We start from the raw sequence: 278,355 nt of genomic DNA, 5'->3' as shown, positions 1-278,355 counted from the left end.
TGGGGCACAGAGCATTCAGCTACTGTGCCCCCCAGCTCTGGAATTCGCTCCCCACTAACCTCCGTACCATAGACTCCCTCCCACTCTTCAAATCACAACTCAAAACTCACCTCTTCAGACATTCCTTCTGCATCTAGTCACACATTCACCACACCAACACTGTACCCTGTTTTATTCTATTGTACTTGTTTTTATCTGTTTTATTCTGCTGTTTTTATTGTTTATTTTAATGACTGCCCTGTACAGTGTCCTTGGGTGTTCTGAAAGGCGCTTTTAAATAAAATGTATTATTATTATTATTATTATTTTGTTTGAACAGGATTTTTGGTTTTTCATCCAGCACAAACGTTGGCTCACAACCCACTGTTAGATAACCAAACCATTACCGAATCCTTATAATATTATTTCATGCAACAGTGCACTTTATATTCCTTAATATGTGCACTAGCAGTTGGTAACAGTAGTGCAGTGCAAAATAAAACACACACAAACATGTCGGTTTGCTTTGATATTATATGTGCTGTATGTTGGTTTGAACTCTACCATATTTTCATTATATACACTGTTTTCTAAAAATCAATTGCAAAAAAAAATGTTTCACCATCAAGGTCCAAAAAAATAAAACAAAGGAATACAATCACTTTTACAGTTCAAAGTTCTCTATTGTGCTTTGAAAGATAAAAATCTGTCCAGTTCACCTTGGACTGATTTTACAACACATTTACTGACCCAGTCGTACCTTGCTTAATGTTTTTTGTGACATTTGTGTTTGACAACTTTAAATTGCAGTTGTAATATTTCTTAAAAAAAACTGGTGTCAATGGTGATAATGAAATCTCATTGTAAGAATTACTGACTAAAGAAACCCACACACACTGATAGACAATAAACTAGACTAAAAAAAATAAAAACATGACTAAGACCTGACTGAAACACAGTTGTCTTTTTATTTTATAGTAACTGCCATGAGGTGACAGTTTATACAACCATTTAGAGTGTAGAAAAAATAGTTGATATGCAATAATGCTTTATATCTTTAAGTCTTCTCTATTAGTGTAAAGTAAGTGTTGATATTTTTAACTCTGGGATGTTTAATAAAAAAGCATCAGGATGACTACAAACCAGCCCTTAGTGTTTTCTTCCCTCTGTGACATCCATTCATAAAGCACTGGGGCCTCCTATACAGGGATTCTGTTATTATGTCAGACCTTTGTTACGGCAGAATTTACGGTTGACCTCATTTGAGACATGATTCATTGCTCTGGTTGAATGATGGAATCCAGGAGAAGCATTGATGATTTTATATAAAAAATGTTTATTCTAAACTAAGAAAAAAGGTACAAAATGGAACAAAGTGAAACAAAATTAGCGTCCGTCCAGGCGGACGTCCGAAGGAAGTGCCGCGCCCCGCTTCAACAGTTTCAAAGCTTAAGCTTTTTATACAGATAAGAAAAGGTCCCAACAGTGAGAGACAAAAGGGAGGGAGTCAGATGCCCATAGTGGCAATGTTGGAGGATGATGAAGATGTTATGAGAAGGTTTGGCTCCAGTCTTTATCTGTCTTGATAAGTGTGTACGTCAGTGTATGTCCTTGGCAGAGACTGTGCTGCACTGAGAATAATACGATCTGTACTGTTTAATCATGATTCAGCTGTTCAAAAGTGTAAAGATTAATGGAGTCGTCATGTATTAAAACATGACAAATTGTACACATGAACATACATTTGAGGATATGATGATGAATATAAAATTTGCCATAACATTCCCCACTTTTGGTCGCCTCAACGACCAAATCAAGAAACAAAATTATTATATTCCACCTTTGCTGTCTGTCAGGGTTAACCATTAGCATCGTTATTGTCATACATTGGATATATTCTTCTTTTGTGAGGCACAGATATATCAAGAAAAATGTGGAAATAAACTTCTTCATCATTATTATTAATGGCATGAATCATCAAAAATCATCCTTTATTGCATCTAGATAAGCAAAAATCATCATTTGCATCAAGGACGTCACTCGTCTTCATCGGCTGAGTTCAGTGGTAACTGGGGTAACCAATAGCTCCCTCAACCTAGCTATGAGCATTTGGTGTGGCTTATAAACAAAGCTAGGCCCTTGTTCTAGAGAGTTTTCTTGTGTGTGTGTCTCAGTGGCCTTGTCGGTTCCCCCTTCATTGTTCGGTCAGCCTCCGTCTCAGCATCAGCTGGTGTCGGCAATCATCTTGGATCCATGTTGCCTGCTCCGCGACCTTCACTGCCGTGTGGGTCGTTCCGGTCGGCATTGTAGATGATTGGTTGTTGTCTGAGGAAGGGTAGTCTCCACACACCTGGCAACCTCTCTTGGGATCGGAAGGTACCTGAACAGAAGAGGGGGAAAAACACCGAAACAGAACTCTTGGGATTGGCTGGTACCTGAACACAGGCGCGATCCCACTACTGAGGCTTTAGCTGGTACCTGGTACCTGGTAGGCTTTAGCTGGTACCTGGACAGAAGAAAAAGGGGGTGGGGGAGACAAACACTCACCCAAAATAACATAAAATAAAATAAAATAAAATAAAATAAAAAATAAAATAAAATAAAATAAAATAAAATAAAATAAAATAAAAAGTAAAATAAAATAAAATAAAATAAAATAAAAAATAAAATAGAATAGAATAGAATAGAATAGAATAGAATAAAAGTTTAGGGGTGTTAGGTTTAGTTAACTAACTAAATGAATAGTTAGTATGGCAGAGACAGGTCAGAGGTCAGGATCTGAGAGCTTTTCAGATCCTAAAAGGTGCTGCTGCACAATCACACAATGGTTAGGTGTGGGTTAGTGAGCTTTTAGCCATGCTAGCTCTGTAGCCCATTCGCACGCGAGTGGGAAAATATGAGGCTGAAAGAAAAGCAGGAAGTATTAATTCAATTTTCTTTTCCTGGAGTAAGAAGAAGCATAGCTGGAGTTGCAGTGATTATCTGTGGTACATCTACTTACCTGGTGAGAAGCAATTTGAGAACCACTGTTTACAAGGACATGCAAGTCGGACGGAGAAGGACATGCAAGTCAGACGGAGAAGTGTGGAGTGTGATTACATGTCTTCTCAAGATGAATACATACAATTGGGAGACATGGAGATGTGAGAAAGCTAAATGAGTTTAACCAAATAAATAAATAATGTTATTTATTTATTTTAATTGTTTGTTTATTTTCTTTGCTATCTCTTATTTGTGAAGGAGAAATCTTATTCTATCCTTTATTTATTCTGAATAATGTTAACACTCCACACCTAATTACATAGCCTAATTCTTTTATAGAGCTGAATTTGTCAGTTCATTTATTTCATTATTTTCCCTCATAATTATTATTTGAGATGTAATTTACTTAATTTTGAAGGTCAATTGGTGGCAAAAGCGTCTCCTATTCTGTGTCTGAACCAGAGTTTAGCAAGATTATTGGCCCTTTAAGGTTAGACAGAATTAAAGTTAAGTTGAGTCGAACAATCATATTGTCTTTTGCTCTCTGTGTTTATCCCATTCGTAGGGGTGACGAGCCCCAGCACGGTTTGGAGAGCTTCCTTAAATGCTTGGAAGTTACTCAACTTTAAACTATCTCTTATTTCAATCAATTATCAAGAATTTCAGGAGGACCCTTTTTTAAATCTCAGGCGACCCAGATTGGGCCACCAACCCAATGTTGAGAACACTTAATTTTTCCCTTAAAAGTGTCTAAACCCAGTGAAGGTGTTTTATGGTCTTGCACGCTAAGTGCTGGTGGAACAAGAAGAAAATAGTTGGAGGGTTTGATGTATATTTTCCTATGATAAAATATAAATAAAAAATCAGAGGGACGTTGGCCCCTCCCTTCCCTTTTTTTACATAAGAATACATTTGGATTCTTAAAACCATATGATAAATATCATTGGAAAATCACTTATCTGATCATTTTGGATGTGTCTCCGTTTTCCTCTCTCTTGTGTCCGCCTGCCTTTGTGCCCTCCAACCTCCTCGACCTCCTTCTCCTCAGCCATAAAGGTCAAAGCCAGGGTCAACTGTACGCTCCTTTTGGAAATTTGAAGATCTGTCCCCACTTTTGCAGTTGGATTGGAAGTCGCTGTAGTCTCTGGAATAGATATTATGTTAGAACATCCACAATATGTCATATTGTCACGTGTCTATTTCAATCTATTTCCCCTTTGCTTCCCAGTTACAGTTATGGACAATACTTCCCTTTAATTCTCATCCTTCATCATAACAAGCAGTGACCAGGCATGGCGGCTGGAGGAAGGATCGGAGTCGAGAAGGCGGTGGCATTCTGTTAGGAAACACTCAGAAACAGAAAGAGAGGAAACCATTAAGACTTAACTGGATAATTTAAAATATCTCTTTTCTTTAGTTGGATCTGATTCGTCTCCTTACAGCGACCTGTATTTTGGAAAAAGCTACATAATAACAACAACTAAGACGAAGACGTAGACAAGTGCACACCACAACGAGTATACACATATAACAACAAAAAACATGGACACTGAACATGTAAGGTCAGTCAAGGTCAAAGCCAGTCATTCCACTGAAGTGGTATCATATATAAAAAAAACGTCGTTTGGTGTTTTTAAACACCCAGAAAAAAACCCTTTAAAACCTGGTAAACTTTTTAGAAGGCCCAAGGCCTAAAACCATAGTTCTTTTAACAAGCAGCAGTGTTTTCTGAACACCCCACTACATAATTGGCAAAAACAGGGAGAAGATCTAGTGCATCAAAACCCAGGAGGAAAGGAAGGTGAAACAGAGGAACATGTGTAGTCAAACAGCCATTCATCGGTCAATCACTCAATGACACGTCCACGGCACATTCGCACTCACAACACGGTTCTCTCAGGCATACGTAACGTGTCATCATTCAGTCACTCATGCACCGCACACGTTCATGCCTCAATTTTCACGTCCATGCATTCACAAGGTTTTGCTGCAGTGTCTAAGTGGAATATAGGTCTCATCTAACCCACCAATGGCGATAGCCAGTCCACCTCGTCTCTCGGGGTCAATGAGCTCTTATTGCCCCCCCATGCTTGGCAACCTTTTAGTGTTAATTAATTGCTTTTTACTGGTATCGTCTGATTACTAAGAGGTACGCTCCTTTTTACTTCCGCCTTGGCGGAGTCTACACTTAGAGTATTGTCCCTTGCAGTACTGACAGTCTACTAGCTGCTGATCAGGCAGCAATCGCACGGCCATGCACAATAACCAAACTCAACCCCGGTCCGCGGGGGAAACTCAACCGCTGTCCATCTCCAGAAATGTAAAAAAGAATCTCTGAATCAGCAGGAAACTCAACCACCGCTCTTGAAAAATAAGAGTTTGGGAATAACTCAACCACCATAAACTCCAGAAGTCTAAGAAAAAAAACCTCTGAATCGGCAGTCTACTCAACCGCCACTCTTGAAGAATAAGAGTTTGGGAATAACTCAACCACCATAAACTCCAGAAGTCTAAGAAAAAACCTCTGAATTGGCAGTCTACTCAACCTCGGTCTGCAACCTGAGGGAAACTCAACTGTCAGAACTTTCTGGGCACCTCTAATATCACTCAACATTGAACGGAGCACGCAACCTCTAATAACCCTCACTCTAAGGGAACGTAGAAATTTGTTCAGAACGGTACTCGGTTACCAAGCATGTATCAAATCAGGTGGACCGCTATCCCCCGAAGAGTGCTTTCCCTAGCAAGGTTTATCCTTTTTCTGCACATTAAACCAGGACTTCTTGTTTGAAAAGTAATTGCCTATGTACTCATAGCAACTAATGGGACATTTTTTCTCAGGAAAAATTTGGTACCCCCCCCATGCTGTCGAGTGGCTTTGGGCCGGCCAGACAGTCCGACGCGGTAAGGGGGAGGAGCGCAAAATGAAAATAATGAATGTTGAACTAGGCTGTCTGTCGCAAGCAGCTTCAAAAAGGGTAAGGTACAGATTGTTTACGAGGGTATCGGTCAAAAAAATGTCAAAATTTAAACTTGTTGAGGCTGCAGTCCTCAATCTCTGTCTCAATTTTCCTGAAATTGAGTAAAAACAAAAGAGAAAAAGAAGAATCGTTCAGAAATAACAAAGGAGAAAAACGTATGAGCTCAAAAAAATCATGGCCAATAAAATAATAAAAAATTAAAACTTCAGCTCCAAAAGCTGAGGCAACAGAGGGCTCTGTCTTCAGCGGATGTAACCATATCTTGCATTGTGGGGGGCCTCCCCTCAATCAAGAAAATAAATGAAAGAAAAGCAAACAAAAACAACCTTATCAGTAACACTATTTTCTTCCCCTTTGTTTGTTGTTTTCTCATAAAGGCCAAAGCAGTGTAAATAAATGAGCAACATAATGAATAAAAGCAAAGATAAATGATGGGCACACTTGATCTCATGTGGCAAACAGAAGGGTTCTGTGTGAAGTTCTGGTGGTCCTGTGTTTCTCATAGTTGTGAATGTGGGTGTGTGACTGTATGTCTGGTCTGTCTGCGTGTGAGAGAATAAATGAAAACAAAATAATCTAGTGCACAGTCAGAAGATAGAGGGGTTAGTATTGTGCGAAGGAGAAGCTTGTTGGCTATTTGCTAGTTGTCCCCCTCCATGCCAAAGTTCAAGGCTGTGGTGGACTTCTTGTTGCTTGGTATCCTTGTGGCTTTTGAAACAGTGTCTTTTTGGTGAAGATTTCCAGCAGACGTGTGACCAGTCTGCAGTTGCTGCCCATCATTCAGGCAGTAGTCGTGGCGTTTAACTCGCAACTCATTGGTGGGGGGAGTGTCCACTCCGACGCCCACAGGTTCTCAGTCTTTGATGATGGGGCATTGGCATGCGGCCCATTCATAGACGATGAAGAGTTGACTTGGGACTGAGCGAGTTATTTCAGCATTGCTTTGCTGAATGGGAGTTGAGTCCTTGAGTCCTGAAAGGTCACACACCTTTGATTGTCCATTTCCTTCTGATGCTTGGTCCTTTGAATGATGTTGACATTCCATTAGCGTAAGAGTTGAAGGTGATTTCATTCTTTCTTTGAAGATGTCGTTTCTTCAGGGGACAACCACAAAGCCAACAGAAACTAACAATTTAAATAATAAAAAATGATAATGATGGTAACAGTAATATTAAAATAAAATAAAATGAAATACTATATTCATCATAGTGTGTGTTTGAGTGTGTGTTGCCCATCAAACATGAAATCAAAATAAAATTTAAAATAAAAATAGTGTCTGTGTGTAATGGCACTATTCTATCGGCAGGGGAGAAGTGAGAAATCACAATGTTGTGTCACAAGTGTGTAGTGCACTAAACTGGCCAGTGAGGGGCGCCACCTCTCTCTCTTGGGATGGGTGTGGCTGTGCGTGTGCGTGCGCCCGTGCGCATGCCTGTGCGTGTGCTCTCTCTCTCTCCCTTTCTCTCTCTCTGTACGTGTGTGTGTGTGTGTGTGTGTGTGTGTGTGTGTGTGTGTGTGGTCACACGTCCAAAAAAAAAGAAAAACACAGCAGCGACGTGTGTGTGTGTTTGGCTCTCTGTATTTCTCTCCCTTTCTCAAAAGCTGACACTCGTCAAATGAAAGCATTAAAGCCAAGCCAAAGGGAGAAATCTGATTCCACGTTTAAACAAAATAAAAACAAAGATAAAAAAAAGTAAAACTCGCCTGAAAGCATGATCTGAGTTCACATCATACCAAGATTGTATATGCGTATGCATATATTATTTGTTTATTGGGTTGTTCATCTGTTTGATTCACAGAAACACAATTTAGGTTAGATTCGGGGTTTTAATCTATTTTGCTTTCGGTACAGAGGTGAACTCAGATCATGGCACCGCTGGGATGTTTTGGAAACTTTGGTTGCCCGTCTATCTATGGTCAGGACCTCACAGGCTGTGGGTGTCCGAACAAAACAAAGTAAATAATGACCAGCCGTATTTTATGCCTAAACAAAATATCCGAGCCCGAAGAAAACCAGAGAGAACCTACAGCATTAAAAAGCACAGAACCTCAACCATTTGAGCCTTTCTCATGGCAGTTCACTGCGTCAAAACACAGAACAGCTGAGGATCAAAATCAAAGCTCAAAGCTGAAAATCAATACAATGCTTGACTGGTTCCAAAAAAAAAATCAACACAGAGCGAATATATATACATATATGTAAATGAAAATTTACATATATATATATATATATATTTATAAAGGCAGCTTTACCTTAGTCCGAATTGGTGTTTGAGGTTCAACCGATGGTTCGTGATCCAGTCTCTGTCCGAGGGGTGGACAGAAGATGGTCCTGTTCGTGATCGCCAATTGTTACGGCAGAATTTACGGTTGACCTCATTTGAGACATGATTCATTGCTCTGGTTGAATGATGGAATCCAGGAGAAGCATTGATGATTTTATATAAAAAATGTTTATTCTAAACTAAGAAAAAAGGTACAAAATGGAACAAAGTGAAACAAAATTAGCGTCCGTCCAGGCGGACGTCCGAAGGAAGTGCCGCGCCCCGCTTCAACAGTTTCAAAGCTTAAGCTTTTTATACAGATAAGAAAAGGTCCCAACAGTGAGAGACAAAAGGGAGGGAGTCAGATGCCCATAGTGGCAATGTTGGAGGATGATGAAGATGTTATGAGAAGGTTTGGCTCCAGTCTTTATCTGTCTTGATAAGTGTGTACGTCAGTGTATGTCCTTGGCAGAGACTGTGCTGCACTGAGAATAATACGATCTGTACTGTTTAATCATGATTCAGCTGTTCAAAAGTGTAAAGATTAATGGAGTCGTCATGTATTAAAACATGACAAATTGTACACATGAACATACATTTGAGGATATGATGATGAATATAAAATTTGCCATAACACCTTTCTCTCCCACCAGCCTCAAAACAAGAAACATTTGTTATGTCACCAGTGACTAAGCACTTTTTAATCATAGCATGACAGTGTCTCTTTTTGTATTGGAGAATTGGATGAAATTCATCCAAGTTTAACTAAACGTAGCTTAGCTTTCTGTTACTGTCTGTTATCTTAACGGGTGGGTTTAAACCTGAGTCCTAAATCTATCATAAAATAGCATAAAAACAATAATCTATCCTCCAATTTGTTTCTTACCTTTTGGTTATCTTGTTTGACTTCCTTATTCATGAGAATATTGTTTTTTTTAATATTTTACTTTTAACTTCTCAGGCATTTCCTTTGGTGGCATGTCCCTCATCTTTGATTAAAAATAATAATAATAATAATTGGAAAATAAACAAACATCAATAGAATTTTATAGAGACTTAGAAAAGGTTTTTACGTTACCTGACTATTACAGGATCTAAGAACACATTTTGAAAATGCTGTTTTACCTGTTTGACCATATATTTACTACGAAAATAGGCAAAAAACTAGACCTTATTTTAATTTTTTTTAATTGAAGTTTGATACAATACAAAATGAAATGTTCTGCTCATTGTTGCATGCAGTTGAAATGAGACGTGTACTCTGCAAGTCACCAGTTTTTAACGTCTTTGTTTAGTCAGACAGGCAAAGAGAGAAGCTCAATGAAGCTCCAGTTGTTGGTGGAACAGCTGCCTGTGAATAGCATGCATGTCATAGTTTTGCCCAAAGCAAATGTCAGAATGTCAAAATGCAATTTAAAAAAACAAACTTGTAGTCCTTTAGAACCTAATCATGTGTTCAGTTTGTTTCTGTCTTTTTTTTTTTTTTTTTTTTTTTTTGGGATGTTTTTTGACATTAGTGTGTAATTTATGGTCTGTATAAGTAAAGGTAATTTATGACTCTTTAGAAAGAAGGAGGTGCTGAAGGCGGAGCTATTGATATCAGCATAAAACAGGTCAGGCTGGTAATAAGACAACCACAATGGAGCACAAGAAGAGAAGGGTAAGACTATTGAACAAGATCTTTGATTATCAGGCTTTATAAAGTCATGAAAACTAATGCTGCAATCTCTTGTTTTGTTGTAATCTGTATATCTCCTTAACTTTCTCCTGTGATTGTCACTTTTTTTTTTCTCTTGGTAGAGCATTTATAAATTGTTCAAGTTTCTTGCCTCAAAATTGGTTTTGATGATAAAACCTAAAATCTTTAAATGCATATCCTGCAGTGATGCACCAGATCTAAATAGGGTTCTCTGGGGGGGAAAAAGACACGCAAATTTGTGCTTGATTTTTATAACTGAAAAATGCTCTTCACAGCACTGTTAAAAGATTGCAGCACAAACACTTCGATCAAAGCGTGTCCAGCATAAAACAAACACCGCTATCAATTCTTCAGTGTATCAGTCTGGTTAAACATGAACAAAACGCCCTCACATGAACTGTTTCATAAAGTTGCATTACATAATTAGTCAAGCATTAACGTACAAAACTGAACTTCTCATTTTAAACAAAGCTATCTTAAGATTTATTGTTTTAGATGTTGATCTACTACTGAGTTAATGCTTAACACAATACTGAGACTTTACAAAGATGTGACTTAACCTGTTGCACTAACTATCTCTATCCTGTTCACTCCTAATGTGTGTGTGTGTGTGTGTCAGGGTATCTTGGAGCGTTTGAATGCTGGGGAGGTGGTTGTAGGAGATGGGGGTTATGTGATGCAGCTGGAGCGCCGTGGTTATGTGAAGGCTGGACACTGGACTCCTGAGGCTGCAGTGGAACATCCTGAAGCAGGTAGATAGATCACAGACACTCAGACAGTCACCAATATAAGAGCAGGGCCTGTTGGAAAAATGTGTCTGTTTGCTTTCGTCAGTGCGACAGCTGCACAAGGAGTTCCTGAGAGCAGGAGCTGATGTGATTCAGACGTTCACCTTCTACTGCAGTGATGATAAACTGGAGCTCAGTGGCAATGTCACCACCATCACTGTTAGTTTGTGTGTGTGTGTGTGTGTGTGTGGGGGGGGGGTTATGAAAAACCTTTGGTGCTTTTAAAGAGGAAATTCTTTCTGTGTTTGTAATAACTTGAGTTGTTTCTGTTGTGCTTCAGGGAGCCCAGATCAATGATGCAGCCTGTAACCTGGCTGGAGAGGTGGCCAATGAGGGAGGGGCACTGGTGGCTGGGGGTGTGTCTCAGACCCCATGTTATTTGAAGACTAACTCTGAGACCGAAGTCAAAGCCATCTTCAAAAAACAGATGGATTACTTCCTCCAAAAGGACATTGATTTCTTCATAGTGGAGGTCAGAGCAGAACTGTGGAAAATAACTGTACTCACTACATATAATCAGGCTGTTTAGTTCAGTTCACTGTGCAGGCCTTTTGTTAGTTAATATTGCATTGTGTACATTTGCTTTCTCCAGTTCTTTGAACATGTTGAAGAAGCAGTGTGGGCAGTGGAAGTGCTGAAAAGCAGCCGTAAACCTGTTGCTGCAACGCTGTGCATCGCCCCGCAAGGAGACATGAACGGAGTCCCTCCTGGAGAGTGCGCTGTCAGGCTGGTTAAAGCTGGTATGCACAACATATGTATTAGAGCTGGGCAATGTATAGAGATTCAAGATGTATCAAGTTTTCTATTTAGCGAATATAGAAAATTCCAATATCGCCTATATCAACTCACTCACACGTGCTGTCCGTTAGAGGAGAAGACTAAAGTGTCACATATTGTGCAGCTGTTTGCTAGTAAATGTGCGTGTATGGCATTTGAATTCAACCCTTAATTGTTTTTCTGGTAAGACTTTATTTGAAATAAAATTATCGGGATTTATTTCGTATATTGCTATTTTCCCAAAAAAATATCAATATGAGTTTTGGTCCATATCGTCCAGCCCTTACGTACGTGTGTGTGTGTGTCCGTCTCCGTGTGCAGGAGCAGACATTGTGGGAATAAACTGTCACCTGGATCCTCTGACTGGTGTCCGCACAGTGAAGATGATGAAAGAGGGATTAGAGAAAGCTGGACTCAGAGCTCATCTAATGGTCCAACCACTAGGATTTCACACACCTGAGTGCAACATAGGGGGCTACGTCAGTCTACCTGAGTTTCCCTTTGGTATGTGTATTTTATTTATTCAAATGTTTTACCATCCATCCATTTTCCGACCCGCTTCTGCCTGTTTCTAAGATCGCGGAGGTTTGCTGGTGCCCGTTTCTAGCCTTCGATGGGCGTTAGGTGGGGGTACACCCTGGACAGGGCGCCAGTCCATCGCAGGGCGACACACAACACTCACATTCACTCCTATGGGCAATTTAGTCTCTAATCAACCCAACAGCTGGAGTTCCCAGAGAAAACCCACACAGCATGGGGAGAACATGCAAACGTTCACACAGAAAGGACACAAGCGTCCACCCCAGGGCTTGAACCCATGACCTTCTTGCTAACTACTAAGCTACCGTGTAACAAAATTAGAAATTAAAATTTTCAGCCTTGGAGTAATTTTTTAATGTTTTATTAATTAAGTTTGATTGTATTCCATGCAACTATCCAGTCTGATAGTTAATTACCGAGTAATTGCAATTATTTTTGAAATATTTCTGTGATACGCACAGTGGCTTAGTTGTTAGCACGTCCACCTCACTCGGGTCCTTTCTTTGTGGAGTTTGCATGTTCTCCTTGTGCTTGCATGGGTTTTCTCTGGGTACTCTAGCTTCCTCCTACAATCTAAAAACATGACTGTGTTCGGTTGATTGGAGTCTCTAAATTGCCCGTAAGAGTGACTGTGAGTGGCTGTCTGTGTGTCGCCTTGGAATGGACTGGCGCCCTGTCCAGAATGTACCCCCACCTAATACCCAATGAGAGCTGGGAATATGCACCAGCAGAGCCCTGCAACCCTGGGGCAGTGATGGCCTAGTGGTTAAAGGGATCCTCCACTGTTTTTACAAATGTAGCATCAAACATTTGAAATGCTCTTATTAGAAGATCTATGCTTAACAAAACACATTATTTTGCACCATATTTGTTTAACTTTTGAAAATGGGACTGCCGCCTCGGGCCTATGCGCTCCTCATGCAGGTGTGACGGTCTGGCTGGGCCCTGTGGGGGAGGGGGCTGACCGTGGCAATAACTAAGGCTCATTGAGAAAAGGCGATCTGGCGCGCTCTTGGGGGCTCGGTCGGTGCGCCTGGGGGCCGGCGGGGCGACTTGCGGCGTCCCCTTGGTGCCGTAGGCGGCTATGAATGTGGTCGTCCTCCCTGGGTGGGCTGCTCCCGGTGCTGCTTCAGTTCCGGGTCCATCTGGCCTGGGGTCCGGTCCCTGCTGGCTCTGGGCCCGCCAGCGGGCGCCTGCCGGCTACCCTTTCTATTTCCTGCCTTGAGTCTCTCCTCCCTGCTCCCTTCCACCTCCCCCACCACCCCTTCACTTAGGTGTAACACTGCTCTCCCTTTTTATATCCTCCCTATAATAAAATGTTTCTTACTCTTTCTTAGGGAAGGCTGGTGATGGTCACAATTATGCAATAAAACAAATTAATTTATTTCATTGCAATAACAAAACATGCATTGCTGTCTCATAATGATTGCACTTCTTGTAGTGTTAACCGCTGACAGCATGTGCAGACAAGTTCAAAAAGAAAAAAAGAATATTGATGGAAGGGTATGTGATAATGTCATATTTCATCATCATCAATCTTTATTTATGAAAGTGCTTTTCATACAACAAATGCAGCTCAAAGTGCATTACAAGTTTAAAAACAAAGAAATTTGTGAAGTGAGGCACATTTGTGTGACTGTGATTTTCTAATTGTAAACTCTAATTATCTGAAGAATGATGAGAGTTTGTCTTCATGTCCAGACTATAATTTAATCTATTCTCAGCCTTGGAGACTAGAGCCATGACCCGTTGGGATGTCCATAAATATGCCAGAGAGGCCTACAAAGCAGGAATCCGTTACATAGGAGGCTGCTGCGGATTTGAACCGTATCATATTCGAGCCATAGCAGAAGAACTATCAGCAGAGAGAGGCTTCCTCCCACCAGGATCAGAGAAACATGGACTCTGGGGAGCTGCTCTGGAGTTTCACACTAAGCCATGGGTCAGAGCCAGGTAGGACAGCACAAAAACCCAACCACTGTATAATATATAACTAATGTCTGGTGGATGATTATACTTTTGCTTAAACTTGTTCCTAAGCAATATTTCCATCAACTTATGTTTTAGGGCTCGTCGAGAATACTGGGAAAACCTCTTACCAGCCTCTGGACGTCCAAAATGCCCCTCCATGGCCACACCGGCTGATGGTTATCAAAATGATTAATTTTTTTTCACATTATCATTAACATGAATTATTTACATTTGATTAATAGTTTGGTTGGGGCAGGAGTCTATAAAACGTTTTAAAATGGTTTCTTTGGTTTCAATGCACTAATAAACACCATGCTGAATTAAATTAAAGCTTTTCTTTTTATTATTCAATAATTTTCCATCACCATCATCTTTAAATATCTTCTTACCCTGATTACACACCAGTCAATCACAGCACGGGACCAAAAGATAAACACAGGCTATAAATAGAACAATTCACACTTTATGAGGTAAATGTTTGTGACTTTTAATCCTAATTAAATGTGTTTGGCCAGCATTAGGGTAACAGCTGAACCCATTGAACATTTCTCTTTATAGCATCGTGCGTGAGGTGAAAGATGTTGGTGCAATTCCTCTAAATACATTTTCTTTCATTCCATGACCTTTTAAATTGAAAACCCTCATTAAATACTGTATTTATCAAAACTCTCATTAATTACAACAAACATAATAGGATTTTTTTTTTTTTAATGCATCACCGCATTTGTTTACAAAGCATCCTACTTTGCACCACTGACGTCACTACGTCCTTACGTGCCCTATTCACAGCTGCTCTTTGATGCTGCCTTCAAGGACAATCAGGCAATCTTGCGAAAACCATGATTGTTTAAATTTGGCACCGTTACAGGACCAGGAGTGTATAATTTATTCATTGTATTTATTTTGTTTATTCTATTTATCTTTATTATTGTTGTTGCTCTTCCTGTTTAAGCAGCAAATGCGTATCTGCTCCTGATTTTTTTTGTTGATATTTTGAAACGAGAGATACATTTATTGAAGAAGAAACCTCACATTCTGAATGAACTGTTCTTGTGTATCTTTGATAGGGGTGAGTATTGGCAAGGATATTGCAGTAAGATACGTATCGCGATACTTGGGCCACAATACAATATCATTGCGATATTCTACCCAGTTAATATCAAAATTAAACAGAGATGAAAAATCAAGTTGCTGTATATGTTCATCAGAAGATATTGATCATTCAGAGGACAAATTGAGTAAAAAACTATTTGCTTCAAAACATCCTATTTATTATTTATAATTAGTGTTTTTGCACATTTTCACTGAAAAACAGAAAATGAAGTGCTACACACTACCATCATAAAATAGTGTATCAAATAACCATTGCAACACATTGAAAGCATTGTAACCACCACTGAGATATTTCACAAATACACAAAAATATTGATTGAATATTAAAAAAAATGAACTTTTTAAAATAAAAAATCAATTTAAAATCAGCACCCAAAAAATCGCGATCTCGTGAAATCGATTTTATTTTTTCACACCCCTAATCTTTGAGGTTATTCAAAGGCTGTTCTCAGGGTATGTTGGAATGTTTTTTTTTATCCATCCATCCATTTTCTGATCCACTTGTTCCTGTTTTCAGGGTCAGGTGAGTCTGCTGGTGCCTATCTCCAGCCCTCAATGTGCGATAGGCGGAGGATATATATATATTTTTTTATTTATTTATTTTTAAACACCTATTTATACTTGAAAATATATACATTCATACAAAAAAGCAACATTTGAAACAGCTATGCAAAAGTAATGAAACTACTCTCTTTTTATGGAAAGGTAGAAGTGATGTGGCAAAACAAAAAAGGTTAGTAACCACTTAAAAATAAGATTTGTCATAAGAGTCCTTATAATATTGTCTTAACTGAAGTTTGACAACACATTTTCACAAGGCTTTTTATTTTGTCATATTGTGCCTAAAACATTGAATTAACATAACTGCATTTGTTTTTTTTTTTGTTTTGTTTTTTTACACAATACACTTTTTTTTTTTATTTTATCGGAATTGTTTATTAAAACAACAGATATGGTTTTTCTGTGTATTTACGATTTTTGCCTCTGCAGTTTTTGTTTTTTGTCATTTATTGTATTCTGATAGTATATTCGTTTACCCAGTGTGTTTTAAATTCTAAATAAGTGAATGAAGTCGTGTAATCGAGTTGAGATTGAGCGATAGTCAGTAGTAGTAGCCGATGAGTGTTTTGTTAGGAGTACCGACATTTCCCATTGTACCTGAAGGCATCCTGTTTTTGCTCATGGTCCTGCTGAAAACGACGCAGGGAAAAGATGGAAATGCTGAGAGTTTGAAGACAGGTAAACAGACACCATGTGTGCTGCAGGACTTGTACTGACTGCTGTTGGGGGATGAGTATTTCTGTTTTTCTCCTGGTTCGTCCATGACCGCAGAGGAGGAAGTCAGGAGCATCGAGGATAATAACGGTCGGTCCACAGCTGAGGGCTGCTCGGCCTTTGCTCTGATAAACACACACCGACCGTGTCCTGTTCTCTCTAAAAAAAAAAAAAAAAAAAACTACTGACGAAGCCCCGGGTCTGTAGGAAACACCGCAGAGGACAGAAGATGACACCGCGGTGCTCCGCAGCATCGAGCCTAAGAGGAGGGCAGCACTGCTGGTCGTCAGTCCCCGCAGAGACCACAACATAGGAGGGTGACACGGATCCGGTCTGTGTGCAGCAGCATCACAGACAGACACAGACATGTCCTTCACCATGGAGGACAGCGTAGAGTCCGGCTGGGTGGCCGTCCGCCCCAATGCCTTTGAGGACAAGGAGAAACACAAGTTTGTGTTCATCGTGGCCTGGAACGAGGTGGAGGGAAAGTTCGCCATAACGTGTCACGACAGGACGGTGCAGAGGCGAAGCTTCGGCCAGGACCCGGTCCATGAGGCAGCTTGGCTGGATGGAGAAAAAACAAAATGGCCTGAAAGTCCCACCAGGGAGAAGTCACCCAGGAGAGGAGTGAGCCCTAAAACCAGGTCTGTAGTAAAGAATCGAACTGCGACCTGTCCTGACTCTGAGGCCCGGGTGTCCTCCTCTCTGGAGCCGGAGGAGTCGGACAGCGGGAGTCGGGAGGAGTGCAGCTGGGCCGGCCTCTTCTCCTTCCAGGACCTCCGTGCCGTCCACCAGCAGCTGTGCTCGGTGAGCGCGGTGATGGAGCCCTGTCTCCCGGTGTTCCCCGAGGAGCCTGCCGGGGTGTGGACTGTGCTGTTCGGCCCCACAGAGGTACCCGAGGCAGAGATGGACGAGCTGTGCAGCAGCCTACAGAGGTACCTCGGCCACGCCCTCGACACCTGCGGCTGGAAGATCCTGTCCCAGGTCCTGTTCACAGAAAGTGACGACCCGGAGGAGTACTACGAGAGCCTGAGCGAGCTGAGACAGTCCGGCTACGAGGAGGCTCAGAACCGAGCGACCAGACATCTGCAGGAGGTGAATGTGTGTCTGTCTGCACAGCTGGATCCACACAGTACACTGCAACCTGTGACATGACCTCTGTATTTACACGCACACACGCACATCTGTCTACACGTGCACTACACACTTTAACTTAGGGCTGCACGATTATGGCCAAAATGATCATCACTATAAATTTTTTAATCATGATTATAATCACAATTATTGATCATATTTGGTAAAAAAAACAAAACAGAAGAAGCTTTTATTACACTACTTTTAAACAATACGTGTCCAGTTTACAGTGCAAAATTGAACTTTAAATAGGAATTATTATTTAAAAAATAATAAAAAATTAACCCAATAATTTAAAATGTACCAAAAAGGCTAACTTAATGAATACACTACTACAGAGTGCAGAACCCATATTATGAATGTAAATATTGCCAATGATCAGGTTTATTTAATCATGGCAACCAAAATTGTTATCACGATTAAAATGAGATTAATTGTGCAATTATTTCCTACCTTTTTATGTCCTTCCTAATAATCTTACCCTCTAATTAAGATGAATTTATGAAGTTATTTTCTTATCTATATTCTGATCTTTATTAATAAAGCATAAAGGAAAAGAAAAAAAAAACCTTTTCTATTTGCTGAAGGTTCAGCAAGGCCATCAAATCTGCATTACTATGTGATTTTTTTTTGTCAGAACAGATTTATTAGATGGTAGGTATTGATTACGTTTAGATTTAATTCCAGTGGAGATCCAATACTGATCAGAAGGATCCCATTACAACCAGCTGACTGGAAATCTGCTGTTAGATCACAACAATTTTAGCCCATAGAATAAAGCAGGCCGATATCATATGAATAATCTGAATTATTTTAAAGAAAACAGCATCAATATGGATTAGGATACCCTTATGTCTTTACATTTCTGCTGTCATTGGTTTAATCGGGTTCACTTGAGGCCACATTTTTATTTGTACAAATACAAATACAGATAGTGACCTGCCAGATCCACTCCTATAAATGAGCTCTACTTGGATTTTTACAAACAAGTTACTTTGAAATCCTAGATAGTAAATACACTGCAGGCATACACCAGGCATCAGCTTGTCTTTTGATTAAAGGATCTTTATACTGACAAACTCCATACTTATTGGCTCTTACAATGTCTGACTAATCAATAGCAATGGATTAATGCATGACTCATGGAGCCAGGCAGTGCAAGAAGTCCTGTGAGAGATTAATGGAGGAGAGTTCGATAGTCAGCATCACTCCGTTGCAGTGGATTGGAGATATGTCGCTTACTTATGCAATATATCCATATATATATATATATTGAATACAAAGACTAATGAACATGTAATTTTCATCTAATATCCCCTCTTATGTGTGTTTTTACTACATTTGCCAGTTAAAAACTATCTTTATTTGTATTTCTAGGAAAATCCTGACAAATTGTAATTTAGGCCAGTGATTGTGTTTTGTTGCCCTCTGCTGGGCTATAAAGGTCGTTGATTTTCCAATTTTTATTAAATGTGAAGGCAAGGCAAGGCAAGGCAAATTTATTTGTATAGCGCATTTCATACTCAAGGCAACTCAATGTGCTTTACATGGTAAAACATTCAATTGTTTAAAATCAATAAGAACATTTAAAATCATCAGTAAAATCAATTAAAATTATCAGTAAAATCATCATTACATCAACATGACAAAAAAAATCTCTCTCTCAATCATATGCAGTAGAGAAAAAAAGTGCCTTTAACTTTGATTTAAAAATGTTCACATTTGATGCTGACTTCAGCTCTGCTGGCAGTTTGTTCCACTTCTTTGCAGCATAACAACTAAAAGCAGCATCACCATGTTTACTGTGAGCTCTGGGCTCCACTATCTGATCTGTGTCCATAGATCTGAGAGACCTGCTGGGTTCATACCTGACTATCATGTCACTGATGTATTCTGGACCAAACCCATTCACAGATTTATACACCAGCAGCAGAACTTTTAAAGTCTATTCTGAGGCTATGTAAAGAGATACATAGCTTGAGTTAAAGAAAAGTTGTTAAAACTGGAGTTTTTTTTTGACATAGTCCCATTACATCTCATAAATGAATATCTCAGGACTGTACTATAGACATTTGACTTGGATAGAATGGAGAGTAGATGTTAAACATTTGAAATAGTATAAAATTCTTGTTTATTAGACGATATAATGGCTCTCTTTTTTTTTTTTTTTTAGCTTAGAATGGCTTGTGTAGATTTTTTTTCTTCAGCATCTAGAACAAGAGAGAGTTTATAATAGATTGTATGTTAAAATAGTAATTGAAGAGGCTCCATGCTAATATAGTTGTAAGTAATGAGTCCAAGGTGTGTCTTCTTTGCTGTGCTATTAAATAATGAAGCTATTTAGTGACCAACTCATCTAAAACCAGCAGGACAGTGACTATTCAGGAACAAGAATGATGAATGACTCCTGATTAAGACAGCACCTCGGAATAAAAAAGACAATGAGTAGCTTTTCTTCTTCAGTGCATTTCTGCTTGACCAAAGACACACTAGCTATGACGTGAATTTAGTTTTTTAGTCATCTTTATCACCTCTGCCTTTGTAATTCATTTGGAAACAATCACTGAGCTGCTCTACACACACACACTGACCTATTGATCCTCCCACTCCATTTGAGGGCTGAGTTAATGGCTATTTTAGTGTTTGCTGGTAGCAAGCAGGGTTGTTAAGTCCGGCTCAAATGTGAGTGTATCGATCCTCTACCCAGCAGAAACAACTCTGCTCACTAACACATCGTGGCCTTTGCTCTGGAGAACTACTGCCACACATTGTCCTATTATTTACAGTTATTCAAAATGTCCTCAATGGTTTACAACTTGTTTTTCATTTAAAGGGGCAGCAATATGAAAAACTCACTTTATATTGGTTTTGCTACAGTGATATACATCCCTTTAGCCACATTCAGAGGGACAAAGTTGAAAAGGTGCCGTCTCCTCCCTCCCTTGTTGGGCAAGTTGGATTTTTCTCGCTACTTGACATCACGTAGCAGAAACTCTTCCTCCTGACAATCCTGGCTCCTCCTACCCTATAAGAATGTGAATTCCTCCCTCTCAAACTACCTCACAGCTAAAACAAACTCTGCAGTTTAATATAGAATATACATTATACTGTAGGCAGTGGCTATTCGTACGGTTGCCGTATCAATATACCGACATTCTACTGTATCCGTACGTAGCGCCCCTATTTGGTCAGTTTAGGTCACGTGATAGGTCAGTCATTGGCCAGTTTAGGTCACGTAACTAAGACTAAACCTAACCCCGCCTAACCCTAAAAATTGTTGCGATATTGGGTTATAACCTTACCCTAATCCTAAGACGCTACGTACTTGTACTTCGGAACCATACCATTAGCACCGGGGGTTGTCCGGAGGGCAACTGTACAAATAGACACTTTCTATACTTTATTGTCATACACTGTATGTAAAGCTACATACACGGAATGTGTTCTCTGCATTTAACCCCTCCCTGAGGAGCAGTGGGCAGCAACTTTGTAGCACCCGGAGCAGTTCCATTTTTAGTATCCGTTATACTGCCTCGTTTCGCCTTTGAGATGATCTGACGTGTTTGCGACCCAATGCGATGCAGAGGTTGGACAAAACTGTAGACTCTCACCTTGAATGGACTATTCCTGTAATAAGTAGTGGAGAGGATGACAAGAAAGTGACGTAGCAGCTCCGGTGAGTGTTTGAAGCAGCTGACTCCGCTGATTAACTTTGCTGCTGCTGCCGCGCACACACCCTGAAACAGTGTTTGTCTGACTCACAATTACATAGCTATGTGTTTTACTGTAATGTGCAGTTTTTTGGCTGAAAACAATAACGAGTGTGTGGATAGCAAAAGAAAATCGCTAGTGATCAACTGTTGTGTAGAGTCTGCGTCTACAGGTACTATGTTGTTGGGGTTCTTAGAACAAATGGAGATGGGTGAGAAATAGTATTGTACTGGACCTTTCACAACAGTAAGGAACCTGTTGTTCCTATTACATTATTTTTGTGGGCTCTTAATGCATGTTTTCCTCACCAATATTTGCTAATTATTTTTTATTTTATTTTAAACTTTGTTTTTTTTTGCAATTTATAACATAAAAAATACTTATAAATGTTATAAAGTAAAAAAAAAAAAAACATTTAAAAACAAATTTGAAAAAAACAAACAAAAACCAAACAAAAAATAAATAGAAAACAAGAACAATAATTTAACAAAGGGTAACCATTTGATAATTATTAATTATATTATATCACTGACAATAGTTAATGTGCCGTAACTCCCTTACCTGACTAGTTTATAAGAGCTTGTGAAAGAGCGAATTAATGTGATGAGGTTGAATTGCGTGAATTAGAGGAAAGACAATATCATTTTGAGTATGTGTTAACTGCAGACTTACGTATATGTTCTAATCTAAGCTTTCTTTGGTATGTTTGCTTCTTTAGGAGCTGAATCTCAACTGGCAATCCAAAACCCAAATAAATCATTCTGTGTCCTTTTTTCTCTCCAGAGATTAGTGAAGAAAAGGAACAAAATACATACATAATACTGTAAATTTGCCATACGAATGTATAATCTCATAAATTGCACAATATTAATTTAAGTCTGTCCCTTCTTATGAATGAATAATCAACCTACAGCTGCTACACGTTTTATCAGGCTCGACTGTCTCTAAGCCTTATAATTAGCCTGTCATTTACCTGATTGAATTCCTAATAGTCATTGACGGGACTAACATTAATTTTCCTGATGTGTGTGTGATGCAGTTGCTGGAGAAGCACAAGTATATGGACAGTATGGTGGAGCTGCTGGAGCTTTATGAGAAAGAGGATGAGGCCTATGGAGGCCTGCTGGAAGCCTCTACACAGCTGTACCAGTACCTGCTGCAGCCATTCAGAGACATGAGGGAACTAGCAATGCTGCGCAGACAGCAGATCAAGGTAACAGCTTTCACCCAAACACTAACACACTTCCTTTCTAAATAGAGGAAGGACTTTAACATTTACCCACAAACAAGCTGCTTTATTGTAGCAGTGTAAAAGGATTTATAGTGCTTTTTGTGACATCAAACCACCAGAAGACGGTAAGATGTCCCTGGGCAGACTGCATGCAGTTTGGATAACATACCATGGATTTGTAAGAGGAAGAGGAAGATGGCTAAGTTATGGAGGATGGATAGATAGAATAAACTCCAGGGACTGGGATGGCATCTAAAAGAGTCGTGTGGCTCTCCGGTTTCCTGTTGTGTCACTGACACATTAATAAATCATGCAGTCTTTAGCCTATAGTTTTACTGCTGGTTGCAGTTGATATTAAGGATGTTCCGATACAACTTTTTCATTTCCTATATGATACCGATATTGCAGCCTTGCGTATCGGCCGATACCGACATTGAATCGATGCGATATCAGCATGAATCATACATACTTTTATTTATTTATTTTTTTCATAAAAAAATAATAATGACTTATTTTGCAGTGTGGAATGTTAGAAAAGACTTGATCAAGTGATGTTACTTCAACAGAGAATGATAATCAGCAACAGTAGGTATGAGAAAAACTGACCCATTTATTATTAACCAATTGGTTACATACATTTTAACCTTCAACATAATATATACAGTGTTGCAAAAATAAAAAAATTGGAAATTTGAATCCGATATTTGTTTTCAGGCTGATATCGGACCGATACTGTATCTGATATCGATATTGGATCGAGACACCTCTAGTTGATACATAAGAAGACACGTAGCTTTTAGATTGAGTTTAGAACAAAATATATATGTTTTATTCAGAATTTTTCAGTGCTGCTGACCTCCAGTGTCAGTAAATTCAGTAGCTGTTTACGTATCATTAAAATATTTGTGTATTGCCGTTACATATTCATGGTTGCATTAATACATTTAGCTTGATATAAAACATACACATTTTATAATTCAATCAACTATCAATAATGCTACTCATTAGCAAAGGTGACATTAATGGTAACCAGGATTGGGATCAAGTATATTTCTAATTGCGTTATTGATAAATAATTACAACTATGACATAATTATAATTGTTATCGTAATTGAAAAAACATGTTGCTGTTGTAATTGTAATTTCATTGTAATTGAGTTCAGATAATTGACTTTGCAATTGGCATGGGAATTCTACAAAAACTGGCATTTAAAATGTAATTAAACAGAAAACGTGGGAACCATGTTACAGTTCTACGGATTACATGTAGGCCTACTTTGGTAACAAATTAATTATTAAAATGTCTCACATCAAGTTTACCTGTCAGTTCTCTTGAGGATCATTTTACCATTTTAGAAAAAATAAATAATGGAGGGTATAGTGACACAAAAAAGGCTCAGACACCCACGCAAAAACATGAATACCAATATTTTTGTGGATAAAGAAGCATAACAAGATAAATAAGAGAAGAAATTACATGATAGATCATATTTTTTGTGTATGTTTTACAGCTAATTTAAGACATGGGTCAAAACCAACCCGTAATAATAACAGATGCTAACAGAAAGCTAACACAAGAGGAAGGTAACATTTAATGGGATTTATTAAAGGCTCAGTAATTGTGACTAATTGTAATTGAACTTTAGTAATTGAGAACATAATTGTTATTGACTTTCAGGGGAAAAATAATAATTGTAACTTTAATTATAATTGGAAAAATGCTGGTATTTGTAATTGAGTTGTAATTAAACATGGATTATTGAAGATATAATTGTAGCTTAAAAATGTAATTGACCCCAACCCTGATGGTTATTTTAGTTACAAACGAACATAAACGATTAAAAAGTAAAGATTCTGGTTTATTTTTCCATTACTTTTAATTTTGAGCGACCATAAACGATAAAAAAGAAAATGTTCTGGTTTATTTTTCCATTACTTTTTGTTACAAACGCACATAAACGATAAAAGTATGTATGATTTTGCACTGTATAGGCAAATGTGAAGTTTAAAATGTTATTTTGTGAAGGAGGGGTAGGCACCTATAATTAACTTGAACTTCTGCCTACTGCTTTTGAGCACTTTCTGCTGTTGTTTATTGTACATAAAATGTGTTTTTTTTATGCTGCGCAAATAAATAAACAAACAAACAAGAAAAGGTAGATTCAGTTTACATCGACTTAACTTCCTCTTGCAAACTTACTAGACAATACATAACATGACTTTAAACATAAAACATTGGCCACCATGATCATTATTCCACCATAGAATAGGAGGAAGAAAAAAACAGTTTATGAAAGTAATACAAGTTATGAATGTTACACTTCAAGTAAAGACGATTAAACAAGAGAGAAAAGAAAGGTAAAGCCTTATATTAACACATTCATGATTCAAGGTTTTTATTTGTCACATACTCATACAGATGTGCAGTGAAATGTAAAGACTGTTCCCCAAGGCCATGCATTAACAATATACACTCAATTTAGTAAGACACATCTATACAGTAAAATAGAAAATAATGTAAACATTAAAAAGGATTATTGAATGTGCAAAATATAAAAATATAGAAAAATGTAAACAGTGTCCAGGGGTGTCAAAGTCAAAGGTGCGCTCTGCACCATGGGTACATAGTCTGTGACATAAGTCTGTGATTGCTAAGTTTGACAAATTAAACCCATGTTGTTAATTTTACAGTATTTCTGTAAATAATGTAACACATTAGAATATGAAAAACTTCTCCAAAGTTTATTTTGTCATTTTGATAGTTTACAAACCAACATTTCCTGTGTTTGCTTATGTTAGTGTCACACTGAGAACCGATCCTCTACCCACAGATTTCCATGGAGAATGACTACTTGGGCCCAAGGCGGATCGAGACTCTGAAAAAGGAAGACTCCGACTGGCAGAAAAAAGCTCAGGATGCGGTTCTAAACATCCAGGAGTTTACTGTGAAGTACTTTGAAATTACCGCCAGAACTCAGAAAGGTACCGGATATCATCTCTGTCACTGCCAACACCCAGTCAACACAGATCAGACTGATTACACACTCATAGCAGTGGCATCAATGTGCTATTGAGCTGTTTGTTGGTTTGAATCCCTGGGCTAATGCGATTTGGTATTATTAATGAGGTTCTGCAGATGGCCATGCTTTGACAGGAGCAGGAGGAGGAAAGGACAACGTATGGATAGAACAGCTTTAGCAGCAGATTCTGCCTGTATACGACATTCCTGTTACGTCTCCTGTTGTTTCTCTCTATGATACAGATGTGGGTTGAATATTTACTTCATGAGAGAATCCGTCTTATTATTAATGACCGTAGGCTAGATTAGAATGAAGAACGTCATTGACGTTATCTCAGTCACGCTTTTGCTATAAGGACTCTATTATGACATGCTACATAATACTTTGGCTCGGTGTTTCTTAAATGGGGGTAAGTGTACCCCAAGGGCAGACATAGGCAACTGGCGGCCCAGGAACCACATGTGGCCCTCGGTCTAATTATGTGCGGCCCCCAAGAAAATTCCAGCAAAAATTGGAATTCAAGAAATTGAAAGTAATATGAAGCCCAACATAATACACAAAATAACTTCAAAAACACACAAAACAACAGAAAAATACACAGAATGTCAACAAAAATACACAAAGTAAGAACAACATAACCACAAAAAAAATTCCAAAAAACACTCATAATACACACAAAAGGACAACATATACAAAATAGACACCAAAGAAACACACAACACTAACAATTACACAAAAATCCCCAAAAACAACATAAATACTGAAAAAATCCCCAAAAGGCACAGATTGACAACAAACAAAAACACACACAATTCCTAAAATAACAGATGATACACAAAATGAATCCAAAAACACACAAAATGACAAAACCTTTGTTGTTTCCTGTGTTAATGCTCAGATTGGTTGTTATTTTTAATACTGGCATTAATGTTGATAATGTGGCCCTTGGATCAGACAATCATATTTTTATGGCCCTGCTGTGATAACAGTTACCCATCCCTGCTCTAGGGGTATGCAATGGCACTACAGGGGTTACCTGATAGAGATATAGTAGAAAATTAACAAATGAAAATATTAAAAATAGGGGGGTTTGAATTGTTTTATTTGAGTCTTGGAAAATGATAAAAAAAAAGCATAGAAATAAATCTATTCAGGAGGCACTATAATCACTGTTTCATTCAACTTCTTTACAAAGTTAGATTTTTTAAAATGTGTGTTATTATTGATTCATTCCATCATTATGCTCTATAGTTGTTTTTTTCATAATATTCTGAGCAAATATAGTCAGCCAAAAGGGGTACTTGGATTCATAAATAAGAGAGTCGGGGGTATTTCAGCCAAAAAAGTTTGAGAATCACTGCGTTTAGCTAGTTATTGCAAAATTTCTACAAAGTCATGATTTAGTAGATAATTTCAAACATCTCAAGATGAAAAATAAATTACAATTTAAACTTAATGTATGTATTTGATACAAATTGCACGTGTTTGTTTTACATACAATACTTTCTATTTTCCGATATCCACTTGATTTTAAGTCTCCATGGCTCTTTGGTGCATTGTGTTACTATAGTAACAGGCAAAGACCATTCTTATGGCTACTTCTGTTATCAAAGAGGTGTTTGTAAATAGTTTCATACAAAAATAGTGAGAACTAAAAGAAAGAAAAGACAACAAAAAACTATGTGATACCATTATGTGATCAATAGATGTCTCACTCTGCTGACAATAAGAAGCCTTGCCTTTGAGAGGTTATATACAGTTATCACATTACTGTCCAATATATTAAATAGTGGGTGAATGGCCCATTCATCTGAACCAGTGATGCTAACTCATGGACTCTGTGACTCCGCCTCATACATGCTATAAATGTGCTACACCACCTTTACCCTCCAATGTGTTTGTTTGTGTGCTATAGGCGTGTACGAGCGCATGAAGTTGGACCAGCGTAAATTTGGTAAATCGTCGTGGACGGCAGCGGTGGAGCGCATGGAGAGGCTGCGTTACTCTGTTGCCAAGGAAACCCTGCAGCTGCAAAGGGCCAGGGAGATCTGTCTGGAGCAGAGGAAACATACACTTCGAGAGGAGGTGTGACGGTGGACCCGACATTTACATTTAATTTCCTTTAACGTTTTTTGTTCAACGTCTGTGCAGATGCTGACTTTGTGTAGCAGTGAGGATGCGATGGCCCTGTTAGACCACATGGAAACACAGTACTACGAGCTCCAGCTCCAGCTTTATGACATCCAGGCTGAGATACTGCAGTGTGAAGAATTGCTGCTCACCGCTCAGCTGGACAGCGTTCGCAGGCAAATGGCAGGTATTATCACTGGATTTTATCACTACGTACATGACTTCCATTTCAGCCCTGACACCCACTGCCTTCCATGAACTACTTCGTATTCCTGGTGGTGGCGCATGACTCAGCATTGCGACATCTGCATGTCCCATACATATCCACACCAGGCTGTGTATTTATGCATGTGTGTTTCCAGAGCGTCAGGATGAGGTGGTGTACTATGATACATTTGAAAGTGCAGATGACATTACAGAGGAAGATACTGCAGAGAGAGTGGAGCTGCACGGACTCCAGGTCAGCGTTCGACAGCTGGAGGCGAGGAGAGGGCGAATCACTGCAAAGCGCTCCTACCTGAGAAACAAGAAGGTGTGTGTTCATACATGACCATGACTTAATCAAATTTTAATCGTGATTAAGTTTTTGGCCGCCGCGATTAAATTAACCTGATCGTCATTGATTTTCTTCATTTAAAATACGAGCTCTGCTGCACTTTTTTTTTTTTTTTTGAAAATATTTATCATTTTACTTTGCAACCTACAATGAGGAAGACAACAGTGTAAGACCCGGAAACGACATTTTGAAATATTTACAAATTCTTTGCTTTACTTTTTTAAAGTTTTTCTTTTGCACTCTAAACTGTTCACATATTGTTTGTTAAAAAGTAGTTGAATAAAAATACAGTTGTTTTGTCTAACAGGACGAGTAATTAATAATAAAATACTGATCAAAATAATTGTAATTATCATTTTGGCCATAATCGTGCAGCTCTATCCCAAGCTAAAATTGATACTGTCATATAATAGAATCTGGATTTAAATATAGTAAATGAAGTTAAAAAAAAAAAAAAAAGTATTATGAAGTAAAAACAAAGATTTTGTTTCAGATCTTTGTGACTGGGATGTAAAGGTAGTACATGCTATCTATACATAATAAACTATCAATAACGGTATTGTGACAATTGCAATTTCTGTTTTTAAAAAAATGTGAAGATTCTTCTGGTAGGATCCACTCCATGGCCCCTGAACCGGTATTATTTTAACATCCCTACTTCACTATGTGCTTAGATTATTTTATTTAACCTACTGGTTTATTAAAACTGAAGTAATACTATACTGAAACCAAATCAGCTGAAATAATGTAATTAAATATCTGTTCAACAGGTACTGTATTTGCTGGTATGGTTTTCTGTATTTTTGACATGGAAGTTTCTTGACCAGTGTGTTATAGAGTAAATCTCCATGTTTTTTGTAGGAAATCTGTGTGTCCAACCACACCCAGAAGCAGCAGAGACGCCAAACCCTTCATCAGGATTCCATATCCCACCATGTCTTACAGGTAACAGTCCATCCATAATAGCAGCATCTGCTCGGGGAATTCAGGAATGTTTACACCACATATTGAATAGACTAGTAAACAGCCCACTCTTTGTGTTATAACTGGCTTTAAAAGTGTTAGTATAAGAAAATCTACGGAAGAAGATCTTGATATAACATCAGTGTGAGAACTCAGGGAAATGCAAAATACTCCAAAATCAGAAGAACAAATGATGACACCTGGGGGGACAAGGCTATCAGCATAACAGGAAGTGAAGAGTTTTCTATCCACAGGAAGCAGTGGCCGACTGTCCTGCGATTGTATTAGAGACTTAAGGACAAGTTCAACCCACAATAAACAACTGTATGGCAGCCTTTCTAATCACTCATTCATTAAAATAAATTAAACTGTACTTTTGTTACCTGTATGCAAATTTCATGCACACAAAATGATCCCAAAGGGCATCATACCCACTAGACCAGGGGACCCCAACCATTCTGAAACTGTGAGCTACTTCATAGGTACTGTATAGTTTGAAGGGCTACTAGTTAGAAAAGCACTTCTTTAATACTAAGGGGCAGATTCACTAAGATCTGAAATAAAGGGTGGTAAACCAATTGCGTCCCTAAATCCTTTGGTGATGCAGTTTCCTCACCTGCTGATTGCAGCAATGATTAGTGCATGTGCAGAAGTGGTGGAGACCGCCCTATTTAAATATGCGTTTTGCTCGTTCAATGTGGAGAGGTGAGGCGCACAGAAGCACACAATGACATTTGAGGAAGTTAAATATGAGACAGATGGACTTCTCGGTCCTGTTACTTTGCTATGATCAGTCCATGATAAATAGGCAGATTTGGACAGAAACTATCCTATTGATCTGTTGACACCATTGATCTGAGTTAATACAGCAACACAGTATGTCAGTCAGTCTGCACCATTTGAAGATGATCTACTGACCATCATCTAGCAGGTTTGATTTCCTGAGTAGCGCTGTGTCACTACACTCTCATATGTGAACATTGTGCATCACTGCATAAATTAGGCATCTGATTAGCTGATTCTGGTCTGATGCTCCTTCCATCAACGCAACACCAGAGTTTGACGATCAAAACATCGCTGAAGCGATGCGTCCGTAGTGCGCACAGCATCTTCTCTTCACCACAGCTACACCAGAGTCCACACACGCGACCATCGCGGGTGTGAAGCTTTTTTCTCGCTCACACGCACTTTACTCACCATTTATTTTCTCATTCAGTGTTGTTATTATTGATTATTGTTTTATTTGAATTATTTTCTCATACTACAAAAGGTTAACTGGAGCGTTTTTTTTCATCTCCGCTGTGTTTTGTGTAAGCATTTACTGCAGTGGATCTCTGCGTGTGTGTTTGCACCTGCTTGTCAGTCAAACTATTTTCCTGTGCTGAAACAATCATCGCAAACGGTTCCAGATTTGATGAATTGCATTGCGCCCACTGCATTCATTTATCTGCATGTTCTCCTCCCATTTTTTGCTCCTGAGGGTCCCTCACATGGTCCATGTGGACCACTGTGTTGGTGACTTCTGCACTAGATGATATGACATAATTGTATTTTTGTATTTTCCAGATGAAATACAAAGATGTGGATGAAGAAGAAAGGAAAATCCTCAGAGTGAATCAGGAGCGGCAGAGAACTCTGGACAGGCTGCGTACTTTCAAACAGGTGAAGGTCCTGTCACATGTGTAACCATACCATACCTCTTTTTTTACTTACTATTTAGCATCCTTTCTGTCTCCAGCGGTACCCAGGTCAGGTGATCCTGAAGTCCACACGCCTGCGTGCGGCTCACGCCAGAAAAAAAGAGCGAGGGCGCAGCGTGGAAGCGAGCGGCGTGCGGGACAAGGACGAGCGTATGGACTATGTGTGTGTGCAGAGGCAAGGCCAGCCGCTGTTCCAGAGCACCAGCGTGCAGACGGACCCCAGCCCCGGCTCCACCCTCACCACTCAGCCCGTCACCACCGTCAGCGTGTCCCTGCCGCCTCTCCCTGCACACAGCCCTGCCGATTCGTCCTGCTCACCCTGCTCACTGTCATCACTGCTGTCCTCCCCTATTTCACCCCCTCCCCCGCCTCCTCCTCCACCTCCTCCGCTAGCAAAAGAGGAAGTGTCGCCTTCGGAGATCCCGGGTCGACACGGTAACTGGGTGGAGGGGAGGATGGCTGCAGAGGAGCAGACTCTGGACTCCCTCGGCCCGTTCATCCCTCGCTTTTTTGACAGCAACCAACTGCTGAGTGCACGTAAAAAGCTGAGGAAGACGCCACAGTTTGACGCCCACAGCAGGAGAGGTAAAGGAAATATTAGGTACCATCAGTCAGGGTTGGGGTCAATTACAATTTCATCTTCAAATACTCATATTCAATTACAACTCAATTTTGATTACGTTGACCAGCATTTATTCCAGTTACAATTAAAATCACGATTATTATTTTCCCCCTGAAAGTCAAATACAATTACATTCTCAAATTTAATTAATCACAATTACTGAGCCTGAAATAAATAATTCCATCAAACTAAACCTTCCTCTTGTGTTAGCTTTCTGTTAGCATCTCTTACGATAACAGTCGGTTTTGACCCATGTATTTAATCAGCTGTAAAATAAACTAAAAAATATGATCTACAGTATCATCCAATTTCTTTTTCATTTCTTGGTTATCTTGCCGGGCTTCCTCGTCCATGAAAATATAGATATTATTGTCATTGATGTGGGCGTCTGAGCCTTTTTTGTGTCAGTATACCCTTCGATTTAATTATTATGATTTAAATGATAAAATGATCCATAAAAGAACAGACAGGTAGTAGTGGGAAAAGTTGATATGAAAATATAAAATATTTTATTGATTGATCACTACGTATGTGTAAGTCATAGAACTGTAACATGGTTCCCCGGGTTTGTGTTTAATTAAATTGTAAATGACGGTTGTTTTGTTTTTTTTATTTCCATGCTAATTGCAACTACAAGGTAAATTATCTGAAGACAATTACAATCAATTATAAGTATAATAATAATTATTTTATTTAAAAGTGTGTTTTAGGCCACCCAAGGACACTTTACAAAAAAAAAAACAGAATATTAAAAACAGTGTGATACATTATTTTTATTTATAATTACATCATACTTGTAATTAATTATCAATTACACAATTAGAATTGACCAGAACCCCAACCCTGCCATCAGTCTTACGTTGTTGTTTTCCTTATCGCAGTGTCCATTAATACTGTGTCATCCTGTTTTACAGTCAGCTCCCCCATGGATGAGGTGCTCGCTTCCCTAAAGAGGGGCAGCTTTCACCTGAGGAAAGTCGACCTGCGATCCGCGCCTGCCTCCAAAGATGACGACGAACCCAACAGCATCCTGGCTCAGATTCGCCAAGGGGTCAAACTCCGCCGTGTTCCCTGTAAAGAGAGGAGGGTGCCGGGGGAACTCCCTGCCTCCGCCGACCCGCTGACCAGGAGCATCCATGAGGCGCTGCGCCGCATCAAGGAGGCGTCGCCAGACTCTGACTCAGACGACGACGCACTGAACTGCCCCGACTGGGACAGCTAGAAGTTTGAGGCTGATCCTTTCACACATACACACACACTGCTGTTCTGTGAGTGTAATACTGTGGACACACAACAAAAACGGTACACACACTGTCTTAGTGACTAGACTACAAATCAGAGCCGTTATCCACTTCTCAACAGACACTCAGAAAGGCCTGTGTTCTCTTCAGTTGTTGTCCACTCATTTTACCTTCATCACTTGTGCTGTGCATCACTGTGGTTCTACTCCTTTCATCAGAACAAGCTAATGCTACTTTTTATTTGTTTATTTTTGATTATGTGTATACGACAACATATTAGGGCCACATTAAAATAAAAAGAAATCCGAGCACTACGAGATTAAAGTCGTAATATTTTGAGAATAAAGTTGTAATTTTATGAGGATAAAGTCGTATTTTTATGAGAAAAAGGTGCAATTTTATGAGAATGAAGCTGTATCTTAATAAATTAATGGTACAGCGCTCAGAATTCCCTGATGAAGTCAACACAACTAACACCAATAGCCCTGAACTCGACCACTTCCATCCAGTTCCTCCTCTACAAAAGAGACTATTTGGTCCAAATAAGTCTGGTTTAACAAACGCAAACATCTGCAGAGTTGCTTTAAATTTCTTAAACTGATACCAGTGTGGTGTTGATGGGCCAAAAGGCTCTGTATTTCACCATGTGTGAAACCTAAAGAGAAGTATAATCTCACTAAATGTTCCACATTCCTCCACACGATGACCGCAACACAGACAAAATTGTGTTTGTATTTCAATTTTGTTCTCATAAAATTACGACTTTATCCTCGAAACATTAGGTCTTTAATCTTGAAATATCATTGCTTTATTCTCATAAAATTACGACTTTATTCTTGAAATATTGCGGCTTTAATCTTGAAATATTATGGCTTTAATTTGATCAAATTACGGCTTTATTCTTGAAAAATTACATATTTAATTTTGAATTATTATGACTTTAATTTCATAAAATTATGACTTTATTCTCGAAATATTACATATTTAATCTTGAAAAATTATTGCTTTAATCTCATAAAATTATGACTTTATTCTTGAAATTTTACGACTTTAATTTCGAAATACTATGACATTAATCTCTTAAAATTACGATTTTATTTAAATACCACTTAATTCTCATAAAATGACGACAATTTTCTTGAAATAATACGACTTTTATCTCCCAGTGCCCAGATTTTATTTTGTTTTAACGTGGCCCTAATACGCCGTGGTACGTGTAAATGTCATCTGCACATGACATTTATTATCTTACTTGATTTGAAACTTTTGGCTGTGAAACTTGAAGCTGGAAGGGCTTTAGTGCCGATGGGTGTGTAAGTGTTACAATCAGAAAGTGTCGGTTTGATTTACAGCAACAGGGATGATATCTGCAGGATCCTGTGAGAGAATGAAGGGAGCGTTGCACACAGATTGTAAACAAACACACACAAACTCTCTGGTATCATGATTTGCACTGGTGTCCTTTGAGTGAACTGCACTTTTTCCTCCCGTCTCATGTACTGTATGTGTGTCAGACTGAAACTAAAACTCGTCTTTCGAGACACATAATAGATCATGTGGAGTTTGCATGTTCTCCCCTTGTCTGTGTGGGTTTCTCCTGGTATTCAAGTTTCCTCCCACCAACCAAAAACATGTTTATTAGGTTATTTTGGAGTCCCCATTGCCCGTGTGAGTAGTTGTTGGTTGGTTTGTCTGTGTTCACCCTGCAATGGACTGGCCTCCTGTCTAGGGTGTGCAGTGCAGCTTTTGAGAGCTGGAGATGGGGACCAGCACTGCAGACCACCCAGACCCTGAACCAAGGGAGAAGACAGAAGATGAATGAAGAAATATTCAAATGGACTTGAGTTTCACAATTCCTTCCTCCACCTCGTCCCCCTACACACCTCAGCTTTTCTTTCATTTATTATACTTATATCTACGCTTTTATTATCTATATTTCTATGTCACATATTCTCTATAAAGCATTTTTAAAATAAATATATATATATATAATATATATTCAAAATAAACACTGAAAATGACAACTGAACTTAAAACTATTTTCCTTTTTATTTTCAAGAAAATTGACTTCTACCAAGTATTCAATTTCTTATGTTTTTATTTTGTTTTTTTTATTACACAGGATTAATTTTTTCTATCCTTGTTTTTTTCATTATAGAAATAGTATTAACAGGTTTTTTGGGTTTTTTTCAATCGTAAAATAAATAATTTAAAACAAAACTTTTTTTCCATATTTTCTAAATACATTTCAATTATTCAGAAATAATAACATGAATGTATCTTCAAAGTTCAATTTAGAAAAAAATACACCATGGCTCAATGTTTTATGTTTTCAATCTTTTTTTCTGCTCCCCATTTAATTTTACCCACATCCGATCAAACAATCATGTATTAATCTGTGTTTTAATACCAGCTTTGATAGATTCTGAATCCCCACAGGAGCTGCAAGGCTACAGATTATCTGACCCTCACTTCGTGGTCGCTCGTTCAAATCCAAATTTGTAAGGAGCTGTGGTTAATGTTTGGACTTTGTTCTTATGTTATATATTTTGCCTGTTTTCTAAAAAAAAAATGAAAGTGTGCATTGAACACTGTATAATTACCTGTGTATTTCAAGGCTCAATAAAACATACTGGGCTTATGAAAAGAAATGGCGCAAAACAGTGAAAAAAAGAAAAGAAAAAAAAGGCCAAATACACCCTGAACTGGGTAATTATCAGGTATTACACCTTAACAGGAATCATAATTAGGGATAGACCGATATCGATTTTTTTTTTAGGGCCGAGGCCAATTTTTTTTCCCCATCAGCCTTAGTCGATGACCGATACGGACTGCTGATATTTGGAGCTGATACTACTTTTGCTCCCTCAATTTACATCATAAAAATTACACAAAGATGATAACAAATGATACGAGTCTCAATTTTTGAAAAATAACTTGTAGAAGTGAACAAAGGTGAGGTAGAATGACAACAAGTAGAAAATAAATCACAAATATTAAAAACAGGTGATGTAGAACAAGAACAAGTAAATATATTTCTGCTCTGTAAATAACGCGGATCGGCAAACGCAGCAGCCTGCATCGGCCGATGCCGATACATGTTAAAATCGCAAAAATCGGCCGATAATATCAGCCAGCCAATGTAGCGGTCTTATGATGAATTCTAATGTTATTCTTATATTAAGGATGCTGCTGTTTGTCCTCATGTGAACCATACCTCAAAGGTTACAGGGAGTTTTTTTGTTTTGTTTTTTTTAATCAGATAATCACATGATCGTTCTTGTTTTAATTTCAAAGATGCAGTTTGAAATCAATCAATCGTCACAGAAAGGGGTGTTGAGAGAAAAAGTATTTTTCCGATATGTATTCAAGAGGAGGAAACATAACTAAAAATAAAACTTTCTGCTACACTGGGAAAGTTTTTAAAGTTGGGGGGGTTTGTGAAACAAATTGTTAAATTCTTAAAAATGTATTCAATTATTTATTTTGAAAGGTTGATGAATAAAAGATACATTTAGACTGAGAAAACATATTTGTTCCATTATGTTACTGTACATATGTTACACAAATGTACATTAAACCAGGGATTCTCAACTGGTGGGTCAGGACCCAAAAGTGGGTCACGGACCTGTACTGAGTGGGTCGCGAACAGCTGGTAAAAAAAATAAAATAAAATAATTAAAGTCTCTCATGTTGGACTTGTCTTATATTTTGATAAAAAAAAAAAAAAAAAAAAAACATTTATTTTGACAGGCATGCTGTGAAATGCATGTTGCATTGGAAAATGAATAGAGATCTAAATATATGTTTTAAAAAAGAGAATGTGTGTTTTCAACCGCTATTTTTGAAAAACGTGGGTCATGATTTATTGGCCGTGGAAAAATGTGGGTCCCAGGGTGAGACCAGTTGAGAACCCCTGCATTAAACAACTATAGGGCAATAGTAATTTGAGCCTAACTATGGAGGTAGATTTGTGGTAGATGTGTGTCTTTATTATTCAATTGGGAAAAAATAAATAAATTTAAATTTAAAAAACACTTCAATTAATATAAAAAAATATCTTCAAAGAAAACACTTTACTTCAATCAAAAATAAACATTTACAATCAAAGAAAAAAAGTGTTCAAATGCAGAAAAATATTGAGACCCAAATAATGGCATTTGAATACTTTTTTTTTCTTTGATTGAAAATATTTATTTTTGATTAAAGTAACGCTTTTTTTTTATGAAAAAAGTTTTCTTTTTTTGATTGAAGTGATTATTTTAATTAAAAAGTTGTTTTTTTTGTTTTGTTTTTGTTTTGCTTTTTTTAAATTGAATAATACAGATCTACCTAAAGTATCTTATCCACACTCCTTATATTCATCTAAATTTAATAAATCAACATTTTTGCTACTTTTTGTAAATAATGAGCAAAAAAAAAAAAAAAAAAAAGGAATTAAAAGTTATAAACTTTTTTTTTAAAACTTCTGTCGGTCACCAGTGAGGTGTGTTGGTGACCAGTCAGGTGACGTCACGGTAAGGGGCGGGGACACAGCGCGGTAAACCAGCGCCCTGCTTTTCGCCTCGCGCACAAACACAGGTGAGAGCGCTCCGGTGCGGAGCTGCATTATGGGGAAGGTTCAGCTGTTTGAGATCGCCTTGGACAAAAACAAAGATGTTTACAGCCCTGGGGAGTCCATCAGCGGGACTGTGACGATTAAAGTGGGACAGGCGCTGCCATGCAAAGGTAAGAGAGAGAGAGAAAGAGACGCTAACCTGGCGTTACCTACCTGTGTCAACACGGAAGTCAGGCCCGAACTTTACGTTTACATGGTGCAGTCCGAACTAAGGCTTTGAAACCCCTAACATCATATTTAATAAATACAAAAAATCTTTTTTTTGTTTTGTTTAAAAGAGACTAAAAAAAGTTTAATATAAGTCCAGAGTTTCACTGGGAGTGATTAATTGGCCCCACTGGGACTGAGGTTTGTTTGTGTAACTTTCCTGACGTCATAACCCACAATAAATAACACGGTTATCATTTAAATCCTAACTGACCCACATCATATAAGATAAAATGGACATGTATTCCTCTTGAGAGATTTGTTTTTAACAGCATCAGATTATGTAGGTCTGCTTAAAAAAAACTGGTCAGACTGGTCAAGCCTTTGTCTCCATCAAACCTCTGAAGGTATGCTGTGGTATCTGTTTTATGATAATTACACACATAATACCTTTTAGTGCAGCCCACAGAATATTAAGACTGGAGTGGTAAATGCAATCTTTTAAGCTTTTGTTTTGTCAAAGAGAGCAACATAAAATCACACACACACACAAAAAAAGGCAAATAAATCACACAGATATTAAACAACAAAAATGTAAAAATAAAACAAAATACAGCAAAATTACATAAATGTAGTTAAAAAACACTCAAAGTGAAAATGCCAAAACCACTCCACAGATTACAAGACTACAATTACAATTTAATTTAGCAGACGTTTTTTAATCCAAAGTCACATACAACTCCAGTAGGTAGGATTAAAGGAGTTGCTCAACGTCCCACAGCAATTACCCAGGTTGGATTCAAACCAACACCCTCCCATTGCAAGCCCGCTTTTTTAACCATTACGCCACCACAGCCCACACAAAGAGGAATAAAGTGACTGTAAAATGACAAAAATCCTTTCACTAAAACATCAAACAACACACAAAATGACAACTAGCAACTATTAAATCCACGTAAGAAAAAAAAAACTACAATTTATTTATTTTCAAAATGCAAAGGTTTCTTTGTCCCACATGTGGAAGAGTCACTATCAAAAAGACGCCATTTGGAAAAAATGGACTGATTTGGGTGAAAAAAATCTGTTGTTCTCGGCTCGACTCGGAGACAAAAGCTGTTATGAAGTATGACTTCTCCTTTTGTTCTGTGAGCAGTGGGATTTATTAGTCAGACTGTGACTACAATGTCAAATGTTTGTGTTGTTGTGACAGGAAATAGCGGTAGTGTTTTTGACAGAGACATTTGGGTTGAAACAAAGACGATATCATATGATGATTAAATGCAGGCATGTCCGACTTAAAGATCCAGAGTAGTACATTATTTAAAGCAGTGTTTCTCAAATGGGGATACGCAATGGCACTACAGGGGGTACTTAAGAAAAAGGAAAATTGACAAATGAAAGCATTAAAAAATATGGGGTTTTATGTTTATTTTAAGTTAAAAATGATCATCACACTGAATATTACCAGCAACTCACAAAATGGCAGCAAAAACACACAAAATAGGATAAAAAAATATACTGAATAATGAAAAGAACAGAGATACAACAATAAAATACCTCAAAATGACACCAAAAACACACACACTAAGAGATAAAAATACTTACTATTACCAGCAGCATAGAAAACGACAACAAAGACACAGCAAATGAGAGAAAAATACACAAGATCACAACAAAATGCACAAAAATACCAGAGAAACATACAAAAACACACACTGAGTGAGAATGATTTAAATAATACCAACAACAGCAACACAAAAACACAAAACAATGATAGAAATTATCTTGATTATGCTCTATAATTTGTTTTTTCATTGTTTTCTGAGCAAAATGTAGCCAAAAAAGTTTGAGAACCACTGATTTATAGTATTTGCTGCTTTTTTTCTCCTTTTTCCCTGAGAGGGGACGGGGCCCTGGGAACAGCAGAACTCCGTTTGCGATGCTCTACTAATTTCTACAACAATGGCAGGTGTCGATTGGTAAAGCAGTTGACTCCACGTGACGCTCTTTACGTGCTGATGTGTTGCACACGAAACACAACAGACTTTTCAGTGAAACACGGAGACATAACATTGTTGTAAAAACAGGAAGTGCACCCCTGGCACATGTGAAATCTTATTAAACTTAAAATCCAAATATTACAGTACGTGGTTGGTTAACTAAAGTGTTGAACACTGCTATCCTTCCTGTTCCCTGTTGTCATTCTGCTTGTGAACAGGAAACGTGATCCTGTAGGTTGGAGTATCTGACTCTGTGTATTGTGGCAAACAGCTTGTGTATGTGCACATATGGCTGATGGGCTTTGTCTTTGTTTGCCTCGTTATTGTCTTTTTTCTGAGTGTGAAACATGAATCTGCTGTAACTTGGCCCCAAACGATTCATCGATTAAACAGACTGAACAGATGAAGAACTAGTGTTTTTCCTTAATAAGACATAAATAAGCATAAAGACTGCAAAATGTCCAAATATTCTATTAATCGGTTAAAAATGTATTGATTAAATGATAACGAAAAAATGTCATATACTATAATCCAGCACTAGCTTCATCGTAAGCCTACTGTTACTGTTGAGTACTCATGTTGTCTCATATAGTGTAACTGTAAATTATGATTATTTGACCTTTTTTTCATTGTTAATCAAATCCGCTGTGGAGGATTTTGTAACTTTAATCTGTTTTGCGAAGCTCTAATTTTAGTTTTCTTGAACTTTTCAGCAGATATTTTCTTAAAACCTTTATTTACCACTAAGGTGTGGCAGGCTGTCGATCTGATTGACAATCTCAATAAGATTGAAATAATTCCTCACATGGGGAAAACCCCACTAAAGGCTCATTCATACTCAGGCAGACATCCATGAAGCGCAAATCTCAAATTTGACGACCACACAGAGTCCGCTGTGTCACACAAGAGTAAGACACACTGCTCTGCATGTTTTTTTTAAAGATGAGGACAGAGAAGCGCTAAGGATTAGGGGTGAGGGGAAAAATCGATTCACGTAAGAATCGCAATTCTAATCGTCTGCGATTCTGAATCGATTCATAGACTTCAAAAATATTTGTTTTGTTAAAAAAAAATGTAGTTATTTTTTCATTACAAGCAGAAACACAAAACCAAAACAACAAAAACAGACAAAGTACAGGACTTAAGCAGTTATACAATTATTGTAGTCACTGAGAGTTGAGACTTACTTCTGGAAGAAAGGGGCAGCTGACCTAAGCTTTTATTTAGACAATTTTATTTAAGCAAGTCATTTCTTGTACAATAAGATATATTTTATTTGTTTAGCAAGAATAAATGTTACCTTTTGCCTTAAGTTTGCCTTTGTGTGTTTACATAATTGGAATCAGTTTATTTAAAATGATTTTATACAAACTGTATGGATTTGATGCCATAATTTGCCTTAACACACTATGCATTGTATCAATTTTTGAATCGAGAATCGTTTGAATCGAATCGATTGACCCTAAGAATCAGAATCGAATTGTGAGACACCCAAAGATTCACATCTCTACTAAGGATTGTGGGAAATGTGTGATTTTTATGGCCGAAACACCGAAGAAATGATTAAATGCCAATTATTAATCCTATTGCATTTATGGCAATGACTGTGTACGAAACTTACTAAAATGAATCCGTTGCAGATGTATAGATAAATATTAATGCTTAAATAAACAAATGATTCCAACAATGCACTATATAATGTGTAACTCGACCCCTGGTCTACTTATGTGTCGGTTCTCTTCTGTGTTAACGAGATTGAAACTGTTATAGCAGAGATGGGCATCTTATATCACAGCAGGGGCCACAAAAATGGTATTGTGGCTGACATGAGAAACATATTGTGAGCATTTACAAAAATGACTAATCTGAGCATTAATAAAGGTTTTTAAAGTCCTTTTATGTGTTATTGTTTTGTATTGGCTTATATATTGGTCATTTTGTGTATTCTTTAGTTATTTCATGTATTGCTGTTATCTTATGTATTTGTTTAGGGGCCGTATGTCGATCATATCACATCATGAGTCATCACTTTCTCTGTGCTCTTTGGGATGCTGTATCAGGGAGTGTCTGTTTGAAGGCTCTGGTTTGTTGACATTCTTCTTCAGGTGGAGCTAGTCAGACTGTCAAATTGTCCCGTCACAGAAAAAAAGAGTGATGGCTCGGCAAATATTTACACTGAAATGATATCCAGAACCTAGTCAATAAGAGTAGGACTTGAAAATCCATTAATCTCTGCATGGATGCATGTAAATATTTGTTTAATTTCATACCAGGAAATAAAGAGTTTTTACTGTAATGGTTTAAAGTTTGTCGTCAGAAGTGACTCTTTGAGTTTTGTGATTCTGAGGGTGATTTCACAACGGGATAGTCAAATGGGTGGAGAACAGGTGATGGTTTTATCACCTTGATTTGGCTTGGTGTGTGTTCTCAGTGCACTTATTGATCCGCTCCAAGCAGCCTTGGATGCAGTTGAATTAGCCATTTACTGTAACTATAGTCGAGACCTCTTGACGGAACAAAATCCTAGAGTGATTTTTAACAATTCTAGGAATCGTTAGGATTCATGAGTCCTGAATTGTTACAAAGATTCAACTTTTCAATGTGAATCATTTACCCTTCCATTTCTCATTAAGAGCGGATTATGGATTTGGAGCAACTTAAGAGGACATGAGCTGTGTAGGACCCAGATATTGTATCTCTAACAAAGGAATTGCAACACTGTGTTATTGAGGGGTGATACATGCACAAGATGTTTGCTCAGTGAATCATTGCTCAAACAGCAGAACACTTCACTATTGCTGTGTGGTACCTGCTTCACAAGGATAACAACATCTTTCACATAGGAAAACTGAGAAGAGAACATACGTGGTGCCGCGGAAGAGCAAATACATTCACATGAAATCTGATACACCTGGAAACCTATTTATTCCAACCAGTTTCTCTGCACCGGCAGGCAAAAACATGACGGACACACACACACACACACACTGGCTTTTTCCTTTGTTTTCTGACATAAAACATACAGCTGTTCAATAAGTTCCTAACTAGTAAATATACAGACTGCAACTACAACCAAATCAACTATTAATTAAAGCTAATTTTCTGACAGTTTGTGCAGCTGAACTTGAAGATTAATCTTTGTGCTCTACATAAGCATCCTTTAGACTTTTAGACTGGTTGCAAGTTTCCAAACTGATAGTTATGAAGGATCGACCAATAATCATCACGCTTATAATATCGCTAATTATATATCTGTCTCTATCTGCCTGAAGTCACTATTCGTGGCTATGTTACAATGTCCCTCCTTCTGTCTCCACTGATTGGCTGTCACCTGCTGTGTAGCCAGTCAACAGCTTATTTCATTTTTATATGCTACAGTTCCCTTTTTTACTTTGATTTTATAAAATGTAGTGAACCATTTTCTTTATTTGTCTCAGTGACTTTAAAGCTGATATCTGGAGTTTCCGAGAAATTTATGTTTTTATGATTGTTTTGAAATGTGAAAAAATACCTAACTAGTCTTTTACTATGGTCTACTACCAGTGGTCATTTATATACATTAATGTATATTAGTCCCTCCTTCGTCCCATTGACTCCTATACAAATGGAAGCGATTGCCGAGTGCGCTCGGCCAATAGGCTTCGACTTCCTGTTTTTTAGTCTGTCAATCAAAGTCAATGCGGAACTGTGCACGGAAACAAGGCCGCGCGTCACAACAGCAAACGAGTAAATATGATTTTGGCTCTTACCTGACCTATAGACCTATATCAATGCGACCAGGTTCGACCTTGTTATGTTCCGTGATGCGCGTGCAGAAAAGTAGAGGCGTGGCTTCTGGTAGATTGCAGTGGCAGTGGGAGGAAGTGAGGCTGTTTAGGGCGAGACATCGAGACGTTTCTCAAAAACTCCGGATATCAGCTTGAAGAGGTCTCTGCATTTTTTGTTTTTATATAATTAACCATCCAACATTTGTGTTTTTTATGGTGTTTTTTAATCACAGATCATCAGTGTATAAAAACAAATGGTATACTGTATTCAGTTTAATCCCAGTTGTATTATTCCAAATTTTGACATTAAGATTAATCATTATACAGCAAATCAGTTCGAATCAGTTTCCTTGATTACTAATAATCTGTATCGGCTGGAAAAAAACCCTTATCAATTGTGGTGAAAACCTTTCTAATGACAGACCAATAAAACTATTATTCAAATCTCACATAAGGCAGTAAACCTTGAGGAAACCCTGCTCCTGTAATTAAATCTCAGTAAAGCCGAGTAGACAATGGTTTTTATTCATGTCAAAGACTGAAGGCTCATGTTAGACCTTCTGTTTGCCCTCTCACCTGCAGGCATCAAAGTGAACTGCCACGGCTTCTGTGGCATCACCACCAAGGTGAACGACACCTCGTGGACCTCTGAGGAACAGTACTTCAACAGCTCCATCTCCGTCGTAGACAAAGGTACAAAACACACCGTGTGGCTGGGATTTTTCAGATCTGATAGGAAAACTGAGATTGGATTAAGTGCAGACAGGAGAAACCAATGATCCCTGTTTCTCCTGGATGCTGGGAAACAGCAGGCTGATTGTTTGTGTCCTCTGCGTCCCACACAGGAACTCTGAAACAGGGAGTGCACACTTTTCCATTCAAGTTTCTCATACCAGGTAAGGAGTGCAGAGTGACAGGATGAACACTGTAATCTTTCCACTGTGTGTGTGTGTGTGTGTGTGTCTCTGTGTGTTTCTGTGGACATGTCTTGGCATGTTCACCATCCTATTGTTCAGCAGTGTGGGAATTTTTTCCCATTGTTCCCAGGGGTTTATTGCACTAATTACCACCTTTTATCAGGCCGAGCTAGTAATCTAGAAAGGTTGGATTTAGAGGTTCCTGTCTAAGAGTCACACATTTGAAACAAACTTGCTTTGAAAGTATTTGCAGTCCACTCCTCAGCAGGTCATCAGTGAGTGCATTCTCACACTGCTTCATGATGAGTAGGAGGAGGAAAACGAAAGCTGCTGACAGACAGGGAAGTCTTATCCATGACACAATAGAGCTTTCTACATACTTAACGAGAACAGAGTTCTTTGTTCTCTCTCGTACGTCAGTGGTTGATTTGATTTCATTCCATCAGCCCCGGTTTTAGACCTTCATGGCTGTGATAACTCCTTTCTACCTTTCTATAGGTCGTTAACATTCTCACACAATCTTCATATTTCATCGTACAGTTCATGTCGTTGTTATGGAGCTCTCTCACCCAGCGGAGAACACAGACACTCTGTGCTCTCTCAGACTTTGTTCTGTCTCCAATCAGCTGGAGGTCGCTTTTCTCCATCACACTCGTCATGCACTGAAACCCAAAACCAGCCTAACTGGTATTTTTACTGCTGGGAACTGCAAGTGTCTCCTGAAACGTGTGTGTGTGTTCATGCTTTCACGCTGTGAGAGCCAGCAGGCGTGTCAGGAAATTTACCCTGATAACGTATGATAATAAAGCTAATACAAATGTTTTAAGAGTGTTCAAAATTGTCACTTCGCCAAACCTCACATGTTTGAAGTCATTAAACTTTGCGTTGTGTTGCTCACAGCCACAGCGCCAACATCCTTCGAAGGAAACTACGGTCGGATCATTTACAGAGTGCGAGCGTTCCTCGACACGCCTCGTTTCTCCAAGGACTACAGTGCAGAGAAGCCTTTCTACCTGCTGCGTCTGCTCAACCTCAACGAAATACCCGATATATGGGTGAGGTTAATGATCAATATGCTGCTGCACCCTTACTCATGTAATTCGTCTGAAAGGTCAGTTAGTAGGTAAAACTGTACGTAATGGTGATGTATTTTAAAGCTTTTAGATACAGATATGCATCAAATTGAAGGTAACACACATGATGCAAAGTATAAGTCAGACATGCAAATGCACTAAGTGACAACAAAAACTCGCAAAATGACTCTAAATATGAACAACAGTACACAATACACAAAACAACAACAAATGCACAAAAATGCACAAACAACAAAAATACACAAAATGTAAAAAAAAAACAAAAAATTTCAACAAAAACACTCAAAATGATTTAAAAAAGAATGACTCCAAAAATAAACAAATCGACAACAAAAGCACATGAAAAGACCTCAAAACATCCTCAAAATACATTATTAAAAAATGAAAATACACTTAACAAAAACACTTTTCCCCCTGTATTAACATTCAGATTATTATTCTAAATGCTGGCATGACGTTAATGTGACCATCAGAACAGATAATCGCACTTATGTGGCCTCCACTGTAACAATAATAATAATGCATTGGATTTTATATAGTGCTTTATCATAGACTCAAAGTGCTTTACATTGATGTGCATTATTCTTTCACTCCACATACAGGAGTGGTAAACTACTATGGTAGCCACAGCTGCCTTTGAAACGATATGTCACACAACTATGTTCCTATAAATTTGGAATTACCGGAAATGGGGGGTGGGCCCCTCGGCCCCATTTAAAAAAATAAATAAATAAATAAAAAAAAGGGCTCTGAGCGTCTCATCATATTCATTCATACAGTATTCATATCAAACTGCATTCCGATCTAATGAGAACTAACAGAGGAGTAGTCATTTGAAAAATGGGACCCCCGGACATGTACGGGGTAGTGGTCCCCATTTATATATTGGTATGTGCCAATGATTTGGTAGCACCAACTGTTGTAAGATTTGACTCGCAAATAAATTGAGAAATCAACTTTTTTTCTTGTTTTTTTTTTTCCCCCTGGGCCCCAAATCAAAAATGAGGCTCCCAGCTTCGATGCGTACACATCCATAGATTATATCTACCACATTTCAGCCCGATCCGTTCACGAATAACAGAGGAGTGGCTATTTTAACTAGCGTACACAACAACAACAAAGTGAGTGGCGTTTTGAGTTCGGTAGCCTGGCCTAAAAATGACCAATTGTATTATATAAATTGTAATAATGCCACACTAAATTGGAGTTTTATCTGTTTTTAAAATAAATCAATTTAAATAATGCTTAAAATGGGCTAAGAAGCCAAATGTCATTGATATTTGCACCACATTTGCATTATTTACTCTTATTAGATATATACTATCTTTTATTTGATTTAAGTTTAAACTCATTTATGAGTTATATGTATGTGGCTAATCTTGAACTTTAAACACAAGTGGGATATGTACTGCTCCAATAAAGTATTAGATATTAGAAATTTCAGGCATAAAAACAAATAAAAAAATGAATTTCATTATTTTAAATAAAAAATGGTATAATAAATGGGAGTAAATATGATGAATGAATACTTTTTGTAAATTCCATATTGACTGATTTTATTTTATTTAAAATTATTCAATGTTATGTGATCAGGAGGAAAAGCTGTTTGGTTGGTTTTAATTATTCATAATTAACTTTTAGTGCTTGTAAATACAGATTTTAGCAGTTATGATGTGTAGGTACACAGTAACAAGCAGGTAAATTAACTTTTTCAATTATAAGTCCGTCTTCAATTATCCATGTTCAATTACAACTAGATTATGATTGCGATGACTGGCATTTTTTCCAATTTCTGAAAGTCAATTACAATTATTTTTCAATTACTAAAGTACAATTACAGTTAATCACAATTACTGAGCCTGAATTAAATAATCACATAAAACTCAACTTCCTCTTGTGTTAGCTTTCTGTTAGCATCTCTTACGATAACGGGTCAGACCCATGTCTTAAATTAACTGTAAAATATACCCAAAAAAAGTATCTGTCATTCAATTTTTTTTAATCTCTTGGTTACGTTGTTAGGCTTCCTTATCCATGAAAATATAGATGTTGATATTTTGGTGTGGGTGTCGGTATACCCCTCGATTTCATTATTTTTATTTTTCTAATGATAAAAGGATACTAAAGAGAACTGACTGGTACATGAAACATATTTTAATGATTGTTAACTACGTATGTATAAGCCATAGAACTGTAAATTTAAATAACTTGTTATTAATTATCAATTGCGCAATTACAAATATAATTTACCCCAACCCTGGTAACAAATACTCCTCATTTCCATGTCGCTAAGGTCAATCACTGAAAGACAAACCCTCTGTGTGTTGTTTCAGGGCGTCTGTGAGTCTGAGGTCAGCCAGGAGTTCACCTACATGCTGGTGAAATCGGGTACGGTGGTCCTGAAGGCCCAAACGGACATGAAGGGTTACACATCTGGCCAGGTCATCAAAGTGACAGCACATGTCCACAACGATTCCGGGAAGACCACTGGGAACATTTCAGCCAGCCTGATGCAGGTACAACCGAACATTAAGTCTTTTCCTAGGGATGCACCATAATTATCTGTCTGATAAATGTATTTACTCGTTTCTATAACTGAAGAAAAAAAATCAGCCAATAAGTTGACCGGATTACATAGCCCCACCCCTTTAACCAGTGACCCTGCTCAGCCAGCTCCGCTATGTGCTTAGCTAACCAAAACATGTGGTCGCTGGTGTAGAGATCCTTCAGTCTCTGTGGAAGACAGCACATTTACCTTCTTTAACTCACTCACTGCCATTGACGTACATATACGTTATTTCAAATCCGAACGTTCACTGACATTGACGTATATATACGTCAATTGTGTTTTTCAACTGGGGTTGCTAGGATACAGTGTGACGGAGTTCTCCCATGAATATCAGGCTTGTCCTATGATGTAGTGACAAACTGGTTCCAGAGCATGTGTGGAACTAACTGGACTATTGAGTGTCTTGTACAATTCTGACCCAGATAGCAAAATAATAATATTTTTGCCATCAAAAGCCCGGTCTCAGTGTTGTTTTTGTAGTTTTATAGAGCAAAACCAATGTTGAGGTGTCCCTAAAGCAGGGGTGTCCAATTCCGGTCCTCGAGGGCCACTATCCAGCATGTTTTAGATGTTTCTCTCTTCCAACACACCTGATTCAAATGATTAGGATCGTTATCAGGCTTCTGCAGAGCTGGATGAGGAGTTGATCATTTGAATCAGGTGTGTTGGAAGAGGGAAACATCTAAAACATGCTGGATAGTGGCCCTCGAGGACCGGAATTGGACACCCCTGCCCTAAAGCAAAAACAAATAATCAGTTTCAAAGTCACTGAGTTTTTTTTTCAGAAAAAGGCTTTTTTTCTCAGCTTTTTGTCACAAACTGGCTATTTGTGTGAAACTTACCTATATTCAACTGCTGATTATGGAAAAAGTAAACAAGCTAAAAACAAAATTATTTTTTCTGATGAAAGTGTCTATTTTTTCAGATTTTAGATTGTCATAGTGCAAAATATTCTGTGGGTCTTTAAAAATCAGTCAAAATGCACTGAAATGGCTGGCAGTGAGGGGGCTATTTGTTCTGAAAATGGCTGGCAGCCAATGAGGTAATATGATTAAAGAAAGGAGAATGTTCATCAACATTATGCACACGGTACACAACACGGTAAACAACACGACACCCACAAAACAACAAAATAAATAAAAAATGCTTTTTAAAAAATGAAAATGGTAAAAACAAACACCAACAAAGTAAAGAAAAAGATACAATAACAACAAAAATGCAATAAATGGCACCAAAAATGTTTCCCAGAGGGTTCAAGTCCCATTAGGGATAATAAAGAGACTAATTGCTTTATAGCATTTCTCACATATAAAACAAACAAGGACACACAATATACAAACCATAATATGGGAAGTTACAAAAAAGAACCCGACAAAATGTGCAAATAAATACAATTAAAACCATGCAAATATGTATCATAAGTGCAAATTAATACTCAAAGTGCTAAGTGCCATTAAGGTGCTTCACAGCTGTTGAAGGAAAATCATAATAATGACGCCATTTGGAGGGAATATGAATCCACCACTGTACAGGATGTCAGAGAAAGGCTGAAAGATATCGTAAAGATGATGACAGGGTCTCTGAGGTGTCTCAATTTGAGTTAGGGAAAATGTATTATTAATCGCATATTTTCATAACCTTTCTGTGTGCTGGATTTGAGAAACTTTAAATAAGTAACCTTCTCCTCTCCGTATTGGTAGAGAGTGACCTACGAGACCAAGAAGCCCACCCACGACATAAAGGTGATTGCGGAGGTGGAGGGCGGCGTGGTGAAGCGCGGCAAGGAGTTGGACTGGAAGGAGCAGATCATCGTCCCTGCTCTGCCTCAGTCCTGCCTCACCGGTTGCGAGCTCATCAAGATCGAGTATTACATCAAGGTCAGAAGATACCCATAATTTGTTTCCTCTGCAAATTAGTCCTTCATTTAAAATTCCAGGCTTTTGTAATTTATGATGATTCTTGTACAACTGTAGAACTGCCAGGCTGTTAAACAGCACACAGCAATGCTGAGTATTATAGTTATATTATATATTGGTTGTACAGCAGGAAAAATAGTATTGTTTTACATTTCTGTCCTTCCTCAACATGTTGTTCTGGTTTCAGGTCAGCTTGAAGTCTCCTGATGTGATGCTAACACTTCCCATCCAGATCGGCAACGTCTCATTGGATAAAAAACACCAACCCTCAAAGAAAGCCACTTCTCCCCCCACTGCTGAGGAACCAGCAGCCTCCGCCGTGGCCCCAGACGCTTCCATGGCCGACGGCTCCACTCCTCAGCTCCCTCCTCGCCCTGCCCCAAAACCGGCCCCTCGCTCCAGGGTATCCTCCTACATTCCCCCCAGCGCTCCCCCAGCAGAGTACGCACCGGAGCCGCACAACGACAAACGCCAGTCTCAGCTGGTGTCGCCCAACGCCTTCAGCTACGCCCCCGGCCTCCTCTTTCCTCATACCCAACAGCCGGGCCCCTCTGCACCCGCCGGGCCTGCGTTCGTAGGCCCGAACCCAGCCGCCACCGTGCTTTACCCATCCATCAGTGGAGTGGTCCCTGTGCCATCGCCACAGGGGCCGCCGCCGAATTACAGCGCCTCTGATTATCCACAAGGTTAGTGCACCGAGCTCTGGTTCCTGGAAGGCTTTTACTACAGGTGCTTTTTAAAAAATTTGAGCAGCAGTGAAAACTGGCGATGCTAAAAATCACCTGGTGATAATGTTAATGATGACTGAGTCTAAGTGTTTCCTTGTTGTGAATCAGTCATGTGCTTTAAGTGACAATACATTTAGCATTATATAATAAAACAACAATTTGAGATAATTCTATGACTTTAATGTGGGACTTCTAATCAATTATTACTCATTTTTTCCTACCCTTTTTAACAATGATGTCGGCAATTTTGTGTGTTAGTGTAGAGTAGACAAACCCCTTCTTTGAATCATTAAATTCTTTTTCTACTGCATAAAAGTAATTTTTAAACAGAATGCCTAAACGTTTGCCTTTGTGCTAATATTTACAATATTTAATTACCATATATACTTATTAATGACCCCATAATTGTATTCAAAGTACAGTTTTTGTAGTACTAAAACAAAAAAAATCATGTTTCTTTATCCGTTAGCAGGATTAACATCAAAGGTACTCAATGGATTTTGACAAACTTTAAAATCTAGATTTGACATAGGCAACTGCTGGTTTTCGGGGGAAATGTGGCCCTTGATCTGATTTGGTGCAGCGCTCTAAACAAATGACTCTAAAAACATACATGACACAAAAATACTAAACATTTACACAAATTCACAAAAAATATACCAAGAGACATTGAAAATTAACAAAAGTACTCATACAAAGCACAAAACAAAAATAAAAGACCACACGCAATGAATCCAGAAACACACAAAACAACAGAAAAAATACACAAACCCTTTGTTCATTCCTGGTATTAATGCTTGTATTAAATGCTGACATGATTGTGGATGATGTCTTCAGATCAGATAATCACATTTTTGTGACCCAGCTGAAGTTAAAGTTACGTATGTCTAATCTAGACCATTGAAATGTGTCCATACTGAAGGTGATCACTGACGCCAATGTGAATTTGTCTTTTTCAGAGGCTCCTCCTCCGTACCACGATAGCTACGACACATGAGGCGACTGAACCCAAGATGAGCATCAGTTCACGGATATACAAACAGTAGCTGCTGTGGAGTCCCGTCATTTTTTTTTTTTTAAACGCCAAAACTCTTCAGAGGAGCGACAACGCCAGGGCAGCATGTGCATCGGTGCCCTGTGAACAAATCCTTTCACTGATCTAACAGAGGCGTTTGATCGATAATTTTCTTCGCCTTCAGTCTTTGTTCTCTGTACTTTTAGCAGTTTGAAGGAAAGGACACATGCTGTTTTATTGGCTGTTCTTAGTCTGGCCATCAGGGGCCAGGATTTTAATAGTTGTTTTAGAACATGACGACATCTGTGATGTCACGTTTAACTGAACACTAACGCTAAAACAAATAACCAATCAGACGTCTCCACCTTGTTTTTAGTTGAACCATGACGTCATTTTTCTAATTAATCTTTGACTTGTTTCTGTTAATCATGAACATGCTATTGCTTCTTGTTCTGTGTAACATTAACCCAGTTTTAGGTTTCTGCTGAAGCACTGCAGGTTTGTTCTTGTGATTTCTCACTGCTGCACGTGTTCAGTCTGTCACTCCTGGTGGTTATTAAGGGTGGCATGTTGGCCACCTGACTGTGAAGTCTAATTTTTTTTTTTGATTGAGTTGCATTTATTTATTGTCTTCCAACTGCAAAAATAAATCTGTTAAAATGAAACCTGTGGTTCTGTTTCTCATCATCTGACTAACTTTTTAAAATGTTTGGGTTTTTTTAGGCTGAAAGACAATTTTGGAGTCTATAATCTGGAGGTTACCAGTATAGTGAAAACACAGCATGGTGACAAAGCTGGGACCTATGGTCATTGTAGTCAGATATTTTAAAATTAGGCCAGCAGTCATAACCATGTAAATTAGATACTGTACACTTTATGATTTAAGTAAGAATGCATAATAACTAACAAAAATACAGAAATGATCAACAAAAATACCGAAAATGGCAACTGCAATTATGTCGAGGAAAAAAACGACAATGAAAACCTACAAGCAACTAAAAAGACAACAAAATTATATTAAATGTATATATATCAAAAACATAAAAATACAACTTCATGACTAAAAAACAAAACTACTGGGGTGTCCCGATTCGATATTGATATTGGTCCAGAAAACGAATATCGGATTTTTATCTCTGATATATATTATATTATATTTATTCAATTGTAGAACACTGTAGATATGTGAAAGGTTAAAATGTATGTAACCAATTGATTAATAATAAATGGGTCAGTTTTTCTCATACCTACTGTTGCTGACTATTGTTCTATGTTTGAGTAACATCACTTGATCAAGCCTAACATTCCACACTACAAAATAAGTAATACAAGTATGCATGATTCGTGTTGATATCGTAAAAACTACCACAATTTTTTCAAGAATAATTTAGGTGGATCTAATAACGTAGCCTTGCCCCTTTACTGTTAGATTCTACTCATCCAGTGCCACTACACTACATGATGAGCTAAAAAAAAAAACCAACCTGGAAAGATACACAGCACGACAGAGTATGTGGAATGTGAAACGGCGACTGTACAGACTGTCAGAAAAAAAGCCATTAATGATATGGAAACTTTTTTTTTAATTTGGAAAGAATATGAAAAACACAATCAAACAAATATCAACCAATAAGACTCAAAATAAGCGCAAAAAATGCAAAAATAATTAAACTCACTCCAAAAACACAAAAATGACATCAGCTCAAATTGCCAAAAAAAGTAAAAATCCACCAACACTTCAAAAAAGTCAAAATGACAATGAAAATATAGAAATAAGTAAACCCCCAAATTACATTGTCTTGGGTAAGAGACAAACTAAAAACTCAATAAATAAATAAAACATGCTTCAAATCACTTCATCAAACATATCTCCATTTTTGACCAGGCTGTTTGAAATTGCACACAGACTGTTAAAAGAGTTTCAAGTACTTTAAAACTCACATTTTAATAATTTATATATTTTTTGACCTATCCAAGTACAATGATAAGTTATAAATGTACGAAAAATGGTGGGAAGTAATCATTTTTTATTTTTTTTTATTTTTTTAAATAAACATTTTCTCGTACTGAACCTGTTTGGAAAAACTTCAAATCCAATCCTTCAAACATAAATTAAAAGAAAAAACAAAGAACGCAACGCGGAAGTAGACGGAAGTCACTGAATAACACGACATCCTTTAAATCTATAACACTCAACCCAACTTCGGAGCCCCAGGCTAGTAGGGTGAAACTCTTAAACTTTCCACACACCGTTCATCTTCTCATTCTTAACTGCTTTCTGTTTTCTCTGAACACGTTCTGGTTCTGTTTGACTTCTTGTGTCGCGTTGGAGTTTTTCTAAGGGGGCCTGGCTCGCTTTTAACCCGCTTTTCGTCACTCTTTCCTGGCTCGTGTGAGGCTCAATGGGATTAGCTAAACGGAGCTAAGTTATGACTTTGTAATTGAGCTTTAAAGGCAGATGGGGCCGTTTTAAAAACAAATACTGCGCGTGTTTGCACATTTACGGCTTCGGTAAGCTGTTCTACGTTGATTAAAATATACATTTTAATAGTTTTAATAGCGTATTCAGCTCTTTTTGAGAGTTAAGTTGCGTCTAAATCAAAACAAAGATGGAAGCGTGCATCGCTGTGCAGGTGTAAAACAAAAACATGCAGAGTGGGAAATAAACTTTAAAAACACTTATGCATGTCTTTAAATGTTGTTCACATTTCTGTGTACTTATAGATTTATAATAGCATCCGAAACTGCTTCTATATTTAAGGAAATACACTCTTGAGCCACTTTATTAGTGGCACAAACAAAACAGTTCCTAAACAGCATGCACACACACCGTACAGATAAGATGCTGCAGTTGTAAAATAATGCGTGTAACAACATTGTTTTGTTCACATGTTGTTCCTCTGAACTCTCTTTTTTGACTCAAACAATGGAATATCATCCTATTTATTGTCGACAGGTGCAATGTCTGAAAAAGGATCATACAATTACTCATTATGTTGGAAATTAAATTGTATGTTTTTAAGTAACCTTAGTTGGAAACCACTGTCTATTTATTAACCCACAATCATATCTGGCCCAAAAAGAGAAACCGATTACAGATGAGAATGAGCACTTTCAGAAATAACAAAAAAAAAAAAAAAAAAAACTGCCAAGAATTTAATGTAGAAACTTAAAATCCAATAAATAACCTTTTTTTTTTTAACTTGTAGATAGGAACATGAAGTTGCCATTTAACACCTACAAGCTTAAAATATAGCTTAAGCGTTGCCAGGCAACTGTTGGTGCCTGGAGGCGGCCATTTCTAGCAAAACTGAAGACAGGAAGTGACGTACACACTGCACTATGCATTGAAAAAAAAAGAGTTCAAACTTACATGGTGCAAGTAACCGAGTTCATAAGCAAATCATTATTCTGTGATCTGGAAGAGAATTTGGAAAAGCCAAAAGAATTATGGAGAACTCCAGATACCCATTTATGGCTCACCTGTTTGAATTATTCACACATACGATGTTTTAGTCTTTTCAGGTCTGAGTGTAGGGGTGGGAACCTCTGGGTACCTCACGATACGATACGCCATACAAAGCTCGCGATAACGATTATCTCACGATATGACGATACTGCGATTATTGATATATTGGTCAGGAATCAATCTACGTTAATCTTTGACATAACAAAAAAAAAAAAAAAGATTAAGTGAAAAGATACAATTTTTATTTTATATCTATGAAAAACAATAAATTGAAAAAGCGTCTTATGAACAGTGACACTATTTTAGTGCAACATTTCTATAAATAAGTGTCAACATATCAATGTAAACGAACAAGTATCTCCAATAGTGCTTTCTGTAAACAACAAATAAGGTCATTCTTACCAGTGACACCATTATAGTGCAATATTCCAATAAACAATATTTTGGTTCCTTCAGCAAACAGTGACAAAATTTCTGTGAAGACGTACCTGCACATTTTAGTGAAAAAGCAGGTTTTGAAAAAAAAAAAAAAAATTTGAAAAAATTGCGATATATTGTCATATATAACTGCTGTAAAATGGTTCTCATGTACAACTGTAAACTATTTGCTGCCTGCAGACTAGTGGACACATAGCACGTCATTATTTAATGTTCTACAAGTAAAAAGAAAGTTATTTTGGGGATTTGTTTGATGTAGGGCTGCACGATTATGGCCAGAATGATAATCACAATTATTTGGATCAATATTTTAATCAGGATTAGTCATCCTGTTTGGTAAAACATCCGTATTTTTGTTTAACTCACTTTTTAACAAACAATATGTGAGTGCAAAAGAAAGGGTTTAAACAAAAATAATGATAAATACTATAACATTTACCCTAAAACTAAAATTGTACTGTGGGCCAACTATTTAAATACACTTAGAGTGCAACTCCCTGAAAACTATTGGAAGTGTCTATTCGTACGGCAACTTTTACTATAACAATAGTCCATTGCCTTAGGAATATCTATTTTTACGGGAAGTCATGTGACTTTAGGGTTTTTAGTCCATAACATAGTTTACAGTTAAGGTTAAGGTTAGTTATTCTATAACGTAGTTTAGTGTTAGGTTTTTGGTTAGGGTTAGTTTGTTAATAGCAAAAAGTCAGAAAAGTAAGTAGCTTCTCATTGGCCAGTTTAGGTCACGTGATAGGTAGCATATGGCCAAAACTGGCCAATGAGGAGCGCTTTGTACGGATAGAAGGCCGGTCTATTTATGCGTTTACTGTACAAATGGCCACGGCCAAAATTATTACAGCGTATAAAGAAAAGTTAAGAATTAGGCTCGTGGTTGGCTGAATATTGGGGTTGAGAAATGCTTGTGTTTATATGCAGCAGAGCCTGCATTTTAAATGTAAAAGTCACTATCAATCAGGTTAATTTAATTGTGGCGGCAAAAATCATAATCAGGATAAAAATTTGATTAATTAGTTTGATATTAGCTTTCACTAAAAAGTGATGTGATCCATCCAGTAAGTGTGTTTATTGTCTTAATGGTTAACTGCTTTGCTGTATTTTATGTTATTGTTTTAAAGACCAATCTGCCTGTGTGTGTTTCACTCTGCAGCAATGAACCTCAATAAAGGCCGTGACGGACCCTCGGGGGCCAAACGACCAGCTGCACACACTAGTGGCCAGAAGGTCAAAGTGATGCCCTTCCACTCACCCCCTATCGTCAGAAGAGAGGCAGCGCCGCACGCTAAGAAGCCCACAGGGGCGTCTCAGAGGAAGCTGGTAATGGCCGACGGCGGCTTATTCCTCACCATGCCGGGACGTCAGAGCGTGTCACCGGTCAGGGAGAGACTCTCTACCTCCAGCCCCTCTGCCACTGTCACCAGGAGCTCTGAGAAGCAACTTCCAGTTTCAGTCCCTGCAGAGCCCTCATCAACAGGAGCAGCTCCTCCTGATGAGCAGGTGAAGTGCCCAAAGAAGTGATGCATCAACACAGATTTTACCTAATCAATCTGATTTGAACGTCTGTGGCCCATAAACATTATAGAAAAATTATTGTTTTCCCTAAATTCCAACTTGGAATCTCAAGACTATATGTCACACCAACGTTAAGATCAATTCAACTTTTTCAGGAAAAAACTGAACTATTAAGTGTCATATCTGAATGTTAACATGGTGGTATAGATGCCTCATGCCTGTTATTATTGTCAAGTGATATAATCTGACTGCTGTTGACTTTTTCCAAGTCATTTTCTGTATTTTTGTTTGTTTGCGTGTTTTTTGAGACATTTTGTGTATTTTTGGTGTCATTTTGTGAGTATTTTGTGTACTTTTCTGTTAATTTGTCTGCTTTTGGTGTCTTGTGTGTTTTTTATGGCCCAGGGGCAACACAAAAATGAACAGTTCCCCATGTCTGTCCCAAAAAAAAAAAAAGCAGTGAACCAAACTGAGCAACGTTCTCTAATTTAATCATTTACATTAAAATAGTGTCCAGATGGATTTATCATGTGTCATGGTATCCCTGTTCCCACAGAAGGAGCTGTGGAATATGTTTTTGCAGAGAATTTGATTCTTTTAACAGGCTGATTAGGGTGAAGGGGGCGGGGCTATGTTTTGGTGTCGACTAACTGGTTCAAAAGATTTTCTCTTTTCTTTGTCTCCAAAGGCTACTATCGCTACAACAACAAAAGCAGCTTCGAAGGAGAAGTCTGAAGTGATTCAAGGAAAGACTTCCGTCTCCTGCAGCGACAAACATCAGACCTGTAAGTACCTTCCACTATTTTTCTATACTTTATCCGCTTTAATCCAAATGTGGTCCATGTATTGTTAAATCAAGAACATTTAGGATGACAGGTGTGTTCATAATACCAGAAAAAGGTGCATTAGACTGATTATTTTATCTTTTGATAATGTACCATATGTTCTATCTTTTAAGTTGCACTGGTATATCGCTCACTTTACAAAAGTTTACGATGTTCATGGAAAAATCCACAGTGAAGTTTTTTTTTTAATGGTAAATGCACACCTGGCTCCACCTTACTGTATTTCCCAGATATTTTTGTCATTTCTGTTTTCTTGTATGTGCCATTAATAACTGCCATGTCCATAGGGAAGGTGCATCGTAGATTTACAGCTATTTGTTTGTTGGTATTTATTTATACTAGTTGTACATTGGATTTTAATTTGCTTTTATGTTGAAATTCTTAAAATCCAGTTTAACTTTGTGTGCTTGGAAAAAATGCATATTTTTTAAAAGCACTTAACTAAAAGTTATTGTACTTTTATGTATATTGCATTACGTTTTTGAATCAAATTTTCCAAAATTCACTGCATTTGAATTTATTTTTGCTATTGCAGCTGACAATGCAGTTAATCCTAAGTAAATTATTGAAGATCCTGTAATTAATGTAATTACTGCCAAGCACTAAAGATGATAAATTACTAATCATTAATGGTGTGTATTGTTTTTTTTCCCCAGCTGTAAAGAAGAAGAAGAGGAAAATGGGAATGTACAATCTGGTTCCAAAGAAAAAAGTCAAAACTCCTAAACAGCAGGAAAAGGTGGGTCATTACGTTATTATTGTGGCAAAATCCAATTCTGTGCAAGCCAGTCGAACCTGTCAAAATAAATGTAATTCCAGCGACAGAGTGAAAATCCAATAAAGTGCAAAGAATTAGCTTTGATTTGCACAGGATTTTTTTTTCTGTGTGCAGAATTTGTGCATTTTTTGAGCAATAACATCATCATACAGGTCAACCAGTTCATCCTAGCATTCCCATTATGGGCTGACCACTCTTTGACTGGGTTTAGTGAAATATGCCTAATAAACGTAAAGAGTTATTCTCTGCTGTTGTTTGGTTTCAGAAAGACGAGGCTGAAGCCGGTAAAGACAGTGAGGATGCAGCAGTGGAGGAAGCAGGGACCTCTCCTGTGTCGTGGAAGAGTGCGGAGCAGTCGGAGGAGGTGGGGACGGGGGAAACCAGCCGTGCTGAATACACAGAGCTGGCTTTGGACTGCCTGGACCTGAAGGCTCAGGCCGAACTGCTGTCGCCCTCAGTGTCAGGTCAGTATGATAGAAAGCTGCACTGATGAATGACTTTTCTCCCAAATATAGACTTTTACCACCTACAAATGTTTCGACAAAACGTTCTTTGATAAGAAATGAGAAAATCAATCAGTTTTAATCTGGAAAATGTCTTCTCCACAACTTTTAGGGCCTTTTTTTTTTTTACAGTCTTTGCAACGACTATTACATTTTGCTGCCAAATGCCATTATGTGTGTTTTTGTTGTCATGTTGTGTATTGTGCGTGTCACGTTTATTTTTCCTGTTGTGAAAGGGAACTTGAAGATGACTCTTTGTTTTCCACATATTGCAGACTGTAAGGCTATGTTAACACTGCAGGTCTTAATACTCAATTTGGATATTTTTGAAAAATCTGATTTTTTTTTTGTGTGTGTGCTCATTTTCATATTTATACATTAAATGCATCTTCTATCAGTTTGGAATATGAAGGGAATGCGGCCCTGAAGTGACCTGTATGTGTAAAAGAGGTCCTGAGGTACTCAGTTTACAGAAGTAAATATGGAGGCATCTCTATTCGGCCCGTGTGTCTAACTGATAATATACATAATATAATAAACTCACTCTTCCACCGTCTACTTACATCCTCCTTTGGGGTTTCCGCCCTCCCAGCTGCTCGATCTGGGACGCAGAATTATGATGCTATCGCATTTTGATGATGGATGGATAGAATGCGACATGGCCGTTCAGACAGCAGTCGCATTGCAAAATTTCAAAATACAGTTCACATTGACATGAAAAAATCAGATATGGCCAAAGAAAAGTGTAAACATAGCCTAAATGTGCTGTCATCCTCTGATACTTTAAAGGAACTCTATACCAGTCGCCAGCCCCACAGGTTTGGGTTAGCTTAGCATGTAGCGGCGATGGCTGAGCAGGATTAAAGGATGAAGGGGCGGGGCTATGTTATCAGGTTGACTTCACTCAAACTGTCTAATCAATGCAATAATTGTTGTATATCCTGAATTAATATGTATATATTGTGTGTGTGTGTGTGCGTGTGCGTGTGCGTGTGCGTGTGCGTGTGCGTGTGCGTGTGCGTGTGCGTGTGTGTGTGTGTGTGTGTGTAGACTCAGATCTCATGGAGGAGTTACCATTGTGCTGCTGTCGTATGGAAACACCAAACAGCAGTGTGGGAACGTCTGGTAGAGATCAGAGCTGCATGGCTACAGAGAGCACAGATGGAGTGGTAACTGACCCTTTCTCTCTTTCTCTCTCTCGCTCTACTTCTGTCCCCCCCTCCTGTTTCTCACTCACTCATGGGTCATTTAATGTCATTTCAACAAATGGCCCATGCACTTTGTCTCAAAAAATTCAGAATATTTAAATCAACCCTGACAACTATTTTTTGTCCAATATTGAGGAGCTAGCCCGTCCACCAGATGGAATGTATAGCAGATGTGTTTGTAAATTCTGAGAGAGTTGGTGGAGCTGTATTACTTTACCAAATTTCAGTTTCCTATGTGATGTAGTTCTTGAGATATTAGAGGCTGAAAATGGAAGCAAAGTAAGGACACGCAAAGATCGACACGTACCCCCCCCTCACTAAATTGGCCATATCTCAAAAAGTATTCATCCGATCAAACTACAAAATTACATTTTCCCTTTTGAATAATTTAATTATGGAATAGTTAGTAAAAATTTCAGAATTTTTTTGAGAGTGAGATGTGTGGGATATTCTAAAAATGTGATGAATGACTCATCATATTTATGAGACCCAGTTATATACAGACGGCATTGTAGCCTGTGCAGAACTTGTTTGGATGAAAATGTAGAAGTGATTAAAGGCATTATTGGTTAGTTTGGATGCTTTGTGACGTTGCTGCGTCTTGTCGTCTCTGCAGCTGAGTCGTTGTCAGCGTAGAGCGATGAAGCAGGAAATGATGCGACCATCCAACGCGGTGCAGCTGCTGGTGCTGTGTGAGGAGCACCGAGCGGGAATGGTCAAACACCAATGCTGCCCAGGCTGCGGGCTGTTCCTCCGCACGGTGAGGGTCTCAAACACGCATGCATGCTCAGGTCAGACTCATGCTTTTGTCATTATTCCCTAACTCTGCTTAAACACCGTCCTCAGGGAACCTTCATGGAGTGCCAGCCTTATGGCAGCATCTCACACCGCTTCCACAGAGACTGTGCTTCTGTGCTGAAGGAACGTCGCTTCTGTCCGCACTGTGGAGAGGACGCTAGCGGGGCCAAGGAGGTTACCCTGCCCAAAACCGATCCCTCGCCGTCCGTTCCCAGGTCTAACCCTGGCCCACCGCTGCTCACCGTGGCCACGCTGCCGTCTGTGCCGACCATGCCCGCCGTCCCACAGGTGCTCAGGGCTAAGAAGACGAGCGAGCCGCTCAGAGACAGAGATGAGAGTCCCATCAGGTACCAGCAGCTCTGAATGGAAACGTCAACGAATTATGAGATTATTCAGAGACGTGATTCTTTGATAAAGTCACAGATAGAGAGCTACCACTGGGTCACTGACAGTTTTCTGTTCAATGCTGAGAAAAGTAAGGGCTGACCTTACCTTACCTTTCTTGTTTTTATATTAGATTTGATCTGTTGCATTGGTAGATTGTTGTGCGTGTATTATGTTAAACAATGTTCTAAAACAGCTCAGTTGGAAATCGTGCACTTTGACAGGTTAGAAAGCCTAATTTGTAAATTAATTTGATCGAACTTAAAACTGTGACACAGCACCTTTATCTCTGTATTTTGTGTGGTAATGACTGCAGGTCTAAGGAGGACGAAGTGCAGACGGCTGACGGACAGTCTAAAGAATCTCTGGAAAACATCCTGTTGGCTTTGGATGATCAGACGTAAGAGTTAGACTTACTTTAAATTTACATTATTATTCAATGTTTTCTTTTTTTAATTTATTTTTTTTTCCATTGTTAATTATTCATTATTTTTATGTGGTAACCCCAAATCTGTATTCTGTCATGAATACGTTTTTTTATTTATTTTTTTTTGTTTTTTAAAATACATTTTTATTTTAATATTTATTGTCTATTATATATATATATATATTTTTTTTTATTAATTTAGTTGTTATATTAAATAGCTTGAACCTAGCACCTCTGTGCAGGTGCTTTTCAACACTAACCATTGTCTTTAAGTTATATTTAACATTCTTTATTACTTTATTCCTTATTTTATGTACTTATTCATTTATTTTGTGTTTGTTTTGTTTATTTCAGCTGTCTTTATGCATTTGGTAAATATTATATTTGAATTATTTTATCAAAGTGTTTAGTTTCCTATAAATTCACCTAAAACTTCATTGTCATCCTGGAGTTTATTGCTGCGTTTGCTTCAGGTAAATCATTTTTACTGTGACACAAAGTGATGAATGCTCTGTGTTTCAGCCTGAAATCAAAGAAGGTAAAGTATCCCACCAGGCAGCTCTACATCTCCGCCAAGCAGGGCGACCTGCAGAAGGTCGTTCACCTCCTCGGTAAGTCACCAAGACGGTCAAAACTCAACTGAGTCTTTTTATAATTCTCCCAAACCTCTGTTCATCACTTCCACAGTCGACGGGAAAGACCCAAACTGCCTGATGGAGGGTCAGAACAGACGCACGGCGCTGCACGCAGCTGCTGCAGAAGGTCACAGTGAGATCTGCCACATGCTGGTCCAGGTGAGGAGACTCCTCAGTGAGTTACAGAAACACAGTGAAGAACAAACCAACAATGCAAAATGCAGGACTACAAAGTAGGACAATCACCTGTTAGTTTAAACCTCTGAGGGGATGTTAGACGAGTGCACGGAGATCATTCATCAGTTAATGTTTGAATAAGATAAATAATCATTTAATTTAATTTGTATGTTTTGCATTTAATGTTTATGTGACTGGATGAGATGTGAGTGAAGTATTTATTAATTACAGCTCATGTTAAGTCTAGTTTTATTTTATTTACTATTTATTATTATATCTGTAATACATAATGAATATATACAGTATATATATATATATAAGGTATATGCAAGATGTTTATTTCTTATTACTCATTTTATAAAATATTTTTCTTATAATTATCTATTTATTGTTATTCATACCTAAAATACTTTTTGCTTATTATATATACATTTTTGTTTGTCATTATTTATATCATTTTAACTTACTTTTTATTGTTTTTATTTGCAAGTTGTTGTATTTATTATTTATTTATGTGTGCACAACCATTTTTGCTCAGCTGCCTACAAAATAAATGAAACCCCATTCTATATTTTTGTGCAATGACTTTATTCACTGACTTTGAATTTGACATCAGTTGTCGAGTTATTTGCCTGTAACTAGGTTAACTGTTAGCCGTGGTGTTTGCACCCAGGCCGGAGCAAACCTGGACACGCCAGACGACGAGCAGCGGACGCCACTAATGGCGGCGTGTGAAAAGAACCACTTGGACACGGTGAAGTACCTGATCAGAGCCGGTGCTGCTGTTGGACACAAGGTGAGGCTTCCTCTGAACTGATTTAATCAGCATTAAGATGAAGGGCTACGGTCGCTCATTTCTGAACTGCTCTTCAAACGCCCCTTTAAATGCCCTCCAACATCTGGATCTTCGAGTCTTGTAAAAGGTCCTTAACCGTGTGAGTTGTTGTGTTCCATCAGGACATCATGGGCTTCACTGCTCTGCATCTGTCAGCTAAGCTGGGACACTATGACGTCGTTCATCACCTGCTCTCCAAAGCCTCCAAAGACATCAACCTTCAGGTGAACACATCTGGCAGCTTAGCTCACTGAAGCCTGTGTGTGTGTGTTCGATTCTTTAGTACAGCGGTTCTCAACCTTGGGGTCAGGACCCCATTTGGGGTCACGAGACACTGGAAGGGGGTCGCCAGATGCCTTCAATCACTATTTTTGCAACAATTTAAGCTAATTTTTATCTTTTTTCTACAACTACACCTAACTTGCCATATGTTTACTCTTTTTAATGCATTTTGCTACATTACTCCCGTTTCTGCCACTTCTCCATCAAATTTCAATGCTTTTTCTGCACATTTTTTCCACTTTCAAGACATTTTCGGCACCTATAAACCCTTTACACTACTTTTCCCACCTAATGTTCCATATAATTGCCCATTATTGTCATTTTTAACCTTTTTTCACCATATTTCGTGCTAATTTTGGTCAACTTAACCATATTCACAATTTGTCATGTTCATTATTTTCCAATTTAAACTAATTGTTCCTACTTTTAACACTCTCAACCCTTTTTGCAACCTTTTCTCTTTGTTTTTGGCCACTCTCTAATTTGCAACTTTTAGCCAATTTCTGTGGTTTTTAAAATCCCATTTCACCACATTATCCACTATTTTTGGTCACTTTTAAACCATTTTCTTTCTGATTAAAACAAGGATTTTCATCTTTAAGATGACAATAAACTATGGCCCAAATAATAGTATATTTCCTCGATAACAATGGATATTATTCAGATCAATAAATAAATGTGGTTATCACAGATTCATAGAACATAGAACATCATCAGTTTTTTTGGGGGGGGGGGTCACGAGCTTAAAAGGTTGAGAACCACTGCTTTAGTGTGTGTTATATAATCAGAGTTTGTGTTTGTAGGATGATGGAGGCTGGACTCCCATCACCTGGGCCATTGAGTACAAACACAAAGAGCTCGTTCAGCTACTGCTGGCTAAAGGCGCCGACGTTAACATTCGAGACAAGGTGGGCTGAGTATTCACGTGCACGGTCTCTCCATCAGAGCAACCTCTGACCCGTTCTTCTCACTTCCTCAGGAGGAGAACGTCTCCCTGCACTGGGCTGCTCTTTCGGGCTGCGACGACATCGCCCAGGCGCTGCTAGACGCTCGGTGTGACCTGAACGCCGTCAACGTTCACGGGGACACGCCGCTGCACGTCGCCGCCAGAGAGAACCACCTGGAGTGTGTGATGTGAGTTTTAGGGCTTCGAAAGAAGAAGAAGAAGACACATTTGCTCATGTCATAGTGGTCTTTCTGAGTGGAGACAGAATTGATAAACCTAGTCATGGCAACCCATTCACATTCAGAGGCTCCTAAAGCAGAAAAAAATCTTATGCAATTGCTACAACATTCTTCCACTTAATCAAGGTTTGAGCAAACAAGTCCATACTGGCCATGAGATGCCATTTAGTATGATCTGTTGTTTGGGTTTGGTTTGTAGCACAGCTGGTAGGTTTGTGCTGAGCACCAGGCTGCTAGTTGACTAACACCCCCCCACCCATGCAGGCTGTTTCTGTCTCGTGGCTCTGACGTGTTGCAGAGGAACAGGGACGGCGACACGCCCTTGGACTGCTGTGTGTGCGGCTCCAAAGTGTGGACGGCACTCAACATCAACAAAAAGCTGACAGACGCTCGCAGAGGGCGGGACTTACACGTGGAAAAGATGCTCAGCAGGTATGTGTGTAGCAAAAAGTGCATCATGAAATCTTAAAGCATCCACATTTTTTTACTTTTTTCACTTTTAAATCTATTTAAAAAATTACCAAATACTTAATAATTTCAAAGATTTTAATTAAATTAACTACTTTTTTTTATGTTTTAATTGGACTAAAAGAAACATCTCTGTAAAAGCTTTTAAACTTGTTTTCTTCTTCAGGGACATTTCTCGAGGTTACGAGGCCGTTCCCATCGCCTGCGTCAACAGTGTTGACGCCGAGCCGTGTCCCGATAACTTCAAATACATTCCAGACAGCTGCGTCACCTCGCTGCTGAACATAGACAAGGACATCACACATCTGCAGGTAGGACGTCGCACACACTTGTGTATACACGCTTGTGTATAAAAATCCACACACAAATGATGGAAAAAACTGAACCTGTGGACGTAAAAATTAAACCCAAAGAAAATGTTCACACGTGAAAGTGAACTCGTTAGAAAAACATTTCTACAGGTACAAATCTGTTTTGCTACAGACATCTCGCAAAATGTGTTGCAAAACTCAAGCAACGCAGATTCCCGGGAGAAAAGTTATTTGTGCAGCTGTAGCAGCAGATTTGAGAAGTTGTTACCGCAGAGTTGTGTTTGTAAAGTATAATAGGCTCGAGTAATTAAAAAAGCTTTTTAAGTTTACAAGTTTGCAGCTATCATTTTAGTTGTGTAAATATCATATCAATATTTGTTTCATATTTCTCATCTAAGAAACGGAGCGCTGCTCTAACTGGCTGCTCCCCAGTACTCCCATACCTGTCCCCCATGTGATATGTTATTGTCCTTCATGTTTTTTGGTTGGGATGTAACTGAAACTGAATTTCCCCTCGGGGATTAATTAAGTATAATCAATCAATCAATCAATGAATCAATCAATCAATCAATCAATCAATCAGTCTACACATTTGTGAATATTTCTTGATAATAATAATGATACATTTTGTTTCTACAGAGCTTTTACAGTGCTCAAAGATGCTTTTACAGTGCTCATAGACGCTATCAGATCACCCATGTGTGAATTTTTTTGGGGATTTAAATTTTAACTCTTTAGGTTCACATTTTTTCCAATCATTGGTGACATGAAATTTATTTCACATGTGTGGGTTTTTTATACACAAGCTCACATCACATTCTACAAACACCCATTTTGCAACATATCTACCTTCATAAAAGCTGCTTAACACTGCCCTCTGCCTTTGTCTTCCAGCACTGCAGCTGCACAGACGAATGCTCCTCCAGCACTTGTGTGTGTGGTCAGCTCAGCCTCAGGTGCTGGTATGACAGTGTGAGTACACACACACACACACACGCACACACACGCGCACTTGCACCAAATCTGTTTAATCACATAAGTCTGTGTGACTGATTTGTACCTTTAAAAGTGCATACAGTCAAGTGTTATTTAAAATGTGCTGCATTAATAATAAGTGGTGTGCTATTATGAGCAGTGTGCGTAAATGACTGTGTGGTGCTGCCCTGTCTTCAAAATAAAAGATCAAGATCTCTTTCCTACTTGTTTGCATCATCTATTCCTCTCGAGCCACGACCAGGTTTGCTGCCCACATCTTGGTTTCTTTCAGACTGATTGTGTGTGTGTGTGTCTGTGTCTGTGTGTGTGTGTTTGCAGGATGGTCGCCTGCCGCTGGACTTCAGTCAGCGAGAACCTCCAGTGCTGTTTGAGTGTAACCACGCCTGCTCCTGTTGGAGGACCTGCAGGAATCGAGTGGTGCAGAACGGACTCAGGTGATTGAACGCTGCTTTTTATCTAAATCATTAAAAACTCTCTCACTAAGTATAATTAAACTACTTGAATTTAAATCCAAACAACAATGTTCTTACTTTTTAAGGATTTTTGTCTGTTATTTGTCTATAACTATCATCAAATGGCAAAAATACAAATATGATAGCTTAAAAACTAAAGAGAGAGGTTGTATTGTAATGACAGCCAATACAAATAATGTTATAGAATATGTATATAAACAATGATATACATAGAACAGCTGTGCAGTATTAGTTAAACATTTTTAAAAGTTTAATAAAGTTAAAGGAAAAGCAGATAATTTCCAAAATGTTGTAGGAAAGTTTCAATAAAGTTAAGTAGAAGGCAGAGCGAAACAACTGTGATAAGCCACTAATGTCTTTTCTTACATCTGATGATAATTTAACAACGTGCTTTGTTTGTTCCAGGATCCGACTGCAGCTTTTCAGGACCCACACGATGGGCTGGGGTGTGAAGACTATGCAGGACATTCCTCAGGGGACCTTCGTCTGCGAGTGAGAACATGCTCTACTCAGGGAATCCCAGAAGTTTGTTTACTGACGGGATGAACCACAGAGCTAACATTAGCTTCACTCTGAGCCTGTGTCTGCTGCTGCACTCACAGGTACGTGGGAGAGATCATCAGCGACGCAGCGGCCGACAAAAGAGAGAACGACTCCTTTCTGTTCACCCTGGACAATAAGGTGAGGGAATGATGTTCACACATCAACACATTACTTCAGGAGTTCATGACGTAAAATTTAGTCCTAAACACGTTATAAATCAGTAATGATTTTTATTTTTTTATTTTTTTGACGAGATTAATATATGTAGCAGTGCAAGATACATTCAGTGAGAAAAAAAAGTGGGAGCCAGTAAAATACTGCTTTGTTTGTTTATTCAGCCACCATACCAAAAAGTGTTACAGTTCATTTAGTGATCATGTTATATTGTGACTGGTCTCGCTGATTATAGCAGCAGATGTTGAAAAAAACTAAGGATAAATGAAGATGGAGTGTGCTGTTATTGTTTATTAGTTTATTAATGTAAACTCTGAGTGACAGCATAAGAGTGTCACCATTTATAATTATCACCAATTAAACCAACACACTAACATATAACCTGCTTCTTGTATGAGTGCTTTTTCTCTCTCCATGTCTTCACTCCCTGGGAGAGAAAAAAAATGTGTTTGCTCCTTGTGTAAAGTCTGATTTCCTCTCATTGTGCGTGTTTCCTTCATCTCCCCCAGGTGGGCGACGTTCACTGCATCGATGCTCGTCTCTACGGAAACATCGGCCGCTTCATCAACCACCTGTGTGAGCCCAACCTGCTGGCTGTGCGTGTGTTCACCATGCATCAGGACCTGCGCTTCCCCCGCATCGCCTTCTTCTCCAGCAGAGCCATCAGAGCCGGGGAGCAGATCGGGTAAGATGTTTGTGTGTGTGTGTGTGTGTCTATATTCATTATTTACTCAATTAATTTCATCTGATTATGAGACATAACCTACACATACATCTACCTGTAATCCTCAGCATTGCTGGGTGCTGTTTATCAGTCCTGTGGTTGTAAAAGCTTAATTGTTCACACTGGGTCACTTGCAGTTTTTTTTAATTTTTTTTATTGTTTATTGAAAAAAGATGATCCGCATTAGTCTTCACCCTGGTGAAGACTGTTCTTCCTGGTGTCCCAACAAAAATCACAAGAAGATTAAAACAATGTCCGCTATAAAATTAAAAAACAAGTGAAATCTTTCACCTATTAAACATCAACTAAAACAGAAGAACATCATTCAACATCTTAACAGCATGTTGTTCTGCCATCAGAACTGGATTCACTGTGTTAACCAATGACTAACTTGTGCGCAAAATCAGAAAACATTAATGCTGCACTCCGACTCTGGAATTGGGCCAGGATCCAAACAACCAGAGTCAATTGGAATGACGTCTTAGCAAAATGGAGTCGCCAGCCGTGAGATGTAAACAGTCATTTTCTCCTCAACTTTTACTTTTATGTGTTGTCTAATTTGGCATTTGTGTTATTAAAAGTGTAGAATAACTTTGTTGTGGTATTTCTGTTGCCACTCTGTTCATTTTAACACCGCTCTGCATCAATATTGATGCCTGTATAGTTCAATGCATTCTTTCTACAGTGTATGGTTTGATGACTAAAGCAGGATTTCCCTCACTGGTGCGTTACAGTCATACCTGCAGTATATGGCATTTATCTCTTTCTCTTACCCTCAAGCAACTAATATATTTCCCGTGCAGACATTTTTGTACCTTGAAAAATATCAAAGCAAACATCAGCTTATTTTGGTCAGGCATGTTTTCTGAGCTTAATGAATGAAACACATTCACCTCGGAAGTTGTATTTGCCGACCCGGATCTTTCCGCAGCATAAGACTCAGTCACTAGTTAAAATGAAGCCCCAGTTGATTCTTAACATCACTTGAGTAACTCGTAATGAGGTTTATGCTGCTCTCTCTCGCTGAGGGGGCGGGGCTTCACTGTGGTTCTAACCCTAACAAAGATCTTGTATTCATGTAAGATGTACAGTGCTGCTCACTCCTATCTTTGACATGCAGCAGAAAGGATGGTCTCTTCTTTTAATGCCTTAATGGATCAATAGTGTTGAATGACGACGAATCAGCCTGATGACGTACTTGATGGTAAGAAGGACTCGGGATTGGTTCTGAGCTGCAGGGGAGGAGCTTACGGCCGGCTGGGTGCCGACTCCTGGCCTTTTCTAAATCTACATTTCATGGTTTGAATCGCTGCTATATTAAGTGTTTGTTAACATGATGCAGGATAGATGCTTCACTGCCACGTCTTTATGCTGATCTGATGACAAATGTGACTCAGCAGTTCTCCTCCCTCACCAGCTTTGACTACGGCGATCACTACTGGAGGGTAAAGAGGAAGTACTTCAGCTGCCAGTGTGGCTCCCTGAAGTGTCGTCACTCCGACAGCAGCAGATAGAAGAAAAAAAAACCCTATGGACGTCGTCTGGAATTTCAAATGCTACAAACCACTGCCTAAAATGAAGATGAACCATTTTTTAACACACTAACTTTCACTGGAGTGATTCTTTTTTAACTCTCCCATGTGTGTGTATTCATGATGTGATGGTGATTGTTGTGCCTCCATGTCTTTTGAACTTTTTTATCACATGTCCCACGATGAATTAAAAGATTTTAATACTAAGTTCCTGTGTTTTACTGATGAGGGAGAATCTTTAGATGTTATTTTACGTACAAATGCGATACCGTCAATTAAATGCAGTTAGCACAGAAAGAAAGGAAAAAGATTGCACAAAAAGAGAGAGAGTTGATTTTTCTTCCACCTGAAACTGCTACCGTATATGTTGCCTCTTACCAGAAAAGTACGGAAGAAGGTTAGTGCCACGAAAAATAAAATATCTGAGCTATGTACTTGGGGGGGGGGGGGGGGGGGGGGGGGGGGGGGAATGCAAATCAGAGATTTCTGACTTTGAACTTTTTTTTGTTTGTTTTTTGCGCTGTTTAATCTTCTTTTCTTGTTTTCCTCAATCTTTTAATCTTTTTATTCATTATGCTGTTTTTGGGACACCTGCAAGCTCCTCCCATACTGGCTACAAGTGGAGGCAAAGAAAGAGAAAACAGATGAAAATCAAAGTGGAAAAAGGACAAAAAAATCAGTGTTGAAATGATTTCAGATAATCGCTGAAATGTTTTAAAAAAAAAAAAAAAATGCATGAAAACCAATTTCATCTTTTTGAGGTCCTGTAGTACGCAGCAACTTTTTTTTTGCCTACCTGTATGTATATTTAACAAATATTTGCAGTAGCTTTACAAAAAAAACCAAAATATTGTATACATATAGAAATAGATAAATGAGTGTCCTTCACAGTGGACATAGATAAACAGGTTGGCTTATAAATGCCTGAAATCAGTAAAAACAATTAAAATTAAGGCCTAAAATCAATCATGTATCAGTTTTGTTGCACTTACAAACCGCTTGTTTAACCTTCTGCCTGTGAGGTCTGGTAAAGCAGATAAATGTGATGATGACTGATTTCTGCTGACACTGTTTTCATATTTGGTGTGTGCATTACTTTCCTGGCTCCTGATGCTGTTAATCTATCATTAGCGTCATGTCTCGGACCAGAAGCTGCTCTGATTAATGACTGCTTCCCATTAGAGGTGTTAGACACACTTAACACCAGTAAAAGTATCCAATATATGGATTCCTCTCACTGGGAAGTGTGTTGTTAGGGGGAACTTTAAACCTGCTGACCTCCTTTAATGACACTGTGCTGTTATAAGTGAAGATGCTGCTGATGAATGGCTGCTTCCATCATTTGGTCTTTGTTTTAATGGCTTTGGGTTTGTTGTCATTTTTCCAAAGTCACCATTTCAGTGTTGGAATCAATGTATCACAGTTCAACCTCTTCAGTGACTGAGATTTATTCTTATATTTGGTCTCATTTGAGTGATTTGACTTCTTTTTACTTAAGAAATTTTTTAACAAAAAGAATGAATACAGATAAAGAAATAGTTTGTTGTAGTAAACAAGCTTGCGTTGCTTTGCTGCCTTTACACATAAACTTCCTCATGAAGTCTTTCACAATAAGAGCCTGGAATATAATGACTGCTATAAACTTGTAACCAACAGATCAATTCTTAACTTGGAGTGTCTAGATACACATTTTTTCCTTTAGATACGACACGGATATTGCAGCCTTCAGAATTTTCCCGATCCGATATTAGCACGATTCATACATGTTTTGATTACTCTTTGTAGAGTGGAATTTTAGAAAAGGCTTGATTGAGTGATATTACTCAGAGAACAAATGTCAGCAACAGTAGTTGTGAGGGAAAACTGAAACATGTAATAATAACCAGTAAGTTACATACATTTTGTCTATAAGAGTATTTTACATCTGAATAAAATATAAATAAGAATACCCTCAATATACTAATTCAATGGATCCAATAAAAGCAATATATTGTATCTTAGATTTTAGATGAAGGCCGATATGATGTGATACTTGTTTTTTTTTTTTTTGCTGATAGACAGACAGATACCAATATCGAATCTGGACACCCTTAGTTCTAATATTTTAAATAATGTAGATGTTAATAAAACTAGCATATCCAACAATGTTTTTTGCCTTCAATCTATCTATCTAAATAATCTATCTATTCATGAATATACATTGTGGGTGTTATTAGGGGTTGATGGTTGGTTTCAAAGAACGATTAGTTGTCAATAGTCACATATTTAATCAAATATTATTTTTTTTAAATCATAATTTTATTTTGAAAGTCACAGCGGAAGCATGTATCCGCCCTACGTGTATCTTGACCGCGGTCCGGCCGTCTCTCCTCCCTGTTGCTATGGGAACAGGGTTGGTCAGGTGGAGTCGGCGTTTTCTCATCAGTCACGTGCGCGGCGGCGGCGGACGCAAAGGGAAGAGCCACGCGCGTGCACGTGGGACAGACGAGTCAGTTGCAGCGGAGCCGCACACCACAGGTTTGAACTCATTGCGGACTGACGACGTGCTGCTGCTCGGGGAAAAGGCGCCCTGACTGCGGCTTTACAACCGGGTGGTTTCCCCGTTAAACTTGTTGTTTGTTTGTTGACATGGACTCACGGTGTTAACAGAACGACGAGGCGTCGTGCGGCTCAAACTTTGAACCTCCGTCCGTGACACGCAGAGGACCGGCGGGGGACGACGGTGTGGTGATGCTTCTGCTTCATTTCTTCTCTGCTCTCGGTTTCGGTTCGTCCCGCAGCTCGACCCGCGCTCTCCCACGATGGCCCGCTTCGAAGACGAGCTGCCCGGCAGAGGAGCCGCCCGGCCGGGCGCTCAGCGGGTGTACAAGCAGACCATGGCCCAGAGAGCCCGGACCATGGCGATCTACAACCCGATCCCTGTCAAGCAGAACTTCCTCACCGTCAACAGATCCCTGTTCATCTTCAGCGAGGACAACATTATACGGAAATATGCCAAAAAGATCACAGAGTGGCCATATCCTTTAACCCCGGGGACCCACAGCCTCTCCCGGCGTGTGGAGTCTCCAGAGTCCCGATGGAAATAATGTCAATTAAACAAAGACGATCAATTAGATGGAAAATAGAAATAAAACTACAGGAAAATTGGAACTTAAACCAGGAAACAAAGATTTTTTTAAATTAACAATTCAAACATAAAACTATGAACTAATTATGTAAAATAAACCGCGGGAAAAATAGAGAAACTAAACTATTGAAAATGATTTCAATTAAACATTGAATAATAAGAAGCTACATCTGGGAAAATGAACTAATAATTGAAACCATGCAAATACTTTTTTAGTTATACCATTGGGAAAATAAATCAAACCAGATAATAAAAAAAACAAAAAAATATTTATATTTCAACTACCAGGCTAAAAGTATAAATTCTACAAGGGAAATAATTCCAGTGTAACAACGCATTTTGTAATGGTAACATTGTGTAAAAAAAAACTGAATTACTAAATAAAAAGTAATAACATCCACATTTTGTAGATAATTGTAGAAGGAGGGTCCGGAAAAGGTCCGGGTATCGCAGTTTGAGAACATGGTCTTTTTCTTTTTGTAATATAAAATTTTAATTCAGAGAAATGCAATAGATTAAACACTAAAGTAAATTTTCTTGAAAATAAAACAATATAATTGTACTTTATTTGAAAATGTATTTTTGTTGCTTATACATCTCATTTGATAAACTAAATACACTGATTTTAAGCTTTTAGTATTTATAATTGTTTTTGCATTGTTTTTAAAGGTTATTGTGTTAAATTTTGGTGGAAAAGTAAAGATTTGTACTTGTTTATGTATGTTTAAGCTGACCAGGGTTAAAAAGTCATGTTAGGAAACTGCAGTTTTTTGTCCAAAATTTTGAAAAAATAGCTTTAAAAACATGTTGATGTTGATGTGCCAATACCGTCAATTTCAGATACAAATCAATATGGATAGAAACAGGCTTTTTTCACCTTAATCAAATGTTGGGTTATTTCATTGATTTATAATACATTGCTGAGGATGTTATGTTGTGTGATATCTTCAAAGCTAAACTTCTCAGAACAAAGGACTCAACTTTAGACGTGGCAAAGTATTTGTTGGATAATTTGTTGCATTTGAAAATGTCCTTTTAAAGGGGCAAACCCTTTATTGCAGAGGGCACCTGTAGAGCCTCAGGTTTTCCCTTTTGAAATTTCCTAAATATCTTTAAAGAGTTTGGTCATTTCTGCGTCAGTTATTATTTCCATTTTGCGTCAACGTCGTTTCTTAATCAGATATATAGCATTGCAGGCTATTAAATGTCACATAGTTTTAAGTGTCGTTATCTATTGTTAATAACTGAATGTTTCTATGCTGCAGCAGTGGACCCTAAAGCACAAGCTTAAATCGCACAAGATTTTGCGAGAGATTTGATGTCTTGCTACTCGCTAGACATTAGGCCACCCATTTAACGGTGTAAGAATATTGCGAAAATGCTCAATATTGTTCCAAAATATGTAGCTAAGGATTTCCCACGATCATACAAAATCAGAGGCACGACCCCTGGCCCATAAACACCCAGTAATGGCCCACATGGGAGAGGACGAGCTCACAGCCTCTATTTATACCTTTGCTGAGGATAAACCATGACAAAGCTGGAATCGTGTAGTTTGAACATAACTTACCGAACTGAAAAAAATGCCTTGTTGGCTGAGCGTGATAATAAAATTGTGGAAAGCAATTTATTGACATGGTGACTGTGCATGAATATCGATCAGACCAACTAAACCATGTTTAATTACAACATGCAGACAGCAAAAACTTTAAATTCCATATTTATAGTAAAAAAAGACACTTTGACAGTGTTTCCATCAATATTACCTAAATCAGCGATTCTCAACTGGTGGGTCGGGACCCAAAAGTGAGTCGCGGACCTGTACTGGGTGGGTCGCGGACAGCTGGTCAAAAATAAATGAATAATTAATGTCTCTCTTGAACTTGTCTTTTATTTTAAAAAACTTTTCTTTTAGACAGAAAAATATATAGATTTAAGTTTTTGTAATTTAATGACCATGGCAACATTTGGGTCCCTGGGTGAGACCAGTTAAGAACCCCTGACCTAAAGTAAACTAGATTTATCTATCTATGGAAATAAGTAACACGCAATCATTTTGTCTAAGTTTAAGTAACCCATGAAGTCTGAAACTGCCATGCTAAATATGTCACAATTACAAATAAAAGCCTGGCTGATATGAGATTTTTAGGGGCGAGACCAATACCGATGTGTTTACGAAAGCCAATATTCGATGTATCTGCTGATGAGCGATATATCGGTTTCTAGCCGATATATCTGTCAGTATGTTAAATAAAAACATTGATATGATATATACAGTACGTACACGACCACAAATTCCTATAATACCCAAAATATGATTCGACAAAAAGAAGCAAAACACTAATACATTAAAATAAGGAACTTTAATTAGTAACACTGTTAACGCAATGTAAAGCCACTGATAAATAAGAAAAGGCAAACTGTATTTCTGCAATACAATCTAAAAGAAATATTCCAAAATAAAGTTGCTCAAACCTCAAACAGTAAACTTGGATGTATGTAATCTATGCCTAAATAACCCCAATATGTCATGTTGACCTGGCATATCCACATGTAGTTCACTCAACAAAATGTAGTTTATTATCAACAAATCATTTGCTTTGAATGGAAATGATTTCTGTGGTTTTGTTACGTTCAGCCACTCAGTCATTTTTCTCAGTGTTTCCTCCCTGGAGCAGTAAGAGTTAACACATGGTGAGCTCTGATTAAACTTTGCACGTCTCCAACCAGAGGCTTATTATTGCCTTTTTTTAAGTTTGATTCCCAAGCAGGAAGCCTTCCTGGGACATTTCTGTGTGTGGTTTGCATGTTCTCTCTGTGGTTTCGTTGGCATCCTCTGGGTACTCCCATAATAGTTTGTTAGGGTGGAGTTTCTAAATTGTCTGTAGGAGTGAATGAGTGTGAGACAAGGCTCTGGGATATGGACTAAAACTCATATCTAGATATTTTGTTCTGTAAAAAAAATGGCATTTGGGCAATATAAATCTTTTGGTCAGATGACGTCTGACCTGAAAGATAATTCAGGGTTAAATTTGCTGATGCAAAATGCTGCACAGGCGCATTTTTTAACAAACAGCTGCACAATATGAACCACTTTGGGAACATATCATATGTGTGTGTGTGAGTTCTGTCGTGTGGCTAGTTGATTAGTGGTAGATCTGGGTTAGGATGCACTCAGTAATCCATCTAACTGTGCTTTTAATGCTGTTCTGAGAAGTATTGTGATACAAAATAATATCAATATCTATATATTGATAATGGCGATATTACTAGGGTTGTCCCGATCCGATATTGATATCGGATATTGGTCCGATATCAGCCAGAAAACGAATATTGGATTTTATCATACTGCATCTAAAATCTCCGATATATATTATATTATATTATATTTATTCAATTGTAGAATACTGTAGATATTATGTTGAAGGTTAAAATGTATGTAACCAATTGGTTAATAATAAATGGGTCAGTTTTTCATATCGGTCAATATGCAAGGCTGCAATATCGGTATCGTGTCTGAAGTGAAAAAGTTGTATCGGGACATCCCTAGATATTATAATTTTCTATATTGCCAAAATTGGAAACGTGATACATTTTGAATCCTGATATATCGTCCAGCGCTAGTGTGAATGCTTGTCTGTTTCATAGACTGTAAAGACTGTTTCAATTCAGCGCTGTGACAGACATCTACGTCTCATGAGTCGGCCTTATGAAAAGTAGAACGTTGAAAGGTGTGGACCTCCCTTTGGGTATTTAGCATCCTCTCCATTTAATGTAAAGCATTTTATAGTTGCAAATGACTCAGCAGAGTAGATTGTAGCTGATTTTTCAGCCTATTATAAGTCTGTGTGGACGTCTGTGTCCGCGAACCATTAGAGCAGTGGTTCCCAAATAGGGGTACGTGTTCCCAGTTCCTTTTTAGGCTATGTTTTGGGGAAAAAAAACACCACAAACTAACAATAAATCACTATATTTTCTTATTATTTTATGCTGTAAAGACAAAAATTAGCTACATTTTACAAACAACACTGCATTTACTTACTATTGAAGTAATCACATAAAAGTTGCATTGGTTTTTTTAAAGAATAAATAAATTCCACTTTTAATTACAGTCATTGTTTTGTATTTGTAGACCAAGCCTTAGGGAACCAATAATTGAGAGACAGTTCCACAAATGAAAAAGTATGAAGTTATGGAGAGGGTACTTACGATATGAAGAGAGGATTTCACAAAAATGTAAAGGGGTTCACATGCCACAGGACAAAAATGATTGGGAACCACTGCATTGGAGCATCGTTTATGAATGCACAACAGCTGTTTGGTCCCTGCGTGACTGATGGTTGCTTTGTGTTTGTGTGGTTTTCACGTGCAGTGAGGAACACGTGTGTATTCTGTGGTCAGATCTGAGCTGTTTGGTGTGTAACTGTGGACTGGTCCTGCTGGTTTTTGTTTATGGTGCTGTCCATGGTGCTGAGCTCCCACTCTCTCCCTCTCAGCAGTGAGGCGGTGCCACTGCATGGGTGTGACGCCAAACAGCCGCTGCCTGTAGCAACCGACTGCAGGTCTTCCGTCCCCTCCTTTGGGTTATTTATGTACGACTTCATCACTTGTTGAGCGTGAACTCTGTGTGTAAATGTCAGCGTGTGTTCATGCAGTCGTCATGTGTCCTTTAGTGCTGCGCAGACATCTGATCACTGTTTGATGTCGCAGTGCATCGGGAAGCTGTTGTTGCTGATTCAGATCATGATGTGTGCTGGATTATCCTGTTCACTGCTTTAGTGACATAACAGCAGTGCAGTGCAGGAGTGTTGGGAATGCCTGATAAAGGTTGTGTGTGTGTGTGTCATTGTGTGTGTTGTAAACTAAACCCTGAAAGCTACATGTAAAAAAAAAAAAAGTCTTTAGTTATGACAAAGTTCAAGTTGATTTTTTTTTAGATAACAGTTTATTTATTAACACTTTTTGTGTAATAAATGATTCCATTATTTATTAACCAGCAAGAAAAAAATGTCATAATAAACAAATCTCTCTGTTTTTTTGCAATTTATTGTAATATATACATATGAACAGGTGAATTAGTATCGAAGTTATTATTCAATTTACATATTTTTGTTGTTGTTTTTACAAAATGCAGGAGTTGCTCTCTCTCTCTCTCTTTAAAATATATATTTTTAATAATAATTTTTTTTGTTTGTAATATATTTATTCAAGCTAGAATCCAAAGAAAGTCATTATTAAATATATGGATTTGTAAACTTTAATATTACATTTACAAATAGAATACAAGTAACCCTAAAATGCTGGTATAACGACAGAGATTTCTACCAAATTATGATCAAATCTTGGAGTTATGACAAAATCATGTGACAATGTATTGAAGTCATTGCGTAATGTCAAGAGAGTATTAGAGAGTATTCAGGCCCTTTCATTAGTCAAATGTGTATTTTTCAAATTATTTTATGTATTCTTGTTGTGCTTTGATGTGTTTTTTTTAAATAATAAATGTGTGTATTTCATTGTCATTTTGTGTGTTAGAGTCAATTGTGTATTTCTGTGCCAGTTTGTTTGTTTTGTTGTTATTTTGTGTATTTGTAAAATGATGTGTAGTTTGTTTTTGGTGTCCATGAGAACATGTTTGTTTCAGTTTTGTGTTTTAATAGTACATTTTTGTATTCTTGTTGACATATTATGTGTTTTAATGGTAATTTTTAAGTTGTCTTTTCCATTTTGGGTGTCTTTGGAGTTTAATATGTATTTATCGGCCATTTTGTGTGTTTTTTGTGGTCATGCTGTTCATTTCTCGAGTCAATTGTGTATTTCTCAGCCATTATTTATGTTTTTGTTGTTGTTTGATAGGCATTCTGTGCCATATTGTGTATTTCTGTTTTTGTTTTGTATGTTTTTGGAGTCATTTTGTGTATTTGTGTTGTTTCATATACATATACACTTAAACCACATTTAATAAAATTCAGGTTATTAAGTCTACACATTCCAAAACAACCTCTGAAACTATTATTGCTGATATTCTTCCTGAATCTCTGTTTTCAAACAGACGAGTGTAACTGCATGATACTGTATGTGTACGATGATCTGTCACATAAAATTGGCCCCAGCTGCCCATGTCCGACCCTAAGTAATGCAAAATAAAACATAATCCTAGAAGTCACCTAAAGTCCATTTTCCTTTGAAATCTCAGCTTGTGGTCATCCGTCACATACTCCTACGTGGTCTTCTAATTGGACTCTGTCGTTCATTGAGCGTCTCCAGATGTGAATAATTCAAAGGTCTTTTTGTGTGTGAGAGATGTTTATCTTCGTCTCATAAGTCTTCCTTAACAGCCACACTCCATTTGAGTACATGATTCTGGCCACCATCATTGCAAACTGCATCGTGCTGGCCTTGGAGCAACACCTGCCGGCTTCAGACAAAACCCCGATGTCCGAGCGACTGGTGAGTGTCATTATTGCTTGAATGCGATGGGACATTAAAGACCCTTGATTTAGGAGTGGATAGGATGCATTTATTGGTAGAATCAGACCAAAACCAACCTGGTGCTTATTTGACTTCTTTAAGGGTTTTCTGTCTTTGCACAGGATAAATGGGACCATTAACTGATCATCTTGGTTATCTAAAGTAATTTGAATTAATGTGTTGACCTGATCACACCTGATGGCACCTTTCCCCAGTTCAGCCAGCGTTGCTACAGGCTAAGCTAACCTAAATGACACCCAACATTGTCCTACTGGTGTGTACATGTGAGTGTGAATGAGATGATATTGTAAAACACTTTGAGACTACCTCGGTGGGGATAAAGCACTATATAAATCAATTCCAAGTCGTCCATTCATGTAAAACACACAAAATTACTCTAAAACACTCAAAAAGACAACATAAATAAACCAAGTGACACCAAAAATACCAAAACTATTAATGAAACTACTACAAACCTACATAAATATGCAAACAGCCTCCCAAAACAGACAAAACATCAATAAAAATACATAAAATAACAAAAACACACAAAACAACAACATAACTATACAAATTGATTTAAAAACAAACACCAGTATACAAGTTGACTCTTAAAACACGCAAACAATGCCAAAAACACACCAAAAAAAAAAACACACTCACAAAACGCCAAAAAAAAAACCCTGAAAAAACACCATAGAAATGAATGCGTTTGGAAGGAAAATGAATGTGAACAGATCTATGCTTTATACCTCTGTAACACAGGATAGGAACAGATCTACCCCTAAGGAGTCATGTAAGTTTGATGTGAAGTACTTTATCTTAAATAATCAGTGTGTGTGTGTGTGTGTGACAGTTACGATGTAATGCTATGCAGTGATTGGCTGACACCTTGTCCCCCCCCCCGCGCTCGGCGCTGCAGGAGGAGCAGAAACCTAGAGAGCAACGTGTGATCAGCCCTGTCTGCTCACCTCAGGTTACCCCTGCTGCGCTCTCCCTCCATCGCTGCTCACGTTAAGTCTCCACATTAAAGACGGCGGCGCTGCGAGCCGTGCCGTCCAATCACAGAGCTGTCGCTGGCAGAATAAAATGTCACTCCTGCTGTCATCGATCCTGTCCCTGAGGTGGAGATGAAACTTCTCCTCCTCACAGGAGGCACAGACACCAGGAGGAGCAAATCATTGCTTTTATTATTGATTAATCTGTTAAAGATTTCCTAATTACACCTCTGATTCTTTGATTATGGGGTGTCATATAGCTCTATTTGCAATAATAGCAGTTATTTAATTTACTATTTAATCATGATTTAGTTACAAAACTATATTTTCAATCAACAAAGGGGGAAAGCGTTTAACTAACATTTATTTGAGCAAGATTTTGTATTTAATTGCAACAGAAGTTTATTGGATACTACAACATTGATGTCTGAGAATATCTTTTTTTAGGTTATTAAGGAAAATATTTATCACAAAATAAAAATATTGAGTGGAAGTATCATAAGTAATGAACAGTATGGCTGTACTGAAATTTCAAATATCTACAAAGTAGTTCCGGTACCTGTTCTGTAATAGTGTACATGGTTTTACTCATTTTACATGGTTTCCTCATTTTACACTTCCATTTTAATTGAAATCATATACAAAAAAAAAACCCACAATACTATGTATATATATTAATAATAATATTTAATTTTTTGCTTGTTCTCATCCGACATCCATAAACCATAATCTCCATGACCTGGCCAATGAGAAAGTAGACTGCTATTAGAAAAAGTGTGGGTACCGCTGGTCGAGATCAGACTGGCATAACTGATGGCCCGATAGCCACGCACAGTATGGCCCCCAAAACAAATACAAAATATGACACAGCAAAAATACACAAAATGACTCAACGGCATACAAAAGGTCAACAAAATCCAAAAGTGATTTAAAAAACATGCTAAAGGACAACAAAAATACACAAAACAATTTAAAAAATTTACAAAAATACACAAAATTTACAGAAAAAAACAAAACAAAACCCAACTACAAACACATGTATTTATGCTGAGATTTGTCCTTATTGTAAATTATGACTTGAATATTGTTGATCAAATACTAACGCATGTTTGTGGCCCAACTATGATAAAAGTTTCTCTTGTCTGGTCTAGACTACGTTTACCAAAGCCAGTTGGTGAGACGTTTACTGACACTCTGTTAAACAGAAAGAAGCCAGGGCTGAAGAGTCAACTTGTTAGTAAAACTGTTCCCATTCATACAGAACTATCACAGCTGCAGAAACCTTGGAGAACTCTTCAGCTGTATTAAAAGTCTTTGTGTGGTGGTAGTTTTATCATGTATCAGTGTTTGATCTCTTATCAATGCTCCTCTCTTCCTCCCTACAGGACGACACAGAGCCCTACTTTATTGGAATATTTTGTTTCGAGGCTGGAATCAAGATCATCGCTCTGGGCTTTGCCTTCCACAAAGGCACCTACCTGCGTAATGGCTGGAATGTAATGGACTTTGTGGTGGTCCTAACAGGGTAAGTAGCACTGGCCTAATGGCTTATTCAGCTGATGGGCAGCAGCGATTAACAATGGGAGGGAACGCTTTGCAATCTGTGTGTGCGTGTGTGTGTGTGTTTCTAATGATCAGAAGAGCCGAGCCTTTTCCGGACGGCCGGGTGCTTGTTTCCCGTTCCACACATACAGAAGAATGGTAAACATGGCTGTGTGCAGATTCTGACTCTTTTATTCTGTCTTTGTCAAACATTCTCAGATGATGAAAGTCTGACTACTTTTTGTGCAATTCTAAGAAAAACATGAAGAAAAAAAAAGTAGAGCCTGATTCCTGCTCTGTGTGTTACAGGATGTGTTTAATGTCATTTGTCACGGTCACATCAGCTGTAAAGAATACCTGCAGAGAATTTGAACTGCAAGCTCTATCTACAGATTTTAAAGAACACGAGGTTTAGTCAGGTTACTATCCCCCGCCACAAAGTGTGGAATTTTAAGATAGGAACCAAATTTGGTGTGTGGCTTCAGGGTATCAATACCTTGATGGAGTTTGAAAATGAGAAGCACTTCTGGAGTTATTGCCCTTGTTCCGGTTTTTTTTTCTGATGGGGGATGTTGATGACTGTCTTTTTGCTTTCTTTAAAAGTCCTTGTAGAGCAGGCAGTAATAGAAAAACAGGGTCATTCATGAGAGAAGTTGGCCGTCATTTATGCCCCACATTGTAAGCGGTCAGGGTTCTTGCCAGCGCTGTTAAGCGTAGGGGCCCACTACGGTGTAATCTGGATCCCGTACATTGTGATGTCGCCCCCTGCGGTGTGTTTCAACCAGCGTAGTTTGCTTTTCTGTTGTTTTTTTCCTTTTTAAATTTGTACCGTCATAACAATTATTGCACACGTGATCCTCCATGCCCGTGTTGTTTAAACTCTCTTTTTAATCTGCATAACCGAGAAACGCATACATCAGCCGCAATGTCTATTTAGTACAGTGGCTATATACAATACTGTGGCTTTTAAAGCAACTTTGACTTTAGTGCAACATCTCATTAGTGCAACTTAACTGAGGTATATGTCTAGAACAACAAATACATGCAGGAAGTTAGTACTTTCTTTTTAGATTTTTTTGAAAAACCACCAGCTGGTCAACATGCCCAGGATTTAGTGCACTCCTTTGTGCATTTACAATGTCTCCTGTGGTGGAAAAGACTTTCCTGGTTAAATAAAAATAAAGGTAGAAAAATAAAAAAATATATATATATACGTATATGTTTTTTTTAAATTGATATGGTTGCATTCTAAATCAATCCAAGAATCGCACGACATCATATCGCGATATATCGCTGAATCAATTTTTTTCAACACCCCTACTTCTCTCTTTACCTGAGGACTCCAAGGACCCCTGCAGCCACTTAGCTGCCCCCGATTTTGCCTGTGTGCAACACAGTGTGCTTCTACTGCTAGCATATAGCGACAGATGAAGCTGCTCGTCATGTTTATAAGTTGCAACAGATCATTCTACATGTATGCACATGGATGTGAATAGGTTCAGGTTGAGAAAGGTGTTTGCTTAAAGAGACATCGGCTTCATTCGAGTTGCACGGGTTGGGGCTGTGTTCTGACGGGCTCAGGCTGGGTCAGGTCTTCTTTCTAGGCCCGATTAAAGCTCTACTGTGTGCATCCTCTGCTTTGTAACCCATAATCACCATCCAATAAAAATGTATGATACCATGTACCATGATTCTCTGGTCTTTGGTGAGAGCAGACGTGTTTTTCTTTGCTCCGATAACACGACCTTGGCTACAGCTGGCTACAGCTGAACAGCCTGAACAGCCTGAAAAACTGGGCCCAAGACTGAAGGAAAATGGTGAAAAAACCGCAGGGAGGCCCTTCAGAACCCAAGTCGGGTTTGGAAGAGGTCAAGGAGATGATACGCGAGGGTCTACAAAACCTATCTGCCGAGATAAAGTCGTTGGAAAAGACGCTGGAAAATTCACTGGAAAGACTACAAAGCGAAACAAAGGTACTGAAAGAAAAGAATGAAAGAAATGCTGAAGAGATAAAATTGTTGAACGCGAGGGTTGAACAGCTGGAACAAAAGGAAAGAGAGAAAGATGTCATCATCACAGGCCTAAAGATAAAACCCAGGAGTGACGAAGAAACAAAATCGATTGAACAACAGGTCATTGACTTCCTGAAGTCGAAGGACATTGTCCTGAACCCTGACAACATCAACTCCTGCCATCTCCTGCCAAAGAGAAATGATACCAGAGCTGTAAAAATAACCTTCACGAATATAAAATTCAAAGGAGAAATAATCAAGCAACGAAACAAACTCAAGGGAACGAAGGTGTACATCAATGAAAACCTGACGAAACAAAATGCAAGCATTGCATGGAAAGCACGTCAAATAAAAAAAGAAGGAAAGATTTTGAAGACGTGGTCAAAAAACTGCAGGATTTACATCCTGGAAGAAGAGGACGGAAAACCAGTTCTTATCAAGACGATGGACAACTTGGGAAAATACGAAGGATCCACCTAAACAACAACACTACTGATGGTAATCATGGATATGGACCCAGATCTATATAAACACTGGAAACAAAACTCAGACTGTGATTATTTTACGGAGACCGAATTAAATGTGGAAACCAAGAGTAAAAAAGGTCTGTCATTTATTCATTTCAATTGCTAGGTGGTGGGGTGATTAAGGATTACATTAAATTTAAATTCAAAGTGTTTATTGTCATATGTGCAGTTAGAAACACGATTTTTTTTTATATATACAATGAAATTACTGCCTTGCTTATGAACTAAGATATAATAATGTGTTTATACAAGTTAAATCTAACAGTGGAAAATACAACACTGCCAATAAAACTAACAACAGCAGTTAGAAACACCCTTATGAACTAAGATATATTACATTAAAATACTACTTTGCTTGTGAACTGGGATGTAGTGATGTGTTCATACAAGTTGGATCTGATCCCATCATCAGACAGTGGAAAATACAACACTGCCAATAGAACTAACAACAGCTGGATTACCCTTGATGTAGAGACAAAACAAGGTGACATTGTGGATGAAAAGGGAAGAATCTTCCAAACACCTTCGAAAGAGGAACTATTCTTGAACTGGAGGAATGCTAACAACGTCTGGCAGGGAACAAGGCCAACAGATGAGAATACACAAAAAAGAAGAAATCAAGAATGTTTGACCAGAGAGACATGTAAACCCATGTAAATCTGCGATGGTAAAACAGGGGACGGGACCCGGATAAGCAAACTGCTTCTCTCGTCTCCTTTTTCGGCATGTACAAAAAATGTAAAAAAAAAAAAAAAAAAAAAAAAAAGTGAATGTAACCATGTCGGAAATAAACTGAATAAATAAATAAATAAATAAATGAGTTGGAGAGGGGGCATGTCCAAAACAGTCCCAATATTACTACAGGTCCCACATGATACATCATTTAAATTTGAGAAGCACATTTTTGAATCAAAAATAAAATGTTATTTCTTGTCTATACAGTGTGTGAGTATTTAGTGGAGGACCTATACCAAGCATGAGTAACTCTGGGGGGGGGTTTAACCAGACCTCCCTACAACACTCACGCCGGCGGCGCTTGCTCGCACACCTTGCTATCCCCCTATGCTGTGAAACATTCCTGGTGAGATTTTATTTTTTAAATCTGTGACCCGACATAATGAAGGTATAGCTGAAGTCTGCGTTTACTTGTGGACTTCAGCCAGCAGCTTCACTGGTTCGTCACTGGTTCCTCCTCCTCCTCCTGGCAGAACTTTAAAAAAAAACAACCCCACTAAACCTGAAGATTGATCTTTCAATACAGCTTCCAACTAAAATTCACTCTTGGGTACCCTTTAAGTTGACAACACTGGTGTAGCTGTGTGCATTCAGACCTTTTGAAATCAAGTGCAATCGTGAGGCATAGTAGTAGTAAAGTGGAAGTAGACATTTAAAAAGAAAGAAAAAAACACCTAGAATAGAAGAAATACATAATTTATACTTTATTCACTCGAAGTCTTGTTTTTTTCTCTCTGCATTGTTGAAGAAAGTAATGAGTCCATGTAAAAAATGAATTGTACTGAATAGAAAGTACAGATATTTGTGTAAAAAAGATGGAAGCAATACTAAGTGAAGCACAGCTGCTTGAAAAAACATAGTTAAATACATTAAAGTATCTGTAGCTTCTGTATCTGTACACAAAAACAACTAAAGTAATAGGACCAGCATTTTTAAGTAATAAAGTAATACATTTACTAATATTAATATTAAGTGGATTTTTATTAAAAGACAAAATTTGGAGAAAAAAAATTGTATATTGTACATACGAGTACAAATTATTAAAGCAGTGCCTCAATGACATATTTCCATTAAGTGTTTTTAAAGTGTTTTCCTGGCTATTTACTACCTCAAGAGCTTTGAAGCAACAACACATTGTACAATTCCTTTTGTTCCTTCAAACCCTGCTTTTTTTTTTTTTTTACAAAATCGGACAGAAACATGAGATGTTTTGAAAAGTGTGAGCAGCATTAGCTCTACAAGTTGCGGTGTTACCACAGATTGTGTGTGGAGTAAACACAGATGATTCCCCAGGCGGTTGCTGACAAAGTGAGGACATGAATAGTGTTGTGAGTGTGAGAGAGGTGGAGGATGTTGGTGACAGAGGACTGTGTTACGCCTCGTAGCGTCTCCAGACAGCTTAGGGTCCCTGCTGGGCACCGATGGGGCATTCTTGTATAACGTCAGGGAGACTTTTTCAACCCATTTCAGGAACGTCTTTGTAGTAAACAGAGCCTCATTAACAGCTCTGCCCCTTCCCAGTGTAAGTCACTGGGACTCACTGAGGCTCAAAAACAAGCCATTCACTGTAAGGCGTGCTTTTAGTTGTACCAGATGCACCTAGGGCAGGGCGATTTTGCCTAAAAACTCTTTATTATTTATTTATTTTTTTTTAAATTTGAGCTTTGATTTGATTTTCGATTTTTTTTTTTTTTCGATGCACTTAAAAATGACTGCAGACATCAGATTTATTGTAAAAAGTGCAACTTTATTGCTGTGATTGTCCTCAAGAGTTAAAATGCATAGAACAATCCAAAAATAATAAGTAATAAGGCTCTGTCATTCAACAATTTCAAGCTTTAACCCAGGTTTAAGCAAAAGTGCAACAGCAACTTCACAGTAGCTTAAATATTTTGATTAAGAAATCAGTTAACTCCATATTTTATAACATAACATTACAATAAAAAAAATTAACTTTTCCCTTAGCATCTAAGCATAGTGCGAATAAAACATTAAACATGCCTGTGGCCCACATATAGTCTACTCAAAGGGTAAACAAATGTAAACAAAGAGGGGGCAGGCTCATATCGCACTACGGCAACCCACAAGGACGGAACGCAAAAAAGTCCGAAAAAACTGTGGTGTAGAAAAAAATACATGTATATTTTTAATTTTTTTTTAACTTGAATTTGCAAAACAAAAAATGTTTTTATTTACAAATTCGATGAAATCGATTTTTTTGCTCAGCCCTAGGTGCACGTCTGTGTGTCTACATGATCTCTTCTTTTTCCACACACTCTGTGATTTAAACCTTTGTTCTGCAGGAGTCTTGAAAACTCAGATGTAGGCGTGGCTTGTATTTACATAGTTCACGTGTGCCAAACTCAAGGCCCGGGCCGGGGGCAAAATCCGGCCTTTAGAGCAACTGCAACATTTTGCTTAGAAAACTATTTAAAAACAACTATAGAGCATAATGATGGGAATGAACAAGTGAAAGAATCTCATTTTGTAAATAAGTGGAAAGAAACAGTATTTAGTGCTGTGGTTCCCAACCTTTTTTGGATCGTGACCCCATTTTGATATCAAGAATTTCTGGAATTAGTTTTTGATCATGCTTGAGGTCATATATATATGTATATATATACATATATATTTATTTTTTTTACTGCATTTTAGTTGAATTACATTAGTATTTTACAAAGTGAAAGTATAGAACTAGAGATTGTGTTGTTTTAAGTGAATTTTTTTTTTTTTTAGAAATGTACATTTACAAAATGTAGTTTAGTTTTTCAGAAATTTCAGATGACCCCACATAGGGTCCCAACCCCAAGATTGAAAAACACTGATTTAGTGGCTGCTGAACAGATTGAATACTATAGTTATTTTATTTTTATTTTTTATTTCCAGTCATCTCACGCCTGGGGTGTAACCAAGACTGACTTATTTGTACATTTTCCACTCTTTCTCTCTCTAGTACCCCCTGTAGTGCCATAACGTACCCCCATTTGAGAAACACTGCTTTAGAGCATTAAATTTGTCTTTCAGGATAAAGTCAAAATTACAGAAAACAATACTGTGTAAAAATACTTCAGTAATTCAGTTGTAGATATCTCAGCCCTTCCAAATACCTAAATTCAATAAATATCCACAATACTTGCCAGGGCGCACCATTTTCTGATGCTTTTATCACATGATGGCAGTCATTTTTGCAAATTGTTAGTGTGATAAAAGATATCTTCATCTTTTGCAAAATTCTGCAATTTCATTAAAAATTATTCCACAAATATTTCCAAAATTAAAAAAAACATTTGCTCACAAACTCGAGGAAATTTAAAGATTGGATATTGTCTGTAACTTCCATTACTTTACATACATTTATAGGGCAGAATGGTGTTAAAATTACTGCCTAAAATTTGCGGCCCACTTGAAATCAAAGTGGTCCGTATTTGGCCCTTGAACTAAATTATGTTTGACACCTCTGACATAGTTTATTAAAAGAGGGACCAAAATCACACTTTTTTGATTTGGTTTTTAATTTCAATATTTGGATGAAAGAGTTAACGGTTATAATAGGTAATCAGCTATGGAAGCCAAATCCTTTCAGAGTATCCAATTTGGTCCGCAGGAGAAAGTGAAAATTACAGAGGAAACAGGAATAGTTGTGTAAATTACCAAATAATTCAGTTGTGAATTGTTGTTGAAAGAACTCTAAATTTTTCCATTCAAAATCCTGCAATTTTTCTCAAATTATTCCACAAAATCTCCACAAATCAAATAAAAATTGGTTGGAACATGAAAAAATCAAAGGGTAATTTAAATATTCACTTATTGCTAAGATATTGTGGATGCCTTTCATGCTTTATATCCAGTGACGTGCAGTCAGGGTAGGCAGGTAGGCAGTGCCTACCCAAGGGTGAATTGATACTTTGATTATTTGTTTTAATTATAATATAATTATAAATTATTTATTTTTCCATTTCCGATAGCCTGCAGCACCTATAAGTTTGAATGTGTCAGCATTTTGTGCTTTTCATAGCCCAAATGACTGAATATCGCAATTTCCTGGTACAGCAGAGACGCTGCACAGTCTCACTCCGCTGTAAGACAGGAGGAGGCCACGCCCCCTCCCAAAAGCACATTGCTGCTCTGCCTCTATTCCCATAGCGTGTTTTCATGTGTTTGCGCATGCGCAGTCGGTTCCCCAAGATGAAAACCATTTATGTAAAAAGGCAGCTCTCTACGCTGCCTTTTTACGTAACCACGCTATGCTAAATGCTATACGTACCTTCAGAGTGCATTAGTGAATTGATACAGCGTGGCCGCTGCTATGTTCTCTAGCTAGTGGGCGGGATAACACTACAGGTGGGGTGACAGCACTAGAGACGATAAAGAAACTTGCTTATGAAGAAAAACGACTTTTAAAAGATGGGAGACCAACACCTGAGCTACCAGACCTTCAACAAAGGAAAGGTCACAAAATTGTTCAGGTTTTATACAGTGAATGGAAGGATTGGCTTTGTTTGACTGAGGCTGTTCCGAGTTGTTGTTGTTGTCATTTTCTCCATGTTTATGTGTTTCCAACGCAAAGAACGGATGCGCTGCCGTGTCATGAGATATATTTTGTTGGGAGAGTGTGGAGCCTACATTAAATAATTGTTTGTTTTTATGCTGATTTTGTTAGATGGCTAAATGCTTGTTCATGTGGATCTTGTTGGGTTCTTTCTTTCTTATTATGAATTTTATATTTTGATAAGCGCATTGAGATGACTTTGTTGTAAATTACGCTATACAAATAAAGTTGAATTGATTTAACACTTTCCAGCAGAAACATATGGAATTGTCATGGGTGTTGACATTGGTGGTCTCAATTTGCAACGCCCTGCCTACCCAATCCCAGTGCTCAAGGCACATCACTGTTTATATCTAATGTATAACTGGAAGTGCAAATTTGGGCACATTAATGTTGAAATTGTTCAAACCTGCGGCCCACTTGTGTTGTCCGTATTTGGCCCCTGAACTAAAATGAGTTTGACACCCCTGGTTTAGAGCATTTATGGGTAAGTCTCTGTTGACTATTGGCTGGCTGCAGGAGCTGCATGCATGCACAGCCTTTTCCTGATTTAATTGGAGCTGAGCCGGCTGACGTGATAACCATAATTGAAGGGCCGGTCGGTGGATGAGGCCATTACAGGAGCAGCTCTGCTCATCTCCTTATCAGCCCGGCTTTGCTCTGTGAGTCCACGGCCTAATGCACAGATGCCAACAAACCACTTCTGCACAATGATGTTCATTTCCTGCAGGATGTGCAGACCAGGAAACCCGAGCTATTAGGCATTAGCAGGGACTCATGGATCGTTAGCGTGAAAGACGCTTCAGAGCCTTAGTGTGTTTGTACTATGAGCTGTGAGCAGGTTCATGTTGGAGTCATGAAGGCCACGATGACGGTTAGACTGGAGCTCATTAGGTGTGAGGTTCTTAATTCAGTAAAAGTACAGATAATTGCATAAAAGTGTACTGCAAGATACTGTAATGCTCATCATTGTCAGTTATAGTAAAGTGGCTTTAAAGCAGGTATTTTCAGGCTCCTGACACATCCTCTAATGACCCTTTAAAGCAGACATAGGCAACTGGTATAGCCCTCGGTGCAATTTTGTGCGGGCCCCAATTCAAATTCTCAAAATTTGTATTTGAAGAAGTTGGAAGGAATAAAAAGCCCACCATATTACACAAAACAACTCCCAAAACACACAAATTGACAGCAAATTGCACAAAGTACACAAAAAATTCCTAAAATATACAAAATGACAACACATTACAGAATAGTTCCAAAGACGCACAAACTGTCAATGAAATTACACAAAATTAAAAGAAAATATAGAAACAACAAAATCATTGCACATGTTACAGAGCAACAAAATTTAATTTCAATGTCATCCCATCCAAGAAAACATGAAAAGACAATCACACATAAAACAGCGGGAGAACTGCGGTTCGCTAAAAGGGTAGGGTGGGGGGCGCGGAGCGTCAGATTTGCAAACATCCATAGTGAGATTGAGACACAACCTTGAGCTGGCGTGTGGGGGAGGCGAATGGGTGATAACAATTTGTTTTGGTTTCAGGCTAGCACTCTTTCAGTAGCCTTGAAGTCTTTGGACTCAGCAGTAAATCCAATAATGTGGCATCAAACAGTTGGCCGAGCATTCATCCTCTCCATCCTCTTCAAGACCGCAAACACTCCATAGTAGCCTCCTGTTTACTTTTGAGTTAGTTCATCATGTTAGTCTGAGAGTTCACTGCTCTGCCACATCCTTCAGAGATGACTGGCACCCTTCCCAAAACAGCTGGCAACGTAATACAGGCTTTACGATAGATCAAAAAGCTGCTAGCTCCAATCATTAGCATCCCTGCTACCATGACTCCAATCATGTATATATCCTCCACGTCCTCCACAGAAAATAAAGACAGACACACAACCTTCCATTTGTTCCAAGTATCCATTGTGTATTCGGCAGCAAATGTTTCATTTGGACACGCAGGCTATAGGTTAGATTTTAGGCCCAAGCCCGGCCCGAGCCCGACCCGAAATTTGGGCCGGGTCGGGCAGAGATGTCACGCTTTAGAGTCGGGTTAGGATTGAGTCGGGCTTCAAGATTTTTTTTAAATCTCTCTCTATTACATTAATATTATTTTTTTATAAACACAAAAACACTTCTATATTGTTGTAATATCATTTCTAAAGTGATTTCTGTTAGTAGTGGGGCGGGATATTGACGGCGTTGTTGCGTTTAGTTGTTCAGTGTTCACATTCACTGAATATTATTTGCTGATTTTGCTCATTCCTCACCTGCTGCCTGAGCGCAGGGAACAAATATGATTACGTGCTTCAGTCAGGTCTGCACTCCACGCACGGGCCGCCCGGTCTGGTCTGCATACTGTAACGGACTGGGTTCTATGTTCTGGTTATGTTCCAGTTGTGTGTATTCAGTGATAAACTGATGTTGAGATTTCCCATGGCAGAGAAGTATCATGGTTACGTGCAGCTTTCTCTGCCAATGTGTGTCTTTGTTTACATGTGTTCTGAGTGTTGATTGGTTGGGAGGCTGGGGAATGGGCGGGCGTAAGCGGGGAAAAGAGTGAGCAATACTGTTCCGACGATAGCATATGAGTGTATGACGGTTCTTTGTGTGTTTGATTGTTTATTTTTGGCGTGTTACTACAACCTCCATTAAAGCCTGTAAAACTGTGATAACGGCTCGAGTCACATCATTAAAATACCTTTTGGGCAGAGCTATGGTGCGTGTGCGCTTTGTGCAACTTTTAACATTTTAGTGAAAGTATTTTAATTTTGCGTATTTACTTGTAAAATGTCAGAGTTACCGCTCTCTAAGGGTTGAACACCGGCTATTACAATTGAATTTTGCTATTGGCTGAGACAGATTAATGTGACCATCGTGTGTCATCAACTTTCACTGTTGGCCCCGCCCCTCTTAAAAAAGCTGGGAGCAGGGTTTCCTCCAATCACAGCCCTCAGTGAGCATTGATTGACAGCTGCAATGCGGAAGTCATCATGCTATGTGTGTATGTACAGACACATCATGTGTCCCTTTCCGTCTGTCTCTGCATGTGCGCGGATGTGCATGTACATCTTGTTGCTGTGTGTGTGTTTTCCTGCCTGACTGGGTGTGTCCTACTGCTACAGAAGTAACGCCCATAATCAAGGCATTTTTTTTAATTATCCCCAGAGTTGCAGGTCAGCAGGAAGCAGGGGTTTAGTTACTCTTTAAGTACAGTAACAACATATTTACACTTCCTACTGTTACCTTCTGGCATCTCAGCGTCAGTGGCCAATTGGGATGAGTGATCCTGGACAAGCCCCCAATTATAGAGTGCCTTTCTTCCCTCCTCTCCACCTTCAGATCTGGATCAGGTGTTCAGCAGAGAGGAAGGAGGAATGTAAGCCTGAGAGGCACCAGCTGCAACTCTACCTTGACACTTTGCACCATTATACATGACTGCTTATTGTCATGGTGAATCTGTGCTGTGCACCACTGGTGGTGGTGTGTATGTGTGTGTGTGTGTGTGTCACCTGTTCTAACATCTTCACATTTCAAACATGCCATCAATTGATCGTCCACACGTCGCTCATCAGTTGCTAATCACGTTTCAGCGCTCGTTAAAAGCTGGGCTCTGGTTCAGGCTTCTTGACCTGCACCAGTGAGACGTGGGGAGCAGCTAATGAGAGCGTGTATCTGGTGGTCGAAGGCGTATCGAGCCGAGGGCAGGGGGAATTGAATCACTTCAGCTCGCACTTTTTATAGCTACTGGATCAAAGCGGACACACACACACACTCACACATACAGAGAATAGTAACGGTTCATGTTCTTCAGATATCTGCTCTACATGGTGGGAAGCTTATGTAAGAGACTACACACACACAAAACATTGCAAAGAAGGATAAGAGTAGGGATGCACCAAATTGAAAATTCTTCACCGAAACCAAAAACTGAAAATGAGGAAACCAAAAGCGAAAGAAATGATTTGGTCTATTATTAATACCATTGCATTTATGTTTGTGACCAGGGTTGGGGTCTATTATAATTGTAATCGTGTAATTGATAATTAAATACAATTGTGGCGTAATTATAATTGTAATTGCAAATTTAAAAAGCTGTTGCTGCTGCTGTCGTAATCGTAATTAAATTGTAATTGAGTTTAGATACTTGACTTTGTATTTGTAATTGCTATGAAAATTCTATAAAAAATTGTCTATTATAATTTAACGTAAAACTGGGGAACCATGTTACAGTTCTATGTACAGTTCTACATATATGTAGTTAACAATTGTTAAAATATGTTTCAGATCGAGGGCTATGCTGACACAAAAAGGCTCAGATGCCCACACCAAAAATATTGAAACCTATATTTTCATTGTATATGAAGATTAACAAAGTAAACAAGATCAGAAAGAAATTAAATGATAGTCATTTGTTTTTCGTGTACTTTACAGCTGATTTAGGAGCCGTTATTAAAAGAGATGCTAAGAGAAAGCTAACACATGAAGGTTAACTTTATTAGGTCATTTATTTATTATTACTTAATTTTAAATGAATTTCAGTAATTGAGAATGTAATTATAATTTACTTTCTGAGGATAAAACATAATTGAAATTTAATTGTAATTGGGAAAAAGGCTGGTTACTGTAATTGTAACTGAAAAATGTAATTGACCCCAACCCTGGTAGTGACTGTGTTCTAACCTCACTAAAATCAAGACATTGCAATTGCATCAATTAAAATTGATGCTTCAAAGAATAAATCCATTAAAATTAAACAATGCACAATATGAAATAAAATACAAAATGAAATGTTTAACTTGACTCCACTTGTGTACATTGAATAATAATGTACAGGCCTCGAACTCAAATTACATATTATCTCTAATTAAAATTGAAGTTTTTAATGAGGAGCAACTTCTCTGCTTTTTTAAAGTGAAATATCGTCCTCTTCTCATTGCTCTCCTGCTCTGTGCACGTCTCTGTCACTCTTCAAGCGGCGTGCATCATTTCATGTGTGCGCTGCTTTATTCCCACATCCACGCAATGATTTTTATAACTCGGCTCACGTACAGGTTCGATGAAGTGCAGAAGATCTGAAAGGATCTCCGTGAAACGTGTGCTGACAGACTCTAAAGCCTATTTTTTGTTCCTGACACACGTCAATGTGACACAGAAACAAATGGCAGTTGAGAGTTACCTTTTCATTGTTTTCACTCCGTCTCAACGTCTGCTTTAGCAGATGCTTTAATGCTCAGATATACTGAAATACGGCTGCTTCGTGGACATGTTGGCCCATATCCATACACCGTTTGCTGTGTCATCACAATATCCTTTTTAGGCTGGATTGTTTCTGTGAAAAAAGTGTTTTTTTTTTTACTTCGTAAAAGCACGTTGAGCTGCATTCTTTGTAAGAAAAGCGCTTTTTATAAATAAAGATTGATTTGATTTATGTGTTTGTGTTATTGATTTGTGTTTTTATAGTCATTTGTGTATTTTTGATGTTGATTTGTGTATTTTTTTTTTCACTTTATGCATTCCTCTGTCATATTGTGTGCTTTTGGAATCACTTTAAGTATATTTGTTGTCATTTGGTGTGTTTTTGCAATCTTAGTGTATTTGTAGTCATTTTGATGATTTCTGTTGTCATTTTGTGAATATTTTCCTGTCATTTCTTTGATATTCTTTCTTTTGGAGGGATTTTGTGTTTTTAAAGTTTATCATAATTCATTATGGGAGCCACACAATATTAGACCTAAAGCTGCATGTGGCCCTCGGTCATACTAATGTCTATATACTAGGGATGTAACGATTAATCGTATGGCAGTTAAAAATCGATTCATAGGTATCACGATTGACATCAATACTTTGAAAATTTAATCGCAGTACTTTTTTTAAACAGCATTATATTTATATTTATCCCTTCTCTTGTCCAGCAGTGTACAGCGGGCAGAATCTCCTACTATTTTCTTTCTGGCCGCATTCTACTCTTACATGTTAATAAATGATTCCTTGCCCCTTTAGCACCGAAAGAATATTTGTAATATTACGTGAAAATCTGTAAAAGTCACGTTTTCCTATTAGCTCTGTCTGCTAGCATAGCATCTCTTCTTCACTGCTAGATTAGCTGCATGCCAACCGACCACTGGGTTACCATCGCCCTCTGCTGGTCCAAACAAATATCTGACGTAAATTGGTGCCGATTTTTTAAAAAAAATTTTTAAGTCCAATTGTTAAGGCACAAAATACATTTTCAGTTGCACTTTTAAAAAGAAAAAGAACTATTATGCAGTTTTGCATTGTTTACTATAAAACCAGAATTTAAATTAATAAGCTTCTTCTTCATTTGTATTATTCCTTTCTTTATTTAATTCAAGATTTATTTTTAGTTAAATTGCATTGTTTTGAATAGTTTATCTATGGATTCTTTTGACAATTATAAATAAATGGAAAATAATACAGTATTTTCTATTTTTTTTTCCCCAAAAAAATAAAGGAATATTTTTCAGTCATCATTTGACTACAGTCCCATTTTGTAAAATAAATCGTGAGAGAATCGTATCGTGAACCCAGTATCGTGAATCGAATTGTATCGGGAGTTGAGTGAATCGTTACATCCCTACTATACTGTATATACTGTACGGGTGTTCGAAAAAAAAGCGATTCCGCTTTATATCGCGTTATTACGTCGCACGATTCTCGGATCGATTCAGAATGCAGCCCATATCGATTTCTTATTTATTTTTTAAATAATTTGATTAATTTATTTATTTATTTATTACCTTTATTTTGATTTAACCAGGAAAGTATTTTCCACTTCAGGAGACATTATAACTGCACAATGAAGTGCTCTGAAACCTGGGCATGTTGACCAGCTTGGGGTTTTTCAATAAAATCTAAAATTTAAGTACTAACTTTCTGCATTTATTTGTTGTTTTAGGCATATACCTCAGTAATGTTGCACTAAAGCCAAACTTGGTTTAAAAGCCACAGGCAGATTGTATGTTATTTATTTATTTTAAGTTGTTGGTACATGGCATGTTAAAGCCAATGTTTTGAGTGTAAAATATGCCAATAAAATATATTTCATACATAATGTTCTCATGAAGGTGTACACACTTACAGATTAGTTGTTTCTTAAGTCATATATATATATATATATATATATATATATATATATATAAAAAAATCTAAATAATCGCCTTATACTTATCGGGATATATGGTATCGTGACCTATGTATCGGGTTACGAATCGTATGGCCAGATGCGAGGCAATACACACCCTAATATATACTGTATATATATCAACATAGCTTAAATACACAGTAATATATATTCAAAGGAGAAAAATTACTCTTTTTTTAATACTATTCCCTCAATGACAAAAGACTCACTGGCTCTGCCTGTTTGCAGTAGAAATGATGGAGGTTGTCTCAGCGGCTTCTCGTCTTTTCCTCAACCAAATCCCAGGATTAACTCTGTGTTTGCCAGCTTTACAGTAGTACCAGTGCTTGTTGTGGCTCTGTGCTGTGAGAGCACACACAGACTCCCTGCTGGATCCTAATGAAAGCATATACTGTAGCTCAGGCCAGAGTTTCTCTTTGTTACTTTATTTTTAAACCCAAGGATCTAAAAATATCCTAGAAAAGCTAGAAATGTCCCAAAGGAGACTTTAGGTGTGTCCTGATCTGCTGCTCTGTGTAACGTAGGAGTTCTTACACCTCACCTGATCAAAATGAGCCCAGAGGAGAAGAACGGAGTTTGTTTACGACATTGCTAAAGCTCTAATGCATGGGCGTACATGGCAAGGGAGACTTCTATCAAAACACTGCAAATTGTCCTTCCCATTATATAACTTACAGAACTGAAACAATGTAAGTACTTAATAAGGTATTATAAACAAAATTGAATGTATTCCACAATGCAACAGGAAAGTACCTTTAAGTATAACCATCTTACCTAATTAACAACAAAATGGGACTCAAAAATTAGCACCCGGCTGTCCCAACTGGACATCCATATAACTCAAATTAAGAGCCACAAACGTTTTTGTTTTTGTTTTTTTCTTTTTACCTTTTTACAAATGGATCTTATTTAAATTCTTCCAATAAGTTGATAACATAGCCCTTTACTATCCATTGAACCGGTTCTGCCAACGCAGCTACGTGCTAAGCTAACCCAGACATCTTCAAGTTTTCCTATCCATCACCTGGAAATACATCATTGACACGACATCGTTTGTAAGAAATATGAAATGACCACTGCACAATGTCCAGAAAAAATGTGGAGGAGATGTTATTTAGTTTGGGAGGAATATGCAACAGCTTTTTAAACTTTTAAACTACCGTATTTTTCAGACTATAAGGCGCACTGGACTATAAGGCGCACTATCAATGAATGGGTCTGACTGGGTCTATTTTCATACATAAGACGCACCGGACTATAAGGCACACCGGTTTGTTATTATTATTATTATTATTATTATTATTATTATTATTAAGACGCATTAAGCAAAATAAAATAATCAGATAAGTCAAACTTTATTCAACTCATTAACAATAACTCTCAACATTGTTCAGGTTTAACACATACAGAACAATACACTCACTTTTTCTGTTTAGTATGTTGAAGCACAGTAGTCAATTTAATACATACTGTAAGGCGCACCTGATTATAAGTCGATTTTTGAGAAAATGAAAGGATTTTAAGTGCGCCTTATAGTCCGAAAAATACGGTAAATAGTTTAAGGTCCAAGTCATTCTACAGGAAAATCTAAGTTTTATGTTTTATCCAGCTTGCACAGCCTGGAATAGTTCATGGCCTCTGTGATGATGAAACGGCTTTGTCTAGTCGTCCAGTCAACTATCAGTATCCCGTGTGTGGATGGTCGCTGTGCGGTTGTTGCTAATGCACGCCGGCTGCCGCAGATCTCTGGGAGCTGCTTGAGCGGGACGTTTGTGGAGCGAGTTCCCCTTTAATCAGCCCCTCAGTGATGTGGAGGACTGGAACAAAGGGATGAATAATTGATAAGGTTTCACTGAGGATGAATTAGCCCAGTTAGTAGGAGCTGTGTGAGCTCTGAGGCCTGAGATGCAGTTTACTAGAACGAATCCCAGTGAAGCAGCCAGTAACACACATTCCCAACAAAACACCTCATGTGATGCACTCTATGGCAGGGTTTCAACATACACTGTAGCTCAGAACTCAAAGGTGGGTCATGTACTTGGTGAGGCAAAAAAAACCTTTGTTTTAGTTTGTGTATTTTAAGACCAATTTACTGTATTTTTGTTCTCGTGTAGTATATTTTTTGTTTTTATGATTGTATTAACTGAACAATTTAAGAATAAGAACATTGTTCTTGCTCGGCATCATGGGTTGTTATTATTCAAAGGTGACTTTTGAGTCCTGAAACTGTACTAGTTTGGAACTAAGTTTTTTTTTTTTTAGAGCCTATATCATATATACAGTATATGATATGTAATACATGCATGAATTTTCTACTGACAGTGGTTTCTCCTTGTGCAACACAATGTAGATGAAATTATTATGTTTAGTGGTGTATGGAATTTTCTTTTTTTTCTAATTTATTTGGAAACAAATTACATTGATATTATTGTATTTTGTCATAACTAGTACATTTCTCGTCAGAAGTATGTATTCATATAATGGGAGGAGCTTAAGTGAAAAAAGAAAAATCATTCACATGTGGAGTGAAAATGTTTTTTACTGCCACCTATGGGACAACATTACAAATAAAACACCTGCTGTTTAACAATACGAGTACAGTGCCCGTCGTAAGTATGTATTCATATAGTGGGAGGAGCTTAAGTAGAGTTGTCAGTTATGGCCAAATGAGTATGTGTTTGAAGGTTGGGTGTGCAAAGAGGTGTCCATATTCTGTACTCTGTTGTTTTTTTTAATTCATTTCTATATGTTTTTTGTTTGGTGTATTTTTCTATAATGTATGTTTTTTGGAGTCATTATGTGCATTTTTGTATCTTTCTGTTGTGTTTTTGTGAAGTTTTTGTATAATTATTGTTTTTTTGTTGCCATTGTAGTGCTGGAGTCCTTTTGTGTATTTGTGTATCTTTTTTGGTGGAGTTTTGTGCATTTCTGTTTTTATTTTGTGTATTTTTTGTATAAATATTAAGTTTTGTGTATTTCGAGCCATTTTCATATTATTGTTGTCGTTTGGTGTATTTTTCTGTGATATTTGATTTTTGGAGTCATTTTGCATTTTTTTTGTATATTGTTGTGCATTTCTGTTGTCGTTTTGTGTACTTTTTGAATAAATATTGTTTAGATTTTTTGTTTTATTTTTGTGTGTGTGTGTGTGTGTGTGTGTGTGTGTGTGTGTGTGAGAGAGAGAGACGCTACCTGTCCTCCTCCTGGTTGCCGTGTGGGACCCTCTCCAGATATTTGGGCCACACACACACACACACACACACACACACACACAGACACACAGACAGACAGACCATCTTTGATTTACTAGATAGCTGACATTTAACATATTGTGATGGGCTGGCGCCCTGTCCAAGGTATACCCCGTCTAGTACTGTGTTTGATGACAGCTGGAGATAGGCATCAGCAGACCCCTGAGACCCTGTAAAAGAGCAAGTGGGTCAGAAAATGATTGGATGAAATATAACATACTATCATTGTATCCATCCTTTGTAAACCTAACTTCCTTAATGTCATATTTACTGAGGAATATCAGCCGTACAAAATGTGCAAGTTAATTTAATTTAATGATATTATATTATCATTGATCACACCGTGGGTAATTTTCCAGTAAAACATGATGAGCAGGTCCTAAGTTTATTAGTGTTTATGATTTTGTAGAGCTGACATAGCTGGGCCGAGTTTTCAGGCTCAGTAATGTTTGAAGAACAGCTGAGCAGTGATTATATCTACAGCAAATATAGTTGTTCAATCTGCCTGCTGGGATCATAGGCTCCTGGACAATTTCAGTACTGACAAACGTCATGTTCCTCCCGCTGCCCTTGCTTACATCGCGGGTCACGAGCAAAATTCTTATCTCTTATCTCTTTTTCTCAAAATGGCGATATACGATCATTTTAATTCAAATGAAGTCTGACGAGGACAACGATTCGGGGTTAAGTTCGCTGATGCAAAATACCACAGGCAAATTTGTTAACAAACAGTTGCATAAATTGTGCCACTTTTGGCTTTTTCTCTTATGAAGGACAGCATGTGTGAGTGAGTTCTTTAGTGTGGCTTGTTTGGTGGAAGGTCTGGGAGCTGCTTTTAATGCTGTTCTGAGAAGTAGTGAAAGCAGCAACTTCTAAATTAAGTGTTTTAAAAACAAAATAGGCTATAAAGTACATATATACACAGTATACAGTATATATATATCAATATAGGCAATATTGTAATTTTTGATATGATATACTGCTTCACATGTAGCGCATAGTTGTGGGAATTCTATTTAAGCCACAGGAAAATATCTTTAGGGGAGAAAACTATCCCAAAGTAAACATTTGTGTAACATTGTGGTGGGATAGCAGCTTTCGAGCCCAGCCATTTTAATAAAGGAAAAACTCAGTAGTGTCCATCAAAGCTCTCTGCTGAATTGCGAATTGTAGGCCACACCTTTAATCGGCCCTAATACCATCAAAATATATTCCTGTAGCGTGAAACCAGTGTTGGTTGTGTCTTGCTGGATAATTTGAAGAAGAGGAGGCAGTGATGCCTGAACCTTGGCCTTCCTCGCAGTCCATATGGAGGGTTTTCCTTCATGTTGTCTCATTACGGGATGAGACTCGGGAGAACTGGCCTCAGCCAGATTCACCTTGTGTGGAAAGAGATGAGACGGGGCAGAGGGACAACCGCTCTGCTGATTTGTTTTCTTTTTGAGACGGATGTGTCTGAGTCTGCCGATCGATGGTGAAGGAGGTGTCTGAACAGCCCCTCCTCCTGCAGGGAGCTGATTGATCGGAGGAAAGTCAGAGCAGCTCAGCTCCAGTGCGCTGCCTTGCTTACGTGCTGTGGAAGGAGCAGAAAATGGACTAGAGTAGACTACAGTATTCAGCTTGTGGCTGATGAGCTTGGATGACTGTGTCAATATATACAGAGATGAAATGATGTCGTGTTTTAAATGTGCTTTGGATCAGTGCCACACCCAAACTGCAGATGTTGAATAGACTCTGCAATGGTTCCCTTTCAGCCCTGTTCTCTTTTTGTCTGGAGGCCAGACAGAGATGAGTGGAGTTTATTGAGCGTGGAGTGTCATTATGTTAAACTGATGTCCATTACATGAATGCTGCCTTCGGCCCTGAGCTCTGACTGAACTCTGAGCATCGATTTGCACTTACTGTCCATCACAGGAATGCCACAGCCTTGTTTTATTGCCTGATCTGAGTCTTATGACACATTGGACTGAATGTGTTTCAATGACTACAGAAGGGTCATCGTCGCCTGTTACTGAAAGTGTCCATTAAAAGAAAACCAAACCTGTCCGCAAGTAAATACACACGCCATAAATCCAAACATCTTGCACTTACGAGCTATTACATTATGTCCACTGCAATTTATGTCACCTGTTTGTGAACATGTTGTCTTTAAATGTCATTGGATGCACAGGAAATATTGGTCTGATAGCACATCGGTTCATACTGACACAAACAATGCTACGTGCTAAGCTGATAAAATATGTGGGACTGGTAGCTGGTGTAGCTGGTGTAGAGTTCCTTCTGTCTCTTCTGTGTTTACTGTCTGCAAAATACAAAAATTACACTAAAACCATTTAAATAAACATCAAAATGACATCAATATAACAAGAATCTTAATAAGACAAAAGTATAGGGGTGTCCCGATACAACTTTTTCATTTCCGATATGATGCCAAGATCGCTGCCTTGCTGATATCGCTATTGATCCGATATCGGCATGAATGATACATACTTTTTTTTTCTTTTTTCTGATTTATTTTTTCTTCTTTCTTTAATAAAAAAATTATTACTTATTTTGTGGCGTGGAATGTTAGATAAAGCTTGATCAAATGATGTTATTCAAACAGAGAACAATAGTCAGCAACAGTAGCTATGAGAAAAACTGACCCGTTTATTATTAACCAATTGGTTACATAATTTTTAACCTTCAACATAATATTTACAGTATTCTACAATTGAATAAAATAAATAAAAAACAGGAAAATCTGGAAATTTGAATCCGATATTCGTTTTCAGGCTCATATTGGATTGATATCCAATATCGAAATCGGATCAGGACACCCCTACAAATGTGTGTCCATAAGCACACTTAAAACATACAAAATGACAACTAAAATGCACAAAATTACACTAAAAGATTCCTAGAAAAGTAATAAACATTAAGTTTTCTTTTCCATAACATAAAAAGAACTGATGAACATGAAGGTGTTTGGATGAAATTTGACTTGGCTGCTGCACAAAGTCCTAAAAGATGTGGATGAGACATTTTTCATCTTTTGATTTAAACAACTGCATATCAAACGAGCTCTGTTCTTTATACTGCACATCTGTAACAAAGAACGGGAACAGATCTATTCTGTTCATGTCTGTACCAAAGGACAGAACCAGATCAATTTTTATATATCTGGAACCAAGTGTCCGAAGGGCTTTAAACTGCTTTATCTATAATTTTTTTGATTCGGGTTTCGACTTGCTGTGAAACACAGCTCTATGGGGACGAGTGACGTTTGGTTTTAAAGTGTTTGTTTAGTAAAACTTGCCTTCTTTGTCTGCTGAAACTGTTTTCCTGCTTCAAGTTAAACATTTACATACAAACCCACATAGGAGATTCATTTGTTGCTATGCTGCTCTGTCACTTGGACTTACCGGTGTGTGTGTTCCAGCCATTAACACAACACAACACAGCGCGCGCGCACACACACACTCACACACACACACACACACACACACACACACACACACAAACGCTGTGAAGAGCTGACGTGTTTTTTCCAGGTCAGAGCGAGCAGACGTTCAGAGTACTTCTTTTTTAATATCTCATTCATTTAAACGTTTATTCTGTCAGGCATGACTGAGCAAGAAAAGGTGGAAATGTCACAGCAAAGCCCTCGTAAAATAAAAACAGGTTGTTTGACACAGTGAGCAAATATGTAGTCACTGGTTACTGACTGTGACTGTTGTGCTTTCAGACTTTAATAGATTCAATTAGAAATAATTATTATAACGATCTCATTGCCCAAATAAATCCTGGTTTTCCTTTCCTGGATTTCAACTGCAACGTTATAGGCATTGTGTATAGCTTTGTGTGATTTTTTTCACTGCTTTGTAATACAAATAATGAAAAACAGGAGTTTAGACTAAGACTTTTTAATTTTTTCATATCATTTTCACACATTAAACCAGTTTGTTCTGTTTGTGATGACAATAGTGTATATTTTTGTTGAGTTTCTGTTTAGTTTAAATTTCAATGAAAATAAAATTATTCAACACAGACAGTAATAATACATTTTATTTATTTATTTGCCTTTGAACTTCAAGGATGCTGTACTGTAACAAAACCACAGATGACAATAAAAGGTAGAGGTAAGAAACAATATTACAGTGTTAGTGTGCATTTTTGAAAAGGTGGGTTTTGAGCTTTAACTTGAACAGGGGCAAAGAGTCAGTGTTTTGATATCGGATGGAAAGGGACGGTGAGATGGGTGGAGGAAGATGAACTGAAGGAGCAGGTGGAGATGGCAATATGGAGGCAATCAGACAGATAGGGTGGGGCATTAAATGCAAACAAAAGGATTTTGAACTCAATACGGTGTTTAATTGTGAACCAGTGTAGTTCCTGAAGGACTGGGATGATTGACTGGGTGAAAGGAAGGAGTTTTAGTGAGAATACCTGCCGCACCGTTCCAAAATAGTTGAAACTTATTAAGGGATTTCTTAGGAAGACCAAATATGATCTTGTTGCAGTAATCTATGCATGAGGTGACAAGTCTGTGCACTAGGATGGAAGTGATTTGAGAGGTGAGGGACAGATAAAGATTGTTTATTTACTGTAGGTGGAAGTATGCTGACCGGGTAATGTTATTAATGTGGTAGTGGAATGATTGCCAGCTGTCGAGGATGACACCAAGACTCAACCTGTGGAGAGGGGAATCAGAGAAGATGTCGATCATCAGGGAAAAACTGTGTACTTTGGATAGTGGGATTTTAGTTCCAATGAGGAGTAGCTTGGTTTTATTGCTGTTTAATCAGAGAAAGTTGGAGGTGAACCAGAGAGGTGGGAGGTGAGGGAGGATAAAGAGAGTGTGGAATTCTGCTTGATATGTTCGGAGAGGTAGAGCTGGGAATCAGTGGAACTGAATGGCTTAACATATTGTCCAGGGAATGAAGGCAGATGATGAAAAGGAGGGACCCCAACACAGAGCCCTGGGGTACACCTGAGGTAATGACTTAAGATGGATGAACTGAGTGAGACCAGAGAGAGAGGGGTGGAACCAGTCAAAAGTTTTGCGTGTGACGTGATGGAGGTTAATCTATGTCGGAAGGTGGAGTGGGAGATGGAAACTATAATGCTGCAGTCAGATCAAGGAGAATGAGTATGGAGAGTTAACCTCAGTCTGCTGCGGTCAGTAGGTCTTTGGTGACACTCTACAGTATGTTTTAATTATCAGCTGATACTCATCTACGTGCATGATCTGGCCGTCTTCATGCGGCTCAGTTTAAGTAGGAAGTGGATGAAATAGACAGTGTATAATGGAGAAAACACCAATGGGATGGACTCTATGTAAGACGATGGAAATCACTACTTTGTTCTGTTTGGATTGTTGTATCACAACCATTTAACAATAATAGATGACGACCCATAAGTAAGTTATTAACTTTATTATTCTGAAAAATTCTCTGAATCGAGTGTACACAACTGGGTGTGTATAGAAGTAATTTCTATGTATCCCAATTGTGCAGGTGACTGTTCACTAGGGATGCAACGATATCAAGAACCCACGGTACGATATCATGGTATTAAGGCCATGGTACGGTATTATTGCAGTATTGTCGAAAAAAAAAGATGACTTGGAAAAATACCATAGTGTGGTAAATTAAGTGCCAGGAATGTTAAGGTTAAACACACTTACTGTAATAGAACACAAACATTATGCTCCAATGTTCCAATCACATTTATTACTACCAACCAACGGGTATTCTCAATGCAATAAACATTACCCACCCACAATACAAAGATTTTAAAACATTATTGCGCGCTCACACACACACTCAGCTATTTACAAATGGGTACAATTTTGGGTTAATTTCAGCCAAGACTATTGAAAAAACACATCAACAGTCGGGCAAAACTAACCTGTCTCACGACGGTCTTCTCTTACAACTACAACAGAAAATGTCGATAGCTGCGCTATCTTGTTATTTCTTGAGCCTATGGTCTGAGGGACCATGTTTTCGAGTTTTTTGACCAGACTTGATTGTTTGTTTGACACAATCCTTAAACTTTTCGGGAGGCCGGGCAGTTAAGTGGCTTTTCATGTTGCTCATATTGCCGGACGAGTAGCGCACTGTACACTAGTAGTGTTTACATATTGTCCACCTTTTCTCCTGGTTTCTTGATGCAGTGAAACCCAAACATTTCCACACCTCTGACTTGTAGCCGCTGCATCATCCACAGGTTCTACAAACTCCTCCGTTCCTACCTCCCTCTGCTGGCTGCCACCATCCACCATGTTTCCTTTCCCCTCTGACCTCATATTGTCGCACCACGCCATCGGCTCAACCGCCTGTAACCTATGACGACAAAGCATTATGGGACTTGCAGTTTACTCTGAATTGGTTTGTTTTAATGTTAAGAGCAACGGCTCATTATTTTATACCGTGATATAACCACGATGATATCGAGGGACTACCGTCAATACCGTGACATTCCTAATGTTTGCTGTAGCTTCAAAAGTTTGGTGCATGTGCTGTATTTTGTGTTTTAACATGGGACTGTAGGTGAGGACGTGGTGACGTTTGCGTTCTGTCCAGTCTTCACGGCGCCGCTGCTTTCTTTTTACGAGCTGAACTTTACAACTGTCCTTCCTCCTCTTGCAGTTAAAATTAGACATACACTGTATAGGCTTGTATTGATCGGAAGAGGCTGTATTTAGGCATCATCTTCCCTCTAACGGCACAGAGTTCAGGGCAACTTGGTGGGAAGTGTTCCTTAAGATGGATCCATTTCTACTCTGCAGCCTGAGACTTTTAGGAAACCTCTTTAAAGCCACGTATCAGAATTAGCCCACACCCCACAATTAGCAATGGAGTATGACATAAAAAAGACAAATTAGAAGCAGAAGTGTAACGATACGCAAAAATGTAAGGTATGTTTCTTGTTTTTGACATTCCTAATGCTTTGGTCTGTTACACATAGACAAGTTGATTAATAATTAAATAACCACTGTAAACTGTATATATGAAATGAATCACTTCTGTGCTGTTTCTGCATTGTGACCGTGCTTTATGTGAGCAGCTTTATAAAGGTAAATGCTGTGTGTTCAGTTAAACATGCTTTTGATGAATCCTGGGTAATACGCTCAGAAATCTGATGCACATGCTGCACAGAAACACCCAAGCCTTTTCAGCTGCTGTTCGTCTTCTGGATGTTTGTCTTTAATGAGATCAGTGGAGCCTCCTTTGTTTCTATGGCGACACCTTCAACTCGTCTCTGCTGTGGTTTTTCCCTCCTCCCACCTCCTCGCCTCTGCATCTTTCACATCTTTTCCCCTCCTCTTTTTTTTTTCTCTGGGCCTCCCTCCTCCAATGCCTCTTTTACTCTTTTTATTGCCTTTGAGTTACAGTGTGATTCCCAATGGGATCGGTGTCACGGTTACACAGACAAAAGTGGAAAAGTTACACTGTAGTGATGTTTAGTAACAAGACTACAATCACAAGGTGAAAGAAAAATCACTCACATATAGAGTGAAAATGTTTTTTTTACTGCCACCTATAGGACAACATTAGAAATAAAACACCTGCTGTTTAACAATACAAGTACAGTGCCCGTCGTAAGTATGTATTCATATTGTGGGAGGAGCTTAAGTAGAGTTGTCAATCATAGCCAAATGTGTATGTGTTTGAAGGTTGGATGTACAAAGAGGTGTACATACTCTATACTCTGTAGTGTTATAAAGGGCTATATTTGTGGGTGCAAAGTTAAAATAGCGTATGCGATTTCCCTGGTTTGATTTTATGGGACATGTGTTTGTTTTTTTTACTCATTTTTATATATTTTTTGTTTGGTGTATTTTTCTGTAATGTTTGTTTTTTGGAGTCTTTATGTGTATTTTTGTATCTTTCTATTGTGTTTTTGTGCATTTTTTGTATGATTATTGTTTTTTGTTAGTGTGATTGTGGAGTCATTTTGTGTATTTTTGTATCTTTTTTGGTGTAGTTTTGTGCATTTGTGTTTTCATTTTGTGTATTTTTTGTATAAATATTTAGTTTTGTGTATTTTGAGTCATTTTCATATTTTTGTTGTCGTTTGGAGAATTTTTTTCTGTAATGTATGTTTTTTGGAGCTGTTTTGTGGGTTTTAAGAGCCTTTTTGTGAAATTTTTGTGCATTTCTGTTGTCGTTTTGTGTACTTCCTGTATAAATATTGTTTTGTTTTTTGTTTTTATTTACTCATTTAGTTTATTTTTATTATAAATACTTTGTGTGTGTGTCTGTCTGTCTGTCTACCTCCATCTTTGTGGGTTATATCTCACACACGCATGCGCGTTTGGGGTCGCAGGAATAATTTTAAATAACCATGAAATAACCTTGAAATATTAACTTAAATAACTTTTAGCAGTACAAAAACGTTTTTTGATTCACGTTGCTTTTCATAATAACTTCATCAATTTATCCCTTTCTAATGGCTGATTAGTTAAGATCAGTACTGTGCGGGGCAGTCTGACTGAGTACCTCGATAAGTTTAGTTCTTCTGTGGCTAAATTTATTTCTGTTTAATAAGTTGTTTTTTTTTTTTTTTTTTTTTTAATCAGACAAAAATATATCAATAAATCAAAGATCATTTGCTTGGAGAAAAGTTGGAATTCCCGCTTGAAAATTTGTTTTAATCTCCATTGTGAAGACTCAGTTTATTGACATTTTCTGAAAAGCATTGCACATTGCATTGTGGGATGTGGAGTCCATAAAAGGATAGGAAAATATTCGTTTTTACTATGAGACAAAAGTTGTCTTCAGTAATCCATGTGTGTGTAAATCTTCTTTTTTTATTGTGCTGTTTTATTTAATTTAATTTATTTGCTGCTGAAACTGTGCACATTTCCCTTTGTGGGACTAAAAAAGGTTATCTTTATGTATAAGAACACAAATTTATGACCTTGTGAATTTTAATTATTTTTCATCACACAGGAAGTTGTGCCCATGCTTTTATCTACAGTAGCGCCTACAGGAAGAAGGTGGATAAGGTCTTTACTTGTCAACATGTTTGTTAGTGCATTTTTTAGCTTTAATCCTAAACTGAGTCCTAGTTCTCTCCAGGTATGAGATGATGTAAAGGAATATTGGTTTTATTATGTTTATTATACTTGTCTTTTGTTTGTTTTTGCTTTATTTTGTGACTCTACGGTTAATATTTTTCATCCTATGTGCCTGAATCTCACATTTCTGGCCATGTTTTTGCTGTGTTTCCCAGACCTGTAGTAGTCTGAGTTCTGTAGAGACTCCTAGACTCCTGGTGTCTTTCTCACTGTATGATCATAAATTAGGCAGGAAGGATGAGGGTCTCCACTCAGCTCTGTGTTCTTCCAACACTGTGCCGGGTGCTCTCTCTTTATCTTCACAGAGGGCTTTTCCTGGGTAGTGGTTTTTAAGAGTTTCCACTCTCTTTTTGTGCATTTTTATTGTCCTGTTCTGTGTTTTTGTGATCATTTTTTGTGTTTTTGGAGTTGTTTTTATGTGTTTTGGAGTTATTTCATTTATTTTTTGTTGTTTTGGTAATTTGTGTATTTTTCCTGTAATTTCATGTGGTATTTATGTCACATTGTGTGTTTTTCTTTGTTTTTTGTGTTTTTATAGTTATTTTGTGTATTTTTGTTCTTGTGTTACGTGTTATTGGAATTATTTTCTGTCGTTCTGGAGGACATTTTGTGTATTTTTTTCTTACATTTTGTGTGTGAGGCAAAGTGGGAACTATTGTGTCTGGCTGTATGTCATCATGTATAATAATGGGCACAAAAGGTTCTTCAAACCTGCACCGTTGTGGTCAGTTTTGATCAGAAGTGGTTCATAATCCCATTACGCCTGAAATCACATTCATCCTGGTGATGTCACTGTCAGGACGACTTTAAGCTTCTACTCTAGAAAAACAAGTTGCAGCTTCACAACTTTAACCACATTAGATATTTACATGATTATTTAAGGATTTGTCCTTGAGATTATAATTTCATTTTAAACGAGGACATTTACATAAATGGTGATTTATACTAAACAGAATAGATAAAGTACATTCATGCCTACTCATTCCAACACCCTCCTGATATACCAGGCTGCAGTATAACTACACTGATATTTCACACAGTCGCATTAATAAGGAGGGAAAAAATATCACTGTTATTCTATATGTAATGTCCCAAAATGATGATTAATTTCCCAATAAATAGAATTCAAACTACATGTTCATACATCAGTTGTCGGAGGCGTGAATGATGGAGGCCTTAAATGCAGATGAGGCAGCAGGAAGGTGTAACGCTGCATCCAAAAGTCACCTTTTTTGTCAACAGAACCCATCAAAGTACAAACAAAGATAAATAACTGACTACTAACTACAAAAAAGATTGCGTAACTTACTGAAGCACTAACCAGTAGGTTTTACAACACAAAGACAATGTACCAGCACTTACTCAGCATTCCAACCCATCCCCCTGAACGTTCGTGATGAACGTGCTAAAATCTCGGATCAAAGTAACAGAGGTGGCAAAAGTGAAAACATAGATACTTGAATAAACAAGTTCTGCTGAACTAATTGCACGTACCACGTTACCAAGAATTCAGTTGAGTGACTCAGTTCCACCGAGTACAGCAAATTAAATCGTGCAATGTAAAATTGTAATCTACGTTGAATTGCCTTTGAAACGATATATCACACGACTGTGTTCCGATAAATTTGGAAATGACCGGAAAACGGGGTGGTCCGCCCATAGAATATCCATGTCAAATTACAGCTCGATTCAATGAGCATTAATGGAAGAGTAGTCATTAGAAAAATGGGGGGCCCCCTGGCTCACCCGTGGCACATACCGAGTAATGGGCCCCATTCATATATTGGTATGTGTCAATGATTTGGTACCACCAACTGTCGCAATATTTGACTCACAAATAAATGAGAGAACAACTTTAATGGAAATTACTAAAAAAAAAAGAGGGGTGGGCCCCCGGGCCCCAAATTGATTTGTGCGAGGCATAATCGTAATCTACGTTGAATTACCTGTGAAAAAATATATCACACGACTATGTTCCCATAAATTTGGAAATTACCGGAAATGAGGGGTGGGCCCCCTGGCCCCATTTCAAAAAAAGAGTTTCGAGTGTCTCATCATATTCAGTATTCAGTATAATGATCCTAAAAGACGACAAACCACATATTTAATAGTTTTATATTCTCAATCTATTGGCGATTAACTGAATGAATGCATATCACTAAGTCCAGTTCTATCCACCGCATCCTCGATCAAGCTGGATCTCTGACTTTCTTCCTGGATATGTGGAGCCAACTACTTGGAATAGGGTCCAGAGAAAGTACATTGAGCCAAAGACCACCATTTTAAAAATCAGTTTAAAATCCCTTTTATGTTTACAAATACATTCACATCAAGAAGAGAGATAAAGGCATGGAATAAAGGACAATGGTATGTCATAATCCTGCATCTGTGGGTTATTTCTATGTTGATACTCTACCTGTTTAGTCGCTCTCCTGTCGTGGGTCCAAGCCTCATTAGTGACTTGTTGAAGTTTTGTTTTATTTCAGATCGTGTTTTTATTTATTTTAATCTTTATTTTGTGGTTATTACTAGTATTTTGTCTGTTATTGGTTCCAGTCCCTATATGGGCATGTGCTCCCGGGAACTACTCCCCTTATAGTTGCACGATACCCACGGTACCCCGCAGTGCCAAATTATAACGGTTCTTACTATACTAGAAATTCTACACAACAGTACTACCGCGGATTATGATACTACCGGTGCCAGTTTCAGCCTCTACTCTCCTCCTGGCTTCTCACCGCACAGTCTAATCTCCCTGCATGCTATTCACTTGAAAACATACCAACATGGCACCCACTGCAACCGAACTATTGATTGGCTGCTGATTGATTGGCTCTTTGCCTCCGGTGACGTCCGGAGATATGATACTGTAGGCTGTTTCCGCACGTTGGGTCCGCCCGTCTGTTAGCTGATTGGCTGTTCGTGTTTCTGCTGGCAGAATGAGGTCCATGAAGACATCTCCGCTTCGATAAAAACTTGCTTCAAAACAAATAAGCTAAAGTTCTGTGTCGCCTTGATGCGTGCACGGCTTACAGTCACAAACACAAGACAACACATGGCAGAAGCACCAGGCCCAAGCAGCGAGTCTCGTCGTCGTCAGTGACATCACTAGTTTTGCTCAAAAAAACAAACTCCAAAAGTCCCTCTTGGAGTTATTTTGGCTTTAAACGAGGCAGAGACGGTAAAGCAATAGGAGATCTACTGTGCAGGCGCTGTCACCAAGCTATAGGAGCCAAAGGAGGGAACACTTTTTTGTTTTTTCCGCGCGGACTCAGAGCGATCTTTTTTTTTATTTATTTATTTTTTATTTACAGAGATATTTACAATAAACAAACAATATTCACAAATTATATACATACAAAGGGGGGAACACATCTAATCTCATAAAACACCAGTGACGTCACACAGAAATATGCATACAAATATAGTTTTAAAGACAACATAAAACACATTGATGTGCAAAGGAAACTGAATGATTTTTTTTTTTAATTTCAACCATATAAATTCAAACTTCAGTTATTAGTTTTTTTATTGCTTATATGCTTTTGTTCATGTGCTCTCATCATGCACCAAACAAGTCTATAATAATTAATAAGTATTTTTAAGTTGTACAAATACATTGCAGTTCATAAAAATAATAATAATAATAAAAAGGCTTCAGTATCGCAATACTACCTGGAACCGAGATACTTTGTTTGGTATAGTATGGTGGTTACTTATTTTGGTATTGTGCCAACTTTAACTCCCCTGAGTCGTTCCTCCAGTTTCTATTCAGGTGTTTTTCATCCCATAATTACCTTGTCACTGTTTGGAGTGCTTGGTCACAGTGTGGTTTTTGTCTGTCTGTTAGTTTAATGGAGACTATAGTGAAAATGCCTGATGTACTTTCAAAACATGTGGATGAGGGTATACTCTGGACCACATAGCTTTTCCCTTTTAAAGAAGGTTAACTTTGTCATTTCCGTGATCACTGAAAATCAGAGGCCCTCAGTAATGTATAAACAAAGGGAATGAATACTACACCTTCAAAGCCAGAGGAAGAGCCAATTACACTATGATTTCTATTCATCGGGTAATGAACTGACCAGATTTTAGCTCACGACCCGCTGTTCTTCTACAGGCCCCTGATTTTCAGCCAAAAAAGTCCTGATTAGGCAGGAAGTGCAAAGCCACTGACTCCTTAGTGTAAATTATGTAACAGCCATTCCTCCCTCCCATCCTTAATCTATCTATAAACTATCAGCACTCCCCATTTCCCCTCTCAGCGCTTCTGCCGTGCTCAGTGAGCCTGTGTTAAGCAGCCGCAGGTCAATGTATAATTCATGAGTCGGACTTAGATAAAGTTAATAAATCACAAGAAGGCGCCTGTGTCGCCTCGTTGCAGATGCTCACTTTGGGATGTGCAGTGCCTTTTTTTACATCATGTATTTCTGCTGGGACTTTAAAGTGGGTCGGAAAAATGTATTTAGCGGATTGCAAACATCTGAGCAATCAATTAAATAGCAATTTTCAAATATTTAGTTAAAAAAACATCTTGTGCTTTTATTTTGGAAGGGCATTCATTCATCTTCCTACATCTCTTTTTACTTTGAACAATAGCTGGCAGTAATTTGAATGTTTGTTTTATTTAGAGTTTAAAGTTTTTTGTATTACATTTCTTGAAAATGTTGTTTTCTAAAAAAGAAAAATAATTGCTTTCTTATATTTTGAAGTGGAATAATTTATTTCTTGTAATAATTAAACCACAGCATTTGGACAATTATTTGTTTTTATTATTCATAGTAGTGTTTGTTAGGAACCTTTGATAAAATATATGTCAAGAACGGAGTGATAGGGTTGAAATAATTTATCCTCTTTGGGATGTAATAGAAGATGATATTTCGGCTGTTGTCATGGCAACGGGAAAGGACCTGTGTTGGTTAGAAGGAGGCGAGTTCAGCCTTCGAAGGGTTTCCCGTGTGTCTACTCTGTGCATGTATTTACTGTAACTGTTTTCAAAGAGAAGGATTTGCTCGTACTGCGTTGATCCCAGCACGTAAACAGATTGCTACACAGATGTTTAATGATTTACGATGTTTTCATAACTTGGGCTTCCTGCATATTGTTTTTCAGTGTGTAAAGTATAGCTTAACAACAAGTAACGAGTAGGTTTGGAGTGTCTGGGTTTGACATGTATGGAGGTTGTTTAAGGACAGCCAATGGAGAACCTCACTGGCCTGATTGTTTACTGCGGTGGTGATTCATCTTCCACACGGCAGCTTTCACCGGCATTGTCCGAGGCAGGTTATTCCCACCTTTGAAACACGCTTCGATTCAGCAGAGACGGAGTTAGTTCTGGATTCATTAAGCACTAAGACGATGGCAGCTGAGGACCTCTTGGACAGGAACTCATTTGTCTCTCTCTTCGCCCCAGAGAAAATGTAACCTGGATTAAAGGGTTCTGTATGTGAACGCATATCTGGGCTTCAGTTTAAAATGTGAAACCCATTGATTTTACAATGTGGTAAACCTATTATAATTGGTTTTTTGGTTTAGACAAAGCAGGAGTGTTTTAGGATTGGTTTGAGAAACACAATACCTAATTTGAAGTGTTGCCTTGGCTTCTAAAGATCCAGGTTTTAATCTAATTCAGCTTCTGTACAGGGCCTCTGATTTCGAGATATCCTGGAAAATGGAAGGAAATTACGGAATTCACTTCCTGAAATGGATCTGGCAATATTGTTGGATTGGATTGCTGTTTTGGAACAATACCACGCATTTACACGCTTTTATTTCTTGTAAAACAGGTTGGCGAAGAGACAGAAATGTCAAATCTTGTGGAAAATCTTGCAATTTGTGCGTGATGATGGACTTTATCTCCTGAAATGGAAATAGCTTTATGACACAGACCAAACCCTCTCCAACAAATTTTAAGACAATATTAAACATTTCCAACATATTATTATTATTCGTAAAGCGGTGACTAAATATCTAGCAAGGATGGCAAAAGGGTGGTCATGTCAATCAATAGTTAACTCACTTAACCATATGAAGAGTATTTGTCACTGTTTCAGGAAGTTTAATAGCCAGTAATGACATTGAATGAGGGAAAGCGGATAAACTGACAAGCAAATGTCACAGAAATTTAGGAATTAGGGACAATTTAAAATGGAAAATCAGAGGCTTTATCCGTGGGATGTTCTGGAGCAACAAATTGATCCACGATGAGTGACTAAACCCCCACTCCTTAAACGGCAGCTACGGTCTTTGTGTTAAATCTGTGGATCAAACACAATGATTGGTGAATTGTCATGATTTAGTGGCTGGTGTGTGTTTGTGTGTGGTAAGATACTGGATCCTCTGCAGCTCCAGTGTGGTAGTATGAGTGTCTCCCGGTGGGAAAACACAGGGCTCTGATTGGATGGGCTGGAGTGTATTGCATTAATGTATCCCCCACACCGTGTCTCTCCCCATCTTTTCCTTCTCCTCCTCTTCTTCTCTCAACGTCTCTCTCAGCTTGTCTCCTGAGATCTTACCTCCTCCAGTCTCTTTAAATCTTGTTTAGTATTGTCACTAAACAGTGACAGTAAACTACTCGTTATTATTTGTCACTAAATGACAAACTTATAATGAAATGATCACTCAGTAATGGTTAATTAAAGATGGTAGTAAAGTATAGTAATAGTAAAAAATGCACTCTGCATTTGCACATTGACAGGACAGGGAATACCATAAATAAGAAGGGACTATGACCCACAAAGAGATACAGGGAAAAACATGAACAGATTAACCATACAAGAAAGACAGATAACTAAACTAAGAAATACACAAAAAAAATAAGCAAAGCAAAAGCTGAACTGACTGGGATTTGAACCCACAACTATTAGTAGAATAGAGCTAAGACTTAAACCACTTAACCAACACTCACTCCGCACAGAGACCAACTTTTGATATCATAAATACATAATATCATGTATTGTATTTATATATGATATAACATTATATTACATTATTGTGCGGTGGTGCCATAACGGTTAAGGAAGCTGGCTCGTAAATGGGGATCACTGGTTCAAATCCAACCTGGCTTATCACTGTGGATAAAAGCATCTGCTAAATAAAATTGTAATTTGAATAATATTTCACTGTACTATATATTTATATTATTATGTAATGCTATCAACTAAATAGGACATATACATATTGCATTGTTTTGCATCTTAAAATAATACATTTTTATATTTAATTATGTAACAGTTTGGTGTCATTACATTCCAGTATATTATGATCTGGTTACAGTTACACAGTTTCTGCTTTTGATGCTCCTTTTCTTCCATAATAAATAAATATGTCACTATATCAATGTATTTCATTTTACTGCCATGCTGCAAGTCTGTCATTGTTCAAGGGTACTCAATGGTTCTGTGAAATGATGTGATTTTTTTGTTTGCATGGACAGAAGCTGGTTGGCCTCCAGTAAATGGGCGATGACGTAGTGCAGTTCTCGCGAAGTCATTCTCACGTGTATTTCTATTGGAACAGCTGTATCACAGTAGCACAGTAGTCATTGGCTTGTTTTTCTCTCAAAGTAACTCATTTGAAACCCAAAGTCACCAGTGCTGGCTTAAATACCAGGACAGTGTGATGAGTTTTTTCAGGTGATGAACTCAAGGTGCTCCCACTGTGAGACACAGAAGGTCTCCTGTGTAACTCAAGTCCTTCGTCCTCCTCACACAGATCCTTGGAGGGTCGTCCTCTTCCTAGAGCACCTAACTTGCCTATTGGGCCTTTTCTCTGCAATTCCTGCATATAAAGAAAATCTAAATTTCTATTCACCGCTGCTTTTCTTCACCTCAGACTTTATCACTGAGTGTTTGAAACGCTTCAGGTCAGATTGAGTGTCATTAGGTAGTCAATTATAGACCCTGATGCATCTGTGTGGTGCTCCAAGATAACTCTGAGATATGTCACTCATCACATGACCTTTACTGGTACAGTTATTTATGCTGTCCTCAATATAATATGTCATCAGGCTTGTATGTTGTGTTATCAGCACGATTGGCAAACTTTTACTGAATATCCAGCACTGAAAGAGGAGACCATCCATGCTGCATATCATAGTTAGAGGTATTCCTCCTAATTACATGAAAACAGGATCTTTGCTAGTGTTAGAGTGACAGCCCTGCCCAGACAGTGTAGACTGTAGCGCCTGACTAAAGCACAACTCATGATATTGACTAGGGATGTAAAAAAAAAAATACTCGATTTCGCAATATATCGTGATTTTTTTTTGAGTACCAATTTAAAAAAAAAAAAAAGAAATTCTGATATTTAATCAATATTTTTTTTATTGTATTTTTCACATTTTCGTAGACGTGTGTTTTCTACTACTGGAGACATTGTCACTTCTCAACGGAGCAGCCTAACTACTGGACATGTTGACCAGCTCCTGTTGAAACCTTGAAAATTGTGCCACTTCCGCACCTCCACTCCGGTAGATGGCACCGTAGCTAGAATAATAATAATAATAATAATAATAATAATAATAATAAATAGGATGTTTTGAAGCAAATAGTTTTGAATCAGTTTGTTCTCTGAATGATCAATATATCTTCTGATGAACATAGACAGCAACTTGATTTTTCATCTCTACGTTTAATTTTGATATTAACTGGGTATAATATTGCAATATTGCAATATATTGTGATATCGTGATAATATTGTATCGTGACCCAAGTATCGTGATACGTATCATATTGCAACATCCTTGGCAATACTCACCCCTACCACTGACGATTGGCTGGTTATCTAAAACCAGGGTTGGGGTCAAATTACATTTTTCACCTATAATTACGTTTTCAATTAGCCATGTTCAATTACAATTCAGTTACAGTTACAGTGACCAGCATTTTTTCCAATTACAATTAACTTACAATGATTTCTAATCCTCAGCAAGCCAATTACAATTACATTCTCAATTACTAAAGTTCAATTACAATTATTAACCCTGAAATAGATAACATAATAATAGTTAACCTTCCTCTTGTGTTAGCTTTCTGTTAGCATCTCTGCGTCAGCTGTAAAATACAAGAAAAACGAATATCTATTATTTAATTAGTTTCTCATCTCTTGGTTTCCTTGTTAGGCTTCCTTATCCATGAAAATATTGGTATAAATATTTTTGGTGTGGGCGTCTGAGCCTTTTTTGTGTCCGTGCAGCGCTAGATTTATATGTTTTGCGTTAAATTATAATTGACAATTTTTATAGAATTACATGCCAATTACAATTACAACGTGAATTATCTAAACTCAATTACAATTGAATTATGATTATGACTGTAACATATTTTTAAAATTACAATTATAATTACACCATAATTGTAATTAAATATCAATTACGCGATTACAATTATAATTGACCCCAACTCTGTCTAAAACCTACATAAAGTTTTTGTACTGGCCTCGTTCTGAGACACACACTGTATGTCATATTGAGTTAAACACAAAATAAACCTGTTATGTTTTAAATCATGAAATGAGTGTAAGCTAGTTGCACTCTAAAGACATTAGACCTGCCCATCGTGCTTCATCACACAGCAGCCAGCAATGCTGATTACAGCAATCATATGTTTGTAGGTTAAATGTCATTGGCATCAATTCAAATTCACAATTTAGTCGAAAATCTTTCATTCTGCTAAATGTGGCACTTTCTGCTGCTTGTTTTTTCTGTTCTTTGAAAGCTTTCCAGTCATTCCTGAAACTGTTTCAGATGCTTTCTCATGTACTGTAATTTTGGACTGTATGTCATACTAGAATATACAGCGACTTCTAGGACATTTACACACCTGGCTATAAATCACATGCCTGAATTTTAATGTAGATGGTGCTGCCGGCCCAAAAATTGCCTTATTGTCATTTACTTAAAGGTACATTTCTGTCTAAGAAAAGTGGATAAAAGTAGACAAACTTCCTGGTAGAGCTGGAATCTGTTTTGGTCAATGAGTGTGACTCTGACCACATGCTAACCCATGTGTGCAGGATTCTGGCCACGGCGGGAGCGGACTTTGACCTGCGGACGCTGAGGGCGGTCAGAGTACTGCGGCCTCTCAAACTGGTCTCTGGTATTCCCAGTAAGTGCATATTTTCACTCCTTCTAGATAAACAGCCCTTCATCCCCGCACAGTCGATGTCAGAATGGAGCTTTGGTGAATTTGAGTTATTCGCACTGTCATGTCAAAAGTTGCACTCTGTTATTATTGATCTTTTATTGAATTATAATAATTTACCATTAGTTCTTGTTATTTTTGCCATTAGTTCTTGTTTATTATTAGTTTCAGTTCTGTTTTATAGCGCTACTTAACACTTACTATTTAGCACTAATCTTTATTTTACTGTTATTCAAATTATTTTGAGATACTGTTTTTAATCCTAATTGTTATTATCAACATTGTTCCTTATCGAACATTACATTTTAACAACCACTTGTCTTGTGTTCTAACAGCGAGCCATCTCCAACTTGCAAGACAGCAGTCCTCTTGGACCGTAGCTCAGCCGAGATGCTTCTTATTACATTAAAGTCATGTCTATTTCTTTAGTTTAAACTGGGAATCTGCACCATTGTTTCTTTCTGTAAGGGATTCATCCTACACGTTTCTTTCAGGTCTTCAAGTAGTGCTGAAGTCCATCATGAAAGCCATGGTCCCCCTGCTGCAGATCGGCCTGCTACTCTTCTTTGCCATCCTCATGTTTGCCATAATCGGCCTCGACTTCTACATGGGAAAGTTCCATCGGACCTGCTTCAGGACGGACACGGGTCAGCAATCTGTGCCCACTTTTCATATGCTTAACATCAAATAACCAGCAAAGAAAATGTACACGTTCAAATGAAAAGTGAATTTAAAGTGTTCATTGACAAACCAAACCAACCCACAAAAACCAGTTACCGAATGAAAAACGCAGCACAACACCAACAGGAACAGGACAGTACAATCAACAACCAACCATTCAGTGTTCAAACACTACTTTAAATAGTGTCGGTAGGCAATCAGGAGTTTGGGCGCACCTGCAAGGAGGCGAGAGGGAGGAGGGAATCCTACTCGCCTAATCTGCACTGACACTGATAAACACTAGGGCTGGGTGATTTGAACCAAACATCGTACAGAAACAGGCTATTTTATTAACAGCAGCTGCGTAATATCAACACTGTCTCTCTAAGGGACAGCATGTGTGAGTGAGTTGTGTATTGTGGTATATTTCGGGGCAGGAGCCTGGACAGATTTTATGGTCTGGGTTGCAGCAGCAGTTAAACACACTCTTCCTATTGTAGCTTATGCTGCTGTTGGAGATGCTGGGAGAGATTAGTGGTGCTCTAACCTTTAAGAAGATTTCCTGCAGATTGACTTTTTCAACGCACATTGGACTATTTGTGTCTGTCTCCTTCTTGTAAACATGTGAGTGAGGGTGGGGCAGGTTGCTCTGAGGGAGAAAGGAAAGTGTTTGAATGTCGGGTTTATTTCCTTTTCCGGAGCATTATTGGATAATGTGGAACATAATGACGAGTTAATTCTATGTGGTTACGCATTAATCAGCGATGAAATATTTACACTGCTGTCACACTTGATATTGTTTATAATAAGAAGCCAGCACTCGTGCACCTCATTCTGCCATCACCAGGGTTGAATCTTTGCTTGGATGTTTCCATCTTTGGTATCATAATAGCTGAACTCATATATTATGCAGATGATGGCATGCTTTCCTCTCTTATCAAAGCGGGAGGAGAACTTTTATGTAACATATCTTCAGCACTCTAAAAATATCTTAGGGTGCGTGTGTTGTTGTTAAGGTTGCTATGATCAGGGTTTACTGATTACCGACCACATGATAAATCATGCATCCTCCAGCTGCTAAAGTCATAGCTACATGTGTGACATGATGTAAGGCCATGGCACTCATGTCATTGTTTGGAAACAAGGTCCAAACAGTCAGTGCACCATGTTTGTCTGTAATTGTTGACAAACATCCTAGTTTTAGCTTCCGTCTGGCTAATCCTGATATTGTGGATGAGTTGATCCAGGATGTAATTGTAACAGTCATTTCACCAAAGACAAAACATCAGTTGCCATGATGATTTATTTTCTGCTGCTAGCCCCTCTCCCATCCCGGCTCAAGGGCAGGCTTAGTTTATTTTTTCCTACTGCTCATTCAGCAGGGCCTCCAACTGACCTTACATAGTTTCTTAATGTTATTTTATAAAAAAAAAAAAAAAAAAAATATATATATATATATATATAATATATATATTTAAGTCAGAAATAATGTTATAGAACTGTTACAGTGAGTTTCAAAACGAGGAGTATTCCTACTTTTTATGTTCATGTATATTTGAAAAGAAAAAAAAACACATTACGTACAGACATACAGTATGTTTTGATCTTTTTTTCACTGACATAAATGTGGTGCAAATACAAACAGCACTCCTACCAGTACCATTAACAAATAATGAGAGATTAGATGGTCAGTAAATGCACATTCAGCTGTGCTGCTGATAAATCTAGCTAAGACTTCAACGCTGCTGATCAAAAAAAGTCCACTGTCATGTGTCACTACTCATTATATGGTCATTCTGCAAGTGCGGCTGAAAGCGAGGGATTTTTCACTGAAATGCCGAATTTGATGTTGAGAAGGACATCTTTTTTTTTTTTTCAGATTATTACAGTGCATTCATACATACATTTCACATTTGTATTCGTTTATGTACATCTTGGTTATAACAAGATGAATCCATTTTAAATACAAGACCTCAATACTTTTTAAGAAGTAAAAACAATAACAATAAAAATATACAGTTATACATTTTTCTAGGGAGGCATTCTGATAGGTTTAAGGTGTTGCACTAACGACACTACAGGTAGGCTCACTGTTTTCTGTATCCAATGACGGAGACAACCTGTGTTTTCTGTCAGTCAGTTCTATTCCCAGTATTTTTCATCTTATCCATAAGGAGACTAATTTTTGATGATGTGGATTGTGTTTTGCAGGTGAGCAGGCGGCAGAATTCCCCTGCGGTTTGGAGGCTCCGGCTCGGACCTGCTCTAACGGAACGTTCTGCACGGAATACTGGATCGGACCCAACTTCGGCATCACCAACTTCGACAACATCCTGTTTGCCATTCTCACTGTGTTCCAGTGCATCACCATGGAGGGATGGGTGGACATCCTCTACAACGTGAGTCCGTCCACAGATACACACAGAGCAGCCAGAATTATATGACCACCTGCCTGTAAATCCCTATTTGGCTTTCCCACCTGATTTACTTAAAGGTCCCATATCATGCTGTTTTTCACCACGGCCTCTTTTGCTTTGGTACAGAAAACGAAAAACGGAAAACGAACACCTTTATTCGTTTTCTCCATTACCGATTTGCCAAAGTACGTGACCCGGAAGTGTCATCCGACGCTAACGGCTGCTAACGGAGGTTCGGCATGACAAGATCGCTGCTTCTAACTGTGCATCCAAAACGTGTCCTTTTTGCTTAAGCTGGTGTTGGGCACAGAACCTCCTCACGAACATTTCGGACATTTATAGACTCCTAAGTGTTGCAGAGCTAAAGATATCACGGAATGTGTAACGCTTCACTTCCGGGTCAGGTACGCTGGCAAATCGGTAAAGGAGAAAATGAATAAAGGTGTTCGTTTTTCATTTTCTGTACCGAAGCAAAAGAGCTTGAATTTGAAAAACAAGGCGTTTTCCGTTTTGGTTTTGGAAACAAATATCAAATATGAGTGTTTTTTTTGTTTTTCATGTTTTTGTTACATAATGAAAAACGAATGATACACTTATTTACTAGTAGCATGAGAGTCCCAATTATGTTGTGACGTGGAACACAATTACGCAAAGTGGTGAAATATTAAGCAGCCGTTGAGGGTAAATCAGTGCGTGTTGGAAGGAGAGAGGAAGGAGGGAAATGACAGCCATCAGTGTGAGCTTCTGTTTTCACATATTAGTTTAAAAGTGGTTAATACAGCTGTGTACAGGAGGAAACAGAGGGTAAGAGGACCCACGTCAGACTTTCAAATGACTCAGAACTATAACTGAATCATGTGTTCAAATCTTGTTCTGCTACGACTGCAGCTGTCAAAGTCTGTGCCGATAATTATATTTACCCCAATATTTGTATCTCATTAAAGTCTTACAGAAGGAGGATTCTGGGTCAGAGTCACAGACAGCAACTTTTATTATCAACATATAACCCACTTTAGTTTGTCTCTCTCTAAGGGGCAGCACTGTGAGTGAGTTCTGTAGAGTAATGTACTGCTGTTGGAGATGCTGGAAGTGGTTAGTGGTGCTGCAACAAAAGAAATGGACAGACAGTTGCCATTCGTGTGTGTCTTGTGTCCGTGAGGGCGGGGCAAGGAGGAGTTTGTGTGAGAGGTATAGAAATAGGGGAAATAGGGGCTCTGAAATCTTGGATTGAAGCACAAAATGAGCTTTGAAATCAAAACTATATCCAAAGAAACCACACTGTCTCATCCTCCACTTATTTATTTTCTTTTAAACAAAACAATGTAGTCAAATGTTATTCTAAAGATGAAGGACAAAGGTAACAGGTAGAATGAGCATGTTGTTTTAGAAATAAAACAAGGTTAACTATAGTTTAGTCATTTAATTAAAATTCTGTCAATTACATTGCATAGTAAAAATAATTATTTTGCTTCATTTTGCAAATGACTAACTATGTTTTCTTTTGTTCAAACTGACTTTGATTCACTAAGAGTTATTAACAAATTTAATCAATATTTTTAAACTGCACTTTGATTTACTTTTGTTGGTATTTAAAAATAAAAGTGTAAAAAAAAAGAATGTAATTTTGGCTGTTAGACACACTGAATGTGACAGAATAAGGAAGAGCATGTTTACCTGATTGTGTGTTAATACATTATGTTTAAATACCTATTTATGTGAGTTTATTTACTAAGTGAAACAGTCTTCTTTCTACTGTCTGCTAAGATTTAAGGTGTTCACTCTGTCACTATCAGCAGCCGTGCTTGTTCCGGTGATGAACAGACCCCATTAGAAGGAGCCGCTCTCACCACAAATAGTGCGTCTATAGCTAAAGGGTGAGAGGCTAACGTCACAGCTGCATCCATCACCAGGTGACGCCCTGATTGGATCATTAGAGGTCGAGTTTTGTCTCATTTCATTTGCTGAGTTGTCGTCGCCGCGGCGACCATTTGTCTTGTGACTATCAGGCTTCCCAACAGGAGACCCCAATGACCTGTTGACCACGATGTCTGGTTTTATAATAGCTAGTTTTTTCAGGTGCTGTGAGCTTTCTTGTGGATGGAGTACCTGCTGTTCTGGGAATTAAGGCAGATATTTCAGTGATGTATTCACTCACTGACAGTTTGTGCAGCTTTAACCACAACCATCAGAGTTTTTAAAACATATTTGGGTCGAGAATTGTATGATGCATCCTTTCACATTAGGGATGTGATATGTATACCAGTTAGATCATAATACCACAGTCTACCTATATGCTGTTATACAGAGTTGTGGTTTTGGTGGCCATATTATCAACTTTCAGGGAAAAGTTTTAGTGGGAAATTTCTGTGCTTTTATTTTGAAAGGGTTTTATTTACATATGCAGCAGAGCACCATCTATTAACACTTCCATATCATGACAATAAAGTTCTATTTTATTTTCAGTCTATTATCAGTATTTAACGGCTCATAAAATGCAGTATTTTAATACTGTAACTGTGTATTTGTGTGAGGAATCACCGTTGTTGCTCCATGAAGATGAGGCCATTACTGTCAATAATCAGCAGCGCTGGCTGATTGTCTTTTAATGAATCCAGACCTGGTATTTCACCACCTGTTACAGAAAGGGTGGGCGTCGTGCCGTCATTAAAGTGACAGCTGTCCTCAGGTTGACACTTCGCTGGCAGAGCGAGGCTCCTAATGGCTTTCCTACAGGATCACTCTTTTCATAGGCTCAGCTCACATGGCTAACTTGCTCGTTGTAAATAAACTGTGTTCTAGATTAAACCTAAAAGCCACTACATCATATTATATGATGTTAACACAGTGTGTTCGTCTGTGTCAATTGTTACAAACATCACTCGACTACAGTCATGGTACAGTATTTTCCGGAATATAATTTGCACCAGTACATCCACAGTTAAAAGGGCTAATGTTTAACTAAATCAACTTTTCTGTGCTTTAAACTTGATAAAAGTGCTATTAGGACTTCATACACATGCCCAAAGTGTTTTTTTCATTGATTCCCTCAATCTTTAGTTAGAGGGTGATTTACTCCTTTCTTACTGGAGGGCAAGCCCTACACCTCGCTTCAATTTGATGACGCGTTCCCACTTCAATTTAACGCGGCACTGAGCTGGAGAAGCCGCGCCTCCAGGAAGCTCTCTGCTCTGATTGACATGTAAACAGACATGCCCAGGAAGGTGAGCATGTCAGCGTCATTTGCGTAGTGCTTCCACAGTCTATCACATCGGGGGAGGTTGTGCAGCTTCATGCTCCTGAAATTCAGGGTCCGATTCTGGATCGAGGACATACAGCTCTACGTGACGGATCGCCATTGTTGAAAAAACTTATTGTCAGAGTACCGCTATGTACCGGTGAATGTCTGTCTCGTGTTTATAAAGCAGCGTGAGCTCAGATACGGAGTGGGTGGGAGGAGGGCGGGCCGTCCTCTGGCCCTATGTCACTGTGTGGGGAGCGGAGATGGACTCACACTCAAAAGCAGCTTAAATATTCATGTGTTTTACTGTAATGTGCACACAACTGTGTGTGGATAGCAAAAATAAATTCACTTTGGTGATTACTGATCCCCCTCGTAACAGAGCAAGAAATGCAGGGAAGTCAGTGTCCCATCTACAGACACGCCCACTTATGAATATACGTAAGTAGGCCGCAAATCAGCCTGTTTGTAGAGTTGCTCAGAAAGTGACTTTTCAGAGGCTAAATCTCTGGAAAACAGGCGAATTTGGGAAAATAAACCTCAAATTCTATGTTGTTGGGGTTCTTAGAACAAATGGAGATGGGAGAAAAATAGCATGATATGGGACCTTTAACTTGCTCCGGTCAATAAGTTGCACTCATAGAGTGCTCACCCTGGGATAAATGGAGCCTCACTGTATTCTTTTCTACAATTGTCTGCTCTTCCTCACTGCTCCACATCTGCATACCAGTCCATTTATAATTTTTCATGGTCACATTTTACTGTAGTCAGGCTGCTGCTAGCCTGCTACGCTAACTGTCTGAAAGCTCTCACCGATTTGGAAGCAATCTCTGTTTTTTTAGTTCATCCCCAGAGTTTTGTTAACCTGTGATCCACAACCACTGGCCATTTGGTGCACTACCTTGAGTAGGTGTCTCATTTCTACTAGTTAGGGTTACATATAATAGTATCACAGTTGAGCTGTTTTTATCATGTAGCAATCGCTCCAGAAGTTTACGATGTTACGATGGCAACTATCAATGCTAATTCAGCAAACCCCCCAAAACTTCTGCGCGGGCCACAATTATCTCCAATCATCACAAAATTTCTGCTATTTTGACCAATCTGACTGAGCCACTACGATTCTACGGACAGGTGTTGTGACATTCCGTAACACACAAGGTGGATGAAGTCCGTGATATGTTGCTGTGAGCTATTACCTTCAGAATCATGGCATTTTCCCTCATTCAATTAAAGCACCCGGCTCGTATGGACTGAAATGGAATTTGATGTGAATTGTTTTCAGGTTTATGAAATTATTGCACCTTTAGGACTACTGTCCTGTTTTTGTTTTAATAGTTTCTCATTAAAAAAGACGATTCAAGTTTTAAGAATATGCTGTAGGGGTGAAAGCTGCAGCTGCTACACTGGTCTGAACGAATGACGTTTCATGTTTGCAGTTGATGTTGATGTGCGTGATTTGGTCTTCAAACCCAGCGGGCAAAGTATACACAAAAAAAAAAATGTTCTCTTCCTGATTCATCACTGACCTTTTAAGTATTCATATGGTACTGCAGTCTGCTGCTTCCAGCAGTGCAACTGTGTGGTGGCTGGGGTTGCCAGATTTAGTGTTTTTCATCTACATAATTAAAGCCTGTTTGTTTACTGTGTGTTTTAGCTGGGTTTTCACCTGGAAGGCAACTACTTTGTTTCTTTTTGATATTATCTGCACTGAAAACCTTTCAGATGTGATTATAATGTAGCTAAATTATCCATATCTGGTTTAATGGTAGTGAATCCAAGCTTCTTTTTGTATTCTTATGAAATAATTTAAAGTCAGTGATTTATTTTGCAAATTGACCTGTTTATGGACAGTTATAGAAAACAGTAATGCAATTTTTGCAGCAATTTCTGGAAAACCCCTGTTTTAAGTATGTAAATACATAGAGCAGGTTACATGAACGTGATGCTAGTGTTGTACCTTAAGGGGCTCCATAGTTGTCAACTAATAAAAGTAAAAATATTATTTTGTCCAACAAAAACACTCTTAAGACCTTATACATTGTTGTATGTTGTCCAGAAAGAAAAAGAAATAAAAGGAAACCTTTAATTCCAACTCTGTCCTTCTTGTTTAAAGCTGACACTCTCCCTTTCATCGTGGCTCATCTCGTCTAACACATACTCTGTAGGCAAACATTGATCCTCTCATTAGGCTGTACAATGCATCCGTTGTGCAGAACCAGCAGTTACGGGGCTGCGTGGTTATACGAAACACATAATTAGAGGGTTGTTTTGTGTGGGCAAATTAATGGATGCAGAATAAGAAATCAACAGATGGTTAGAGCTGGAACCTGAAACACAAAGGGTTTCATGCTAACACAAACCAAACACATGATCTGTGAGTTTGGTTTTGTGCGAACATGGAAGCAGTGGAGAATCTGAGGCTGATCGCTGCTGCAGAGTGGATCTGGTGTGTAGACAGTTGGAACAAATGCAGAGAAAACATTCTTTCACTTGTCATGACATACATACATCCTTAATGTTATGTTTACTGAGAAATATCAGTGCCTAACAAATAACATTTGCGTAACAGGTGCTTTCAAGTCAGAACAGACATTTCTCACGATCATTGCACCACATTTCAAAAATCACAAATGTAAATAATGAAATAAATGTTTTTTTTTAGTTTTTTTTACTGTGTCTGTACTCAGGCCAACGATGCCTCAGGAAACACATGGAACTGGCTCTACTTCATCCCTCTTATCATCATCGGCTCCTTCTTCATGCTCAACCTGGTCCTCGGCGTCCTTTCTGGGTGAGTACAAGCTACGTCGACAACTCATCCAGGCGTACCTTTGCTTAGAATGAAACAAGGAGCCGAAGTTACAGGGTATAAATACTTTATTACTGTACTTAAGAGGGTTTTCACTTGACTATCTGTACTTTCTGCTCATTCCATGAAAATACTTTACTAGTCTTTCTAGTCTTTGAATCTAAGGAGAAAATAAAGCATTACTTCTTGTAAGAGACACAAAATTACAGAGGAAAAAGAATCCCTGTAGCAGTTTGTTGTGTTGCCAGGTTGGGTTTGAAGTACGTTCCGAGGCATTTAGGCGGACTTTTGACCGTTTCTGTCTAGCAAATTACATGCAGCTGAGAACCTCAACTCTTTTACTAGCTTTGATACTTTTATAGTACTGACAATATGTTGTCACACCCACTTCTGTAATAGATCAGAAAAATATGTGGACCCTATTGAGCAGACTCTGGCTCCAAATGACGTCAAATTTGCAAGATTTAAGCGCCCCTAAGCGCCGTATTTTTGCTTCAAGAACGTTGAGAACTTGTTAAGGGTGGTGTCAACCTTTGCCAGATCAGGGCATCACAAACCGGATTTATAGTGTAGAAAATCAATATTGATATCGACCGAAATTTCCCTTTTTGGCCTATAATGGCCATATTGGTGGAATGTTATTCTTGTCCATTTTGAATGAATATAGAATGTGTTATTATTATTATGTCACGTTGTGGTAAAAGATACATTTTTGTTTTTCATCATCTTTGATTTTTTTTTTAGACTCTGTATACCAGGAAGGAGTGTTAAGTTGTAGAGATGAGCTGGTCTCAGCATGTTGTGTTTTAGCATGTTGTGTTTTAGCATGTGTGTCCAAACCATAGCTGCAGAAAGAAGATGAGAGGAAGTCCTTCATCCAAAGCAGGAATTAGAAAAGCTGCTGAAACAGTGGATTCTTTAATTCCCTACATTTAGAGACGCACCCTTCCTCCGGACTTCCTCTGCCCTCGCCAATTTAGCTGAATTCCACGTCTGCGGCAGCAGCAATATGATATTCATGAGGCTTTATTAACACACGCATTCACCTAATTACACCAGTCGCCCTCAACATGGGGAAAGTTTATTCCGTAAGCGGTGTGCTTGCTTGTTTTAAAGACAGAGGGAGAAGGAGAGGCAGGCCTAGCGTGCATCGAGGGAGGGTGTCGTGACTTTATTGCACATTTTGTAATATTATGTTGGACTCATTTCTTTTTCTGTAACAGCCACTCCACACACTCTTCTTCTATAACGTCCAAACAGGAAAGTAATATTGGTGCTCTTATCGTGGTTTTCTGGACGATCCATACATTTTTATTTTTTTTATTATCATTATTATACATGGAGCACTATTTAAACCCATGAACTGTAAAAAAGATGGACGACGCACGCTCACGGGGAAGTGAAGCTTTTTTTAAGAGCTCACCCTGCTGACTGGCTCAAGTGTGAATGGCACTTTGCTGCGTTGTGTGTAGGAGGTCCCTTTGTTGCATTAGCAGAAGCTGAAAGAACCTACCAATCACAGTGGGGTATATGGCTCCACTAGGGTGGGCAATCGGCCAGGCATGATGCAGAGAAACATTTCACAACAACTGTGACACCCGTGTAACATCAAAAAGCCATAAGAGAATTAATTTTTCCTATTGTTGGACGAAGACACTGTTACTAACATTGGATTTGGCGCCATGTGGATTGTGTTATGTTCTACCGTCTGTTGACATGGGCTGCAAAGGCCATAAATTCAGTGGTACTAATTATTGTCAAAGTCATTGTGTTTTCAGCCTTAGTTTCCCCATTTTTTGGTTTTGGCCAAGAATTGTGATTTTGGCGCATCACTAAAAGGTAATAAGGTGTTTATAAACATTAATAAAAGCTAATGCGTCACATTTATTAATGGCTTATTATAAGAAATTATTGGGTGCTAGAACATAGAGTAAAAGTTAAAGAGTTCCTAGAGAGTTTATCAATATTACCAAGATGTTCATTCACATTAGACTATAAGAAGTAAGTTTTTTCATAAATGCTTAATTATGCACATATTAATATTTAACAATGATTCTTTCACAGCTACTGGATCTAAGCCCATAAGTGTTAATAAGCATCAATAGCACTATATAATTGTTTATTGAAGCATTACTTACAGTTATTTTTGCTTATAGAAGCATTAGAAGGATTTTAATATAAACTTTTTTTTAACAGTTTATAAACCTATATTAAATATTGATATTATTTTTTTTTACATTAAATATAATTTGTAAGGAATTTGTAAGGGGTTATATATAGAACAGTGGCGGATGCTTTAAGACTACAAGGGAACCTCAGCTTCCCCTAAAATCAGTGGTCAAATATGTAGTGTTGTGTGTACATTTCATTGACTAAATATATGACAGAACACATGTATGTTTAGTTCAGAATCAGCTTCTTATAACAGGAAACTGACAGTGACAGCGTGACGTTCTTCATTCATTACCGCAGCGTCACAGTGTTAATAAACAGTGGTGAAGTTCAGCTTCAATTGAAGTCAATGGGAGAGGATTTAGGGGTTGATCCACTGCAGTCAAACTAGACGCTCATTGGATAAATGCTCGGTTATGACGCACTTAGTCCCGCCCATCGGACGCCGGGCTTCACAGGAGGTCTATGGAGCAGTGGGCTGGATCTGTCTGTTCCGGACGCTGGAATAATGGATGATGATTGGATGATCTGTCTCAGGCTAATTCAATTTTGATTGACAGTGAAATGAGCCAATCAGAGAGTATGACGTTGTAAGCACACAGGCGGGTTTTTCAAATATTTCAGTCCGTTGCTCTGTGTTGACACGGAGACTTTGCTGATCCTCTCATAGCAAATTTGTCTTTGTTTTCATCAACTTCTGACAAACCTAGTGTCTGTTTTTGGTGTTTGTGGAGACTGTTACTGCTTGTGTTGTGAGACTTTTGACCAAACACTCACACTCCAGCGCGCAGCAGCTACGCGCGTGCGTGCGTGTGCGCGCGCGTGCGTGTGTGATAATCTACAAATAGTTGTTGACAACAAAATGTGAATTCTACTAGAATTCACATTTAAATAAACAGATACATTTTCTGAAGTAGGCAGAAAATGAGCTTCCCCTGCATGAAAGACCAGCAGCCGCCACTGATATAGAACAATAAACACATTCTTACTGGTTTATACGACACTGCAAAACCTTATCAGATAATGTCTTATATTTTGGCCCCTTCGAGGACTGCCTTTGAGGCTTGTATGGAGAGGCATGTAAGAAGACGACTTATAAAAGACACCAAGCCACAAATAATGAGGTTTTCAAATGGTTAATTTGATGCATCTTGAAAAAAGTAACAGCAGAAATATAATCAAATCAAACTGAACCAAAGAATGGAAAACAGTTGGCCAACCACAGATTAGGCCGTCACACCAGAGTCCAGTCACCAATCTACAAGAAGGCTACATCTATACAGTATATATCTAAAGGATGAGTGCTAAAGAGACAATCCTCTCCCCCTTGTGTGTGTGTGTGCGTGCATGTGTGTGTGTGTGCACACGCGCATCCCTTCTCCCCCTCCCTCTCCACCTGACAGCTGATTTGTACTCAGGTGTTGAAAGGGGTGGGGCACCATGTGTAACATATCTTATCTCTTAGATGAGATTTAGCAAACGTATCAAATACACACAAATACATATTTTCTGGACATGAAGGTGGAAGAATAATTGGATGGAGGAAAAAAAACAGCAGAGGGTTGTTTGCCCCCCCTCCCTCCACTGCTCACTGATTGGTGTGTCTCTCTCACAGCAGAGAGGAAAGCTCCATCCTGCATTGCAGAGGCTGCCAGTCTGCCTTTCTGTGTGTGTGTGTCTGTGTGTGTGTGTGCCTGAAGTAATTGCATGGCTCTTTTTGTTTCAGCAACAGTGCACAAACCTGTAAGAAGTAACTAGAAACCATTTGTTTTGGAATAATTAAGAGTAATGTTGTTACCGCCTTCAATGCAGCTTTTCTCCTCAAGGACACTCGTGCATTCTAATGTGCCAACATGCACGCAGAGATAAAATAAATATAAACCGCAGGTTTTTCCATTTTTCATTCACCCACATATCTGAGGCCTTCAGGTCAGCAACTTCTACCTCAAAATCTCTGATTGAGACATCAGGGATGTAACTCAGGTCGGGTTTGTCCACTGCACACTCGCGTGGATGAGTGATGAACTGAAAAAGACCAGTGCGCTCACGAAATTCTCCAAAGCGCGCTTTGAATGACTGCAGGAGATCAGATGTAAAGCCAGCTAGCTGCTGGAGATCAAAATGTTGAGCAGAGACATTTGCTGTGCATTCATCTTTAAATTCTTTCAGTCTTTCAAAGTGTAGTTTCAATATCCCTGATAAAGAGTTCCAGCTTGTTTTCAAAAGCGAACACTGCTTGTTGAAGGGATTTTCACATTGAGCTGGTTGAGATAATAATAACATAATAATAATACATTTTATTTAAAGGCGCCTTTCAAGGTACCCAAGGTCATCGTACAGAAAAAACTGGTTAAAAACAGTAAGGAACAACAAAAAATACAAAGACAAAATAAGGTGGGCAATAATGGAAGAGCTGTCGATCAGAGGGAGAAGACAAGTTTAAACAAATAGGTGTCCACAAGAAACCACTCATCGTTAGCTAGCTCAGGATCCTAGACGCAGCTACTGTGCAAAAACAGACCGGGATAATTATTATTACTTCTTTCAGCAGTGTTTTAAACCGGCAATCATTTAAAGCTTGAGCATCAATAAAGTTAAGCACCTGAATGACGAGTAACCTCACCCAACTCTGAGTCACACGTTTGAGCACAAAGCGCCTCCTGTGGCATGATGCAGTGGAAACTGAGGATGGGTCTCTTTAGCAAACTCTATGAAATACTTGAATAAATCCTCCCCTCTTGGTGAAACTTTCATTGGCAAAGCAGCAAGACTTTCCTCGTGCAGCGTATCACCAGTAGCATACCTTGATATCACATTAAACTGGGTTAAATGACTTACGTCTGTGGACTTGTCCAAAGCGAGGGAAAGGTATTGCTGCATTATGTCCTTCACTTGTGTTTCCTCCACTTGATTTGCCATCACGATGGTACGATCGTGAAACAGTTCTTGCTGACAGAGGCACATCTTCTATTTGTTTAATTATATTGTCTTTATCTGAAAAGTCGTCAGAAAGTTCTGTGGCCACATCGAGTATAATTTTTTAGCGTACTCCCCGTTTGTGAATGGTTTTCTGTTCCTCACTATTCCTAAAGAACCAGCAAAGCTAGCTGAATTCCAGTTACCTTGTTGGGTCCAAACACGGAATTGCTGCTGACTAGTTTGGACTCTGCACAGTAGCTCTCGGCACGCCTTCTTTCTGCTTTCCCCCGCTGGTTATTTGGATGCAAATGTAGCATGGTGTGTGTCAAAGTGCCGCTTCACATTTGACCGTTTTATTGAGGAAATTTTATCACTGCATATTAGACACACTGCAGAACCTGCTCTCTCCACAAAGACCAATTCCTCCATCCAGTCATCCTGAAAAGCACGGTACTCGTCATCTTTTTTTGTTTTCGCCATCTTCTTTTCAAAAGGGTTTTATTCACATTAACTATCGAGCTGAATTATTGATTGAAAGGTGGGGCGTTTTGTGACCTCGCAACACGTGTAGCTGCAATTGGCTCAAGCCTGGCAGGTAGGTGGAGCCAAACTTTGGCCTGGACTCAAGCGGCAGAGAATGGATGGATGGATTAAAATGCATGAGAATGTTTTAAGACACTAAGATTTATCTGTGAGCCAGATACGGTCATTAAAAGAGCCACATCTGGCTCGCGAACCCTGCATTAAAGCAATCACAGAAATGGCTGATTGATAATCAGCATTAAACCATTTGTGTTTATTTCTTATCAATGAATGATGCAGTGGAAAGTTACAGATTTATGATATTGTCCATAAAATAAGCAAGGAAGAAAGAAAGAAATTGAAATGGAAAAACTGCGTAACAGTGGCAGTTTGAATAGATTATTTCTGGGAGTCTCTTTTGAAATATTTTTGGTACGTGTGGAGTAGATTGTAACTGTATCCAAACTTCAAGTGCAATAATTTCGTTCTTCTTTTTCTGCAGATTTGTCGTTCATGATAATCATATGAACAGTCAAGGGATGACAAATAAAAAATACAGTACTTGCTTAGACCGCAAGAACTGTACCGTGTGGTGAAAATTCTGTAGAAATGAGTTTTTCATACTTAAGCATGAAAATACGGTTATTTTATCAATAAGCATATATTTTCAAGTGTAAAAAAAGAGGAATTTATATAATATTTCCCAGATTTAAAATATGTCATGTCAACAGTGAACTAAAGAGGAATTTCAGAAATGGTTCCCCGATTCGCAGTCCCACGAAGCGCCACTAACATTTTGGGTGCTGAGCTGATATTGTATTTGGAAGTACTTTGTCATAAAAGCGCTACAAACCGTAAGTCAAGTCCATTTACCAGTTGCTCAGAATTGCCTAATTTTGCCTAAAATTGCCTGGCCCAAATATTGCTGCACAGCAGTTATAATTTTGAAGTTACTATTATTATTTTTTTAACTTTAATGAAATATTTTGTTTATCTGTCCAATCCTTGATTTTGTTTACTTGCATCAGAGATAGGCATCATTTATCACAGTGTGTCCCACAAACATGTGACTTCTGATTTGACAACATTCATGTCAGCATTTAAAATAATGACCAATCTGAGCATGACTACAAAAAAAAGAAAACCATATTTTTTGTGAGTTTTGACTATTTTTGTATCATTTTGTGTGCAAATGTTGTCCGTTTTTTGTGTATTCTTCTGTCATTTTGTGTTTATATTGTATTTTTTATATTTGCTGTGGGGGCTGCATGTGGCCCATGGCCAACAGTTACCCCTGTCTAACTCACAGCTCTAAACGGCTCCTATAGATCAATTTAAATGCTTGTATCAGTCAGATGTGAAACTCAGGGATATCAGCCTGGCATCCTCTCAGAATGTTTCTTGGGTGTTACACAGGCCGGTCTTGTATTCTGGGCCTATCAGTGTGTCGGCCTGTCAGCTCTAACAAACGTCTGCGCTGTCCTCCAGGGAGTTTGCTAAGGAGAGGGAGCGTGTAGAGAAACGACAGGAGTTCCTCAAACTGCGCCGACAGCAGCAGATTGAGCGTGAGCTGATGGGATACCTGGAGTGGATCTGCAAAGCAGGTCAGGAATGCCCACACTCGCACACCAACACACTGAAGCGTTCATGCACACAGTAATGCGTCGTCCTCTGTGTGCAGAGGAAGTGATGTTGGCTGAGGAAGACAAGAATGCAGAGGAAAAATATGTGGGTGGAACGTGGTACAAAAAGAAGCACAACAACTCGGGTGAGGAAACAACCTTCAGACGGTCAAACTCAACACAGCATTTTCATATTTCAACCTGAATAATTCACAAAATGCTGAATTCTGCTTTTTCGATCAGCATAAGCTTCCTGGTAAATTACTACAAATCATTCTAGCTTTAAACTCAAGTGATTTATTATTAGGGACATCTAATACCAGCTGTAGTACTGTACTTATTTGAGTACACATTAATGCAAATACATATACTATGATTAATTTAGAATGAACAAACATTTTGCTCAAATTTATATTTGTTTCAAATACGGCAGCATCTTTAAAATAACAGTTCTGAAACGTTAAAGATGTAAAATGTGTGTCCTGATCAGGGTTGGGGTCAATTATAATTGTAATTACAGAATCAGAATCAGAATCAACTTTATTGGCCAGGGGTGAATGAATACACACGAGGAATTTCTTTTGGTGACCTGTGCTCTCTCAGGTAGTATAACATTAAATAATAACAATCAACTAGAATAAAGAAAAATAAAGAAAATAAAGAAAAATAAATGAAAAAAGAAGTATAAACATAAATATAAGAGTAGTTAGACTAATATGTGCAAACTAAATAAAAATAACAAGATAATAATAATAGTAATAATAATAATAATAATAATGAAATAAAATAAAAATACAATAATAATAATAATAAGATAATAGTGCAGTAGTGCATTGATGAGTAGTGCAAATAGGTGAACATTTAAGTGAAAAAATTATGTCCATGAACATTCACAGTGACAGTTTGTTCTGGGGTTGATATGTTTAGTTCCAGGTTATATCACAGTAACAGAAACAGGTCTGACACTCTTTGACTGTTTAGTGTTGATCAGAGTGACAGCCTGAGGGAAGAAACTGTTTTTATGGCGGGAAGTTTTGGCGTACAGTGATCTGTAGCGTCTGCCGGAGGGGAGGAGTTTAAACAGATTGTGTGCAGGGTGTGAGGGGTCTGCAGTGATGCTACCTGCCCGTTTCCTGACCCTGGACAGGTATAGGTCTTGGATGGAGGGCAGATCAACACCAATGATCTTTTCTGCAGTCCTGATCTAATTAATTGATAATTAATTACAATTATGGCATAATTTGGGGGCCAAGCCCGCAGGGCCCATACATATGCGGTTCTGTAGAGAGTGATGATGTCAGAATTTTGCAAAAGTTTCACAGTGATGATCTCATCAGTCCAAGCTGGGAGCCAATACAATTGTCAAGGGGGCACCATTGAGTCATTTTGCCATTCACGTTCCAATTTTCCCAAAATAGCAATTTTTTTTCCAGTCTTAATATGCTTACACATTTTCATGAGTTTTTCAAACTGTTTAGGCCCTCAAAATTGCCATCAGTTCGACGTAAATAAAATAATAATAATAAAAACAAGGTGCATTACAACAGGGTCCTCGCATCGTTGTGCTGCTTAATTATTTGTGCTGCTGCGAGCTGAATTTTAATTAATTTAATAGTCGCCCTTTTTTTTGCTTGATTTTATTTCAGTCGGTTTTAAGCGTTAATATTTGACATTATTTCAGAAAGTCTTTTTAAAATCTATCGTTTTAATTCACTATAGACTGTTTTCTTTTATTTAATTTATTTGTTTTATGCATTGAAGTGTGCTGTCAATGTTTCAGCTCCAGTTTGAATGGTTTTTCAGAATCAAAATTCCTTTATTAATTCCAGAAGGAAATTGCTTTTCTGACTATTATTTGTTGACAGTTCTGAAAAGGAACAAAAAGAGCAAGAACGACCTCATCAACGCCGAGGAAGGAGAAGACCACTTCACTGACATTTCTTCTGTTGGTGAGGAAATAAACATTATTGTGTGGTTAATGAGGATTTTGTTGAAAAAAATGAGATATTAACAGTGTTGACAAGCTGTTGTCATCTCATATCAGATATTACAGTAAACTGTTAAAAGGACAGATTTGTTCCTCAGGGTATTTGAGTTAAAGCAGGTCGTGATTAAAATAGAACAGGAAGTGATTAGTTTTCTACTCTGCTCATAAAAGTGTAATGCAGCCATTTTTCTTCATCCCTCTGAGTCCAATCCACATTATTTTAGGTTACCGAAGGTTTTAATACAGTCCACAACCAGCAGGGACTCACTATTGGTTTGCCTGAATATTAAAAAAGCTATTTTTTGATATGCGAGTTCCATTTGAGGGGCTTCTCTATTTGACCTGTGGGAAAACTTCTATTCTTCCCACAAGGGATGCACGAATACTAGTAATAGTAGCACTCATTACACTTTTATAATAAAGTTTGGGATAAACAAAGGAGAAATGTGTTGTGGTCCAATGTGAGAATAACTACCATGGCAGAAGGCGTAACAAAGAATATTTAATATTGCCATAGAAACGAGTGGTAAATGCAGTATTTTTGCCATTTAAAGACATCTGTGTCCTAGTGTTAGACTCTGTAACCTTATCGCTGCCTTGTTTTTCGCTCCAACTGCCCCCCCAGGGTCTCCGTTTGCCCGGGCCAGCGTGAAGAGCAAGAACGAGAGCTCGTCGTACTTCAGGAGGAAAGAGAAGAGGATCCGCTTCGACATCCGCCGCCTGGTCAAGTCCCAGAGCTTCTACTGGACTGTGCTGTGTCTGGTCGGCCTCAACACGCTGTGTGTGGCCATCGTACACTACGACCAGCCAGACTGGCTCACCTATGCGCTGTGTGAGTAACAGCAGTGAACGCACATCTGTAACATCTGTGATTTCAAAGTCAATGTCAAAACATGACTGAAGCTGTTTCCATTACAGTTTTTTGCAAAATGAAAGCGATATTTCTAAAGTTTCAACAAAGTATGATTGCACTTTGTTTTGGACAAGAGCCTTGTAGCTCCTATGAAATCACGTCCCGCGAGATTTTGCTGCAGGAAGATGGACGCTCCAAAACTCCTTATAACACTCTGCATTCCTATGTTGTTTCACATCTAATGCGGCAGTAATAATTTTAAAGTATAATGCTAAGAAATGTCTCGGTCTCCTCTTCCGTCTACACGTACCGCGCCATGTTTTCTTGGAGTGATCACGTGACCAGGTACATCACATTCTGTGACGTGTAATTGCGGAAAAAGATACATTTTAATAACGAAGCGTCTGAAATACCTCCTCATGAAAGCGTAAAAACATTTTAGCGATATTTGACTGTTTTCCATTACATTCCATTCGTTTTTATTGCACTATTCAATATAGTGCGCATTTCCAAGGGTAATGGAAACACAGCTTATGTCACACTTAACGGTTAATGATATATCCCATATAGAGAGTGGCATACACTTCAGGGCTAGATGTCTTTTTACAGCTTTATTAAAATGTTGATTAATAACTAACAGGGATATATATAGTATAAGCATTGGTAACTGCAATTCTCATAATTGCTGGGTGCTGTTTAGGGGCCTGGTGGTTGCAAAAGCACATAATGAATCACAGAAATATGACCTGACACATGTCCAGGTCATGGATTGATGATGGATCAATGGGTAGATGGATGGATGTAGCAATAAACAGATACTTGTATTGACAGATTGAAGGATGGCTGGATGGATGAAAGGATGGATAGATGTAATTCTGTGTGCACCTGCTAATCCATCTCCTACCTGTTGCCTTCTCTGCATGAGCTACCATGGATTGCTATAGAAGAAAAACACACATTAGATTCACTTACACACACACACACACACACACACACAAACAAAGCCTCCCCTCGGGGGGCTGGGCGCGGGGGTGTGGGTGGTGGTGGGGGGGTGGGGGGCTGGGGGGCCTGGGGGTTGGGGGTTGGAGTCGGTGGCGTGGTGCGCTGGGTCCTTGGCTCCTTGGGGGCTTTTCGGGTGTGTATGGGGGGGGCAATGGCAGCCTCTCGGCTTGGGACCTTGGGGGCGTTCGGGGGGCTGCTTGGCCGTGGGGTGGTCGCCGGGGGCCCCTAGATCTCTCGCTCTTTCTGCTGGCCCGACTGCTTCTTCGGGCCCGGGGGCGGCTTATGGGTTTTGCAGTAGCGGCTCTTGGAATCACATTTGTCATGGACGCACTGGCCTCGGGCTGTGGGATAACACTCATACTGGGCTCAACCATAGACACGTTGTTCCCAAATACCTGTTTTATGTAACTTCCACTCACTTCCTCCTCTGCTCACAGCCACCATCATTATTCCTAAGCCGCACACTGGTCACCAGACTGGCTTGATAACACAACAATAAGCACAATATACACAACCACAATTTCACATCACATCACTTGAAACTTATTGATTATTCCCCACCCATTCGTTTTCCTATCTTGTATCCCTCCTCCCTGTTAACTCCCCCCCCCCACCCCCCTCACCCTGGTGTAACACTGCCCTCTCTCTTTTACATCCTCCCTTTAATAAAGTATTTACCCTTCCCTAGGGAGGGCTGGTGATGGTCACAATTATGCAATGAAATAAATTCATTTATTTAATTGCAATAATAAAATATGCATTGCTGTTAAAAGATTGCACTTCTTGTAGTGTTAACCTTCAACAGCATGTGCAAACAAGGTGAAAAAAAAAAAAAAAAAAAAAAAAAAAAAAAAAAAAAAAAAAAAAAAAAAAAAAAAAAACACACAAACAAAGCCATGAGAACACATCATTATCTAATCACACAAAAGCTCCTTTCTGGCCAGTATTTGCTGTGCGAGCAGCTGCGAGGCCTCTCCTTACCCACAGTCATTGACAGCTGTGATTCTGCTGACTCCTCCTGCACAGATCTGGCTGAGTTTGTCTTCCTCGGGCTGTTCCTTGCTGAGATGTCCATGAAGATGTACGGCCTGGGACCGCAGAACTACTTCCACTCTTCATTCAACTGCTTCGACTTTGGGGTGAGGGCTGCAGGGTTAGAAGTGAGGAAACACTGAGGCATGAAGATGAGCTAGACTGATCACACTGTGTCCTTAGGTGATCATCGGCAGTATCTTTGAGGTGATCTGGGCGGCCATCAAACCCGGCGCCTCGTTCGGGATCAGCGTCCTGCGAGCGCTGAGGCTGCTCCGGATCTTCAAAGTCACCAAGTGAGTGATGACGCTCCTTAAGTTTGTGTTTTCCAGGACACACCTTAATGTTCTGCTGCACAAACAGTGCATACTTCTGCCACCTATTGACACAGACGCATAATGACATGTGGATAGTAACGGCATTGATGCTGTTTCTCCCTAAATAGTTTCACACGTGTTTACAAAATGACTGAGAAAAATAAACAACACATCTTTGCACGACCATAAAGACAATCTTAATTCTTAATGCTTTTCAAAATGGGATGAGCAGGCCTTCTCAATCCGTGTATCATTCGTTCATTTGTTTTTTGTTATGTAACAAAACATGAAAAATGAAAAAAAAACACTAATTATTTGATATTTGTTTCCAAAACCAAAATGAAAAAAACGGAAAACGCCTTGTTTTTCAAATTCAAGCTCTTTTGCTTCGGTACAGAAAACGAAAAACGGAAACCAAACACCTTTATTCTTTTTCTCTATTACCGATTTGCTAAAGTACATGACCCGGAACTGAAGCGTTACACATTTCGCAATATCGTTAGCTCTGCAATACTGAGGAGTCTCTAAATCCTTCGAAATGTCCGTGAGGAGGTTCCCAACACCAGCTAAAGCGAAAAGGACATGATTCGGATGCACAGTTGGAAGCAGCGATCTTGTCATGCCGAACTGCCGTTAGCATAGCCATTAGCGTCGGATGAGAGTACACTTCCGGGTCATGGACTTTGGCAAATTGGGAATGGAGAAAACAAATAAAGGTGTTCGTTTTCGTTCTCTGTACCGAAGCAAAAGAGCTTGAATTTGAAAAACAAGGCGTTTTCCTTTTTTTCATTTTGGTTTTGGAAACAAATATCAAATAATGTGTTTTTTTTGTTTTTCATGTTTGTGTTACATAACAAAAAACGAATGATACACGGATTCTTCTCGTCCAACATCAGTGCCTGACCTGATTACTGCTTTACCAAATTAATTGGGACAAACTCCCCACAGAAACACTGGAAACTGTTATAGCTGCAAAAGGGGGACCATCCCCATAAAAATGGTCATTTTTCTGAATGCTTTTGTCCATATACAGTATATAGGTTACGATGATAATGCAAATGTTAGAACCAGTGTTTTAGTGGGCCACACACATGAATGTTCGCTTTGTCCAACGTCAAAGGGATGACAGACTTCAAGTAGTAAATTGCCCTTTTGTTGGCCTTTGACAAACTAAAACCCATTGAAAATTGCCATTCCATGTATGTGTGTGTGTGTGTGCGCAGGTACTGGAACTCCTTGAGGAACTTGGTGGTTTCTCTTCTTAACTCCATGAAATCCATCATCAGCCTGCTGTTTCTGCTTTTCCTCTTCATCGTAGTGTTTGCTCTGCTGGGAATGCAGCTCTTTGGTGGCCAGTGAGTCTTAATATTATCACACATGTTAATGTGAGTAAGATCTCTAATCCCTCCAGGTATTTTGGACTATAATATTTTTTTTTAGAAGAGGCTAGATCCCAGAGATAAAAACGCATTAGGGACAGACACAGGCTTATCCTACAAAGAAAAACAAGCCACAGATGATGATGATTATTGTTTTATAGAGCACTGAACACTCCTTTCTTCTCTCTCTGCAGGTTTAATTTCGAAGACGAAACCCCAACAACCAATTTTGACACGTTCCCAGCAGCCATTCTCACTGTCTTCCAGGTAAAGTCCACTGCATGTGTTCAGATTTAGTCCAGAATAACAGTGCGTCCTCTGACTCAGGGCTGATTTTCATTCCCATTCAAAGTCATTGATTCACTTGAAGGAACAGTATTTGAACACCATCACTTGATGATTTCCTGCTTGAGATGTTAGTTGCGTCACACAATACTTCCACATAGATGTTGTGACGGCCCCATTCCCACACCTCATGGTGAAGAAATCAGTTTTGAATGGTTTAAAGTCCAAGACGGCGAAAGTTTTCCTCTTTGAGCAGAATAATGTTACCTCACACAAAGTAGGAATGGTTTGGGAAACAAAACAACCATTTAAAGGTGTTAACTCTGCCTCCAAATTTCAAGATCTCAATTCACTTCAGCATCTGTGGGACAAGCCACGTTGAGATGTTGGAACACCTCACAGCATCTAGGATTGAAAGGAATTGCTGTTGATGCCACAGCACATTTTTATGGTGAATACATCTCTGAGTCTTTCCTTCTTGCCCTGCAGATCCTGACTGGCGAGGACTGGAACGCCGTCATGTACCATGGGATTGAATCTCAGGGCGGCGTGCATGGAGGAATGTTCTCCTCCATCTACTTTATTGTCCTGACTCTCTTTGGAAACTGTATCCTGCATCAACGGCTTTAATGCAGCCGTATTCAGGTTTTCCAACATTTGGTGGTTGTTTTTCTCCCTTGACTGCAGCAATAATAAGACACTCTCCTCAACGTGTTTCTGGCTATCGCTGTGGATAACCTTGCTAACGCTCAGGAGCTCACTAAGGTATCTTTCTAACCCCTTCCACTCACTGTATAAAATATTTGAGGATATTATTAGTAGCTGCTGGTACTCTATCAGTTTACATTTGTTTCCATGTGCATTTATTCTCCCCTATACTTGAATTTATTTTTGACTATCCTCTGCTACTATTAGCTTCTTGGCTTCTTGTTTGTAATGGCTGCACTGCATGCTGTTTGTACGTTTTGCTGCAGACTCTTTGGTCTTCTTTGTGTTTTCTGTGCAGGATGAAGAAGAGCAAGAGGAGGCCATCAACAAGAAGCTAGCACTGCAGAAGGCCAAGGAGGTAAAGGAGGTCAGCCCCATGTCAGCCGCTAACATTTCCATCACTGCGTAAGTAACCTTACTCTGATTGTTAGTACTCTATCCGTCATGCTGAAAGCTAACCTAATGTTTAGACCAGTGGTTCTTAACCGGTATTCAATGAGTTAGTCTCAGAGGTTCGGCAGGGGTCACGACACACACAGCAAAAATGTGTTACATTATGATAAACTACTTGATTAAAAGATAAATTACGATAACAATGTTTAAAATGCATTTTGAACAAAGCAAAAAAGTCGACCCAGGCTTACGTGTGTGTCCGAACAAATTATATACCTATGTTACCTTCAATAAGGTTAAGAATTACTGGTTTAGACGTTAAATGACTGATGTCCACAACAGATTTGGACATGTTTCCATTCAGTGACCTTTTTGTCAGGGACGTGCTGGTCCCTGTTTCTGTGCAGTTTGCCTGATGTCCTTCACTGCCTTGTGTATTCTATTTCCCTTCCACATTCCAAAAATCAATTGTGTTCAGTTAGATTTAGACTTTAAACTAACGCATTGAATTCTCTCCTAGTTTGCATTGGGAACTTTATCAGAGATTATCCTCTCTTAAATTATCAGGAGGTGTTATTTCATTGGAAGGTTAAGTTAATTGATTTTGAAAATGGTCATATGGTGTTAGTACAGAGAATATATAAATAATCAGAAGAACATTCATTATCAGTGGAACTATGTTACGTGGACATAACCGTTTGTCTTGTATCTTGAAATAACCCTCACCTTTGTTTTCTTCTCATTCTCTGACTGACCTGTAAGTGTATTAAAGGATGGTAAAAACCAATGTAAACACTAATAGATAATTAAAGAATATAAGAGAGAAGCCTGATAGTATTTTTAATTTTTTTGTGATTTTAGGCATATTGTATTATTGTAGTGTACCCTAATATTAAAATGACAGTTCAGTCACATACATAAAGTTGTGCTGAAAAGAATGATACCAAACATGACAAGATGAAACTGTTTTTGCAAGTACTCAAAAATACCCGGGTCCCCAGAAAGTTCAGTATCCGGAAAACTGTGTTTCCTAGACGTCAGCATTTTCCTTGTGCGGGCGACAATCCCTCACTTGTGTTTTCCTCTCAATCTCTGATCTCTGACTGTCCACTGATTACAGTGCGACCTAGCTCTGTGTGTGTCTCTCTGACTTCATCCCCCCTTTCTTACCCTTCTTCTGTTTGTGCATGTGCAGTTTTCTCCCACACAGTCGAGGTAACGCTCACTCTAGCAGCTCATCCATCTGCAGCGTTAACTCACTGTGAGTTAGTACAGTCATCCGCCCTGACGCTCCGCGCTGTCTGTGTGTGTCGTCTCTGTGGCACAGTCATCACATCAGTGTTTGGACTTTGTGATTGGCTGCTTTGCAATGGTTTCCATGCTAATCCTGCAAATGTATCTTTCTTTCTACATGTGTGACATGTGTGTGCAGCTCCGGATGAAGATATAATATCCACACACTTTACTGATGAGTAAAAGTGCTCATATCTAAGGTTTTATTGCTGATTACAAGATAATACTTTACAAAATTAGGTTTTTAATTTGACATGAAGCACTTTAAGGAGTCATTATTATCGCTACTTCTCCCCCGTCTGCCTCTCACACAAACTCCTCCCTGCACCGCCTCAGTCTGTTCCTTGGTACAGAAACGTCCCGGCTTCACTCACTCACAACACAACAAGAGCAGAGCTAACACACGGAAGAACACAGACGTTAAATAATTTGATCAGGAGGATATGGTTAGCCAGAAAAAGCATGTCTCAGTTGTTTGGAAATGGTTTGGAATTTAACCATCAGATGTGCATTAAAAAATGTCCAGATAATACTGAGAACCAGTTCTACCTAAAGGTTGGAGCACCACTAATCCCTTCCAACATCTCCAACAGCAGTATAAGGTACAATAGGAAGAGTGTGTTTAACTGCTGCTGCAACCCAGACCGTGACTTCCGTCCAGGCTCCTTCCCCGTATGAAATACAGCTTATGACGTTTCATTAACTGATCTGTTTTCACAGAAATCGGTCATATGCAACCGCTGTATCCCTACTGATGAGCAAAAAAAATTAGGTATTGTTTCATATAGGTCTAACCCAGCCGAGAAGTATCGAGTCTTAGCATGCGCAGAGGAATCTGTGCCAAGAGAATTAACAGCACGCCCTTTGAGTCTCAAGATTTTAGATGTTTTTCTCTTTCAAGGGTGTTTAATTCAGGTACCAGAAAAATGATGGCCTCTTTTGAAATAAAAATTTGTCTAATTTAACACAACTAACACAAATGAGCTCACATTTTAACATTTCCACATATGCATCACTTTAAATGTTCTCATAGGTAAAGCATTACATTACAGATATATGGAACTGAACTCTATATTGAGTTACCAATATTTTAATGTTTTACTTGAAATTGTTTCTTTGAGCTAATGGATTTGCTGCTCATGAGTTTGAAACTCTTGCTGTAGCACAATTGCAAGCATTAATGAGATTAGATATATGTTGGTTTAATAGATTAGACTGGTGACTCAAAGCATGTTGTATTTATTCATGAGGGAAAAAAGTTCTATAAATAACATTTTTCAGTCATTTGTGTTTCCTGACATTTTTCAACAACAGTATAGTTGGAAAATTGAAAATAAAAGCCAGTGGAAGCAAAAAAAAGAAAGAAAAGTTGGAGTTTATAATCATTGGCGTTGATGGTGCTTCTTCTTCTTCTTCTTCTTCTTCTTATTCTTCTTTGCGCTTTACGTGCTCTGTGTGCAGCCCGTTTAGGAGCGTTTTGAAGTTTCCTGTCTGTTTCAATGTTGCTCCTTTTATGTGTTTGTAGGAGTTATGTCTGCACCCCAGTCCATCACTACCTGAGGTAAACACCAGTGCAGTCCAATAACGCCCACATGCAAAAAAAAAAAAAACACATTGCATACATTCCCCTGCATTCATCTGTCATCACCAGCACTCCCATGTTAGAGACATTTAGGAGTTACTAGTTAGTTCCATGTCAACCATCCACCTCTGACGTTAGAGGTCTTAATCTATCTGCAGAGCGATGTCAGTTTTTACTGGGACAGATAGAAACAGTTAGCTACTCCATCACACTCAGGTCAGAGGAGGACAATGGGCGGGGATGCGGCTGGTAAGGCCCTGACTTTTAAAGATTCAGATTTACAAAGGAAATACCTCCCAGTTCCTTATTATTAATTTGATTGTCTTAATCAATCTTCATCATCAGTCTTCTTCTAAGGGACGGCCGTGGGATAAAAAGTGGTCCGTATACAGAACCCTGTCATCGGGCTAATGTGCCAACATGCACTATTAATTATGTGTTAATTGAGCTACAGATTTTCCCATTCCAGCCAAGCTAACCTGCGGGGTAAATGTTGGGAACCACTGATGTAGATTATGGAAAGTTGGGGTCATATAATGAAAGTGTTAGCAGACATTCTATTGGTGACATACAGGTATTTTAAGTGTAAAGCATTAAAGGAAAGTTTGGTAGGCACATAGAACAAAAATGCAGGAACACATGACTTTTACTGAACAACCATTTTGTGTTTAAGGACATCTTAAATAGTACAGGAAGGTAATCAGGAGATTAGACAGAGCTTGGTGGATACAAGAGGAAGAAACATGTCTACTCAAACACATTGATTTTATTCTAATTACTGTGAGAATGTTTTAAATAACTCTTGACAAACTGCACACACCAATCAGCTTCTGTCCAAGTAAACAAACAGGAACACTATCACATTCACATCATCACATTACAGAACCATTTGGTCACATTTAACACTATGACAGACTTGCTGCACAGAAGTGAATAAAAGACAAGTATCTAGTAGCTTTATTGACATCGTTATAGTGACATATTGCTTCACTGCATGTCTTTTTGTTCAATGTGACAGAATGGTTCTTTAGTGTGATGAATGTGTTAGTGGTCCTATTTACAGTAACAGAAGTTGGTTGCTGTGTGGAGTTATTCTTCAGTAAAATGGCGACGGCGTTGTGCCGTTCTTGTAACGTCATGTCCATTTTCCTGTTTACTTCTATGGATTGGTCGTAATTTGGACTTAATTAGTGGTTCTGGTCTGCTGTTTCCCAAATGTATCATCCATGATCTCATTTGCATGTCACTGTTCTGCTCTGAGACACTGCAGACTTAGAGCAACTCTAGGGACTCTGATTTTTTTGTTAAAAAGTTCCTCAATTTTGTTTACCTAGGCATGTTTTATAATTTTTCTCTATTTAGATGACTTTACTGGCTTTTAAACTTTTTGAAATTGTACCAAACATGCTTGTACCAAAGATGCTTCCCAGGGTTAATCGTTTTGACTACTGTTATTAATTTTATATACTTCAGCTAATTTACAGAAGCCAGGAGGATTACAAGAAATTTGACCATTCGCTGTACTCAGCCACCTGTGTTATGGGAAAAATACCATTAAATTGCATGGTATTGTCCTCAAATATGTAAGTGAGGGTTTGGAGGGTTTAGTCTACATCATATAGCTATTTCTATTTCATTTTCCACAAAATACTGTCGTCTGGTGAATCACCATTAAGTTTTGCATGAAATGTTGTCACAATCATTTAGTCACCCATTTTCCAGGGAAAAATTCTGTATAAACTAAATGTATTGTTCCAAAACATGCATGTGGGGTGTTTCTGTGTCATATTGTGGCCTTATTTTAAATGAATAATTAAAATGAAAAGGATTCAGATTGTTTTTTCTGTTTTAGAATGTGAATTCCATGTTTTCTAATATCTATTTTCACGGAATATTGGAGTCCCTACAAATTTCAGCCAGATTGATACCTACCTTTAAGTTCAGCTCTGAGCAGTTTTTGTAGGAGTATAAATAGAAGCCGATGTGTCAGGAATTTCTGACCAAGTTCCTTTTCCTTTCTCCCAGTAAGGAGCAGCAGAAGTCTATGAAGACCATGTCGGTGTGGGAGCAGAGAGCCAACCAGCTGAGGAGGCAGAACCGGGCGAGCTGTGAGGCTCTCTACAGTGAGCTGGAGCCGGAAGAGCGTCTCCGCCTCTCCACTGCTCTCCACATCCGGCCAGACATGAAGACCCACCTGGACCGCCCGCTGGTCGTGGATCCCTGTGACGGCCATCCCAATTCCCAAACAGGTACCATTACAGCACCACACCAGCCCCATCGCCATCATCGCCACAGAGACCGGACCAGAACCAAGGAGGAGAGCAACGACAATGGCAATGCAGTGAAGGAACACCACCACGTCCATCACAGCCATGGCAAAGAGGGGAAGAGTGACCGGTCCCGAAGTGGCGAAGGAGGCAGGAAGCATCACCACCAAAGCTCAGGTGAGAATGGTGCGACAAACGAGAGAGAGCATCGCCACCATCATTCACACCGGCAGTCCCGGGGAGGCAACGGCACGGTGACCAGCGGAGGGAGGGGAGAGCTCCGGTCTCGACACAAAGACAGATGCTCGTCCAACAGGGATGGAGAGAGGAACTCCAGCAATGGAGAGAGGAGGAGGCATCGCACACACGGATCCAAGGGCCAGTCCACCGCCGAGGGCGAGGAGAGCACAGAGAAGGAGAAGAGCCACAGGTAACCAGAGTACTAATACTTAGTTACAGAATCTGAAATACTCAAGTATACTAAGTAATACTGTACTTAAGGAGGCTTTTTAGGTATTTGTACTTTACTTGTTGGTTGACAGATTTTGTAACAACACTTGTTAATGGCTCGTACCTTTGCCATAGTGTATGATGCAGTGCAACAGCAGCGTTCATAATAATAATAATAATAATAATAATAATGGCTTGGATTCATACAGCACTTTTTTCAAGGAGATGCAAAGTGCATTACAGAAACCATTATTCAGTCATATTAGTCGCTCACATCAGTCATCCCGGTGATGGTAAGCTACAATGCAACCACAGTGGCTGCCATTTTGTGCCCCTCTGACAATTCATACCGATTCATATGGGGCAATGTGGGTAAAGTGCCTTGCCCAATGACACAATGACAATGACTTGGATGGAGTGGGATTTGAACCCCTAACCCTTCGGTTATTAGACAACCCACTTTACCACTGATCCACAGTCGCCCTGCTTTCATTTTTAAACACGGTTTCGCCGCATTCTTATTGCCTACATCCGATGAGTTGACAAAAGCTGTTACAAACGGTGAAACCAGCTTCTCGTGTAGGTAAACAATGGATTACTGACTGTAATGGAGTATTTCTCTGGTCAGAAAAAAGTGAATGGGATGTCAGAGGGGAAGAAAGCAACTCCTGGTATCTGCAGCCAGTGATTCCACTGCCGCTGTGTTTCAAACAAACAACACAAGCCAGTTAGCAGGGATTTCCTCTCAAACAAACTGATCTCCAACACAAAGTTGACCATTTTAAACCCTCCGGCACTGTTATTTAAAGCATTGAGTGGTTCATTTATGATTTTATTGAGCATATTTTGCAAAAATTTCAGAAAATAAGTCTTTATCTTGGTTTGTTTACACACACTGTTACTGTCTAACCTATATATTCAATAAAGCACACACACTCCTCCTATAGGGACCACCAGGCTTGCAACATCATGCAAATAATGCTTTTATGTAGGGAATGCTAAATTCCGGATTATCACTGAGATCAGAGAGCAACTGAATATCTTTCTTCAGTCAGTGTATCGGGAAGATTGGTTATGAGATAGGATTTATGGTTCACAGGGACAAATATTGAAAGTGCTTGCGGTAAGAAGACCGCCTCTTCTTTATGATTAATGATCTCAGACTGATATTTCCAACTTTCCTCCATCTCCTGAAACAGGGTGGGTGACTCGGAGGGGGAGTCCTTGCCTCTCTCCCCGCTGCAGGGCTCTAGAGGCAGCAGCTGGCCTCCCGACCTCCCAGAGGACTCTGACAACCAGAGGAACGTCGGACGGACGGGCCAGACCTCCGTCCACATTCCCCCAGTGACCATCACCTCTCCACCAGGGGAGACCACATTGATACAAAGTCAGTACCCAAACTCCATTACCTGATCACTTTTAACTGTTGAGGATGGTTTTCAATAGGCTCATCTTACTGCCAAATCACTCCTTCCCACTGGGTTTGTTTGGAACTTGTAAAAGATTAGGTGTAGGGTCTTAGATTGGATGTTCCCTCCAACATTTCAATAGCTCTTTCATTTTGAATGTTTTTGTTATCTTTTTGTGTTTATTTTTTGCCATTTAGGGTTTTTGTTGTAATTTTGTGTATTTTTATGGTCATATTGTGTATTTTTTGTCACTTACTGTGCTTTAGGAGTACTTTTGTGTCCTTTTGGTGGTTCTCGGATTTTTTATTCCTTCCATACAGCATATTTTGTGTCTTTCGAGGTGAGGGATAGGGAAATTTGAAGATAAATTCCATGTATTGCAGTGTGCAAATGCGCTGTCTTGCTCTGAGACTGGGAAGGAACTCCATATCAGCGACCAGTCCCACATGTTTTCGTTACCTTAGCATGGTAACAAAAGCAGCATACCATAGCTGGCCAAGCCGGGTTAAAGGGGCGGGGCTACAACATCAGGTCTTCTTATCGGTTTGTCTTGTTGTACTGATAAAACATAAGTAGTGTGGCATTATCAGATGAGTAATTAACATGCATCTCTAATCAATAAACATGTGCATAGTATGTGTATGTATATGTATCATATAACCTGCCAACATTTTCTTGTGTTTTTCCTCTGTGTGACTGTGTTTATTGTGTATCACAGTGAGATGTCCACTTTAAGCCTCTTACCCTCTCATGGTTTGTCTTCTCAGTGAACAGCATGGACTGTGAGACCATGCCAATGACTGAGAAGACCCTGGAGGACCTCGGCCAAGTAGGACCCAAACCCATCCTGCCTTATAGCTCTATGTTCATCTTTGGACAGACCAATCCGTGAGTACCCCTTGCCTTAAAATAATGGCCAAAAAAGAAAATTGTCTTTGGAAAAAAAAGTTTTTGTAGAACGTTTATCTATATGACATTATTTTGATTTAATTTGGATTTTAGTTACATTTAAATTTTTGCAACTTTAATGCGTTCGTTTAGTTTTATTCGAGGTCTTTTAAACAGAATTGTATTTAGCTTTAATTACATTTATTATAGGTTTAAATTAATTTAGTTGTTTTACTTATTAACTAATGGTAATGATATATAATAATAAATAGAACTGCAAGCAGTTACGAAAAGGGGTAAAGCCTTCCAATTCGACTCGGCCCCCAGGTTTCGCGGAGCCCATGGAAGTATGTCACGAAGGCTGATGGGCTTGGGGCGAGCGTCAGGACACAGGCCAACGTGCTATTTGCGGTGAACATGTGAATGTAAAGTTTATGACGATGTAATTAAAAATGTGAAAGTTACAGGCCAAATCGTTTGTACCCATTTTATACACATACTTTTTGGTGTGGGCGGTCTATGTGCCCTTCTACATACAGTATACCCTGTACATTTCCCAACCCTCTACATAATACTCGAGCTGAAATAAATGTTTATGATGTTGTAATAAGCCATGTCCACTTTGACCGATCGCGATTAACTTATAGATATGGCCTCAAGATCACACCCACCAACTTTGGTAAAAAAAAAAAAATCGGTCTTGTCATTTAAGAGATATCAATTTCCCATATTTGCAGTGCCCCCTAGTGGCCTACATTATTCAAATTTGGCGCATACCCCCACAGTCACATGCCAACCAAGGATCTCAGATTTGGTGTTGGTAGCATTTATTTTGACCAAGATATGTAACAGTTTGCGTTTTTATAGCTAACTGGAAAACTTTACTCATTAACATGTTTCGCATATTTTGAAGGAACAAAATTCTTAGTTAAAAAAAAAGTTGAAATTGCTTGAAAAAGTTGATGTTTATTAGAATATACATCAAAAGCCAGCGGACTGATGACATCTACAGTGATAATGTCAGAATTCTACAGAGTGGATGGGAAAATGAAAAGTTAAAAAGTAAAATACTTTAAAAAGTTGAACAGTTAGAAAAAAGCTGATGCATAGCATAAAGGCCAGAAAATATTTGAACAGTATGAGTTGAGACCAAACTTGTTGAAATCGGTTGAAAATTGCAGGAGTAGTTAGAGCTAGAAGGAAGAGTAATAATACCTATAATAAAGTATATGGATAACAATAGTGAGGATGCCTCCTGTGTCCATCCATCCATCCATCCATCTTCTCCCGCTTAGCCGTTTCCGGGTCGCGGGGGCAGCATCCTCAGTAGGGAGGCCCAGACTTCCCTCTCCCCGGCCACTTCCTCCAGCTCTTCCGGGGGGACCCCGAGACGTTCCCAGGCCAGCCGAGAGACATAGTCTCTCCAGCGTGTCCTGGGTCTTCCCCGGGGCCTCCTTCCGGAGGGACGTGCCCTGAACGCCTCACTAGGGAGGCGTTCAGGGGGCATCCTAATTAGGTGCCCGAGCCACCTCATCTGGCTCTTCTCGATGCGGAGGAGCAGCGACTCTACTTTGAGCCCCTCCCGAATGACTGAGCTTCTCACCCTATCTCTAAGGGAGAGCCCAGCCACCCTACGGAGGAAACTCATTTCGGCCGCTTGTACCCGTGATCTTGTTCTTTCGGTCATGACCCAAAGTTCATGACCATAGGTGAGGGTTGGAACGTAGACCGACCTGTAAATAGAGAGCTTCGCTTTTTGGCTCAGCTCCCTCTTTACAATGACGGACCGGTGCAGACTCCGCATCACTGCAGACGCCGCACCAATACGCCTGTCGATCTCTCGCTCCATCCTTCCCTCACTCGTGAACAAGACCCCGAGGTACTTAAACTCCTCCACCTGGGGCAGAACCTCATCTCCAACCCGGAGAAGGCACTCCACCTTTTTCCGGTCGAGAACCATGGACTCGGATTTGGAGGTGCTGATTCTCATTCCGGCCGCTTCACACTCGGCTGCGAACCGATCCAGTGAGAGTTGAAGGTCACGGTATGTTGGAGCCAACAGGACCACATCATCTGCAAAAAGCAGTGATGCAATACTGAGGCCCCCGAACCGGACCCCCTCAACGCCCTGACTGCGCCTAGAAATTCTGTCCATAAAAGTTATGAACAGAATCGGTGACAAAGGGCAGCCCTGGCGGAGTCCAACCCTCACCGGAAACGATTTCGACTTACTGCCGGCAATGCGGACCAGACTCTGACTCCGGTCATACAGGGAACGAACAGCTCCTATCAGGAGGTTCGATACCCCATACTCCCGGAGGACCCCCCACAGGAATCCCCGAGGGACACGGTCAAATGCCTTTTCCAGGTCCACAAAACACATGTGGACTGGTTGGGCGAATTCCCATGACCCCTCAAGGACCCTGCTGAGGGTGTAGAGCTGGTCCACAGTTCCACGGCCAGGACGAAAACCACATTGCTCCTCCTGAATCCGAGGTTCAACTATCCGGCGGACCCTCCTCTCCAGTACCCCTGAATAGACCTTACCGGGGAGGCTGAGAAGTGTGATCCCTCTATAATTGGAACACACCCTCCGGTCCCCCTTCTTAAAAAGGGGGACCACCACCCCTGTCTGCCAATCCAGAGGCACTGCCCCCGATGTCCACGCGATGTTGCAGAGTCGTGTCAGCCATGACAGCCCCACAACATCCAGGGCCTTGAGGAACTCCGGGCGGATCTCATCCACCCCCGGAGCCCTGCCACCGAGGAGCTTTTTAACCACCTCGGCAACCTCAGCCCCAGAGATAGGAGAGCCCACTCTCGGGTCCCTGGGCCCTGCTTCCTGATTGGAAGGCGTGTCGGTGGGATTGAGGAGGTCTTCGAAGTATTCCCCCCACCGATCCACAACGTCTCGAGTCGAAGTCAGCAGCGCACCATCCGCACCATACATAGTGTTGACGGTGCACTGCTTCCCCCTCCTGAGACGCCGGATAGTGGTCCAGAATCTCTTCGAAGCCGTCCGGAAGTCGTTCTCCATGGCCTCACCAAACTCCTCCCATGTCCGGGCTTTTGCCTCAGCGACCGCCGTGGCTGCACTTCGCTTGGCCCGTCGGTACCTGTCTGCTGCCTCCGGAGTCCCACAGGCCAAAAAGGCCCGGTAGGACTCCTTCTTCAGCTTGACGGCATCCCTCACCCCCGGTGTCCACCAACGGGTTCGGGTATTGCCGCCACGACAGGCACCGACTACCTTGCGACCACAGCACCGATCAGCCGCCTCAGCAACAGAGGCACGGAACATGGCCCACTCGGACTCAATGTCCCCCGCCTCCTCCGAGACATGGTTGAAGTTTTCCCGGAGGTGGGAGTTGAAGCTCCTTCTGACGGGAGACTCTGCCAGGCGTTCCCAGCAGACCCTCACTATACGTTTGGGTCTGCCAGGTCTAACCGGCATCCTCCCCCGCCATCGGAGCCAACTCACCACCAGGTGGTGATCAGTTGACAGCTCCGCCCCTCTCTTTACCCGAGTGTCCAAGACATGCGGCCGCAAGTCCGATGACACGACTACGAAGTCGATCATCGAACTGCGGCCTAGGGTGTCCTGGTGCCAAGTGCACATATGGACACCCTTATGCTTGAACATGGTGTTTGTTATGGACAATCTGTGACGAGCACAGAAGTCCAACAACAAAACACCGCTCGGGTTCCGATCAGGGGGGCCGTTCCTCCCAATCACCCCCCTCCAGGTCTCACTGTCGCTGCCAACGTGAGCGTTGAAGTCCCCCAGCAGAACGAGGGAATCCCCAGAAGGAGCACTCTCCAGTACTCCCTCTAAGGAATCCAAGAAGGGTGGATACTCCGAGCTGCTGTTTGGCCCATAGGCACAAACAACAGTCAGGATCCGTCCCCCCACCCGAAGGCGGAGGGAGGCTACCCTCTCGTCTACCGGGGTAAACTCCAACGTACAGGCACTAAGTCGGGGGGCAAGAAGTATAGCCACCCCGGCCCGGCGCCTCTCACCATTGGCGACTCCAGAGTAGAAGAGAGTCCAACCCCTATCGAGAAGGCTGGTTCCAGAGCCCTTGTTATGTGTCGAGGTGAGACCGACTATATCTAGTCCGAACTTCTCCACCTCGCACACAAGCTCAGGCTCCTTCCCCGCCAGAGAGGTGACATTCCACGTCCCTAACGCTAGTTTCTGTAGCCGGGGATCAGATCGCCAAGGCCCCCGCCCTGGACGACTGCCCGATCCACACTGCACCGGCCTTATATGATCCCTCCTGCGGGTGGTGGGCCTACGGGAGGGCGGGCCCACGTCGTCCTTTCGGGCTCTGCCCGGCCGGGGCCCGTGGGCAAAGCCCCGGCCACCAGGCGCTCGCACTCGAGCCCCAACCCCGGGCCTGGCTCCAAGGTGGGGCCCCGGTAGCGCCAATCCGGGCGACGTGAACTGCCTTTGTTTTTTATTATACATATATGGCTATTGAACCGCTCTTAGTCGGACCCGTCACCTGGGACCTGTTTGCCTTGGGAGACCCTACCAGGGGCATTAAGCCCCCGACAACATAGCTCCCAGGATCATTCGGGTACTCAAACCCCTCCACCACGTTAAGGTGGCGGTTCATGGAGGAGTCCTGTGTCCTTAATGATTATTCATTTTATTTTTAATGCACTTTAATAAAGTTAATCTCAAAGTGCCACACGTTAAAAACATAAAATCTAAATATGTTAAAACGTCTCCGGTGTGTCTCTGTGTCCTCAGGGTGAGGCGTCTGTGTCACTACATCGTGACCCTGCGTTACTTTGAGATGTCCATTCTGGTGGTTATTGCAATGAGCAGCATCGCCCTGGCAGCAGAAGACCCTGTGTGGACAAACGCGCCTCGCAACAACGTGAGGAACACACACACAGTGCTGCATTTCTGCATCTAACTTATGCCCAACTATCATAAAAGTATGACCACCTTTATTATAATGTACATATCAATATATATTGATGTCTTACAATGTTACTTGGTATTTATTTTCAGACATCTGCATTGTTACTGAGTGGTGCTTTAGACTTGTTAACGAAAGTTGGTAGTCGTCTATTTGCAGAAAACTGATCAGGAGACCACAGAGCTTAAATTTGACATTAATAGAGCTCAAAGAAGAGGTTTTTTATGGACAGAACTGCCTAATATGAGCAAATTTTCTCTTTCGGTTTGGCTGCCTTTGTGCATTAAACATGTTTTGCCCAGTGGATGTTTTATGAATTCCTGGGTGCTGGTCTGGTCACTCTAGCATGCTGGTTTTAGTTTAACACCCCTGTTTTAAGTGCTGGTAGTTGTGAGTTTGGGCCTCCAATGACCAAACTTGTTGTCGAGCACGTCCCCCAACTCCAAATCACAGCTTTCTCTAATTTCATAAAGTCCAAAACTGCTTGCTCATTATTGTGCCACAAATATAAAACCACACGTGTCCTCTGTCCTGAGCTGATCAGACCAGAGTCTCTGTTTTCTTAAGATAACTTTGGGTTTCTCTTCCTCCAGGTGCTGAAATATCTGGACTATGTCTTCACCGGCGTGTTCACCTTTGAAATGGTGATCAAGGTGAGCATTCTTCTCAGTCTCTCATCCTCTTATGAAGAAGTGTTGTCCTTTTCTTATTATCTTATAACTGCTCAGAACTGAGTGGCTGACTCAGTGTTTCAGTGATGAAGGTGGTGTGAACACATCCGACTGTTGTCACGATGAGCACAGACTGTTACTGCAATGATTGTAACAAACACTGCACAAGCTGCCATGACTCATGCATTTTATTACAGTTCATTACATACTACGACTACTACTACCACTAATACTACGACTACCTCTATCGCTACTACAACTACTATTACTTTATTACTACAACAACTAATAAAACTACTATATTCCAACTACTATTACTTGTTCAGTTATTATTATTACGAGTAGGGCTGGGCGATATGGACCAAAACTCATATCTCAAAATGCCAATATACGATATAAATCTCGATATTTTTAATTTTAAAAAGTCTTACCAGAAAAAACTATTCAAGGTTAAATTTGCTGATGCAAAATGCAACACGGGCACATTTATTAACAAACAGCTGCACAATATAGTATGTGCCACTTTTGGCTTTTTTCCATCTAAGGGACAGCACTTGTGAGTGAATTTTTATTAGTGTGGCTTGTTTAACTGTGCTTTTCATGCTTTTCTGAGAAGTATCAAATGCAGCGACGAGTGAAACGAGTATTTTAATATTTTAGGTAAGTTATAAAAAAATAAATGTTGATATACACAATATTGCTATTTTTTATATCACCAAAAACAAAAATTTGATATATCTTAAATCTAGATATATTGCCAAGCCCTAATAATTACAAGTACTATTCCTGTTATTTGATTACTACTACTACAAATACAACTAATATTACCATTACTACTACTATTAATAGTTTTCCCCACATTAGTACATCTATCACTTTGAGTTTTACCCTATTACCATTACTATTACAAATACTACTACTATTACTCTTATTATTTCTACTATGCTAGTCCCATCAATACTTTTAGGATTATGGACAGTTATTGATTAAGTAGACAAGACGAATTAGATTAATGTGTTGCTTCTATCTCTGCTAATGTTCATGCATGCGTGTGTGTGTGTGTGTGTGTGCGGTGCAGATGGTGGACCTGGGCCTGCTGCTTCATCCTGGAGCTTACTTCAGAGACCTGTGGAACATTCTGGACTTCATAGTGGTCAGTGGGGCGCTGGTGGCTTTTGCATTTACGTAAGTTCCACACCTCCTGATCTTTGATTATTGGATGTAGCCGTCATCAGACTGTGCTGCTCAGTGCTCAGTGATGATGCTCAGGGTGTGTGTGTGTGTGTGTGTGTGTGTGTGTGTGTGTGTGTGTGTTGAAACTCACCCTAAACAGGTTGTTCTCACACGTTCACTGTAAAAGTGTCTTTAAATGTGTCTTCAAACATTGGTGTCCAGTTTTAGATGATCTTAGACCTTCTGCAGACTTGGATGTGACTTTTTAACAGATGTGCGTGTGTGTTTGTTGTCTTTATTGACTTGTTCCTCTCCCTGTTTCTGTCTCTGGGATCGTTTTGAAGGAGCTTCATGGGGTAATGCCTCCTCTGCCTCTCTCACCCAGCCTGTTTCTGTCATTATGGGTGCAGTGTGTGTATGTGTATGTGTGTTTGGGGTGTGAACGCACACTCGCCTTTTTACTGTCCATCTGACATCACCCTGTATTTGGGATCAGTCCTTTTCTGCTGTTGTATTTGTATCACAATGCCGCACTTTCTTTAATATTTTGTGCTGAATTTGTCCCACCTCATGCTTTTTTTGTAAAATTAGTTTTTGTTCGTGCAAATGTTATTTTTCCTTCCGCTTAATTTGTCTGTTCTGATGCAGAAATAGTTTTGGTTGGGGGTGTTTTTTTTTTGTTTTTGTTTTTTTGTTGAGTTTGTATTTACTCACGGTTATTATTTCTTTCTCATGCAGAATTAGTTTTTCTTTTTGCAAAATTAGTTTTTGCTCATGTAGAAATTTTCTTTGCACATGCAAAATTAGTTTTTGCTCATGCCAAATCTGTCTTCTCTTGCACTGAATTTGTTTTCGCTCATGCTGAATTGTGATACAAATATGACACCACTTTCTCTGTTCATCCACTGCCTGCGTGCTCGCCCTTCTTCAGCCTCCAGGTCGTTTTTCCATCACTCAAATGTGAGCATCATCTTCACCTCCTCCATGATTAATTCAGCAGAGTCAGGCTAATGCAGCAGGTCTATCCCAGCATGCACCTCTCACACACTGTATGACGTGTGCTGTTTAATGAGTGCTCTGCCATCGCACATCACTGAAAAACTGCGCTTCACACAACCGTAAATAGATTTTTATTCTCCTATCACGATTCTACGCCTGACTCTGAACACTGTTTACACGACTAAAAGACACAAAAAATTATTAAGCAAAAATATTTGACCTCATCACGAATATAAATCATAACAAATTAAAAGAAATGTACAAATGTTCAGAAAAGAAACAAATATAAAGTTAATAGAAATTATTAATAATATAAAAAATTATTAATAGATTTTTTATTACCAATAAGAATGACAATTTTGAAAAAATGATTTCATTATTAATAACTATTATTTATTTATTGCATGGTTTTGCTTCATTACCAGCACCAATAAAAAGTGCTCCAGTTAATTTAACAAGTACTATTAATGTAAATGTATACAAATGTACAGAAAGTGCTAAAAACTTACTTTGAAAGCTGATTAAACATGAAAGAATCAATAATAATGAAACAGTGTTAATCAAATGTGTGCATGATGGATTAAATGTAAATATGCTAATTCGTTAAGAAAACTATAACACATTTTATAGAATATATTAGTTTTCACATAAGTATGAAATTATTTATAAATACAAAATGAATTTATTTAGGCATCACAACAAGGTACGTTTGTAGGAACAAATAAAAGACTGAAACCAACACAACTGCATTTACAGAGAAAATACTAGTGAGAAAGCTGTATGCTAAAATTGTCACACAGAGGACACATACTGCACAGGACATACTACTCAGGCTGCCGGTTTTTAACGTGTGATGATGTGCTCCGTGTGTCTGTGGAACTGAAATGAATTAGTGAAGTTCTGCAATTTTCTTTCAGGTTAAATGAAACGATGAATCAAAGCACATATTCATCATCATTATCATCACTCACTTTACATGTGCACGCTCTGACCTGCAGCTGCTCTGTGTCTTCACATTGTCTAACTGATCTTTGAAAAACGTGTTTTACTAGGGCTGCTCCGACCAGGGCTTGTAATATAAGGCCGATCACGTGATCAACAAAAACAGACAGGAAAACCTGAACACCAAGAGAAGCTTTCTTATACCCATTTCAGTTTGATCAGCTTTCCCCTATTTGATGTAAAAAGCAACAAACTAAACATCCCAAAATTTGCCTGTTTAATGAGAAATATGGTGAAAATGCATGATCCCAAAACAGTAGCTGAGGCTATATTCTGTGTCATACAGCTATTTGTGTTTCAGGAAGTCAATTTCCGTCCGTTTTTCACATTCACGGAAAATCAAAGGTACTAGAAAAGACAATACAATAAGTAAATCCTCAAATTGTTTAAGTTATTGGTTTTGTTTGACTAAACTAAAACATTATCTCAAGTAATTAGAATGTATGTACTTTATTAATGGTGTTTAATTTTGAAAAATTCCTACTTCTGCTTAGTGCTACAAACAGCCTGACCAAAATAAGTTCCCTCACCCCGCCATCATAACTTACGTTGTAGTTTTTTTCAACAATCGGAGCATCCCTGGTTATATTTATCGTTTCCTGTTAAATTTTATCCAAAATATCCATGATTCTCTAGGAATACATGGCTAACCACATTTATTCACATATGATCTTTTTCTTTTTAGATTTAATTTAAATTTTGTAATAAAATCCTAGCAAACATCCACACTAGTCCAGCCATCTGGTCTGATATCTCTCCTCACACTGGGACGGACCCAGTGTTCTGTCTAAATGTGTGTGTTGTAATGCTTTATTTTGTTTGTGTGTGTGTGTGTGCAAAGCATCTATAAATGTGCTGTACCTTGTTTTACCACTGTTTCCCCCTCCCCCAAGTAGATCGCAACAAGGTATGAACAGGTGGGGAACCTCCCGATGATAAGCCCCGATAATCAAACGCACCACACCTCACTGTGCCTCCACCCGTATCACAGTCCATTCTGATCAGCTCCACATGTAGCAACCATCAAACTTATAGATGTTTTGTCTGAGAGCTTTCAACTGAAACTATCTGCCATCTTAAAAACACACAGAAAGGCTTTGTATGTTTTACATTTTAAAATGTTCTTAATTTTTTTTGGGCTATTTTTGTGTGTAAGGATAGTTTTATGGTTTCTATTTTAAAATATGTGTTTTGTTTATTTTTGTTGATATTGTTATTGTTTTTTGAGCTAAACTTACCTTTAAAATAAGTTCTTTTGTTATAAATTGTATATAAGATGACATGAATTCCTAATCCAAGACTACTTAATGACAGTTCGATGCTGTAGAAAACAATTAAAATTGTTTATTTTGTGATAAAAGCTTTTGATTGATACATTATTTAAACACAAGCTGACTTTCATTACACTAAAGGCCACAAAAATGTAATTATTTGATCCGAGGGCCACATTAACAACATTCATGACAGCAATTTAAAAAAAATACTGTCTTTTTGTTTGTTTTTGTTGTCGTTCTGTGTTTTTCTGTTGTCGTTTTGCATGTTTTTGTAGTCATTTTGTGTATTTGTGTTGGGGGCCGCATGTGGCCCACTGACCACCGGTTGCCCATTTCTGATTTAGATAATCATTGTGTTGCTGCAAACTCCGATTCACTCCCAAATTGGGAGGAAACAGAAGTTTTGGGCCTTTTCTCTACTTCAGATGTAACGTTTTAGGTCTTTTAGTAAAGAACTGTGCAGCAGTGATGTCCAAAAGTTAAATAAACCTTTTATTGCTGCTTAAGAGTTTAAGTTACCAACATAAAGCGAGTACAATCTTTGCCTGTAGTAACTCAAATGTCTCTCCTCCAGTCTGTGGGATTGTTTGCAAGCTCTCAGAGGAAAACCAACTCATCTGGTTGTTTTAGTTCCCATTGTAATCGTGTGTCTACACAACTAACCGTGTTGTCACGTGTGCATGCTGACTAATATGCATCAGAGCATGGAAGGTATTGCATGTAACTTAGGAGTAAAAGGACAATGTGCTCTTAGCAGAAATGTTTATGATGGGTAATATAAGGAGGTATCCAGCACTGAACCAATCGTAAAAGTTTCTTTCTTATTGTCATAATAACTAAATCAGATCATTGACTGTTTAATAGCAAATGTCATTAAGGTCACACTAATTTAACATAATACACCAGTTGTTTTAAAACAAGTTTTGGAAATATGATGAACAGGAGTGACACAATGAGCCGTTGGTGGTGAGCAACTTTATGGAGGTTTGTGCAAGATAGTCAATACTCGAGGGCACGAGTCAGGCTCTGCTCTCTCTCATAGAGGGGGCGGGGCTTTAATGTGTGACTCTAATGCTGCCAAAGATCCTGTATTCATGTAGGATGAACACTCCTGCTCACTTCTATCTGTGACACGTTGGAAGAAGAAGCGTTTACGACTTCTGGAATGACACTTTGCAATGAAAACACTTTTGTTGTGTCACATGAACGAATGGACGTTGCAACCCAAAAACCCACATTATCGAGCTTCATGTCACTACAGAGTGCAATAACCATTCTTAATATTGATAAGCGATAAGGTACCATATTATACTTTTTTCATACCATTTCACACAGGTCTCAGAAGCCTACCAAAATAGTTTTGCAAGTGTATTGCTCTAATTGCATCCATTGTCCCGAATTTCAGCGCTCTAAAAAGTGGTTTTCATGAGTTCCCTTCAGAACATGTTTCTGATTGTACTTCTAGGTATGCAAATAGCCTGTGTCTGGCCAATCCCCACTCTGGGAGAGGCTGTACCTTGCATTAGCGATACTATGCACTTTTGTTGACGGTGGGTAAAATTCAATGGCTTATAGGGGCGTGGTTGTTCAGCCATACTAGTTTCCCACAGAGTGTTGCCGGCACACATGGACAAGCGTTTGGGAATGTCATTTGGCACACAACCAGTAAAGATAAAATCTTGCCACTGGGTCTGGAGAGGCTTCGATGAGGAGAGTAAAAATAAACTTTTGCATGTTTCATTTATTCAGTCATTTTCTGGATGAACTAAGTGACTTTCCCTCAGTTATTACCGATGCTGATGAGATGTAAATCGTCTTACTGCATGTCCATTCACATGATTTTAACTTTACACATTTAAACCTTTCTTATCAATGTTTTTGTAATATACTTCAGCATAGTGCATATATTAAGTGCCCGCAACAGTATATGATGATTTCTGAAGAATTAAAGAACTCTGGAGGATTTGATGACTTTCCTCTGCAGAAGAGAGAAACTACTGTAGCCACGCTGCCTATTTGTCTTCAATGACATTCTGCTGCGTCAGTTACTTTACTCTCTATGCTTCAGTTTACAGCAGATTAGACTATTTCAGTCCATTGATTCACAGTGAAAATGTAGAGCAGCATGTTTAAACTGAGGCTCCAGTCTGTAAAGACTGCAGTCTAATTATAAAGAGAGCAGTTTATCTGTTTTAGGTGTTTTAAGACATAATCCTTACAAAGTTAAATTTCTCAATTTAATTGAAAAAAGTAAGAAAAATCTTATATTCCTAAATTATTATGTTGTAGCTGAGATTTCATTATTCCTAGCACAGTTTGCATGTTCTCTTTGATTATGCATCTGTTTTTCTGATCATCAGAGGAGAGTATCATCTGCATATTGAGAAACCTGAAGTCATTTCTTTAGTACTATTACTATAAAGGAAGTGCAATAAAAAATAATGGAGCAAAGGTTTTTACTAAAGTTCTGTACTATTGATAAAGCAAGGAATTACTTGGGTTTCAATTGGTTTTAGCAGAGTCTGTATGTTCTTCTTGACTACGCACCTCTTTTCTCATAACTAGAGCAAGGTGTTAAATGTGTATTAAGAAACTTCAAGATGAAAACTTGTGATCACTTGCCAAGTCGAAGGGTGAAGGAATACCATGTGTGTTGTTGTGTCTCTTGTTGATCAGGAAAAGGAAAGCGCTTCATCCTGGTAGAGAAAACATCTTTCAACGTGCAATAGCAAATCTGATCAGTTTGTGTTTATCGTTGTTGTTGAATATTGGAAATGTAAAGCTATGACCTCACACAATGACCATGCAATATACTGTTGTACAAATGTATTGAAAGTGCTTTTCATTTGACATTGAAGTCGCAAATCTTAATCCAGGAGATGACTAACTCAGATATCCTGCAAATTAGGATCCTGATGCACGGTCTGAAATGTATGCATGTGCTTAGGTGTGGATCTTCTCCTACTGATAGGATGGTGAAGTAACTCAATTCCTGCACGTGTATATGCAGAGATTACATGCAGAGATTACATGCTCGACTTGTTCATGTAAACCAGGATTACATGATGCACACCTCACGCAGAGTTGATGATGATTGGTCGTTGCATGTCTGCGTGTATGCGGAGTGCGTTCTGCTCAGGAATAACATAACAAGTCACTTCTTCCTCACTTTTACTACACACACCATTTGATTGTTTCTTTTTGCTATACAAGTAAATGAACTGACAGACAGTTCTGTAGGTTGATGAACTAATATTCAGGGAAGAAAGGAAAGCAGCTCCAGTGGATAGATATTGATAAAGTATATGGAAAGGTGCTCAGTGCATCATCATGTGTGGATTAATGATGAAATTGGGCTCAGTGTTTCTCAACCTGACCTGTATAATTCCCTCCACTCTTCCACACCTCTAGTGACTTATTAACTGTCTGTGCATTGGCTGTTTCATATTTCTTCCAATGCCCTCGTTTTAAGGGGAAAGGGTTTTAGGTCACTGATAAGGGAACCTAAAGATGTTTTTTTTCCTAGGTACACTCATTTTGTGTATTTTATAGTTTTTTGTCATTTTGTGTGGGTTTTTTTGCTGTTGTATTGATTGTTCTTGTTGTTAATTTGTGTGTTTTGAGACTCATTTTGTTGATATTTTTTGTTGTTGTTAAACTGAGTCATTTTGTGTGTATCTGTTCTTTTGTGCATTTTTTCTTTTAATCATTTGTGGGTTCATTGGAGTTATTTTTTGTGTTGTTAGTCATTTTTTGTATTGTTTCATGTTACTTCCAACTTGAAAAAGCCTCCTACATCTTTCACAACTTTGCAGCGGCCATTTCTTATTCCTTCCAAACGCCGTCATGTTGTGTATCTTTCCAGGTGAGGGATAAGGAAACTTGAAGATGAATCTTAGCGTTCGACGTATTGCAGACGGTAAATGTACTGTCTTCTTTTGAGACTGTGAACGAATTCCATACCAGCGAGCAGTACAATTTGTTTTGGTTAGCATTAGCGCGTAGCAGGGCTGGCTGACCAGGGTCAAAGGGTAAAGGGGTTGGGATATGCTATCAGGTCAACTTATTGGTTAACATTTCTTATCAGGCAAAGGAAAAAAGAGAAATATGTCATTTTTTTGTGAAACACGTGATAATGCTCTGAGTACCTGACATTAGCAGCTCCAATGTACATTGCCTTCTTGTTTTTCCCAGTTTAAATACGAGGAAACAGTTTGGAGAGTAAATGTCAAATTTGAGCTCCCAGTTTGGAAGGCAGCCTCTGTAGTGACAACCATGTTACAGGGTTTAACTCTGTGTGCTCTTCACAGGGGGACCAAAGGCAAAGACATCAGCACCATCAAGTCACTGAGAGTCCTCCGAGTCCTCCGACCGCTTAAGACCATTAAACGTCTGCCAAAGCTCAAGGTTCTCCCTCCATTATTTAATTTGTTTTGGTTCCTTCTGAAAATAAAATATTTGTTAGAGACCACGTCAGACCAACAATTGTAGCACCTTATACACATTGTGTGTTTTTTGTCATTTTGTGTTTTTGTTATTGTTTTGTGTATTTTTGTTGTTGATTTTACCTCTCTGGAGTCATTTTGTGTATTTTTGTTGGCATTCTGTGTCTTTTTGGAGTCATTATGTGTATTATTGTTCTCCTTTTGTGTCTTTTTTGTGTTTCTTAGTGTAACTTTGTTTTATAATCCTTCCAAACTTTAAAACATTTCCTCCAGCAGTGCAGCAATCATTATAATGATTTATTTATATTCCCTGATCGGAGAACTTAAAAATAGTCTTCCTGCATTACACACAGTTCATGAATATGTAGATTTTCACATCAGGCCACACACTGACAGTTGGATTCCTTTCACATCAATCACTGAGTTTTAAACGCACGCGTGTGTGTGTGCATGTTCCGTCCTCAGGCAGTGTTTTGATTGCGTGGTCAACTCCCTGAAGAACGTCCTCAACATCCTCATCGTTACATCCTCTTCATGTTCATCTTTGCCGTCATCGCATTCAGCTCTTCAAGGGGAAGTTTTTCTACTGCAACTGACGAGTCCAAGGGTCTGCAGAAGGACTGCAAGTGAGTCTGACACAGGCACAATAAGAAAAGAAAAAGATTTTAAAGAAAAACACCGCTTTTATCTTGAAGAAGAGGACCAGCTATTCTTAATTCTATCATTAGGAGGCAGTTTTGTATCATCTAACTCATATTATATTATTATATATATATGGTTTTTCTTTGATTCAAAATTCTTTACACGCCTGCGTTTAGTTTCTGGATGAAATCATATTGAAATAAATGTAATCCCCCTTAAATGATCAACAGTGATATTATGATGCATGCATTATGTGCGATTGCACTATATTTTTGTTTCTGTTGGAAATGTTCCTCTATTTGGGTCACAGCTTATCCTTAAGGGTCATTATGGGTCCTAAAGCCACACCAGTTGCGAACCAGTAGGTTTAAATCTTTTGACTTCATATTTTTGCCGCAAATCTGCACAAGCAAAGACAAAATCTATGTGCTCTATACCAGTGGTTCTCAAATATTTTTGGCCGAAAGTACCCCTTTCTCTTATTTCTGAGAGCATAATGATGGAATGAATGAGTAATAACACACGTTTAAATGATCCCATTGTATATACGTGTAAAGAAACAGTATTTAGTGCCTCTGAATAGATTTATCTTTTTTATTTTATGTTTTTTATCAATTCTGGTCATCTCCCGCCTGGTGTGGGACCAAGACTGACCCTTGTGTTTTCAGTTAATGTTCTAATGATCATTTTTATCGATATTATTATGATTATCATTTTTAACTACAAATAAACATGATAAAACCCATATTTTAATGCTTTCATTTGTTATATTTACACTTTCTCTCTCTCAAGTACTCCCTGTAGTGCTATTGTGTACCCCTAGGTGTACACGTACCCCCATTTGAGAAGCACTGCTCTATACTTTGCTCTCACAAATTTGATTTTGGTCACCCTTACAGAATTTTTTTTTGCCTGTGTACAATTATTTTTTTACAAACTCAAAATTTGTTTCTGCTTGTGCAGATTTTTGTCGTACTCGCACACACTTTGTATTTATTCACAAAAGGTGTTTTTGCTTGTGCATAATTATGGCACGAATGTACCTGTGTATAAAACTTGGGAAGTCTGCATTAAATTGTCCTTCTAACGTTACAGTATACTAGTCAGTTTCAGCCAGATTGACCTGGTACTTTGTGTCTTTCAGGGGACAATTTCTGGACTACGACAAAGACGAGGTGGCGGCAATGCCTCGGGAGTGGAAGAAGTACGAGTTTCACTACGATAATGTGCTGTGGGCCTTTCTGACGCTCTTCACTGTCTCGACTGGGGAGGGCTGGCCAACGTGAGACAACACACATGTCCATCCCACCTCAAGTGTTTCTGAAGCTTTGAGAAAGTGTACCAACAGTTTTCTTTCCCCGCAAGTCATCTTTTGGTCCCTAAATGATATATTACCTGTTGTGCCCTGTTACCTCACAGCGTCCTGAAACACTCTGTGGACGCCACCTTTGAAGACAAAGGTCCAAATCCAGGCTTCCGGATAGAGATGTCAATTTTCTACGTGGTCTACTTTGTAGTGTTCCCCTTCTTCTTTGTGAATATCTTTGTGGCTCTGATCATCATCACCTTCCAGGAGCAGGGCGACAAGGCAATGTCCGAGTGCAGCCTGGAGAAGAACGAGGTACTCTCAAAAGTGTCGTATGTTAGTGTCAGTGCTGCAGATACTGGACCAGAAATGTGATCGCTTTGTTACAGAGAGCCTGCATCGACTTTGCCATCAACGCCAAACCCCTGACGCGCTACATGCCCGAGAACACGCAGTCCTTCCAGTACCGCATGTGGAAGTTTGTGGTATCGGCTCCGTTCGAGTACTCCATCATGATCATGATCGCACTCAACACAGTCGTCCTCATGATGAAGGTAATGTTACGGCGGATTTAACGTGTTCCCCAATAACCAAACCTCCTTTTTATTTATTTCTTTGTATTTTCCTTTTGTATGAATAACTTAACTCCTACTGGTGTTTCAACTTCACACTCAAGTTTCAACATTTGGATATTTTATTTCTAAAAAAGAGAGAAATAAATTTTTTGTTTGTTTGATCGATTAGTGCAGTTTTTTCTTTTCCGGGTACGTTTTCCGGTCAGAAATTTGTGATGGTTTTGCATGTTTGTGAAGCACCTTCTATTTGCTCACTGTGTTGCTGTGCTGCAGTTTCATGGAGCTCCAGACTTTTACGAGGCGATGCTGAAGAACCTGAACATCGTCTTCACCACGCTCTTCTCCCTAGAGTGCATCCTGAAGATCATCGCCTTTGGTCCACTGGTGGGTAACTCTGCAGGCTTTTAGTTTTAGCAGCTTCAGCAGTTTCTTTCTGTCTTTCTTTGTTTGGTGAAAACCCTGAAACTCAAGTAATTAACAGTGTTTGTGCCGCATTAACCGTAAAACAATGTGATATGTGATCCCAAGGGCCACACTATCAACATTCACGTCAGCATTTATCATAATGACCAATGTGAGCATTAATAGTGGAATAATCAAAGGTTTTGTGTGTTTTTGCTGTGTGTGTTTCTGAAGTCATTTTGTGCATGTTTCTGTCATTTTGTACATTTTTGGAAATATTTTTATCTATGTGTGTTTTTGAACGACAATTTGTGTATTTTTCTGCCATTTTTGTGCATTTTTGAGTCATTTGTATTTCTGCTTCATTTTGTGTGTTTTTGGAGTCATTAGTGCATGTGTTTTGGGAGCTGCACATATTTAGTGTGAGGTTTGCATATGTTGCCCGTGTCTGATCTATTGAAGCTGGTGGGAGCTCAGCCCTGGCAGAGGTTCTGTAAATAAAACCCTGCCAGTATAAAGAAGTCCAGATTTTTGTTAGGTCTTATTCTGAGCATGCTTATATCTTTCTACTGGAAACCAGTCAAACTTAGGTTGTTATGGGTTTGTATTCTTCTGCTGCAGCTAGTTTGTGCCAACGGTTGTTTGTGTCCTCTCAGAACTACCTTAAGGATGCCTGGAACATCTTTGACTTTGTGACGGTGATTGGTAGCATCACTGACATCCTGGTGACGGAAATCAATGTGAGCATCGACACACACACACACACACACACACACACACACACACACTGCAGACCGTGAGTGGCTGACATACTTGTACATGTATGTTTCTTGTCTTTCCCACATTCTCACATCTTATTTTTTGTTTTGTCTTTCCTTTCCTCCCTTCTTCCACATCCTCTTCATCAATGTCGGTGTGTTCCTGATGTCTGTAGACAACGGTGAGTGACCTTTTGCTTCTGGCACCCTGGAGATTAGCAGCTGTGGTTCATACAGCGGATCACTGCTACTCGTGTGGGGGCATGGTGTACATACTGATTTGGCCTTTGGTGTACTGCAGGGGCCTCAGACATTCATGAAGGAAGTCAAACAGCAGTGAAGTGTGCTTACAGTGTGACAGAGCCTTTCAAAGTAAAGATATGATTGCACTAAGGATCAGCTCCGAGCCGCTTATCATTGCAGTGCTGATGGACGGACTAGTAGATGATGTGAGGATAGAGGATGTGATGGTGGTGGTTGCAGATGACACAATTATTTTGAATGAGAAGGGGCAGGTTGAAGAGAACTTAGAGTATTGGAGGTTAGTGTGAGAGACAGGGATTAAAGTTTTCCGTCAGGGTGACGGAATTCCGTCAAATTAAAATTATGAGACGGAAAAATTATTATTACAACAATATTATTATTACGATTACACCGCATAAGAAGAGGAAGAAGACTCTTCTTCCTCTTCTTATGCGGTGTAATCGTTATTATTGTCGGGCCGGAAACAACGCTCAGTGAAGGACGGTCCGCCCGGACAATGTCAGGGCGAAAATCGGGAGAATGGTGGCCCCGGGAGATTTTCGGGAGGTACACTGAAATTCGGGAGTCTCCCGGGAAAATCGGGAGGGTTGGCAAGTATGTATGGATATGGTTGGGCCATGGATAAAGATCAGTTTATAAGGTAAGTTAAAAAATGTTCTGCTTTTCATGTTGGCATTTTGTCGTTCTGCAGTAAGCTAGCCTAGGCTAGCGGCAGTATAACCAGTTGAATGTATAATCTTCAGTGTAGCAGTAGACATTTCGCTATTCTACCTTATGGTTTACGGTAGATTATTGCGGGGCGCGTTTCTCTTTGTTGTTTGGATTCAGCATGCTTAGTTCGTAAAACCTTCCCAGGTAACTTGACTGAGCCTAATGACAGCATGGAGTCGTTGTTTGCTGAAGAGGGTACTGACACTGGTCAAATTGACGGGAAAATAAAAAACAAATGGAGATGGGCTTGGTTAGATGAAGCGGGGGATGATGGAAAGCTGTTTCGCACATGGTGCAAAAAGATGACATTGGTGTGTGTATGTGCGTTATTTGTCATAAAAAAATGGCGGCAATGGCAAGAAAGTGTTCGCACGCCATGCTGCAGATGCTAAACACAAGGCTGCTGTTCGAGCGCTGAAACATACCTCCTCTCTGCCTGGTGCCGTTACAGTAACAGCCGAGGCCCCCATTTCCATGGCTGATCGTGTGTGCAACCAAAAAGTGCGCATATGTGCTTTCATAGCTGAACACGATCTTTCGTTTACTCTAGCCCAGCCCCTAGTATAACTAGTTACTGCCATGGCCGAGGATCGAAGTGCTCTTTCTAGATTGTCGATGTCAAATACACACGCGTCGTACCTGTCTACACATGGCATTGGTGCCCAGTTCAAATCTGAGTTGTCATCCAAGCTACAGGGTCATATGTTTTCCCTAAATGTTGACAAATCCACCACCACTAACATGGACCGGGTTGTAAACGTGCTTGTGAGGTACTTTGATGACGATAGGCAGAAAGTACTGACCCAGCATTTTGCCTCAAGTAAGGTCAATATTGCTGATGCAAATACGCTCACACACACACTGACGGATATCATGCAGTCCAATGGTCTGGATTGGGACCAAACCGTGTCCGTGACCGTGTTACTGTAGTCTGTTTTTGTGAGGTTTAAATAAAATGTGCACTGGAATCCTATGTGGACAATTATTTCTTAAATAAGCTAGGTAAAACCTTTCTTGAAATTTTTGAAACCTAAATGGTTTGACCATATTCTTAAGGGCCTTTTTTGAGACCAATTTAAATTAGTACGATAAAACAATGATGATTGTTGATGATTGTCATTCTGTTTTATAGGTGTGTGCAGGTGCCTATGTGGCAGCCGCTTGAGTCGGAAAAGCACTTTGGATGTAGTGGGCTACTGTTAAATCACTATATAATGCATACCATGTGGGTTGGGCTTGCCAATTTTTTTTCAGTCAAATCATTTTTTTTCACTTTAATCCCTGGTGAGAGAGGAGAGGGATGAAGGTGAGCAGAAGTATACTATGTGTGTGAATGGGCAGGAGGATGCAGGGAGTGGAGCTAGCAAAAAACAAGTACATGGTTTAACACTCTTAAGACTGATAGAGAGGAGAACATGAGTGAAGAAATGATGGAATGTGTTTTTTAAAAATTAAAGTGTAAGCCCCCATGATAATCTGAAATGCCACTAGAGGGGAAATTCAGTCCACAGCTCACCCACGAACAGACAACCCTACAGTCACGAACATCACTACAGCTGAACACAGTCTGCATGGAGCTGTCAATCAATGCTCATTGACAGCTGAGAGAGTAGGAAACACAAGTCCCTCCTACCAGGTTTTATAGGAGGGGCGGGGCCATCATTGACAGTTAGTGACGACACTCATCAACAGCATCTCAGCCAATAGCAAAATTTGATTGTAATTGCCGGTGTTTAACCCATAGAGAGCATTCACTCTGACATTTTACAACTAAAAACTCCGTATTTAAATACTTTGACTAAAATGTGAAGAGTTGAACTAGAATAAATAAACAAAATTTCTTCATACCTAATCATATATGAATTCAGCAGAAAAAAGTGTTTTTTGGGCAGTATTTACACTTTTAAAGTGCCACAAACTAAGGTCAGGTGTGTCTTCTCCAATGTGTCCGTGAACAGGACCGTCTGCTGAACCTGAGCTTCCTGAGGCTGTTCAGAGCCGCCCGGCTCATCAAGCTGCTGAGGCAGGGCTACACCATCCGCATCCTGCTGTGGACGTTTGTCCAGTCCTTTAAGGTGAGTGATGTCATCACGTACTCACTGTCCATCAACAGCAGTCAGATCACTCCACGAGCACACGTGTCAGATCTACCCCCTTTACATCAAGCTTTTATAGTGCAACTCCTGCCATTGAGTGTTGACTAGTTTGATGAAACCTTGATGAAGTTGATCAAAGACAAAACACACTGGACTCATTCTGAGATACATTTTTGTGTGATATTGTGATATTGTCCTGTAATACTTAGATTTACTGGTGCCTCGTGTTAACTTCTCCTTCAGGCTCTGCCATATGTCTGCCTGCTAATCGCCATGCTGTTTTTTATTTACGCCATCATCGGGCTTTTAGGCTATCCTGGTTATTGACGATCCTCCCATTTTTATCCTTCTATTGCAGGTGAGTGGACTGATCATTTATTTATTTATTTGACAGGGACAATGCAGTCATTATTATACAAGCTTGCAGCTGTTGTGATGCCTATAGAATATAGACTATAGATTATTGCCTATAGATTTAGATTATAGATACATGTACTTCAAGTTTAAATACTAATCTGTAGATTAAATATAACATGACATGCTCATTTCACTGCATTCCAGAGGTGTGGACTGACGTTACATGACTTTGACTCGAGTCACAAATTTGATGACTCGATTTGACAAAATCACAAAAGACTTGCAACTCGACTTGGACTTGAAAACAAATGACTCGTGACTTAACTTGAGCCTGTTGACTTGGGAAGACTTGACTTCCTCCCCTTCCATGACAAAATATTTTATAAAGTGTATTGTTTAATTATTAATGATGAGCAATAAGTCTGCTCAAACCCTTGCGGGACGACGATCTGCCATCCAAAGTCAAACAGGACTTTGATTGACAGGTCCACCTTTAAACAAACTGACAGCCAATCAGGAAGCAGCTGACAATATCAACGTGTGCGCACTCACAGAGACAATTATTCCAAAAGTGATATCCTTTGGGTTTAAAGATTATACCATGATTGATAAAACAAGAGTAGCCAAATGCCAAGCAACCAAACTAACAAGGACAGCACAACATCAAACTTTGTTAGGCATCTGAAACTTCATAAAGATTGGTAAGTGGAGACATTAATATAATCGTGAGCTAGCTAACATCATTATTACTTAGCAGATGCTAGCTTCGGTCAGCATAACAGTCAATGTTAACTTCTGCACCTACAAACGTAAGCGAAATTTTTAAAAGAGCACTCTAAGTAGTGTAATATATGGGCGTAATGCTGCATTAGCAATTGGAAAGTATCTCCATATCAATGCATTTGTATGTGTGCACGTGCATGATGACTATTGATAAGGGAGACGTACATTCAGTTTTGAATAATATGAGCTGAGAAAGACATCAGCAAGCTATTAATTTCATGCGTTGTGATGACAGACTTCTTTCCAATTTGTTATTTTGCAAAAGCAGTGCATCTCAGGATCATTAAATTTAAGGAAAAATCTCTACGGAGATATGCATAGCATTGTTTCATGGTTCAAGACTAAGTTCAGCAGTTGTGGTTTTCACAGAGAACTGTATCAAAATGGTTTGATTTGGAAAATGATGCATCATTCTACTTCCCAGTATGAGTATTGTTTGTTTAACAATGGAACCGTGAAAATGTTAAAATTTAAAAATATGCTGGAACTCAAACAGTTGAACCATATTACTTTTACCAGCAATTTATTTTCTATTCATTGTTTCTGTGGAAAAAACAATCTCACCAACATCTAAAGCAGAAGATCAGCATGCAACACACATGGCAAACCACGATACACAAAAACCACTAACATGTCACACTGTGTGCCGCAACGTGTGCATTTGTTTGTACGTGCGTGCTTGTGCGTATGTCCTGTAAAGGTGTTTGGAAACATTGATCTGAATGAAGAAACGGCCATCAATCACCACAACAACTTCAGGACGTTCCTCCAGGCCCTCATGCTGCTCTTCAGGTACGAAAAAGCTCCGTCATATCCATAAGAAATTGCTTTTGAAAAATCTGGACAAACATTACACTATAAAGCAAAAAGCACGTGTAGCAGACATGCTCTTTGACATGGTGCAAAATGGCTGTATCATGTCTTGTGGAGATGTTTTGTTGTAAATATGTATGACATTGGGTGAGGCTGTCCAAAGTTACAGATATAAACTGTCTATGTTTTTGCCTCTGTTTTATGTTAAATGCAGAGGAAGGTAAAGGCACTTTTTGTTTTTTGTCTTTATGTGAAAGTCTGAGTTTTAAACTACCTGCTCGATTCGAAAACGGATGGTTTAATTTTGTGTTTTATGATTGGTAATTCAGCCTGTCAGTTAGCCTAGGATTGTTTCAAGTTAATCCTGTCAGAGAGCAGCAATGGACAAGTGTTTACAGAGGTGCTTTTATCATGGCTTTTGTTTCACAAGCTACACCAAACACCAAAATGGACCAATCCAGTTATAAATCAATCATAATTGTGTGCACGCTGAGTCAGTCAATGGTTGTTGTTTTAAACGTAGCACTTGCTAATGTGCAATTTAGTCTTTAATGCTAATGCAGCTTTAATTTGACTTAATTTTTATTTGTAAGACATTGCATACTCTTTCTCCTTCAGCTGTTTCAGATCATAGATCAGATCATAGTATTTGCAATAACATGGGCAGTGGGTTTAATGCAAATGTGGGTTAACGCCACTGACATGACCAGTATGAGCATATGAAAAGTCCTGAAACTTTGTGGCTGCATTTCTCAGTAGATAAGCAAACTGAAGCTATCGTTCAGATGGACATATATTTGTCAAACTTTACTCTTACCACCAATAATCCCCTAATGAATTTGTGTGTTTAGCAGACACTGAATGTGTGTCAAAAAAACTTTAACCGTTTATGAAAGAAAAGAGAGAAACTTTTTGAAAATGTGAAAAAGATAAGATAAAAAGAACAAAGATGGAAGACTGTCTAAGGCCAACATAAAGTGCATTACAATATTGTAATTCTAGGATGCTTTACTTTAGCCACAAAACATAGCCAAATAAACTCCTATCAATGATTTTATGCTTCAAATGTCAAGCTGATCAAAGCTCCAAAACGAGTCAAACACAGTTTCATATATTTTATGTATCTGACCAATCACAAGCTTCCTGTGAAGTTTTCCCTGTTTCTCTGTTTCCTTCACACAGAAGTGCGACCGGCGAGGCCTGGCACGAGATCATGCTGTCGTGTTTGAGTCACCGAGCATGTGACGAAAAGTCCGGCACTAACGGGAAAGAGTGCGGCAGCGACTTTGCCTACTTTTACTTTGTGTCCTTCATCTTCCTCTGCTCCTTCCTGGTCAGTACTGAAATGCCACAGTCTCGAGCACTGACGGTCTGTTTCCTGCAGTCAGTCACTGAGCTTGAGGGGCCTGTTTGGTCAAACAACAAAACCAAAACACTGAAACTGATCAGCATGTTTTACTTTTTTGGCTAATGCGTCATTTGTCCAATTACGTGATCTGAAGACTCACCAGAGCCAATCAAATCAAAAAAGGGCAATGCCTACATTTACGTCTCAGATGAATCACTGATAAGTTTAACACATATTTAGAAAAACTTGTGTGTTTCAGCTTCTATAACGTCATAATATTTAAGACTCATAAATGTTTGAGCACACAGTTGCTCAAACTGCTGCAAAACATACCTGTATCTTCCAGATGCTGAACCTGTTCGTGGCCGTCATCATGGATAACTTTGAGTACCTGACCCGGGACTCCTCCATCCTCGGGCCTCATCACTTGGATGAGTTCATCCGGGTCTGGGCTGAGTACGACCCGGCAGCGTGGTATGTCCCGCCTCTCTCACGACCACGCCCCCCTTTCCCTGAGCACTGACGCCCTGCGTTTAGCACCCCCTTCCCTTTTTGAGGCTCTGGGCCTCGCTCCTGCACCTTATTGAATGCAGTCAGTGCTGCTGATTGTGTGTTTATTGATGTGCTTGTTTTTCTCCACAGCGGACGGATTTCCTATGTGGATATGTACAATTTGTTACGCATTATCTCACCCCCCCTTGGCTTAGGGAAGAACTGCCCTAATAGGGTAGCGTACAAGGTTTGCAGACACCTCCGTCACCAGGGTGCTGTGTGTACCTATATGCCAGAGACGTTTTGGACTGAATGGCTGTGCACCAATAAGATCGCCTCTACACTAGCACCTGCCCCTTCAAACTGTCTGGCTTTGGGTTTTTTTTGTCGTAGCGGAAACAAAGCTTTTGATGTCCCAGCATGCCGTGCTTCGCCACTTCCTCCCATAACAGACCATCACACTCGCAGATTAACCTCTTAAAACAGTCAGGGCACTCAAACGTAGATGGTGTGGGGACCACTGGCAGCATTGCTTTGTTGTTTGCAACAGCAAGATTAGAGGAAATAGTGTGAAATCTGAGCAAATAATAATTTCTTCATATTTTAATTTCTTTTTAATGATTTTAATTTTATTTTTGTTTTTTTCCATCTTAATTTTGATGAATGTATAATTATTTTATACATTTGTATTTATTTTGCTAATTTTGTTCATTTAAAATGTAATTTTATGCTGTTTTATTCATTTTACTGTATTTTGATTGACCCTAGAAACAAGCAAACGGGTGGTGTATGGAATATTTATTAGTTTATTTTGGTATTTGTCATCCTATTTTATTTTTACAATTTTATTTTCTCAAAATAAGCATCTGCGAGACAAAAAGTCTCCCCCAGGCCTCAGTTTGAGACCCCTGCTTGAGTTAAATTGGATTATCTTCTGATCCCTTAAAGGTGTGATCTGTTGTATTTGGCTCTGTTGAAGAAGGCAAGCTGTGCACCGAAGCACTGAAACCTTTGTCTCCGTGCGCTCTGGTCTAAGAACTAGTGGGATGTCTGCCAGCATGCCAACGCAGACATCCCACACTCATCAGCATCCTGCGTGCCAGGTCCTCCTCCTCCTCCTCCACTCACCACACTCTTCCATCCCACCTTCTCCTCTCAGGGATCCTGAGCTCCACAGAGATGCATCCCCGCCCACCGAGGCCGAGGATGGCATCCGCCTTCTCATCTCACTCAAGGAAATCTATTAACAACAGATTTCTGTTTCTCCTTCTCCATTCTTCTGTACTTCTGTTATAACTCTCCCCCTACCTCCCTACCTCCTTCCCTCCCTCCCTCTCTAACTCCTTCATCCTTCTCTGTTTGCGTTGGTCCCTTGATTTCCCACATCGTGAAGTGGCCGTATCAAGTACCTCGATATGTATCAGATGCTGCTCCACATGTCCCCACCCTTAGGTTTGGGAAAGAAATGTCCGCCGAGAGTCGCCTACAAGGTAGACCCTCCTCTTCCTCCTCCACCTTCTCCCTGTGTGCTTCTCCCTTCTCTGTCATTGGCTCCGCAGTGTTCCTCTCCTTTTGTCTTGGCATTTCTCTTATACCTTTGGTCCCTCATCCCCTCTGTGGTGGTTTGATTGAGCGTAGCTGCTTGTGTGGGTGAAACCCATCACTGACCTCAAACCCTAAGGATGGTCCGATTACGCGACAAATTCAAAAATTCTTAATTGATTATTACACATTTAATTCAGATTGAACTATTCTAGACAACATTGTTCAATAAAGATGATAAAGTAGTATGAATTACTAACTTCTCTTTATATGCACACGTTATGTGACTTTACTCTCCAACTACTCACTACTGACTCTACTACAATTTAACCTGTAAGCCTATGCTTGGTTACTGACAGTGGCTCTGACAGTGTAAAGATGATGTAAAGCAAAGATAGGCAGCCAGCGTTTATAGTAATGACCAATTTGAGCATTACAAAAGGAAAAAAAAACAAAGCCTGTGTGTGTTTTTCATATCCTTTTTTTTTATTTTGTGTTTTTTTTGTTGTTGATGTTTTTGTGTTTTTTACGAGTCATTTTGTGTATTTTGTAGGTTTTTTTGAGTAAGTTTGTATATTTTTCTGTCACTTTGTGTATTTTTCTGTCATTTTGTGTGTTTCCCTCTTATTTTGTTAATTTTTCCATAAATATTTTGTGTTTTTGAAGTATTTTTTTATTTGATATAATTTTAATGTCATTGGGTCATTTTATGTATATTTGTTGTCGTTTTTGACTTTTCTAAAATGTCATTGTGTGCATTGTTCTTGTCGTTTTGTACGTTATTAGAATGATTTTGTGTTTTTTTTTTTTTGGCAATTTTGTGTGTTTTTGGTGTCGTTTTGTGTATTTCTTTTGTTATTTGAGGGCTGCAACAATTTTGGCCTTTAGATGCCCAGGGGGGTATTTCATCAAAGTGTTCTCAGTAGAGCCAGGCTTATAGTTTAAACCTGGTTCAGCTAAGCCGTCCGTGACCATGTTGACTTTTACCACTTCATCAAACTCTTCTCAGCTTGAAGTTCCCAGCTGAGTGGAGTCAGCTGCCAGTGTTTAGCTTAAGTGCACGTCCTCATAAGACCCACGATATCGATCACAGCATGCGCTGCAGCTTTTACGATGAATGAGAAGCCAATAGGAACCAATTCTGAGACCAACAGGATGTGACGTCATCTGTTATTTAAGATTAAAAAAGGTGTTTATTCATCAAACACTTGTGAGTGTTTGATGAATAGTTTGTTGAACTCAGCACTAAATGAGTAGCAGGGGTGCTGTTGGATGTCACATCCAACACTGCAGATGCTGGAGGTGCAGGTGAGCTGTGCACGGCAGGTGCGTGTACTGCGTGCACATCCCACAAAGCGATAGCGTATCTTTGTCATTGGGAACCTTAGTGCTCTGCCCTGTGACTGTCCCTGAAGCCCCTCCCTCTTTGTATATCCACAGCTTTCTCATTATTAATCTCTCATCAATGAAAGGACATTTATACCGTGCAGTAAACAGAGGCGATGAATACTCACGTATCCTTATATATTATTACTGATGATTTAAACACATGGAGACTGTGATATCTCATTAAAAATACAGTATACTTTAAACATGTAATAAGACAATGATTCTATCGTCATTTGTATGGATTTAAAATCATATTAAAACATTTCCCATGATATTCTGTTTAATTTCCCTTTAAAATACTTTAATAAAGCATTATTTAGAAAGCAAAAAAAGTATAACAGAAGTCTTTTTGACTCCTTTTTCCTTTTGTAGATCTTTGAGTGTTTTAAAGCTTCACTAAATGACTTCTTTCAAAATGATGACGTGGTTTCATGAGAGTGCGTCTGCAGCTTAAGCCAAGACTGCTGCTTAAGCAGGTTTGACCCACGGACTGTGTTACTATGGTAACCAAGGTGTTTTCTCATTGATGAAACTTCAGTTAGAACCTGGCTTAACCGAGCAGGACATCAGGTTAAACCTGGACTGAACCCTGAGCTGGGTTTGATGAAATACTCCCCAGTTCTGGTGTAAAGTAGAAGACATTCAGAAGAGTGAACGCAGGACTCTATCATCCCTATGTTTGTACATGAACTGTCAATAATGTTTCACTCGATGCTTTTGAGTAAGTCGCGTGTAAACTTCATAGTACATACTACCACAGGACCTCAGTTGCAGTTGATCTACTAACCACATGAGATGAATATTGCATCTGCCAAACATGCAAAATAACACCAGCCGTCTATTTAGTGTATTAACCTCTGAATAACAAGCAGAATATCAGGAGGAGAAGACTCAAATGGATCAGTAAGACTTACCAAAGCTGGAGCTGTTGTGTGTATTTATTTAGCACATATGGTGTTTCTCATGCTGAGATTTGTTTATTTGCCTCTTCCGCTAACACCTTACACATTTCATTTTGCACGTCTACTCAACCACTCTGCTCTCCCTCACCATCTTGCAAATGCAAAACCCTTGTCTCGTTAAACCAAAGCGTTGGAAATCTTAATAAAGCACAGACAGTTAAATAAACACTACCTGTAATCTATTTGCGTGCGCACCCACTCCAGCGCTCCTAATTTGTGATCTCAGTAAATCCAACAAAGAAGATCCAAGTAAAACAAATTCACTTTAACGGAGGAAAAACACATTCTTTTGTGACTTTTTTCTGTGATAGTTTGAGCTTTATTTTGTGGAGCAGTGTGTTTTTTGTGTGTGTTTTTTCCTCTTTGCTTCTCAGTCCCACTCATTCTTTCTCTCATATCATATCAACCTGTCCGATGTTGGGAATATTTATCTGTAACTTTGTGTGCGTTTGTGCTTGTGTGTGTATCTGTAGATAATATAATATGAACCAGGTCAGACCACACAGTCACAGCTCGTTTTAATGGCACAGTTTGCACAAAACTGAAACAAGTCGAAACTCTGGTTTGTTTAATGCACGCTTGCCAAAATTAAAAAAGAGCCTGCACAAAGCATTGGTTGTTCTTTAAAACAGTATATTGTTTAGTTTCTGATGTTTGTTGCCTCATGCTTACCACCTCAGTATATTATAGATATCATTTCTGCTTGAAAAGTTTATTACATGGGAATTTTAGGTTGATTGATGAAGCTGTATGTGGAACCTGGTCTTAAAAAGGTTTGATATCCCTACTGTGTAATGTGTAAAACAAATCTATCACATAAGGACGATTCTCTAAGGTATTATAAATAAGTGTGGTGTGTGTGTGTGTGAGTGCGTGCGCATTCCTCGGCTCTTCGTCCCTGTCTCATGCTGGTCTCTCTGACTCTGCACTGCTACTGAAAGCTCATGTAGGTGAATGCTTTTTGTGTCCAGAGGAGCTCAACTCTTACCACTCACTTTACTTTAGGCTAGTGTCACATGATGCTGCTGCTCAGACTGCACAGAGCTGATGATTGGTAGGACGGTGTTTCACCAAAACCTGTGACCCGTCAGACTCTGTGACTGCAGGGCGCAACATTTCCACAAGTGCTTAAACTATGTAAAATACTGCAAAACCATTTAAATTCCTAAGATAAGATAACCCGAAATGGGCTTCATTGGGACTCATGCCTGTTTTTTATGGGTTATGGGCACATATTCAGGGTGTCGCAGGCCTAAGTTTGGTTTGTCGTGGCCATTTCTGCAATGGGTTGGAGGCCCATATCAGTGAGTAGCAAGCTATATTTTATTGGGTAAAGGGCTCATTTTTTGTGGGTTGCAAGCAAAAATAAGTGTGTTTGGCATTTTTTAAAGCTGTTGCAAGCCCATTTTCTAATGTGTCACAGGCTTATATTTAGTGGGCCAAAGGACAATTTTTAGTGGGTTGGAAGCTCATTTCCAGTGGATGGAAGACTTATTTTAATTTGGCCCTGTGCCCATCTTCATTGTACCATGGGCCTATTATTAGTGCGTTATGAGCCCATTTTCAGTTGGTTGTGGGCCAAAAACAGCCAAGAATGATATAAAAGACATTAACAACAGAAGCATTGGTATACTACCATAACATCCTTTAATTATTCTCAATCGATTTCTCCAAAACTGTCGTCTGCAAGCAGCAGCCAATGGTTTTTGATAAAGAGATGCAAACATATGAACAATCATCCACATCATATTGTAAACCTACAATACATCATTATGAATTATGTTGCTTGCTTGATTTATAAACTGTTTCAAATTAACTCTATTATTTATTGAGAAAAAAATCGTCGAATTCAAATAAATAAATAAATAAATAATTTCACACAACTACCGTACTTACATTGTGTAACTTCTCTTTTTTACTGCTATACCACACACACGCCCCCTGTGGTCACTGAGTCTGAGCGCTCACAGATTCGACAGAGTGGAGCTCCTGCGACTACTGAGGCACCGTCATGGTTATGCGTTACCTGCCTTCCCTCACCTTCTTTTTGGTCGATGTCAGTCTTGCACCAGTGCACTTTGAGTCTGCATACAGTAGCCTGTAGCAGTGAATGTGAATGTGTTTGTCTCTGCTGTGCGTTGGTGTGAAGAAGGCTAGTTTGTGTGCTGAACACAGCCTCTGATGTGGCCCAGGCTCACTCTTATGCAACCAAAGTTAGCAGATGAATTGGCAGCAGCACACAGATTGGTTTCTCTGGACGCTGTGTTCGAACTCTCCCACCTAGAAAGTCTCGTAACATGTCTCGTCCTCTCCTCAGCGTCTTGTTAAGATGAACATGCCCATCGCCGACGACAACACCGTGCACTTCACGTCCACCCTGATGGCTCTGATCCGCACAGCGTTGGAGATAAAACTGGCCTCAGGTCAGTGGAGCAGAAGAAACATCTTACAAATGTCTTAGTTACCTTTTTTTTTTTTTTTAAATTACAGTTTACATTTGTAGAAATGAAAAGAAAATATATGATATAAGAATTCACAGGAACCACTTTAGACCTTATATAAGATAAGATTAGATAAGAGGATAAGGTAAGATAGTTTATTAAGCTCAGTATTTTGTATTCAATGGTAATTGAGGTCCAGCTCTCTCTGTGTGGCTTTTCAGGAATGGTGGCCCAGCGGTTATCAGATGCTGAGCTGAAGAAGGAGTTGTCCACAGTGTGGCCCAGCCTCTCTCAGAAGACCATGGACCTCCTGGTGACGCCACATAAACGTAAGTGTATTTATTGGAAAATCCCTGTTTCTGTGAAGTTCCTCACTCGGTCAGGTCACAGTTCAGTCAAGGTAAATGGACTTGCTTGAGGTTTTGCTTGAAAACGTTTCACCTGTCGTGCAAGAGGCTTCTTCAGCTCTATAAACTGAATGATCAGCTAATGAACATGGCATGGAGCAGACCACAGACTACCGTACTATAGCCAGAGGCGGTTTTTGACATGGACAACATGGGCAGCATGCTCTGGGGGGCGGCACGAGAAAAAAATAAATAAAAATCCTGACTTTTATATAGCGCTGCTGGGCTGACTGAGTGCCGATCATCATGAATTATGTGGATGTTGAGGTGTGTTTGTGTGTTTGAAACGCAAACACACCTCGACATTCACGCCACGTCCAGGTGTCCAAACCCCTGGAAAGGTCAACGCGTGCTCGGATAGGCTGGATCACGCTTTTTTTGCAGCATCGAGCTCAGGCAGCCAGAGCCCCTTCAGAAAAGAGCAGATTTAGGGTTATTTGCTATATGACGCGCATGCAGTGCATCGTCTGTGTGAGTTAAACGGTTCTCATTAATCCTCCGCTTCGAGTGAAGAAGTCGGCTCCGATAGTGACTCTTTACACTCGTGCTTTCCTCTCAATTCTCCATTTCTTATACATGCTTCACTCTTTGAAAATAACCTTTTTTTAATTAGACTTGTACAGTATAATTAACACCTGTGTTAGTCTTTCCTGATTAATCATGGAGGAATGTTTCTCCACACCTGTGAAAGTGTGCTTTGGTATCTGCTGCAGATATTCACTTAAAATCCGCTTTAAACATTGCTTTAGCGAACAACAGTGTGTAAAATGTTGACAGAAAACGGTTAAATGGAGTCATTAACGATAAAGCTTTTATTTCTCAGTCTGTGTCTTATTTCTCCCGAAACGCAGTCGTTTCTACGGGTGACGGATAGGGTTACATGAATCTCCTTTTGACAAGTTTTGTTTACTTTGATAATATATTCAACTGTCTGCGGTTGCAGGACCGGTGTTATGTTATAGGTGGGGACCATTTTAACTGGTGACCAATGAGTCCCACATGGGGTTCATCAAATTGTCTAATAAAACCCACAAATATATAAAAAGTTTTGTCATTTTCTTCTTTACAGCTTTGCTATAAATGTGATTGTTATTTAACAAATAATCAGATAAATTGTCATCAAATGTGTCCAAACTATTATTGTATTTATTTATTTAACCATTATCCATTTAAATTAAACATTTTTGGCTAAATAATAATAAAGGGCAAGCAGTTTGGCAGTGATAAGCATAAACCACACTGTAAGTGAAAAACTAACTAGGACATGATTCATGACTTTGCCCGCACCAAGGCAAGACAAGGACGTTTTTAGTTTCAACAAAGCACTAAAAAGTGAAACCCTATTTGGGTTGATATGTAGTTGTAGTGAGTAGTTGGTATTGAGGTCGCCCGCCCAGGGAGTAATTCGTGTCAGAACCGCCACTGACTATGGCTGATGCTCACAGATACACCTGGGGGCTCTTATATATTAGACCTGTTCTAAAAGCGTGCCTGTAGGAAGTAAATTACAGTGATCTAATCATTTTTACTCCTTTTGCTGCTGTTTCCTGATGGCTGAGGATGAAAGTGAGTGGTCTATTGGTGACATTAGATGATGGATGATCCCTGTTTTAAAAAAAGTTCTTCAAAAACTGAACCGAAAGGTGATACAAAGGAAAGGCAGACTTGTTCCCCTTGTGTTTGCTGAGTTGCAGCAACCACAACTTGTTGCTAGCCTGAGATCAACATCACAAGCTACAGCCGAGCCCCAGAAGAAGGACAGCTAACAACACCAACTCGTGATCGACACAGGAGAGATTCCGAGAGGCCGATTCTTTGTCTGAATTGACACATAATTTGAAACATTTGAAACAAATGGAAAAAAATTGTCCTCACAGTGTGTGTTTTTAAAGAATCAGTGCTGGTCATCATAGCTGGTTACAATCATTAGACTGTACTGACTCATCACATTCACAAAAGACATGATAAAACCGCTCCAAACCCCAACGTTACTGTACTGTATCACACCACAAACATTAACATAAATATGTGCACAAATTTAACATGACAAACACGCAACAGAAACTTACCTTGTTATGACTGCTATTTGGTCTATAGCAGTAAAACCGGTAGATTATCTTCTTTTTAAAGTCAATAGAAAGAAGACATAACCACAAATGACCTCGTAACTTAAAGTAAATCAGTGGATATTTAATTCCAAAAAAGATCTATTACTGGAAAAGGAAGAGGCAGGAGGCATGAAGAAGTTCTGAATAACAATGTTTATTTAATGAAAATCCAAGACCAAACAAACAAATTACAACTGCAAGTAATAAAGATAACCAAAGAATGACTAAACCCCCCCCCCCCAAAAAAAAACTGCAGCACGCCGACATGAGCAGCTAACAATGACAATGAAATGGACCAGCAACCACTCTGTTCACACATTAAGTAGGGTCAGGAGATGAGGCGCACCTGTGTAAAGACAGTAGGGAGGGGGGAATCCTACTCACCCTCTGCACTGGCACACTGATAGTACAGTGTGTGTTGTCAACAAGAGAAGACTATGACCACCGGCAGACTAAACATAATATGCCACTGTGATGACTGGAAATGAATCCTAAAAAAATAAACATAAAAACACAACCAGGTAGCTCCAGACCTGAAAGAAGAAACTACAACACAGTCCTCTCAAGATGCTTCAAGTTCAAGTGTGAGAATTCATGTTTTAGGAGTAAAGTCAGAGTTTAGTGGGGAAAATAGGATGAAAATTCAGGCTTGAATCTGTTTTTTCATATGTTAGAGACAATCCACCCGGGTAAATCAGTGCAAGGGCTTTTAGAAAAAGAATTATATAATTATTACAATCTACCGATATGTCACACCGCTGCAGGTTTGCTCCAGTTGTTTGGGAAACATTTACTATAATCAACACTCTGAGGGGTTTCTCATCAGTGCAGCTGCTTTTATTTACCCTTAAACTCCATCTTAGAATTACTGGGAATTAATCAGACGCCTCCTCTTATTTAAAACAAGACATTAGAGGGGATGAGCTGGCAAATGCAAATTGATAGACGAGAGAGGAGCGGCAAGTCAGCAGAAACTACACACACACACACACACACTTACGTCCTCTTTTCCTCCCTCAGCCAATGAGCTGACAGTAGGGAAGGTCTACGCTGCTTTCATGATCTTCGACTACTACAAGCAGAACCGAGCGAGGAGACTTCAGCAGCAACAGCAACAGAGCACATCAGGCTCCCAGGTACACGCACACACACACACACACACACACAAGTGCGCAATGATGCAGCCGTGGAAATGTGTATGCATGTGCAGAGACAGCGATGCACTGTAGCCTGCATGCAATGATTTTGCACTAAAAACAGGTGATTTATTAAAGAAGCACTTTAAGCACTCTTCTGTCTACTGTGGCTACTTTACAGAAGTTTTGACCGAAAGAAACGTAAAGAGTGTTCAAATCTGTAGATATATATACTGCTACCTATAGTGTCGGAGGAGTAAATGTATATGTTCTCCTTAAAGAGGAGTTTGGATTTTGCTCTGCCTTATAAGTGCTTTATGGGTTGGATTTGGATGATAGAAATGACACAATATCCAAGACAAGATCATCTTCCTGTATCTTTTGCACCGGTGAGCTGCATGCTCATAATTTGCACGTTGGTGATCTAGGAGCGGTGCTTAAAAGAACTCTGAGGTTGTTTACCTGCTAAAATGGGTCAAAGAAGTTGATTCCCTGAATTTGGCTGAACCCCGCCCTGAAACGATGCTGCATGTTCACACAAACACGTATGACTTACAAGCATGACTGCCAGAGAAGAATATCCTGCCCCAGGTCTGCACGCTGCTGTCTGACCTGGGTGCACAATATTCTGCCTGCTGCCTCTGAACATCTTCAGCATGGTGCCATCCATCTCTCCTCCACAGTGCAAGCTCGGGGCTTTGTTTAAGCCATTGCTGCCTCTAACTCACATGCAGGAGAAAGACTTGCCTATGATGTTAAACAGCGTGGAGCCTCCCAGCATGCTTCAGGCTCAGGCCCGATCACAAGCCAAGTTCCAGCCTCAGACCAGGCCGAGCTCCAACTCCCTCACCAATGGAGGCACCATGTAAGTCCAGCACCTCAAGAGCTCGAGCATCAGCCCAGAAACAGGAATTCATGATATAAAACACCTGATGCTATGTTTGCTCTGTCATCATAACTTTTGTGTTCAGCTTTCATGGGAATTATGATTGATCTGTTTTTAACTTTATCAGCCGATACCTATTGGTTGCCCATCCATTGGAGCATCTGCTGTCTAAAGCCTTTGCTTCGAATGGCCCGAAATGTTATCTGTCGACATTTGACTTCAATTAGACAAAAAGGCTTTTGCATTTAAATAATAATTTTTTTTGTATAATTAAATCAGCGAATCTTTTATTTTAATGAGATAGAAAAATCACTTGAAGCTTGATACGTAAGGCTGACATTACACTGTCAATGTCTGTCATTAGCATGAATAAGGTGTCATGAAGGCTCTCACTAAGTGTTGTTTGCCAAATTATGACACCTTTGGAGCTATGTTGGTATTTTTAGGGTTAGGTGGAGGGATCTAGTATGGTTAAGGTTAGGGTAGGTTACCGTTAGGGTAACGGACAACATTTAATGACAGCCTTCATGACACCTTATTCATGCTAATGACAGGTCTCATGTCATAATAATGACAGCTTAATCTCAGCCTTATGTATAAAACTTCAAGTAAAGTGTTACAGAAAAATCTTTTTTTATATTTTTTAACATCATTTTTTTGTATTTAATATTTTTAATGCAGAATTTTAGTTGTGTTTATAATAGTAAATACAAAATATTTAAAAGGTAAAATTTTAGATGTTTTTTAAATTTCTTGTTTACAACAATTGGGATGAAAAGTCAGAAGTGACTCTTGTCCCACAGTTTCATATCTCTGATTCAGTAAATTGATGCATAACACTGAACAACATGTACACACCCTGTTAATTCACCTTAATAAATCAAACATCAGCTCAGGTTTTATGTGGCGCTCCACAATTCTTGTGAGTTTCTGCAAAAAACCTTCTGTGAACCTTGCGGTGCTGAGACTTGCTGTCATACACACTCACAGGCCCAATCCTGACACCGGCATCAAACCCTCGTCCTCGTGGGTGACGGAAAAACCAAAGGACGACAAACCCCGAGCGAAAAGCAAGAAGAGCGTTTCTAGAGGTCCGTCAGAGGACTCACCGGACGCCGGCATGGTTCAGGTACAGGGTGACACATGTATTACTATGTGAGGGTTTGAATTTTCTCAATGTGCCGACGATACTCTGCTCTATTCATCAGAAAAGCAGGTGCATGTGTTAGTGTTTCTGTAGTTTCTCACACACACAAACAGCTGATGGTTTTGCCAAAATCCCCCTAAACCTCTTATTTCAGACACATACAAACCAAACCTGGCAACACAACCTCTACAGCAGTTTGCATTGTTATGTCACTGGCTTATACTGACAGTTTAATTTCGTCTGTAAAAAAAACAACTAATACTTTACTACAGTATTGCGGGACCTGTATGATGTTACTGTGTCGTGCACCTGAGAAATATGACTGCATCTCACATCGTGATGCTGTTTGTGTTCAGGAGTCGGTAGAGATGAGGAAGATGGAGACCAGCATCAGCAGTACCATCCCAGTTTCCAGCTCAGGCCTGGAAAGCCAAGGCCGAGCAGCGTCCATGCCTCGGCTCAGCGCGGAGATGCAGGTAACCAAAGGATCTCAGTTCTTGCCTTATTTAAGTTATCAGAATTGTTATAGTTTTAGTCTGCCTGCAGTAGCAAAATTTTAAAATATTCATAGACTAAATGTGTAGAATATTTAGATAATGAAAATAATGTCAAAATGTTTTGTTTAATTGGTATTAGTGTGACTGATTAGTTAATTTGCTATCATGTCCTGCCTCTTCACTTACAACTTTGCACCTACCTAAAATTAGCCACAAATTGTTGAAATTAGTTAAAGGGAGAAAGTTGTAATATTTTCATTTCAATATACTTCTTTCAACTTTTTTCCACTTTGATTACTAACTTTTATTGACTTATTTCAACTTTTTAAAACTTCTCTCAAGTTCTATAATCTTTACATTTAAAAAAAATGTATTTATTTTCTTTCGACTTCCAACTTTTTTCTACTTTTTGCACCTATATATTTATTTATTTTTAAATTTATTTTGGCTTCATTTTAAAAATGTATTTTAACTCCCACTTTTTGCTTTTCTTTTAAATTTTGATTTTTTTGTAACTTTTCTTTTGGATTCTTTCATGCAGTGTTCAGGAGAACATTTCATTGTGGAGCATTCACATTTACAATTCCTCTGGAATTACATTTGTAGTCTTCTAATTATAATTTCTTTTTTGATGAAAATATAACACATTTTAGTCACATTGTTCTTGTCTTTGGTTGCATTTAGTCTTGAAGTGTAGTCAATGAAACTCAAAATTAGTCACTGATTGGACAACAGTGCAGGTTCTGATTCATTTTGGTCTTTAAAAGCAATTTGTTAATGTTTTGGCAGATTAATTTGCGTAGTTTTTTAGTTCAGGTTTTAATTCATTTGAAGAAGTTATTATAAAGTCCACAATGTCCTTATCTTATGAGACAGTGTGAGATTGAAGCACAGAGGAATCAGTGTTTGTGCAGAAAGAGCTGAAACACTCTGAGAAACACGAGAAGCACCTCATTTCCTGAGTAAAGCGTACGCAGATCGATCAGTGCCTTTTAAGTGCATTGCCTCACAGCAGAGATCTCAGGAGTAATCTGATTACAAGTCACTCCAAATGGATGAGAATGGTAATCTGGTTACTGTGTAATGAGAGGGAGGGTGTGAGTCGTATCTTTCTCATCTATTGAAAAACTGGGCTTTTTTTTCTTTGTAGATCAGAGGCTTTCACAAATAGTGCTTTTTCCTTAGACACCAATGCTTGCGCTGTTTGTCGTTCTGCCCAATTCAAACCAAACTGGACCAAGTACTTTAGTGCAGCACTCTTTATTTACCTCTGGGTGAAACATGTCTCAATAATCTTCTTTCTGCATCTCATCTCTTTGTGTTTGACAGTGGAGCAACTCACGTCACTCTGCAGGGATCCATCAGGATGTAAGTGCAGTCCCACAGCTCTACCAACAGGTGGCAGGGCTTATTTACGACAGTTATTGACGTGTGTCATGGTGCATTAGTATGCCGTGTGAGTCTGTCCAGTCAGAGATGTAATATTATACTTATTACTGCGGTGTTTTCTTTGATATAGTGCCTTCTGCTTGCATAAATGCCGCCCCTTCAGACTAATTTGCGCGTTAACATTAAGCCACTGAACGGCTGAATTTAAGTCAGTTTACTCTTAGTCTTTGAAAGCATTATTTGTTTTTGATTAAAAGTAAGGATTTCAGTAACAGTTTTAGTCGTCCTGCCTTTGTTTGCCTGTAGTCTACTCATTTGAAGACACGTATGATGGAGCAGGACAACATCTCTCCAGGAACAGGAATAAATAGTGAAACAATTGTAGATTGTTGGAAGTGTGGGTTAGGTTAGTTGGTGGATTGATGTGCCTTCCTTTTCTTCCTCCCTGAGTCTGTCGCTGACGGCATGAAACGCTCAGCCTCTACTGTAGCTCCACAGCGACCCCAGGAGGTCAACCTGAGGGACTACACCCTGGAGAAACCCAGCCAGGACAAACCGCACCATCACCACCACCATCATCGATGCCACCACCGACGGGACCGAGACAGAGACCGGGAGAAGAGGCAGAGGTCTCTGGATTCGCCACCTTCAGCCTCGGCTGGTAATACATGCACACCCACACGCACACACGCACACACGCACACAACCTCAAATCGTGACGGTTTATTCATCCATTCAGTCATCTTGGCGACCCACTGCTCTTTAGCTCTTCTTCTGGGGCTCCACTTACACCCTTTGCACCGACATTTTTGTCCAATTTAATCCATTTTTATCTTGCATTTTTGAGAAATCGTTGTATATCTCTCCAACCATCAAGTATATTTGTTACGTATTCCCACTCCTAGAGGTTATTTAAAGACTTTATTGGCTGTGTGGAAACATTTATCAATGTTAATGCATTAATGATGTGAAGCAGTGGCTGGCTCAGAATTTCCTTAATATAAATGAGGATAAAATGATCCAAAGCCACAGTGCCATAAAGTTTTTACTAGTCTGATAAAAAATCCAATCCACACATAAATACTATGACAGATAAGTGACTCAAGTAATGTTTTAAATTAAGAGACCGAGTGTGAGCTGGTTGTGTGCAGACTGCAGTCATTAGGTAATATGGACACTAGTTTCACCAATACATCAGTGAAGCCCTGACTTTTTCATCGTTTTTCAGCGTAAAATTACCCACAGTGCAATGATGTGATATTTTGTTAAAATACCTCACAAAGTCTTGATCAAACCAATTCTATATGTTGTAAATAAGTTTTAAGGTTTAAGGAGGCTTTTTTTCCAAAAAAAAGTAACCAATCTCGCAACTTTTTCGGGCCTACAATTACTCCTCCCTGTCCCTCCTGTTCAGCTTATCGTGAGGGTGTTTCACCTCAGGCTTCAAATTCCACCTTTAGTCTGCCCTTCCCTCCTTAGGTGCAGCAGGAGAGCCGGCAACCTCCGTCCCAGCTGCCGCCAAAGAGCGAGCTCACGACCGCGGACGCTCCCACGAGAGGAAGCACCACCACTCGTCGGCCGACAAGCAGCGCTACTACTCTTGCGACCGCTACTGCAGCCGGGAACACTGCCACGCCAAGTCCTCCGCCGACAGCGAGAGCCAGGAAACCAGCAACAAGCAGGTGGGCAAGGAAAGCCTGGAGAACAGGTTCAGTTTTTTAGTACTACAGAGGTCGGGGATATTTGTTAATGCTAGTTTTTTTTAACAAAACTGAGTGAAAAGTTAAAAAAGGTTGCCAGGAATTCTATCAGACCTCGAACACAACACTCTATGTAGTAGCTCAATGAGTACTGATATATCCTACTCAAGTAGAAGTACTGTTAGTTGATTGAAATTGTACTCGAATACAAGTATAAGTAAGTCATACATAAAATACTCAAGTACAAGTAAAACGTAGCCATGTTAAATAGTACTCAAATGAAAAGTTACAGGTTACTTTCACCCCCTCGTTTATCTTTGGTAATAAATCTTGCCACGGTTCCCTTGCATACAGTAAACATCTCATGTATAAACTTAAAAAGGAAGAGACCAAACCTGCACAATTTGAACTGAATTTATTTTCCACTTTATAAAATTAAAGGTTTGTCAAAATGTAAAATTATTTTTAAATAAAATAACACCAATTCAATTTAAAAAAAAAAAAAAAAAAAAATCAGGCTTTAAGTATAGCTACATTTAAAACATTGCCATGCCAAATGTGCCATGTGTGTAACAACATAATAGGTAGAAACCACAACCTGAACCATAGAAATGGCACGACTAAGAACATATGGATTATGTTCAATGTGCCATGAAACAGAAAAAAAAAATAATCACAAAAAATAATAATTTATGGTTGGGTGTAGAAATGTAACTAATTACTTTACTTTTTTTTAAAACACACTTAAGTGCAAGCAAAATTACTGATTTAGAAATATATGTTAAAAACAGTACAAGTACCCGTATAAGCAATAAGTAATCCATTACTTTCACCTCTGGTAAAGGTAAAGTGAAAACACTCCTTTTTAAACTCTTCAATTTAGAATTAACATCAGGTTTGCATTAAAGATGTTTATTTTATGTATTTCTATCGATTTTTATGGATTTAATATTTAAAATAACACATTTTTATGACGGGAACTTGAGAACAAAATAATGTTTCCCTGGTTTTGTAGCAGACTGTACTGCTGTCCTTTCCTCTATCTACTGCTGGTTCAGCCTCTCATGGCCTTTCGCTTCTTTTCCCTTCTTCTCTCCTCATCACCTGCCATTCTCTTTGTCTGTCAGTGCATCCTCTCTCTCTCTCTCTCTCTCTCTCTCCATGTGTCCATGTTTTGTCCTCTTCCATTGTGCATCACTGTCTCCTGTTCTCTCCTATCTGTCACGACCTGTGCTCCTCATCGTTTCACAATGCTTGTCCGCTTTTCATCTAGGGCAGTGGTTGGGTTAAAGGCAGCTCCAGCTGTAGCACGCCGAGTCGCGGGCGTCGGCAGCTGCCCCGGACCCCCCTCACCCCTCGTCCTGGGGTGGCCTACAAGACCGCCAACTCGTCCCCCGTGCACTTTCTGTCCAGCCAATCTTCTCTGAGCCCCGGCAGGCTGAGCCGAGGGCTGTCGGAGCACAACGGCCTCCGTCACAGCCCCTGCCCTGTCACCCGGATCAGCTCCGAGCCTTTTCTGGGCGAGGGGCCGGGCAGCTTCTGGGACCAGCTGGACTTTTTCCAAGTGGGACGCTCGTCTTGGAGCACATCGCCTCGCGTGGTGTGCACCCTGCTTCCCGCCCAGCAGCAGGACCCGGGAGTGCCCAATGGGTACCACCTCAGCGTCGGGGGCAGCACCAGCCCACCCAGGTATTACCAGGAGGCCGAGGAGGACGAATGGTGCTAGCATGGCTTCAAACCAACCTTTCTAATGCATTTTTGAGGAAACTGATGAGTTTTATCATCTTCTTTGAAAAGGCTTCAGTTTACATGTCACCGTGTGCGTGCGTGCGTGTGTTTGAATGTAGACGAGAAGTGTCCTCCCCTTCAGAAGCATGTAGCAGATACGTGATGTCTCACAGCTTTGATCTGCTGGGACTTCAGCGTTTGGTAAAAATCCTTCACGTTGACCCTCAAACAGCACTTTAGACAAGGTCTAGAACTCTGAATTTTTCCCACCAGGGTTATGTACGTGCAACCCTTTTTAATCAATTTCAATATATATCATGATACCTTCCTGCTCATTTTATAAAAGCTTTTTCAAATAAGGTACGAGCTTTTCTCCCTCGCCAAAAAATACGCTTTGTTCCAACTTTAAGGCTTAAACTCCTGCCATGTAAATACAAGTGTTAAACTGATTTCCATAAACACAGGACACTTAGTCAGAAAGTTTACTTAAATATACCTTGTAATACAGTGATTCTCAGCTAGCATCAACTTCATATAATGAGGCGTACAAATGAGCCAATCCTGAGGGAAAACCTCAACTTCAAAGTCAATAAATGAAAACATGGGGAGGATTTTAGCTGAAAAAAATACAGAATATACAGCAGGGACCTAGAAAATAAGGATCATCACATTATTATAACAGTCAACACGAATTTTAGTGAATTTATGATGAAAAAAGAAAAAGTGCAGTTTTTTATCTCCAAATTCCCAAAAAAAAATTAATCAATAAGTAGAATTTAAAAACAATATAAAGAATAGATGAAGTATTCTCTCACACATGTAAGTGAAACTTACATTTTAACATTATAATGGCTTTAAAGTACAATATCTTAGCTTTAGGAAACTGTCAAATTTTTTGGAATGACAGAGATACTGTAATTTAAAGAGTGTTTAGATTTAGGATACGGGTTATTTTGTGTTTGTATATAGGATGATTCTGTGAGATTGTTTACTACCCAAATTTTGACCTTTTTAAGGAATAGTTTATTAGTGTAATAACCCATTTGAGAATAAATCAAGCTGTATTTGGACCCTGGATGGAAAGAACTTGTGCTCCACACACTGTGTATAGTTAAAGAGAGCATGCTGACACCTATTAACTGCATACAGCTAATTTGAAATGATACAGTAATTACAGAACTCTCTCCTGGTCAGTTCTGGTCAGACTGCCCTAACCAGGCCAGATACCATCGTACACTGATAGCAGTCAGCAAGAGGAGGCTCCGCTATGTTATGACTACCGCTATCATCAACATACATAACACTAGCTGGGTTTCCATTACTCTTAGAAATGCTCAAAATCTATATAGCGCAATAAAAACTGGTAATGGAAACACCTGAATTTTTACACCTGAATGTTTATTCTTTCATGAGGAGGAATTTCAGACGTTTCGACATTGAAATGTGTCGCAAGAGCGCTATTGGAAAACATTCTTGGAGAGAATTCTGAGCGTCCATCGTCCTGTGGTAATGTCTGGTGGGATGAAATTTCACGGGAGTTGGGAGGCTCCTGCCCAAAACAACCTTCAATGGAAACACGTTCAAAGCGCAATTATACATTGTCGACATTTAGAAATCTTGCTTTTATTTTGCGAAAGTCTGTAATGGAAACCCAGCCACTGCACTGATTTATTTGATGTTACAGTGTTACATGTTCAATTATCTGCCATTACATTTTGACCATGGATGTTAGCTGTGTCCTGGCTGGGATTTATCAATCAGTCAGTGAACATTTAGTTCTCACGAGTGACGTCCTATAGACACAAGAAGTGCAGAGATGGAGAAAAGTGTTACTGGAGCTCCCGTGAGGTTTGTCTGCTTGCAGTGTGAGCTCAAAGTGCTTCTGAGGGTCGACGTGTGGGATGCAGCGCTGAAGGAACGGCTTAGCGAGCGTTGCGTCGCACACACAGCGGCGACTCTCACACACACTACCATTCATGACGACGCCTCACTCTGAGCGACTTTCCATCGGTGTCAGCCGATCGATGAGTGCGCCTCGCAGATCGGATAAAAACAAAGTCCTTGCTCTTCATTGTTTGCATTTTTCAATAAAACAAAGGGAAAATACAAAGAAAAAAAAAATCATATATCTCTATGGTTTCAGGTCTAACATTTCTTACAGACTTCTTTGCGATGTTTAAAGACAAAGTGCCTCCTTTTAGATAAACTGTAGTAGAAGAAGAAGAAGAAGAAGAAAAAATGCAACGTCAACTGTTTTCTAATGCATCCCTCACATGAGTCAAAGCTGAACTCATTCTGTATGTAGCTGTGCAGGAAACACGTTGTACAGAAAGCCTTATATGAGCAGAGGGTGGAGGCTCCACCTTCCATGTTTTTGATACATCTAAACTCTGTGTGTACGTGTGTGTGTTGGAGGATATATATATATATATATATATACCCATCCTTTACATTACTGCCAGTAACACAAAGTGCATGATGGGCAAACAGAGCCATGTGTGTTTGTGCGGCATGTGAACACGTTACTGGTCACTTTTGTGCATCCAACTATTTATTTGATTGATTTTACGACCCACTGGAAGCCCCGGGGGTGATTTATTTCTTATCTTATTGAGGATAACAGCAAAAAAAAAAAGAGAGATGTCAAGAAGACTTTGTTGGTGATCTGCATGTGTTTTTTTGTTTTTTTTTTCAGCACAGGTTAGCATCAGCGAACAGAAATAACTCATCATTATGACATTAGCTGTGTCCTAGTCCTCCCAGATTTAAAACGCATCTTATAAACTCCTGAAGTTTAAAGTAAAAAATGCAATTTTACAATATTATACCTCAGTTTTTTTCACACGTGCATTCCAACTGACAGAGCACAGATTTTTACTTCATTTATTTAACAGACTCTCATTTATAACAATTGATTTATTATCAGATTCTCTTTTAATTTTGTTTAGTCAAGCTTGTTTAGTGGTAATCCATTTTTATATTATTTCAGTGATAAAGATGTTTTGCACAATTTCGAAAAAGCAGGCTATAAATAACTGGGACACAGTTAATACTCCATAAAACTTCTTGACAAGAAGGGAAGTGTGGGAACAGGTGGATTGAAGTGTCACGCGTTGACTTTTTAACTCCAGTGTGAAAACCACTGATGGAGTCAGCAAACCCAGGGCTGTGCTGAAAAACGGACTTTTGATGGAGCTGCTGGTTCGTATTTACTTGCTGCCTCGCTGATCTCTGCTTCCAATTTCAGGAGAAACATCTGCAGTAGTTTGTGTTTCAGAGCTGAGCAGCTGCTGATTTACATTCACGTGCACATTTTGTTTTTTATATGCAACTTGAAAATGGAGCGTCTCTCCCTATGGAAACCTTAAACTAGTGTCAATGCTGTTGCGACCCAGTGTCGCACTGAAATCAGTGACCAAAGGGGGGTGACTTTTCACCTTGACCGTACGAGTTAAAAAACTTTAATCTTATCTTATTAATATAATACACCGCCCGAATCAGAATAACCAAGTTAAAGATCTACATAAAAGTAAGAACACAAAGTAGAGGAGACAATGTTCTGTTGAAACGCTCCAACGCTGATACTTTACAATGTTTTCATAAATGCTTTTCTTCTTCTTGGCTGAGCATTGTTGTCCCCCATGGTCACTGAATATAATGGAGGCAGATTTCAGTGCAACACCTGTTTGTTTGTAAGGGACCGACTCAGAGGAGGTCTCAGTGAGAGGTTCTCTGAAGGATGATGACCTCAGCCTTATTTGGACCTCACTGACGCACAGACATTTACACACACACACACACACACACAATGCAGGTTGTAGGGCTATGCAAAACAGTGAATCCATCTCCTATGGCGTTACATTTGTGCCACAATCCTGTGTGAGCAAAATCAGATTCTGCCTGAACAAAGACAACGTAAAGAGCACAACTTGTTTTTGATCGTGCAGAATTTCTTTTTTTCTGCACTCAAAATTAGGATTCGCACACAACTTTTTATTGCTCGTGCAAAAATTAGGATTTGCGCACAGCTTTTTTTTGCTCGTACAAAATTTGGCTTTGTGCACAACTTTTTGTTGCTCGTGCAAAATTTGAGGGGAGAATTTGTTCCTGTTAACGCAGAATTAGTTTTCTTTCATATCGAATTAGATTTCACTTGTGCAAAATGTGTTTTTGCTCATAGAAAATTTGTCTTTGTTCTCACAGAATTAGATTTTTCAAAGCCTTTTTTATTGAACATAAAATGTTCCTCACTCGCACAGAAATTGCGTTTTGCTCTTTCAAAAAATGTTTTAGCTGGTGCAGAATTTTTTTTTGCTGGTGCAGAATAGTGGCAACTAATCTAACACCTTAGTTTCTCAATCCATTCTGTAGCTTTACATGCTGGTCTTCAGATTCAGGCTTCAGCATGTTTGTGACCAAATGCTTTATTTAGTTTGTTTAATTTTTGTTTGCACAAAAAAACATGCAAACAAAAAAAAACTGCATAAAGGCACAAAGTGTAAAGGAGAAGCAGGTAGAATACTTAAGGTTATAATATAATATATAAGGTTATTGCATGCGTAACATTTAGCCACAACGTCAAACAGAACACTGATACCTTTTTATTATTTGTGTTCTGCTGCTGATACGGGTTTAGACTGAAGACTTTATTGCCCACAAACGAAAAAATAAAGTAAAAGACAAAATATCTGATCGGACGAGAGTCGTGTTAAAGGGAGAGCACGCATGTGCACGTCTGGATCAGCGGCACATCAGATGTGGCTTTTTGTGTTTGCATGTTGTGACGACGTACGTGCATGTAGAGATCTTAGTACTTTTAGATACCGTGTGCTCTTTGGTTGTTGGTTTTTAATATTTGATATACGCCGCGGTTTGTGGAGGAGCGCAGTTTCTATTAAAAACCAGTATTGAACTTTGTCCACGGCTTCAGTCCGAGCAGCCAAGTGGGAACCTTCCTTTACCTTCGGGGGTTTGTTTGTTTGCCTGATTTCATGTTTCTTGGCCAGACTTTCAATTCTGAAGTTGTTTCTATACATTAAACATTTTGTATGAAGCAAAGTACCTTGAAATAAAAAAGAGTGAAATGAAAAAGCCTGGATTTTTTTTCCTCTGTGTGTCTAAGGATTAGCTCTGATCGAAAGGTGGACAAAATACGTTCTATGATGGAAGCTTATCCATTTCAAATTGATCAATACTTTCAAGCAAGTTTGTCAAATTTAAGGCCCGCGGGCGACACCTAGCCCGCTGGAGCATCCAATTTGGCCCATGGCACAATATTTGCATTTTCTGAAGAAAATGCAAGTGAGGATGCATAGCTGAAACACACTCCTAAATGGAAAAAAAAAGAACCAGACGTTATCCACCAATCAGGAGCAAGCATTTCCGTCTGCTGATACCTCCCAGTGGAATAATTTAAAAAGCTTAAACATAGCAGACTTAAATGCATAGGTTTGACCATTTTCCTAATTTTACCCAATTCTTGAGGACAAATGCTTGCTACTGCCAAGTAAACCAGTACCAAAATACAGAGTCAAGTAGTGAACAGCAGATGGCTACAAAACACCATTAAATGCACTGAATCCAGAATCCATAGTAGGTCTGGATGTTAGTTGCAGAGGCCATCTTGGATGTGGTTAGAGAGGTCAACATGGGTGGAGTGGGGTTGGATGGAGATCACGTGGTGCCAACAGTAATCCAAAATGATGCCAGCTGAGCTTGGCTGGACTGTAAGTCACTCCTTTTTTCCCCCTTTTAAAATTGAGAGACCGACTTATTGTCCAGAGCGACATATCCATTCATTTTTCAGCCGGCAGCACCATCGAGTAAAAATGTGCATTATCAGCAAAAGTCATAAGAGGCTTTGTAACATCCTGATCGATTGCTGCTATGAAAAACATTGACTTTATTGTATTTATTCTGCTGCTCTGACTCTTCATAAAATACTCAAGTGCAAGTAAAAAGTAACTGAATTAAATAGCACTCAAAGTAAAAGTTAGTTGCTTTCACCCCCCATGTTTATTTTTGCTAATAAATATTGCCATGGTTCCTTTGCATACAGTAAACATCTCATGTAAAAATTTAAAAAGGAAGCGACAAAATCTTGCGCAATTGTAACTATTTTCCACAAAAGGCATCTGATTAAGATAAAAGGTTTGACAAAATGTAAATTTTTTTATGAATAAAATAACACCAATAAATTCAATTCAATTAAATGCATGTGATTGTTGTCTGGTCATTTAATTTTTTGTAGTTTCATAATATCTGTTGATCATTTTTAAACACAAAAAATTATAATTTACTCAGTAACAGTTGGGTGTATAAATGTAACAAATTACTTTACTTGTTTTAAAACGTACTGAAGTACAAGTAAAATTACTGATTTAGAAATATACTATAAAAAAAAAGTACAAGTACCCATTAAAGCAATTAAATAACAGTAATGTGTGTACTTGTAATCCGTTTCTTTCAGCTCTGCCTAAAACTATCACATAGCTTTGAACTTGAATGAAAATATATGAACTTGTATGTATTAATTAAATGAAAATCTAAAAAAATTGTTTCATTTAATCACCAGTGACTTATTTGAAACTTGCTGTAAGAATTAACACTGGTTTGACCAACTTCCTTCAGTTTATTGTGAAGGTCTGTACCGGAAGCTGCCGGTTCAAGCATTTTTAACATTTCAGAGTGAATAAATGTCCAGAGCAGCATCCCTTACACACGGTGTGTGGGCTCTCCTCTGCCTGAGCTGGTTGTAAGGCTCGGCTTTACCTTATAGACAAACTTCATAAATTAAAAACTTAAATTTTCCCACAGATTTAAAATTTTAAAGTCCTGGGAAATCAACGAGACGATGTTCCCATGTGTTAAATTGCAGTTTTTGTTTTTTTTTGCTGATTTAATTGGACGTGGAGTCGCCATGACGCCTGGACGTGGACACACCTGGCCTTTCCCGCCCACAGGTACGTCATAATATTCTGATATAACCTTTAAGCTAACTATAGTGTTTAATATAAATACATAATTACTGTTAACAGCACAGTGTCTCACAAAAGGGTTTTGTTACTGTGGTGGAAATAATTATAATACAGACTCTGCTGATTAAATATAAATTAAGCTGGAAGAAATCATGTTTAATTTAAATTTGTCTAAAAAATAAATAAATCGGGGACAAAAACAAAACAAAAACGCGTTAAAATGTGTTCTAACAACTTCTGACTCAGACGTATGTAGTAGCAGACTTACCCACTAGGAGGTGCTGTTGTCGAACCAGTTTAAAGGTTGGGAAATTAATGCTGCGGTTAGTTAATAATGGATAAGTTTAATACAGTCTAAATAACGCACTGTTGCAGTTTAACAATTATTGAAAATTACTTGTTTTATTAAAAGCGCTCAAAAGTGAGAAATACATCGGAAATATCTCACCTCACTTTGTCTTATTTCACATTATATTATCTTATATTTAACTTATTTTATCTCATCTCATTTTATTGTAAGTTATCCTTATCATATCTCACCTTATCTTATCCGATTCCTTATCTAAACTTTAACTATCTCACTTTACATTATCTATCTCATCCCACTTTATATTGTCCTTGTTATCTCACTTTATTTTCCAATCATCAGATATGAGTTGTTTTAGCTCCAAATTGCTTCTTTTCCACACGTTTGTGGTGGATTTAACTTTCTAAAATAAGCTGAGCTTGTCGTCATCCATCCAGGATCAGATATGTTTTAGTAAAGTGTATATGTCTGAGATCATGGACAGAAAACAATAGACACAGAGTAAAGGTAGAGTTGGGCCTTTCAGACTTGTTTTCTTGTAAATGAGTCTTCTATACCCAGAATCAGGAAGGTTGTTATTTGTCAAGTACAATTTAGAACATTACAAGTAATTTGACTTTTTAGTTTTCCAAAGAACAAAAAACAAATCAAGGATACGGGTTATGTACATCACTGTTCTCTGTGTGGTGTAGACATGGTGGAATGTGGTTGTGGGATCATGACGGAGCTCTCATCACATGATCAAAGGCCGCTGGGCTGCGTGAGACCAAAGTGTGTTCAGTGACAGACGGACAGACGCACTGAGTGATGGAGCTTTCAGCTCACAGGTGAAGGACAGGCCCGTGCTCTGTGCACGCATTACATAACCTCAGATAACATTTCACTGATTCACAAAACCTGAATCTAGGAACACTAAGTTAGATGAGTTTCATACGTTTCCTGTAGAACATCTTTGGTTTACATCAACAGCTCTGCATAGGTTCAGTTTTAAAGTCAGACGTTACCCCAGGATATGGATTCATCTTTAGAGGATAGGTCTGCAGCTGAATAATAATACTATGCTACATATTTGTGTCAGAATAGGGCTGGGCAATATGGACCATTTTTTTTCTAAAAATGGTGATATATGATATAAATTCTAAATCTATATTTTTAACTCAAAGTCTGTGGATCTCCCTTTCTCTCATTTCTGAATCCAAGTACCCCCTTTGTCCGACTAGAACATTTTGCTTAGAAAACTGTTTAAAAACAACTATAGAGCATAATGATGGAATGAATGAGTGATAGCACACTTTTTTAAAGTGTAAATAAGTGGGGGAAAAAACAGTATTTAGAGCAGTGGTTCCCAACCTTTTTTGGATCATCACCCCATTTTGATATTAAGAATTTCTGGCGACCTCAGACATTTTTTTCCCGAGAATTAGTTTTTGATCATGTTTGAGCTCAGATTTTTTTTTACTGCATTTTAGTTGAACTAGATTTTTATTTCACAAAGAGAAAGTATAGAAATACAGTTTAAGATTGTGTGGTTTTAATTAAAAAAAATACATAAATAAATAACCATTGAAATCTTTCAGAAATTTCTGGCGATCCCATTTAAACTCCAGTCAAGTTGACTCCACATGGGGTCCCGACCCCAAGTTTGAAAAACACTGATTTAGTGGCTCCTGACTCGATTTATTTCTATAGTTTTTATCATTTCCGGTCATCTCACACCTGGGGTGGGACCAAGACTGACATGTTATTTGTTCGTTTTCAACTCTCTCTCTCTCTCAAGTACTCCCTGTAGTGTCATGGTATTACCCATTTGAGAAACACTGCTCTAAGGGACAGCACGTGTGAGTGAGTTCTGTCGTGTGACGCACTCAGAAATCCATCTGTGCTTTTCATGCTGTTCTGAGAAGTAGCGAAAGCAGCAAATCCTAAAATGAGTGGATTAATACAAAATAAGCCAATAAAAAAAAAAAAACATGTGATATACAATATTGTAATTTTCTATATCTCCAAAATAGAAAACTCAATATATCTTGAATCTCAATATATTGCCCAGGCCTATGTCTGAAATGTATTTGGCATAATCTAAGTTCACTTTTAGCTTCAAACACACATAATATCCCTTTAAATGTGGGCATTTGTTGCGGTACTGATTGAAAAAGGAAAAAACAAAAGAAAAGCCCCAACGCTGGTTGAAACACAGCATACAGGGTGACGGCACACTATAGGGGATCAAAATCAGTGTCTTAGTTATCATGCAGTTCCTTGGGTGTTATGACGTTATTCCTAGGAAAACCAGGAACTTTGCGGCGGACCAATTCTGACGTTGCTCTTACCAGGAAGGTAAAATGGGACTTTGAAAACACTGGTGAGTGCATCATATTCTGCATGGTACTATCAGCCATCTTACTATGGACACATGACTTCCAGAATGATTGGGTTCCATTCCTCATAAAACCAGTTGTAGTCACACAAATGGTGCATTTCCTGTAAATAAGAGATGACCCACTGGATTTAAGCTAACTACTCAAACTAACCAGGATTCCTTTAGTAGCAGTGAGCAAATCTGATGTGGAATGTGAGAAATGTGGCATTTATCTACCTCTTGGCTAATTTGCCTCTAATATGATTTAATTATTCACAAACTAAATGTCTTAAAACTAAAAATACTTAATAGGGAAAAAATAAGTTTAATCTAGTAATGTGTAAATGTCATTTCCACCTCATTTTGTTTTAATAAAAATAAATAAATAAAGAATAAGTAAATAAAATATTGCTATATCCATTTCAGGAAGTGAATTCTATGATTTCCTTTTGTTATGATTACAGAAAATAGTAGGCCCTGCCCACAGGATTGTATTTTTGACTCACCATTTCTTAATAACAAATTAAATTCAAAAAAGTTACAAAGACAAAATGGTGTAAGATGTATCTCGTTATTTAATTCTGTCGCATAACGAGCTGTGGAAGGAAATTACCATAGTTTCAGGAATACGTTAAGTCGCTACATTTTCATTTAAAATTTAGGAAGCGACTCGAGCGTTGTGACGTATCTGTGATTATTTTCATTGTGCAGCACCATCTAGTGAGTAGAAATGTGAACTGCATTTCTCTGTGAAAGCAGTGGCTCATCACTGAGCTCTGAGTCGAAAGGAAAGCATTAAAAGCTGTTTACATGATCCTGCAGCTCTCCTTTAAACAATCTATAGTTGTGCTTCAGCAGCAGTTAATCATCATCAGCCATGAAGCTGCAGGTGTTTCTCCACGGCTCTTTGACTCTTTGTCTTCATCTTCTTCTCCTCCTCCTCCTCCTCATCTGTGGGTGTCGGCTTTCACCGTCATTCCTCCTGTAATGACTGCTTCATCTCTGCACTGACATGCAGCATAAGTTTAAGGGTTATTCCACTTCCCTGGGGATAAGCTGCTCCTCAGGCCTCATTGTACCATTTTTTTGGCTCATACATGAAAGACTCAGCGGTGAAATGATTGTATTCTTCCTCCATAAATACTTTAAATACCTCACCAGATGACATACTGGCTCTTTGTATTTGGTCTTTGTGATTCTAAAACGGTTGCTGTTATTCCAAATGAAACATACAACCTTAAAAACACCAACAATTGCACATTTGATTTAATCGTATGTAGGATATGAATGTTGGTCAAAGACATTAATAAACCTTTGGTTCGTATCACAGAGCCTGGCAAAGGCTCAGCAGTTTAACTGGAAAACTTGTCCATATATTTTATACATTTATTTTAAACGCTTAATGCCTCCTCCAGCACTAAAGATCTAGAGCAGTGTTTCTCAAATGGGGGTACGTGATGATGGCACTACAGGGGGTACTTGAGAGAGTGTAAAATTTACCAATGAAAGCATTAATTTATATATATATATATATATATGTTTTTTTAATGTTTATTTTTAGTTAAAATAATAATTATGTTGGAAATTATCTTGATTCGAACATTAACTGAAAATACAAGCTTCAGACACACATTTTTATCATACCCAAAATATGATTCAAGGCAGAGAAGCAGAACACTACTAAATTGAAATAATAACAATGTCAACATAAGGACTGTAAAGCCACTGATTACAATGTAAATCAATATTTTAAAATAAAGTTCTTTAAATTTTAAACACACACAAAATCAATGAACTAGTGCACTTCTCGCCGCCCCTCAAGTGTAAACAAGTGTAAACGACTAAGATACGAACACTGGAACGTTAATATTAGAGTGAGCATGAGGCAGTATTAACGGAAAAAGTTTGTCAAAGGTTTATACCATGAAAAACTCCTGCTTTTGTTTCCCCAACAGAACGAGTGGATGTGCTGCAGCGTTTATCTCAGACTGCAGTGAACAACAGTGACGTGTCCCTGACATCTGACACAGGAGGATGTCTCACTCTCCAACTTTCCCATCAAACCAGTCCAACCATGGCTGCACTGGAGCTGTTTGGACAGAGGTGAAGTGGATTATCCTCCTCTCTCACACAGCAATGCTTTGAATCATGGGGATTTCATAGTGTGTGTGCACTTCATCACTCATTGTTTGTGGTCTGTGCACATCTTTTTATCCCCCGCCACAGCTTTTCTTAAATACGGTGTGTGGCTTCAGAGTTTCAATACCATGATGGAGTTCGAAAATGAGAAGCGTGCAATATTTTTTTTCTGAGTTATTGGCCTTTTTCCATTTTTTTGCTCTGTTCAAGACATCTTCAAAGGGAACAACTTTTCTTAGAAACTGTTTAAGATAGTTAGTAATTTTATATTCTGATGTGATAATATTTTCTTATGTATACATCCAAGTTTTTTGATTTAGGACATTTAGGAAAAGGTTGTGAGTTACAATGACAACCAATATGGCGGGGGATGTTGATGACTGTCTTCTTGTTTTCTCTGCAGCTTCTCTGAGGAGTTCAGCCTCCTGGTGGAGATCCAAAGCTCTCAGATGGAGGAGAGCAGTGTGGTGACTCTGTTGAACTCCCAACAACACATCAACTTGCAGCTTCGCCTCAGCCCACATTCCCTCACTTTTATCTCTACCCAACACAGAGAATATGGGTGCGTACTGCCCACAATCTGCCACATTGATCTAAAGTATAAACATCGATCTTTGCCATTTAGCTTTAATTTTTTTATTAAAACGCCAAACTTTAGTTGGTGAGAATGTTTTTCATGTAAATGCCTTAAACAGTCAGGCAATACAATTCTCAAAGTGTATCTGTGTTGTCTTTTTATTCTTTAATGTGAAAATAACCCACAGATTATTGTCTGATATCAATCGCTGGCCTCTAAATTGAATCAAACTTAAGTTGCATCATGACAGGCTTTGTGACATCGGCAAATATCGAATCGTTGTTCTGGTAGTCGATATTGTATCGGAATGAAACAGGTCATTTAATGTAATAATTGTTCTACTATTGGTTACGCTTGTTACTGATTGGCTAGTGAATATTTTATCTTTTGGCTAGTTTCCTGTTGCTTGGCTGATTATAAACAAATCTTTCTCCTCAGTGCTTTCAGCATGTTGTTTTCTTCCATCACCTGATATATTTACGTATGTATCCAGCTTAGTTCCCCCTATTGGGTGTTTCTCAGTCCTTGGGCTCATCCATGTCACTGAAATGAGTTAAAAATGCAGATGAACTTAGAAACATTCTTTTTTTTTTTTTAGTGTTCACCCTGGTGTTCTATCCTTGTTACAGGTTTCCTGCGGCGTCTCTTTTTGACGGTCAGTGGCACAGCTTATCTCTGGGAGTGTCCCCGCTCTGGTTGGAGGTGTTTGTGGACTGTTCTCTGGTGGGGAAGGTGAACTGGGCCTATCCCTGGCAGCAGATTACAGCAGACGGCCTGCTCGTGATCGGAGGTAGCCTGGAGCACCACGAGTCCCCTTTTGACGTAAGGACATGTGCACAGGAACGCCCGTCTGTTTGTCTGTTGGTTTTTTCCATGATCACTAGGTTTATTCATACTCTGGTTATTTTGTTTGTAAATCAACCAGAATCAGAAGTACAAAAATTGTGCACTGAAGTAAAAGAGCAGACACTTGCGTTTATATGTACTGACTCACCTTCTTCTGAACTAAAAAGTTAAAATGGAGTCTGTCCTTATACTGTAAATTGTCCATCAATGTACATACTGTACATTGATGGACATTTAATACAAGAAGATAACAGTGTCTGTTGGACGAAATATGTGGAAAAGAAGGAGGAGCCTTGTCTGCATTAAAAAGAGAAACAAATCAGGTTTTAATTTAAAATTGTGAGACTTGAAACTATCACAGGTGAGACTTTAATATTAACTTTAACTGTTAATATTTGTAAAAAAGCGACCTAGATTCCGGTGCGACCTATATCCCAGAGAATTCTGTATGTCTTTTTCTTTTAGGAGTTAAGTCCGTATTATAAAGCTTAAGGTTAAACACCTCATATTCTGTTTATTTGACATTATCTTCATCCTGGCTTCCTCAGGGGGCTGTGAGACGTCTGGAGTTTGTGATGGGAGATGCAGATGTTGCCCGTGATCACTGTGCGGTCCGTCGACCTGCCTGTAACCAGCTGACCTCCGACACACTCAGGGTAAGAGAGTCACAACTGACTGATAACTGTGTGAAAACTATGCTGGAGGGCAGCTTTGAAGTTGGAGGTTTGAGTCCTGGTGGTGATGTGCTGGTTTTTATTTATTGTGCAGTTTGCACCTTTATCTGGGTCTCTAGCCAAGTTGTGTGTGGAGTGAAAGAATAATGCAAATCAATGTAAAGCGCTTCGAGTGTCTATGAAAAAGCGCTATATAAAATCCAATTTATCATTATTAAATATTGAAAACTCTTAAAATGGTTTGTCTTTTCTTGTCCTTTGCTACAGACGTAAAAAGAATAGCTCTATTCCTGTCAAAATAAAATTACTAAATGCACAAACTAGAAACAAGTTATCCGTTAAGTCACATGTAACATTCAGCTGTTTAACTAGAAAGATGAAAAATATGCCCGCCACATGTTTCAGGGTTTTTTGACGACTGCTGTTCCACATTTTATAACAAATTTATAACCAAATTTAGTTTCTATATTTTTCACAGTATAAAGATAACATGCAAACTCTCCCAAAAAATGTCTTTAACCTATTCCAGGAATAAATCTGTAAAGATGAGAACTGCAATAGATGATGTTTCTAAAACTGAAAAAACATCTTCTCCACATTTTACACAGTACTTTCTGTGCAGCGGCTGTTTCATATTTCTTTCTACTGGTGTCATTTTTAAGCATCTTTCCAGGTGAAGGATTATTGAACTTAAATATTTGCGCTCCACATATTGTAGATGGTAGATGTGCTGTCTTCCTCTGAGATTGTGAAGGAACTCCCTACCAGTGACCAGTTCAACATGTTTTAGTTAGCTTAGCATGTAGCGACGCTGGCTTAGCAGGGTCAAAGGGTAAAGAGTTGGGGCTTCTTCATTAGGTCGACTTACTGGTTAAAATGGTGTTATTGGGTTGATGAAAGAAATATGCCATTATCGGTCGATAAGCTATTTATTATGCATCTTTAGTTTTTCTCTTTTTCTTGGTCACATCATCAGCTCATGTAAGCCGGGCGGTAAGGTCAATATCACAGACATAAAATGAACTTGTTTTGGACTTCCTTGGTGGGGACGGACAGAACACAGTGCTCTGTGCAGAGAACGCTGAGCGATGTGCTGACTCAGGGAAACACTCGCTCAGGGGGATCATGGTTTGGCCCTGTGGTCTGTGTCTTGAAGCTACATCGTCACTGCTGCCATTCAACCTCTGAGGACAGTCGGTGCAGTTTTCAGGGTGGTCCGAGCCTAAATCTTGGTGGTTTGGAAAAATGTGGGTTAAAATTGTCCAGACTGACTTCTTCATGTTTTTGGTTTGGTTTCGTATAAACATTTGCTGCCAAATCCCACCTTGACTCGACTGTAAACTAGTGCCTTCATAACTAAGATTGGGTAACATTTATATAAATGCTTTTTTTTTTTCCTTTTTACCTATTCTGTTTTATTCTACATTCAGTGTTTCTCTCGTACAGTTTATTAACTGTAATAAACTGTATTTATTGTCGATTTAAAGGGGACATATCATGGTTTTAAATCCTTCCTTTTTACATATAAATCATACAGTTGTGGTCTATATAAAGCGGAACTGCAATGCTTGGGTCTGAATTCCTCATTATTATAGCTCCACAGGCCCCTTTTCTGATGTGCTTCTGAGAGCAACTCGTTTTGGTGCGGTCTCTTTAAATGCAAAAGAGACACTCCATACCCCGCCCCCTCTTCAGGTGACACTCGGTTCAACTCCACCCTGCTCGGCCATTTTTGTAGTTTGATAGAAGAGATACGGCTATGTAGCGACGCATAAACTTTTTATTCAGAGGTTATTTACAAAATGTCAACAAGGAAGACTTGTCCAACCAGCTTTACATGTTCGAGCCAGAGTCGGACATTGCTAACAAAACAATGACAGAGACGTCTTATCACACTTTTTAGCGTTATTTACAGCTTACCGAAGTGCTCTGTTCGTCGTCTCCAAAGATAGAAGGAATTGAACCCTCAATCAGACAAAGTCTTTGGCAAATCCTTCTTTATACTGGCGGAGGTTGCAGAAGCAGTCACCCTTGAAGTGCTTCGCGCACACAAAAATGACCTTACCCACAGATGTGGGTACATTTCCGTGAAAAATAAAACTCAACCAGGTACTTCGGAAGGGTTCTGATGCTGGGAGACGGTGTAATGAAGCGTGTGGGTTTCTACATCCAGCAACTGAACATTTTGACTTATCCTCTCGTAGCTTGGACTACAAAATAAAAGCGAGAAATAAAAATGGCGGCTTGCTCGAAGCGTTGGACCTGGAGTTGATGTACTAATTTGGCAGTTCCGCTGCAAATACTGTGATGTAATAGTTCAAAAAACGTAATAGAGAATAGAAAAATTGAAACGGATTGAAAAATATGAGCAAAACAGAATATAAAGATATCTACGGAGCACCTGAAGAGACTTATTTGATTTTTTTCTGTACTTCTAAGCACTCTAAATATACAACAAAATGCATTTAAGGGCTAAAAAAGTGAATTTAGCATGATATGTCCCCTTTAATAAGGTGTGAATGTGTGCAGCTTGATAAATTGCCATATTGTCTTAGCTTAACTAGGCTTTTTGTGTCCTATTTTAATTAGAGGTGTGAACTGATAAAAACATGTAACTAATTAATTGCAAATCTCACCATTAATAACCACAATTAGCTACATCCTGTGAGTTTGTAAATGACACACTGAATTAAGTTATTGTATAGAAATTGTTATTAAACAGTTGACCTTACTGCTTTTGTTTTCTTAAAGAAAACACTAAAAATGTTGCGTAAACCATGCAGACTTCATAGACTTCAGATTTATAACAAAGCAATCTACAATTTTCTTGCCTAATATTTGCGTGTTTTGTTTTAGATTTTTATTTTAGTCTTTTATTATCTTGGCTTTCTTAAGTTTTCTGATTAAGAAATAAAAAAACTACATATTTTACAACATTTAACATTACAATTAAAAAAAAATTATAAACTCTCCCCTTAGCATCTCAGCATAGTGCGAATAAGAAATTAAACGTGCCTGTGGCACACATTTTGCCTACTCAAAGGGTAAACAAATCTAAACAAAGAGGGGGATGGCTCACATCGCGAACGGAATGCAAAAAAGTTTGAAAAAACTGTGGTGGGAAAAAAAAAACTTTTAAACTCAAATTGGTATAAAAAAAAAAAAAAAAAAAAAAAATGTTTTTATCTACAAATGCTATAAATCGATTTTTTGCCCAGCCCAAGGTTTAAACAGAGGTGAGATGAAGCACATCCGTGCAAATCTGTGTCAGACATCAGCTGACCAGATGTTGTTTTACTACAGTCGCACAGCTGGTCTGTGAACGTGAACAGCAGTTATTAACAACAGACCGTCTGTGAACAAAGCTCTCTTGATTCCGGAGGAATAAGGCCTGTCTTGATCCACATGCTGTATTAGATTATATTGATCCCAAAAATACTCCACATATTGTCTGTTTTATTCAAAATATTTTCATTGGGATTATAACCATGCACACTCAAAGCTGTGTTCTTTTGTTCGGCTTTGGCCTCCAGGTCCTCAATGAATGGTTGCAGAACAATGAGGATGTTCATTGTTATCTTTCCTTGGTTTTAGGTCTCAAAGGTCGGTGCCACTGTTTTGTTTCACCCTTTTACATCCTACAACCTGTGGCCACACGTTTATCTTTTCCATTGATATTGTGTGTGAAATAGTTTTTTGGCTCTGCATTTTGATTTGTATTTTTATCAATCTTTTCATATCCTTTGGGTGCTATTATCTGCTCCTGGGTCTGTTAGCAAAGCTACCATGTGTGCGCCATGTTGAATGATTAGTGTCATTACGGCACCCATCCAATATCCTAGAATTGACCCCTCAACTTCCTCCTGTATCTTAAGGACCTTGAATAGGGTGAACTTTGATCACATTGAGCAGTTGGATGAAGTGGTAGTATGGTTTGACTAGTTAGCATGTTGTGCCTAGTTTTTGACAGCAAATCTTGGTAAAAATCTGATTTAACAAATTATAAATAAGGTGTCAGAGTTCAACTAGTGAACATGTTGGTTTGTGGCTGTTTTTGAGGATGGATGTTGTAAAAACTAACTGTACGAGCAGTGTTGGTGTTGCTGTTCAACCAGTGCTTAATTTGTAAATGGTCAGGTCCCGGAACACCTGCTGCATGTTGTTGCGGCAGTTAGAGAAGACAAATTAATGTGCCTTTTGCTAATTGAATGATCCAATGTCATCACGTGAACACAACCAATTAACCTAAATGGTTAATAAAAGAATGATGAATCAGCCCTAAAGAAGCACGGACAATTGTCCGTTACGGCACACATCTGTCTTTCACTCTGAGTGACAACTGTCTATTCTGCCATGTTTCAGCACTAAGGACAGCGCAAAATCTGCGCTAATTTAGCCACTTTAATTACAAAGGTCACCAAACTTTCAAAACACAAAAACCCACAATAAATATATAAAATAAAAATGTGTGCTTACCTAAACAGACGTGTTGAACTTTGTATCTGCAACTTTTTTCATGTTTGTCTTTCATAAGCCAAGAGTAGCAGCTCCTCTTGGCTTTGATCTCCTCCACATGTCCTCCTCATGTCCCCTGGATAGTTCTCCTCTTGTGTCCTGTCTGTTAGAAGTAGGTGCTGCTGCATTAGCATCATCTCTACCGGTGCTGCTCCTTGCTACGCTAACTGCTGCTGTGCTGCTGTTCTCCTCTACGATTTCCACAGAAACAACCTTGGACTTATTAACCTTAGGCTTATCCATTATTTGGACTTTTGTGGTGACCTTTCAGAGCATTCATTTTAATTTTATTTTGAGATTAAGGCTTCCGGTTTCCATTGCAGTACTTCCGGTTTAGGACGTCACTATGTTGCAGTTTGTTTGCAGGTTTAAAAAAGAAAATTATTGTTTGAAAGATTACGGCTCCCGGTTTTGATCGCGGTACTTCCGGTTCCGGTTTAGGACTTCACTGTGTTGCAGTTTGCTTGCGATAGGCGTGTCGGCGTGAGCTCACGGAGGAGAGATGGAGAGTCCAACACGGCAACCGGGACAGGTAGCGAGTCACACACACACACAAGTGGATGCATGCGCGCGGCTGATTTTGTGCGTTTTTGAGAGTGCGGCCTGTTCTTTCTACGCAGTACCATCTTTAAACAGCGTGAGGTGTACAGGAGTTAACCCCAGAGGAGAAGCAGCCTCCAACCGAGACTACAGATCTCCCCTTTGTCCCCCCCAACCACAAAGAGGAAAGGTTTTAACAGCACCATAACACCTACAATAAACAGCTCTAACCATTATATCACACACACACACACCTGGTGTTGAGGTCTGGTGATAAGACATTTTTGCATATTGCAATACTGAGGTATCTGTCCTTTGTGTGTGAGTGTAGATTTATTCACCAGTCAAATAGCATTTCATTTGAGTATTGTTGTTCTATTACACTAGCAGTTCTCTTTCTTGCTGTCACCAGCTGAGTGCTATATGGTTTATAACCAGCATAGTGGTAATGCATGTACATGTGCAGTTCCACTTTACACACATGCACACACACACACATAAAAGATAAGCACCCCTGCACTAAGAAATGTTAAATGCCAAATAAACAGCTTTATTTATACAAATCTGTGTGTCTTTTATCAGATTCTACCTTAACCGCCGCATTGGTGCAAACTTTATTTATCTATTTATCATGCGCATGTCCCATAGAATTTAACCAGGGAATTGTATCAATTTAATAAGTGACTCCAATGAACCCAGATTCATAAGATTAATTTAAATAACCAGTATCAGACGGGCTATGTTTGTGGTGTTCTGTATTGTTTATCTGCAGAGTCCAGTCATTCAGACTCACATTAGCACAGTTTTCAAATGTGGACCTTCTGAGGGTGTGTCAGCCTGAAGGTAGACCCGCCTGAAAGCTCTTCACTGTAAATCTGTGTAATGTATTCCAGCCCATGTAACTCTGGTTCTGCTCAGAGTTTGGCCTGAAATGAAAGCTTGGATCATTTTATTGTCACGAAAGCATAGTCTGTCATTTAAATATTAAACAACACCCTTTAACATAGCATAAATGTAGCTGATTTCAGGACAACACATTCACAAGTTTTCTCACACTCACTCCTTATGACTCAGTGAAAACTAACACATAAATAACACAGTATAACACATTACACACATCAAACAACAAAAGGACAGACGCATAAATAGACATGAAATACTAAATAAACTAAATGTTACAAAATAATGTGCATAATACTTATTAGAATATAAGTAAAGTATAATAATGAATACTGAAGTGAAGGACGTTTGTGCCTCTGCCACCTAAGGTAGCGTCTCTATTCTCAGCTCACCTGGTGGTCCCTGAATTCAACATGAAAGACAAAAAGGGAAACTTTATTCCCTCTACGTCTAGCGCTGAGCAGGGCCTCCCTCCTCCTGACCTCTCACCCAGAGTTTCAGCCCAAATATTTCACATCAAGTCTGGCTTTAATCTTCTTGTAATCCTTCTGTGTTATGGATGCGAGCCTGTGTCAGGTTACAGGAACAGTGAATGTGTGTTCAATGGGCATCAGGTGAGACCAGTGACCTTCATCTGTTTTGAATCAGTGATGCATCATTATGGATTTTAGCCGATTGATCCTATAAGTAACTGATTGTTTTAAACCTCTCTGGTGTTGGAATTACTCTGCTAGTTGTTCAAACCTGAGATTAATCAGAGGGACGTTAGAGGCGATGTTTCTTATGAATCAATGTTTCATACCAGACTTTTCAAAACCACAAGGCAAATCAACAGGAAAATCAAATAAACATGGAAAAACAATTTCTGTTGCTGGACCTGAAAACACTCAGGGTTGACTAAAAGTGGTATCTAAAGCACTCTAGTGGTATCTGTCATTCTGTCCTTGGGCAAGACATTTCACCCTCATTGCCTAGTATGAATGTGTTGATGGTGGTCGAGGGGGGTTGATGGTGCAGTATGGCAGCCAAGCTTCTGTCAGTCTGCCTCAGGGCAGCTATGGCTACAATAGTAGCTTACCACCACTGTGTGTGGAGTGAAAGAATAATATATTGTATAGGTGATGTATAAAATCCAATGCATTATTATTATATTGATTATTGTTTACTTTTTCTTCTATTCGTCTATCTTTTCTTGACGTCATCTTCTGTTCTTCTTGTTTTCCCCACAACATTGACTCTTACCATACATATAGTGTTTCTCCCGCTTAGATGCACATTTTTTTGTAGTACTTCAGCAATATGTTTATTCCCCTCTATCACTAACAACTTCAACATTTCATTTTGTGCTTGCTGCTACTCTGGCTCCCCCTTTCTCCACGTTGAACACCATAATGAGAGTGAAACCCTAGTTTAAATAGAGGTCTACACTGCTTCTATTTTTTAAGGAGACATTATTATTGTTTTTGTTTTCTTGGGAATAAATGATATAGAGAAACAAAACAATCGTTTATAAAGTAACAAAACATTAAGTTGTTTTTGTACAGTATGTAAAAACAGAGATGGATACTTTATTAGACTAAATACAATAAATAGTGTACAAGTTAAGCCCACAACCAAAAAAACACACATAGTGTAAATGAAGAGTAATAATGCAAGAGAGAAATAGGGAACTCCACAGTTCATTCCCCTCAGATTTGTCCTTGATGTCTGATCAATTTAACATTAGACTGCAACGCCAACACCTATATATATATATATATATTTTTTTTTTTTAAACAAGCAAGCTATAAATTAGTTTTGTTCAAAGAAATGGTTCAGTCTTTGCTTTTTCACTTGGAGTCACACATCTCATTTTCTTTGTTTAGGGTTTACCAACAGTTGTATACAACTTATTACGGACTTTTTGGAAAAGGACGAGTCCTTCTCACTCCTGAGAAACATCCTCACCCCACACTGTAATCCAAACCACATGTCATATACAGCTCACTGTGAACGCCCGCTCATCCTGCGGATCTCCAAGCTCTCATGGTCAGACTGTGTACATTTCTAATGGGGACTTCGAGACGTTTATTTGCGGAGGCATTTACGTATCTTTTTAACACAACATAGAGCCTCACTGTGCATAAACGGTCTCCCTCGCTCCAAATTTATCTTCGTCTTGCCTCTAATCCCAATGTTTGAATCGTGTTGCTTTGGTTGTGGCTGCTGTAGGTCTTCTCTGTAATCCTTCCATAAATTCACCCTTCATAACGACCATTAGCACATCACTGCTTACAAGCCTTTGACCATTCAGACAGTGTATCAGCTTTACAAAATTATTCAGTGTAGCTGTTGGTTAGACTTGCATGCAGCGCCTCTCTGCCTTATATCTGGAACATCTAGGAAAAAGTGGTTTAGGTTTTCCTTAGAAATGTGTAGAGATAAATGATCATCTTAGGAGCAGATGTGATAAGAAAAACTGAGATTAGAAAATATAATAAGACGACAATACTCAAATCATGACTTGGCGATATTACTCAAACGAAGATTGTGTGACAATACCTGCTGGATTAAATAGTTTCCAACTTTTCAAAGACATAACTGTTCACTATGTCTAAAGTATGATGAAGTTACACATATAGAGGTACAACTGTGCACTTTGTTTTTGTTAAATGCTCTTGTTAAAATCAAACCATGATTTAGCGACAACAACTGTGCAGCGATACTTGGATCACGAGTCTGCAAGGATGCTCAAAACTGTTCACTCTGTCCAAGTTACACATATAGAGGTAAAACTATGCACTTTGTTTTTGTTCAATGTTGATTGATATTAAACAGTATCCTATTTTAGTCTTTTGAGAATCTTCGCTATGGTGACCACTGAAAAGTGTCGGTCCACAAGATGTCGTAGTGCACTGTGTTTCTCTGATGGAGGAGGAAACTGCATGTGAGCGTTGGTGTGAGTGAGGCCGTGCTGCAGACATGTGGGTCAAGTTAACCTGCTTTTGTGTGCAGCGCTCTCCACACAGATCCAGCTGTGGATGGACAGCATGCAGATGTGGTATGTGCTGTAAATGATGAACTTCATCTGATAGTAGGATGAATGCAGTATCATCTGTGACTAAAAGTCTGCACAAATGATTCCTTTTTATGATGTTCACAAGATGAGGAGACGTTTTTCACAGAGGCTCATTTCAACCAATGTCGGTGTATGGTGTTATATTTGTGCAACCAATGCACGGGCAAAACCTATTTCTGCACACTTGTTCTATGGACGATCTCTCCCAAAGATTGAAAAACTGTAATACCGGCTGTATGATAGGGGAAAGACTGTTAAATAATCTACTTAACGCTGATGACCTGGTCATCATGTCACCCTACTCTGCAGGCCTGCAGCAACTGCTCAAAGTGTGTACTGAATATGGTGAACAATATGACATCAAGTTTAACCCTAAAAAGAGTGTTGTGATGATCGTGAGGACTAAGGAGCAGCGTAAGGCTGTATTTCTCATGTTCCACTTGTCAGAAGGGGAGCTGGCGGTTGTGGAAAAAGTCAAATACCTTGGTCACATCATCAAGAGTGACCTTTCTGATAATGATGACATTCAGAGGCGGTACTGTAAATTGTATGCACAAGCTAACATGCTGGCGTGAAAAATTTTGTATGTGTACAGCAAATGTAAAAAAATAGCTTTGTTTAAAGTCTACTGCACACCACTCTACACTGCCCACTTGTGGTGCTGCTACACAAAGGCTAAATTCCATAAACTACAAGTAGCATACAACAATGCTTTCAGGATTCTTTTGAAAGTCCCTCGCTGTGAAAGTGCCAGTCTGCTGTTTGTGCAGAATAATAAGAAATGTTGTTTATAAATGTATGATAAGGCTCATGGACTCACATAATGAAATCATAATTGCTCTTATACGGACTGACCAGAGCAGTATCAGGTACAGCTTGGAGCTCTGGAGGCACTGGAGAAAGTGCTTATATGGACTATAATAGTGATATTCTCTGTTACGTTTGTCTGTCTTTTTTAGCAAAAATTTTATGGACCTTTGTGAGTCTGAAATAAAGATTGATTGATTGATTCATTGATTGATTATGGAGCCACTTTCATCTATCATCAAGCACACCTCTGCCAGTATTTTCCATTTGGGAATCAATAGAATTCACGGTTTCTGTCTGGCTTCAATAGATAACTATGCACAGTTATTTCATCACAGCCATATTTGTATTTCACATACAAACACTGGCCCGCATTTATCAACCTTGCATGTCCACGGGTGCATATATAAGTGCATGTGGTCATACAACAGGACTCCCATGTGATTTTTAAAACATTCATATCTGACCAATCCCAGTGTACAAATAATTGGGTGATAATAAATCCGGTGGCTGAATCCCATCGTCATTAACGTGTTATTTCCTTGAATATTCCTAGTTCGGAGGCCCCGCCCACTAAGGTCAAACTAACACTGGCAAGAAAATAAAAGTTTCAAAGATGAAACCGTATTTCTCACATCTGAGCTGGGGCAAAACAAAGATGTGCTTTTTGACAGTGGGAAAACTGGACATAAAGGAGCTCATAAAAAATGCTCTGAGCAGGTGATGTCTGCCCCCCTGTGTGCACTGTGTACAACCTCACAGCAGAGATCCTGGAGAGACGCATGAAATATGTTTATATTGGCCTCAGTTGTTCGCACGATTTAGTAGCAGTGTTCAGGTATTTCGTGGAAGAAAAACCAAAAAAGTGATATCCGTAATATTGTGGGATTTTTGGAAATTCAATTTATTTTGTTTAATTTATTTTCATCTGTTTTGATCTTTTCTGAATGTGTCTCTGCTTATGCTTCAATGACAGCTGGGGTTATTTACTACTTTATTTTCAGACTCTGTCAGATTTTGCTTGGCAGCACCGCAAATCCACACACTCGGGTTTGCGTACACAAGCTCAGACCTGACGCAAGATCTTATAGTGTACACTGACATCAAAATTGATAAATACCAAAGCTTGCGTGAATATGAACGTATGCTTGTCAGATCTGAAAGTATGAACGGTTGATAAATGACGACCTGTGTGTTTACCTGCAGCAGATATTGCAGATACAACCAGGCCACATATTCAAGTCGAATGTCTGCTCCACAAGAGTTCTGCCCTCAGAATATTCATTGTTCAGAAAAATACTTTTGAGATGCTTTTGAATGAAATCACATATTTGTTTGTTGGTAATACATAAATGTTTTATGTTGTAAACATTACTACACAGAACCTTGAAAGTGACAGAAAGCAGAGACAGTTTTGTTTCACTGAAGCAGTAACTTTAGTTTTTCCATAATGGTAAACGGGAGGCGTCCTGTCACTGCTTCTCTGAGCATGTCTGTAATTTTACTTTTTCTGTGCTTTGTACAGGATTCAGTCTCAGAGAGGCACAACCCTATCCACTCACGAGACACTACTGTAAAGCACAGCTTTCAGCTGGTTGATCAACCTCACGCTGCATTTTCTCAACGTGATGAAGTCTGGAGTGTGGCTGATTTATCTCCCGCCAATTCATTAGGAATAATGTCCAAGGTGGATGAGGACACAGAAAAACATCCTGCTTTGAAAAACCTGGAGGAAGAGGAAGCTGCTGATCTGCGTCGTGAGGAGTCACTGCAAAATGGATCAGTAACTATTCTTTATGGATCCGATCAGAAACGCTACAGGATTCACAAAGGCTCTCCAGGTCCGGTCGGGCAACCAGGAAGAATGGTAGGTTATATTTCTACATGGAAAGTTATTTTCTTCAAGGTCACAGTTTAACTATAGATACTTAAAATGCACTCTAGTAAACGGTAGCTTTCTTTACTGAGATAAAATTTAAAAATGTACATGGTAGGCTTTGGCAGTAGGGATGTAATGATTCAGTCAACTCCCGATACGATTGGATTCACGATACTGGGTTCACGATACGATTCTCTCACGATTTATCATACAAAATGGGACTATAGACAAGTGATGACTGACTTTATTTTTTTCGGGGAAAAACTAGAAAATACTGTACTATTTTCCTTTTATTTTTCATTGTCAAAAGAGTCCTTTGATAAACTAATCAAAACAATGCAATTTAACCAAAAATACATCTTGAATGAAATAAATAAAAAAAAAATACAAATGAAGAAGAAGCCTATTAATTTAAATTCTGGTTCTATAGTAAACGATGCAAAACTGCGTAATAGTTATTTTTGCAACTGAAAATGTATTTTGTGCCTTAACAATCACTGTATTTACGTCAGATATTTGTTTGGACCAGCAGAGGGCGCTGGTAACCCAGTGGTCGGTTGGCATGCATATATTCATGCAGTGAAGAAGAGATGCTACGTGCTAGCAGACAGAGCTAATAGAAAAATGTGACTCTTACAGATATTCACGTAATATTACAGATATTCTTTCGGTGCTAAAGGGGTGAAGAATCATTCATGAACATGTTTAAGAGTAGAAGGCGGCCAGAAAGGAAGTAGTAGCAGATTCCGCCCGCCGCCAACACTTCTGGACAAGAGAAGGATATATAGCGCCCTCTGCTGTTTAAAAAAAGTATTGTGATTCAATTTTCACAGTATAGATGTGAACCGTGATACCAATGACTCGATTTTTAACTGCCTTACGATTAATCGTTACATCCCTATTGGGCTGTAATACCATATACCGCGGGGTCACAAAAATTGCAATGGTATCAGTTTCAATACTTGTCATTTTAAAAAAAATGCAATGCACTTATATAGGAGATGAGGATAAAATATTAAATAGAATTTATTTAATGCCTCGTGTCATTTTATGTGTTGAACGGGTTGTCGTTATGTGACAGCGTGGAAGTGACTAGATTACATTCAAATCAATGTAAATGACGTGACCTCAAGTTATCTCCCCTCAAGCAACGTGACTAGCGTCATTTGAGCGACAAGGTCAAGCACGACCTTGTCGCTTAAAGTTGAAACATTTAATCTTTTCAAGCGACAACTCCACCGTCCTTCACTGTCTGTAGAGCTGAGGCTGCAGCCCCTCCTTCATGCTGTGAGACGACTGTAGCGGAGGCTTCCTCAACTTACCGGGGCAAAATTAAAGCCGTTAACTCCTTGAATAAGCCGACATTCTGAGTGAACTCATCCTTTTGTTACTCCGTAAGTTGATCATTTAAACCATAAAAGTGGCCAGAGTGAGAAGGAAAAGGAGTGATCAGACCTCTCTCCCCATCACTCGGCTCTGCACACACACACACACACACACACACACACACACACACACACACACACACACACACACACACACACACACACACACACACACACACACACAGTTGCGTTTGGTGTGAATGCACCCTGAACCTTACATCATATGTTTTAATTAGTCACGGTAAGTACGGTCTCAAAATTTGGATACCGCCCAAGGCTAGTACATGGTATCTATTTTTGGGCAAATAAGTTGCACCTTTTTTCATTTTGAATTGATATTGTGGCTTATACAATGATATGTCATGTATGCATGCATTTTTTTTTTTTTTTTTTTTTTGTCTGGCAGTGCAATCGAATTTATAGTAACCTTGCTTCCTACTAAGAGATGTTTTGTATATCCATGATAACGCGGGGGCAGTAAACACTACTGCACCTTTCACATCACTATTTACATACAAGGACATCTGAAACTTAAGGGGAAGTCTTGAATGTATTTTTACATTATTTATATTCTACCCAGATCGTAATACTTAAAAATATTTACTGGCATGAAGTTAACATCAATATTCATAGTGCCTCTGATTTTCTTTATTTCAAGGTATACCAATTTACATTTTATTGGCTTTCCCTTATTTAATGTTTATTACTACCAAACTAAATAGTCACAAATCATGCCAAAATTACTAAATAGGGAATATTTAAGTTAATTTTGATAAAAATGTATTTTTCCTGTTCTCCCAAAACCTGTAGGTGAAGGTATTTATTAGAGCCGATGGCCGATATCTAAACCCGATTTTGGAAGCCGATATTTCAGGCCGATAAACTTTTTTTTAAAAAAGCACATTGATTATGAAAGACAATTGATATAAACAGATATAAATGCGGGGTCCTTCCGTCAGTCAAGCGGGGTGCCTGATCAAAAATCCTTATCCTATTAAGGATATAATAGGATAAGGATATTTGATCAGGCACAATTATATTATATCCTTATCCTATTATATCAGCTTTTTATTTGTAAGCCTATTGGCTTCTACCTCTTCCATGCACATTACTTTTTTTTTTGTATATTCATACATCTACAGTAAATGGATGTTTTTTATGTTCTTTCTTTTTTCCTTTAATGGCTACTCTAAAGTGCTAAATAAAAGTAGAGTTTAAGCTAGGTCTGTGGCCTTCTACTTATTCAGATTTTTAAATTAACGGGTACTTCTGAAAGGTCTCCAAAGTAAACATACAGTATGTAGTCTCTGTTCTCATCACTTCAGACCTACGGAGCTCGTAAATGTTCCTAATAGTTATAAAATATTCTGACGATGCTCTTTTTTTCCAGGGATGTGCGGGGAGAGAAGGTTTCATTGGAATTACTGGTGACAAGGTAAGTGTATATGATGGCAGTGTTGAGAAAGTGGACTTTATTTTACCACAGAGAATAAACTTCAGTAAAAGTTAAATACTGAGTAGTAAATTAGCACATTTGCTAGTTCTAACACAATGCAACGACTATTAATAAAGTCTGTTCAGAGATTAACGTTTTGTCTCGTAACGTGAAGTCACAGCCACTCATGAGCTGTATTTGATCCACATTAGCATTCTTCAGTAGCATGAATGTGCTCACTGGACAACAGAAGCCAAACTACGGTGGTTTGCATGGGACCAACTTGTTTACTTTTGCTGGAACTGTTCACTGCAACTGTACACCCTCACACCTCGTTTAACTATAATTGCTAGCAAAAAAATGTTATTTTTTTTCCAAGAGTTTCCTCAAACTTCTCCTGACCTTTTCTATGATGGCCTGCTACAAAATGAGCATCAAAGACAGGAATCTTCTGAACAGTGTGGTTGAAACATCTGGTGAAGTTCAAGCTTCACTTTTAAGCATTTATGAGCTGAATTTGTATCATTGTTTCACACATAGGCTTGAGTGTTTGTATTATTTAAATCATTTATAATTCTATACTTCTACACAAATATTTTTTACTTTCATTGTAGTGAGAAGTACTATGTGTGTCTTTATGTAACAATGTGTTGCAGGTTTTTCATCCTGCTCCTATCTGTAAGCCAGGTTTTCCTTATTTGGAACAATAATAATTCACTTAAGCTTGTCAATATAAGGTTTAGCTTTAAAATCATTGAATACTAAATTAGAGCCTCAGATTTTCAGTTTAAAAATTTCCCTAATTCCATTTCAGAGTTAACCAATTTCCCTGTCATTTCCCCCGCATCATTTTACCATTTTCATTTTGTTTTCATTTCATCAGCTTTCCCTATTAATAAGATATTAATTCTGGCTATTAAACTTCACAAATATGCTTACTAGGGTTAATTAAGTTAACGATTTTTATTTATTCCATATTTCTATGCTGAAAGAAGTGTAGCGTGACATAACATGAGATTTGAAGTCCATCTATTTTGTTACATTTGCTAGACGTTCTGTATTACAGGGAGAAATATGATGGAACTGTGACATTTTCCCAAAACATGTTGTTGAGTCCGTGTCATGAAGCTATTTCCATTTCAGGAGATGGAGTCCATCATATCATGAGATTATAGTCGAATTGTGCGCTATTTATGCCCACCCGTTGGTATGGAAAAACAGGGCGAGTGCACAGTATATTCATGCATGTTAGAGTACATTCCTTGCTTAATTGTAATTTAACCTTTATATTGTTTTCTGAATAATACAAAAACTATTTTACAATGTCCTTTTTAGGATTCATGCAATTTCCGTTTGTTTTTCTACAGAAAAAGGAGGCCCTACTAAAATACCTATTTACATTCAAACTGATATATACAATTAAAATACCTAAAGGTGTGTTACGTTAAGAGACAGGAGTGTGAACCGCTCCATGCAATGACTTTGTTCATCATTATGGGATTATGTCTCTATAATGACGATTTCTGAAGACAATTAAGGATTATTAAAATATATATTAATTATCAATAATATTATTATGATTTATTTTTCCTTTCCTTACTGTGGGATAAATAATGTTGACCAAATTCTTAAATTTGGTCCCGATGATGCCATAAAAAAGTTCCTGGATGGACAGGTAATCAAAGTAATTGGAGATTTGCTATAGTTTTATTCAAATGTTCTTCCTCCTCCTTGCAGGGATCTCAAGGTCCTCCCGGCTTGGATGGGAGTAGAGGAGATCAAGGTTCTCCCGGTCCTCGAGGTCTTCCCACGCTCTACCTGTGGAGTAACTCAGAGCAGGACCTGGCTGAATTCAGGGTGAGTCTGAAAATAAACCTTTCACACATTTCAGCTGTGAATGGTCTCAGTGGTGTTTGGTCAAGTTCTGCTGCTCAGCGTGTTGCCTGAGGTTTTTCCCTGAGGTTGTTCCTAAAACCATGTCAGGCAGAGCCATTTCCTCCCTTCTTTGCGTTGGATGTTAGATTGAACCACATGAGCCATCCTTTGAGGAGGCTTGTCTTTACATGAGTGTCATTGGTTCTCACCAGTCTCTCCACTGGTTTTCCTTCCTCAGAGCATTTATGATAAATACTGATCACTACAGACGACAGCCAAGCTGTAAAATCTGCTCACCCCACAGTTGTTGTTTTTTTCTTAAATTTCTTCTTTCTCCCTCCAAAAAAGAAGGTAAAAAGCTTCTTGGTTGATGCATTGATACTGTTCTGCCTCTGTTATTCAGATTACTTGATTTAATGTGTGTTTGTTTCTAAGTTAATTCTGATGAAGTTTCCAAAGTGTGGCTGTCTCATTTGGACTTTACCTTGGTCATTACAGACTGTTCAGGAAAGGGCAATGAGATAATCATTGTGTGTAGTATATTGGCCACACACGGGGATCCTGGTGTCATAATCTAATGGCTGATCAGTGTGAATTGGAGCAATCGCACAAGTAGAAACGGGCTGAGTAATCCTCTCCAGCCTGTCTCAGAAGGACGACAGACATTAATGCGCCCTGAAGTACCTGCCAAGCTTTGTAACCACAGCCCGTGGCTCCATGCTGGGTCGAGCCCGCTTAGTCGCTGGAGCCTGGCCTCCAACAGTGAAAGCCCTCAGTGTTGCTTCTCTCCGAATACACTGAGGGCTCTGAATGCTCTGCGTCAGTTCTTGCTGAACTATGAGAGGTTTGGGCTTTTTTTTTTTTTTTTTCATGCTGGACCCCTGTTTCAACTTGGATGCCAAGACAAATGTGACCTGCAGCAGTAGAGCTGGGTGGTGTGAAGAAGAAGCAGAAGGACTGCTTTGTGCTCTTTTCTGACAGCGACAGTGAGCTCTGTATCACAGTTTAACAAGCTCTCAACACTGTCAGGCACCACTGATGGCTCCATTTTCAATGTGAAATGATGCAGGACAGCCAAACTTGCAGGATCTATCCAACCTACATTTAGAACCACTTTATCCAGACAGGAGGAGGAGTTTACACACACGGAGCACCCTGCACATGAGTTTATCACAGGGTTATACAGTCATTGCATAACATGTCCTTGTGTCCGTATTATACACCTGCTTATCCCTGCACTTAGGGTGCCTATCTCCAGCTCACTTGGACATAAGCGGGGTACACCCAGGTCAGGACCCCTGTTTATCACAGGGCTATATGTAATAGAAAAAAAACAATTATGGCACTTAATGAGTCATCATTTGAACACAACAGCATACCTGAGATTTGATGTCTAGTTTTGGGTTTACAACCATACCAAACAATTTTTGCTGACTGATGGTTTGCCAACTTAAGAATGGTTAGAACATCATGGTTTACCAGAATATAGTTTAGCCTTACAATTGTTGCTGATCCACAGTTTGAACAGCACATTGTACCTAAGCATTTTTAGTTGAATCGTGGAATGAAAACCAAAGCCTTTGAGTGTTTTGCTTGTCATGATTTGAGCACCTGAACCTATCCAGTATGATTAAGTCTAGGTTCCTCAAATACTATGTTGTTGAGGTTCTTAGAAATGGCATAATGCTGGACCCATACAGGCATATATACAATACAAATAAAGAAATATGACATCAAGACATTATAAAAGCTGGGTCATGTTTCTAAAAACAACCAGAGAAATCATTTACAGCCATTGGTATTGTTGTGTTGGTCAGTTTTTAAAGTCTTACTGTTGCTCTTTTCTAGAGGTCGGCCTTCTATCAGATGCTCCGAGTTGGTTGGCCGGTGAGTATTTCTGCTTACATAAACAGTAACACAAAGCCCTGGGGAATATATCCAGATTTGCAATATATTGAAATGACATTCTATGCAATATAGAAAATGACAAATTGCCTATAGCAATAAAGTAGTTTTTTTCTCATTAAAATGCTAGTCATGAGTCGCTGGTTGCCTGTCTCTTACACAAACTCCACTCTTGGTGCTGTCTTCTATCAGACTGTGAAGGAACTCCATACCGGCCACCGGTCGCACATGTTTTTGGTTAGCTTAGCTAAGACTGTCCGAGGAAACTAGAGCCCACTGAGCACACTGTGGGAGAACATGCAAGCTCCACAAATAAAAACCACTACTAAAAACATAGTCTGCTTACTTCTAAGGTGTACCCTGGACCTCCTGGACCAATGGGAGAAACAGGCAAACCCGGCCCTCCTGTAAGTTTAACTTGGAACAAATGAATATGTATTTTCCTGTTCCTGGAGAGTCACTGTCCTGCATGTTTCAGATGTGCTCCAACTCAAGAAGCTAACAACTGAGCTACTTATTTGATTCAGGATGTTGACATCTAAAACAAGTAGGACAGCAGCTCTCTAATGGTCAGAGTTCGTTAATGAAATGTGATCTTATTTAGGGAATCATTGGAGATCAAGGAGAAAGAGGAACCCCGGGAATGAGAGGAGAAATGGTAACATGTCTCATGTCACCTCATGCCTCATATCACCTCATGCAACAACACAAGTAATTCCTCTTAAGTCTACAGTACGAGTGTCTGAAGTGTCTGTCTTGATTTAGGGTCACCCCGGGCCGAGGGGCATCCCCGGCAGGGCAGGGCGATGGGGCAGAAACAGCGTGCCAGGCATGGATGGACACCCTGGACCTCAGGGAGCTCCTGGATTAAAGGTATGAACTGCCTACAGGAAGTGATGTAGAAACTGAAGCTTTTTGAACCACAGATGCATTCATTCCTGATGCAATAGGTTTAAAGAGGAAGAGGGTTATGAAACATATGCTGGCCACTCTACAGCAAAGTATTCCTCATAGTGATTTTTAGGGATGTAACGATTAATCGTAAGGCAGTTAAAAATCGATTCATAGGTATCACGATTGACATTGATACTTTGAAAATTGAATCACAGTACTTTTTTTAAAAGGCAGAGGGCTATATATTTATCCCTTCTCTTGTCCAGCAGTGTACACGGCTGGCGGAATCTGCTAATACTTTCTTTCTGGCCGCATTCTACTCTTAGACATATTCATAAATGATTCTTTACCCCTTTAGCACCGAAAGAATATCTGTAATATTACTTGAATATCTGTAAAAGTCACGTTTTTCTATTAGCTATGTCTGCTAGCATAGCATCTCTTCTTCACTGCCAGAATTTCTGCATGCCAACCGACCACTGGGTTACCAGCGCCCTCTGCTGGTCCAAACAAATATCTGACGTAAAGCATTTACAGTAAATGACTGTTTTTTAAGTCCAATTGTTAAGGCACAAAATACATTTTCAGTTGCACTTTTAAAAAGAAAAATAACTATTATCCAGTTTTGCATTGTTTACTATAGAACCAGAATTTAAATGAATAGGCTTCTTCTTCATTTGTATTATTCCTTTATTTATTTCATTTAAGATTTATTTTTAGTTAAATTGCATTGTTTTGAATAGTTTATCAAGGGATTCTTTTGACAATGAAAAATAAACGGAAAATAATACAGTATTTTTTATTTTTTCCCCCAAAAAAATAAAGGAATATTTTTCAGTCATCATTTGCCTACAGTCCCATTTTGTAAAATAAATTGTATCGTGAATCGAATCGTATCGGGAGTTGAGTGAATCGTTACATCCCTAGTGATTTTGAATGATTGTCAGGTGTGCCAACGGAAATGCTTCAATTTTACTTTATTGGTAAAAAAAATATTCAGCCACTGCAAAAGATTTGGTAGCCGGTCTCACAATACAGTAATATTGGTAATAATGCCCTTTAGCAACACAGAAGAACAGTGATGTTTGCAGGACAAACCTAGAAAGGCCAGTGACCCTAAAACCAATGGAGAGATTTGTGAGACTTGTTAAGATAATAATAATAAACACGGCTAACCTGAATATAGTTGCAGAATCGGCGTTTGAAAACCACTCCTTGCTAAATCCTTTTGAGGGCCAGACTGGATGTTATGAAGTGCCAATGTTGGCCTGCAAGCCTTGACTTTGACACATGAGATTTAGAGGACTTTATCAGTCAAAAAGCATTAAGAGTAAAAACTTCACCCTGGATTTAAACTGGAAGAACACGTGTGATATGATTTTAATGTAATGGGGGGGAAATCGTGCAGGAATACTTTGGCTTCAAACAGATACTTTGTAGATGTGCCTCGTTTATCCCTACCTGCAAGTATTATGCTTAGTCAGCATCCTTTGGTGATTTTTGCAGTTGATTTGTTCCTCACAGGGTCAGAGAGGCTTTAGAGGAGAAGCTGCTTCACCAGGAGAACATGGAGATGAGGTGAACAACCATAACTGCACAGAGTGACTCTGAAACAGCTTTAGAAAGAACACAAATAATCATATGAGAGTATCCTTAATTTCAGGGATTTATGGGTGAACCTGGATCAAGTGGGGACAAAGGGAAGGATGGGGACAAGGTCAGTGTTTGTTTATGGTATTTAGATGAATTATGTGCTGCCTCTGTCCTGGTTTGTGTTAAGCATAGGACCGAAAGTTTGAACTCTACTTCCCTCTTGTGGATGAAAATGTCTCCTAAACTGTCTTTTTTCATCCATTCAAGCTTTAAAGGGATCCTCCACTGTTTTTACAAATGTGGCCTAAAACCTTTGAAGTGTCCTTACTAGAAGATCTATGCCTAACAAAACACATTCTTTTGCACCATATTCGTTTTATTAACTTTTAAAAATGGGACTCTTTTAACTTTTGAGAGCATGGCGGCCCATGTTGAAATGACGTCATTGATGATGCAAATCACCCCTTTTGGTCCATTGAGTTCTATAGGAGATTAATCAGTCAAACTGATAACTTGTGCTGCTTTGGGTTGCTCTAAAAATCAGTAAAAGTTAAAAAAGTTGATGTAAACCTCTTTTGTTTACTGAAATTTGATAAACAAAATTTGTGCCCCGAAAAACCGCAGGGGGAGACAGTTCTAACTCTGCTGTTTCGTAAACGCCATGAAGAAGAGCTCCGTGCATGTAAATACAGGCAACCAGGATCGACTGCTGCTCATTAATGCCGACCAAATTTGACGTGGCACTGAGCTGGAGAAGCCGCGCCGCCAGGAAGCTCTCTGCCGTGATTGACATATAAATAGACACGCCCGCGAAGGTGAGAATTTCAGCGTCCTTCGCGCAGTCTATGTATGTATTTTTTACAGTCTATGTATGTACCGGCGAACGCCCAGCCCCCATGCTGTCTCGTGTTTATAAAGCAGCATGAGCTCAGCTACGGAGTGAGTGGGAGGAGGGCGGGTCGTCCTCTGGCCCTACACCACCGTGCGGGTGATGTATGAAGGCCCAAAACAGCCTGTTTTTAGCAGCGTCATGTGACTTTTCAGAGGCTAAAACTCTGGAAAACAGCCGAGTTTGGGAAAATAGACCTCAAATACTATGTTTTTAGGGGTCTAAAATCAAATGGAGATGCGTGAAAAATAGCATGACTTGAACCTTTAAGTCCGGATTTGAACTTTAACTGATTTTTAGAGCAACCCAAAGCAGGTAATGATTCTGAATGCTTCAGCTCCTATAGAACTCAATGGACTAAAAGGGGCGATTTGCGTCACCAATGATGTCATTTCAACATGGTGGTGCACAGGGTAAAGTAGTCCCAGTTTTAAAAGTTAATAAAACAAATATGGTGCAAAATAATGCGTTTTGTAAGGCATAGATCTTCTAATGACATTTCAAAGGTTTTAGGCCACATTTGTAAAAAACAGTGGAGGATCCCTTTAAGACTACTTTGCCTTCACCATTGGACAGGGGTTAGCATGGACACTCTGCAGCTCATGTTTTCATACCTTTTCATCAGATCCAGCGTCAACATCTTAGACCTGTTTGTCTTTTCTGCTTCAATCCCTGGCTCAGATATCTCTGAACTTAGGTGTTTTTCAGGGAACTGGCAAAACTAAAGTGGGGCATATCTTGGCAGGTTGCACACTTCAGTCCAGTAGATGGCAATAACTTACTGTACATAAAGATGGCTGCTGACTGCCAATTTAAACTATTAGAAAAGACAACACAGGTAAAACTGTTACACCTGTGCTTAACAGGTTGGTGGAAAAATTAATGTAATATTAACTCTGAAAATGTTGGTAATGTTATCATTACAATTGTCATTTTTAGAGATGCTTCTTGATTTTAACCACATCACATTTTGATTTTTTAAGAATCATTTTTACATGTCTCAATCATTTTTTACTCTGTAAACGTTGGAACACAACTGCATCTAAAAGCTTTTCACAGATACTTTGGAACAACATATTGTATGCCCTCAACTGTTAATGATGCTTAAATGATTTATAAATTAAACATTGCTGGTTATTAACTCATTCAGTGCCAGCCATTTTTCGATTTTCTACCCCCCTCAGTGCCAGCCGTTTTTGAGCATTTTGACTGATTTTAAAGAATATTTTCTACTATGACTGAAATCTGACACCAGATTCTGAAAGAGTGAAGCCTCTACTTTCATCAAAAAAAAGAATTTGTTTCTGGCTTGGTTCGTTCTTTTGTAATTAGCCGTTGAATAGAGCAAGTTTTACACAACTCTTGAGTTTCAGAGCAAAAAGCTGAGAAAACAGGCTTTTTAAGCTAGCTTGAAAATAGCTTTTTTAAGCTATTTTTTGCTGAACATTGTTTCCTTATATAAAACAAAAAAAAACACTGAGAACGGGCTTTTGATGGCAAAATTATTATTTATCTATCTGGGTCAGAGTGGAATGGATTTCTTACTGTATTTTGGCTTTCCTCCAAGTTTCTCTCCCATCAGTCTGCACACACGCAACTTCCTCTTCCTCCCGGACATGCAGAGTGTCACTGCGTTCCCCGTTTTTTTATGGTTTTATCTCACCATTGCCACACTATCCATGAGTTCCACACATGCTATGGTTGAGTGTGCGCTTCTGGGAACGGCAACTCTCGTATGTAGCGCCATTTTCTGTCTCGTAAATGCCTTTCCTACTCTCCTCTGAGCTCTGCTGAGCATGGACGATCTCTCATCCAAAGGTACGCTGCAACCTCCTCACCTATTATTTTGCTATCTGGCTCACAGGCTAGGGGTATTTTGTACCGCGCCCAACCCAATATGTTGTTATAGCTGTGGTTCAGTGTTTGTTATAACACTCATTGTGTCTCTTATTTGTTCTTCAGGGATGTAAAGGAGAACCAGGAGAAGATGGACCTGTTGGTCCTCCTGTAAGTGTGACCAATGAACACTAGTATTTTGTATAAAAAACTCCATTAAAGCTTCTCTAAGTCATGTGGAAAAAGTCATAGAACAATTACAGGATCAGTAGACTTTTTTTTGGTTCTTTTTTTACCTACTGACAGCCACTAGCTTAATGTCTGAAAAAAGAACCAAAAAAAAAAAAATGTCTACAGTAGTAAAAAGACGTGAACGTTTTTGAGCAATTACAGGATCAATCAAATATTACTGGAGAGTATAATTATGCCATGATTGAAGGTTAGAGAAGCAGGTTGACTTTTAAAGTTCTGATTTAATCATGGAATGTCTAATGCTGCACTGTGTCGAGTATAAGCTGCTGACAAAATTGTGTAGAGGTCGCAGAATCCTGTATGCTTGGTTTGATGATTACTTTGCTGCTCTTTGTGTTTTACAGGGTCCTTTGGGGAAAACAGGTGTTCAGGGTCCTCCTGGTTCTTCAGGAACACGGGTAGGCCTTCTAATGGCGATTATCTTGATCTGCCATGGTCATTTCCAGTCTGGAAAGTTGTCCTTGTTTTTGCGTTTATTCAGGGAGAGTCTGGAGACGATGGAAGGAAAGGTCCTTTAGGACCAGTGGTACGCATGGATTTATTTACTCTTTGTCACGTAGTTTTCACACTGGTACTGAATTGTCATTAAATGTTGTGATTTCTTATTTTTTAGGGAGCGCCGGGAAACACTGGAGATGTAGGGCCTCCTGGACTGAATGGGTCTCAGGTGAATTCACATGTGAAGGATGGATTGGGGTTTATTACAGTGTTTTCGCATGGAAACCTGATACGTGACACTCGGATGAATTTGCCAATTGCAGTTAAAATAGATCAACGTGAGTTCTCATTGAAGCCGATCACCGCACAACAAAGGATTTATACATATGGCTAAAATGTACTTATCAAATACTGTGTGAAATACCAGACTGTTATCATTTTTTGATGGAAAAGTTGGAGGTTTGATCCCAAGGCTACACATCTCCACATGTCAAAGTGTCCCTGGGTAGACACTGAACCCTTGAATTGATCCCAATGGTAAATAAGGGCCTTGCATGGCAGTTGTGTCAGTTTTTGCTGTGTTAATGGTTTATGTTAAATGCCGATACAAGTAAGGACTGACCGACTTCGAACAGTATTTTACCCTAACTTTTTATTAATCATGTCATCTGTGATTAGTAATCTTCAATAAAGCCATGATAGGAGTGGTTTTAATCCTAATTTCAGACAGTGTGTGTTTTACAGGGAGATCCGGGTCCAACAGGTCCACGTGGCCGAAAAGGACCTCAAGTATGACAAAGATAATCAACTTGTCACAGTTCTAGGGGAGACTTGTGAGGCTGTAGTTCTGGTTTTTTAATCTTGTCTTCAACAGGGACCCTCAGGATTACCAGGAGAGACGGGCTCGTCTGGACCTCGAGGGACTCAGGTGAGTTTGAGTTTCCCCTGAGACTCCCTGAGCAGCTAGCACCTGTGGAGCATGCAGGTTCTCCCTATGCCTGCATTGGGTTTTCTCCAGGTACACGGTTTAAAAAAATGTTTGGTTGGTTTGAGTCTATTATTCATTGAAGCTTTTCTCTCAGGGCTACCAGGGTATTGATGGCCCTCTCGGTCCTAAAGGTGACCAGGTAAGAGTGATAAGATGGTGTCTTGATTGGGGGGTGAAGGTCGCACTGATACTGATGGCTTTGGTGTATCTGACAGGGTGAAAGCGGCCCGAGGGGTGTAAAAGGACTCCTCGGCATTGAGGGACCAATGGTAAGGTAAAAATTATGAAGCTTAACTTCACTGATGTAAACACTCATTTATTTAGCTTCATACAGACTTATTTAAAGCATCAAGAAGCTAATTTGTAAGCCAAAGCATTTTAATCAAAGCAAAAAATTTGAAATATGAGAATTTCTTCCAAAGCAGCGTTGCATTCTCATAACCTGTCTTTGTCAAACCTATGTTTCGATATCATCACTTTTTTTGATTATTTTCAGGGAATATTTGGAAATTCTGGAGCAAAAGGTCATCCAGGGAGCAATGTGAGCACCTACTAAATACCAACCTTTTCTTTAGTTTATGATGGACTTTGGAGAAGTGTAACTGTTTTAAGTTACATGTTGTCTCGATAAAACTGTTGAGTCCTTTGCACAAGCTAGTATTGGTACTGTGTCAGATGGGTTGATCATCAGAGATGTTCTGTTCAGGGTTTCAGGGGACTGGATGGAATCAAAGGAGAGGCAGGAGCCAAAGGAGAAAAAGTCAGTGATTATCATTTTTCACTGATTTTCCTTTATTACTTTGTTTTACCTTTCTGATTTTATTTATTATATTTGTTAAATGTATTCACCTTTTGTATTGCTTGAAAAAGTTCTATGTTAATGCTGTTACAACACTTTCTGTCCACTCAGCCAATGCAATACATTTTAGCTTGATGTATTGTATGGCGTAAATTTAAATTACAAATAAAGGCTGCACTCTAAACAGTAACTTTTATGGCATTTCTTTAGGCCGGGCTACCGGACTCAAAACGCCACTCACTTTGTTCTTCTTGTTCTTCTTGGTTGTTGTGTACACTAGTTAAAATAGCTACTCCTCTGTTAGTTGTGAAAAGATTGGGCTGAAATTTGGTAGGTATAATTCATGGATGTGTACGCATCGACGCTCGAAGCCTGATTTTTGATTTGGGGCCTAGAGGGGGCCCTAAAAACAAATATATAAAAAAAAAGAAAACAAGTCGATTTCTCATTTATTTGTAAGTCAAATATTACGACGGTTGGTGGTATCGAATCATTGGCACATACCAATATATAAATGGGGCCCATTACATTGTATGTGTCACAAGGGGGCGCCATTTTTCAAATGACAACTTTTTTGTTAGTTCTTGTTGGATCGGAATATAGTTTGGTATGAATGAATATGATGAGACGCTCAGAGCCCTTTTTTTTTAAATAGGTCCCGGGGGCCCACCCCCCTTTTGTCGGCTATTTCTATTAAAGTAATTTTCTCTTTTTGTGAGTCAAATATTGCGACAGTTGGTGGTACCGAATCATCGAGACATACCAATATATGAATGGGGCCCATTACTACGTATGTGCCATTGGGGGGCCCCATTTTTCAAATGACTACTCCTCCATTAATGCTTGAATTGGGCTGTAATTTGACATGGATATTCTATGAGCGGATGTCAAGAGCCTCTCTGAGACCTTTTTTTACTCTGTGGAACCGAGTCATTTGACTGAATTCTTGGGAATGTGGTACGTGCTATTCGGCGCGGAGATGTTCCGCAGGCCCAGCCGTAGTTCATCTGAACTTGTTTTTCAAATTTCTTTAATAAATACTGGTTTTAAATCAAAATATTAATCAAATAAGTTACAATGAGCAAGCCTCTGTTGTGAGCTACTCTCAGCACTGTGAATAACAGACCCACTGTCCTCTCAGGGGTCTTCAGGAGTTGCAGGGGTGAAGGGACACTACGGAGACACAGGCAAGCGAGGGTTGTCTGGTCGTCCAGGAGACCGAGGTCCGCCCGGGCCTTCAGGAAAGGAGGTAAAGGATATGATACCAACAGATCTGCACTGTCATTGTGAAACAATCCATGTCTTAAGCTGTGTTTCTACAGTGGAACCAGGCACAGGATTTGGTTAATTCTGGTCGAAATCTTGAAGCCCAGGCTTTGGTTTTCAGCTGTTTGGGCCCATTCTTAGCAAAGGCCGTATGTTGTTCTTGTGGTTTTTAAGTGTGTTCCCTCTCCTCAGGGTGAAGATGGTGAGGACGGGGTCCAAGGTGGAACTGGAAAACAGGGTTCAAAGGTGAGAAGGTCTTTTACTTGAAACATCCCAAGAGCGTCTGATCTGCAGACCAACCCTGTCATGTACCTGTCAATCATATGTACCCACGTGACTCTGATTCTCATCTTAACAGAAGGGGGCAACATCCTATCCAGGCGCACAGCCTGCCATGTAAGAAATGTGGATATGTTTTGCGAATAAGAAAAGTTATAATGCGTTTGATTAATGCGTCATTGATGATTACTTAAAATGAAGTGTCATTAAGCAATAAAAATGGAGGGCTTTCTAAATGGATTTTGCATGTCTCGTTGCTCCTGTTTCCTAATTAAAGTAAACAAGCACAATAGGGCACACCAATTCAGGATGCAGGTTCAGACCTCTGAGATGGCATTGGTATATATTTGCATGAACATTCAACTTGCTCAACACAAGCATTGCAACAAACCCAAGTGACCCACAGACCTTAACAGGAGCTTCCAATACTACTGTAAAAGCACACAAGCTACTAGTGCAATCTACCAAGAGCTAGTTTTTGTGTGTCAATCTGGTAACCTGAGAAGCAAACCCACGTAGAACTTGTTTATTTAAATTCATTTTAAAAGCTAGACAATCAGAAATTAAAACTTTTTTTTCTACCCATTCATGCCATTGTAAAACTTCAGTTTTTAAATCGAGACAGCTACTTCCCCAGAGAACATACAGTATTTAAGTTATAGTTGACATCTGGAGGGGAAAAAAGTTATTTGACATCAGGAGAGGAAAAAAGGAAAAAAATATACTACTTTTTAAAGTAAGTTTTATTAACAGTTGAAAGCATAAAAATGTGTTATCATTTATGATCTGAACCCAAAAAGGGACTGCAAACTAAAAGAGATGACATTCACAAAAAAAAAAAACATTGTTACTTTTATCTACGACTTTTTCACAAAATTTCTACGTCACCCATGTTGTAGAAATAAATGTCAATGGCTCTAGGATAGCCTCGCTCTCCATGTCAGACATGTCGGTGCTTTTTAGTAGGTCATATTGTTCTTCAGCCTTAGCCAGATCTTTTGTACTCATCTGAAGGGCTTGAAGTAACGCAATTCTTTCTGTGATAATGGCAATATTTTCTGTTGCCCATTCAGCTGCTTTTCTGCAGTCAGCAACAACGTTCTTTACCTAAATAATATGCAAAAATATAGAAATATCGTTACAACAAATAGACAACTAAAACTAAATGCAATGAGGAAAGAAATAACTGGACACCCAACGACAAGTGGATCCGCAACCTCGAGGTCATGTATCTGGTAGTCATTCTAAAAACACATTAATCAAAATAGGGCACCACAATATGAAAATCTATAGTGATAAAGAAGGACCAGAACTAGGCAACTAAATGGCTAAAATGGAAATCCTATATTGCAATAATGGTTATTTCAGTAATTATGCAGTATACTATGCTGTCCTATATAATAAAATCTGCAATGGCAATTGAATACATTTGTTAAACTCAAAATAGTTGACATGTTTACCTCCAGAGTCTCCTCAACAAAGTCCTCCCCATCAGTTATGATTGATATATGCATCTGCAAAAAAACTAAATGTAGATCTAACAGTAGCAATGCGATAGACGTGAAACGTGTTTAGCATTTTGCTATTTTTTGTTACTTGGACAGACCTAGGAATACAACTGATAGTTCACCTACCATGACCAAGGTCACACAATAAGTTTGTAAAATATGTATTTATTATATATTATATTTGGGTCAGATTAGACACTCACACCTCAGAGAATTTGCAAATTGAAGTGGTAATGAGTTACCGTGATTTTGTTCAAATAACAGTGAAGTGTAAATATTATTATACCTTAGCTGAAATATAATTGGTTGTTTCCATTTTGTGACAGTACAAAGTAAGCAAGCAGCAGCCTAGTGTCCATTTGTTTAGAGTATGTTGACAATTGAACATTTTTATGCCGTTTAAGAGTTTGCAGATAATACGTCTATTTGTGATTGTTGAGAGTTTAGCTTTGGTAACAGCTAGCTGGGACTGATCCCATGAACGCTTGAGTGACTATAGTCCTTTATTTTGTGTCACAGCTTAATAGCTTAAAAAGAAACCTTAGCTACATGGCAAACTGCTTGATAGCACACTTAAGTAAAATCTTTCAGAATTATATAAATAAAGTTTACTAAAATTGGTACATTACCCATGGTTTGGGTTTGCCTCAGGTGTTGCACACCTGAGCTGATTAGATACAGAATCGGAATCAGGCCACAATATAGGCTATAGCAATAAACAATTGGACAATTGAATATATTAGTTAAATATCAGCAGCATATGATTAATAATACTCACTATTGATTTTGTTGTATATAAATAAAGTTGAGTTGAGTATTGTACGACTGACGGTTCTTGGAAGTCTCAGTTGCCTTACCGTGCCATTGCCACAGCGTAAGAATAGAGAGGATCATCGTCGGCTATAAATAATTTCCGACAGGCTGTATGCTAGGCTGTACGCTCTGTCGCCCCCTTCTGTTAAGATGAGAATCACAATCACTTGGGTACATGAGACTGTCGGTGGGTCACATGGGTACATGAGCGGGTCGGTCTGCAGCCAGATGCCTCTCAAACGTCCAGGTTGGACAAAGTCTTAGTTTTCTTTTGTTTCCCTCTGGTCTTATGTCTTTATTTATTTGAGAATGCAAATCTTGTTTGTACTTTAAACTGTAGCTATAATTTTACACCACAGAGATCTAAAAATGTTTAAAGCCATTACCCAGGTCTGTTTTTGCTTATTTACGGTACATTGCAAACCAGTTCAGTTTATCAGCTAACATAAACAAGTATAAATGAGTAACAGATTTTTGCAATCACTTAAATTCGGCAAAAAACTAAACAATAAAACAGCCCTGATCCATTACAGCTGACCAATAAGGACATCCTTATAATTTGGATTTGCTTTTTAGACATTTTAGGTAAAGGGTTAAACATCTGTCACCTTTGTGTGTTTTCATTTTTTTTTAGGGGAACCAGGGCTTTCCTGGCCAAAGAGGGATGCCGGGCCTCAAAGGACCAAAGGCAATTCCTTGTGAAATTTGGCTTTTATTCACCTACTTGTTTATCAGGATTTGTAGTTTAAGTGTTCTGTCTTCATTCACAGGGACTAACGGGAATCTCTGGACCGTACGGTCCGCCTGGCTCACCGGTAAGACTTTAAAATACTGCTTTAAAGAGCTGACTTATCTGTAAACAGTTAGCTAAACACCAAGATGACTTGGGAGTACAGTATGTAGCTATTTTAGTGCAACAGCTAGAGTGCAGTGTTCTCTGCATGCTTTGTAATATTGTGGTTTTAAAATGTATTTTTGCACAAATCTGGATAATTACTCACAGATATGTCTTTGTTTGTTGCTGCAGGGTTTCAGAGGTTGGGCTGGGATTGAGGGACCTGAAGGAAAGCCTGGTACACAGGTTCCCATTCTATACCTTCCCATTTCATATCATTACGTATCCTCCCTGTGCTTTGCACATAGCTGCTCACACATGTTTACATTGCAGTGTGTTCTGTTTGCAGGGCTTTCCAGGCTTATCGGGCTCCCCGGGGGCTAATGGAGACAAGGTAAGGTGTTTGGAATGTTTTATTTTTAAAATAAAACAAAATGTAGGTTATCTTTAATAATCCCCACAACTTTTCTAAAAATCATGGTAAAATTTTTAAAAAATTGATGACAAAGTCAACATTACTCGGCTGCCGTGATTATGGAAAAAGGCAACAAGATCATGGAGGTACTGGTTTCTAAAACATCTACCAGTATTTATAACTGGCACTTAATGATAAATGTAGTTTTTTAGGTTTTTAGGTTAGATTATTTCAAAACAGTTGAAATTAAATTAATATAATCTAAAGAATAACCTTAACCTTCGTTTCATAAAAACTGAATGATTTTGTTTGAATGATTCATTGAATTAGCTATTAGCTATATGCTAGCTGCTTCTAGCGTTGTAGGTTTTTAGTAGGGAGGTAATGATCGATAGGAAACCGATCATTAATCGATTTACTGTTAAAACACATCAGCATTGGTGTATTATCCATACTTTAACCTAGTTTATCTTCTTTCTTTGCTCTGTGTGTACATGAAGGGACATCCCGGTTCAGAAGGTCGTTACGGGCTGGACGGTCATACGGGAGCTCCGGTACATCCAAACACTTTTCCGTTAAAGAAGACACCAACAGCCATTTGTGTTAAAGTTGTGATGATCAAAATGAGTAACAGGTGTCCTTTGTTCAGGGTCGACCAGGAAAACCAGGTGTGAATGGGATCCCTGGAGCAGCAGGAGGGAGGGTGAGCTTTTATATAAGTATACTGAGGTGATCAATCAACCTTGACACCGTCTCCTTTTAGATCATTTTTAATGTTTAGCTGTTTTCAATATTTTAGGATTTGAGGGATAATGAAGAGTTTTTCAGTAGTCTATTTCCATGTTCCCTTACAGGGATTTACTGGAAAACCAGGATTGACTGGTCCTCAGGGTCATGTGGGCTTCTATGTGAGTGCCAAAGTTTAATTTATCCTCATACTCTTGTTCTGAAAATGTGTTCCCCTAACACAACTGTGCTCCATTGCCAGATACAGCTAGTTATTCCATGCAAAAATTTACCAAAATGCTCCATAAACGTCGTCCTTTGAACAACCTAAAGCCATCCTGGCAACTGCAGTGCATGTCCTTCCTCTCTCCTCTTTGTGTTGTTATGCTTCTAACATCATCAGAGTAACTCAAGTAAAGCACAAAAAGAAAAACATACTTGCATACAGTAAGATTTTGAACAAGAATTTGTTCTCCATTACTTTCAGTTTGTAGTGAAGCGTGAAATGGAAACACTTTTTCAAACCCTTTCATAATAAGTGCACTATATATTTTTTTTTTCCCCAAAGGCAAATGTTTTTGGCTCTGTCTGAACCTATGACTTCACTTGTTTAGTGCATACAGTAGCTCACTTTTGATGTTTTTTTTTTACCTAAGTTAAACCTAAGTAAGTTAGTTGTTGATTCTGAATACGTGTAGACCCTTGAGCTGCTTTACAAAAGTCAAACCAACACAACATCAATGACAGCATCTTAACGCTTGGGTCCGTTACCATAGCAACTAGCCACGCTAAGGGATGTCGGAATGGTTGCAACTAATTTTTTCAGCATCAGCTGACGACTGCTCATTCAGAGCTGTGTCTGTTATTTTATATATGTGTTTTTTTGGACACACAATATTGCTGCTGCATGAACATGTTTGTTTACCTCGATTTGTCTTTGCTTGCTTTCCTAATTTTTTACTATTTTTTTTATTCTCATATTCCTGTATTTCTGTTCTTTATTTTAGAAAAATACTTAACCAGGACCTGGGAACCTTTTTTTTTTTTTTTTTTTTTTGTTCATGTAAATACGTGTGATACTGATAGTTATTACATTTCGGATTTCTTGATTTTTTTTTTTTACATTTGTTCATACTGTATGTTAAGTTTAGGTTTAAGGTTGAGTGCATAACAATCCAAAATGTTTATTTTGTGTAAAAACAGAATGATTTTTTTTATGATGAATGTTAATAAAAGCACATTGTTCTCCTCAGGGTTACCAGGGATCAATTGGCTTGATTGGGCAGCCGGGCCACTCAGGCCAAAGGGTGAGACATCTGCACTAGAAACTACTCATAACACGAGTATCCACATTAATCACACTGTGTCCAAAATTCTGTCAATGTTTCAGTAAAACTAAAAACCCCTTCCCTTAAATAAGGTATAGATATTGGACTGGTGTGTATCTTGAGTTTACTTGAATGGCTTGAACTATCTTATCCAATCTTGTTTCAGTATCTTACCTTATCTTATTACATCCTGTATCATGTTGTACCGTGTCTTATCATATTGAATCTTATCCTTTTGTATCTTATCTTGTCTTTTCGGACCTTATCGTATTTGATCTTATTTTATCTTATCCTCGTGTATCCTATCTTTTTGTATCTCATCTTACTGTATCTCATCGGAACTTAACTTATTGTAATGTATCTTAATGTATCGTATCTATTCTAATTGCATTGTATCTTATCGTGTATTTTTATATTTGACTTTATTTGTATCTTTTCTTATCGCATCCTATATCTTCTCATTGTACCGTATTGCATTGTACTGTCCATCCATCAATCCATTTTCCAACTCATTTTCAGGGTATCATCTTATTTTATCGCCACCATCTAACATTGCTGCTCTGTGTTCTGTTGTGTAGGGAGAGGCAGGTGTCAGAGGCCGTCCTGGTAGCGCAGGACTAACCGGACCAAGAGTGAGTGTGTTCGCTGCTTCCTCCTTCAAACTTTTTTCCCCCCAACAAACTCTTTTTCTTTTTTTAGAACATATTTTTTTGCTTTTCTAGGGAATGCAGGGTCCTGCTGGAGAGAGAGGAGTTCCAGGAACACAGGTGAGCACTCTACACTAAGCTCCACTCTACATTCCAGCACATTACTAACACGGAAGGAGCCAAAATAATTCTGTTCTGCTTAGGGATGCAGGATAATTTATCAGCCATTAACATAGCCCCACCCCTTTACTTTTTAACACTGCTCACCACTACATGCTAAACTTATGCAAACATCTGGGACTGGTCACTACTCATCAGTCTCAGAAGAAGACAGCACACTACTGTCTGAAATGTGGAACATAAAGTTTAATCTTGAAGTTTTCTTATCTCTCACCTGGAAAAATACACATGACGGTGTTTTAAAAGGATAAAAAAAAAGTTCAGTTAAGCAGCTTCATAGCAAATGTGCCTTAATGCATGACTAGGTTCTTGTTTGTTCATAGACAAGATAAAGAATTGCAAAATGCACAAAGTAAGAAAACAATGTTTATTTACCTTTTTCAGTTTAGTATTGCAGTGGTGGAGGACAGATGATGAGAGTGGGAGGGGGGCATATTAAACAAATAAAAATGGCATCTTATTGATGTCGTATGTATTTTTACCCAACCACATATATTATGTAATAAGAAATGAGAGTTTAAGTAACTGAAATAACAAAAAAAAATCTTTGAACAGGAATCTAAATCATAAACCGGGACATGCAAAACGAAAGTAATACCTCTTTGGCACACAGTGTCCTGTTAATCTGTGGATAGTTACAAATGCCTATGAGGGTATATAATGATAGTCTCCAGCGGAAGCCCCCAACATTTTTATGCAGGGAAATAATAATTACAGAAAATAATAATTTGGTAAAACTTGGGGGATATACCATAGGGTATTCTACAGGTTTCACACACACATATTGGAGTTATAGACGGTGCATTGTCGAGTAGTGGTTAGCGCATATGCCTCACAGCAAGAAGGTCCTGGGTTCACTTGGGTCCTTTCTGTGTGAAGTTTGCATGTTCTCTCCATGTTAGGCTGATTGGAGTCGAATTTGCCTGTAGGAGTGAATGGGAGCGTGAGTAGTTGTCTGCCTGTGTGTGTTGCTGTGCGATGGACTGGTGCCCTGTCGGGGTGTACCCACGCCTAGCTCCTAATGAGAGCTGGAGATGGACACCAGAAAAAAGTCCACAAATGTGTTTCACTAGTTTTGTTTTGTTTTTTCAGGGTCGTCAGGGAGAGGTGGGACCTATAGGTGTGAAAGGTTCACCAGTGAGTATAAGACGTTACTGGAATGTCAGACTTTTGCATGTTGTCCAAAGGGTTCAAGAACAGCAACAAAACTAATTTAGGCAACATAATGATGGTGGTGGGGCCATTACAGACCTTGTTTCTTTTGTGGTCTTGGGGATCGGGGTGGTCTCTGGAGCAGTGGTTCGGGCCTCCTTGGGTCCCCTTGGTGGCTGCCTGTCTGGCTGGTCTCGTGGGTTCGTTAGCTTCCAGCAAACTGCTCTGTTACATTTGTAAGCACACACTCACTCCCTCTCCTCACACTTATCTTCATAGTGTCGGAGTAATTGGATGTATTTTTTCCCTAATGTTCTCTCTACATACATGACTATATTAGCACAAGATAATTCACTCTTCTACATAATTGTAGCATCATATTACACCAACAGTGCCCTCTCATCCGTCTTTGTCCTGTCCTTCCTAACCTTCCTTTACCCTTGTATTTCATTTCTCCATCAAGTGTGTCACTGCCGTCTTTGTATATTTTTCTCCTTAATAAAGTCTAGATTTCTCTTCTTTAGGGAGGCCTAGGGACGGCCACAGTTATTGCACTACATGTGGTATTAACCTATGACAAGAAGTCCAGACATGGTTAAGAAAAAAAAATAATTCCGGTATCTTTGGGGGAATAGGAACAGTTTGATATACATCATAACAATTTGAGTTGTTGATTCTTGTCTAACCATACCATAATACTGTCATTTTCCTCTGCTACTGGTTCTAGGGACTTTCAGGCCGGCCTGGAGCTGTTGGACGTCTGGGTAGACTGGGTCCACCAGGCAGCAAGGGTGCTCCGGGGCCGCCAGGGTTAGCAGGGCTGAGAGGGTTTCCAGTGAGTGCATATTGTCTGTATATCTGTGACTCCACTCTCACTAACGCTCTTATTCAGGGGCCTCATTTATGAAACGTTGGGTAGAATTCATACTAAAAGTGAGTGTACGTCAAAAATCTGAAATTCTACTCACCCTACGTTTATTTCTATAACTCACAAGCCCCCAAGACTAGTAAGTCTTCAGGCAGGAAATTCTAAAATATTTGTGAATTTAAGATTTTAACATTGACCAAATCAAAACTGACTTCCTTACCCACTCATGTTGAGCCTGTTTTCTTTCAGGGACCAGTGGGTGAGGTTGGTGTGAAGGGGCGGAGCGGAGAGAGGGGTCAAAAGGTAAGAACATGGACATACACTCCGCTCTGAATAGATCCCGTCCATCAGTTTCCTGTTCTATCTTTGGTTTTTAGGGAGCCAAGGGACCTGCTGGGGATGTTGGCGCTGCAGGTCTGGTTGGGCAGCAGGTAAGCTCACATATTAAAGTTGTCTTAAAAGGCTTGTCTTCTAGTATTAGATGGCAGCACCTGCAGCCAATCAAACTTAGAGCACTTTGTTGCACTTACTAAGGGTTTTCCCTCCAGTCTAAATTTGTGCTTGTATTGTATGTTGCCTGGGACAAAATCATCTGCTAAATGAAATTGTATAATTGAAGAAATCACATGAAGTCAAGGCCCGTGTGTGAATGAATAGAGAAAAAGTGTGCAGTGTCAACAATTATGTAAATTTAGTGAGTTACTTCCACTTATTTTTTTCCTGTTGCATTCTAACTCAAGGTCATCTGAATATTCAGTCTGATGTGAGCTTCCCAAACTCCAGATAGAGAGAAATGTCACACATTCATCTGGATTTGCAGCAAACTGCTGCTCAAAGATGCACATCAGAGAAAAATATCATGGAAAATGGTTGACTACCTTAAAGCAGTCAACCTGATACTAAAGTATTGTTTTTTTAGAGTGGATATGTTTCTCCTAGGGTCTTCTTGGGAAAGCTGGTGAGGAAGGAACTCTTGGAGCAAAAGGGGACCAGGTCTGTGCTTTCTACATTATACACCCTCCCCATTCTAATAATGTCATTACAATCTCTTAGTTTTGAGGTTTACTGAACCCTGTTTGCCCATCAGACACCATTAAGGACAGAACTGCTTCCATTCCATGGTTTATCAGAGACACTGTCAAGAGTTTTAGGAAAATAAATAAATTACCTGGATAAATATGCTCCTATTGCTAATAACAGGGATCACCAGGACCAAGTGGACACCAAGGACCCACAGGACTGAAGGGAGAGCCAGGACCTCAGGGCTCCCAGGGGCTGCAGGGTGAGCCTGGGCTGAGGGGCAAAGAGGTTAGATGTATTGTCACTCTATGGTACCATTTTATCAAGACCAGTGGTTTTACTGAGTCCTGTCCTGGTCGCACTGACATGTCTCAATTATTTTTTCAACATAATGTCCCAAAAAGATTGGTCCATTAGACCAGATGGTCAGTCTATCTCTTAATGAATGATAACACTGCTCTTATAGTTCTGCGCTCTCTCAGGCAGTACTGCTGCCTTCATGTAGCATAATGCAGACAAGTATATGCTCTTTTTGTTGTTGGATCATTGCTTAGCATTCACAATGTATGGATATAGAAAAAATATATGGAAAATATTGTATTTTGACATAATTAGATATACAATGACAGTAGTGTTATTATGTCTTAAGAGATTTCATTTAATTGGCATTTCATAATAAAATTTACATCAAACGAGCACTGAGAGCGCACAAACCTCCGACAAGTGCCAAATATCCTTTTTGCCAGATATTGGCAGTATTCTGGACTAGTGATCCCGATCATTGTACCGCGATCATTCACATTTTAAAGGCTTTTGAGAACTTTCTGTCTCAATTAATTACAATGCATTAAGTCCAAATGTATGGGTACCCTCATATTCTCATAAAATCCAGATGAAATGCACAATACCAATCCAATCCGAATGAAAACCGATACGGTAATTGAGGAACCAACCCAACATAACTGATTCAGATTTCATGAGAAATCAGTCAATTACGAACTCGGATATTATTATTTTTTTAAATCACCAATGATGAGAGAGAGTGATTTCTTTTTTTTAAACTGATCCAGAATCAGTATATTGATCAGGATCTCCTCCAAAATGCTGCTTTGAATTCTATGCCCCTTATTCAGTCTTTGCTCACTATTAGGATTGTGCACATGGTTCTTCAACATGTTTCTTTCTGCAGGGAGAAGACGAGGAACCTGGTGTTCCTGGGGCTTTGGGTGCTAAAGGAACAAAGGTCACATTCATTAAAGATTGTATCTATTATTAGCACTGTAACATATTGGCTAGCAATGGTGCAACTTTGGCGCTTAGAGCATTAACTCCAACAACTAAACATTTCAATACTGTAATTTTATTGATGATTTATTAAAGTTGACTCAAAGAACTTAATTTAAAAAGTCTTGCAACATCAAATGTCAATCTAACTAGGGCTAGCGCTGCATGGAGGTATTGTAGCAACGTTAATATAAGTTTAAGGTATTTGTGTTTTATACAGGGAGAGATTGGACGCAGGGGTGTTTTGGGACCAGAGGGTCTTCCAGGTATCCCAGGTACACGAGGATCAAGAGGGACTAAAGGAGAGAAGGGTTTTGTAGGTCTGATGGTAAATGAGTCTCAATATTTTTTATGAAATTATGCAATCATCACAGTTTATTAACATCATCTTGTTTTGCCAGGGTCAAGGAGGGCTGATGGGAGGAATTGGACCATTAGGATTTCAAGGATTAAAGGTCATTAATGGACGTCCAAATATTGAGAATTTACACCCCTTATTTACACTTCAATTTACAGGTTTAGAAGTGCAATGTGTCACTCCAAAGCCCTTTTGTGCTTTTAAATCCATATAAATATTCTTCACTCTGCAATGATCTGTCAAAGTATTTGTACTGTTTGGAATTAAGGTGGTTAGCAAATGAACCAAAGCCAAGACATAAACCTCAGGCCGAAACATTAGTTGAATTCCTTCAATGGTTTTACTGTAAATTAGCTATCTGGCCATTATAATTTATAGTCAGTCATTAAATACTGCTTCATGTCAGTAGGGGGCAGTAGGGATTAGCAGCCTGTAATGTGGTACTTAAGGTTGGAAACATTGTTAAGAAAAATCAAGACATGTAAAGCTGTTTTAAATCACCAATTGTGATTCCCCCATCTCCTTATTATTTAGATAAGTAGACTGATCTGTGACAGTTGACCTACTCAAATCCAGCCATTCTGATAAGGACATGGGACTCAGGGTAAAATAAGTTTTTGGGTAATTTGGACTGCAAGAAGTTCAGACACAAGAAAACTACTTTCCTCAATGGTTTAAAAATGAATTAGGACAAGGGAATTAAGAAAATTGTTGCTATTCTGGCAACTGTTGATGGCTGTGAATGTGTGTATGTTTTTCAGGGTTTTCAAGGAGTTATAGGAGTTCATGGACCTGCCGGGTCATCAGGAGAGAAGGTAGGCTGCGCCTCTGTATAGTTTTTAAAAGACCAACACTGTATTTTGGGTGCGTTCACACCATACCTGTCATTTAAGATGAACCAGGGTTTGTTATCTCATATAGTTTGATAGTTTAGGCAAGTGAGAATGCACTTGAGATTTTGAGGTTTGTTTTTCAACAAGTGGTAGTTATATCCTTGAAATCAATCTGTTGACCTTTGTTTAGAAGGAGATTGCTTCACCACGTCAGTCACAATCACGTTGTTTAATGTATGTTATGATGTCTGAATAATTTATTTTCACAAAGGGAGACAAAGGTCCTGCTAGTCCGACAGGGGAAGCTGGATCTCCTGGCCCCAAGGTAAAAGATATGCTTAAGACAGCTTTTATATAGTTTTATTTAAATAAACTATTCCTGGTTTGAATTGAATGCTGCATTCTGTGTAACTGTAGGGAATGAGGGGACGTCCAGGTGTGAAAGGGCAGATGGGAAAGGACGGACCAGTGGTATTATATTATTTTTTACACCACTCTGAAATAATAAAAAAAAAAAAACATTAGACAGGAGTCGATCAATTTAGGACTGTCAGTTGATGATGTTGTTACATGGTTTAAAATTAAATTGTTATATACAAGCTAAATTTAAATAACACAAGTAAATATGTTCAAATAAGGAAAATTAAACAGTGTAATTAGTCTCTGTTGCTCACTAATGGATGTTGGGATTCAGGGATCTGTCGGAAGGATGGGACGACAAGGAAATGCCGGACCTAAGGGTATTCCTGGACTCAAAGGCCCACATGGACAGCGAGGACAGACTGGAGAGCCAGGCCAGGTGGTAAGAAACCTCCCATTGTTGGTTCTTAATTGAGATTCTTGTCGCTATAGCCGTCCATGATTGCGCTAAGCATTGTAGTCCTTCTGTTTGCAGGGCTCAGATGGCTTACCAGGCATTAAAGGCCCACCAGGATTACCAGGACTAGATGTAAGATGAGGACACAAAGTCAAAATCAGATTTCAAATTATCATTCTTTCCTTGCTAATCAACAAATTTACCTCTTCTTAATAATGAACGACCTGCCAACTGGTTTCCAGCATGTTATCTGATCTTGCACTGCGTTAACCCCCTGTGAGCTACAGGAAAACACATCAGCAAGAGCACGTCTTAAAATATTTGTGAAAAGCATTTTAGTTGTTGTACAACAACTAAATAACGGGAATATTTGAATAGATGTGTTAAGTTGTTTTCTTGTTTGTGTAATTTTTTACACTTTTTTTTTTTTTTTTTTTTTACTTTCATATATGAACAATTTTGTGGAGAGAAACAAAGCGAGGAAGAGGTCAAATAAGTGTCATGGATTTGGTGGAAGAAAAATAAAGGCAGCTCGAGAAGTATATTCTCAGGAATCTCAGTAGTTAGTGATCAAAATAGTGTGAGAGAGGATCTGCTTCAAAGGCGGTAAAGTAGAACAGAAGAATAGATATAAAGCATGATCAGAAAAAGTCATGCCTGGGCAGTTTAAAAGACAGACCTAAGAGATGAGAACAAATGAGTTGGATGTGGCTACAATGAGTTTCCTTAAAGGTCCAGTATGATGCTATTTTTCACCTATCTCCACTTGTTTTAAAAACCCCCAAAACATAGTATTTCAGGTTTACTTTCCTAAACTCGCCTATTTTATGGAGTTTTAGCCCTCTGAAAAGCCACAGAGCAATTCTCAAAATAGGCTAATTCGCGGCCGACTTATGCATATTCATGAGTAGGCATGCTAGCCACACACAACAGCTGATCACTAGCAATTATCTTTTGCTATACACACACTCTTGTTATTGTTTTCAGCCAAAAAACTGCACATTACAGTAAAACACATGGCAATTAAAGCAGTTATTGTGATTTTGAGTCAGACAAACTGTTTTATGATGTGAAGGTGGGACCTACATCCTCTCAGTGGCTGAACATCAGCTTATTCCTCTTCCTCCACAGGGACACACGCATCAATATCCTTTCTACAAAACTGCACCTTAATAGTGATGTGCCCTGGATTACAACATCTATCATTCACAAACACAGCCAGATCCTCTCCTTTCCTCTCTCGTTGTATTGTAAAATTTGGAAGCTGTCCAATTCCAAAACTGAGTTGGCACTATGAGCCACAAATCCGTAAACATCCCAGCGTGACATCGTCAGTTCAAAAGCTTTTTACAAAATGTGGAATAACAAGGGAGGGAGGAAACATAACTTTTTCAAACTTGGCCCTCTGAATGAGGCTAAAGAGATGTAGATCACTGTAGCAAAACCATTATAAAGTGATTTTTTTTTCATCATATCTCCCCTTTAAAGTGAGAAACTGAAGGTTTGAGAACAGCTGCAAGGAGCAGACCATCCAAACTAATTCAAAGAGCCAAAATAGAGAAAGATGGAACATATATGTACAAGGAAAACTTGGAAAGCTGCAGGGAGTTAAATGTTGAGTTTAATAGTCGTGGGAGCGCTTGGAACGATACCCACCAGGTTCTCTTTATGCCTGGATCATCACAAGTCTTCTGAAGTAAGACGGAGCAGAAATCTGACATTTTGAGGAATGCGAGAATTCTTTTGAAGGTTTTGGAGGCCAAATTGTGGAGATGCAACAGAATAATGATGATAGTATGATCATGACCAGATAAATAATTGCTACATCATACTAAAATTGTCATTTTTAAAATAAACCTATGACAGCAACATTTCCAACAAGAATAATAAGGCCTGTCAGTAAAAATTTTTTTAGCTTTGATCTTTTTAATTTATACTCATGATAGAGATTAAGATTTCTTAAAAACAAAGTCCTGTTATTTTGTAAAGGACTACTTCAGTTCTAAACTCCTCTTCCGTGTAATGATTAATAAACACTTACATTGTGGTAGTTACAAACAATGGTTTCTAAAGTCATAATTGAGTTTTGTGTGTAATCATACAAATATTTGAGTTTAGAGATGATTGGCCAGCAGTTACTGTCCATGTATAACAGTGTAATAAACTTAAGTTTTCCTTTTTATTTACAGGTTATCGATGGCGAGCCGGGAATGCCAGGACCTATTGGCCTTCAAGGGCCTGAGGTCAGAACGACATACAAAGCAAACTTCAGACCAATATAAAACACACAGACAGCTGTATCATTATAAAACTCTCTCATATTGTATAACTGTTAGCTTTTTTTGATATTGTAATTATTTTATTAATTTATACTTAGGGACCTAAAGGTCATCCTGGATCTGAGGGATGTCTTGGAGACAAAGGAGTTAAGGTCAGCAAAAATCTTAGTGGTGACATTTTCAGTTTTTTATTTTCTGGCGCCAAGTTGAATTTTTAAAGTATAACGGTCGCATATTGGCTAAAATCAGTTCCGTTCACTGATTTCAGGGTGATGAAGGTCGAGTTGGCAGTCTGGGGAAGGAAGGGCATGTAGGGAGAAAGGTACGATGACTCCTCTGACACCCATAGTGAAGCTCAAATGACTAAATCTTCATGTTTGTGTTTTTTTTAAAGGGGAAACCAGGGAAATCTGGACAAAGAGGAAGGAGAGGAGAGCCGGGAAAAAAGGTGAGCTGCATAGAAGTTTAATAGCAAACATCAAAAGATCATATTTAATAATGGAGGTTTAGTCAAGTAAATTTCTTTAAAAAGAAGTTTACACATGCCTCCCATAGGTAAACTCCTGTAGTAATAAATAAAACAATATTAGAGAAAAAGTGAGAAAAAGCACTAAGAAAACGTAAAGAAAATCTGAGAAATCCGGTAGAAGTCAATGTAAACACTGGACTGGAATCGTTCACATGCAGTCCAACATGGCTGCCCTCAGTGAATTGTATTTGCGTTCTTTGATCGTCTGACCGGCTTGTTCCTGTTCAGGGTCACGGGGCGGATTGTATTTTAAGGTATAAAAAAGAAATGTCCACTATTTATTATGAACAATGATAGTTTTGCGTCTTACAGGGACAGATGGGAAGTCTGGGTCGGTCTGGTCCACCTGGGAGACAAGGTGTATATGTGAGTATATTTATTTAAATTGTATATCCATTTTAATGTTAACTTTCTTTTGCTTATTATTGATTTTTGGTCTTTGATTTAAAACAGGGAGAAGCAGGTCCTCGTGGACGAAAAGGGGAAACGGGTCAAACAGCCCTGAAGGTAAGAGTACAAATATAGAGGGAAGAGATTTTCTTGGTACAATGGGTTTCTGCTGAGTCATGGTTTGAAACCCACGTCTACCTGGGTATGGATGCTGAGTCATGGTTTATGTGAGTTTTTTGTTGAGCCATACTTTAAACACCAAAGCCTATCTAAATATTTATGCCGAGTCATGGTTTAAACACTTCTGTTTCAGTTTTTTTTTGTGGGGGAAAAACTTTTTATTTGTAAAATTACAATTTACAATTTTTTGTTTTTCTAACTCTCAGGGAGAGCCTGGACTCAAAGGACAACCCGGTCCTCCTGGAGAAGACGGATCAAAGGTGAGCTGATCTTCTTTCTTCTATTGTCATCGTTTGTGTAAATTCTGTAATTACATACAGTATCATTGGGTAATAGACTTAATTAACGGTATTCATAAATACATTCATATCAAATAAAAATGCATAAAGCTTTTCTTCTTCCTTCTTATTTTTAGATCACTGTTTCCTAAACTTTATTACCCCATGTACCCTTAAACCTTTATTTCCTATCACAACCATTTTGGTCATGTTATTCTTAGTTTAGACGAGACTTCGGACACAAAAAAAAATTCTTTCTTGTGTGTATTTATTTCTGATATTTTGCTCGTTTTAGAATTTGAACTGTTATTAATCTATTTGGCAATCTAAAATTGCCAAATAGATTGTTCTCGTAGGAGCTTCTTTTTCCTGGAACCCCTCCTAGGCTGTTAATGCAGCACTAAGGACACGTATTTCATCTCATAGGGGCAATGTCACGGATGTGCAGTCAACCTTTTTTGGAGCCAAAATGTCAGGGTCAAGGTTGCGTCAAAGTGAGACCTCAACGCTCTCGGGATGACAAAGCTCAGCCAAAACAAAAAACAAGGTCATATTTAAGGTCAATCAGTTTTTCCTGCATTATTACTTTCAATTTAATTAGTAGAAAGAACAAACTTGTCAACAAATCCAGATACAGATTGACATTTTTGCCAATTTTTTTAATTTTCAATTGCCAAATACGTATTAGCCTTGCGAATACAGGTCTTGCCTAGTTACTACTATCATTATTATCTTATTTCGTTATTAATATTAACTTTTCCTCTCTCCATTTCTTTCGTCCTGTTTCCTACACACACACACAGTTTACTCTATTGTAAGAGTTTGTAAATGTCGTTCTCCGGATGTATGCTGTCGGGTTATCACATTGTGGTTTGTTCCTGTTCTTTGTCTTGTATGTTGCAAAACACTTCCCCTTCTGGTGTATTTTAAAGAGTTGTGCCACAAATTATTATTGATGGATGAGGAAAAAAGTATGTGCATGTAAAAAAAAAAAAAAATCTAAATCAATAATGTTAAAAAATGAACTGTCAAATGTTTTTGTGTACCTCCTGAGAGGTGTATCCCAGTTTGGGAACCACTGTGATAGATGATTGGCAATGATGGAATTTTAAAGTGATATACCCACCAATTAAGAAACACATTGTATGTTCTTCATCACAATGCGGGATTCAAAATGTTGATCAATTTAATTTCTAAACCAATCTTTCTGAATGAAGTTCAATTTGTCTTTGCTATCAGTACCGTAATAAGATCCATGTAAATTATTTGCAGGAAACCTCAGTGGGTAGCTATAATCTTTTAATTTGTGATGCTTAAAAACAGTGAGAATGTAGTTTTTTTTTTATTCTAATATGCCACAAAAAGGTTTTTGTTTGAGTTAATTCAAAATGAATTAACTCTGGTCAAGTCTTTGTATGTGATCCGGGCCTTGAACAACATTTTATCTGGTTTCAGGGAACGCAAGGCTCTCCTGGAGAGCCAGGAAGAGTCGGGCAAAAAGGAGAACAGGTGAAGTAAAATGTCAATAATTTGTACAAGTTGAATAAAGTCAAAGTCATCTTTAATGTCAATTTTTCAACATGTGATGGACGTACAGAAAAATTTAAAAAACGTTTCTGAGCCACGGTGTAAACTAACAGGGTAAAGGGTAAAAATAAAAGAAAATTTCCAGATACTGTGCAGAGATGTTCATTTTGAAAAAGCAACAGCAGCAACAACAAATGTGCATGGACTTGTATTAACTGCAAGAAAATTAATATAAGGCACTAACTTAGTGAATGAAATAATAATGTGTTTTTATTTTAATATATACAGTATATAAAGGATAATAATATACTGTAATTATAATAATATAATATATATAATAAAATGACAGATTTCCAAAAAATTTCAGATACTATGCAAGATGTGGATTTTGAAAAAACAGCAGCAACAACAAATGTGTAAGCCCCTAAAGGGACACTTTTAGGTGCTTGATATTTATATGCGCACGGAATGTAGGAGGTCCTACATACTTGTGGTGAAGAATATTATGAGATTTTAATTTTATTTAGCGGACGCTTAGTTAGGCTTAAGGGACTTTAGCTCAACATCTCACAGTGATGACCCAGGTTGGATTCGAACCAGTGACCATCTGATTTTAAGCCCACAGCGTTAACGTTACACCACCGCCGCCATAAAACAAAAATATGAACCAAAAGCAATGCAAACACAGACGACAGCCTGAACCAGGGTGCGGGAAGTAGACCTCCTACATCAGCATCTACTGTTTGTGGAATAGATGAACAGTCGGAAGGAGAGATGTGTGATGTTTTTCATGAAAGTCATAATTTGAAATGTTCAGTGACGCCAACTCATCTCCACAGGGTGACATTGGTCCACGGGGCAGACGGGGGGATCCAGGCCTCCCTGGGCTTCCTGTGAGTAACTCATATTTCAGATCGTAGCATTTCACTAAGTGTTGTGAAGTAAAACAGCTGATGTTTCTCTTCTTTTAGGGCTTGTTTGGGAAGAAGGTGAGTGAAACCAGTGTGTGATATCTGCAATATAAGCTGTTCTCTTCACTTAAATGTTTTTTGATCTCAAGGGGCTGAAAGGTTTCCGCGGTCCATCAGGTGTCCCTGGAAACAAAGGATTACATGTGAGTATTTACAAGTTAGAGAAGTAAGGATGATTTGCCCGATAGCTGTAAAAACAGATTTATGTGATTTTCATTAAAGTAAGTTACAATGAGGAACTCATAATTGGTGCTAGCACACGTCTCACGTTTCCGCTGACTTTCTACAACTAAATACCATCTGCTATGTCATTACCTCTTACCTAGTGTATATTATTATCAATTACATTATGTTATATTTGGAAATTAAAGTGATCGTCACTAAATCAATATCTGTGCTGTTTAATTGGTATTTAATTTTACCTTTACAGTCTTTTTCACTATGCAGATTTTGTGAAAAGAAAAGTAGGTTTTTCTTATTCAAAATGCAGATGACTGCTGTACAGGTGTCATCTCAAACCTCAATGTTTCATTGGTCAGGGTCCTCCAGGAGCCCCCGGACCTCCAGGATCATCTCTGAACCTCACCCTGACTCAGCTGAAGGTAAAGTTTAGACTACTTAAACCACATTATTGGATTTTCAGTAAAGTTTCAATCATTAAAAATGTGCAGATATGACATCTGGCATTTCTTGCGTTTTTTTGTTTCAAATCTGCTTTTGTTTGTTTCTCATCTTTTATAAACACTATACAAACAAAAGTGTTGGGATAACTGCACTTACATTGTAATTTTATTAGTCTTAATGCAGATATAAATGTTTGTGTTATTTCAAGCTTTATTTTGTGTCCACAGGCTGGACTCTTTTTTATATATATATATATATATATATATATATATATATATATATATATAACATTGCCACAGGATTTTGGATGTAGCTAAATTAACACTTATAACATTGAAAATTACTTTCTATAAATCAAAAAACTGAAATAAACCAAGCTTTACCATTTTATTCGTAATGACTTTTATGCATGTCTGATTTGTTTTGGTCATAAGTGCCAAAAGAAGTCATGGGATCATTGCTAAGCACTTCATAATGCTGCCAAACTCCTTTTGTTTTGTATTTACGGTACACTACCTCAGGCTGCACTGCTGAGACTTCCAGACTGGCCAAAGTCTTGCAATAGTGTTTCTGCCTTTAGCATGTTTTACCTTGAAGTCTTTGCTGCTATTTATTGTCAGTGCTGATCAGAATTCTTAGGTATGAGAAGTCTGGTTAGCACTGATGTGCATTAGAGCTACTGACCTACTCATTAATAAAGTACATCTCTTCTTTTTGAAGGAGCTCACTTTCATGTCTGATAAGCCAAACTACATCCTGGTCCAAGCAGTGTTGGATGCTCTGCAAAAAGACCTTCACTGGTTCATTGACCCGCCCGATGGCACCAAACAACACCCGGCTACGACCTGCCTCGAGCTGTGGCTTGCTCATCCAAACTCCACCAGTGGTGTGACTGATAGTACTCTCACTAAACACCTGTTACTGAGTTTGTTTCCTGAGCTCAAATAAGCTTCTCCTCTCAGGTTTGTACTACATCGACCCTAATCAGGGAAGCCCGGCAGATGCCTTCCAGGTTTACTGTGACTTCACGGCAAAGCCAAAGACGTGCTTGTCTCCACTGCAGCCCCAGGTACCATAAAACATATCAAACACGTACCAGTCGTGAATCTCGGCGTGGTATCCATTGTAGTCTATCCTCAGATTCCTGTGAAAGCCTGGCTGAAGACTTCAAGCACCAACATGTCCTTCCACTGGTTAGGTTCCTCAGACGACAGCTTCCAGGTGAGCATCTGATGCTTTTTGTCCATTCTTTATTTAATGTATAGCAGGTAAAAAAAAACAAAGAACTACAGGCATGCTAAATTAGTTAAGATTAAAATACGAGTAGTTGACAATATCTGATATTAGTTTTTTAGGTCACATGATGGATTCAACAATCTGTGTTTTCTTTAGGTTTGGCAAATAGTGAACAGATCGTCAGATCAGAAATAATGTGTTGAGTTTACTACTTTACTTTTTCAAAGTCAGTCGAAAACTATAAAACCAGACATCCCAAGTTGCCAAATCTTATTTCAGGGAGGTGCTTAAATTTATTTCAGCTTATTTAACTTGATTTTTATATATAAGTTAAGTAATACAACAATAAGTCATGTTATAGCAACAGAAAGAAACCTCCAGCAGAACTGGTTCAGAGGTAGCAGCTATTTGTCAGACTGGCCAACTTCAGCGCCAAGACACCTGAAACAGAAAGAGAGAGAAGGCCGAGGAGAAAGCACAAACTGCATAAAAACATGATACAGTATTGTCAAAGAGGAGAGGACCTAGACACTCATGGTGGAGAATCCACTCAAGTGTTAGAGCCATAGCAGAGTCTGTGTAGACACAAGGAAGTGGTAGATGAGACTGCATCTGTCTCCACTACCCTACTGGTCTGGGCGTAGTCCTTTATTCTGACCCCCAAAGTTTGTAGAAGATGAAGACAAGAGGGTGGGACTGAAGTTTTACAGGGAGCCAATGAAGGGGAAGCTAATACTGGAGAAATATACTTTCTCCTGCGTGTTCCAGTTAATGCTCTTGCTGCAGCGTTCTGGATTAACTGGAGACTTTTAATGAGTTACTGGGGCATCCTGACAGTAAAGATCTAACTAAATTATTTAGTCCAGATTTAACAAATGCATGGATTTATTTTCCGTTTTTTTCGAAGCTAATTTCACTCACATACTTTGCTCCCATGTAGTGTTGTGAGGACAGGTTTATGGATGATGAAATTTATTGTTTTCCTATTTTGTGGATGTAATTGAGTTTTATATTTCTTTGATAGAGAAAGAAATGAGGTATATTTTAGAAAGCAGTTTGTTTGAAAGTCTGGTCGATGTGGCCTGAATGATTGATTCAAGTTCTGAACTGCAGTAATCTAGTCTAGAGTGTAGGGGTTCCAGTCAGGGAGAGTATGTCTAGGGTGTCTGTGTGAGAAAGGTATTTCAATTATTTATTACTATTAAATATTTACACTTTATTCATGTTTAAATTTTTTATATAAATCCATCTTATATATCCAGCTTTATTATAACTTGGACAATGTGTCAAGTTACACATTTTTGTTTCCTGCATGGAACTACAGAAGGATGTATATAATGTGAATGGATATGATTACAAGTATGAGTGTGTGGTCCCTTACTGGTGATATTATCTGGGTTTTTCCATAAAAGGTGCTAAAGTGGGATTAGTGATTTGGTGACACTTCTATCATCTGATGGAGGTTTGAACCCTCATCTCCTTCCCTGTTCCAGTTTGAGTATCCTGGAGGCAACAACGTTGTGCAGATGAGGTTTCTGCGCCTCAGCAGCAGATCCTGCACGCAGACCGTCACCCACTTTTGTGCAACAGGAAGCAGGCAGGGCAACGAGAGGAGGGAGGTTCGCTTCCTGGCCGACTCAAGGAGGCAGAGTTACCAGGGTGAACTGCAAGACTGTGTGGTAGGTTTTCAATTCCAACAACTATTTATCCACTATGAGCAATTAAAAGGCACATAGAGCAGAAAGTGTGCAGCAATTACCATCTAACGTACCGTTAAGCCGTCATCCCAGAGTGTTGTTTGTCCTCCCCTCTGCAGCCCTGGGATGAGCTGGAGTCGGGACACCGGGATTCGATCTTCCAGTTTGAAAGCGACGACCTGCAGCTGCTGCCGCTGAGAGACGTGGCTGTGTTTGGAAACAAAGAGGTAACGTGGGAGTTTGGCTTCACAGTGGGACCAGCGTGCTTCAGTTGAGAGAGCTGCACCTCCAGAGATCACGTGTGATATTTGTTTGAAAGTCCGGGACAATCAAAAGCATCGCAGCCTTTTTTCTTTGCTGTTCTGCACACGGTCGTCTGTCGGCTCACACGCCTGCTGGGATCATTTAGGTCTGAACTCCTTGATATTTACTATATTTGTACATGTGTTTATGTCACATTTTATTTTTTAGACTTATTTCAGGGACTTTTTATTTGTATTTGTTTTGGGGAAGAATTCATAAACATGTTCAGGGTTTTTTAATTTATAGTAAATATTTCCAAAGAACATAAAGCTGCTATCCGGAATTTCTGAGAGGATGTCTCGATGTCCCGCCCTCTACAGCTCCAATTCCTCCCACTGCCTCTCCCAATCTATCAGAAGCCACACCCTTACTTTTCTGCACACGCATCACAGAACATAACAAGGTTGCATCAGGTCGCATTGATATAGGTCTATGGGTCAGGTAAGAGCCAAAATCATATTAACCTGTTTACTGTTGTGACGCACGGCCTGTTTCCGTGCACAGTTCGGCATTTGCTTTGATTGACAGTCTCAAAAACAGGAAGTCAAAGCCTATTGGCTGGGCGCATTCTGCGATCGTTTCCATTTGTATAGGGGTCTATAGGACGAAGGAGGGACTTGTATACATTAACGTATATGAATGACCACCAGCTAGACCATAGTAAAAGACTAGTTAGGTATTTTTTTGCATTTCAAAAGATTAATACATAAATTTCTCAGATACTCCGGATATCAGCTGTAAGAAAACTTAAATGATAATGGAGTTGAAACTGGCGTTCACAATCTGATACTATTGCAGCATTTATATCAACATTAATGGTCATTCATTGATCTGTAAAATGCAAATACTTCCTTTGCAAATTGTCAAATTTGTAAGATGTTTTCAATAATATTTTACTGTTTTTTTTTTTTTTTTTGCAGTGTGATTGTTACAAAATGTGGAGATATATATTACCTCAATCCATAATTGTCACCTTTTTCCAATTCTAATTTTCCAATTTCACATTTGTTTTTATCATCTTATTGCCATTTTTCTTCCCATTCTTGATTTTTTTTTTAAAATTTTCCCTTTAATTTGTTTACTTCATATTTCATATTCATATTTTTTTATTAATTTAACCAGTTATATTATTACTAGTCTGATGTACATTTTTATATCTGTACTTAATAGTATTCTTATTATATTTATTCTTATTTTACTTCTGTGTGTGTGTTCCGTTCTGCAATAACCACCACAATTTGTAATAAAAACTATTTATTAGAGGTGCCCAGTTTTTACAAAATGTGAGTGTTTTTACAGAATTGTGATTTTTTTGTTACATTTTGTCACATTATTACATATTGTAGTTTTACTATATAATGTGGTGTTACACACTTGTTAGTAAGAAACAGGCCCTTCATGTGTTTACCCAAGCAAACATCGGAGACAAGCAGGACTCGTACCCTCAAAAAACATATATTAAGGCACACATTGGCTGCTTTAAAAATGACTGTCTGATTCGAGGCCCGCATTATCAACATTAATGTCAGCATTTAGAATTGAAACCAATCTGAGCATTAATACAGGAAAGAACAAAGGGTTTGTCTATATTTGTTTTAGTTATTTTTTTGTGTCTTTGTTGTTATTTTGTGTAATTTTTGTAGTCATGTGTTTATTTTTATTTTGTGTGTCTTGATCCAAAATGTTTAAAGTAACATGTTCATATCTCATGTGCCTTCACAACACTTTCTTAATCCGTCAGCCAGAAAAGTTTGACCTTTTCAGAATCTAGCTGGAGGAATCAAAACAGTGCTTCATGTATTCAAAGCTCTGTGGAGTTTTGATTATTTTTATACTGGGTGCTCCTGCATTATGAAATAAATTCCATTTGTGAACTTGTGGTTGTAAATGATTGTTTGCAGAGGTGGCAAAACCTCAGTAAAAGTACAGATAATTGTGTTTTATTGATGGCATCTTTGTAGATTCTCTGTAAGTCGTAGTTTACACAGAAGATTATTGAAATTATTTTTTATTATCTTGATGTAATGAGGTTTTAAGTGTTTAAATAGAGATAAGTAGTAGGGATAAATGGCTTTATTTATAGAGTGCCTTTCACAGGTAAAAACCACAAAGTGCTTTACACAAATTTCAGTGTCATCCCGTCTAAAGGGAACATGGAAGAACAGTAACAAATACATTACATGCATTTACTACTAGTAATAAAGTTACATGTTGCTATTTTTTGCCCTTACGTTGCATCTAACTCAGTAAAAGCACTTAAAACCTCATTACGTCAATTAAAAAAACCCCTAAATAACAGTTACCCAATTAACTGCGAAATAACTTTAAAATGAGAGGCTGTCCTTTTTTAGCAATTTCTTTTTGCTTGTGAGAGCTTGAACTCACGTAGTTTTGCTATTTCCGATGTTTTGATGAAGTCCCTGAACACGTCGTGGGCAGCTTGCTGTCACGTTTGTTGTCAAACAGTCACAAAACGAGCACACTGCGCTACAAGTGGCAGCTTAAACTTAAGTTATCTTTTTTTTTGGCACTGCTTTGCAATAAAACCCAGTGATAGTGTGGCTTTTATTAAAGACTGTATGGATGTTTAACGTTAACCATGAGGAGACCCCCGGAGGAACCGTATCATTGACGCCGCTCATAACGGACTGGCTGCGGTTTCCCTCACCGAGCTGAACCGGATCAAACATCCGCGTATCTTACTGGTATTAAAAGGTAGGTGTACCCTAGTTCAATATGTTATTCGTCTGGATGGTTTCTGTTGCTGCTGCTGTATTAGGTATTAGGTTTTACCCAGAATTGCTTATTTTTCTACCTAACATATTTTAGGCCTCGGGTGATGCCTCGGTGCACAGTGGTCGAGAAAGCCGCTAACACGTTAAACAAACCCGCCTACGCTCTGACTAAGCAGCCGCTTGAGCAGATGCTAAGCTTCTTCAAGGATGTAACGCTATAACGCGGTAGAAAAGAAAAAAAATCCCATCAGTAAACTTCGTTTTACTGATAAAGTAAAACTTCGTTTTACTGATGGGATAATCAGTTCTATTTGAAGGAAGAATCTAAATGATGTACCTATAACGTCAACTGTAGGAAAATAAAGCTTGTTGATAACGTGTTGTTAAGCCAGTGGTTCCCAATCAGTGGTTCGTGTACCCTTTTGAGTCTGTCGGTATTATGCTGAGGTACATGGAAACATTGATACATTTATATTGCAATATGACAAAACATGTTTCCAGATTATTTTAAGGTCCAGTTTTTAATTGCATGTTAGTGCTATTGATTTGACAATAAGTTGTACATTTTTGTAGGACGCATTGAAAAAATGACGCCACAATGGGCAAACACCTTCAGAAAACATGGAAAAGTACTTGAATGCAAACTAATGGTGCTCTTGACCAGTGGCTGGCAACCAGGGCTGTGCAAGCAGATGGCAGGGTCCTATGTGGAAATATTAATCACTTTCTAATCAAGATTACTTGACTGTAGAGTTTTTCCACCCAGTCATCAATACTTTAGGTGTGACTGAAATTACATTAAAGGAAATGAAAGTAAGACAAAATATTATATGAAAGGTCATGAGGCTAATCCATTTTTCAACTAAATGCTCTGGCTGCCTTTCTGTATTTACAGAGTGCTTTCTATTTGTTCATGCTACACGTGTCAAACTCAAATAACGATCATTAACTACAGCATGATCTTCACTTCCAAATGTTTGTAATGGGGTGATTGCTCTTAAGCTGATTGTATGTCACAATTTCTGTCAAAGTCTATGGAACATCTTTTTGCTAATGTTACACATTTTTAAAAAAAATGCTTGCTTTATTTTGAGTATGGCCCATTTTCTGTTAAACTGGAACACATCTGGTCCCTGGTTGTTATTGAGGACGGCCAACATGATTATAATTATTCCATGATGACATGTGAGGCTCTGCCACTTGATCAGATTGATCTTTCCTCCGCTTCCTCCTCCCGCAGGGCTCGTTCACAGACATGCTCCCTCCGTCCCGGCAGGACTATGTGTCGATAAGCTTGGCCGGAGCGGGAGCTGGCAGCTACAACAACAGCAAGCAGTGGAGGAGGCAGTCCTGCTGGAGAGTAAGTGGGTCACTTCCTGTCATGTCTTCTCAGCTCTCCCATTGGATACGGCACCAGTTTCTGAGCTCAGTTTTCCAAGTGCTGCCTCTGATGCAGGTTTCACCAGTGTCATGTTGATCCTTTTATTAGGTTTATAGTATTATATTTATTTCATATATTATTTAGAATGAATGTTGGTGTTTTAAAGGGAGTTGATGGGGATAGGAGCGAGACTTTGTCCATTGTTATTATTTTAATTGGTTGTAATCTTAAAAGAGTTTCATTTTTCATAGTATTAGTGGTCTGGGGATGATTCAATATTTTTTGTTGTCCAGATCAGTGTTTTTCAAATGGGGGTAATTGTACTCCTAGGGGTACCCGATGGCCCAACAGCGGGTACTTGAGAGAAAGACCATGGCAAATTAACAAATGAAAGCATTAAATACATGTATATAGAATATATAGGGTTTTATCATGTTTATCTTTGTTTAGAAATGATAATCATAATAATGATGATGGGAATGATCTTCATTTGAACATGAACTCAAAATACAAATTGATTAGATTGATTACAACATGAACTGAAAATATCAATACTGGTCCCACACCAGGCGGGAGATGGCTGGAAACAATTAAAAAAAAACTATAGAAATATATTCAGGAGGCACTAAATGCTGTTTCATTCCACTTATTTCCAAAATGAGATTCTTTAAAATGTGTGTTATCACTAATTAATTCCATCATTATGTTCAATAGTTGTTTTTTTGATAGTATTCTGAGCAAAATGTTGTAGTTGGACAAAGGAGGTACTTGGATTCATAAATAAGAGAGGGGGGAGGGGTACTTGAGGTTAAAAAAAAGTTTGAGCACCACTGGTCCACATCATTTATGACCTTTATGCATCCTTTATATGTTGTGACCTCTCTAGCCTTTGAAGTCCTGGATAGGGGTGTGACATACTGTGGGGCTTGATTACTTGTTGTATGACTCCATACAGCCTAAAACCTGAAAAAGATCAGCTATTATTCTTTGTCTCCTCTCTTTCCCCCTGCTCTTGTTTTTTTGTAGTGAAACCGAAATATAAAATTATTTTCGTATATACAACTTGCTTTGATTTTTATATATTTAAAAATCAAAACATGAACAGATGAAATGGTTTACCTCTTTCTGCATAGGTTTGAGGTTTGTGAAAAACATTGCATGTCTGTTGTTTTTTTCCTGGTGAATGTGTTACGGCTGTTTTTAGTGCAGAGTGAAGCATCTGGATTTGAAGTGTAAATAATGTCTGACTTGCTGTTTTGGCATCTTTGTGTTTCCAGAAATGGAAGCAGCTGTCAAGGCTGCAGCGCAGCCTCATCCTCTGTGTCCTCGTTCTCCTGTTTATTTGTGGAATAGCTTCGTATCCCACGGTCACCGAACACATCAGAGGTAACGCTCTCTGTGCAGCACATCCAAAACACAGCAGTCTGAGTGTATCTCTGAAGCTGAATACGACAGGAGGAGCTTGTCTATTTCTAGTTTTTAGGAAGCAACAGAGACAGACTGCCACTTAAACTGTGTTACTTTAAAACAGTGACATTGTAACCGTTTGTGTTTTAAGGCCTTGCAGACAAAGAGCTGGACTCGGACGATGACGACACTATTCTGAAGCCGTTCCTTCCTCAAGTGATGCCTGAGTCGTTCAAACTAGTCCCAGTGCCCCTGCCAGAGCAACCAACCCAGGTTCATCCATTACTCTTAGTGTTCTCTGATACATCCATTTAAGAAAAGGCAGCAGTGTCATCCAAGCAAGAGTCCAGAAACTTTGTTCTTTAAATCAACTCAAGCATCTGCCAGAAAAAAAAACGTTTTAAAAACCAGTGGGTTTGCTTCACACATAAGCTTGAAACCAGGGTCGTCAAAGTGAGACTCAAACCATTATAAACCAAAGTTAAATGGACTAATAAGTTAGTTTCTTGGATAAGAGATCATTTAGAAAGCAAGCTTGGTTAAATGGGTTTTACTGTATTGGAAGTCTTTGAGTTTACTGGTCTATGATGCCTGTTTTAAAATGTTCTTTTAGAAAATTTGATTGATTTTGTTCTTTTTTTAAAAAAAGCATACAATATATGTCCAAGTGTGGTCTAAAATTCAGTAAGAAACCATGATAAACTGGAAAAACCAGGAAAGAGACCAGGCTAAGTTAGAAAATGAGTTATTAACCAGGTAAAAAAAACTAAACAGGAAGGGACCAGGGCTAGATAAAGGGTCCAGTCAGGTTTTAGAACCAACTATAAACAAGGTTAAACTAAATGTGAAATCAAGGATTAGACCAGGCTAAATTTGTTTTGAAAACAAGTTATAGATTAGGTAAGAAAAAAGCTTATTAACTACATTAACTATGCAGGAATAAAGCAATAGAATCAGATTCAGAGATACATTTTTTTTATCCCAGGGGGAAATTACTGAGACCACGTTAAGTAAGGTACTAAAATCAGTTAGAAACCAGACCAAAAAAAGTGTCAAATCCAGAAAGTGACGAGTGCTAAACCAGGGCTATTTGGTTAAATACAACTAGATTAATTTAAGTTAGAAACGTATGGCTGAGAAAGCCAGGAAAAGACCATGCGACGCTGGGTTCGAAAACTATTTCTAAACTAATTAAGAAAGTAACTCTTAGGACAGGTTTACTTGGCAGGGAGAAAAGGAATAGACCAAATTAAGTAAGGTTCTAAAACAGAACAGTTATAAACCACACTAAACTAGGTCAGGACAGTTATAAACCATGCTAAACTAAGTAGTAAATGGCCCAGATGTTAGTCTGTGATCTATTCCTGCTGTTTGTGTCTCTTTGCAGAGGAAACTGTCCAATAGGAGAGGACCCCCAGTCCTTCAGAACCGCCTTCACAGGAGAGGAAACATTTCAGACCCAACACTGCATGAAGAAAAGTCTGCTGACAGGAAGAAGGGAGAGGATAAAGGAGTCATCAGGTCTGACTCAGTTAGGTTTTCATAATAAGGGACCATTCAGGGTTTAATCAAGAGATACATGATGGTTTCTTAACAGTACCACCATGTCACCTTTCTGTACCTACTACACTGTGAGAACCACTGGGTTCATTGGAAGGAATGTGTAGTGACGAATTGTCGCATTGTTCCTTTCTTCCTGAGTGAACTGGGAGTGGCTCCAGGCCTGATCAGGATCAACTGGTACTGAGGATCAGTAGCATTAGATCGAAGGTTTCCATTGAAACCATTTCAAGATCAGTTTCTCCTGGAGGGGATCAATGGTTTTTGGTGTAACTCTGACTCTTGTGCTGACTCAGCTGGCGTGGAGCGGTGATCGACACCGAACAGGCCACGAAGGGAACAAAGGACATGGAGAACAAGGACGAGCCACCTGCTAACCCTGAGGCCAAACCATCAGAGGAGTCGGGTATCTGCCCCTTTATTTACTTTTTCTTTTCCTACAGTACATACACAAAGTGACACCAAGAACACACTAAACTAAAGCAATAATTCACAAAATTACTGCAAATCTGCTCTTCATGTACCAAGGGTTAACTGCATGTTTGCATTATTTGGTATAATTTCTTTTGGGGAAAAAGTGTTTGCTTAGACGTTTTTTAAATAGGAAACAAGCCTGAGTTTGTATGAGTTTTAAAAAAAAACTATGTAAAATTCCAAATAAAAGCTATTTTTAATAGTTTTATAATTGCTCAGACATCAACCAGTCTGCGTTTGAGACCCCTGGTTTAAAAACTGTAGTTTAGGATTTTTAATAAATAGAAAATGGCAAAAATAAATAAATAAAGTTGTAAAATAAGAAATATAGCAAAAATAAATAAATAAATGGGGGAAACCTCTTTATGTTTTGAGCTTGCACTTTCTCTTTACCATAATGTTGTTTTGACCCCCAGTAACAGAATATTGCCCCCAACCTATGATTTCCACCATTTTTACCAACTGCAGTTTACACTCTTTGATTATTAAAATGCAGAAAAAGATATTAAATAATTTGCTCAAGCACCATGCTCTGAGCAATATGCAGAGGAATAAGCATTAGGACAATCAGGATTTTCCTTTAAAACTATCTCAGAATGGAACAAACTGCACTAAAACTATGCAAAGACTTAAACGGTTTTGCCTGGATGTGAAAAAGCATTTTCTGGTAACTCAGACATGTTAGCACTACAGAAAACAAACAAAAAACAACAACTGCTAAACTTTACATCTGAGAAGGATAGGGGGTGGGTATAGACCAGTGGTTCCCAATCAGGGGTACGTGTACCCCTAGGGGTACTTGAACACATTTCCAACATGCTGAGTCATTTTTAAGCCTATTTCAGACACTGTACATGCCCATCAATATCTTTTAAACCCATTGACAATAAACGCCATTAATGGAATAAACAATATTGTGGCCTTAATATCCTACCAAATTATTACTAACATGTTATGCACATTACTAAAAATTGAGGTCAATATATTCTCTGACATACAATAATTGTAACGCACAAAATTGATATTTAGTGTGCGTTAAATGAGATTTAACATGTTAACAACTTGTTAATAATACAAGAAAGGTTAGGAAATTGGAGTGACGAAGGGGTTTTCCTAATCTGAAGAGAGGGATCGGGGGGTACATGAGACAGAAAAGGTTGGGAAACATTGGTATAGACTATATAGGAACAAGTTTTCCCACTGTTTGTAAAAATTATGAACTGTATTGTTTTATGCTTTTTGTACAGTGTTTTGTAATTGTCTGTCTTGGGGACTGCAGATGGAAATTAGCTCCAAAAGCTAAAGTCTGGTACAAAGCATCTTTTCATATGCTGATTAATGCTCCTGTACATGGTCCCTGTCAAATAAAAATTAAATAAAGAAATAATAAATGGAGCTTGTCTTTGTGTGTGTGTGTGTGTGTGTGTGTGTGTGTGTCTCTAATAGTCGCCGTGTGGTTAGAGGCTGTGCGTGAAGCCTTCAGACATGCCTGGAGGGGCTACAAGGACTTTGCCTGGGGCCACGACGAGCTGCGGCCCATCTCAAAGTCTTACAGCGAGTGGTTTGGTCTGGGTCTAACGCTCATCGACGCTCTGGATACCATGTGGATCATGGGACTGAAGGAAGGTGTGTAGACCGCTGTGAGCTGGAAATCCTGGTGCTTTCTAATACTGTTAAAATTCAGTCACCCTTTACTCAGCATTTAGGATTGTCAAATAAAATGTAAGCGTTTTATAGAATCAAATTAAGTTTACCCCCTGCGACCCTGAAAACAGGAAAAACAGGAACAAGCGGGTCAGAAAATAGATGGATGGATAGTTAAGTTTACCATTATTCATGGTTGCACCACATGACATTTCTTAAGGCCATGGCCAATTCATTATCTTAAAAAAAAATTAAAATCTAATCACTTAAGGTAAAAAAAGAAATCATGAGAATTTATGGTACTTGAAAAATTAAAAGTCAAACAAACCCAAAATAACATAATGTATTTTCACATGGAGTCCTGGACCAATCTGAACTTATAAGCAAAAAAGGTATGTTTTTTGTAAGTGGCCGGCTTATCAGAAATAGAACATTAATACGTTTGGCATACACAGACAGCTGCACCTTTCAGTCATAACTAGCCACTAATTGCTCACATACAAAACACTCAGGTTCCACATTTCATGTCCACTTTTTACTTGAAATATTCCACATTTTGTGTCCACTTTTCTTCTGTTTGACTCGGTCTGGCTCTTTTGACGAGACGGCAGAAAAAGGAAAAAACATTGTGTGTCAGTTGCTCTTTTTAAATGAGCACTCAGTTCGAAGACATTTGCTGCTGTGTTACAGAGTTTGAAGAGGCGAAGGCTTGGGTGGCCTCAGAGCTCTCCTTCAACAGGAATGTGGATGTGAACCTGTTTGAAAGCACCATTCGTATCCTGGGAGGCCTGCTGAGCACCTACCACCTGACCGGAGACACGCTGTTCCTCGACAAGGCCGTGAGTCACTGCACTAAACACATTCAAGGCTCTGTGAAAGACAGAGACGGCAACTGTTTGTTCTGTGGTGGAGGTTCTCAGAGGTAGAAGCATCTTACTTTGACTTATTTATGAAACTTTATTTGTAGTAGTTAAAATGTCCTCAAATCACACAAGTTAAAATCTGGCTGGCACTGACAATGAATAATAACACATTTTAAAAAAAATGAATATTTACTAAACAGTCCTCATGTTGAAGTTCTTAGGGTGTACTCACACTGGCAACCAGGGCCGTTCCTAACCAGCTCTGTGCATGTGTGAAACCATGGGGGGCCATTGTCTGGCCTGCGTAGGTGTGAACTGCACCACAGGGGGGTTAACGGCCCGATGGTCCTGCTAGAAGAGGTGGTCCAAACAGCGTGCCAGACTGGCACGGTTGGCCGCGCATGCGCTCGCACAACTCGACTCGACCCGCGCGCAAAATGTGATGACGTTGGTACCGCGCGACGCTTTACGGCACATAAACATCCGCACTCCGCAATGATCGCGGTGTCAGAAGTGCTCGTTAACCGATGAAAAGTTCAGAGTTGGCGTTACCTGATATATATGAACAACACCACACACACTGTATATATATATTTATATTTATATTTATCCTATTTATCCTTTATTCTCTATCTATCCTTTATTTATCCCTCATCCTTTATATTTATCATTATTATTATTATTATTGTTGCTGGGTTGTGCTTTGTTGTTCTGTTTTTATTTCTTTTATTTCTTTTTGTTGCTTGTTTTGTGCACCAACCACCAAGTCAAATTCCTTGTACTGTCCTCAAAACTGTACATGGCAAATAAAACATTTCTGATTCTGATTCTGATTCTGAGAACTTATGGAGGAAGAGGACAACATGAACGTCAGGACTTCTCTTTGTTCAGCCGACAGCGGGACAGTAAGTAGCAGCTCATCATCAGGTCCGGGTATTTCCGAAACACATATTACTGGTATATTAACCCATATAAACCAGAAAATATGGAAATGGGACATTTTACTGCTGCAAATGTGTAACATATTACTGGTATTTTGTGGACAGGACACATGTGGTTGGCTATTATATAACCCAGAAAAAAATGGAAATTGGACATTGTACTGCTGCTAATGTATAAATAATATAAATATATATATATATATATATATATATATATATATATATATATGGTATTTCAGTGTTCTGGGACACATACTCACAAACTCTGTAGAATGAAAACAAACACAGTGTCTTGGGGAGCAAAGTGTAGTGTATTAATTTATTCATCTAAATGTAACCAAAAACAGAACATCACAAATACAAGCCCAAATAAATGAAATGTCTGAAAGAAAGGGTAATAATTTTCCAAACAAAAAATCAATAAGCCAGAAATAAAGTGCAACCTTTTGCAAAATGTAACATGAACCTTAAAAACAAAACATTTAAACATTGGAAGTACAAGGATGGGAATATTATGACAGCAGAACCTGGAACAAGACTGCAAATTGTTGCAACTATTTATTTATTTTTAATCACCTCAGCACTTTAACAACTCACTAATTTCATAATTTAAATACACTATTTCTACCTTTGTTTTTCTGTTTGCATGTCGTTTGCTTTGTTTTTAATAAAATGGTTTCTCCAACAGTTGGTTAAATCTACACATTTATACTGTATATAATGCACATGCAGGATGATGTGTAACAATAATCGGTAAAATTAGCTGTAAACACATTTTGTAGAACTAAATATAAGGGTATGCTGTGAACAGAAAGAAAGGAAGACGAGCCAGATAATTCTAAACTTTAGAATATAATACAATCATAACTTTTAATCATAAATATGACTCTTCTCAAAACAACAAACTTTGATATCTTTGTCACACAATATCTAAGCTTCCAATGAATAATTTACAAAAAAAAAAAAAAGTTCACTGATGGTGACATTGAGATCTCAATGTCACCATCAGTGAACTTTTTTTTTATTTGTAAATTATTTACTGGATGCTTCTCTGGTGGCGTGTGCAGTGGTTGTTGTTATTATTATTATTGTATGGAGACAACATTACTGCAACTCTGCACATCATTGTCCTGTTAAAGTATTTTTATACAAAGACTTAAAAACAATCTGTAATTAGTGCTGACTCAAGTAAATCACCTTTATTATGCATTATAACAATCTGTTCCTTAAGTGTCTAAATTATTGAAACAATTAAAAACATCTCTTAAAAAATAAAATTACAGAAAATTAAATAATCATTTAATATACATTTCAATAAATAAGTGCATCCCATGTTCCCATGTTGACTCTGAGCTTTATTCTGTCTGTTGTCTGTAGAAGTGATGGGTCTAGACCAGATGATGGAAACTAGATCAGCTCATGGTTTTAATGTCCAGGGAGGGGCGTGTCCACTCTGCATAGACTTAAAGAAGAAGAAATAAAAGAAGAGTTAGATAATGTCATGTTCATCAAAAGGAAAACTGAGTGTGATGGAGATAAATATGCTCAGATGGACACACACACACAAAGTTTAAACAAACACACAAATACTGTCCTAAATTGTCTCACACATTAAAAGCATCTATTTACACTTATATTAATGTACACAAAGACTAGCTCCACAAAATCAGAACGACATTTATTGATCCAGAAATTAAACTGATCTTACCTTTATAGGCTCAGTTTCCTCCTTTGTTTTCAAATCCATTTGAACCTCCATTCATGGTGGTTTTTATCGTCAGAGAGAGTCTTTCATTTTCAATAAATCCACCGTTATTTGGTCTGTTTTAATCTATTTCTTTCTCACTCACTTGGTTCTCTCTGTTCCTTGGGTCGATTTTGTCAAAACAAAGCAGCATCTTTAATGTTTCCGTTACGTGTGAGTAAAATTACCGCAATGTACCGACACTGGCTGTAAAGAGCAACTTATTATCTTTCATAAACTGGTGGAATTTCTCCGTTAGAGCAAATATGAGCAGAGTTACGGTCATTTAAATTAACGTGATGCGTTCAGGGGCCCTGGGAAACCCAGTCCGTGAAAAGAGCACGTGTCTGGGTAAATCTTGGTTTATAGTTACCCTACGCAACAGAAAATATGAAATTAACAGAATGTACTGTCAACAACAAACCCAGAGTCGCTTAATGGTGACGTAACGCCATACGTGTGTCATAAATTAACGTGATGACGTGTTTCTCTTTGGGAACCGAGTTGAGCTGGTGATCACGTCCGTTCTACCGTGCCAGAAAAGGGACAGGGAGGGGGGGATTCCTGCTGTGAGCTTGGAACGGCCCCAGTTGCCAGTGTGAGTACACCCTTAATATCACCAATAAGGGCCCTATTCTCCTTTTTGCGCTTGAGGTTTTTCTAACACGTATTCAAACACTTATAAATGTCATTCAAATCCATGAAAAAGATAAAGCACACTTTTAATTTGAAAAGGCCTTAGTCATTGAAGGACAATGTAACAGGTTTATTTGATAAGATATGGACATTAGAGTGTGGATCAGACACGTTTTTAGGAGGCAGCCCGCACCCAACAAGCATTAACATATTTAAGTAAATGTGACTCAATTAAAATCTCTTTTTTTCTCAGAATCGTTCTGTTGAAAGTTGAGTGTTAGGATGAATGAGGCTTCGGCCTCACTATTGTTTGTTTTGTTGTTTTTTAAGAAAGGAGAATGCGTAATACAGTATACAATATTGTTCACATATACTGTATATATTCAAATTCATATTTCTAAAGAGCAGCAACAAGATAATCTTTCAGAAAGCAAACATCTACAACATTAATACGTAAACACATTACCATCCTTAGACGTAAGCCTAAACTACAGTTGATCATGTATTTTCATCTGACGTATTTTCATCCAGATCTTAAAATACAACTATCCATTATAAGAAATAATTCCTCCTTTCGGTTTAATACTGTGTAACTCCTGGTTACCTGTATTGTGGCTCCACAGAAAGACATCGGGTCCAGGCTCATGCCCGCCTTTAACACCCCGTCAAAGATCCCCTACTCAGACGTAAACATTGGGAAAGGAACGGCCCACCCGCCTCGATGGACGTCAGACAGCACAGTGGCTGAAGTTACCAGCATCCAGCTGGAGTTCAGAGAGCTGAGCCGCCTCACACAGGAGCCCCAGTACCAGGTAACCATTGGCTTATATTCAAACCATCAAAGCATTGTAACACATGTTGCTGTGTGACCTTCCAGGGTCAAATCACAAATGTGTGATGATGAATCACCACAAAGGTCAGATTATTGAGTAGTGACCTGTAGACCTTTGTGTGGTTGTCCAGGCTTCAGTGGCAGAAATCATGCAACAGGTTCACAAGCTGGATGGTAAACTGGACGGACTGGTGCCGATGTTCATCAACACTAACAGTGGGCAGTTCACACATCAGGGCATCTACACGCTGGGAGCCCGTGCAGACTCCTACTACGAATACCTGTTGAAGCAGTGGATCCAGGGAGGGAGGAAAGAGGACCAGTGAGTGGCACCAAAAACGCACACAAACTCCTGAAATGTCCCCAAATGTTGTAAAAACAAGTGTGCACACCTGAGCATTCAACAGAACAGCTCATCTCTGCAATGTGTTTCTCCACATTCTCTGAAAGTTTATATCGGATACATCAAAGGAACCAGAGTCACTGCAAAATTACTTCAAACTGAGATGATATCTATTCTTCTCTTCAGATTTCCCCACTTTATGGTTTAGTTGAGAGGGAATTGGCTGTCCCTTACTGTTTATGGATTTAAAAAGCAGTATTGATAATGAAGTATTGATAAGTGCAGACTTTCTGTGTGTTTGGGTCACCTCTCTACTCATAAGTCACTTCATGCGGCCCTGACAGCACTGTTTTGGTCGTATGTGCAGCACTGATCACTAAAGCCGTGCATGTGTGTGTTGGTCAGACTCCTGGAGGATTACCTGCAGGCGATGGAGGGCGTGAAGAAGAACATGCTGCAGAAGTCGTCACCCAACGGTCTGACGTTTGTCGGAGAGCTTTCACACGGACAGTTCAGTCCCAAAATGGTCAGTGGCTTTGGGGAGTCAGTAGGAGGATGGAGTGTGTTTATTTGATTTTTATCAGTCTGATACCCAGTGGGAGAGACGGAGATGTGCTTATGTCTCTTATTGGGAGACAATGCTACTACCAATACAGGATTTTTTTAAAAACAGAACAACCTCAGTAACACGAAGAGAATCCATTCACAACTGACTCACTAGACAGTGCTGCTGCACAAGAAATGACCTCATAAGCTACATCACTCTATAGACCCTTTGATTGTTTGTAAACATTGTGATGTATTTTATAAGGCGGGCCTTAGCCTGGAGGAAAACCACCATAGATGACTTACCCGCGCTTTTAGACAATTAGACAATGGGGAGTGACGTAGCAACATGGTGGCCATCTTACCTCAGACAGCTGGCCCTGCTCATTACTTTGATGTCAATGGTGCATGTACTATTTAAATAAACCTAACTTTCAACCAGTTTTCTAACGGCAAGCGGCAATTTCAACATGTACAAGCATCCTATGTCATACCTACGTACAGTATAATAAGGTTTGTAATAAGGCACGTTTGTAAATCCGTCAATATTTCATCGAGTTAAGGGTATTTTTGTTTAAGCTGATCATTCACCTTCCAACAGCTACCATAGAGCGCGTCAGAACCTCAGTTGTCTGAGGTAAGATGGCCAACGTTGAGCTACGCTGGCGAATCCCGCTTGCGTCATAGTGTTTATACATATCTATGCTTTAGCCAGCGGATGTGGGCCATTAAGGGGTTTATAAGTCACACCCTCTATTAAAAAAAAAAAATGTGGCGACTTAAATACTGAATAATGCTGTTTGTGTTGTTAACGGCTGTTGATGGTTTAAAGACTTTGGGAGTATTAAAGTGTTTAGTATCGTCGATGTCTGTGACCTCGTTTGGCTCCAGGACCATCTGGTGTGCTTCCTGCCGGGCACTCTGGCCCTTGGTGCCCACTTTGGCCTCCCCGCTGATCACATGGAGCTGGCCAAAGAGCTGATGGAAACCTGCTACCAGATGTACGTGCAGATGGAGACGGGCCTCAGTCCCGAGATCGTCCACTTCAACATGCATCAGGGCAGCGTGCGTGACATTGAAGTGAAGGTGAGTGGTTTTTAAGTGTGGGGTTTATAGATCAAGTGTAAAGATGTAAAATATCGTATAATACCGTACCATTATGTTCACAATTTATCCAATAACTGATCATTTTTAATGTCTATATCCGATTTTTTCCCTCAGATTTTGAGTCATGTTTCTCTTATGAGTCTGTGTTTCAAGCTGGCTCAAATGTAAAGAATTGAAGTTGTATATGAGTTTGTAAATGTATGTTTATATTATTGTCCATGTAAAATCTGAGTAAAAATCTGAATGTTTTCCTAAATGAAGCTTTCACAATACGAGGGTTAGGTGTCAGACGGAGCAATAAAAATATTATTCTGAGAAAGAAAGTGATTTCAAGAGAAGAGGGAAACTAGAAATATATAATGTATAAACTGATTAAGGTATTAAACAGCTGTTGAGAGAGGGAAGTGATAACAAATACTCACCACCTGGGGTTTTGCCTGACAATTTCCTACGCAAAGTAAAAATAAACGTAGATTGAGGATGTGCGCACCAGTACGTTTTTTTGTTCCTTATACACAAACATTATGGAGATATGGGGAAACGGTGGTGAATTGAAGCCAGGTTCATCTCATTTAATGTCCTCACATATCAGAGTTATTGATCTGCGTTATCATAAAAACCTGTAGTGTTACTGATGGTCCGTGTATGAAAATATGTTCACATTTAAGCTCTGACTGAAAATGTGCCTACAATCAATTTATAATCTGACAAACTTTGTACACACTGCCATGTCTCTCAGCCTGACTGTAGCTATATTTACATAGTTTCATGTTGTCATCTTCAGCAGTTTGAGAGTGAAGCTAGTTGCTTGGGAGGATGTTATAACAGGGGACACACCCACATGTTTCACTGTTTCCTGTCTGTGTTTGACCAGCTGGCAGACAGACACAACCTGCTGCGGCCGGAGACGGTGGAGAGCCTTTTCTACCTCTACAGATTCACCAAGGACCACAAATACAGGCAGTGGGGCTGGGAGGTGCTCCAGAACTTCAACAAGTACACCAAGGTCAGTGAGAGTCTGCAGGGAGGTGTCAGACAGCACAAATACTCTATCACTATATTTAAATATGCTACAGATACCTAAAAAAGCTACTTAAGTATTTGTTTTTACACAAACATCTGAACTTCCTGCTAATTACATTTTAAAATGTGACTCAATGTTAAGATAAGTCCGAGCCAATCGCTTGTATTAAATATATGGTGAGGCTGATGTATGTGTTTTTCAGTTATGCAGATTAAAAAAAGAGTTAAAACAACCCGTGCACACCTGGGAGTCCCTTTTCTGTCAAGTGTGCAACACTTATTACGACAGTACCGATTAAAAAAGGAAGAAACAACAGAAAATCCCCCCAACGTTGCTGAAAACTGACCGTAGGGGCCGGCATTGCTGCGTAGGGGAACAATATTACAATGTTGGGGGCCCCTACGCTCAACAATTTGATTTCAAATGGCATTAAAAAAGTCTTAAAGTCTTGAATTTATTTTGAATGAAGCTGTAGGAACCCTAAAAGAATAAAAAGAAAGCCAGAACCTGTGTTGCCAGATTGGGTTATGTGTGTCAGAAAGGGGCATTTTAGGATGAAACCAGCAGTTATATCTGGCAACTCAGACCTGATGGGTTGGTGTGTGTCGTGATCCCTAAAGTAAGAACAGCTGGAGTTTTAGTTTGTGTGTGACCGTCTCCTCACAGGTTTCCTCTGGCGGCTTCACCTCCATCAACAACGTGCGTGACCCGGAGTATCCCAGTCCTCGAGACAAAATGGAGAGCTTCTTCCTGGGAGAGACGCTCAAGTATCTGTACCTGCTGTTCTCCGACGAACCCGACCTCATCAGCCTGGACCACTACGTCTTCAACACCGAGGCACACCCACTGCCCATATGGCCCGCCAGTGCGTAACACACACGCACACAAACGTCTCAGGGTCGGTGTGAGAATGATTCCCCTGCTGGGGTCGAGACCAGAACCTATTGGTAGGTAAAAAAAAAAGCTTTTGTATTTGTTTGAAGTGGAAACGGAGCATTAATGATTCAGATGGATCTTAATGGAAGAGGAGTGTTCCAGGAAACTCACTTTACTCTGAAAGGATTTATTTTTACGATCAAGTTCCTCTGGTAAAGTCTTAAACTGTGTGTACGTGTGTGTGTGTGTGTGTGTATGTGTGTGTGTGTGCGCGCGTGCGTGTACTGAGCCAAGAGAGGGTTTACCAAACAGCATTTAATACCAACAAAGCCAGAATCAAAGATCTGATCTAATCCATGTCTGCTGTCCTATGCTGCCTTCAGGTGTCATGGGAAATATGAGCTTTCTGAATAATAAGCCTACCTTAAATGTACAACATAAGACTGGTTGGTTGTAGTTCACAGTGCAACATGATCAGTGAGCCTCTGAGCATCAGACTGGTTAAACTCCCACTTATTGTTTTTGTACTGAATGGGACTGAATGAGATCTGCAGCTGTGGCTACAGATGTAGGTCACCACCACATGTTCAAGAAAAGCACAATATTATTCAGACATGGGCAACTGGTGGCCCTCAAAGCAAAAACACAAAATGACTTTAAAAAAATGACTGTTACTGTTAATTATGAAATTATTCGTTACACTGAACAATAATAATGAAGCTTGATCAACAGTCGGCCTCTTTAGTTTGACCTCCATCACTGTTTACATTCTTCAATACATCATTTACTAATCCTAATCTTCTAGTAGTGTCATTTTTACATATTAACTGAAACAAACAGTGTTTATTTTTGATCATTTCTGCTGTTTTAAATGTCACAAAGTGAACTTATGCACTGTTTTGGATCTTTCAAAAGAGAACAGGGTACTCAGGCTTTTTATATTTACAGACACACCCAGATTTATGCTTAATTTACAACCTTCCATTAGGATAAGTAGGTATGTTGTGACTATGTTTATATGTATTTTATCAGTAAGGGCTTGGATTTGATGCTGGAAGGATTGATTTAAGTTCTAAGATGAGAAAAGATTTTTCTATATAAAAGAAAGATAATGATAAAATATTTAAAGGTATAGAGGAGGATTTTCCCCAAAGTTTAGAAAAGAAACGTCACAGTATGTTCAATAAAGAAATTGTGAGAGTTAATAAATAAAATGATAAATAATTAAATATATTAAATGAATATAATAATAAGAAATACATTTTGATAACCAAAATAATGAATGATGGTGATATTTTATTCTCATACTTCTGCATTACCAAACTCTGCTCTGCTCTGATTGGTCAGTTTGGGCGCCACATTGATCATGTTGCACGGTGTACACATGATGACTTCTGACATCATCGGCTGCAGCCAATGATGTAGCTATAAATGAAGGATCTTCTCTGCACTTTGCTCCCCTGTTTGTAGTCTTAGTCACATGACCTGGGAGTCATGTGACCTCTGCGTCATTCCCTTTGTTGCCAAGCTGCAGATTTAACTCATAGACTGTGAAACATTTGTTTTTGTGAGGGCAGCGGCAACTTTACTGAATGTTGACTTTCTTCTTTGATTGTTTTGTATAAAATTAAGACCTTGATTGAAATCCAGTGTAATTTATGGTTCTGTGTGTATAGTTTGGACTTCCTGCTGTCA

General features: G+C 38.9%; 7 protein-coding genes across 10 annotated transcripts; all 7 read left to right on the top strand.

Annotated features, from left to right (window-relative positions):
• Positions 1-9,795: 9,795 nt before the first annotated feature.
• LOC114470386 (betaine--homocysteine S-methyltransferase 1-like) lies at positions 9,796-14,306 on the top strand. The gene is made up of 8 exons (XM_028458570.1): positions 9,796-9,866; positions 10,525-10,657; positions 10,740-10,852; positions 10,974-11,165; positions 11,286-11,433; positions 11,792-11,974; positions 13,735-13,963; positions 14,078-14,306. Exons 1-8 carry the CDS (start codon positions 9,846-9,848, stop codon positions 14,172-14,174), a joined length of 1,116 nt encoding a protein of 371 aa, XP_028314371.1. The 5' UTR covers positions 9,796-9,845; the 3' UTR covers positions 14,175-14,306.
• A 1,938-nt stretch (positions 14,307-16,244) lies between these two features.
• On the top strand, positions 16,245-33,523 carry LOC114469988 (junction-mediating and -regulatory protein-like). 4 transcript variants are annotated; one of them, XM_028457953.1, is made up of 10 exons: positions 16,245-17,464; positions 22,254-22,427; positions 25,277-25,427; positions 27,381-27,550; positions 27,617-27,782; positions 27,958-28,127; positions 29,013-29,096; positions 30,681-30,776; positions 30,853-31,399; positions 32,351-33,523. In XM_028457953.1, exons 1-10 carry the CDS (start codon positions 16,736-16,738, stop codon positions 32,656-32,658), a joined length of 2,595 nt encoding a protein of 864 aa, XP_028313754.1. In that variant the 5' UTR covers positions 16,245-16,735; the 3' UTR covers positions 32,659-33,523. The 4 variants fall into 4 exon arrangements, with proteins under 4 accessions (XP_028313754.1, XP_028313756.1, XP_028313755.1 ...); XM_028457955.1 differs by having other exon boundaries at positions 16,245-17,470; positions 28,015-28,127; XM_028457954.1 differs by having other exon boundaries at positions 16,245-17,470; positions 28,003-28,127.
• A 3,704-nt stretch (positions 33,524-37,227) lies between these two features.
• Positions 37,228-52,113, top strand: arrdc1a (arrestin domain containing 1a). Its single transcript, XM_028458587.1, has 8 exons — positions 37,228-37,405; positions 43,792-43,902; positions 44,055-44,105; positions 45,027-45,181; positions 47,554-47,736; positions 49,490-49,666; positions 49,893-50,391; positions 51,393-52,113. The coding sequence occupies exons 1-8, from the start codon at positions 37,288-37,290 to the stop codon at positions 51,428-51,430; spliced, it is 1,332 nt and encodes a 443-aa protein (XP_028314388.1). The 5' UTR covers positions 37,228-37,287; the 3' UTR covers positions 51,431-52,113.
• A 1,512-nt stretch (positions 52,114-53,625) lies between these two features.
• ehmt1a (euchromatic histone-lysine N-methyltransferase 1a) lies at positions 53,626-70,338 on the top strand. Its single transcript, XM_028457779.1, has 23 exons — positions 53,626-53,672; positions 56,524-56,870; positions 57,574-57,670; positions 58,387-58,469; positions 58,774-58,972; positions 60,062-60,180; positions 60,836-60,979; positions 61,066-61,364; positions 61,718-61,801; positions 62,351-62,439; positions 62,516-62,622; positions 63,314-63,436; positions 63,598-63,699; positions 64,561-64,665; positions 64,737-64,891; positions 65,207-65,374; positions 65,577-65,721; positions 66,616-66,693; positions 67,036-67,151; positions 67,596-67,682; positions 67,793-67,871; positions 68,417-68,592; positions 70,049-70,338. Exons 2-23 carry the CDS (start codon positions 56,526-56,528, stop codon positions 70,143-70,145), a joined length of 2,997 nt encoding a protein of 998 aa, XP_028313580.1. The 5' UTR covers positions 53,626-53,672; positions 56,524-56,525; the 3' UTR covers positions 70,146-70,338.
• Positions 70,339-72,568: 2,230 nt separating this feature from the next.
• cacna1ba (calcium channel, voltage-dependent, N type, alpha 1B subunit, a) lies at positions 72,569-198,775 on the top strand. Its single transcript, XM_028458069.1, is given in 53 exon segments — positions 72,569-73,179; positions 79,635-79,740; positions 82,145-82,284; positions 119,629-119,720; positions 120,251-120,403; positions 122,628-122,815; positions 128,762-128,865; positions 135,985-136,100; positions 136,178-136,264; positions 137,984-138,067; positions 138,722-138,937; positions 140,987-141,099; positions 141,176-141,288; positions 142,533-142,664; positions 142,883-142,955; positions 143,463-143,580; positions 143,671-143,738; positions 143,980-144,086; positions 145,270-145,335; positions 146,893-146,928; positions 148,975-149,646; positions 150,866-151,053; positions 151,843-151,963; positions 156,720-156,849; positions 157,488-157,547; positions 158,644-158,750; positions 159,083-159,094; positions 161,636-161,656; positions 166,324-166,420; positions 166,928-166,976; positions 166,979-167,084; positions 168,245-168,382; positions 168,520-168,721; positions 168,796-168,960; positions 169,255-169,365; positions 170,040-170,123; positions 170,318-170,323; positions 173,075-173,191; positions 173,456-173,516; positions 175,048-175,144; positions 176,348-176,498; positions 176,860-176,987; positions 177,156-177,252; positions 183,216-183,321; positions 183,561-183,668; positions 186,875-186,990; positions 187,674-187,855; positions 188,867-189,005; positions 189,380-189,499; positions 190,850-190,888; positions 191,360-191,570; positions 192,389-192,591; positions 193,883-198,775. Coding segments are annotated over 53 exon segments (6,924 nt in total). The 5' UTR covers positions 72,569-72,964; the 3' UTR covers positions 194,336-198,775.
• A 2,300-nt stretch (positions 198,776-201,075) lies between these two features.
• Positions 201,076-258,902, top strand: LOC114469478 (collagen alpha-1(I) chain). Its single transcript, XM_028457022.1, has 67 exons — positions 201,076-201,299; positions 205,936-206,083; positions 206,523-206,681; positions 207,326-207,518; positions 208,091-208,198; positions 219,562-219,903; positions 222,691-222,735; positions 224,473-224,592; positions 226,459-226,497; positions 226,869-226,922; positions 227,120-227,173; positions 227,281-227,388; positions 228,934-228,987; positions 229,073-229,126; positions 231,854-231,898; positions 232,324-232,377; positions 232,461-232,505; positions 232,593-232,646; positions 233,162-233,206; positions 233,292-233,345; positions 233,500-233,544; positions 233,621-233,674; positions 233,902-233,946; positions 234,112-234,165; positions 235,346-235,453; positions 235,663-235,716; positions 238,705-238,758; positions 238,841-238,885; positions 239,098-239,151; positions 239,255-239,299; positions 239,821-239,874; positions 239,970-240,023; positions 240,175-240,228; positions 241,300-241,353; positions 241,953-242,006; positions 242,097-242,141; positions 243,294-243,338; positions 244,081-244,188; positions 244,471-244,524; positions 244,599-244,652; positions 245,161-245,214; positions 245,422-245,529; positions 246,431-246,484; positions 246,746-246,853; positions 246,927-246,980; positions 247,645-247,698; positions 247,988-248,041; positions 248,134-248,187; positions 248,411-248,518; positions 248,612-248,665; positions 250,723-250,776; positions 250,911-250,964; positions 251,081-251,134; positions 251,207-251,260; positions 251,654-251,707; positions 251,795-251,848; positions 252,118-252,171; positions 253,645-253,698; positions 254,556-254,609; positions 254,688-254,705; positions 254,777-254,830; positions 255,227-255,289; positions 256,032-256,197; positions 256,274-256,380; positions 256,452-256,532; positions 258,041-258,226; positions 258,364-258,902. Exons 1-67 carry the CDS (start codon positions 201,191-201,193, stop codon positions 258,517-258,519), a joined length of 5,037 nt encoding a protein of 1,678 aa, XP_028312823.1. The 5' UTR covers positions 201,076-201,190; the 3' UTR covers positions 258,520-258,902.
• Positions 258,903-260,991: 2,089 nt separating this feature from the next.
• On the top strand, positions 260,992-276,793 carry man1b1b (mannosidase, alpha, class 1B, member 1b). The gene is made up of 14 exons (XM_028457519.1): positions 260,992-261,262; positions 262,523-262,642; positions 263,941-264,049; positions 264,222-264,343; positions 265,458-265,591; positions 265,927-266,036; positions 267,551-267,730; positions 268,439-268,587; positions 272,556-272,744; positions 272,896-273,086; positions 273,513-273,633; positions 274,545-274,739; positions 275,635-275,766; positions 276,451-276,793. The coding sequence occupies exons 2-14, from the start codon at positions 262,538-262,540 to the stop codon at positions 276,655-276,657; spliced, it is 1,944 nt and encodes a 647-aa protein (XP_028313320.1). The 5' UTR covers positions 260,992-261,262; positions 262,523-262,537; the 3' UTR covers positions 276,658-276,793.
• The last annotated feature ends 1,562 nt before the right edge of the window (positions 276,794-278,355 follow it).

This window comes from Gouania willdenowi, chromosome 9 (genome assembly GCF_900634775.1).
Source record: "Gouania willdenowi chromosome 9, fGouWil2.1, whole genome shotgun sequence".
In the NCBI taxonomy this organism is placed as follows: domain Eukaryota; kingdom Metazoa; phylum Chordata; class Actinopteri; order Blenniiformes; family Gobiesocidae; genus Gouania; species Gouania willdenowi.
Note: the sequence above shows the minus strand (reverse complement) of the source record. Positions and strands in the feature narration are given on the sequence as shown.

Coding starts and splice junctions, on each gene's coding strand:
- LOC114469478 (XM_028457022.1), top strand. CDS start 201,191: ATGTTCCCATGTGTTAAATTGCAGTTTTTGTTTTTTTTTGCTGATTTA. Junction 250,965..251,080: donor TTGGAGACAAAGGAGTTAAG/GTCAGCAAAAAT, acceptor CACTGATTTCAG/GGTGATGAAGGTCGAGTTGG. Junction 256,198..256,273: donor TCATCCAAACTCCACCAGTG/GTGTGACTGATA, acceptor TTCTCCTCTCAG/GTTTGTACTACATCGACCCT.
- arrdc1a (XM_028458587.1), top strand. CDS start 37,288: ATGGGGAAGGTTCAGCTGTTTGAGATCGCCTTGGACAAAAACAAAGAT. Junction 43,903..44,054: donor CATCTCCGTCGTAGACAAAG/GTACAAAACACA, acceptor CGTCCCACACAG/GAACTCTGAAACAGGGAGTG. Junction 47,737..49,489: donor TTTCAGCCAGCCTGATGCAG/GTACAACCGAAC, acceptor CCGTATTGGTAG/AGAGTGACCTACGAGACCAA.
- ehmt1a (XM_028457779.1), top strand. CDS start 56,526: ATGAACCTCAATAAAGGCCGTGACGGACCCTCGGGGGCCAAACGACCA. Junction 61,802..62,350: donor TTGGCTTTGGATGATCAGAC/GTAAGAGTTAGA, acceptor TCTGTGTTTCAG/CCTGAAATCAAAGAAGGTAA. Junction 65,722..66,615: donor AGGACATCACACATCTGCAG/GTAGGACGTCGC, acceptor TTTGTCTTCCAG/CACTGCAGCTGCACAGACGA.
- LOC114470386 (XM_028458570.1), top strand. CDS start 9,846: ATGGAGCACAAGAAGAGAAGG. Junction 10,853..10,973: donor GCAATGTCACCACCATCACT/GTTAGTTTGTGT, acceptor GTTGTGCTTCAG/GGAGCCCAGATCAATGATGC. Junction 13,964..14,077: donor AAGCCATGGGTCAGAGCCAG/GTAGGACAGCAC, acceptor CTTATGTTTTAG/GGCTCGTCGAGAATACTGGG.
- LOC114469988 (XM_028457952.1), top strand. CDS start 16,736: ATGTCCTTCACCATGGAGGACAGCGTAGAGTCCGGCTGGGTGGCCGTC. Junction 17,471..22,253: donor GACATCTGCAGGAGGTGAAT/GTGTGTCTGTCT, acceptor TGTGTGATGCAG/TTGCTGGAGAAGCACAAGTA. Junction 27,783..27,957: donor CGTTCGCAGGCAAATGGCAG/GTATTATCACTG, acceptor GTGTGTTTCCAG/AGCGTCAGGATGAGGTGGTG.
- man1b1b (XM_028457519.1), top strand. CDS start 262,538: ATGCTCCCTCCGTCCCGGCAGGACTATGTGTCGATAAGCTTGGCCGGA. Junction 267,731..268,438: donor GATCATGGGACTGAAGGAAG/GTGTGTAGACCG, acceptor GCTGTGTTACAG/AGTTTGAAGAGGCGAAGGCT. Junction 268,588..272,555: donor CGCTGTTCCTCGACAAGGCC/GTGAGTCACTGC, acceptor GTGGCTCCACAG/AAAGACATCGGGTCCAGGCT.